This window comes from Stegostoma tigrinum, chromosome 13 (assembly GCF_030684315.1).
Source record: "Stegostoma tigrinum isolate sSteTig4 chromosome 13, sSteTig4.hap1, whole genome shotgun sequence".
In the NCBI taxonomy this organism is placed as follows: Eukaryota; Metazoa; Chordata; class Chondrichthyes; order Orectolobiformes; family Stegostomatidae; genus Stegostoma; species Stegostoma tigrinum.
Window position 1 is genome coordinate 68,356,774 of NC_081366.1, and position 211,947 is coordinate 68,568,720.

General features: G+C 41.8%; 1 protein-coding gene and 1 long non-coding RNA gene across 2 annotated transcripts; one reads left to right on the plus strand and one right to left on the minus strand.

The window, feature by feature from the left end:
- Positions 1-86,863: 86,863 nt before the first annotated feature.
- LOC125458138 (uncharacterized) lies at positions 86,864-107,784 on the minus strand. Its single transcript, XR_007248777.1, has 2 exons — positions 107,550-107,784; positions 86,864-89,771 (listed from the first exon to the last, which is right to left on the minus strand). It is a non-coding gene; the product is annotated as an uncharacterized LOC125458138 (long non-coding RNA).
- An 81-nt stretch (positions 107,785-107,865) lies between these two features.
- Positions 107,866-211,048, plus strand: rnf145a (ring finger protein 145a). Its single transcript, XM_048543534.2, has 10 exons — positions 107,866-108,415; positions 144,810-144,918; positions 162,073-162,164; positions 184,821-185,056; positions 187,233-187,408; positions 187,944-188,084; positions 189,903-190,085; positions 194,519-194,666; positions 204,603-204,959; positions 208,772-211,048. The coding sequence occupies exons 1-10, from the start codon at positions 108,211-108,213 to the stop codon at positions 209,198-209,200; spliced, it is 2,076 nt and encodes a 691-aa protein (XP_048399491.1). The 5' UTR covers positions 107,866-108,210; the 3' UTR covers positions 209,201-211,048.
- The last annotated feature ends 899 nt before the right edge of the window (positions 211,049-211,947 follow it).

Here is a 211,947-nt window from a genome sequence, read left to right on the forward strand (position 1 = left end):
GAAGATTGGGAGTATTTTAGATTTGGCAAAAGAGAACAAGAGGTTTGATTGGGACAGTATATAGAGTATAACAGTAAAATTGCAGAGAACATAGAATTGCCTGTAAATATGGGAGGAAAAAAATTTCTAAAGTCATGTAAATAATTAAAAATGGTTTCTTCATGCACGACCACCACTCTCTCCCCTGAATGCAGAGCCTTTGCTCCGGGGCAAAAGTGACAAAAGCTCCCGGGAGCGTGGGAAATTATAGTGGGGGACAGATATGTCAGAAGAGTTAAACACGCACTTTGATTCTGTCTTCACCAAAAAAGCACAACCTCTCAGAACTGTCAGGGAATCAAGTATTTCATGAGAGAACAGAATTGAAGGAAGTTATTATGAATAAGAAAATGATGCTGGGGAAATCTAGGTGTTATTAAGGTTGAAGCTTCACAAGTCATCATCCACATCCTAGAGGACAAAAGGAAGTGGCCTTAAAAATATCAGACAAAGTCAGAAGGCACACAACACCTACAGAGACTTATCATTTGACACCCCACTTATACTGGTTGTATGATCTTTTGATCTCTCTACCTACAAACTCTGAAGATGTTGGGAACTGCAGATGCTGGAGAATGCAAGATAACAAAGTGTGGGGCTGGATGAACACAGCAGGCCAAGCAGCACCTTAGGAGCACAAAAGCTGACGTTTCGGGCCTAGACCCTTCATCGGAAAATTAGACCCTTCTAATGAAGGGTCTAGGGCTGAAACGTTAGCTTTTGTGCTCCTAAGGTGCTGCTTGGCCTGCTGTGTTCATCTAGCCCCACACTTTGTTATCTTAAACTCTGGGTCTGTGTGCCCTGCTCTCTCACTACACCTGATGAAGGAAATGTGCTACAAAAACTATGTGATTCGAAAGTAAACCTGTTGGACGATAACCTGGTGTCGTATGACTTCTCAGTTTGTCCACCCCAATCCAATGCCACACCACTTTCTTAGATAACAAAGTGTAGAGCAAAGTGTCTGCGAAGCCTCTTCTCAGGATGCCTAACCCGAAGAAGTTACCCTCTGCCCTCTGGAGCTCTACACTTTGTTATCTTGAATTCTCCAGCATCTGCAGTTCCCATTATCTCTGATACAATTTTAACCACATCACTTTCTTTCCTGTTTTGATAGCATCACCTTGATAAATTGTTATGATCTCTCTACCTTAATTAGTTTGTACAGTTTTGAATTATTTATTACACACACACACACACACACACACACACAGTCTCTCTCACTCACACAATCAAAAACACAGAACCTGTCTCACAGAAACACATACACCATCACACTTTTTCACACATTTCTGCTCTGTCTCTGTCACACACACACACACACACAAATCTATGAGGTGAATCATTTCATCCAAGATGTTTGTTTATTTACATTCCATTTCATTAAAAAAAAACACACAATTTGTAGTCACAGTCAGTCAGTGTGGGATCTTATAAATTCCAGCTTTTGGAATAAAATCAGCCTGATTCCAGGTTAAAACTCTGAGACAAATTCTGAAAAAAAAGCCTCATGCCTACAATTTAGTGTCTGACATGAGATGTCACCTTTTGTATGATCTATGGCTCTGCCTGATAGTCATGGCAGCACAGCAGTGACACTGACTTTATAAACAATTTGCACACCTGCAGAGACTTATTATCTGACACTCCACTCACACCAGGTGTATGATATTTTGATATCTCTGCCTGTAAACTCTGTGTGTCCTGCTCTCTCACTGCACTTGGCGAAGGGGCTGTGCTCCGAAAGCTTGTGTGATTCCAATTAAACCTGTTGGACTATAACCTGGTGTCATGTGACTTCTCACTTTGTCCGGTCCAACACCAGCATGTCCACATCATGGAAATGCGTTGGTTGTCATCATTGAAAATTCTATAGATTCTCCAGCAGTTCCTGAAGATTACAGGGTGGCAAATGTGTAGAAAGAATAAAAAGTACAGACCAATTAGTCAAACGTCAGTAGTGGGGAAAATGCGAGAGTCCATTATGAAAAACGCGATAAGAGAACATTGGGAATAAATGGGATTGGGCAAAGCCAGCAAGGGTTATGAAAGACAAATCATCCTTAAATCTACTGGAGTATTTTGAGGATATAACTAGTTGAATAGATAAGGGAGAGACAGTCAATATGGTCTATTTGGATTTTCAGAAAGCTTATGTGAATATTTCTCATGAGAGATTAGTGTGAATAAATGGTCTTTCCGAGTAGCAGGCTGGTTTTTTATGCATTCATGAGTCTGGGCATCACTATCTGGACCAGAATTTCTTGCCCATCTCTAGTTGCCTTTAGGAAGGTGGGGGTGGAGTACCTTGTTGAATACTTAATCAATTCAAGCAGTAGGTAGACCCACAAGGCTGCTCAGGAGGAAGTTCCAGGATTTTAACTCAGTGACATTGAACGAATGGCAATATAATTCCAGGACAGGATGGTTAGTATCTTGGAGCAGAACTTGCAGGTGATGGTGTTCCCATCTCTCTGCTCCCCTTGTTCTTCTAGGTGGAAACTTGAAATCTGCTGTCCAAGGAGCCTCGGAGCAGTACATTTTGTAGATGATACGCTATGCTGCTACTGAGCAACGATGCTGGAGAGAGTAAATGTTTGTGGATGTGCTGCTGCTTTGAACTCGAGTTCTTGCATGTTCTTAGAGTTGCACTCATCCAAGCAACAATGTTGCACAAACATGTGCACAGACACTCCGATATTCCATGCACAACCAGTGGCATTGTCAAATAGACATAAATTCATCGAGATATACAGCATGGAAACACACCCTTCAGTCCAAATCATCCATGCTGACCCGATACCCTGTATAAATCTAGCCCCATTTGCCAGCATTTAGCCCATATGCCTCTAAACAATTCCTATTCAGATACCCATCCAGATGCCTTTTAAATGTTGTACTTGTACCCACCTCCACCATTTCCTCGCATTACTCATTACATACACACATCACCCTCTGGGTGAAAATGTTGCCCCTTCAGTCCTTTTTATATCTTTCCCCTCTCACCTTAAACCTATTCCCTCTCATTTCAGACTCTCCCACCCCAGGGAAAAGACCTCGCCTATTTACCCTATCATGCCCCTCAATGATTTTATAAGACTCTATAAGGCCACCCCTCAATTTCCGACGCTCCAGGGAAAATAGTTGCAGCCTATTCAGCGATTCCGCCCCCCGCCCCCCACCCCCATAGCTTAAATTCTCTGTCCCTGGCAACATCCTCATTAATCTTCTCCAAATCCTTTCAAGTTTCACAACATCCTTCCCATAGGAGGGAAATCAGAATTGCAAGGGAGATTCAAAAAGTGGCCTAACCAATTTTCTGTACAGGTGCAACATTACCTCCCAACTCCAGTACTCAATACACTGACCAATAAAGGCAAGCATACCAATACCTTCTTCACTATCCTGTCCACCTGTGACTCCACTTTCAAGGAACAATGAACCTGCACTCCAAGGTCTCTGTTTGGCAACACTCCCAGGAGCTTAACGTTAATTATGTAAGTCATGCCCTGACTTTCCTTTCCAAAATGTAGCACCTTACATTTATCTAAATTAAACTTTGTCTGCCAATCCTCAGCCCATTGGCCCATCCGTTCAAGATCTTGTTGAACTCGAAGGTAACCTTCGCTTGTCTGCTATACTTTCAATTTTGGTGTCATCTCTAAACTCACTAACCATTCCTCTTGTGTTCACATCCAAATCATTTATATAAATGACAAAAAAGTAGTGGGCCCAGCACCAATCCCTGTAACATTCTACTAGTTACAGGCCTCCTGTCTGAAAAGCAACCCTCGACCACCATGCTCTGTCTTCTCTCTTTGAACCAGTTCTGTATCCAAACAACTAGTTCTCCCTGTATTCCATTTGACCTACCCTTGCTAACCAGTCTACCATGAGGAACCTTGTTGAATGTCTTACTGAAGTTCATACAGGTAACATCCACCATTCTACCCTCATAAATCCCCTTTGTTACTTCTTCAAAAAAACTCAGTCAAGTTATTCAGACACTGTTTCACAGGCACAAATCAATGTTGACCATCCTTAATCAGTTCTTGCCTTTCCAAATACATGTAAATCCTGTCTGTCAGGATTTCCTCAAACAAACTACCCACCACCGCTGACAGACTCACTGGTCTATAGTGCCCTGGCTTTTCCTTACCACGTTTGTAAATGATGGCACAATGTTAGCCGACATCCAATCTTCCAGCACCTCACCTCTGGAACTTGATGATTCAAATATCTCAGCAAGGGGCCCAGCAATCTCTTCCCTTGCTTCCCACAGAGTTCTAGGGTACACCAGATCAAGTCCCAGGGATTTGTCCACCTTTATGTGTTTTAAGGCATTCAACACCTCCTCCTATGTAACATGAACAACTTTCAAGATGTCGATATTTATTTCCCCACACTTTCTAAGTTCCATACTCTTTTCCACTGTAATCACTGATGCAAAATACTCATTTAGTATCTTACCCATCTCCTGCAGTTCCACATGTAGGCAGCCTTGCTGATCTTCAAGGGGCCTTATACTCTCCCCAGTTACCATTTTGTCCCTAATCTATTCATCGAATCCCTTTGTATTCTCCTTATGTGCCAAAGCTATTTCATGTCTCCTTTTTGCCCTCCCTGCCAGTATACTATTCTTGAGATTGAAGCGATCTCTGCCGTCGATACCTGACATATGTTTCCTTCTTCTTCTTGACCAAAACTTCAATTTCTCTCATCATCCAGCATTCCCTACTCCTACAAGTCTCACCCTTCACCCTAACAGGAACATAATGTCTCTGGACTCTCATCCCATTTTTGAATGCTTCCCATTTTCCTACCATCCCTTTAACTGTGAATATCCTACCCCAATCAACTTTTGAAAGTTCTTGCCTAATACCGTTAAAATTGGCCTTCCTCCAATTTATAACATTAACTTTTAGATCTGGTCTATCTTTTTCCATCATTATTTTAAAAGTAAGAGAATTATGGTCACTGGCCCCACAGTGTTCCCCCACTACACCTCAGTCACCTGCTCTACCTTATTTCCCAAGAGCAGGTCAAGTTTTGCACCTTCTGTAATAGGTATATCCACATACTGAATCAGAAAATTTTGTTGTGCACACCTAACAAATTCCTGTCCATCCAAACCCTTAACACTATGGCAGTCCCAATCTATGTTTGGAAATAACCACCCTATTATTTTTACAGATAACTGAGATCGCCTTACAAATTTGTTTCTCAATTTCCTGCTGACTGTTGGGGGTTCTATAGTACAATCCCAATAAGGTGATCACCCTTTTCTTGTTTCTCAGTTCCACCCAAAGAATTCCTTGGACGTATTCCCAGGTACATGCTCCCTAAATATAACGGTTATGTTGTTCTTAATCAAAAACACCGCTCCCCGTCCTCTCTTGCTCCCCTTTGTATCCTTCCGATAGCATCTATACCCTGGAAACAGTAAGCTGCCAGTCCAGACCATCCCTGAGCTAAATCTCTGTAATTGCTATGATTTCACAGTCCCATGTTCCCAGCCATGCTCTCAGTTCACCTGTCCTGCCTGTTAGGCCCCTTGCGTTGAAATAAATGCAGTTTAATTTATCAGTCCTATCTCATTGTCTGCTTTGTTCCTGTCTGCCCTGACTGTTTGATTTACTCCTTTCCCCAATGAATCAGTTCAGAAATCATACAACACCAGGTTATAGTCCAACAGCTTTATTTGATAACACAAGCTTTCAGAGCCTCAGTCCGCCTCCATATCACAACTGTATCAGTCTCAGACTGTTGTCTTTACTCAATATCTCTCCGGGTCCCACCAACCACCCACCCTACCCCCACCACCAATTAGTAGTATAAATCCTCCCAAGCAGCTCCAGCAAATCTCCCCACCAGTATATTAGTCCCCTTCCAATGTAGGTGTAAGCCGTCCTTCTTATACAGGTCACTTCTACCCGAGAAGAAATTCCAATGGTCCAAAAATGTGAATCCTTCTCTCCTGCACCATCTCCTCAATGACACATTCATCTGCTCTGTCCTGCAATTCTTATTCTCACTAGCTTGTGGCAGCAGGAGTAATTCAGATGTTATTATCCTCAAGATCTTCTTTTTTAAATTCCAACCTAACTTCCGATATCTCTCCTCAGAATCTCATCTTTATCTCATCCTATGTTATTAGTTCCAATGTGTACAACAATGTCTTGCTGATCCCTCTCACCTTTGAGAACATTCTGCACTGTCTCCGAGATGTCCTTGATCCTGATACCTGGGAGGCAACACACCATTCTGATGACTCGCTGTCAGCCGCAGAAACATCTGCCTGTGCTTCTAATTAGAGAGTCCCCTATCACAATCGATCACTTGGAACCTGGTGTATCCGTCATTACATGAGAGCCAATCTTGGTACAAGAAACCTGGCTGCCAGTGCTACATTCCATGTTGACAGTAGGGGACTCAGTGATAGCAATGCCATTGATTGTTAAGGATGATGGTCAGATTTGATCTTGTTGGAGATGATAATAGCATAGCATTTATGTGACATGAATGTTGCTTTTCACTTTCAGCCCATCTGAAATGTTGCCCAGGTCCTGCTGCATTTGGAGATGGACAACTTCTGAATCTGAGGAGCAGTGATTGGTGATGAACATTGTGCAATCACCTCTGAACATCCCCACTTCTAAAAATATGGTGGATGGGAGGTCATTGATGATGCAACTAGAAATGGTTGGGCCTCAGAATTACCCCATGGAGACCTACAGAGTAATCATGGAGATGAGATGACTGACCTCTCACAATCATGACCGTCTTCCTTCGTGCTATGTGTGACTCCAACCAGCAAGAGTTTCCCCATTATTCCCATTGACTCCAGGATAAGACAAGGATCAGATATTAGACTCCAGCTGTTCACAGTATATGTAAATGACCTGGATGAGGGAACCAAATGCAACATTTCCAATTCTGCTGATGAGACAAAACTGGATGGGATTGTGGGTTGAGAAGAATGCAAGGAGGCTTCAATGTGATTTAGACAAGGTGAGTGAGTGGGCAAACACATTGCAGATGCATTAGAACGTGATATGCATAACACTCCGGTGAGAGAAACTAAAGGGAAGAGTACAATTTAAATTCTGATATATTGGGAAATAGACATATACAAAGAGATCTGGGCATCCTTGTACACCAGTCAATGAAAGCATTCAGGCAAGTTCACCAAGGAAATGGTCACTTGGCCCTCATTGCAAGAGGAGTTGTGTTCAGAAGTAGGGATGTATTATTGGAGTTATACCAGCTTTTGGTGAGACCACATCTGAAGTATTGTTCGCAGTTTTGGTCTCGGTACCTTGGAAAGGATGCACTTGCCATAGAGGGAGTGCAGGAGACTGGAGGGCGCCGCAAGGGCTGGGATGCATCATCGGTCTAGACAACATTATTTATATTTATAATGATTCTCTTTCATTAAATAAAGTTCTGTTCAACTGTTAGTTTGTATTTTATTTCAATACAGTGCCTCAGAAGGAGCTATTTCATTATTATTTTTGACTTCCTGTTTAAAAAATCATAGAGGTGCTTTGCTCTTTATCCCTATGCTGGCCCTGTTCTGCGAATGTTTGATATGTTGACGTAGCTTTATGTTCCATTTACTTTTGATTTAGAACAATCGAGAAATTTTTACTCTGTTTCTAAACTCGTGCTGTCCCTGTGCTGGGATTGTTTGATGAGGGCAGTGTAGTGGGATCTTTACTTTCACTTTGAAAGGGTGTGCAGTTGATACCAAGATGAAAGGACCATCCAGTGAGGAGAGAACAATTCATATGGGGCTGTATTCATTAGAGTTTAAAAGGATGAGAGGGAATCTGATTGAAGTGTATAACATTCTAACATGACTGGACAAACTATATTTGGGAAGGACGCTTCCCTAGATGCAGAGTATACAACCGTGGGATACACGATCAGGATAAAGAGTACACCATTTAAGACTGAGATGAGAAATCTTTTCTTCCAACAATGGGTAATCAACTTGCAGAATTCTAAGTCACAGAATATTTAAGAAAGAGAAGGATATGTTTTTAGATTTTAAAAGCATAAAAAGTTATGGAGTATGGCAAAGTTGTGTCCTAGATCTTTAAATAAAACTTCCGTGAGAAATGGAAGATCTATTTAATTTTGGTTGCTTGTTGCTGGTTAAGTCAAAAGTGGGCACATGGCTCTTAACATTGCTAAAGATGTTCTGGGAGAGTTGAAGATGCTTCCCAAATTTGCCAAGCAAGTTTACAAAGACAGAAAAAGGTGACACTTTTAGAATTAGGCAACAGGCGAAAATTGGGTTTAACCAGGAATAATAGAAAAGCTGAAATTGTAATGGAGTTAGCCAAGCATATAGGTATATTAGAGTCAAGTTCAGTGGAGGTAGAAAAAAATTAAATTGCAGATGAATCAAATTGGAGTTCGAGGACAAAGAAAGGGAAAGAAGATTCTCAGCTGAAGAAAAAGAAAAGGAAAGAAAAGTCACAGTTGAAGAAAAAGAAAGGGAAAGAAGAATTCTAGCCGAAGAAAAGGAAAGGGAAAGAATGTTTGAGATGGAAAAGATGAAGTTGGAACTTGAAGCAAGAAGACTTTAAATGACAGAAGTAAAAGGACAGGATAGAAGTGATGATGAGCAAACTCACCATTGCCAGTAGCCTGGTAGGGATATATACATATACATACATATATGCCCAAGCATTACCAAAATTCAATGAAAAAGATGCAGAAGCCTTTTTTAAATTCCTTCGAGAAATTGGCTCAACAGAACTGGCCAGAGACAGTGTGGGTAATGTTAATTCAGACTAAGTTAGTAGGCAGGGCTAGTAAGGTGTTTGTAGCACTGTCACAGGAGGTGTCAGGAGAATATGAAGAAGTAAAACAAGCTATTTTGAGTGCCTATAAATTGGTACCAGAAGCATATAGACAATGGTTCAGAAATATCAGAAAGGAACCAGGTCAAACTTATATCAATTTTGAAAGAATTATATTGAGCAACTTCGATAGATGGATGAGACTATTAAAGACGGAAAAGATACATAAGGCTCTTAAAGATATTATTCTGCTGGAGGAGTTTAAAAATTCACTTCCAGAAGTGATAAAAGGAACAGAAAGTTTTTTGGTTAGACCGCACTTGGAATACTGCGTCCAGTTCTGGGCGCCCTATTATAGGAAAGATGTGGATGCTTTGGAGAGGGTTCAGAGGAGGTTTACCAGGATGCTGCCTGGACTGGAGGGCTTATCTTATGAAGAGAGGTTGACTGAGCTCGGTCTCTTTTCATTGGAGAAAAGGAGGAGGAGAGGGGACCTAATTGAGGTATACAAGATAATGAGAGGCATAGATAGAGTTGATAGCCAGAGACTATTTCCCAGGGCAGAAATGGCTAGCACGAGGGGTCATAGTTTTAAGCTGGTTGGTGGAAAGTATCGAGGGGATGTCAGAGGCAGGTTCTTTTTGCAGAGAGTTGTGAGAGCATGGAATGCGTTGCCAGCAGCAGTTGTGGAAGCAAGGTCATTGGGGTCATTTAAGAGACTGCTGGACACGTATATGGTCACAGAAATTTGAGGGTGCATACATGAGGATCCATGGTCGGCACAACATTGTGGGCTGAAGGGCCTGTTCTGTGCTGTACTGTTCTATGTTCTATGTTCTATGTTCTAAAACAACGAGAATAGCTGCGGAGATGGTGGATGAATATGTAGTCATGCATTAATTGAAATCTAGCTTTCAACAGCAATGTCATTCCAAAAATTGGGAAAGAGTGAGACCTTTCAATGAAAACTAAAAAGTAGATCACACTGGGAACAGTTTACCACATGTGAAAAAAGAAACCCAAGGGGTGGAAAAGAGGTGAAAGACCTCAGGTGTTTTCACTTCAATAAGATGGCACACATAAAACATCAGTGCTGGTGGTTTAAGAAAGGCACTGGGAAAAAGGATGTGGTAAAAGATGCTAAACCAGTGGGATTATTGAAGGTAGTGAAGGACATCCCAAGAGAAGTCAAGGAGCTGCAGGAGAGTGCGTAGCCTAGTCACTGCGATAGGGTTAGGGTTAGTAAGATGGCACTTGATCTTTTCAAAGACTACTCCTGTTTCGGTAAGATTTACTCAGGTAGAACGGGGAGTAGGTAAAGAAGTTAAAATATTGAGAGCTACGGAAATGAGTCTGTCTGTGAGAGATGAAAATAATAGCACTCATTCTGAAATATTGCCTGAGAGAGTGGTAATCTATGGAACAAATGGAGAGAGGAGCAGTGTTCCTCTATCTAAGATGGGGCGAGAAAATCCAATCAAGACCGGGGAAGCGATAGTGGAAGTGATGGAAAAATTGGCTATTCCAGGAATAGCCAATTCTTAGAAACAGTATAGCTGGATCAGAGGTGGGCATGATGCCCATTGTAGAGGAAAAGCCAAAATAAAATCAGAGGATTGAGAAAAATGCCCTGGAATGTTTCCAGACTGTGTGGTGACGAGATCCCACAGCCATAAGTTAAAACAATTGGGGAAAAGAAAAGAAAAAGATGAAGGAGTTGAGATCCAGTTAGCTGACACTCTGCATGATGAGATGGTAAAGGAAAAACCCAAGCAGGCAGACTATCTTGTAGAGGTGTTTAGTTCTAAAAGATTAATGGAGTTACAATGAAAAGATGAGACGATAAAGGATTTATAACATAAAGCCCATTCAAAAAAGGAATCAGTGCATTCCAGAATGCTGTTACCTTAAGGACAAAATTTTAAGAGGAAATGGAGACCATGGGAGATTAGTGCTGATGAGAAATGGGCAGAAGTTCACCAGATTGTGTTGCCAGTGGAATATAGGCAGGAAGTATAGCAGGTAGCATATGAATGACCTGTTGGATGTCATTTAAGAGTGAGGAAGAGTCAGGCTAAGATATAAAAGCATTTTTATTGGCCTGGATTACATGACGATGTGGTTGTACCTTTCTGTAACTGTCATATGTGTCAGATGTTAGGAAAGTCACAGACAGTGATAAAACCAGCATCTTTGATGCCAATTCCTGCATTTGAAGAACCTTTTACATGGTTTATAGTTGATTGGGTAGGTCCCCTCCCTAAAACCACAAATGGGAACCAATATTTGCTAACGTAATGGATGTGTCTACCACGTTTCCGGAGGCAATTCCATTCTGGAATGTCAAGGCATAAAACATTGTGGAGGAGTTGCTTGCTTTCTTTTCCCATTATGGACCATCCAGCGAGACTCAGTCAGCCAAGGTTCCAATTTTACTGCCAAATTATTTAAGGAGGTCATAGATTGTATAGACATCAAACACGTTCACTCAAATGCATACTATCCTGAATCTCAGGGAGTATTGGAAAGGTGGCATCAGACCCTAAAGACAATGCTGGGAATTTATTGCCAGGATTATCCAAATGATTGGGATAAAGGTATCTATTTATATTATTTGCTGCTGGAGATGCTCCAAATGAATCAACTCAGTTTACTCCATTCAAATTGCTATTTGAACACAAAGTAAGAAGGCCTTAAAATTAATTAAGGAAAAATTGGTAGGTCCAAAGTCAGATATCTGGCAGTTAGGTTATGTATCTGAGGTGAGAGAAATATTACACAGAGAAGTTGAATTGGATAGACAACATTTGAAGGTGGCTCTGAGCCAAATAAAGCAAGAAGCAGATAAGAAATCTAAAATTAGTACGTTTGCCTGTGGGGATAACATATTGGTGCTGTTACCAGTGGCAGGAGATCACTTCAAAGCAAGGTTCAGTGGTCCCTATCAGATTGAGAAGAAGTTAAGTCAGGTGAACTTTCAGGTAAAGATGCCAGATAGGCAAAAAAAAATGGAAATGTCATGTGAACATGCTGAAACATGACCATGACAAGGAAAGGGAACTGGAAAAACAGGTAATAGTTACTTCCTGTCAGAGTCATGAATCAAATCCAGATGATTAGGATTTTGATGTGCCTCAGAGTGAATTAAATAATGAGGAAGCCCTTAAGGAATGGGATAGGGTAGCAAGCTATCTGTCCCAAGAACAGAGACTTGAATAGAATATTTATTACAGTGCTATGAGGACCTATGTAGAAATAGAATGGGGAGGATGAATACCAAGGTATGAGGTTTATGTAGAGAATGTTGTTCTGATAAAGCAACATACCCCACAGGCTTAATCCGCTCAATGCAGTGCAGGTTCAGAAGGAATTGAAGGTGATGCTCCAATAAGACATTATAGAGATGAGTCAAAGTGTGTGAAGTTCGCTGATTGTGTTGGTTCCCAAATCTGATGGTACTCAACGATTCTGCATAGATTATTGGAGGATCAATGCTATCACTAAATCAGACACATAGTCAATTCCAAGGCTGGAGAATTGTGTGGAAAAAGTAGAACAAGCCACTTGACCACAAAGTTGGACTTACTTTGCAGTTACTGGCAGAGAGATCAAAAGATGTTTCTGCTTTTGTGACCCCAAGGGGGCGATATCAATTTAAAGTAATGTCCTTTGGAATGAAGAACACACCAGCCACTTTTCAAAGGCTTTTGAACAGAGTTGTTACAGGATTGACTAATTGTGCCGTCCACATAGATAACTTCGTGATCTTTAGCCATTCGTGGAAAGATCACATGGACCATTTAGCAGAACTCTTTGATAGACTACAGAAGGCCATAAACTTGGCAAAAATAGAATTTCTGAAGGTTTAAGTGACATTCTTAGGGCACAACATCGGATATGGACAGATGACACAGAGGAATGTAAAGATGAAGGCCATCAAGGAATTTCCAAGACCAGCCTTGACAAAGGAAGTGCTATGATTTTTGGGATTGAGTGGATTCTACAGGAAATGTATACCATACTTCAATAGCAGAGTGGCACCATTGACAGATTTGTTAAACAAATTTCAGTGGACAGAACAACTCCAGGAGACATTTGAGAGTGTAGAAGCAGTGTTAACCAGCGTACCAGTTTTAGCCATGTCAAATTTTTTGAAGCCTTTTAAAGTCGACATTGACACAAGTGCTGTAGGTTATGGAGCTGTGTTGGTACAGGAGAATGATTGTGGAATTGAAAGGCCAATTGATTATTTTTCAAAGAAACTCAATATCCGCCAGAAACATATTCAAACATTAAAAAAGGCTTATTGTAATGGCATTAAAACATTTTAATGTTTACTTTGCAAACAATGCATCAGAGATGATTGAGTATACTTAACACAATCCTTTGACACTTCTGGAAAGATTTAAGGACAAGAATACCATATTATTTCATTGGAGTCTAATACTACAGGCATTTAACTTACATATTGTAGTTGTTGCGGGCTGTGAAAATATTATCCCGGATGCTTTATCGCGAGTTTAAAAGAAAATGTTTATATAAGATAGAAACAGTAGTGTTGAGCGTTCTATATATATGCAATTAGTATAAAATGTGTAACTCTAGATGAATGAGCTATTGATCTAGTAATATAATAGAGTTAAATGTTTTAAAAGAACAAAAATGAAGCCATCCTTTCACAATAATGGTTCACTTTTTCTTAAGGGGCCAGGTGTTGCAAAGTTGGGGAGAGTACTTGTGGATTGGGAAGCAGATAGTTAGAATTTGTTGTTTGTACAATGCTAGCAGGGGGGAGGTGGAAGCATTGTGTGGTCCCTTTAAAAGATCAAGTGTTTTTTCTGTGCTGAGAGATTTAAAATGGACGTCTGTGAGCAGCAGCTTGAAAGTTTGCAAGTACAGAGAGCATCTGAATTGAAACATTTGTATCAAAAGGCCATACAGTCAGCAGGCCAAGCAGTACTTTTTACCAAGACAACAATTTTTTTTAATTTAGCCAATCAATTTGAACCAGACACTTAGATACCATAAACCTATTAAATTTGAGTATGATAGTTTTGACAACAATCCTACTGTAAGAAGTATTGATTTCTGAGTTTCAGCAAGGTTATAAAAAGAAGGGGACAATTAGCACCAAAGTTTGCTGCTATCCTCCAAAGCAAACACTCCTCAGCTCTCAATAAAGAATCGCTGGCTCTCACAGGGCCCTCTACATCTTAGAGAAATCACCATCGAAATAACAACAGTACGGACAGCACAACTAGTTAATATTCCTGAGAGAAGAATCAATGGAGAAGGCAGTCCTGACAGAAGAATCAATGAAAAAGTCACAGAAGGTTCCGGAAGACACATAACCTGGCTGTAATTTCGAGAGGGACTCGTATTTATTGAAACAGCATACCATCAGAAACTTGCTTTATATGTAAATAATTAGTAGTCAGAAGGGTTTTATTTGGTTTGTTAATAGTTTAGTTAATTTGTTCACTGTTAGACCTAGATAAATACATTTTTACTTGTTGATTTTATAGTGAGTGTCGGGGATTTACTTTATTCAACCACGAGAAGTTACTGAAAGACAGGTGACACCCCTTTCCACGCACTTTTTACAGATTATAGGGCAAGGTGCTCATCTTTGTTTGTTTTGGTTTTCGTTCTTGGAGGGGGCTTAACCTCCACTTTATAACAGGAGGACAAGCAGAAATATGATTTGAGACAGATGATCAGCTACAAGTTTTTCTAACTTGAATCTACTTACCTTCTATGGAGAGATCAAGCCAGCACTGAAGAGAGCAAAAGAGCAAGCTCAATGTAGAAGACAGTGAGCCCAGCGTGGGGGAGATCAATCCCAGTGCAACTGTGGTAGAGGTTCCCTGGCATCTGTGGCATTGAGAGCAGGCAGCCCGAGGTCTCCTGGCACCTGCGGCAGAGGTGAGAGCAGGAAGATCAAGCCCAATGTGGAGGATATCAAACTCAGCACAGACGATATTGAACCCTTATGGGGAGTGCAAGCCCGGCATGGCTAAGCTCTTAGAAAGAGCTGCAATGTTGAATTTTTAAATTTATTTCTTTACTTTTCTACTTTATACAAAGCAGGATTTTAATGTTGAACTTTTAACTGTATTTTCTTATTTTTCTACTTTGTACGTAAGATTTTGCAGCAAAGGTACCTTCGTATAAAAGATGGTGCTTGGAATGGCAACATTGCATACGACTCACTATACTCCAGTATCTCTGTATTTGAGTACACGTGACAATAAAATTGAGTTCCAATTCTAATTCTGACAATCATATTGAATGGCAGAGTAAGCTTAAAGAGTCAAATGGCTTACTCCTGCTTCGAGTTTCTATTTAATTAAAAGCAAGAATGTACAATCCCAGAAGGAAACAAAATGGTAAAACATGTGAATGGGACATACTGGCCCAATGTGTTTTATATTGCTCAAAATGAAGCTCCATTACATTCATTTCGAGAACCACTTTTTGTTTTACAAGTATTTTCCATGGGCACACTCAGCCTGGGCTGCCATTCAAAACAGTCATGGCTGATCTTCTGCTTCAATCCTCTTGACCTGTCAGGTCCTTGCAAGGCTTGATTTGTGATCTATAATCTGTCAGTCTTAGTCCCAAATATATTCAGTGGTGGAGCAGCCACAATCCTCTGTGGCAGACAACTCCACAGAATCACAAACTGATTGTGGAAACTTATTGAAACCATAGTCCTAAATTATCAATCCATTGGCCAGAGTTTGTGATCCCATGTTTGTGTTGTCCCCGGCCAGGCAGAATCTCACAAAAGGCAAAGAGTGATCATTCCTGAAATCTGAATTTAAAGCAGAAGATTCTGGAAATGTTCTGGCAGAATTTCCTGATTGATACTCATCAACCTGAAAGTTTAACGTTTCTTTCCATGGTTACAGTCAGACTTGCTCCTCTTTTTTCTCTTGTGATGTTCAAGAGGGGAAATATTCACGACCTACCTTTTCCAATGACTGGAACTGTTGTCTGTCACTGAACAATTGCAGGTTTTGTTACTGGACTAACCGGACCACCATCCAGATGAAAAAAACCACCAAAATTAAATTTACATCTTACTGTGGCCTTTTGAGGATTTGAATTCAGATGTAAACTTTTCTAAAAATCAAAAATCAGCAAAAGAACTACAAAGCAGTGGGATTGACATCAAATCCCAATGTTTTCACAAATATCCTGTATTTAAGAGCTGAGAGCTTGCTAAGTATTGACTTGTCAGGGGCATTTGTGGGCTATACCGAGCCAGGATCTGAAATAGCAGCTGTCTTAGAGAAAACGAAAATTACATTTTGCCAGTATGATATGATTTGCCACAGTGAGTGCAGAAACTTCAGGTGTTTCCCATGCCAGGGGACCACAGGATGATTGATTTTTGCCCAATTTCATTCATGTATTGGCAACTTGAGTGACAATATAAGACACTACCTTTCAAGAAAAGGTTGTTGATAGCCTTTTTTTACTGTCCACATTCAGGCACATCCAAAAGCAATGAACTAAATGTGATTGAAACCAATGCAGAACAGAAGGTCTCAACGACAATCTGCTCCTTAACTTAAGTAAGTTGAACTCCACTGGGATGGTAGTTAGAACACTGTAATTCCCCAAGCACTCCCAGACTAAAAAATAGCAAAATTAGTCAGAATTTCTACTTCTATTTGATATTTTGTAAAAAATGTGCATCTAGGTGATTAGGGTTATAGGGAAAGTGCAGGAGAGTGGGGTTGAGAATCATGTCAGCCATGATCGAAGAGCAGAGTAGACTGATGGGCTGAATGTCCTAAATCTGCTTCTACGTTGAACAGTCTTATAATCTTAATCAGGTATGAAGTAGGAACAGAATCAATCCCTGCCATGATTTTACAGGTTATAATTCATGGAGACAGGTCATTCAGGCCAACTATCCTCCTTTGTGTCTATGCTCCACTCAAGCCTCCTCCCATCTAAATCTACCATTAGAACCGACAATTTCCTTTTCTCCCAATCTGCTTGACTTGCTTCCCTGAAACTGCATCTTTATTAATCATTTCAATGACTCTCTATGACAGCAAGTTCAAATGAAAGATCACATGCTGAAATGACCTCTAACTTAATTTGAATGTAAAATATCCACTGAAAATCTCACAAGATAATAAGTAAGGAAAAAAATTCCAATTAAATGGTCATCATGTTACCAGCAAACTTGTTGATGCTCACGTTCATACGACAATTGCAGCTAAGGAAAGGCATTTTGTCTGTTGTAGTCATCAAGAAACACCCTGCGGACCTCCCCCATCAAATCAAAGTTGATATGAAATACTGTGGGTCTGAGGCGGTTTGACACCATCCCATCACCATTATTTCAAATTAAACAACCTACTTTATGCTAAAGGGCTATCAACATTGTCTTATCATGAAAAATGCAGTATGACTAGCCTATGGGATAGTATATCTGATCTATTGCTACTGGCTTTGCGTTTAGGTATGGATTTAGCAAGATTTTTAATTTGCCTGTAAATATACCTGAGATGCTCTTGTTGTCTTTTTTTCTGTTTACACTTGGAATTAATAACAGCATACATTGAGCGCAATGTTTACAAAATGCTACTTTATCTTGTAACTAATGAATGGAATACCATAGAAACCCCATTGTTACAATCCTTAATGATAAATGTCATCATAGAATAGAATTGTAGAATGGTTACTGAAGGAGGGCATTCAGTTCTGATTCCATGCCAGCTTTCCGCAAGTAACATTTGGCTTGTACCATTCTCCAGCCCTTACAATTCTGTTTGCTTCAGATACTTATTCAATTTCCTGCTGAAAACCACTCATGATTCTGCCTCTACCACATTTTCGGGCACTGCACTCCAGATCCTAAATACATGGTGCACAAAAATATTTCTCCACATGCACATTTAGTTCTTTTGTCAGTTATATTAAATCCATGTTCTTTGGTTGTCAACCTTTGCCAGTGGAACCAGTTTCTTCCTGTCTGCCCTGCTAGCTCTCTCATGATTTTGAACACCTCTTTAAAAGATCCTCTCAATGTTCTCATCTATAAGGAACATAATCTAATAAAATCTTCTCTTGAATGTTTTCCACACCATCTCTAAAACCTTCACATGCTTTCAAAAGCACGGTGTTCCGAAATCAAAAAAAACTTCACCTGACACCAATCAAGTGTTTTATACATGATTACCATTGCTCCCTCTTAGATATGTAAAGTTTAGGATCCCATATGCATTTATAAGCAAGCTTTCAATCTGGCATGTCACCTTCAACAGCTTGTGCATATATATCCCCAGGTTTCTCTAATCATGCTTAAAACTGTACTCTTTATTTTAGATTGCCTCCCTTGGTTCTTCGAACCAATAGATATCGCTTCAATATTTCTTTGTCTTGAAACCAACTCCCAGGACTACCCAGATGCAGGAAACCTACGAGGAAATGGGGAAGACGTGCTGGCCTGCAGGTGAGGCTTAAGCAACACTGCTTCAAGACTGTCTCCCGAGCATACTCCCAGCAAATGTCCAGGCTGTCAAAAACAAAATGGATGAACTCAGATCAGGACTAAACTTCCAGAGGGAACTCCGTTTTATGGAGACATGACTCATGCCTGCCATACCCGACTGTGCCTTGCAAGCTGAGGGGTTCTCCAAACATCGCATGGACTGCACGGTGTCCTCGGGTCAGGCAAAAGGCTCCTGATCAACACCTCCTGGTGCTCAGATGTGGTGACCCTGGTGAGCCACTGCTCCCCGGGCTTAGAATAACTTACAGTGAAATACCTGCCCTACTCTCTGTCCCATGAGTTCACCTCCGCCATCCTGACAGCAGGACGACATCAACTAGATCAACTTCATTGACATTCTGTGTGGTCAATTAAAAAAAGCACAAGCAAATCAGAAAAATAGAATTTGCTTTTTACAAATCCATGCTAACTTTCTTGAATTAATCTACACATTCAAGTAATTGTAAACTGTGTCCCTGATTATTATTTATAAAAAACTACCACCGCTGAGGTGAAACTGATTGATGTTATTCCATCTCAGTACAGTAGTGAAATTTCTACATTACAGGACCATAAATCCATTGACAAAGCAAGTGGCTGCCTTGAAGTTAATACCATAGAATCCCCACTGCATGAAAGCTTTTCCAGAATATTTGGTTTTGTTCCAAGACGTTTGGTATCTGGCAGTCTAAGGATAATGTGGCACTGATACTTGTCAGCTTCAGAGTCTTCCTTATTTTCAGTGACAGCAGCACACATTCCTTTCGATTCCCATATTGATTGTTCAACAATTTTAAGCTTTCCAAATGTGGAGGGTGAAGCTCCTGATTCATGATCCCATGCGAAAGCTCATCTGCCAGTAATCTGCACTGGACAATATCAGGAGCACCATTCTTGATTTTCCATCCACTTATTTTACTGGACTGAATATCATGGGCATTCTATCTGCAATTTGCCAGAATACAAATCTCAAATCTCTCTGTGGACCAGGCTCTCCATTGATCCCACTGGTCCCATGGGGCTGAAACTTACATTTTTTGGGCTAAATGTGAACTACATTAATATTTTTGGAGGCATTTTCATTTTGAGGTTGAACAAGGCTTCTGGTTGTATCTTTCTAAATGCAAGCTATGAACTATCGATCCCATCCTGTACTTTTGATTCTCACGCCATCTTACCAGAATCTGATCCCAGAACAACCTGCCACTCCGCGGACATTTGCTGAAGAAGACCAGCATCCCTTTCATCTGTGCGGACTCTAAGAGGCTGCTGTGCAATGGGACAAGACAAAGAAGGAGACACATGTCTGATATAGATCATTTGGATCAAGTGAATCCTTAGAGGAATACAAGGGCAGTAGGAAAAAAACTGACAAGGAAATCAGGAGGGCAATAAGGGAATATAAGAAAGCTTTGACAAGTTGAGTGAAGGAGAATCCAAAGAGATTCCGTAAGTACATTAAGAGCAAAAGAGTAACTCGGGAGATAATAGGTCCCCTTAGAGATTACCAAGACCATCTATTCATGGAACCACAGGAGATGGGTGAGAAACTAATCATGTATTTTGCATCAGTATTTACTGTTATGAAGGATATGGAAGCTAGAGAACTTGGAGAAATAAACAGTGATATCTTGAAAAGAGTTCATATTACAAAAGAGGAGGTGCTGGAGATCTTAAAACACATAAAGGCTGATAAATCCCTGGGACTTGATCAGGTATAAACCAGAACTTTGTAGTAATTTAGAGAAGTGATTGCTGGCCCCCTTGCTGAGATATTTGCATCATCAAGAGCCACAGGATGTTTTCCAGCTGTGTGTGGAACCACAGGAGATGGGTGCAAACTAAACAATTATTGTGTATCAGTATTTATCGCAGAGAAGGATATAGAAGCTGAGGAAACTTGGAGAAATAAAGAGTCATGTCTTAAAAAGAGTTCATATTACAGAAGAGGAGGTGCTGGAGGTCATAAAATGCATAAAGTTACAGAAACCCTAGTATTGACCTGGTGTTTCCCAGAACTTTGTGGGAAGTTGTGGACGAGTTGGCTGGGCCCCTTGATGAAATATTTGCGTCATCGACAGCCAAGGGTAAGATGTTGGAAGACTGGAGATTGGCTAATGTGATGCCATTATTCAAGAAAGGCTGTAAGGAAAAGCCAGGGCACCATAGACCGGTGGGCCTTATGGCAGTGGTGGGTAAGTTGTTGGAAGGGATTCTGAGGGACAGGATTTACATGCATTTGGAAAGGCAAGGGGTGATTAGGGATAGTGAATATGACTTTCTGTGTGGGAAATTGTGTCTCACTAACTTGATTGAATTTTTTGAAAAGGCGACAAAGATTGTTGATGAAGGCAGCTCAGTAGACATTATCTATATATATTTCAGCAAAGATTTTAACAAGGTTGTGGTAGTTTGGTTTGTAAAGTTAGATCACGTGGGATCCAGGGGAACTAGCCAATTGGATACAACATTAGCTTGAGGGTAGGAGACCAAGGGGGTGATAGACGTTTACTTTTTGGACTGGAGACCTGTGACAAGAATTGTGCCACAAGGATCAGTGTTGGGTCTGTTGCTTTTCGTCATTTTTATAAATGATTTGGCTGTGAATCTAGGAGGTATGGTTAGTAAGTTTGCAGGTGACATCAAAATAGGTAGTGAAGTGGACAATGGAGAAGAGTATCCCAAAGTACAAAAGGACCATGATCAGATGAGTCAATGGGCCAAGAAACAGCAGATGAAGTTTAATTTAGAAAAATGAAAATTGTATTTTGGCAAGCCAAACCACAGCAGGACTAATGCAGTTTATGGTAGGGCCGTGGGGAGTGTTGCCAAACAAAGAGACCTAGGGTTGCAAGTGCATAGTTCCTGAAAGTAGTGTCACAGATGACAGGCTGATGAAGAAGATGCTTAGAGTGTTTACCTTCATTGATCAGAACACTAAGTATAGGAATTGGGATGTCATGTTGCAGCTGTTCTTCATTTACTCATTTGTGGGGTGTGTGAATCTCTGGCTAGCCAGGATTTTTTGCCCATCCCTAGTTACCCTTGAGAAGATGGTAGTGAACTGCCTTCTTGAACTGCTGAAGTTCATCTGCCAAGAGTTGATCCACAATGCCATTAGAGAGGGAATCCCAGTATTTTGACCCAGTGACAGTAAACGAACGACGATATATTTCCAAGTCAGGATGGTGAGTGGGTTGGAGGGAACCTGGAGGTGGTGGTGTTCCAATATATCTGATGCCCTTGTCCTCCTAGATAGAAGTGGTCATGGATTTGGAAGGTGCTGTCTGAGGATCTTTAGCGAATTTCTACAGTGCATCTTGTAGATAGTACATGCTGCTGCTACTGAGCATCAATGGTGAATGCTTGTGGATGTGGTGCCTATCAAGTGGGCTGCTTTGTCATTGGATAGCATCAGGCTTCTTGAGTGTTATTGGGGTTGCACTCTTCCAGGCAAGTGGGGAGTATTCCATCACACTCCTGACTTGTGCCTCTTAGATGGTGGACAAGCTTTCAAGAATCAGAAGTTCAGTTACTCCCCACAGTATTCCTAGCTTCTGACCTGCTCTTGTAACCATCCTGTTTATGTGGTGAGTCCAACTGAATTTTTGTTCAATGATAGCCACCAGGATGTTAGTAGTGGGGGATTCAGTGCCGGTGACAGCATTGAATGTCAAGGGATGGTGGTTAGAAATTAGAAGATGTAGAATCCAGCAGGCCAGGCAGCATCGGGGGGAGCCAGAAAGCTGACATTTTGGGTTTGGACCCATCGTCAGATGAAGATGGTCATAGCCTGGCAATTGTGTGGTGTGAATGTTACTTACCACTTGTCAGCCCAAGCTTAGCTATTGTCCAGATCCTGTTGCATTTGAACATGGACTTCTTCAGTAATTGAGAAGTTGCGAATGATTCTGAACGTTGTGCAATCATTATACCCACTTCTGACCTTATGGCTTTACAGGACATTGGCAAGGCCGCTTTTACAATACTGCGTACAATTCTGGTCACCCTCCTATTGGAAGGATATTGTTAAACTTGAGAGGGTGCTGAAAATATTCACCATTATGTAGCCAGGACTGGAGGGTTTGATTTACAGGGAGAGGCTGAATAGGCTGGGTTTTGTTTTCCCTGGAGTGTCAGAAACTGAGGGGTGACCTTTTAGAAATCTATACAATCATGAGCGGCATGGATAGGTTGAATAGCCAAGGTTTTGAGAGGGAGGGAGAGTCCAAAACTAGAGGGTTTAAAGTGAGAGAGGAAATGTTTAAAAAGGTCCTGTGGGTAACCTTTTCACGCATACAACAGTGCATGTCTGGAACAAACTGCCAAAGGAGGTGGTGGAGGTTGGTACAATTACAGCATTTAAAAGGCATCTGGATGGGTATATGAATAGAAAGGGTTTGGAGGGATATGGGCCAAATGCTAGCAAATGGGATTAAGTCAGTTTGGGATATCTGGTCGGTGTGGACAACTTGGTCCAAAGTGTCTGTTTCCGTGCTGTATGAATCCATGGACACGCGTTGACCATGTGGGGTTACCACTCACTGGCAGTCATCAAGCCATTAACTTCACCTGTCCTTATATACATCTTGTCTAAACACACTGTCAGAGCTCCAGATACTCTTTCATCAATCCAGTGGTCACCTGCATCATGATATTGTCCAATTGAGGAAAACGACATACAGACAAGCAACCAAACATGTCCAAACAGCTGGCAAAAAAAAACCCAAAAACAAATTGAATCCAGGCTGCAGTTTGAACAAATAATATAAACCAAATTCTGGTTTCTTGACCTTGACCATGGTATCGATCATGGTTTTCTGCATCTACCTCTCATCTACTGGAACAAGGCATCGATCCGGTTCTGTCTGATTTATAATGGTTGACATATCTGAAGTATGTTATCCAAGGACAGCTTCGCTCCAGCTCACCATTTTCATCATTCGCCTCAACTGACTGCCCCTGTTCCCCCAGGTCCTCACTATGTATCGTGTTGATTTGTTGCCTGCTCCAGTTGTGGACAGCACAGCAAGCCAGGATGATGCATCTGATTCCCTACAGTGTGGAAACAGGCCCTTTAGCCCAACAAGTCCACACCACCCCTTGGAGCATCCCACCCAAACCAATCCCCCTATAATCCACACACCCCTGAACACTATGGGCAATTTAGCATAGCCAATCCACCTAGTCTGCACATCTGCAACCAAGTGAAGGTATCATCCTGTCTAAATGAGCAAAAGACTGCACTCAAAAGGGAATGCTTCCTGCACTCCGAACCCCTTATCATCCCCAGCTCACCTCACCATTCCCTGATCTATTGCATTCATCAGATTCCACAATGCTAATATGACAATTCAAAGAAGTTTCCCAATTTACACAGCAATCTTACAATTACCATAGATGATGTGTTACTTTTGGACAGAATTCATCTCCTTTTAAGTTATTGCTTCACTGAGTTTAGACTAACGTTTGGTACAATCCATCTTTGAATAACACTGGACATATTAGTACATTCACTTTGCATGCATTGTGTTTGTGTGAACAAATAGTTGCAAAGAACTATTGAAATTTGCAAACTCATGCATCAAGTACTTTCCCCTTCAATGTTCTATCTTGCAACAGATATGGATCACACAGTGTGGAACTGGAGGAATGTATCAGGCCAGGCAGCATCAGAGGAGCAGGAAAGTTGATGTTTTGGGAGAGAACCCTTCTTCAGAAATAGGGGAAGGGAAGGAGACTCTGAAATAAATAGAGATGGGAGGCGGTGATAGCAGGTAGATAGTGGAGCAGATAGGTGGGAGCGAAGATGGACAGGTCAAGGAGGCAGGGATGAAGCTCGTAAAGGTGAGTGTAGATAGGTAGGGGTGGAGATTGGCCAGTGAGGTGAGAGGAGCGGATAGGTGGGAGAGACAACGGACAGGTCAATGAGGCAGTGTGAGAGGGGGGCTGGTCTTGGGATGAGGTCGGGAGGTGCGGAGATTTTGAAACTAATAAATTCCACATTGAGACCATTGGGCTGTAGGCTACGAAGGAATATGAGGTGCTGTTCCTCCAGTTTCTGGGTGGCATCGTTGCGACACTGGAGGAGGCCCAGGATGGACATGTCATCCATGGAGTGGGAGGGGGAGTTGAAGTGGTTCGCCACTGAGGGAGGTGTTATTATTTGTCGTGAGTCATGCGTAGGTGCTCTATGAAATGGTCTCCGAGCCTCTGCTTGTTCTCCTCAATATAGAGGATGCTACATTGGGAACAGTGGATACAATAGACCACATTAGTGGATGTGCAGGTGAACATCAGTTTGAAGTAGAAGGTTCTTTTGGGTCCTTGGATGGAGGTGAACAGGGAGGTGTAGTGGCAGGTGTAGCACCTCCTGCAGATGAAGGGAAAGTTGCCGGGGTTGGTGAGGCTAGTGGGGAGTGTGGAGCAGTTGAGGGAGTCAGGGAGAGTGTGATCCCTCCAGAAGGCAGATAAGGGTGGGGAGGGAAATATATCCTTTGTAGTAGGGTCAGATCGCAGGTGGTGGAAGTGACAGAGGATGATGCATTGAATCCAGAGGCTAATGGAGTGATACATGAGACAATTCTGTCTTTGTTTTTATTGCGGCGAGGGGATGTGAACGCTGAGGTGTGGAAAACGCAAGAGTTGCAGTTGACGGTGTTTTCTACCACTGAGGTCGGGGGCAGGGGGGGAACTTGCAGTCCTTGAAATATGAGGACATCTGGGATGTTCGGGAGTGGAACGCCTCATGCTGGGCCCAAGTCAGAGCCTCCATGTTTCTTTCCATCTCTCAGTACACCAACAGACCATTTCCAACCATCTCCCCCATTGTGGACAGTTACCATTATTGGACTTGACCTTCAACTATCATCCCTGCCCCCTGACATGATATTGATGCCCACCCTGTCCTCTACATTCCCCTGTAGAGGCTATGATGGAGCCCACTGCCAATGACACCCCTCCCATAGCCCTCTGATGCTGTTCCACATATGCCCCATGATATACTCCAAAACAGTCCTCATTCCCACCTCCACAAATGCCTCTGTTTTCCACCATCTCCCTCCCCACCCTACCCCAGAGGTATCATGCCTCAATTCCTCAAGTGTATCCCAGGACATTGTGGGAAATGAGAGAAGAAATTGTGGGGCACCAAGGAGAGATATTTGTATCATCGATGACCATAGGTGCAGTGCCAGAAGACTGGATGGTGACAGTCATAGAGCGAAAGGCTCATACAGCATTGAAAAAGACCGTGAGGTACAACAGGTCCACACTGAGCATGTTCCCAACCTAACTAGTCCCACTTTCGTGTTTATGGCCTCTTCTCCGCCAAACCTTTCCTATTCATGTGCTTATCCAAATGTCTTTCCAATGTTGTAACATCCACCACTTCCTCTGGCAGTTCATTCCATACACAAACTACTCTAGGTGTAAAAAAGTTGCCTCTCTTGTCCTTTCTAAAACCGTCCACCTCACTGGAAAACATGCCCCCCAGTATTGAACTCGTCCACCCTAGGGAAAAGACTTTTGCAATTAACTTTATCTATGCCCCACATTATTTTATAAACCTCTGCATGGTCACCTGCTTAAGAAAGGGTGCAAGGAAAAGATAGGGAACTAAACAGCGGTGAATGTGACATCAATGGTGGGTTAAGTTGTTGGAGGGGATTCTGAGGGACAGGTTTTACGTGCATTTGGAAAAGTAAGGACTGATTAGGGATAGTCAGCATGTCTTTGTCTGTGGGAAATCATGCCTCACAAACTTGACTGAGGTTTTGAAGAGATGACTTAAAAGATAGGTGAAAGCACAATGGGAGATGTTGCATATCTAGTCTTTGATAAGGCCTTCAACATTGTTCCATTTAATAGATTGGTTAGTAAGGTTAGATCACATGGATCCAGGGAGAAATAGGCAATTGGATACAAAATTGATTTGATGGGAGAAAACAGAGGGTTGTGGTAGAGGGTTGTTGATCAGACTGGAGACCTGAGACCAACAGTGTGCAGCAAGGATTGGTGCTGTGTCCTTTGTTGTTCATCATTCATGTAGACAATTTCATTGACAATATAGGAGGCATGGTTTGTAAGTGTGCGGATGACACTGGAATTGGTGGTATAGTCGATAATGAAGAAGGTTATCTACGAGTATGGCATGATCTTGATCAATTGGGCCACTGAACCAAGGCATGGCAGATGGCGTTTAATTTAGATAAATGAGTGCTGTTGCATTTTGGTAAGACAAACCAGGACAGGAATTACGCAGTTAGTGGTAGGACCCTAGGGACTGTTGACGAACAGAGATCAAAGCGTGTAGGCACATTGTTCCTTGAAAGTGGTGTCACAAGTAGACAGGATGATGAAGATGTTTGGCAGACTTGCCTTCTTTGGGCAGAACACTGAATACAGGAGTTGGGACATCATGTTGCAACTGTGCAAGCCATTGGTAAAGCCACATTCGGAGTACTGTGTACAATTCTGGTTGCCCTGTTGTAGAAAGGATAGCATTAAACTGGAAAGAGTACAGAGAAAAGAGATAACAAGGTGTAGAGCTGGATGAACACGATAGGCCAAGCAGCATCATAGGAGCAGGAAAGCTGACGTTTCAGGCCTTGACCCTTCTTCAGAAGTAGGGGAAGAGAAGGAGGTTCTGAAATAAATAGGAAGACAGGGGTTGGCGAATAGAAGATGAATAGAGAAAAAGATAGGTGGAGAGGAGACAGACTGATCAAAGAGGAGAGGATGGAGCCAATAAAGGTGAGTGTAGGTGGGGAGGAGATTGGTCAGTCCGAGGAGGACTGGATGAGGTTAACATTGATGAAGATGTTACCAACACTGCAGCGTTTGACTCATAAGGAGAGGCTGGATAGGCTGGGACTTTTTCCCCTGGAGCATTGAAGCCTGAAGGATAACCTTATTGAATTTTATAAAATCATGAGGGACAGAGTGAAGGTGAATTGCTGAGGTCTTTCCCCCAAATAGGAGAGTCCAAATCTAGAGAGCATAGGTGAAGGAAAAGATTCAAAATGGACATGATGGGCAACTTTTTCACTCAAAGGTTGGCACGTTTTTGGAATAAGCTGCCAAAGGATGTGGTAGAGGCAGGTAATTATAACATTAAAAAAAAATTTTGACAGGTAAGTGGATAGGAAAGGTTTAGAGGAATATGGACCAAATTCAGTCAAATGGAACTGGTTCATTTTCGGAAATGTGATCAGCATCCATGTGTTGGGTGGAAGGGCCTGTTTCCATGTTGTCTGACTGATTCTATGAGCAGTCTCTGGATATGACTGACCAGACCCCTGACTTTCCAGCTCCTTGACCAATGAGATGTGAATCCCTGGCTGCTGCTGGCTCAACAGGACTACCCACTACCCAGCCTACAGTCACACACATCCCTGGATGTGAGCATCCCAAGCTGACGACTGACTGTGACCTTTTCCCTGAACTGTGACTATGACTGTACCTAGACCCCGATGGACAATGGCAGTCCACTCCCTGCCCCCTCCCCACCTTGCCTGGACTGAAGACAAGTTCCCAATCACTTTATGACATGGCCATTTGGTTGAATAGATGTGACCTACATCTTGTTCTATGAAATCCCTTCTCAAAATATCATTTTCCCCCTCACATTTATTTCACTTTCCTCCAATAATAATTTTTAAACTCCATTTCTGTGGCCAAACCTTCACCTCTATCATCCAAACTCTCCTTCACAGCTCAGTATTATGTTCTTCTTGCTGCCAATCTGTAAATTAACTTGAGGCATTTCTACATTAAAGATGCTTTGTCAATGCATACCGTTGTTCTACATTATACTCAAATTGATAGGCTTATTATATTCTTCAACAGGTTGTGCTGTCCTCTTTCTCAGAGATTTTGAACCAGACTAACCAGGTAGGAGGAGGTCAGGATGCTAAGGGGGCAACACAACTGAGTCGGACACTTTTCCTCAGCATATGTCCACATCGCATCTCATTGAGAACCAATGCTGCTGACGAATAGGCATTATTGTTTTTGGGACCTCTCTTACTGCCTTGGCTGATATCAGCTAAATCAATAAACAGTTCTTGACAGTGCATTTTTAAAAGGAAACAGTATCTGGATATGGAACCATTGGGAAGGCCAGCACGTATTGCCCTTCCTCAGTTGCTCTTTTGAAGCAACCAAGGCCATTTCAGATGTTAATATCAGTGTGACAATGGAAACATAGAAAGTAGGAGCAGGAGTAGGCCATTTGGCCCCTCGAGCCTACTGCGTCATTCAACATGACCATCACTGATCATCCAACTCAGTACCACATCCCTTCTTTCTCCCCATAACCTTTAACCCCTTTAGTTCTAAGAACTATATATCCTTCATGAATATAGTCAATGTTTTGGTCTCAACCACTTTCTGTCACAGAAAATTCCCCAGGCTCTCTACTCTCTGAGTGAAGAAATTTTTCCTCATCTCAATGGTCTCCCCATATAACCCCAGGAACATCCTTCCTACATTTACTCTGTCTACTTCTGTGAGTTTTTTTATAGGTTTCCATGAGATTTTCTCTCATTCTTCTGAACTTGAGTGACTACAGTCCTAACTGATTCAATTTCTCTTCAGTCCTGTCATCAGTCTGGTAAATGTTTGTTGCACTCCTTCCGTAGCCATAATATCCTTCAACAGATATGGGGACAAAAGTGCACACAATACTCCAGATGTGGTGTCATCCACATCCTGTACTGGAATGTTTTGTGCAGCTTTGGTCTTCATATCTGAGCTGAGGCATTGTGGTACTGGAGTGACAGACTGGACAAAGATGGGAAGCTTCCTTCCCAAAAGGACATTCATGAGTTAATTGGAATTTTACAACAATTAAATTGCTTCATTTCACTTGACTTGCAGATTTTCTCTGAGCTGAATTCAAAATCTCAAACCTGCCATGATGTCATTTGAACTTACCTCCTCTGAATATTACTAGGGAAAAGTGTGAGCTCATGTTCAGTAAAAACTGAAATTAGGAAAAATGTGGTTCAGAAACATGTTGTTTCTTCTTCCACAAAATTCCAAAGTACTTTTCCCACACAACAGTTTGACTACTTGAATATGAACATCATTATCAAGTTATCAAAGGATAAAGGAACATAATAGCATGAAAACAAACCAACACTGATGTGACAACCAGTTCCTGTGTGAGGTTTCACAGTTTAATATAAGTCCAGGTAGGATTTCCTGAATTATCAAGCTCCTGAGTGAGGAGGTATAAACTAGCTCCCTTCCTTTATTCGTTTGCCCCTTTGGTAAGCCACAAGTTCAACTTAAGAAGGATTTCCTCCTTTGCGGATGCCTTCACGTGGAACCAAATGAATTTATGTTTTAAAAGGATCCAATTTAACAAGATTTTCTTTGTTAAATAGTGGGTTTATGAGTTACTAAATGCAAGGAGAAATCATAATGTAAGACACATACAGGTTAGAAATGAAAGGTGAGTCTGAAAAAAATCAAAGCTAAAAACATGTACACAGCAATATCTAAGTCTGTGAAGAGCTGATGACGGGATGATATGGCTGCTGATTTTGATGATACCAGGAACACTGATTTTGTCAGAGCAGTTATTTTCAAGATGCCTGGCTTTGTAAATCAGCAGAAATTATTTTGTCCTATTTCCTTTCGACGGTGGCTAGGCTTCAGCACTAGAATGAAGAATTTCATATTTCTTTTTACCTGGAGTGCAGGGGTGTTTAATGGCTGTCCTCAAGTTGTGATCTTCAAAGCACACTAGTTCACTAAAACACAGGTTGTAATTATTTTCCATCTAATTTTTTTGTATTCCTAAAAAGGTAAAGTGCAGACATTTCTTTCAAATCATGTCCCCACTCTGGAATATAAGTGACAAGGGATATTTTCCTGCTGTGAGGAAAGAATTAGATTGCCTTGAACTTCTGTCTTTTGAATTCTCTCGTTCTTTGAAGCTTGTAACTCTACATGTGGTTCACACTGGGAATCTTTCAGCAATCAGTGAATTCCATGGGGTGGCACAGTTATTCAGTGGTTAGCACTATGGCTTCACAATGCCAGGGGACCTCGGTTCGATCCCACTCTGGGGCGACTATCTGTGTGGAGTTTGCACATTCTCTGTTGGTTTCCATTGAGTGCTCCGGTTTCCTCTCACAGCCCAAAGATTTGCAGGTTAGGTGGACTGGCCATGCTAAATTGCCCATAGTGTCCAGGGGTGTGTAAATTAGTTGGATTAGACATGGGAACTGCAGGGTTACAGGGAAAGGGTAGGGGGATGGGTCTGGGTGGGTGCGCTTTGGAGGGGTAGTGTGGACTTGTTGGACCAAATGGCCTGTTTCTACACTGTAGATTCTTTGATTATCAGCCAGACTTGGTTTGCCGTCTTTGTTAAAAGACATGCCTCATCCAAATGTTCAATGTATCCATAAGTCACTGGGAGTGTTGATGCGTCATCATGACACTGATGTCAGGAATCATTGGCAGCATCTTCCACAACAAACTGTAACACAGTCCAAATAAGACCAAATGTTTCTATCTAATAACACAATGTACAGAATGAATCACACATAACCCGGGGAATTGCATTTGGTTTTTAAATGAATGAAGACAACAACAGAATTATTGAAATGGAGGATGGAACATGGATATGTCTCAGTAAAAAACTGAAATTATCAGCATTGTTAACACTTCATATTGCTTGCTAAATAGCGTGACAAGTATAAAGCAAAATATTTGATTTTCACCAGTTCTGTCAGTAAGCTTGGCTCAGTTGGTTACATTCTCACATCTGAATCACAAAGATACCTTGCTCAAACTTCACACTGGGAATTTAGGCTCATGATCTGAGTGCATGCTGACAGTTGCCCTCCTTGGAGTAGATTGAACTGAAGAGCTATCTTCTTTTCTCTCCATCTTCGGTCCGCCTCCCCCTCTCTCCCTATTTATTCCAGAACCCTCACCCCATCCCCCTCTCTGATGAAGGGTCTAGGCCCGAAACGTCAGCTTTTGTGTTCCTGAGATGCTGCTTGGCCTGCTGTGTTCATCCAGCCTCACATTTTATTATCTTGGATTCTCCAGCATCTGCAGTTCCCATTATCTCTGAACTGAAGAGCTGTCTGTTCATGGCACTATTCACAGAGAAGCACAGAGTTCTCCCTTGTCTCCTCAGTAACATGCCTTCTTCATGCCTCTTCCATCCAGGAATAACATCAGATCAATCATTCATTTGCCTCATTCATGTTGGCATGACTTTCCTGCATGTCATACAGCAGTGTTTATTTGCATGACAACTTGTTCAAAATAATTCAGCGCTTCACCAACTTAACAAGTTGTTATAAAATGCAAATTATTATTCTTTTTTATGAGTCAGTGGTTGCACCACAGCTACTCAAATCTATTCCATTTATTGTTGTTTTACTTATAAGCTTATTGCCATGTGTGCTGAAATTTAAATATGCAGGAGCCCCAGATGGTTCAGTTGCAAATTGTGCAGTCTGATATGTCACTGTATCAAAGATTCCAAGGCCCATTCTGTGACAGTACCTGTTCTGAGTTAGCTGAACTCTGACAAAGTTACAATTGAAGACCAACAGTCAGCCTGAGAGCTGCAGCACAGGGAGAAGGAAATTCACTCGACTTCCCCCTCCTGACTGTTCCCAGTTACAAGTACAAGGACAACAGGTGAGTCAAGATAGCCAATGAGATTGAGCAGCTTGCTATGGTTTTGGTTTTCTACTCCCAGCTTCTAATTTGCAGGTGAGCCTTGGGTGGACAGATGAAGCGCTTCAGTGTTACCCTCAAGGCCTCATTGGCGAAGTGTGGCATTTCCAAAGACACCTGGGAATCACGGGCCCAAGACCGTCCAAAGTGGAGGAGGAGCATCCAGGAAGGCATCGAGCACCTGGATGCTTGCCATCAAGAAAAAACAGGAGCCTGGCATAAACAGCGAAAGGGGCATGCTGCCAATCAATGCCCCATTCCCCCCTCCCAAAACCACCTTCTGCCCCAAGGGTGGCAGAGTCTGCAGTAGCCACATTAGTCTGTACAGCCACCTATGGACTCGCCTTGAGGGTGGAAGAGAGTCATCCTTGTCTGCGAGGGACCACTAACGAATGAATTACGGTGTTGGTCTTCTTATATAAGGATGGATGTAAATGTTTTGGAGGCGGTTCAAAGGAGGATATCTCGATTAATACCTGGACTGACTGGGTCAGTTTATGAAGATAAGTTGAAAAGGCTGGGCTTATTGCCACTGGAGTTTAGAAGAATGAGGAGTGATTTGATCAAAGTGTATAAGATCCTGAACAGTTTTAGAGGTGAACGTGCGAACAGAGCTTCCTGTTGTGGGTGAGTCAAGAACTAGGGGACACTGTTTTAACATTAGGACTTGCCCTTTTAGAATGGAGACCTGGAGAACTGTTTCTTTTCAGAGGCTTGTGTGACATTGGAAATCTTTATCTCATAAAGCGGAGGAGGTGGTGTCAATGAATATTTTTAATGTGGATGTAGATAATTTCAGTGTTATGAGGAAGGGTCACTCAACCTGAAACGGTAACTCTGATTTCTCTCAACAGATACTGTCAGGCCTGCTGAGATTTTCAGGCATTTTTTATTTTTGATTCTGATTTACTGCATCCACAGTTCTTTTAGTTTTTACATAAATTCATGTTAGGCAAGGAAACCAAGGGTTATTAGGGCTAGATGGGAATGTAGAATTCAAAACACAGGCAATACTACTGAATGGCCAAATTTTGCTCTTAATCCTTTATTCATAAAGTACTTTGCCATACGTACTGTTCAGCTATCACTGAAAAACAGAAAAACTTGGATAGATTTAACCTGTTTCCAGAGTTTTCAAGGCATTTGTTCGTCATGTCGTCACTTCTATAATGACGAAATTTGGCAGCCAATTTGTTTTCAGCTAATTTTCACCAATGTGATTATAGCAAGAAAATCTGTTTTTACTTATGTTAACTGATGTACAAATACTGGCAGGAAGTTCGTGATAATTCCCTTGATCTTCTTCAAGACAGCCAATTGAGATAGCAGCCGAAAGACAACAGCTCCAGCATTATATCATTGTAGTGTCAGCAAAGATTTTTGTGGTGAAGTCACTAGTGTTGGGTTTGAAGTAACATCCTGCTGAATTAGTGATAATGGGAACTGCAGATGCTGGAGAATCCAAGATAGTAAAGTGTGAAGCTGGATGAACACAGCAGGACAAGAAGCATCTCAGGAGCACAAAAGCTGACGTTTTGGGCCTAGATCCTTCATCAGAGAGGGGGATGGGGAGAGGGTTCTGGAATAAAAAGGGAGAGAGGGGGAGGCGGACCGAAGATGGAGAGAAAACAAGATAGGTGGAGAGGAGAGTATAGGTGGGGAGGTAGGGAGGGGATAGGTCAGTCCAGGGAAGATGGACAGGTTAAGGAGGCAGGATGAGGTAGTAGGTAGGAAATGGAGGTGCGGCTTGAGGTGGGAGGAAGGGATGGGTGAGAGGAAGAACAGTTTAGGGAAGTGGAGACAGGCTAGATGCAGTGGGGGGAGGGGACGAGCTGGGCTGGTTACCGCACCAACCTCCGGATACAACGCATCATCCTCCGACACTTCCGCCATCTACAATCTGACCCCAACACCCAAGACATTTTTCCATCCCCACCCTTCTCTGCCTTCCGGAGAGACCACGCTCTCCATGACTCCCTTGTCCGCTCCACACTCCCCTCCAACCCCACCACACCCGGCACCTTCCCCTGCAACCGCAGGAAGTGCTACACTTGCCCCCACACCTCCTCCCTCACACCCATCCCAGGCCCCAAGATGACTTTCCATATTAAGCAGATGTTCACCTGCACATCTGCCAATGTGGTATACTGTGTCCATTGTACCCGGTGTGGCTTCCTCTACATTGGGGAAACAAGCGGAGGCTTGGGGACCACTTTGCAGAACACCTCCGCTCGGTTCACAATAAACAACTGCACCTCCCAGTCGCGAACCATTTTAACTCCCCCTCCCATTCCTCAGACGACATGTCCATCATGGGCCTCCTGCAGTGCCACAATGATGCCACCCGAAGGTTGCAGGAACAGCAACTCATATTCCGCTTGGGAACCCTGCAGCCCAAAGGTATCAATGTGGACTTCACAAGCTTCAAAATCTCCCCTTCCCCCACTGCATCCCAAAACCAGCCCAGTTCTTCCCCTGCCCCGACTGCATCACAAAATCAGCCCAGCTCGTCCCCTTCCTCCCAGTGCATCCCAAAACCAGCACAGCCTGTCTTCGCTTCCCTAACCTGTTCTTCCTCTCACCCATTCCTTGCTCCCACCTCAAGCCGCACCTCCATTTCCTACCTCCTACCTCATCCCGCCTCCTTGACCTGTCCGTCTTCCCTGGACTGACCTATCCTCTCCCTACCTCCCCACCAATACTCTCCTCTCCACCTATCTTCTTTTCTCTACATCTTCAGTCCACCTCCCCCTCTCTCCCTATTTATTCCAGAACCCTCTCCCCATCCCCCTCTCTGATGAAGGGTCTAAGCCCGAAACGTTAGCTTTTGTGCTCCTGAGATGCTGCTTGGCCTGCTGTGTTCATCCAGCTTCACACTTTGTTATCCTGCTGAATTAGAGTTGACAGTGTAACGTGCTGAGTTGCAGCTGACATCAATGGCTCGTGAAAGGAGTTGACTTGAATCAGAGTTTATTCCAGCTCTGTGAGAAGTCATGCACTTGCAGAATGACAAGATCAAGAAGCCATATGATCAAAACAGTGCTAGCCTATCTGGAGTGGGATGGTGCAAGTCCAGAACATCTGAGAGTAGATATTCACAAAGCTTTGAAAGTGATTGCTCAAGTTGATAAGGAGGTTAAGGAAGCTTATAGTTTGCTTTACAAGTTGGGCACAAGAACAAAAATGTCTAGATGGCTAAACATTTGTAAAGGCCTAACAAGGTGTAGAGCTGGATGAACACAGCAGGCCAGGCAGCATCAGAGAAGCAGGAAAGCTGATGTTTCAGGTCTCGACCCTTCTTCAGAAAAACATTTATAAATACTGATTAGACTGCAATCTTACACTTGAGAAATTTTGAAGGTTTATCGGGCTGATACAAATTATGCGGGTGAGATGAGAGAAAATTGCATGCACGAAAGTAAAGAAGATTAAAAAGAATTAGCATGATCTACAATTAAGCTTTTCCTCAGCTGAGCTCCAAATTCTACTGAAGCTGCTGCAACCAGTTGGTAATTGGAGGTCAGGCACGTCTAGGCAAAATGAGAACATAAAGAGGCAGGATCAATTACTTTGATTATTTTGTTTTGTTTTTAGTAAAATCTGCCAGCCATTGCTTGAGAGGGGAAGTAGCAAAACTAATGAACGACAGAAAGGGAGCGCCACACATAATTAATTCGACTTTGGAGTGGTGCTCAATAGATAACCATAGTTCACTTGAAGTTCACCCTGGTACTTATTTTCTGTACTATTGACATCCCTCTGCTTCTGGCTGGAGGTCTCTTGGACACTTCTACACCATATACTTCAATCCTAGGCACCATAATTTGAGGACTTTGTTACCACATTTATTTTCTAATTTTTCCCTTCTCAGGTATACATCTGCCTGGAAGAAATGTCTAAGGACTATGTCCGAGTTCCCTAAATGCTCCTTATGGGGTTTCTGTGTTGGGAACATGTTATCTCAATAAATGGTGACCTGGGGTAGACCTTGTAAGATGTTCTTCATTGTCCACTGAAAAATTGCACAGGTTAACGATATCCAAAATGGCAGTTTTGTATATTGGTACGAACCCTTGTGAATCATCATCTAACCGCAATTGCAATCACCCGTGGCTCACGCCCAGTTTTGTGAAAGATAGTCTGCCCCCCAACCCCGCCAGCTTTGCATATAAATCCATGATGTGTGGGACTGGGTACTTATCCAGCTGCAAAAAACAGTTTACTGTTTGTTTACATCCCCACACAGGCAAACCAACCCATAGGGGTTCGCAATCAGTTTGACTGGTACTGCCCATTCTGGACTGGTATGATAATTCCATCGCTCTCCAGCCTTCTGATTTCTGCGATAATAGGAACTGCAGATGCTGGAGAATCTGAGATAACAAGGTGTAGAGCTTGTCAGGGAAAGAAAAAGGGTCTAGGCCCGAAACATCAGCCTTCCTGTTCCTCTGATGCTGCTCGGCCTGCTGTGTTCATCCAGATCTATACCTTGTTATTTCTGATTTCTGCCTCTACTTTTGCCCATAAAAACAAACGACACTGGGGAGGCTTTACAGAATTGTGGAATTGCTTCTTGGTTATCATGTAAAGCGGCCTTGACTCATTCAATAGCCCCAAGATCTTCCTGAAAAACGTCTGGGTATTTAATTAGCACTTCAGTCAGGCAGTCATTTTCTGAATGAAAATGTTCAGTCAATCTTTCTCAACCAGTTTGGCCCCATCAAGCTTGGGCCAGAGCCTTCTACTAAAATCAGTGGTACTTGAACCAGTTGCTTCTCATGAGAGACTGGAACCAAAGTTGTACTCTTAACCTGTAAAGATTTCCTGGTATAAGTTCTCCATCTAACCTAGGTCTTGCGCAAACTTAAAGTTTCCAGTCCAGGGCAAATGTGTTGAAGACTGCTTCTGCGATCACTCAAATGGCCACACCACTCTCGACTTCCATTAGTACCAGTTGACCTTTTAATCAGATGTTTATTCTGATTTGGATGTTGCTAAGCAATTTAACTGTTCCAAACCAGATGTAGAGAGACTTTCCAGGGTGAACAATCACCAGCCTTTGAGGTCTCCTACTTAATTTCAGTCCAGTGGGACACTTTTGATACCTCGAGTCCGCATACTGGCAGAAACTACAATGGCTTGCTCGTCAGGATCCTGAAGAAAATTTTAACCATTTAGCGGAGGCTTGGCTTTGTTTTGGGACTTTGCTGTGGACTGACCTAGAATCTCTCTGTTCAGGATATACCCTGAGTAAGGCTATGCAATTGCCTTCAATCAAGTGGTGTTCCACAAGCTCAGGCAGACTGGCGAGGGTCTCCATTACAGTGATTGTAATGAGATCCATCCAGGTAGGCCTCATTGAATACGAGTTCCCTTATTGGGGCTGTTAATCTTGTCCAATCAGAAAGCCCTGGCTGACAGATTAGAATAGGAATATCAGGCATCCTGCTCACTCTGAGACTTGGCTCTGGAGGAGCTGAATCAGGGGCAAGGACTCTCCACGTGTAAATAAATGGTGACTTAGTGATGGCATACCAGCCTTTATGGAGTTATTTCAGACTCCCATCAGAATACTCTCAAACTCATATGCTCCACTTGCTGCATTTTCCAATGTTAAAGCCAGTTGTAGTGCCTGTTTAAAGTCCAGTTGGGCTTCAGCTAATCGGCACTTTTGCATGGTTACATTGATAATTTCACATACCAAACAGTGTCTCAGCATCTCATTAAGGGTTAAACCAAAGTCACATGCCTACACCAGCCATCTTAAGCTCATCAGAAATCCCGACATGGTCTCCCCTGGTTTTTGATTTGCCAAGTAAAGCCTCTAGTATCTCAGAGTTAGAGGAGGCTTGGTGTCATAATATTCCTTAATTAAATCCATCAAGTCTTGAAAGGTTTTAGTATCTGGTGCGCTCGGCCCTTAGCTACCGGAAAAAGCTACGGGTCCACAAGCTGTCAGGAAAATTACTTCTTGATTTTCCTCTGCCTCATTTGCCTGGAAAAATAACACAATCTTTCCACATAGTGGCCCCAGTCTTTGAGGGCAGACTCAAATGAGTCAAGCTTCGACAATAACTGTTTGATGCCAGAAATGCTTACCCCAACTCAAAGACAACTGTTGTGAGTGAATTTCTTCATGAGCATGCTTTTCTCTAGTCACCACTGACGTAACTCCACAGAGGCCAGTATCCGATCATTGAGTCAACTTTTATTTACACGTGGAGACTCCTTGATACTGATCGAGTTGCTTCAAAGACAGCTTTCAAACTGAACAGAATATCTGACTCTCTGTTTTTTATCTGTCAGCCAGGGCTCCCTGATTGAACCAGATTAACTGCCCCAATCAGGGAGCTCATATTCTATGAGGGTCATGTGGTTGACCTCAGTATAATCACTACAGGTACCAGGGATGCTTGTAGCACTATAATTGTACCTTTGCAAAGTTGTAAATGTGTCAATATCTTGCTTTTTTAAAATTTTAATCATTATTGCCATCCTCTAAAGTTTCTTAATCCCTTTGTCTGAGGTAAATATGTTCATTCCTCTGACCTTCTTTCATTTTCTAATTTTCAAAAGAAAAAATGGAGCCAGGTGAGAGCTGTCACACCAGCTGGAGGACAGTGGTCAGTTGGTTGAGGGGGATGGTGTGGTTGACTGTTGCAAAGGCTGCAGATAGGTTGGGAAGGACAGGCAGGGATAATTTCTCTTTGTCACGCAATCCTATTGGAAGCCATTTATGAGTTTGGTCAGAGCTATTATGGTACTGTGACAGGTTGGAAACCTGATTGGAAGGTTTCAATAGTTAAGTTTGTATCAGGATTTGTATCAACATTTGACTTCCATGACCTTATTTTAATATCTGTGGCCTATTATGGATTAAAATGGTTTTGAAATCACTAATTTAAGATGGGTCCATTGGTAATCAACTGATCTGAGCCATGTTCATGAAACTATCTGTTGACAAGAATCAGGATGAGGTGAAATTAGCATTGTTATAAAAAAAATACATTGAAACTCTGGCCTGTTTCTTCTGGTTGATTCAAACTTTTATGAAAGTTTCATAGATTGGGACTGAAAGTCATTTGCAGATTATCCACCTTGAACAAACAATAAGGAATTTAAAAGTGAGTTGTACTTTAAGAATCAGCTTTCAGACAGAGTGTGGACGAATAGATTGTTCACAGCACCGCTCCTTCTCTGTCTCCCTCTATTTTGTCAAAAGTCTTGAAAAACAATACACAGGAATAAAACAAATTGGAGGAACATCTATTCACCAAAAATACAAAGATATCTACAAACTTTGCTCTGTTAAGGACACAAGCTGTCAGTTAAACTACCATGGTCTCAAGAACTGTTTTAAATTTCTTCTTTTAAATTTTTTTTGTATGAGATATACTCTCTTTTTAATAACTATACTGTGTTTATTGCCACATTTCAATTTTTTTCAGTTAGTAAGTAATAGTATACTTCTTAGACTTAAGAAAACCTTGCAATTGGCTCCTTCATTTTGAACTTTTAAATGAATTGTGAGACAGTTGATGTCTAATAAAGAATTATATAGTTTGTTGCAGCCAGTTGAGGGAATTAAGAAGAGGAGATGACTCACTTCTCATCATGTGATCAAAACAGTTTAGAATTTAGAGTAGGTTGAGAACCCATCATTGGGCCACCCGAACGATTAAAAAAAAACGTGAAAAATAAAATGTGTAAGCTAGCCAGGAATATATAAACAGTTAAAAGGTATTTTAACAAATGTAGAGAAAAGAAGAGAGTAGCTAAGCTAAGTGTTAGTCCATCAGAGTCTGAGACAGGACAAATCATTATGAGAATAATGAAGTGGCAGAAATGTTGAACAATTGTTTTGTGTGTGGCTTCACTTTATAAAACGCGTATTATATCCTGGAAATAGAGGGTAACCAAGGAACTTAAGATAACCAATAACAGCAGAAAGAAAGAATTCAAGAAACTTGGGGACTAAAAATCAACAAATCCACAGAACCTAATGATCGAGATTCTCAAGATCCAACAGTGATAGGTATAGAGGTAAAGGATCCTCTGGTTATAATGTTCTAGAATTCCCTTGATTTAGGAACAGTCACGGTGGACTAGAATTGAGCAAATGTTAGTAAATTCGAGGAAAGTGGGATAATGAAAACAGAGAAAGCAAGACAAGATAAGGCCATATCTGTTGTCAGGAAAGTGCTGGTATCAATTATTGTGTGAGTCTCAACAGTAAACTCAGAATGTACTCAGATCACACTTTGATCAAATGCTATCAATATGATTTTATGAGAGAGTAATTATGTTTGCTAAATTTATGAGACGTTTTTGAGAATGTAACTTATTGGTAGACAAGGAGGAGCCAGTACATGTAGTAAAGTTGAGTTTCCTAAGCTCATTTGTTAACGAGTTATACACAACAGTTAATGTGCAAGAAAGAGTTCATGGAGTTGGGGGTAACATATTAGCTCAAGAGAGCCTTTGCTTATGAGCAGGAAGCATACAGTAGGGATAAATGGGGAATTTTCAAGTTGGCAGCCTGAAATTGTTGCAATGCCATGGTAAACAGCAGTAGGACTTCAATTATTTACAACTTATTTCAATGACTTTGACAAAGAGAGTGAAGGTCGTGTATCTATGTCTCTTGCTGATACAAAGACAAATAGGATTGAAAGTTGTGGGGAACATTAAAAAAACATGCAAAGAGCTTTGGACAGATCAAGTAAGTTGGCAACACAATACCAGACGGAGTATAATGTGGGGACATGTGACGTTATCCACTTTTGTAGGAAGAATCAAAACAGCAGAATTTTTTTAATAGGTATGAGACTTTGACTATTGATGCTCAGGGAGAACTGGGTGATCAGAAACAAAGAAAGTAATTACAGCATACAGTTAGGACCACAGACAGAATGTTGGTCTTTATTGCAAGTTGATTGGGCCATTAAACCATAAGAAGCAGAAGGCCATTCAGCCCATCATCTCTGCTTGACCATTCAATATGATCATGACTGATCTGATAACCTAAAGCTCCACTTTCCTGCCTGTGATTCAGTTTCTAATTAAAAATCTGTCTATCTCACCCTTGAATACAGGGGGTCCCTGATTTACGGACAGCCAACTTATGAAGTTTGTACCTATGAACATGACTGTAATTTTAAAGAGCCGACATATGAACATTTCCTGTACTTACAAACAGCTTCTTTCCCTTGGTGCAGCTCCTGCATTGACTTGTGAACAAGCTTTAGAATGGAACCCATTTATAAGCTGGGAACTATATGTAAACTTAACAACACAGCCTCAACAGCCCTGTACAATAAAGAATTCCAGAGATTCACGACTGTCTCAGAGATAAAATTCCTCCTCATTTCTGTCTTAAATGTGTCCCCCTCATAGTGAGATTATGTCGTCTGGTCTTTGACTTAGCCACAAGGGAAATAACATTTGCATGTCTATCCTGCCAAGATGTTGAAAGATGTTTTATGTTTTAATAAGTTTGGCACTCATTCTCCCAAACTCCAAAGAGTACAGGCCCAATCGACTCCATCTCTCCTCACAAGACAATCCCTCTATCCCTGTATCAGCCAAGTGAACTTTCACTGGACTGTCTCCAATGCCAGTAAATCTTTCGTTAGATAAGGGGCCCAAAACTGTCCACAAAATTCCAACTGTGGTCTCACTGCTGTTTTGTATAGTTTTCATAAAACTTTCCTACTTTTACAATTCCATTCTGTTTGAAGTAAAGGCCAACATTTCATCTGTCTTCCCTATTGGTGCAGGAAATATGGTTTACATTTCATGGGGCGCTGGAATCAGGAGTGGGCTAGGAAGGAACTGTACTATTGGAATGGGCTTCACTTAAACTGATCTGGCACCAGGATCCCAACAGAAAGGCTAAGTAGGGTGATCACAAGGACTTCACACTAGTTAATGTGGGGGAGTGCTCAGTTGAGGTTATTAAAGTTTCTAGAACAGAGTGTGGAAAAGCTCAGGAATCAAACTTCAGGCACAGCAGAAAAGATTTAAGCCCATTATAAAGGATGAGATTTCTTGGAAATGGATGGTAAAATAGGGCTGAGTCAGCACTGCTGTGTCAAGGAGAGATCATGTGTATAAAATATGTTAGAATTCTTTGAAGAGGTAATGAAGAAGTTGGACAAAGGAGAGTCAATGGACATGATCTGTTTGGATTACAAGAAGGCCTTTGAGAAGCTGCTGCACAGAAGGCTGCTAAATAAGAGCCCATGGTGTTAGGGGCAAGTTACTGACATGGATAGAGGATTGGTTGACTGGCAGAAGGCAGAGACTGGGATAAAGAGGTCTTTTTCAGGATGGCAGCTGGTGACTTGCGGAGTTCTGCAGGGGTCTGTTTTGGGACCACAACTATTCATGTAATACATTAATGATCTGGATGAAGGTACTTAGGCCATTGTTGCTAAGTTTGCAGATGACATGAAGATTAATGGAGGGACATATAGCGTCGAGGAAGTGGATATTCTGCAAAAGGACTTGGATAGGTTTGGAGAATGGGCAAAGAATTGGCAGGTGGAATACAAGATGGAAAGATGTGAGGTTATGCACTTTGATAGGAAGAAAAGAAGCATAGACTATTTTTAAACGTGGAAAGGCTTTGAAAATTTGAAACACAGATGGACTAGTTCAGAAATCAGTTGGTTAACATGCAGACTCAGGTGGTAGTTAGGAAGACAAATGCAATGTTAGCATTCATTTCAAGAGAGTTGAAATAAGAGCAGGGACATACTTCTAACCCTGGGTCACATTTGGAATATTGTGAGCAGTTTTCAGTCCCATATTTGAGAAAGGATATGTTGGCCTTGGAGGGGGTCCAGATGAGGTTCACAAGAATGATTCTGGGAATGAAGGACTTGTCATATGAGGAGTGGTTGAGGACTCCTGGACTGTACTCAATCGAGTTTAGAAGGACAATGAAACTTGCAAAATCCTAAAGGACCTGGATAGAAAGAATGTGGAGAAGGTGTTTCCACTAATAGGAGACACTAGGGCCCAAGGGCAAAGACTCAGAATGAAGGGGAGATCCTATAGAGCTGAGATGAGGAATAATTTCTAATTTGTGGAACTCATTGGTGCATAAGGCTGTGGAGACCAGGTCATTGAACATGTTTAGGACAGAGATGGATAGATGTTTGATTAGTGAAGGGATCGAAGGTGATGGGGAGGGCAATTGGAGTTGAGAAACATATCAGGCATGGACCAAATGGCCTAATTCTTTTCCTATATCTTATGGTCTTATGATCTATTTACCTGCTGAACTTGGATGATAACGCATTATGGGTAAGCATTCCTGAATGTTTCTGTTTTGCGGTCTTCTCTCAGTATTCCTCCATTTAAATAATATTCAGTTCCTCTATCCTTCCTGCCAAAGTCATGATCTCACATTTCTCCACATTATATTCTGTCTGCCTAGTTATGCCTACTCACTTAACCTTTCTATATCCCTCTGCAGACACTTTACGTAATCTTCACCACTTGCCTTCCTGCTTATTCTTGTATTGTCCAAAACTTGGCTTTAGTACGTTCATTTTCTTCATCCAAGTAATTAATATATATCTGTATGGATGTATGCGTATTGAAACACACACACACACACACACACACACACACACACACACACACACACAAACACAATTCTGGGCCCAACACTCGTCCCCATGGCACACCAGTAGTTAAACGTTTCCAGCCTGATCATACCCCTCTTATCTCAACTTTCTGTCTTCTATTTGTTAACCAATCCTCAACCTGTGATAATAGACTACCACAAATGCCAGAGGCTCTGGTCATATTGCTGCTTAACAGCTGATACTTTATTAAATTCCTACTGAAAAACAAAATACATTATATACACTGTTTTCCTTTTATCTACCCTGCTTGTTACCTCTTCAAAGAATTGGTCGGCATGATTCCTCTGTTTGATCTTATTGTGCATTTTTAAATGACCTGCTATTATATCCTTTATAATAGATTCTAACATTTTCCCAGAAACAGACATTAAGTCACCTGGCCTCTCATTTCCATTTTTTTTAGCTTTTGTCTCCTTTCCTTTTTAAACCAAGGTGTTATATTATAACATTTCCATTCCTCTGGGACTTATACAGAATCTAAGGATTCCTGGTAGATTACTACCAGACCATCTACCATTTCTGTTGCTACTTTCTTTAATATCCTAGGATGCATCCCATCACATCCAGGGTGGCTTATCAGTCTTTAGCCCATTTGTTGTCCTAACTTTTTCTTATTTTTCCTCCAGTGATAGTTATTGTATTTATTTCCTGTCCTTTTGGTCTTTGAATATTTAATAATTCTTGTCTTCTACTTTGAAGACAGGTGCAAAATAGTTATTCAACCCTTCTGCTATTTCGTGGTTCCTCATTACCATTTCCTCAGCCTTATTCTCTAATGGTCTACATATTTTTAAAAAAGGTCTTGCAGTCCATCATGATACTACTTGTAAGTTTATCCTCAAAGTTTCTTTCTTCTCCCTACGTTTCTTTTCGGTTGTCTTTTGTTGGTTTTTAAAAGTTTCCCAATCCTCTATCTTACCACTAATCTTTGTCACATGGCATGCTTTTTCTTTCAATCTAATGCTCTTCTTAACTTCCTTAGACACCATGGTTGGTTTATCTTCTTCCTGGAATATTTCTTCCTTACTGGACAAGCATATGGACGTACATGGAATAGTGTGGGTTAGATGGGCTTGAGATCGGTATGACAGGTCGGCTCAACATCGAGGGCCGAAGGGCCTGTACTGTGCTGTAATGTTCTATGTTCTATGAATAAACCTTTGCTCTGATCCATGAACTTTTTCTGAAATGCCTGCCACTGATCCCCAAATGTTTGTGAGTGAACCAATTAGAGTGCAAGAATAAAGAAGTTTTGCTTCAGTTGAATCGGGCTTTATTGAGACCACACTTGAAATATTGTGTAGCATTTTGTTTTCCATTCTGATGGAATGTATCTTAAGTTAGCATGGCAAAGGTTCACTGACAGGTTCCTGGGATGCAACAACCATTCCACGCTGAGAAGCTAAGTTATATTCTCTGTAATTTAGGACAATGAAAGTGATCTGATTGAAACATGCTCAATTCTGAAGGGATTTTATAGGGGTATCACTGAGAGGTTGTTTCCCGTGACTGGGGAATCAAAAACGTGGGACGCAGTGTCAGGATAAGAGGCTGGTCATTTACGACTTTGATGAAGTGACATAGTTGCTGCTTACCCTCCCCAACAAAGTAAGACCTTTTTTCTTGGTCTGCCAGTTGTTCAAGGGGCATAGGTGCAGTCAGCAGAGTGGCATGCTCCTCCTTTCAGAACACTGGAGGGTGGCGAATGTTGTGCAATTACTAAAGGAAGGATGCAAGGAAAAGCCAGATGATGACAGACTGCTGAACCTTCGGGCCGGCATGGTGGTTCAGTGGTTAACACTGCAGCCTCACAGCGCCAGGGACCCGGGTTCGATTCCAGCCTCGGGCGAGTGTCTGTGTGGAGTTTGCACGTTCTCCCCGTGTCTGCATGGGTTTCCTCCGGTTTCCTCCCACAGTCCAAAGATGTACAGGTTAGGTGGATTGGCCATGCTAAATTGCCCGTAGTGTTCAGGGGCATGTGGGTTATACGGGGAGGGGTCTGGGTGGGATGCTGCAAGGGGTGGTGTGGACTTGTTGGACCAAAGGGCCTGTTTCCACGCTGTAGAGAATCTAATCTAATATCAGTGGTAGTAAGCATTTGGAAGGGATTCTGAGAGACACGATCCACACTCCTTTGGAAAGCCAAGGACTGATCAGGGATAGGCAGCATGTCCTTGTGCATGGGAAATTGTGTCTTTCCAAATTGGTTGGTTGAGTTTTCTTTTTGAGGATGGAACCAAGGAGACAAAAGAGGGCAGTACAGTAGACATTGTCTACAAAGACTTTGGCAAGGCCTTCGACAAGGTACCACACGTTAGAACTAGCTAGTAAGCTTAGATCACATAGGATCCAGGGAGAGGTGGCCAATTGATCCAACACTGGCTTGATTGAAAGGGACAGAAGATGGTGGTAGAGAGTTGTTTTTCAGATTGGAGACCTGTGACCAGCTGTATGCTGCAAGGATCAGTTCTGGGTCCACTGTTTGTCATTGTATATAAACAATTTGGATGAGAATATAGGCTTGATGAGTAAGTTTTCAGATGACACCAAACTTGGTGGTGTAGTGGACAGTGAAGAAGAAACCAGGTCAGGATTTACAAAGTTAATGGCAGGGCTCTGGGACTTCTTGTCGAATAGAGACCTCGAGGTGCGGACACGTTCAGTCATTCCTCCATATGCATAAGGGCTCTGTTCCTGAGAACTCCCACAAACAGTGAAATTCAAGAGTGCAGAACACATTGAAACGTTCAGGTTAAAAATAGATTAAAAAGTGCAAATACGTAAGTTTTGCCTGCAGATGTTGACTTTGGTTGTTAGTTACTTTCTGGTGCAGATTGGTAAATTTGCGAGTCATGATCTCGCAGTACAGAGGATTTACTGTAGTTCCTTGAAAGTGGCATCGCAGATAGACAGGATGGTGGAGAAGAAATTTGGCACACTTGCCTTCATCGGTCAGAGCATGGAGTACAGGAGTTGGGATGTCATAACAGCTGTACGAGACATTGGTTAGCCCATAATTGGAATATTGCCTACAATTCTGGTCGTACTGCTGTAAGAAAGGTGTAATTAAATTGGAAAGGTGCAACAATGATTAACAAGGTTGTTACCCAGATTGGAAGTTTCAGTTACAAGAAGAGGCTGGATAGGCTGGGATATTTTTCCCCTGAAGCATAGGAGGTTGAGGGTGACCTTCTAGAGGTTTAAAACACCATGAAGGGCATAGATGAGGTGAATAGCCAAGGTCTTTTCCCCAGTGTAGGGGAGTCCAAAACTAAAGGGTAGAGATTTAAGGTGAGAAGGGAAATACTTAAAACGGACCTGAGGGAGAACTTTTTCACACAGAGGGCGGTGCGAATATGAAATGAGTTGCCAGACAAAGTGTTGGAGGTAGGTACAATTACAACAAAGACATTTGGATAGGAACATAGATAGGAATGGTTGAGAGGGATATAGGCCAAATGCAGGCAAATGGGACGAGTTTGGTTTAGGAAGCCTAGTTGGCATGGACAAGTTGGACTGAAGGGCCTGTTTCCATGCTGTTTCCCCTCTATGACTGTATGACTCTGCATTGTTCACTCATGCCCTTAATGGAATGAGAACTATACTCTTAGCCAGTCTGGCCTAAATACAACATAAGTCCAACAACGTGACTTTGAACTCCTACGTTGGACATTTTCCTAGTTTATGTGGCTCATGTTAAACCAGGGAATGCTGGTCGCAATGTGAGACAGTCATGTAGAATTTTGTGACATCTCACTGCATTACTTTAGGAGCCAGCTCCTAAAATAGTGTGTTTTTGAATGAATCAAACTTGAGATTTGGAAGGAAGGCATTTTTCTGTTATAAAGTGCATATGCTGATGGGTTTTACATTGTTGAACAGAGTGTGGAGGAGCAAATGGAACAAAAGGGAAGATCAGGTGAAGGTGAAAAGACGTGGGAGGTTAGAGATGTCATGGGTATCCCTTCAAAAAGGAAAAGGGAGTGGCAATTGTCACCAAATGTGATACCTTTGGACAGACTTGAAATAGTATGCAAGCAGGAAGGCAATCAACACCAAACAAAAAACAGTTTATTCTGTTCTGTACCTCTTCACAAGTGGTCACAGGAGACTGATCTCACAAGAAGCCATTACTTTAACCAGTGTCAAGTCTGTTTTAAACAATCATTTGTGTGATCCAATTCCTTGTAAGCCACAGCCCTCCCTATTCCTGTAACCTTCTCAAATTCCTGACAGTTCTTTGAAAGCCCTGCACTCCCACAAATATTTCTTGAGGATTCCTATTTATTATTTCTCCACTGTTCATGATCATGCATTCAAATATCAGGCTATAAGTTCTGGATTCAGTTGCAGCTTGGTCATTTTTTTATCTGGTAACACAATTGGGATAGGCCTTGGAACATTAGTACTAGTTTAAGATGCAACACAATGCAAATTGGTGCACAGTTGGTCGTGTTGAATAACATTAATTTAGCAATATGGTGATGTAGACCAAACAATTCTGGACCAGACCTAATTTAAGTTTGGGTTTGGCTCAGACCAGTTGTTTTTAAAGTAGATAAAGTATAAGGTCCAGGGAGCTTACTGGAAGAATTAAGCTATGAGATTTCAGATTTGAACAAACAACAATAAACTTAATTCTACAAGGTAGGAACTGTAACACCATCGACAAATCTCTTTGCTGCCTTGTTTGTTTGTTGCATAGAACCTTCTGATACGGGTCTATCAGGAAGGATGCAGGCTTGAGGGCTTGACAGTACGAAGCAATGAACCTGCAGGTCAAGGTCTCACTGGACATAAATGATGTCACCATGTTCTGCTTGGATCTGGGAACTGACTGACCCTTTAACTCCTTCACCACAAGGTGAATTTACCTGATGTTGTTCGGCATATGGTTCAGAGGTACCAAAACTTGGGAGGACCATATTACCAAGTTGAGGCAGAAACTACACCTCTGCTGCTCCCTCTCCAGAACGGGTAAAAATCAGGTGTGAAGAATTCTCTGTCCATGAGGCAAGACTGGCTCATTTCATGACCAAAGCCATCTTCAATAAACAGAAATGAACAAAAAAATTAATGCCTGATGATGACCTAATGACTGAAAGGTTCATGGATTGGAACGTGTGTTCTGTGTTTTGCTGAAGCAATGTGGATGTTTAAATCAAGTATTGTAAACTCAGCAGTGATAAATGAACTGTGACTGAGTGAAATGCTGGAGTCTTGTTAAAAAACAGACACTGAATCAGATGTGGAGGTGCTGGTGTTGGACTTGGGTGGGCAAGGTCAAAAATCCTATGACACCAGGTTATAGTCCAACAGGTCTGTTTGAAAATGCTAGCGCTTGGAGCTCTGCTTCTTCCTCAGGTGTAGTGTGGAAGAGGAGGGACACTGACACAATTTATAAGCAAAACGGTAACAGCCTTAAAACAGATACATTCTATTTTGTTCAAAAAATAAAACCAACCTGATTGCAGGTTACAACACAGATTCTAAACAAGGCCTCACACCTAAAATGCATTGTCTGACGTGAGATGTCACCTATTGTATACACTAATATGGCAAAAGTGTAACTAGGGAGAGAAGAGAGCTCATTAAAGATCAATGAGGTCATCAATGTTTGGAACCACAGGAGATGGGAGAGGTCCTAAGCAAATATTTTTCATCAGCATTTATCATGGAGGAAGAGATAGAAGCGAGGGAACTCAGGGAAATAAACAGTGATGTCTTGAAAATATTACATTACAGAAGAAGAGGCTGGAGGTCTCAAAACTCATAAAGGTAGATAAATCCCCAGGACCTGATCAAATGCATCCCAGGATATTGTGGGAAGCTAGGGAAGAAATTGTGGGGCACCTAATTGAGATATTTGTATCATCGACAGCCACAAGTGAGGTGTTGTAAGACTGGAAGGCGGCTAATGTTGTGCCATTATTTCAGAAAGGCTGCAATGAGATGTTAGGGAATTACAGAGTAGTGAGACTAATGTCAATTATGGGTAAGTTGTTAATGGGATTCTGAGAGATAAGATCTGCATTCATTTGGAAAGGCAAGATCTGATTAGGGATAGTCAGCATGGCTTTGTGCATGGGAAATCGCATCTCACAAATGTGATTGAGATTTTTGAAGGGGTGACGAACAGGATATATGAAGGCAAAGCAATAGATGTTGTCTGCATGGATTTTAGCAAGGCCTTCGAGAAAGTTCCTTGTGGTAGACTGGTTTGTAAAGTTAGATCACGTGGGATCTAGGAACATCTAACCGATTGGGTATAAAACTGGATGAACACATTATGCCAAGCAGCATCTTAGGAGCACGAAAGCTGATGTTTCGGGCCTAGACCCTTCATCAGAAAAGGGGGAGGGGGAGACGGTTTTAAAATAAATAGGGAGAGAGGGGGGAAGGTGGATTGAAGAAGGATGGAGAAGATAGGTGGAGAGGAGACAGACAAGTTAAAGGGGCGGGGTTGGAGCCAGTAGAGGTGAGTGTAGGTGGGGAGGTAGGGAGTGGATAGGTCAGTCCGGTGGGGACGGACAGGTCAAGGGGGCGGGTTGAGGTTAGTAGGTAGGAGATGGGGATGCGGCTTGAGGTGGGAGGGGATAGGTGAGAGGTAGAACAGATTACGGAGGCAGTGACGACCTAGGCTGGTTTTGGGATGCAGTGGGGGGAGGGGGGATTTTGAAGCTTGTGAAATCGACATTGATACCATTGGGCTGCAGGGTTCCCAAGCGACATATGAGGTACTGTTCCTGCAACCTTCGGGTGGCATCGTTGTGGCACTGCAGGAGGCCCAGGATGGACATGCTGTCTGAGGAATGGGAGGGGGAGTTGAAATGGTTTGCGACTGGGAGGTGCAGTTGTTTACTGCTAACCGAGCATAGGTATTCTGCAAAGCGGTCCCAAAGCCTCCGCTTGGTTTGCCCAATGTAGAGGAGGCCACAATGGGTACAGCGGATGCAGTATACCACATTGGCAGATGAGCAGGTGAACCTCTGCTTGATGTGGGAAGTCTTCTTGGGGCCTGGGATGGTGCTGAGGGAGGAGGTATGGGGGCAAGTATAGCACTTCCTGCGGTTGCAGGGAAAAGTGCCGCATGTGGTGGGGGTGGAGGGGAGTGTGGAGCGGCCGAGGGAGTCACGAGAGAGTGGTCCCTCCGGAAAGCAGACAAGGGTGGGGATGGTAAAATGTCTTTGGTGGTGGGGTCGGACTGCAGATGGCAGAAGTGTCGGAGGATGATGCGTTGGATCCGGACGTTGGTGGGCTGGTATGTGAGGACAAGGGGAATTCCCTTTTGGCGGTTATTGCGGGGACAGGGTGTGAGGGATGAGTTACGGGAAATGCGGGAGCCACAGTCGAGGGCGTTATCGACCACTATGGGGGGAATGTTGCAGTCCTTGAAAAATGAGGACATCTGAGATGTACGGGAGTGGAATGCCTCATCCTGGGAGCAGATGCGGAGGAGGCGAAGGAATTGGGAATAGGGGATGGAATTTTTGCAGGAAGGTGGGTGGGACGAGGTGTACATCTGCCAATGTGGAATACTGAATCCACTGTACCCATTGTGGCTTCCTCTACATTGGGGAAACCAAACAGAGGCTTGGGGAATGCTTTGCAGAGCACCCACACTCGGTTCACAACAAACAAGTGCACCTCCCAGTTGCGAAACATTTCAACTCTCCCCTCCCATTCCTTAGACGACATGTCCATCCTGGGCCTCCGGCAGGAACAGCAACTCATAGTCCGCTTGGGAACCCTGCAGCCCAATGGTATCAATGTGGATTTCACAAGCTTCAAAATCTCCCCTCCCTCCACTGCATCCTAAAACCAGCCCAGCTCGTCCCCTCCTCCCTAACCTGTTCTTCCTCTCACCTATCCCCCCCTACCAACCTAAAGCCACACCTCCATTTCCCACCTACTAACCTCATCCTGGCTCTTTGACCTGTCCGTCCTCCCCAGACTGACCTATCCCCTCTCTACCTCCCCACCTACACTCACCTCTACTGGCTCCATTCCCACCTCTTTAATTTGTCTGTCTCCTCGCCATCTATCTTCTCCTCTATCCATCTTCAATCCGCCTCCCCACTCTGCCCCTATTTATTTCAGAACCCTCTCCCCCTCCCCTTTTTCTGATGAAGGGTTTAGGCCCGAAAAGTCGGCTTTTGTGCTCCTAAGATGATGCTTGGCCTGCTGTGTTCATCCAGCTCCACAGTTTGTTACCTCAGATTCTCCAGCATCTGCAGTTCCCATTATCTCTGGAAAGCAGGAGTCACAGGGTGGTCGTAGTGGGTTGTTGTTCAGACTGGAGGCCTGTGACCAGCAATGTGCTGCAAGGATTGGTGCTGGGTCCAGTGTTGTTGTCCATTTATATAAGCAATTCAGGTGAAAATATAGGACACATGGTTCATAAGTTTATAGATATAGTGTGGTGGAAAATTAAGAAGGTTATCTCAGAGTACAAAGAGATATTAATCAAAGAGGCCGATGGACTGAGAAGTGGCAGATGGAGTTCAATTCAGAGAAATGCAACGTGTTGTATTTTTGTCAGTCAAACCAGGGCAAGATTTATACAGTCAATGGCAGGGCCCTGGGGAGTCTTGTCAGACAGAGACATCCAGGGGTTCAAGTACATGATGCCTTGAAAATGGTGTCATAGATAAACAGGGTGGTAAAGAAGGAATTTGGCATGCTTGCCCTCATCAATCAGAGCAGTGAGTGCAGGAGTTGGGACTTCATGTTATGGCTCAGCCAAACATTGGTAGGGCCCCATTTGCAGTACCATATATAACACTGGTCAAAGAGCAACTTAGGAGCACAAAAGCTGATGTTTTGGGCCTAGACCCTTCATCAGAAAAGGCAAGCATGCCAAATTCCTTCTTTACCACCCTGTTTCTGATGAAGGGTCTCGGCCCGAAATGTCAGCTTTTGTGCTCCTAAGATGCTGCTGGGCCTGCAGTGTTCATCCAGCTCCACACTTTGTTACCTCGGATTCTCCAGCATCTGCCGTTCCCATTAGCTCTATAACACTGGTCAACTGCTACAGGAAAGATGTTACTAAATTGGAAAGAGTACAAAAAATTTTTACAAGGATGTTACCAAGACTAGAAGGTTTAAGTTATAAGGAGAGGCTGGATAGGCTAAGACATTTTCCCCGGAGCATAGGAGTCTGAGGGGTGGCATCATAGCGGTTTATATAATCATGAGGTGTATAGATAAGGTGAGGTACCAAGGTCTTTTCTCCAGGGACGAAGACTCCAAAACTAGGGGGCATGTTTTTAAGGCAAGAGGGGAAAGATTAAAAAATGACCTGAGAGGCAACTTTTTCACACAGAAGGTGAAGTATATATGGATCAAACTGCCAAAGAAAGTAGTGGAGGTGGGTACAATTACAACATTGAAAAGATATTTGGACAGGCACATGGATAGAAAAAATTTAGAGAGATATGGACCAAATGCTGGCAAGTGGAACCAAATCAGTTTAGGAAGCCTGGTCGGCAAAGACAAGTTGGATTGAAGGACCTGTTTCAGTGCTGTATGATTCTCTGACTCTATGATAAAACCTTTAATTATTTCTGGGCAATGACTTGAAAGAAATTCTGGGATTTGCATTTTAATCAAGAGAAACCTGTGTCTCCTTTCGAACTGATTAAAGATTCAACAGGAGGTGGTCAGCGAGCCATTTTTAGGGTTGTTACTTTTCTGCTTATAAATTCTGTGTCAGTATCCCTCCTGTTCCACACGACACCTAAGAGCTGCTAAAGCTAGTGTTTTCAAATAAAGATAACACAGTGTGGAGCTGGAGGAATACTGCAGGCCAGGCAGCATCAGAGGAGCAGGAAAGTTGACTTTTCAGATCAGGATGCTTCTTCAGAAATGGGGAGAGGGAAGGGAGCTCAGAAATAAGTAGAGAGAGGAAGGGTGGTATTGGATGGCCTAAAAGCTCTTGCTTCTTCGTCTGCTGCAGGTCCAACCAGGCCCCTCCACTGACACCCTCATCCGCTCAATCGAACTTGTCCTCACGCTTAATAACTTCTCCTTTAACTCCTCCCACTCCCTACAGACTAAGGCGATGGCCATAGGCACTTGCATAGGCTCAAGCTATGCCTGCTTCTTCACAACATATGTGGAAAAGTCCCTCTTCCACAGCTACACTGGCACTATCCCCCACCTCTTCTTCCATTACATTGATGACTGTATCGGTTCTGCCTCGTGCTCCCATAAGGAGCTTGAACAGTTCATTAACTTTGCTAACACCTTTCACTCCACCCTCAAATTCACTTGGACTATCTCCGATTTCCACTCTCTCCTTCCTGGACCTCTCTGTCTCCATCTCTGGTCACCACCTCGAAACCACTATCTATTTCAAGTCCACCAACTCCCACAGCTACCTGGACTACACCTCCTCTCACCCACCTTCCTGCAAGAATTGAATCCCCTGCTGCCTATTCCTCCGCTTTGCTGCATCTGCTCCCAATATGGAGCCTTCCACTCCTGAACATCCCAGATGTCCTCCCATTTCAAGAACCACAACTTCCCCTGCTTCTCGGTGATTGAAAATGCCCTCAACTATATCTCTTGCGTATCCCACACCCCTGCTCTCATACCCCCACCCCGCAATAAAAACAAAGATAGACTTGTCCTCACATATCACCCCACCAACCTCTGCATTGAACATATCATTCCTTGCCACTTCCGCCACCTAAAATCTGACCCCACAACCCTCCCCACCACTATCTACCTTTCGTAAGGACTGGTCTCTCCGTGACTCCCTCGACGCTGCACATTCCCCACTAGGCCTGCCACCCCCAGCACCCTTCCCTGCAACTGCAGGAAGTGCTACACCTGTCCCTACACCTCCCCTTCACCTTCATTCAAAGCACAAAACAAACCTTCCCCATTAATCCAGGGTTCACCGGCACATCCATCAACATGGACTACTCTCAACATGTCTTCCTCTACATAGGTGAGACCAAGCGGAGGCTCGGAGACGGTTCTGTTGAGGACCTGTGCTCTGTACATGACAAACGACAACACCTTCCGGTCACAAAACCATTTTAACTCCCCCTCCCACGGCGATATGTCTATCCTGGGGCTCCTCCAGTATCACAATGATGCCACCAGCAAACTGGAGGAGCAGCACCTCAAATTCCACCTCGGGTGCCGAAAACCCAGTGGCTTAAACATGGAATTTACCAGTTTCAAAACCTCCCCACCCTGGACTCATATCATGACCAATCCTCCTTTTCATCCCCGCCTCCTTGACCTGACACAACTTGTCCATCTTCTCTTCCACCTATCTGGTCTTCCCACCTCAATGACCAGTCCCCTACCAGCACACACCTATCACCATGCCCCCGTCCCTTTCCCAGCCCCACCTCCTCTTTCTCTTATTTCTGAGCTCCCTTTCCCCAACCCATTTCTCAAGAAGGGTCTCGACCCAAAACATCAGCTTTCCTGCTCCTCTGATGCTGCCTGGCCTGCTATGTTCCTCCAGCTCCACACTTGTTATCTCTGACTCCAGCGTCAGCAGTTCTTATTATCTCTGTTTTCAAATAACCTGTTGAACTATAATCTGGAGTTGTGTGATTTTTGACTGAATCAGACGTAATCACGTGGACTCGTTATCAGTTAACAAAGTGTGTTTGTATTGTGTAAATATGATTGATTAAAAATTCAAAATCTGCAAGGAAATAGCTCATATGATCAGCCTGAACAAACCGACCTCAGGTCAAACTTTATACAGCCCAAGCGATAACCTTTTTTCCAGGGGATACATGGGAAAGTCCTCCTCCCTCAGCCTCACCCCAGGCCCCAAGGAGACTTTCCACATCAAGCAGATGTTCACCTGCACGTCTGCTAATGTGGTACACTATATCCACTGTTCCTGTTGTGGCCTCGTCTACATCCGGGAAACCAAGCGGAGGCTTGGGGACTGCTTTGCAGAACACCTATGCTCGGTTAGCAATAAACAACTGCATCTCCCAGTCGCGAACCATTTCAACTCCCCCTCCCATTCCTCAGACGACATGTCCATCCTGGGCCTCCTGCAGTGCCACAACGATGCCACCCGAAGGTTGCAGGAACAGCACCTCATATGTCGCTTGGGAACCCTGCAGCCCAATGATATCAATGTGGATTTCACAAGCTTCAAAATCTCCCCTCCCCCTACTGCATCCCAAAACCAGCCTCGGTCTTCCCCACCTCTCTAACCTGTTCTTCCTCTCACCTATCCCCTCCTCCCACCTCAAGCCCCACTCCCATCTCCTACCTACTAGCCTCATCCCACCCCCTTGACCTGTTCATTCTCCCTGGACTGACCTAACCCCTCCCTGACTCTCCACCTACACTCACCTTTACTGGCTCCATCCCCACCTCTTTGACTTGTCTGTCTCCTCTCCCACCTATCTTCTCCTCTATCCATCTTCTATTCGCCTTCCCCCTCTCTCCCTATTTATTTCAGAACCCCCTTCCCCTCACCCATTTCTGAAGAAGAGTCCAGGCCCGAAACGTCAGCTTTTGTGCTCCTAAGATGCTGCTTGGCCTGCTGTGTTCATCCAGCTGTACACTTTGTTAAACAGGTTCACTTGTGATTGTAAACAATGTATGCGTCAGAATTTTGCAGTTTTTTTCGGTGTAGTTTGCTTTAATAAAGAGCGTGTATCCCATTCTTTGAATAGTCTTTGGTTATAAATATCCAGATCAATTCCAATGGACCAGAGAGAGTGGGAATAAAAACCCGCACTCTATGATCAACAATGTAATGGATAAATTCGGAACAATTCCCACAGTAAAATTCTGTCTACTTAAGTCACCTCATAAATTAACTAAGCACAATGGAAGAGATTCATAACTCGTAAAATCCCCTCTTAAAACTTCCTTTTTCTTCAAACCAACTGGGACATAAATCTGTCATCAGCCTCCCTCTGAAACGTTCAAGTAACTTTCAAAACATGAAGCTGTTTATTTGTGTTGTTAGAATGGAACAGTTCTTACTTGGAGACAAAATCTCAAGGATCCTGACTCATTGTGGCAGTATTCAAGGTAGAATTCTCTTGACTATCCTGATCCACATTGCTCAAGGATAGAATCTAAGGGAACCACATGCATCATGGTCATTATTTTAACACCCATTTCCGTTACCTGTACTGCTCTTTCTGAAAGGTCCCTAAACACAAACATAAAAGCTAAGTGAAAGAGTAAGCCATTTGGACCTCTGAACCTGCTCCACCATTCAGTATGATCATGTCTGATCCTTTATCTCAAAACCATATTCCAGTTTTATCTCCATATCTCATGGTGCCTTTAAAATTAAAAAACAGATCAATATCTTTCTTGAATATTTTCAATGACTTGATCACCACAGCCTTCTTTGGTCAATAATTCCACAGGTTCATTGCCCTTTGAGTGAAGAACTATTGCTTCATCTTAGTCCTATATCATCTATCCAGTATGCTGAGACGGTGTCCCTTAGTTCTGGGGTCCCAAGCCAGAGGGAACATCCTCCCTGCATCTAGTTTGTACACCCTATTAGAATTTAACACATTTCAATCAGATCCCCTCTTCTTCTGAATGCAACTGAATACAGGTCCAGACAAATCAAACTCTCGTCATAGGAGAGTCCTGCCATCCTGGTATCAGCCAAGTTAAAATCTGCTGCTATAACAACCATATCCTACCTTGGGTAGGGAGACCAACTGCACACAACAGGTTTCCTCTTACTCTTCTTACATTCCACTTCTTCCAATTTTCCTTTGCTTCCTGCTTTTCATAAATCCAACCGTATAAATATTTTAACATCCTTAAACTTTTAAACAATGCAGTGGTTCTGGCAATGAAAATATGTTGGATTTCAAGCATCATTTTTATTCTTTCTACTTTCATTTCTATCGGTTGGACCAATTTCTCTTCAACCTTTTAGCCCAAGCTCAGCTAACATGTTCTTTCTGATCACTTCCTCTTTTCAAGTTCCCTTTCACTTTCCTCATCTCGTTCCTCCCTTGTGAACTTTCTCTTTCTGGAGTTTAAGTTCAAACATTTGCCTTTCCCTTTCATGTTCAATTTTTCTCATAGCTTTTTCCTTTTCCATCTGAAGTTGGTTCACCTGCAATTGATTTCTAGAACTCAGGCAATGAAGCATGTGAGTCAGGCTCTTGTCCTTCCTGTCTTAGATGCTGCACCAAAACCTCTGAAATGGCATCAGGATCACCAAAGCTGGACACAAGACTCCATCAAATGAGAGAGACAGTTTGATACAGGGGATGAAGTTTGGTGTAAGAATCACAGAAATGGCCCTGCATAGGTAACAGGCATGGTCGACATGAGGTCATCACTAGTGATGTATAAAGTTTGGGTAGGTGTGATGCTCCTGAACAAGCACAAGGACCATATAAAAGTCGTGGATTCGCAAACGGTGCAGGAGCAAAACATGCCCTGCCCCTTGCAACATTCAGAAAGGCTGCTGGAATCCATAGGTTTACCCTCTCCAAGCACTGGGGAATCTTCAGAGATGGACATGGAGGATGTAGCTGCCTCAATGCCCCTGCCGCCAGAAGAACAGATTGAAATTATATTGAAGCACTCCTGGCACTAGTGGCACTGAGTCAGGGAGCCTGACCCAGCGCTAAAAACATCCCAGAAGGCACTTCACGAAAAAAGACCATCCTATGTTGTTGGATTCAGAAGGGGAGGGATGTAGTAATTGTAGCAAGGTCAGCCAGCTGTGAAAAGTAGATTCCTATTTGTTTAAAACCCCTACAAAGGTGAATAGACTTGCCGGGCTTGAAAATCAGTACGATCAGTGCTACCCATCCTGAAAAATGGACAGGTTTGATTCCTTCTCTTTCCATCCATCTGATTTCTGCCTCTACTTTTGAGCCTCAGGCAAATGGCACTGGGCAGGCTTTGCAGAATGGTGGAATTGCTCTTGGTCAATATGCAAGGCGGCCTTGGGTCCTCTGATAGTCTCGAGACCTTCCTGAAAAACTTCCAGCTATTTAATTTGGACTTCACTCAGACAGCAATTTTCTGATCAAAGCATGTTCAGCCTATTTAGATGAATCTCTCACAGCCTATTTTGCCCCATTTAAGCTTGAGTCCAAACTTTTTACTACAATCACGGCTGCTTTTTGAAAGAGACTGGAACAGAAGTTGTATCCTTAACCTGTAAAGGTTCCCCGATATAGGTTCTCAGACTAGCTGAGATCTTGCACAGACATAAAGGTTGGAGTCCAGAGTAAATTGTTTAAAAGCTCGTTCTGCTATCACTGACACAGCTGCATTGGTATTGACATCCATTAGAACTGGATGAGTATTTAACCTGACATTTATTTTGATTGGTGATAATGGGAGCTGCAGATGTTGGAGAATGCGAGATAACAAGGTGTACAGCTGGATGAACTCAGCAGGCCAAGCAGCAGTTTAGGAGCAGGAAAGCTGATGTTTCGGGCCTAGACCTTTCATCCGAAACGTCAGCTTTCCTGCTCCTAAGATGCTGCTTAGCCTGCTGTGTTCATCCAGCTCTATATCTTGTTATCTCATTTATTTTGATTGGTTCTGATTTTCATGTTGTAAAGAACTTAACTATTCCAAACCAGATGTGGGTGGACTTTGCAGGGTATGAAATTTCCCTGGATATCCTGGATACCAGCCAACAAGTTCTCTTACTTAGTTTAGGTTTAGTAGAACTGTTTTGATGTCTTGAATCCACATACCAGCAGCAATAAAAATGGCATGCTGGCCTGAGGACATGGGATGATCCTTTCTCTTGGAGGGCATCCAAGAGAAAGCATCATCATGGGACATTTCAGCACTGGGTCAGGTTCCTCTGACTCAGTGTCAGATGCGGGTGGTGTGTAATTCACAGGAGCTCACCTCTTGCGCCAGGAGTGCCTCGATATAATTTCACTCTTTTTATCTGTTCCCCAAGCTCAGTCAGACTGCTGAGGGTGTCCACTTCCATTGGAATACCCTCCAATTCAAGTGCTCCACTTGCTGCATTTTCCAGTTACAAAGCCAGTTGTATACCTGTTTGAAATCCATTTGGGCTTCAGCTGCTAAGAATTTTTGCATAGTTACATTATCAATCACACATACCAAAAGGCCTGTAAGCATCTCATTAAGGGTTAAACCAAATTTACAGGGTTCTGCTCGTAACCTGGTCAAAAATCCTGATAAGGATTCCCTGGTTCTCAAATTGCTGAGTTAAAACGATAGCATCTCAAAATTAGATGAGGCTTGGGTCATAACATTCCTTGACTGTGTCCACTAATTCTTGAAAGGATTTAATATCTGGTGCTTCAGGGAAAGTTAGGCTCCTAATAATAGAAAAAGCTGAAGATCTACAAGCTGCCGGGAGAAATACTTGTTTCTTTTTACCACAATGTGGTTTGTCTGGAAAAATAATGCATTCTTTCCACATGCATACCTTGACGGCAGGGATGAATAAGTCAAGCTTCCTGGACCAAGGCATGATGTCAGAAATGCCTACCACAATTCAAAAATGACTTGCAAGTGAGTTTCTTCAGGACCATGCTTTACTCTCAATACTATTGAAATAACTCCAAAGAGGATTGTATCATGCCACCAAGTCACACTTGACATGAACAGTCCTTCACTTTCCAACTGCTTCTTCAGAATCAACTATCAGTGTCAATATCTTTGACACTCCCCTTTATCTCCGTCATCCAGGTGTCCCTGATTGGGCTCTTAATCTGGTCCATTCGAGGACCTCATATTCTATTAGGTCCAGCTGGCTGATCTTGTTACAATCACTACACACGTGCTTATATCTGTTTTTTTGGCTCATGTCCTTATCTCTAACTTAACCTTTCTGCCAATGCTATTAGCCTAGCCCCGATTTTTAAAAAAATCACTCAAGGATAATTACTCCTTTTCAGGAAATAAGGTAAAAACTGACCGAGTCATTTTGATTTTCAACATGTACTGCAAAATTCACCTTGAAAATCTTTTTGTCTGTGGATGCCAAATCCTTCATGAGCCCTAAAATTATATTATGATCCTGGATGAGTCCACAAATTATGTTATAATTTGTAACATTCAGAATAAAATTTATGAGCTAACTCACGAACAGCAGAAATAGAGACAAGTGAGTATGATTTGGTGACAATTACTCAGATGCGGCAGCAGAAAGACTAAGTTTGAGAATTGAATACCTAAAGTAATTTAGTGTTCTAGAATGATAGACAGGAAAGAAAAGGAGGTGGTGTAGCTTTGTTAGTAAAGGATGAGTTCGAAAGAATATCAGCACTGGAGATCAAGAGGTAGAAGTAGCCTGGGTAGAAATAAGAAATAGCAAGAGAAAGATGTCCCTCATGGGAATAATCTATAGATCCCCAAACTATAGTCCTACAGTCGGGTACAATATAAACCAAGAAATAGTGTCGGCTTGTAAAAAAGGTACAATAATAATCATAGGGGAATTTAGTATAATTTGATTGGATTAATCAAATTGGCAAGGGTAGCCTCAAGGGTGAGTCATTGAATGTATTAGAGATTATTTCTTGGAGCATTATGGTGTGGAACCAAACAGGGAGAAGGCTAAGGTTTCAGAGTAGATTTGTAGCTTGGATTGTGGATGTTGTAGTTGGTTGGCTCGCCGAACTGGTTAATTGTTTTGCAGATGTTTCATTAGTCTTCTGGGTAACATCATCAGTGCAGCCTCCAATGAAGCGCTGATGTGTTTTCCCAACTGTTATTTAAACTTTGGAGTCCATCGAGCTGGATTACCTCACTTTTGGTTTCCTTTCGCAGTGGAGTGTATATGGGGTCGAATTCAATGTGCTTATTGATGGCTTTCTTCATGCAGTACCACACTTCTAGGAACTCCCATGCTTGTCTCTGCTTTACTTGTCCCAGGATCTTGGTGTTGTCCCAGTCGAATTGGTGGTTCTCCTCATCCATGTGGATAGAGATGAATGAGTATTGGTCGCGTCTTTTTGTAGTCAACTGATGTTCGTGTGCCCTTCTTGTTAATTTCCTTCCTGTTTTTCTGATGTAGTGTTTGTCACAGTCTCTGCAGGGAATCTTGTATATAACATTGGTCCTCTCCATAGTGGGTAGTGGGTCTTTGGTTCAATGAGCAGTTGTCCTATGACAACAGGGAGAAGGTTATTTTGGACCTGATATTGTGTAATAAGGTGGGATCAATCAATGATCTCATAGTAAAGGATTTTCGAGGGAACAGTGATCATAACATGCTAGAATTACAAATTCAGACTGATCTGGCACGAATGGATTGGGTAGGATTACTGAAAGGTCGGACACTTGTTGAGCAGTGACAGATGGTTAAGGAGAAACCCAACTGCTCCCAACTGAAACATATTCCAGAAAAGAAGAAAGACTGTAAGAGGTGGGGCAAAATTCCAGGGCGAGGTAAAGAAGTTAAAAATAATACAAAGGCAAAACTAAGGCGTACCATATTATAAAGACAACTGGCAGGCTGGAAGATTTGGAAACATTTAAATATCAATACAGGGGTTGCTAAAAATGTCATTGAAGGTAAATCATGAAAGGAAACTAGTAAAAAAAATTGAAATGAATAGCAAAAGCATTTCTAAGTCTATAAAAAGGAAGAAAGCATCTAAAATGAATGTTGGTCCATTGGAGATGGAGACTGGGGAGTTAAAGTGGGGAACACAGAAATGGCAAAGTCACTAATTCAATACTTTTCTTCAGATTTCACGGAGTAAGACAGTGGTACCATTCCAATAATAACAGGTAGTGCAGAGGTTATAGAAAGGGAAAAACTTAGAACAATCAGCATCGCGAGGGAAAAAGTACTGAACAAACTATCAGAATTGAGACAGACAAGTCCGTAGGGCCTAATGGCCTGCATTCTCAAGTCTGAAAGGAAATGGCAGCAGACATAGTGAATCCATTGGTTATAATATTTCAAAAATCTCTGGATGTGGGAATCTTTGCAATGGATTGGAAAAATGAAAAAAGGGAGGGAAACGGAAAGTCAGGAATCACAGACCAGCTAGCTTAATATGTCAGTGGGAAATTGTTTGAATCCATTCTTAAGGAGATAATAACAAGACAACTGGAAAGTCAAAATACAATCCAGAGCACTTTATGAAACATAAATCGTGCTTGACTAATTTATTAGCTTGATTAATGAATTGGTTAACTAATAGAAAGCAGAATGTCAAGATAAATGGTATCAGAGATACTGCCATCTGCAATCCGACCCCACCACAAAAGACATTTTTCCATCCCCACCTCTTGTCTGTTTTCCAGAGGGACCACTCTATCCGTGACTCCCTTGTCCGCTCCACATTCCTCTCCAGCCCCACCACACCCGGCACTTTTCCCTGCAACCGCAGGAAGTGTTACACCTGCCCCCACACCACCTCCTTCACCCCCATCCCAGGCTCCAAGAAGACTTTCCACATCGAGCAGATGTTCACCTGCACATCTGCTAATGTGGTATACGGCATCCGCTGTTCCTGTTATGGCCTCCTCTAAAGTGGGGAAACCAAGGGAAGCTTGGGGACCGCTTTGCAGAACACCTACACTTGGTTCGCAATAAACAACTGCACCTCCCAGTCACAAAACATTTCAACTTCCCCTCCCATTCCTCAGACGACATGTCCATCCTGGGTCTCCTGCAGTGCCACAACGATTCAACCCAAAGGTTGCAGGAACAGCAACTCATATTCCGCTTGGGAACCCTGCAGCCCAATGATATCAATGTTGACTTCACAAGCTTCAAAATCTAACCCCCCCCCCCCCACCACCACATCCCAAAACCAGCCCAGCACATCCTGCCCTCCCTAACCTGTTCTTCCTCTCACCTATCCCCTCCTCCGACCTCAAGCCACATCCCCATTTCCTACCTACTCACCTCATCCTGCTCCCTTGACCTGCCCATCCTCCCTGGACTGACCTACCTCCTCCCTACCTCCCCACCTACATTCACCTTTACTGGCTCCATCCCACCTCTTTGACTTGTCTGTCTCCACTCCACCTAATTTCTCCTCAATCCATTTTCGATCCGCCTCCCCCTCTCTCCCTATTTATTTCAGAACCCCCTTCCCCTCCCCCATTTCTGATGAAGGGTCTAGGCCCGAAACATCAGCCTTCCTGCTCCTAAGATGCTACTTGGCCTGCTGTGTTCATCCAGCTCTACACCTTGATATGTCAAGATAAATGATTTTTTTTCTGTTTAGAAATAAGTTACTTCATCCTTGGCCCCCAGCTATTTACAGGCTATATAAAGGACTTGGACATGGGGAAAAGAAAGGACCATAGCAAATTTGTAAATGATACCAAAATAGTTAGAAAAATAAGTTGTAATGAAGAAATAAGAAATTTACAAATAGATATGGATAGGTTCAGTGAATGGGCCAAAATTTGCCAGTTAATGTTGAATGTGAGTAAGTGATATTATTCATTTTGGCCAGAGAAACAGAACAGTGACGTATTATCTAATAGGAAGAAACTTCAGACTGCTTCAGTACAGAGCGATCGGGTGCCCTTGTGCAAGAATTGCAGAAAAATAGAATACAGCTACAGCAGGTAATAAGAAAGGCAGACAGAATTTTTGCATTTATTTATAAAGGAATAGAAATAAAAAGTGTGGCTGCAACCATATTAGGTATTGGAGATACCACATCTGGTGCGTTGCATGTAATTTTTGTTTGTGAGTTAAAGAAGGATGCAGCCGTATTGGAGGTGGTACAGAGGAGGTTCACTTGATTGATTCCAGAGATGAGAGGTTTGTCTTATGAAGAGAAATTGAATCATTTAAGCCCATTGTCTCTGGAGTTGAGAAGAATCAGAGGAGATTGACAAAGTAGCGATAGAAAAGATGTTTCCTCATGTGGGGCAATCTAGAATGACTGATCATAGTTTTAAGATTGGGGTAGCAGATTTAAAACAGAGATGAGGGGTAATTACTTCTCTTAAAGGGTTATGAATCTGTTGAACTCATTCCTCCAGAGTGCAATGGATGCTTGAACTTAGAGTAAATTTAATGAGGAGACAGATTTTTAATGAGCAATGTGCTGAAGGGTCAGGAAGAGTGGGCAGGAAAGTGGAGTTGAGGCTGAGGTGAGATCAACCAGGGTTGTATTAAATGGCAGAGCAGACTCAAGAGGCTGAATTGCCTCACCCTGCTTCTAGTTTGTACGTTATTCTGACCCAGACCAGACCACAAATTTAAGTTCCAATCTAGCTAGGACCAATACACTTTAAAAGTCAAGAAAGCCTGAAATCCGGGATACTTAACTTTAATGTAAAGTTTGGACACTTCTACAATCTACAATACATGTATACTTGTATCCAAACACCAGCATTTGAACAGGTGGGAACTTTGGGGAATTGTCTGTGATGAACACCAACAGCACACGCTAAGCAGCAAATTTAATCAAGACTGGTCCCATAGATTTCTCAACAATTCCGTACAGACATCATTGATAAGTCCCTTTAAACCTCACAACTAATTATAATTCTATACTCTGCTGATCTGGCCTTGAAGCACCCACTTCAGAGTTGTTCCATTGTGCATTACCTTAAGGACTAATGCCATTTGGGTTGATCACCTTCTTTTCCTAAGTCGATGCTCCTTCAGACTTGGAATCCAATGAACTCTGGAATATTACAGCCAATGCCTCCACTATCTCTGCAGCCACTTCCTTTAAAGCCCTTGGATTCAGGCCCTCAGTTCCAGGTGACTTGTCTGTTTTCAGTACTCTTCGTTTTTCAGCTATTTCAGGCTGAATCTTTATGTTTCTTTGGTTGTTGGTTGCATCAAGCATTATGGAGGGCTTCTCAACAGGAAGCCTCATGAAATTTGTCATCATGTATTACCAAACCCACTTCTTTCACTATCTACCCTGCCTGAATGGCTTCCATCTCCACCGATTCTCTCGCCATTGGGCCACATGTTGTTCCCAGAACAACTGGCTGTTAACTGGATGTTCAGTGAAAGATCTTAGCCCTTGCACCCATGCTATTTTTAAAAGGCGACTGTGCATTCAGACAAGCATTGGCAATCTAGTATTGCTCCTCACCAGCAATGAATGGCAGAACGTTATCAAAACCATATGGTTGGCATGACCGACACGTCATCATTCATACAAAACTCATTTTCTCACCCAGTCACTGTTTAACCACCAGGAACACTGTTTACCTGTCCTTAACTACCAGACTAAATACTGTCTGTAAATCATGGTTACTCCATTGCCAAGGCTCCCATAGATCTGCAACATGTCAGTGACCACTCGGGGAACTTGGCAACCAATTGGAAAATCCCAAATATGTGCATTTATTGACAGTTAGCAAAAGTGAACAGAAACAAATCCAAACAGGCTTCAGTTCACCCTCAAGACAAACCCAATGTCAGCATCACAACCGATGACAATCTTATAGTCCATGATGGTCTGCACCCAGCTTTCATTGACTAGAACCAGGTGTCATTCAGATTTTGTAGAAGAGTAACACTAATCTCAAAATATTAACTCTGTTTCTCTCTCCACAGATGCTGCCAGACTTGCTGAGTTTCTCCAGCATCCTCTGTATTTGTTTCAGATTTCCAGCATCTGCAGCCTTTAATCATTCAGGTCCCCCTGTCAAACGGTCACACCCAAAACAATTGTGCTTTGCCATGTGAAAGGATGTTCCCTCCCAGCGTCCTCATCCTCCTCAGAAGAATTCAGGAGTCACACAACACCAGATTATTGTCCAATAAGTTTATTTGAAATCACAAGCTTTTGGAGCACTGCTCCATATTCAGGTAAAGACGTCACAAAGACGAAGGAGCAGTGCTTCGAAAGCTTGCAATTTCACACAAACTTGTTGACTTATAACCCGGTGTTGTGCAACTTCAGATTTTGTCCACACCAGTCCGACACTGGGACTTCCATATCCTCAGAAAAAGACTGCTCTCATTCCCTGAATTCACCTCAGTGTCTGCTCCAATTGTGCAAAGCACAGCACGCAAGATGATCAGGCACACTCTGTCAAGACTATAATGGAATTTCCCCCCAAACTGGTCCAAGCTGCAGAGTCTGATGTTCTGCAGACTGTTCCATCATGGCCCTGGTTGGAGCACATTCTCCAACTTGGTGAAGGGGCTGCACCAACGAATGACTAGTTCATTATTTCAAAAAGATAGTTCTTGCCATGACCCCCTTTTCATCCCAGACCCATATCAATTGTTAAGGTTTTCATTACATTCTATGGAATCCATCATCGTACTTACATGGTTTGATAAAACAATTTCTCATGTCCATATCATTTTGGAACTTTCACAAATAATAGGCCAGTTCTGACCAGCATTTGACTCTTTTGAAGTCATTACTAATAACATCTGCAGCTGGATGTGCAAGCACCAAAACTATAGTGCAAATTGTCTTTCAGCACCTTCTGAAGTTGAAGTATATTTACTTGACATGACTGCAAATGAGCAAAGAAATAAGGAAAACTGAAATGTAGCTGGGGATTTGCAAGTGCATGCTTCATGGACTGTATCAACACTGGACTCTGCCTGGTCACGAATAACCATCCCCAGAGTCTCTAAGTCCCGTTTACCTCATACTATCCCAACAGCCCGTTTCCACCATCCCACCATGTGGATTCCAACACATTGAACTTCACCTTCAATTGTTCTCCCTGCTTCCCAAACCCTGACATTACATCTTAATGCCACCCAACATGTCCTCCCACTCCCTTTTGTCCAGGCCATGGTGGTTATCACTGCCAATATCAACTTCCAGTAGCCTCCCATGTCTTCTGATACTGGTCTGCCTACCCTCCATACACCTTATGTTTTCCCTTGTCACTGTCTTTGTCCCCATCTATACTCTCATCTCTACCTTCACTCCCAACAACCTAACTCCCCATTACATTTTTGCTGCCCCTACAATTCCCTACCACCAACCCCTCCAAACCCAACCACTGCACCCTACTTGCCTTCACACCTGGACATCCCATCGTATCAGGCAATGGGACTCTGTGTGAGAACCTCTCTGGCTATGTCAAGGACATCTTGAACCCCTTTGTAAAAGGAACGTCCAGCTTCTGTTGCGACACCACAGATTACTTCCGGAAACTCAGCACACACAGACCAGTTGAACCAGGAACATTCCTCGTCACAATGGATGTTTTGACACTCTACATCAGCATCCCCCTCGATGAAGGCATCGCTGCAATAGCCTCAGTACTCCGTACCAAGAACTGCACCAATTTCCAGACACCATTCGACAACTTATCTACTTCATCCGCCAGCACACCGCACAACAATCGTCAGACAGGAATGTTCCCCCTAAGTCGGAGAACACTTCAGCAGTCAGGGACATTCAGCCTTCGGTCTTTGGGTAAGCATCCTCCAAGGTAGAATTTGAGATACACAACAACACAGAATCGCTGAGCAGAGACTGGTAGCCAAGTTCCGTACCCATGAAGACAGCCTCAACAGTGACTTTGGGTTCATGTCACACTACAGGTGACCCCCACAATACTGTCCTGTATCTGTAAAATCTTCCTTCCTGTCTTATTTTGAAAGCATCACCTTGAAGAATTGTTATGATCTGTCTACCTTAATTAGTTTGTACAGTTTTGATTTTAGGATGTGATTCCACTCATTTAGTTTGTCTCCAGGACCATCATATTTTTTAATGTTTTGGAATTATCTTTCTGCCTCACTTGATCAGATTATAGGCCATGCCTTTGCTGGTTATTCAGCTGTCATCACTTTACTCACCATCTAACATTCTTGGTCACCTGCAGAGACTTATCATCTGACACTCCACTCACACCAGTTGTACGATCTTTTGATCTCTCTGCCCTTGATCTCTCTGCTTATAAATTCTGTGTCTGTGTGCTTTTCTGTCTCACTGCACCTGATATATAGGCTGCGCTCTGAAAGCTTGAGTGATTTCAAATAAACCTGTTGGACAATAACCTTGTGTTTTGTGACTTCTGACTATCATCCCCCTGAACTGGCAACTAACCACTGCCTAGTTGAAACCTGCCTCCACACCTAGTAGATGCAGTAAAGATGCAGTAAGTTGTTTCTGATGTCTATGAAGGCCTTATGGAACTCTTCACTTGATTCGGCCATAGCCCATGTTATTCAGACTCCTATAAGTTTCCATTCTTTGTCTCTCTTGATAGATACTATTGCAAGAACTTGCCTGCCATTAGCACCTTGCTTATCAGTTATCTTTGAGATGTTTACAGTGTCCTCTGCTATGAAGACTGATCCAAAATATTGCTTTACATTATCTGGCATTGCCCTGTTTTCAATCATCAAATATCTGTTTGATTCTTCCATGGGTCCTACAATTACCTTAGCTACTCTCTTTTTATATACTTGTAGAAGCTTTGCTCTTTGTTTCAGTATTTCTTGCCAATTTACTTTTGCAATAAATTTTCTCCTTTTTGTTTACTTTTTAGTCATATGCTGCTGATTCCTAATATATGGGGTGGCACAGAGGCTCGGTGGTTAGCACTGCAGCCTCACAGCGCCAGGGACCTGGGTTCAATTCCAGCCTCAGGCAACTGTATGTGTGGAGTTTGCACATTCTCCCTATGTCTGCATGGGTTTCCTCCAGGTGCTCCGGTTTCCTCCCACAGTCCAAAGATGTGAAGGCTAGGTGATTGGCCATGCTAAGTTGCCCATAGTGTTCAGGGGTCAGTGGGTTATAGGGGGACGGTCTGGGTGTGATTCTTCAAGGGGCAGTGTGGATTTGTTGGGCCAAAGGGCCTGTTTCCACACTGTAGGGAATCTAACTTCCCAATCCTCTAGCCTACCTCTAGTTTTCACCACTTTATATGCCTTAGTTTTTGATTGGATACTCTCCTTGACTGCCTTTGTTAACCATGGATGGTTCAATCTTCTCAACGAATTCTTTCGTTTTGACAAGAATTAATTTGTGTTGAGTGTTATGAAATGTCTGCTTGAATGCCTTTGGTTATTCTTCTATTGATCTTTATTGTCTATTGACGCAGCCCACTTTAGCAAACCCTTTCTTCATATCTCTGCAATAACCCTGACCGAAGTTGAGGACCCAGTAATTGTTAACTTGCCCTACATTCCTCCCAGTCTGCTTCACAGTGATAAAAACTGAAAGATTTGTGGATGCTGTAAATCAGGAACAAAAACAGAAATTGCTGGAATAGTTCAGCAGGTCTGGCAGTACCTGTGAACAAAAAAAATCAGAGTTAACATTTTGGGTCCAGTAACCCTTCCACAGAACTTCCTACTGTTCCTGCTGTTATGTGGGAAACGTCCCAAAATGTTAACTCTGATTTTTTTTCTTCACAGTTGCTGCCAGATCTGCTGAGCTTTTCCAGCAACTTCTGGTTTTGTTCCTCAATTGCTGTGAAGCTGACTGTCTGCACATTCCTCCCAATCTCTTTCACAATGATGCTAACTTGTTGCCCGATCCTCCCAGTCTCATTCACGGTGATGCTGACTTGCTGCACACTCCTCCCAGTTTGATTCACTGTTATGCTGTTTTGTTGCACGTGCCTCCCAGTCATGGAGGTGAACAGTTTACTTTTTATTCAGGGAATTGCTATGATTGGTCATGTACTTCCAGAAAGGATGATGAAAACAGATTCAATATTAAATATTGAAAGAGAATTGGACCTAGACTTGTAGAGAAATGATTTGCAGGGCCACGAGGGAAAAATGGAAGAAGGGAAGCAACTGAGCAGGTACAGATATCATGGGTTGAATCGTCTCCAACTGCTCTTTATGACTGTATACTGATGATAAATGAGGACAGACAGAATAAATGAGATGCACCTTGTAGGAAACACAAGCCTCAAAATCTCCCCTCCCCCATTGCATCCCAAAACCAGCCCACCTTCTAACTTGAACTTGACAAACAGGGCTAACATACCAGATGACACCTGTGGAGCTATACTACCATATGAGTCAGTCTTGCAGTAGATGAGGTGATGGCTGGAGCAAGCAGATGGCATAAATTACAGAACACTTTTGACAAAGATGGGTGAAGGGAGTGCTAGCTGAAGCTGTTGAAACACTGGAATTTCTTTGTCCTTCACTGAAATGCTGAGGATATAACTGTGTAGCAGACCATGTCAAATAATCCCCTGAAGATGAAAAATGTTAGGCGCTAAAAAATCTGTGACTTTAGACTGTTCTTCAGAATGCCACTTTGGCTCTGAACTAAGATTCAGTGACTCAAAAACATACTGCAGATAACTTCCACCAGATTCCATGCGGTGAATATGATTGGATGCATCTGAGCACAGAAACCAGAGCGCAAGGACTGGCATTTCCATCCTGGGCCTTCTGCAGTACCACATCGATGCCACCCGAAGGTGGCAGGAACAGCATCTCATATTCCGCTTGGGAACCCTGCAGCCCAATGATATCAATGTGGACTTCACAAGCTTCAAAATCTCTCCTCCTCCTACCGCATCCCAAAACCAGCCCAGCTTGTCCCCACCTCCCTAACCTGTCCTTCCTCCCACCTATCCCCTCCTCCCACCTCAAGCCCCACTCCCATCTCCTACCTACTAGCCTCATCCCACCACCTTGGCCTGTCCATCCTCCCTGGACTGACCTATCCCCTCCCTAACTTCCCACCTACACTCACCTTTACTGGCTCCATCCCTGCCTCTTTGGCCTGTCTGTCTGCTCTCCACCTATCTTCTCCTCTATCCATCTTCTACCCGCCTCCCCCCTTTCCCTATTTATTTCAAATCCCCCTTCCCATCCCCCATTTCTGAAGAAGGGTCTAGGCCTGAAATGTCAGCTTTCCTGATCCTCTGATGCTGCTTGGCCTGATGTGCTCATCCAGCTGGACACCTTGTTATCTTTGATCATATTTTGGTTTGTTTTGGTCTTAACAAAGTGGTCTTTTAAGTACATGAAGCTGCAGACTTTGTTTTAACTGTCAAAGGAAAGTATGTGACAATTCAAATGATTTACTTATAAAATAAATTCAAGATTTTTAATACACAGTAAAAGTATACTCCCAAGAACCAAACCAGTTTTTGCATAGTATGCAAAAGACACCATTGTTGTACCACTCATATCATACTTATACAAACATCCCTGTATCTAACATCATGATTGGTTCAAGTTAACCTTTAGACTGGAATTGCAGCTAGTTTCTTCCTTCAGCTATCATACACTTGCTTCAATGTTTAAACTTTAAGAAATCTCTTCAGGATTTTATCCCAACACTTCTAGCCTGGGATGAACATAACGCATCTCTGTAAGGTAACCTTGTTCACTATGTATCCTTTCCTTTTCAGGAGCACTTTTCTGCACATTCACCCTATTCCAAGGACTTCACAGGACTGCGTGATTCAAAATTGAAGTTAACACTAAAAGTCTCTCTCATCCATAGTTGTTTCCATTAGGTTTAAAAAGTACAAACTCCTGATTCCAATCAACCTTGAAGCCCCATTACTTAGCTGTGGCTTTACAAATCCTAAAGTAAATAAAAATCCATTAGTAGTGCACAGAACCCATTCATTCTAAAGACAGCTATCAAAAACATTTTTTCACAAAAACGAAATCACTCCAGCTAAAGAAATGCTAACCAGTTAATTATTAACTCCAGAGACCACGGAGAAAACCCATTACTTACTAACCAAAGATTAGAAACCCACATTCACAACAAATGACATGCAAATTATAAATATTAATCCCATGCTACATCACAGCATAGATTGCGCAAGCAAATGGGAAAAAGGAATCTTGAGGACAGTATCGTAATATACATTTGGAACAGAGTTTTCTTTCAAAGCAATTCATTTTGCAACTAAACAAGGAACAGGCTTTTTTAGATGTGATCATGTGCAATGAGTCATGAATGGTATCATAGTAAAGTATCCTCCAGGGTCAAATGATCATAGCAGGCTGGAAATTTGCACTCAGTTTGAAGGCAGAAATATGAAACACAAGGGAATATGATATTCTTGAAATCACTGTGATATGGCTGAAGAAAGGACAGGACTGGCAGCTCAATATTCCAGGGTATAGAAAGTTCAGGTTGAATAGTGGGGTAAGTAATAAATTTGAGACATTGCATTAATAATAAAGGAAACCATCACTGCAGTAATGACAAAGGATGTGCTGGAAGATTCTTCAAATGAGACCATCTGCGTAGACTTAGAAATAAAAAAGGGGCAAATACCGTGCTGAGATTATACTACAGGCCTCCCAATAGTCAGAAGGAAATAGGGGACCAGATATGTAGGCAAATCACAGAAAGGTGTGAGAGAAGCAGGATTATTGTTGTAGAGAAAACGTCTGCTTCTATGCAGAAAATAGGGAGGGGGATGGGGTAGGGACTAAACGATAGGATAGAGTCAGAAGAGAGAGAAAGACGGTTGGACAGACAAAGTAGTTGCTAACAAGCAGGGTGGGAGGGTGAATAAGGATAACAAAGTGTGAAGCTGAATGAACACAACAGGCCAAGCAGCATCTCAGGAGCACAAAAGCTGACATTCGGGGCCTGGATCCTTCATCAGAGAGGGAGGGTGAACTGTTAGTGATTAACAACAGGGGGCATGTAATGGCAAGCTATTTGGTAATAAAGCCTGGTGTGTGGGTTGGAGGCTGGGACATGGGAGAGTTTAGGCCCTAAAATTATTGAACTCAGTATTGAGTCTGGAGGGCTGTAGGGTCCCCAAGCAGAAAATGAGGTGTTCTTCGGGCTCTATCCTATCGTTTACTGCCTACTCCACCACCCTCCCTACTTTCTGCATATAAACTGACATTTTCCCAGCCACCATCGGTTCTGAGGAAGGGTCACTGAACCCGAAATGTTAACTCTGTTTTCTCCTTCACAGATGCTATCAGACCTGCTGAGCTTTTCCAGCAACTTTGTTTTTGTTTCTGATTTACAGTATCCACAGTTCTTTTGGTTTTTCTTGTTGTACGGGACTTCAATTTTACGAATATAAACTGGAATTGCCTTAGTGTGAATGATCAAGTTGGGCAAAATTTTTAAAGGGCATCTAGGAGATCTTTTTGTGCCAGAACATAGATGGTCCTGCGAGGGATGCGGCAATGCTAGACATAATCCTAGGGAATGAAACTGGTCAAATGTTTGAAGTTTCATCGGGCAAGCATTTTGGGGATAATGGCCATAACACGAAAATATTCAAAGTCATTATGGAAAGAGCTAAAGATACTGCAGAAGGCAGTGACCTCGTGATATTATCAGTGGACTGTTAATCCAGAGACCCAGGTAATGTTCTGGGGACCTGGGTTCAAATCCCACCATGCTGGTGGAATTTAAATTCAATAAATGTCTGGAATTAAGAGTCTAATGACAACGATGAATCCATTGCCAGTTGACAGAAAACCAACAATGTCCTTTAGGGGAAAGAAACTGCCATCCTTACCTGGTCTGGCCTACATGTGGTTGACTCATAATTGCCCTCTGGGCAATTAGGGATGGGCAATAAATGCCCAAATCCTGTGAATGTACAAAGGAGAAACCAAACAAGTCAGTGTGTGAATTGGATGAAGGCCAAGACAGGATCTGGTAAACATAGACTGGGTGCAGCTACTTACTGCTACATTGGAAAGTGAGGGTCTTTTAAAAATAGCATAGTCAGAATTCAGGGCCATCTAGGCCCGGAAAATCAACTTTCCTGCTCTTCTGATGCTGCTTGGCCTGCTGTGTTCATCCAGCTCTACACCTTGTTATTTCAGGGCCAGTCTGTTCCTGTAAGAGTGAAGGGCAAAGGCAGCAAGTCCAGGGAACCTTAGATGTCAAGTGATATCAAGGGCTTAATTAAGAAAAGGAAGGATGGTGTAATGATTGTAACAAAGTCAGCCAGGTGGACCTCATGGAACAAAAACAGAAGTTGCTGGAGAAGCTTAGCAAGCCTGACAGCATCTGTGAAGAAAAAATCAGAGTCAATGTTTTGGGTCCGATGACCCTTCAGAATCCTCAGAAGGTTTTGAGGAAGGGTCACTGGACCCAAAATGTTAACCTTGAGTCTTCTTCACCGATGCTGCCAGACCTGCTGATAGTTTTCCCAGCAACTTGCTTTTGTTCCCGATTTACAGCGTCAGCAGTTCTTTCAATTTTAATTCCATAGGAACCGCATAGAACATGAGTTCCCTGATTGGGGCTGTGAATATGGTCCAGTCATGTTGAAACCATGGAAATAGCCCTGCATGGGTAAGAGGCGCGGTCAATATGAGGGCAGGTCCTGTGATGTACAAAGTTTGGGTAGGTCAAGCGATCTTGAATAAGCACATGGACCACATAAAAGCTGCACCCTCACAAACAGACAACCAGAAAGGCTGTCGGAGCTCATGGGTGCTCCCCTTCTGTCTTGTGTCGAAGAAACATTAGAATCTGAGATGGGCACAGTGGATATCGCAGTCTCGATACCTTTACTACCGCATAAGAAGATAAATTTCTTCTGAGTCACTCTGAATGCAAGACGTGGGTCTCAGCACACGCTACCCATAACCAAGGCTGAGTCGGAGGAACCATACCCAATCACTCAGGAGAGGATACAAGAAAAAGAACAGGCCTACGTCCCTAGACTTACAGGAGGAAGGATGTAGTGAATGTCATGAGGTCAGCAAGGTGAACCTCAAATAATATGAGTTTCCTGACTGTGATTGTTAACCCAGTCCAATCAAGGAGCCCTAGCTGTCAGATATAAACAGGGGTGTCAGGGGTTCTGCTCACTCAGAGCGAGTAAGCTGGACCAGTGTCATGTATTATGCACATGAAAATAAAGGATCATTTGGTGATGGGATACCAGCCTCTGTGGAGCTATTTCAAGCCCAAAACATGAACTCTCGCTTCCTCTTCTGCACTCTCTAGCTGCAACCTTGTGAGTCAGGCGTCTCTGCCTGACAGACAACCTCTGTTATCTTGCTGGCTACAGCCAGGAAATGAACAGAAATTTTTTTTTTAAGTAGACTTGCTGTTAAATCAAGCAGAACCTGAGGGAAATGCATTCCTCCAGACTCTTTGGTATCAGCCCGGCATCCCTACTTCCTCTCCCCCAACTTCCTCCTCCATTTTAATAGTGGGGGCTGGAGAAAGTGATCATCACTGAGTTGTGAAGCATGTCTTTTTGACTGTGAATGTGACTGAGAACAAGAAATTATTGAAAAGCAGGGTTTTGTCAAGCCGTTCATTATTTTCTGATCTTTGAAACCTGTGCAGGCTCTAACCCTTGGCAAAACAGAGCATTCAAGTGACCTGTATCTCTAAGTAAACAACAATGTTGTGAAATTTTACAAACAAATGAATCAGGTATTTAATGTGTTAACATGCTTTCTATTAAAAAACACCCTTTTAGAACATAGAACGCAGAACAGTACAGCACAGGAATAGGCCCTTCGTCCCATGATGCTGTGCCAAACATGACACCAATTAAACTGATCCCTTCTGCCTACCCTTGGTCCATATCCTTCAATTCCTTAAATGCCCCTTTTTGTAGGTATCATAGAATCATACAATGCAGTAAAGGCCCTTTGGCCCATTGAGTCTGCACTGACGAAAAATACCTTCACCGATCTGCACAAATCCCACATTCCAGCATTCGACCCATAGCCTTGAGTGTTATGACATTTCAAGTGCTTGTTTGAATATTTTTTAAATATTGTGACATTTCCTGCCTCTACTGTCCTGCAGCACATACCAGATTCTCAACATCCTCTGGGTAAAAAATATTCCTCAAATCCCCTCGAAACCTACTGCCCTTCACCTCAACAAATGACAGTTTATCTAGTTATTGCCACAAACAGACAAGACATAAAACTTGGAGTAATGCACTCCAAACTTGCAGTGCCTTCTCATTTTATGCAGGTGGTTATGTGCCACGTACTCCATCTTACAGTTTAATAAACCAAAATCAATACATCGAGTAACACAGTGAAAGACTTTTGGAGAATTATAAAGGTTTTATTGTAAATCTATACTTTAGCACAAACATCAATTTCCACCTTTACCTTCCAAACATCTTCTCTGTCCAGAAGGCAACTTCCACTGGGGAATAACCCAGTTCTTTAAAGTCAAAACCCAACTCGGGAAAAACTCAGCTCTTTGTCTTTCAGTTCGAACAAATTAACTACATAAATCAAAATTTTAGAGAAAAGTGAGAAAATTTCAAATCAAATATCGTTAGTAGGGACAATGATCCCAGTCGCTGTCTGCATAGAAAGCTCCAAATGTGCTAGTGGGGCACCTAGGCATAGATATAACCATGATAGAAGGGAAGGCACACAAGAATTTTAACATTCTCCATGACTTGATACCTGGAGCTATTGATAATACTTTTACAACCAAATGGTTGGGCCCAGGAGCAGATACACAAGGAGGTCCTCTATCTTGACTGACCCCATTTACACTGGTACACAAGGATCAGAAATTAATGTATAATCATTAAAATAACAAAAGATGTTTTAAAGACAAAAAAAAGAGGGTGCAAAGAACTCAGTTCTTAAATGCAAGAGAGCATCATTTGCCTTCAATCAATTCTGAAACTGTTCTGGTTTACCCACAGAGACCTGTATTTCTGACACCGACAAGAAGTGAAATAGTTCATTCACGTATGGAAATCAGGCTGCCATTGTGCACTTCGGAGCATAGATTATAACGCTGCTTTCATCCACGATTCAGAGATTGAGTGGTTAAATGAAGGATCCAGCAGGCTGAGTCCTTTTTCAGCATGACTTGCGCACAGATGAACTCTGGCCACTCAAGCAAACTTTCTGCGCCAATCTGCTGCTGTCCTCACCCCAATCAAACCAATGATCCATTAATTCTTCTCCTCCGTTCCCTCCCACCTGGTTGCCTGCCACTTGACATCCATAGACACATGGCACCTTGATTGGTTGAATCAATTTTTTCTCTCTATCACCATTTCCTGAGATAAACTGGCTGCGTGCAGAATCTTGAATGTTTCTGATCTGCTGAAGGGGCAATTTAGCTCCTGAACTTGGGCACTTGGTTAAGTCATTTTGGAAATGTCTCAAATTGATCTGAATCAGTCTGCCAAAAAAGCCAAAGTGTGATGGAGAGATAATAGGAACTGCAGATGCTGGAGAATCCAAGATAACAAGGTGTAGAGCTGGATGAACACAGCCACCCAAGCAGCATCTTAGGAGCAGAAAAGCTGATGTTTTGGGCCTATTTCTGATGAAGGGTTAGGCCCGAAACGTCAGCTTTCCTGCTCCTAAGGTGCTGCTTGGCCTGCTGTGCTCATCCAGCTCTACGCCTTATTAAAGAGTGATGGAGAGTGGGTGGACACTGGTCATATGAACACAATGAACACATTAACAGGGGGATCGAGTTTAAGAGCCACGAGGTTATGCTGCAGCTCTACAAAACCCTGGTGAGACCACACTTGGAATATTGTGTCCAGTTCTGGTCGCCCTATTATAGGAAAGATGTGGAGGCTTTGGAGAGGGTGCAAAGGAGGTTTACCAGGATGCTGCCTGGACTGGAGGGCTTGTCTTACGAGGAGAGGTTGACTAAGCTCAGACTTTTCTCTCTGGAGAGAACGAGGAAGAGAGGTGACCTGATCGACGTGTACAAGGCAATGAGAAGCATGGATAGAGTCGATAGCCAGAGACTTTTCCCCAGGGCAGGATTGACTGCCACGAGGGGTCATGGTTTTAAGGTGTTAAGAGGAAGGTATAGAGGAGACGTCAGAGGGAGGTTCTTCACCCAGAGAGTTGTGAGCGCATGGAACAGTTTAGCAGTGGTAGTCATGGAAGTGGAGTCATTAGTGACATTTAAGCGACTGTTGGACATGCACATGAACAGCAGTGAATTGAGGGGAATGTAGGTTAGGTTATTTTATTTTTGGATTAGGATTATTCCACGGCACAACTTCGTGGGCCGAAGGGCCTGTACTGTGCTGTACTTTTCTATGTTCTATGTTCTAATGACATGACAGTGAGGAAAGGAGCAGATAATCCATCAATGCTCCCCGACATTCATGAACTTTAATCATTATGAATAAACACTTCCTCATCTCCTTCCACCTCCCCACAAAAAGCTGCTGCAGCCATGCACATTTCTGGGAGAGGTGATGAAATATAGTTTCAATAGATACCACGAGCAATATAACAGATATGACAGAGACATCACCCAGCGCTTGGGGACTGGTGAGAAGTCTACCTCACCTCTGTTTCAGAAGGCCTGTCAAATTAAATGCCAACTGAATGGGCACAGGTCCCGTCTGTCAGAAGCTATCAGTCAATCAAAGGCCACCAGCTCTTCATCGCTGAGCAGCACCACCCGGGAGACGGTGACGACTGTCAGTGTAACACCCATCAGAAGCTTAGGATCACCAGTGGCTCTGGCACAATGTGGTGAGAATCACAGGAAGGATTGGCACGGGGAAGGAGGGTTCCCAAATAATGATTCCTACCTGCCTTTGGGTGAAATCCCAACAGTGGAAGGAAGAACCCTTTTAGTGGACATCATTTACCATTTAAGGACCTCAACTGGTTGCAAAGCAGGAAGGCAATTCACAGACTTACCTTCCATATGGTAATCTGAGCCAAAGCGAAAGACAGCAGGCTCGCAAACTACCATCCATCTGCCTGATCAAACGCCCCTTCAGTCCCAAATCAAACTCATCATGGGGGAGAGCATTATATACCACCCCATGAATCTGAGAGTTCCACCACTGATAGCTTCAGTGGCAAGAAATATAGATTGGTCAATGGGAGTCACAGAGTCATTCAGCACAGAAACAAACCCTTTGGTCCAGCTAGTCCATGCTGAACATAATCCAAAAATAAATCAGTCCCACCTGCCTGGTTTTGGCCCATATACCTCCAAATCTTTCTCATTCATGTACTGAGCCAAATGTCTTTTAAACATTGTAATTATGTACACATCCACCACTTCCTCAGGAAATTCATTCCATAGACAAACTATACTCTGTGTAAAGAAAATTGCCCCTCACATCTTTTTAAAATCTCTCTCCTCGTACCTTAAAATGTTCACCTAGTCTTGAAACTCCTCCCTAGGGAAAAGGCAACTACCATTAACTCTATCTCTCCCCCTCGTTGTTCTATAAATTCCTACCAGGTCACCTCTCAACCTTCAACACTCCAGTGAAAAAAATTCCAGCCTATCCAGGCTTTCTTTATAATTCACATCTTCCATACCTGGCAACATTCTGGTAAGTCTCTTCTGAATCCTCTCCAGCTTAATAGTATCCTTTCCACAATTGGACAACAATGGAATGTAATGTTGGAAAATGCGAACTTATCCATATTGAGAAGAAAAATGCACAAGCAGTATACTATTTAGAGTAAGAGATTGCATAATTGTGATTTTCGATTTTGATTTTATTGTCACATGTACCAAAACAGTGAAAAGCTTTGTTTATGAGCAGTACAGGCAGATGACAGCAAGCAAAGGATGCACAGATAAAAAAGACTTAGAGGCGTACAGGTTACATTGCAGGTTATATTCTTTGAGGCTGGAGTCCATTCAACAGTCTGATAACAGCCTGAAAGAAGCCGTTCCTGAACCTGATTGTGCGTGTGTTCGGGCTTCTGTATCTTCTGCCTGACGGAACAGATTGTAAGAGACCATTACCAGGGTGCAATGGGTCTTTGATGATGTTGGCCAACTTTCTGCAGCACTGAGCATGTGTAAATGGAGTCCATGGATGGAAGGTTGGCTTCCGTGATAGTCTGGGCTGTGCACTCCACCATGTGTAGTTTCTTAGGGTCCAGGACAGAGCAGTTGCCATACCAGGCTGTTATGCACACTGACAGTGTGCTTTCAATGGTGCATCTGTCGAAGTTGGTGATGATTCTTATGGACATACCAAATATACTGGACTACCTGAGGAAGAAGGACATTGTTGTGCCTTCTTGGCTGTCACATTTAAGTGGGAGGTCCAGGACAGGTCATTGGTTATCGTCAGTCCGAGGAATTTGATGCTCTTCATTCTCTCAACCTCAGTTTTATTGATGCAGATGGGGCATGTTCTCCTCCTTTCTTTCTGAATGATCAGCTCTGGCGTTGATGGATAGATTGTTCTCATTGTATCACATCATCAAGCTTTCTATCTCCGTTCTGTATTTTGACTCGTCATTGTTAGATATCTGTCCTACTATGGTGGTGTCGTCAGCATAACTGTAGATGGCATTCATTCAGAATTTGGCAACACAGTCAGGTTTACAGGGAGGACAGTAGGGGTCGAAGGACGCATCCTTGGGGGCTCCAGTGTTGAGTGTTGCTATGGAGGAGGTGCAGTTACCTATCCTAACTGATTGTGGCCTTTGGGCCAGAAAGCTGAGGATCTAGTTGCAGAGGGTGGCACCGAGACCAAGGTCACACTGTTTTGAGGTCAGACTTGGGGGGGATAATGTTGTCGAAGGCAGAGCTATAGTCAACGAGCAGGAGTCTGACATAGATAACACAGTGTGGAGCTGCAGGAACACAGTATGGACCTGGAGGAACACAGCAGGCCCCATTTCTGAAGAAGTGTCCCAACCCGAAATGTCAGCTTTCCTGCTCCTCTGATGCTACCTGTGTACCTCCTGCTCCATACAGTGTTATCTCTGACTCCAGCATCGGCAATCCTTACTATCTCAGAGTCTGACATCGATATCTTTGTTGTCCAGACGTTCCAAGGATGAGTACAGGGCTAGGGATAGGGCATCATCTGCGGTCCTGTAATGTCAGTAGGCAACCAGTGAGGGATTGAGGCAGGTTGGCAGACTGGAGTTGATGTGGGCCATGATCAGCCTCTCGAAGCACTTCGAGAGATCTGGGTGTCCTCGAGCATGAATCATAAAATGTTTCAGTTCAAGAACGGCAAATGATTAGGGATGCAAATGGACCTGTGAAATTCATTGCAACAGGGTGTTTGCTCCAGTTTTACAGGTAGTTGGTGAGACAACACCTAAAGTACCATGCATAGTAAAATCAAAAATCCAAAAACATTTTTTTCACATTGCATCTCAAATATTGTCTCAGGTCCAGCCAAATTATTAACACGATCACTGTCACTGCCAATCCTACTGGTTCTTTGATGGAAATAAACAGCTGTGGGGCAGGGTTGATGATGGCCTCTCCTGTGGTTGAATGTTCTGCTGTTGAAAAGACCTGGATTTTCTCACTCTGTGCTTGGCACTCTTTTCCAGTTTGAGCATCGAGTCTTAAAATTCTGGACGCAAATGCAGCTGGTTAACTTTGCTGCATTAGAACATAGAACACTACAGCGCAGTACAGGCCCTTTGGCCCTCGATGTTGTGCCGACCTGTGAAACCAAATTGAAGCCCATCTAACCTACACTATTCCATTACCGTCCATATGTTTATCCAATGACCATTTACGTGCCCTTAAACTTGACGAGTCTACTACTGTTGCAGGCAGGGCATTCCACACCCTTACTACTCTCCGAGTAAAGAACCTACCTCTGACATCTGTCCTATATCTATCACCCCTCAATTTAAAGCTATGTCCCCTCTTGCTAGCCATCTTTATCCGAGGAAAAAGGCTCTCACTGTCCACCCTATCTAATCCTCTAATCATCTTGTATATCTCTATTAGATCAACTCTTAACCTCCTTTTCTCTAACAAAAACAGCCTCAAGTCCCTCAGCCTTTCCTCACAAGACCTTCTCTCCATACCAGGCAACATCCTGGTAAATCACCTCTGCACCCTTTCCAATGCTTCTACATCCTTCCTATAATGCGGTGACCAGAACTGGACGCAATACTCCAAGTGCACCAGAGATTTGTACAGCTGTAACATGACCTCATGGCTCCAAAACTCAATTCCTCTACCAATAAAACCTAACACAGCGTACGCCTTCTTAACAACCCTATCAACCTGGGTGGCACCTTTCAGGGAACATTAAGGTTGCTCCAGGTCCTGTCTCCCTGGCATCACAATGCAGGGTAACTTGATCATTTACATTATAGTATTTCCACACTGACATCACCATGACAAACTTTTGAAGAAGGGTCCAGACCCAAAACATCAGCTTTCCTGCTCCTCTGATGCTGCCTGGCCTGCTGCGTTCATCCAGCTCTACACCTTGTAATCTAATATTATTGAATGCTGCTTTCTGTGCTCTGCCCCATGATTAAGCACAACCGTTGCTATGAGTTAGCATAATGGGTCAGATTCTGACGACAAATTGGGCAAGATTTTTGGTAAATAGTTGTTGAATCCAATAAATCATTTTAAGCACATCCTTTGCTATGAGTTAGCATAATGGATTAGAATCTGATGACAAATTGGGCAAGAGTTCTGCTAAATAGTTGTTGTCTCCAATAGATCATTGTACTGCTTTTACAGCAGTTGGTCACTGCCTCACTGCTTCAGCTCTTACCTTCTAAGCATCCAAAGAGCTTTTGCTGTTTGCACATGATTTATGTACCTGATTTTGGGTATTTTTAATTGCAAATTTTCTTGTTAAGCTTCGGGTTTATCCATTGAGCACTAGATTGTGATCATGGTCGGCAATAGCTTTTTCCATTGTGTTGCAGGATCAAGAAATGAGATTATCTACCATAGCTTCCACTGTGGGAAGATCACAAGCCATCTCATGTTACTTGTGTTAATACTGCTCTCGAGTCATGGATGTGCAAAATAAAATATGTAACCTCCAGAAGGTCATCCAGAATGCCATTATAAAGCTCTTGCTTCACTTGCTGGTAACCATCCTTCACATTGAGAGGGGTGAAGATTTTAGTGTTTGCAAGTTATGGCAAAATTCTTGCAATATTTGTCATGGGGTTACAAGATCTCCTTTGCACATTGTTCAGAATATTTGGGTTGATGCACACTCTCAACGTTCACTGTTTCACTGCTGCCGTGTGTTTATCCACTTGTCACTTTCTTCATTCCTCCATTCTTTCCCAGCTCTTCTCTCCTGTTTTTCAGGCTGGCCTTACGGTCTCATGGAACTTTCTTTGCAGGTGTTGAATCGGTCTCACTGACTTGGAGATAATACTCCAGGAAGACACCCTAACTCTGGGAACACATCACTGTGCTTCTAAGGACCTGATCCATAGTCAGTAGTTTATTGTGAATTGGCACATTGAGAGTTTGGCACAGATACAATGCAAGTTTTAGATTGGCTCCAACTGTATGTTTTGCTTGCTGTCTACGGTCTGCACCTTGTTCCTATCATTGTGTTGGACTTGCAGAGTGATCTTTCCTCTCTGGATAGGTATTGTGCTGTCACATTATTTTCAAAGGCTTCCTTTTTGGATTGTCATATTGAACCACTTTGCAGATGCCTGTGAAGGTACTGACGTCACATCATGCATTCGTGTCTATCTGAATTTTTATGCTGACCTTATGTTCTCCTACTACAGTCCTCATTCCAGCAATCACAATCCAGTGATCATGTATTGACCTAACTGAACAAAGATATTAAGCACAAACAAAAATTGCTGGAAAAGCTCAGCAGGTCTGGCAGCATCCGTCAAGAGGAATTTGGGTTAAAGTTTCAGGTCCTTTCTCAAAACTGGCAATAGTCAGGGAAAAAAACTTGCTTTTTATGCAGAAGATAGGGTTGGGAAGGCGTTAAGGAGCAAACAATAAATAGAGATGGAGCCCAAAAAGAGAGAACAGTTGGTCAGACAAAGGAGTGGATGACGATCAGCCTCGGAGAATGAATAGCTTTTAGTGTGGTCTGTTAGTGCTGACAATGGGTTGTGTACAATAGCAGACCATGTTATAACAAAGCCTGGTGTCTGGGGTTTGGATAAGGATATGGAAGAAGATGCCTCAAGCACTAAAATTATTGAACTTTGTATTGAGTTCAGAAGGCTGTAGAGTTCCCAAGTGGACAATAAGGCGATGTTCTTATAGCTTGCACTAAGCTTCATTGGAGCACTGCAGCAAACCTGAGACATAGACTTTGGCCACAGAACAACATTATATGTTGAAGCGACAGGCAACTGGAAGCTCTTTTGCAGAAAAAATGTAGATATTCTGCATTGTGGAAACCCGGTTTATGCTTCATTTCCCTAGAATAGAGGAAACCACATTTTGAGCAGTGAATGTAGTAGACAAGATTGTGTGAGGTGCAGTTACCTGGAGGGTGTGTTTGGGCATTTGGTGACTGATGAGGGAAGAAGTAAATGGGCAGATGTTACACCTTCTGTGGTTACAAAGGAAGGTCCCATAGAGCTGTGGGGAGTGAAGGAAGAGTGCAACAGGAGGGAACGGTCGTTCCGAACACCTGACAGGAGAGGGGAGGGGAATTTGTATTTGGTGGTGGCATCTGCTGGAGGGGGTAGAAATGGTGGCTAATGATCCTCTGGATGTGCATACTGGTGGAACAGTAGATAAGGATAAGGGGAATCTTCTTCCTGTTATGGGAGAGAAGAGAGTAGGTGAGGGTTGATGTATGGGAGATGGGTCAGAACAGGCTGAGGGCCCTGTCAACTATGGTGCTGGAGAATATTTGGCTGAGGGAGAAGATGGACATTTTGGAGGCCCCCTCGTCAAAGCTGGTATCATCAGAACAAATGCAATGGAGATGGAGGAACTGAGAGAATGGAATAGTCTTTACAGGAAGCAGGGTGTGTGGATATATTATCAAGGTAACTGTGGGAGTCAGTGGGTTTGTATCAATTATTGGTGGCCAGCCTATCCCCAGAAATAGAAAAAGAGATGTAGAGGAAGGGAAGGGATGAGTCAGAGATTGGCCAGATGAAGTTGAGAATGGAATGGAAATTGGAATTGAAATTAATAAACTTTCTTAATCCCGGACAAGAGAATGAAGCAACACCAATGATATTATTGATATACTGGTGAAAGAGTTGTGGGTGGGGGCCAGAATACAACTGGAACAAGGAATGTTCCACATAGCCCACAAAGAGAAAACATATTTAGTGACCATACGGGTAACCCATGGCCACCCCTCTGACCTGAAGAAAATGAGATGTGTTAAAAGAGAAGTTGCCCAGGATGAGGACAAGCTCAGTGAGGCGGAGGAGCATGGTGGTGGATAGGAATGGTTCAGATCTGTTTTCCAGGAAGAGGCAGAGAGCCCAGAGACCATCCTGATGGGAGCTGGACACGTAAAGAAATTGCATGTCCATGGTAAAGTGGATGCAGTTGGAATGTGCATACTGGAAATTCTGACACTGACAGAATAAAGGAATTGTTGATGTTAGTGGGAAGGAACTGGACAAGGGGAGAAAATAATTCAGCTGAGGTAGAAAGAAATGAGTTCTGTTGGGCAACAGCAGACAGAAACAACAGGTCTGCCCAGGCAGTTCCTGTTTGTGGATTTTGGGTAGGAGGTAGATGTGAGCTGTGTGGGGTTAAGAGACTATGAGCTTAGAGGCAGTGGGAGGGAAATGACCAGACGAGATGAGGTTAGTGACCATAGGGGACAGAATGGTCTGATGTATCAAAGTGGGTCATGGTCCAGACAGAGATGTGACAAGGTATTTGAGAGCTGGCACTCAGTCCCTGCAATGTATAGGTCAGTCTGCCAGTCAACAATATCGACAGGCTTAATTGCAAAGTTAAGATTGGGTGTAAGAGCACAGAGTACAGTCAGTTTCGTGGGGGATAGGTTGGAATGGGTGAGGGGTGGGGGCAGAGAAATGGAGGCGATTCAAACATAGTGTATGACGTAGACTGGTACATCAGAATCTTCAGCTGATAACTCCCCAGTGACCAGCTTGTTGTGCTTCCTTCCAGCTGTTCTCTGCTGTACAAAATGATTCAGTTCCTTGCACTGAGAATGTTGCTTTCCACATATTTGGCATGCCTTTTGGCACTGCGTCTCTCACAGTATTTGTATCCTGGTCTTTGACTGACTGCCCTTTCAGATTGGACTATCCCGCGTCATAACACACAGCCTAATCTGTTCTGTCATGAATATATTCCAACTGCGGATTTACAAATGTTGCACTTCTTCACATGTAAATTGCCTTCCTGAGATTAAGTTTCTCTTCTTAGTAGATGTGACTTCACCACAGGATCTCTTATACATAACACAAATCTGACTTCAATTAGATTGTTTTTCTTTCATGCAAATTCACAGGATTCTGTGAGCTGAATTCATTAAATACCATATTGATCAATGGATTCTTTTTCACCTTGAGCCTCAATATTGAGTGTATATTATTCATAATTTAAATTCACTTGGGATTTGAACCATGTCTTCAAGGATTTTAAGTTTTCTGTAGTCTGTTTATTCATTTCTTCAAAAACGTTAGTGTGGTATACATTTCAAACCATCGCCACATGATTCCAGTTAACTTGACTGACACCAAGCTGTGCTTAGCTGTAAAAGGTCATTCACAGTAATTTGCCATTTATCAAGCTCTTCCTCCAGATGTGTCGTATCCTTTGTGTGTATAATTTTTTCTCTGATAGTGGGTGTAATTTCCCACCACCACTGATTGTGACAGCAACACGACTGATATGCCAGTGACCCTGGCATGTTACATTAATTTGATTTAAGTTTCTATTAAAGTACTGGAATTTGGGGTTTTAATAATGTGAAATTGGAATGTGCTTTTCAAATGTGTGCACTTAGGGAGGGGGTGTCAGGTTAGCTCACTCAGCGATATGGCTATTGTGTGACTCAGAATGGTGCCAACAGCATCCAGTTTGATTGCCATCCCGGCTTGTCTCCTCACCCCATTCTGTCATAAAAACTACAGAATTTGCTGTGCTTCAACAATTCTCCGAATTAAGAATAGCACCAAGAAAAGATAAAATTGTTGAAGATTACTTTAAAAGAAACTAAAATTCTGGTCATTGGCATTGGGCCAGATTAGCTGAGGATTTCAGCTGAAAAGATCAATGTGTTCGTGTACTGTGTAATGCTCGAAATAAGACAAAATATCTGTGAAATTGGTTCCAGATTTATCCTTCACCAACTGGCTTTCTGGAGTCAACTAAGGGTTCACGTTATATCATTATACAGTGATCTATTCTAAAGGATGAAAATTCAGACAGTGCCTTCTAGAATCTCAGGGTATCCCCAGATGCTTCAGAGAATTAAATACTTTCAAAAAGTAGTCACTTTTGTAATGTAGGAAATGTGGCAGCTAGTGGATACACAGCATGGTCCCACAAAAATAGCAAATTGATCATCACAGAATAGTTGCAACACAGGGACATGCTGTTCAGCCCATCATGTCCAAGATGGATCTCCATAAGAGCAACTCACCTTTTTATTATTGATGTTGAAGAATAAATATTGGCCAGGATATCAGAAGAATTTTCCTGCATTCCTTTCACATAATGTCATGCAATATATTATGTGTATCTGTGAGGGCAAATAGGACCTTGGTTTCACATCTCCAAAGATAACACCTCTGATAGTGCAGCAGTCCCTCAGGACTGCATTGAATTGTCAGCCTAGATTATTTGCTCAACTGCCTGGAGATGTTCCTGAATCCATAAGCTTTGGGCTCAGTTCTAACACTGAGCCACAGTTGATACTGTTTACCTCTTCTGACCCTATGGCTTTACTTTTTCAAGGGTTGAACCAGATTTAATTTATGGACTTATTTTTTCCACAACTTTTTTCCAGCAAATTCTGGCTTTAGCTGTCTTTGTTATCGGCTCATGAAATAATGATCACTTTTAATTACAGGAGATATACTTGGTCTCCTCTGCCCCTTCATAATTGCTTGTTCATGACTGCCATAGATTACTGAGCAACACTTTACATCATATTTAAATGATTCTGTCTTGTCAATTTGAGAATGTTTTCAGTACACTTATGTTGAGCTGTTATTAGGTATAGTTGGCATGGAGCCTAGAGGGACTGCATGATAGGAAATTGGATACATATGATTTCAGTTAATAGATAATTCATCGAATAGCGTGGACAGAAATTCTCCTTCTGCACTGCTGGACAGACATCATACTGGGAGCAGAGATGAAGGGCAAACATGTTTCACTTCAGCATAGTCTGCAGTGATAAGATTTGCTTTGTTGTCCATACATTTTGTAAACATGCTAACAGTTATTTCATGTTCATGTTTTAAGGGTTGCAAAAGGGACCCCCAAATACTCATAGCCTCAAGGATTCTTCATTTGACTCTGTCTGGGAGAGTCATTTCCTAAAATTGATGTTTATATTTCAGCTTACGGTTTGCTTTTGTTTTTCTTTATTTTAATTTCTAAACTCATCTCCTGAAGTTTGAAAAGAATACATTTTTAAATGTTGCATCTCTACATTGCCAGTCTTTTCTTTCCAAATCTCCCTGTGTTAACGCTGTTTCACTGGCACTTAGCTTATACTGCATGAATTGTTCAATGCCCTACATTGTCGTCATAAGCACTGAGCTTCACTTGCCATCCACTGCACCAGTTGCAAATAATATTCAAATACTTCTGCAATGGTTGAGCTGCAACTGTGGTTTTGCTGCTCTTCCTGTCTCAGCACATTTATAATTTGGTTTGGTCAGGTCAGCACATGACAGATTGTTCACCTTAATGATGTGAAGGATACTGCTGAAGTGATCTAGAAATTTCTAGTGCACTCTATTTGCTTGATGGGCTGTTGCTAGAAATTTAGTAATGGCAAAGAATATCAAACTGCCACAGACAATGGATGAATGGGGATTAATTTAAATTATGCTTTTTTTTTGTCTCTAAAGCCCAAGATCGTGTGGTATTGTTTCATTCACTGTTTTCCCTCTTCACTCCTCTCCTTCACTCAGGTAGGGTGTTTTCCAAACTCTTATTTTAGGATCCCAATTTTTGGAATAAACCCACAGCAAAAAACTTTAGGTTGAATTCAAAGATATTGACAAAACATTAAAAGCACAGGAGAATTAAGTTGCTACTCTGTCCACAGATACAAGAACTCAGAAAATGAAGAAATATGGCATTGGAGATAGATTATAAATTACAGGTTTTGGTAAATCTTAGGTGTTGAAATGAAATTGATGACAGTTGCAACTTCGGAGGTCAACGTCCAGTAATGGTGTCCTTGGAGATGGGCCCAGTTGCTTTACTTCTGGCAGGCAATTTCAGGCTTATTTCTAGCAGCAACTTGACAGAGGTGGAGGGTCAGATTCAGGCTGCTGATTCAGTCTGGATTCCTGCTTTTCCTCTGGAAGTTAAACAACAACTAACTTCAAATCCTAGCAAAATACATTTAAGCAATTTAGCCAGCTCCAATTTCAGTCATATGACAAGGACAGGAATTTCCAATGCTGATGGCCCATCTCAATAGGCTAACAGGAAGGCAATGAAGCTAACATTAGCCCTAACTCCCCTATCAGACTTTCCACTGGAAGGTGAAGAGTTAATTGTAAAATCATTTGTGTTCATTTTAGCATAATGGATCATGGTGTTTTCTTTTGCCCAGAGCTGGCTGGAGAAAGGTCATCTCTGAGTCCTTTGTGTCAATATCTGTGCAATGCAGGAGGTTCAGAAGCTTCTAGAAAAATGGTAATGCATCAGCCTTTCTATGAATTCAAAAAATTACTCTATTGAGAAAGAATCAGACTTAAGCACAAAAAGATACAAGAGGAAATATTTTTCGGGTTTATAATGACAGTTTTGTAGGAGTCATTACACTCAAAATGTTAACTCTGTTTCACTCTCCACAGATTCTGCTAGACCTACTGGGTTTCTCCAGCACTTTCTGATTTTATGTAAATGAAATGAGCTTTGTTGCATCTCCTCTAAAGTCAGAGTGCCAGAGAGGTATATACCACAGAAACAGACTCTTTGGTCCAGCTTGTCCATGCTGACCAGATATCTGATATAAATCTAGTCCCATTTACCAGCATTTCGCCCATATCCCTCTAAACCCTTCCTATTCATAGATCCATCCGAACGCCTTTTAAATGTTGTAATCACATCAGCCTCCACCACTTCCTTTGGCAGGTCATTCCAAACACGCACCATCCTCTGCATGAAAATGTTGCCTTTTAGGTCCCTTTTACAAATTTTCCCTCTCACCTTAAATCTATACCCACTAGTTAAGGATTCTCAGACCCCAGGGAAAAGACCTTGGCAATTTACCCTATCCAAGGCCCTCATGATTTTATAAACCTCTAAGGTCGCCCCTCAGCCTCTGATGCTCCAGGGAAAATATTTCCAGTCTATTCAGGCCCTCCCTATAGGCAAACCCTCCAAATCTGGGAACATCCTTGTAAATCTTTCCTGAACCCCTCCACTCTCACAACATCCTCCCTATAGGAGGGAGACCAGAGCTGCATGCAATATGCCAAAAGTGGCCGAACCAATGTCCTGTACAGCTGGAAGATGACCCCCTCCCCCCCACCAACTCCAAAACTCAATGCACTGACCAATAAAGACAAACATACCAAATACCTTCTTCAGATGCTATCGACCTGCGACTCCACTTTCAAGGAACAATGAACCTGCTCTCCAAGGTCATTGATCAGTGACACTCCCCAGGTCCTTACCATTAAGTGTATAAATCCTGTCCTGATTTACCTTTCCAAAATGCAGCACCTCACGTTTATCTAAATTGAACTCCATCTGCCACTCCTCGGCTCACTGGCCCATCTGATCAACGTCCCGTTGTACTCTGAGGTAACCTGCCTTACTGTCCACTACACCTCCAAATCAGTGTCATCAGCAAACTTACTAACCATACCTCTTACGTTCACATCAAAATCATTTATATAAATGGCAAAACGCAGTAGACCCAGCACCGATCTTTTTGGCACACCGCTGGTCACAGATCTCCAGTCTGAAAAGCCACCCACAGCCCATTTCTGAAGAAGGGTCCCGACACAAAACGTCAACTTTCCTGTTCTTCTGATGCTGCCTGGCTCACTGTGTTCCTCCACCATTGCCTTCTGTATTCTACCTTTGAGCCAGTTCTGTATCCAAATTGCTAGTTCTCCCTCGAGTGAGTGATCTAGCCTTGGTAACCAGTCTACTATGAGGAATCTTGTCGAACACCTTACTGAAGTCTACACAGATAACAGCCACCGCTCTACCCTCATCAAGCTTCTTCGTTACCTCTTCAAAAAAACCTCATTCAAGTTTGTGAGAAATATTTCACATGCTCAAAGCCATGTTGTCTAACCCTAATCAGTCCTTGTCTTTCCAAGAATTTGATCCCCTTGTTCAACATCTCGTTAGAAAATGGGACTTCTTGCTCTCAATGTTGACAAGCTCCATACTGCCTATCTCATGTCATTCTCTCAACAACTGTTGTTTTACTGACAATAATATGTCATATTGTGAAAATCAAAAAGGGCTGTAAGAGACAATTTCACCCACGCCTGAAATCTGGGTTCTTGATCTTCAGAATTTTGATTTCCATCTACAGTTTTCTATTGATAATACTGTGTCAAACTATCTGTCTTTTGTGTGTCTTATTCATGAATGAATGTGTGTTTGGGTTTTTAAAGGGGTATGAGAATTGTAATCCTTTCTTTTTTCTGCTGTTAGGTGAAGTATATTTGCAAGAAATAAGTACTTTCCTGTTAATGATGAAACATGGCGTGAATCACTCAATGTGAATCTCAGTCAGACAAACTGATCATCTTGGTGGTTTAATTGGGTTTTCCCACATTTGTAACGGCTTGTTGAATAGTGCGACTCGATTATCATCACACTGTTCCCAGTTAAGTTATGACAACAGCACTCCAGATGTATGCCTCATCAAAGCCCTACGGCAACACTGTGCTCTTGAACATGCTTGCAAAAAAGACTAAATACTATTTGTTTTCCTAACTGCTTGTTGCACCTGCATTCTAGCTTTGTGTCTTGCATCCAACACACAACTTCCTCTGAGCATCAACATCTCATAGCTTCTCACCATTTCAAAAATATTCTGTTTCTCTACTCTCCCTGCCAAAATGAATAACCTTTCACATTACAATCCATCTACTACCTTCTTGTATGCATTGGACCAAACAGTTGACAACTGAATGATTTCATAAGATCTGCCCATCAGTACATGACGAACCGTTGCCAGGAGGTGCTAACCCGCTGTGTGTTTGTGGTCAAGCTTCAGAAGATTGCTTTACTAGTAGTGATGTGAACTTATTTTTAACCTGAGCCTGATCTCTCACTATGACCACCATGAATCTCAGAATGTATTTTGCAACATTATGCGGACTGAAATGTCCTCATCCATTTCTGCCCTCCTCAATATTCCTGAGGGCAGAGGGAGACTGCAAACAGCTGAACCTTTCAACACTAAATATGAGGCCAACTAAAAATGTTGTGGATTTATTAAAAGCCTGGCTTCTACACATTTTGCAATTGTTTTCCAGAGGGCCTAGAGTTTAGCAGCTGAGGAATCAGAGTTGAATGGAGGTGGAAAGAATTTTAAAAGGTAGTAATACTGTTTTAAAGTTTGACTGACATACTACTTTGAATTTAATTGCAGCAGCCCATCACGGGAAAAAGAAGAAACCAGCATAAAGAATTTTGCCAATCAGGTAATCGTCACTCTTCTGGCATTGCACGGGCATCAAGGCAGAGGGTAGGGCAGTTTGGAATTCACCTGAGCATCAGGAAAGCTGCAGCCACAAATAGGTGCTGCATCCTCAGAAGGGCACCCTAGAGATGAGAAATAGCAGCTTGCAGTGGAAAGGCAGAATGACAGGCATCAGGAAGCCAAAGGAGAGGAGGAAAAGGCAGAAGGAAGAAAGATGCACTATCTTCAGCACAGGGTCTTCAGGCAGAGATGAATAGATCTGCAAATGACGGAAAACAGCATGAAAGAAACAAGGATTCTCTTAGAATATAGTCACAGACAACTGTGCTGTCAGTGTAGATCACTGCAACATCTCACAGAAGACTGTACACTGGTGTATCACTCAAGTGAGAGATGCTCTGTTTATTAATATAGAATAATACGTCACCGTCACTTTAGACGTCATGAACCCAGAGGACAATGGGTCTGGAAAATGTGTTGATCAGATGATGCTACCCTGAAAGGGTCTCTGTGATTGTAGTGGTCTGATATGCTCTCCATTACATGGTTCTCCAGAGAGGTCTGGACCTTGAGGCTCTGGAAAGGGGTGACTCATTGGTTGAGGAGCAGGAACTAAGAGAAAAGGAGGACCTGGGGGTGGAAGAAAATATGGTGAATGTAGAGCTGCCCTTGCATCAGGATGCATGTGTTATGCTGAGATACATGTAAGTTATGATGAAGCAACTGGTGGCACTAAGACAGGAGACACCAGTCTAGAACGAACATGAGAAGAGACTGGTCTTAGTCTCTGCACTACAGAGAGATATTTGATCATCTATGTACATATGTCAATAAAGAAATGTTAAGGTACAGAAAGAATTGAAGACCATTACTTAAGGAGCAAGTAGTCTCAGGGACAGTGTCTGCGCAGACACCTACAGCCTGTGACACTCCAGAATGGTATTCAATGTGCAAGGAGTAGAGTTCTCTAAAAAATACAAGATAAAGAAACAGGAGGCCTCCTCCAGGCACTACCTGGGAGAAGACCTGCCTCCTCTCAGAAGTGCGGGGTCCTTTAGCTCTACTGTGACATCTCGGGTCTCTGTGGTATGGTGGAAATTTTCAAGGACAAATTCTTTCCCACAGAGCACCAGGAAACCTCAGTGATGGCTGTGTGGAATGTCTGAAATCTTTCTCAATTTCTGTCCCCACCAGTCGCAGTTAAACAGGAAGACCACCTCGATACCGGCTAAGTGCTTAACCTGAGGAAAACAAGAACACTCCACCAGTTTCCCATTGTAGACAATGTGCTGACACAAAAACAGCTGACACAAAAACAGCTCTAACTCCTGTTTCCTGTATCCAAAATGGAAACCAGACACTTTGTATCCTCTTCACAGCTTACTTTCCTAGCAGGCTTTGGATTATTAGCAAGTTCAGACACATTCCATCTGTCCCTTCTCAGGCTCTAGCATTGATCCTTGTGACATCCCATCATTTTAATTTTACCAACCCGAAAATGACCCAGTTAATCTGGTTCTTTTTTCTGCACATTAGCCAATTCTTTATTCTTTAGTGTATTACACTCAAACCCATGAGCTCCTCCCTAGTCTAACTGCCTTTTCAATGGTAACTTATCAAACTGTTGAAAATATGCAATATTTATCTATGAATTCCCTTTATCTGTCATTACAATCTCAAAAAATTAGATTCACCAAATATGAGATAACACAGCAGGCCAGGCAGCATCAGAGGAGCAGGAAAGCTGACGGTTCAGGTCAGGACCCTTCGAAAATGCAGAACTGCCTCATTTCTGAAGCAGGGTCACGACCTGAAACATCAGCTGTCCTGCTCCTCTGATGCTGCCTGGCCTGCTATATTCCTCCAGCTCCACGCTGTGTTGTCTCTGACTCCAGCGTTGGCTGGTTCTTACTATCTCTTAATGAAACATGACTTCCCTTTCAGAAAACTATATTCACAGCTGTGAAATAACTATTTCATAAGACTGTAGATATTTTCAAATCAGTCTATTCAAAGGTGTTATTGCACAACTCTGGAGCAGGTGGGACCTGAACTCTGGCCTCCTAGTTCAGAGGTAGGGACATTACCACTGCAGCACGAGTCCCATTCATGACTCCGTAAGCGCAGCACAGTTTTCGAAATATGAAATTACCACTTCCTCAATATTGGATTAGAGAACTTTCATGCTTATTGCTGTCAGGCTAAATGACCTTTAACTCCCTGCTTTCTCTCTTGCTCCTCAGCTGTACTGCAATTGCTGCTTCCAAAGGGAGCACTGGGACATTTCCAGAATCCAAGGAATTTTGGCAGATCAAAACTAATGTCTCCATGATCACAGCAGCCACCTCTTTTAGAATCCCAGGATGTTCTGGATGAGAGTTTGCTCGCTGAGCTGGAAGGTTCGTTTTCAGACTTTTCGTCACCATTCTAGGTAACATCATCAGTGAGCCTCTGACGAAGTGCTGGTGTTATGTCCCGCTTTCTATTTAGAAATATAGAAATAAATAGAAAGCGGGACGTAACACCAGCGCTTCGTCGGAGGCTCACTGATGATGTTACCTAGAATGGTGATGAAACGTCTGAAAACGAACCTTCCAGCTCAGCGAGCAAACTCACATCCAGAACCTCAACCTGAGCTACAAATCTTCTCAAAACTCCCTATCCTATGACGTACACCAGCAGGCCAAGACAATTAGCTGGCTGTTAATCTCATTAATTTTTAAGTACAGTATTTTTCCTTATTAATATCCATTGTTTCAAGTTCTTCAGCCATATTAGATTCTTGGTTCCCCACAATTTCTGGTATGCCTACTCTGACTTTTGCAGGGAATACAGGCGCAAAGTACTTATTCTGTGTCTTTGCAACTTCCTTATCTTGTTATTAATTTCCCTGACACAGCAGTTAATGGCTCTCTGTTTACTTTTGCTACTTTTCTGCACATACTTGTGGAAGATAGCAACTTGTTTTAATATTGCTTTCTTGTTTACTCTTAGTCTCTTTCATCCTCTTGGACATTTTTTGATCATCCTTTGCTAGTATTTCAAACTCTCTGAATCTTCAGCCTAACTGCTCTTTTTGACAGGATGAAAAGTATTTTCTTTTGATCAAATGCATTTTGAATTTATTTGGTAAGCCACCAATGATGCAGTTTCTGTCGAAAACATTATTGTCTCAACTGAATGTGTATTTGTTGTGATTGTTGAAATATTTCTTTACATGTTCAACATTAATGTAATTTCCCCAATTACCTCAACCAACTCATTTTTTATACTGATACCACTGAATTTAAGTTTAGTAGTCTAGTTTTGGATTTACGTCTATCACTGTTGGACATGATGTAAAATTCTATCATGTTGTGATCACTCTTCTCAGTTGCTCCAATACTGTGAAATCAGTAATTGTATCTCATGATAATAAAATGTGAGGCTGGACGAACACAGCAGGCCAAGCAGCATCTCAGGAGCACAAAAGCTGACGTTTCGGGCCTAGACCCTTCATCAGAGAGGGGGATGGGGGGAGGGAACTGGAATAAATAGGGAGAGAGGGGGAGGCGGACTGAAGATGGAGAGTAAAGAAGATAGGTGGAGAGAGTGTAGGTGGGGAGGTAGGGAGGGGATAGGTCAGTCCAGGGAAGACGGACAGGTCAAGGAGGTGGGATGAGGTTAGTAGGTAGCGGGGGGTGCGGCTTGGGGTGGGAGGAAGGGATGGGTGAGAGGAAGAACCGGTTAGGGAGGCAGAGACAGGTTGGACTGGTTTTGGGATGCAGTGGGTCGGGGGGAAGAGCTGGGCTGGTTGTGTGGTGCAGTGGGGGGAGGGGACGAACTGGGCTGGGTGAGGGATGCAGTAGGGGAAGGGGAGATTTTGAAACTGGTGAAGTCCACATTAATACCATATGGCTGCAGGGTTCCCAGGCGGAATATGAGTTGCTGTTCCTGCAACCTTCGGGTGGCATCATTGTGGCAGTGCAGGAGGCCCATGATGGACATGTCATCAAGAGAATGGGAGGGGGAGTGGAAATGGTTTGCGACTGGGAGGTGCAGTTGTTTTTTGCGAACTGAGCGGAGGTGTTCTGCAAAGCGGTCCCCAAGCCTCCGCTTGGTTTCCCCAATGTAGAGGAAGCCGCACCGGGTACAGTGGATGCAGTATACCACATTGGCAGATGTGCAGGTGAACCTCTGCTTGATGTGGAATGTCATCTTGGGGCCTGGGATGGGGGTGAGGGAGGAGGTGTGGGGACAAGTGTAGCATTTCCTGCGGTTGCAGGGGAAGGTGCCGGGTGTGGTGGGGTTGGAGGGCAGTGTGGAGCGAACAAGGGAGTCACGGAGAGAGTGGTCTCTCCGGAAAGCAGACAGGGGAGGGGATGGAAAAATGTCTTGGGTGGTGGGGTCGGATTGTAAATGGCGGAAGTGTCGGAGGATAATGCGTTGTATCCGGAGGTTGGTAGGGTGGTGTGTGAGAACGAGGGGGATCCTCTTGGGGCGGTTGTGGCGGGGGCGGGGTGTGAGGGATGTGTCGCGGGAAATGCGGGAGACGCGGTCAAGGGAGTTCTCGATCACCGTGGGGGGAAAGTTGCGGTCCTTAAAGAACTTGGACATCTGGGATGTGCGGGAGTGGAATGTCTTGTCGTGGGAGCAGATGCGGCGGAGGCGGAGGAATTGGGAATAGGGGATGGAATTTTTGCAGGAGGGTGGGTGGGAGGAGGTGTATTCTAGGTAGCTGTGGGAGTCGGTGGGCTTGAAATGGACATCAGTTACAAGCTGGTTGCCTGAGATGGAGACTGAGAGGTCCAGGAAGGTGAGGGATGTGCTGGAGATGGCCCAGGTGGACTGAAGGTTGGGGTGGAAGGTGTTGGTGAAGTGGATGAACTGTTCGAGCTCCTCTGGGGAGCAAGAGGCGGCGCCGATACAGTCATCAATGTACCGGAGGAAGAGGTGGGGTTTGGGGCCTGTGTAGGTGCGGAAGAGGGACTGTTCCACGTAACCTACAAAGAGGCAGGCATAGCTGGGGCCCATGCGGGTGCCCATGGCCACCCGCTTAGTCTGTAGGAAGTGGGAGGAGTCAAAAGAGAAGTTGTTGAGTGTGAGGACGAGTTCAGCTAGGCGGATGAGAGTGTCGGTGGAGGGGGACTGGTCGGGCCTGCGGGACAGGAAGAAGCGGAGGGCCTTGAGGCCATCTCCATGCGGAATGCAGGTGTACAGGGACTGGACGTCCATGGTGAATATGAGGTGTTGGGGGCCAGGGAATTGGAAGTCCTGGAGGAGGTGGAGGGCGTGGGTGGTGTCACGGACGTAGGTGGGGAGTTCCTGGACCAAAGGGGAGAAAATGGAGTCCAGATAGGTGGAGATGAGTTCGGTGGGGCAGGAGCAGGCTGAGACGATGGGTCGACCAGGGCAGGCAGGTTTGTGGATTTTGGGAAGGAGATAGAAACGGGCCGTGCGGGGTTGGGGAACAATGAGGTTGGAGGCTGTGGGTGGAAGGTCCCCTGAGGTGATGAGGTCGTGAATGGTGTTGGAGATGATGGTTTGGTGCTCGGGTGTGGGGTCATGATCGAGGAGGCGGTAGGAGGTGGTGTCGGAGAGTTGGCGTCTGGCCTCGGCGATGTAGAGGTCAGTGCGCCATACTACCACTGCGCCACCCTTGTCTGCGGGTTTGATGGTGAGGTTGGGGTTGGAGCGGAGGGAGCGGAGGGCTGCCCGTTCTGCGGGGGAGAGGTTGGAGTGGGTGAGAGGGGTGGAGAGGTTGAGGCGGTTGATGTCTCGACGGCAGTTGGAGATGAAGAGGTCGAGGGAGGGTAGGAGGCCTGGGGGTGGTGTCCAGGAGGAGGACTTGTGTTGGAAGCGGGTGAAGGGGTCAGTGGAAGGAGGGTTAGGTTCCCGGTTGAAGAAGTAGGCATGGAGGCGAAGACGGCGGAAAAACTGCTCTATGTCCGACCGTGACTGGTATTCGTTGATGTGTGGTTGTAGGGGGACAAAGGTGAGCCCCTTGCTAAGGACTGACCGTTCGTCCTCAGTCAGTGGGAGGTCTGGGGGGATGACTGAGGACGAACGGTTAGTCCTTAGCAAGGGGCTCACCTTTGTTCCCCTACAACCACACATCAACGAATACCAGTCACGGTCGGACATAGAGCAGTTTTTCCGCCGTCTTCGCCTCCATGCCTACTTCTTCAACCGGGAACCTAACCCTCCTTCCACTGACCCCTTCACCCGCTTCCAACTGCTGCAATGACCACAATACAAGCCCTGTTATCTCTTTATCTGTCTTGTTATGAATGCTCCAAACGTTACCAAAGTTTCCACTGGCTGCTTAATTCAGCAATGCATGTTAATGCTTAAACTCACTGTAACTTTCCGACATACTGTTTCTTTTTACCCAAACCATGACACTGCTCTAATGTGGACATTTCCTATCAGATTTAAAAGTATTCCTTAACCTGAACACTTGCTCCACTTTTTAGTTTTAAAGATCTTTCTACAGCTCTAGTTATTCAATTCAACAAGACTTATTGGAGCCTGTACCAATGGGAACCTTCCCCTTTACCTAGTCCTGCTGCCAGTGTCCCAGGAATTTAAATCCATATTGTCTTACCATTCTTCAAGCCAAACGTCCAATTCCCAGTTCCGCTTGATGCTATGCCTATTTCTTGTTGGCTCAGCTAGCAATCCAGAGATGATTACTTTTCAGGTTCTGCTTCTTAACTAAGACCCTACCTCCTCCAACTCCTATAGAAATTCTTCATTTTTGTTGCTTGTATTCTTTCATGGGATTTGGGCATATCTGACAATGTAAGCACCTGTTTTCTGTCCCTAATTGCCCATCACACTTGAATGGCATGCTGAGCTATTTAAGAGGGAAGTTTAGAGCCAACCACATTGCTGTTAGTTTGGAGTTAAGCACTTTTCCCTCAGAAACCAGATGGTGTTATATTGACAATGGTTTCACGAGCAACACGACACAGGCCAACTTTTTATTTCAAATGTATTAATCAAATTAATCACCAGTTTCTGTGGTCGAACTGGACCTTACAGAGGCTTATAAAATAATGAGGGATGTAGATACGGATGACAAGGGTCTTTTCGCCAGGGTGGGGGAGTTCAAAACTAGGGGGCATATTTTTAACGCAAGAGAAGAAAGATTTAAAAAGGACATAAAGAGCAACTTTTTCCACAGAGAGGGTGGTTCATATGTGGAACGAACTGCCAGAAAAGGTCGCGGATGCAGATAAAGTGACAATGTTAAAAGAGGGTTGGATTTGTTTATGAATAGGAAAGGTTTGAAAGGATATGGACAAAGCACAGGCAGGTGGGGATACTTCAGTTTAGAAACACAAACGGCATGGAAACATGATGCTCTATGACTGTCCTAGCCTAGGCCTCTGGCTTGTTAGTCCAATGGTATTATCACGTTTCCACCATCTTCCCTTGAGTTCCGAGCTTGACTGCTGCTGTTGAATCATATGTTGACCATGGCAATTGGATCCTTTCCCTCCCACTCTCAAGTTTTTTCTCAGCTGTGAGAAAATATCCGTAACTTTTATTTATTTATTTGTGGGATGTGGGCATTGCTGGTTGGCCAGCAATTCTTGACCATCCCTAATCGTCCTTGAGAAGGTGGTGGTGAGCTGCCTTTTGAACTGCTACAGTCCTCCTACTCTGAATTGACCCACAATGCTATTAGGGAAGGAATTCCAGCGACAGTGAAGGGATGGCGATATATTTCCAAGTCAGGATGGTGAGTGACTTGGAAAGGAACTTGAAGCTGGTGGTGCTCCCATATATCTGCTGCCCTTGTCCTTCTAGATGGAAGTGGTCGTGGGTTTGGAAAGTGGTGTCTGGGGATCTTTGGTGAATTTCTGCAGTACATCTTGTAGGTAGTACACACTGTTGCTACTGAGTGTTGGTAACGGAAGGAACGGATGCTTGTAGATCTAAGGTCAATCAAGCAGGTTGCTTTGTCCGGTGTGGTGCCAAGCTTCTTGAGTGTTGTTGGGGCTGCTCTCATCCAGGCAAGTGGGGAGTATTCCATAACACTCCTGACTTGTGCCTTGTAGATGGTGGACAGGCTTTGAGGAGTCAGGAGATGAGTTACTCGCCGCAGTATTCCCAGCTTCTGGCCTGCTCTTGTAGCCACTCCACTAATGTGGTGAGTCCAGTTGAGTTTCTAGTCAATGGTAACAACCAGGATGTTGATAGTGGGGAATTCAGTGATGGTAACACCATTGAATGTCAAGGCGCAGTGGTTAGATTGTCTGTTATTCGTGATGGTTATAGTCTGGCATTTGTGTGGCACGAATGTCACTTACCACTTGTTAGCCCAAGACTGGATATTATCCAGATCTTGTTGCATGTGAACATGGACTGCTTTAGGATCTGAGGAGTCACGCATGGTGCTGAACATTGTGCAATCATTGGCAAACATCCCCAATTCTGACCTTATGATGGAGGGAAGGTCAGTGATAAAGCAGCTGAAGATGGTTGGGCCTAGGACACTACCCTGAGGAGCTCCTGCAGAGATGTCCTGGAGCTGAGATGACTGATCTCCAACAAACATGACCATCTTACTATGTGTCACGTATGACTCCAACCATTGGAGTTTTTGTCCCCTGATACCCATTGATTCCAGTTTTGCTAGGGCTCCTTGATGCCACACTCGGTCGAATGCAGCCTTGATATCACAGGTTGTCACTCTCACCTCACCTCTGGAATTCAGCTCTTTTATCCATGTTTGAACGAAGGCTGTAATGAGATCAGGAGCTGAGTGGCCCTGGTGAAACCCAAACTGGGTGTAACTGAGCAGGTGCTGCTTGATAGCACTGCTGATGATACCTTCCATCATTTTACTGATGATCGAGAGGAGACCGATGGGACAGTAATTGGACGGCTTGGATTTGTCCCGCTTTTTGTGAACAGGACATACGTCGACGGATTTCTACATTGTCGGGTAGATACCTATGTTGTAACTGTATCGGAACAGCTTGGCTAGGGGAGCGGCAAGTTCTGGAACACAAGTCTTCAGTACTATTCCTGGAATGTTATCAGGACCTGTAGCCTTTTCAGCATCCAGTGTCTCCAACAGTTTCTTGATATTATGCGGATTGAATCAAATTGGCTCAAGACTGGTATCTATATTGCTGGGGTCCATTGGAGGAGGCCAAGATGATCGTCCACTTGGCACTTCTGGCTGAAGATTGCTGCAAGTACTTCAGCCTTATCTTTTGCATTGGTATGCTGAACACTTCCATCACTGAGGGTACGGATATTTGTGGAGCCTCCTTCTCCAGTGAGTTGTTTAATTGTCCACTGCCATTCACGACTGGATGTGGCAGGACTGCAGAGCTTAGATCTGATCCAGTGGTTGTGTGATCACTTAGCTCTGTCTATCACCCGCTGCTTTTGCTGTTTGGTGTGCAAGTAGTCCTGTTTGGTGGCTTCACAAGGTTGATACCTCATCTTCGGGTATGCCAGGTGCTTCTCATGGCATGCCCTCCTGCACTCTTCATTGAATCAGGATTGATCCCCTGGCTTGATGGTAATAGCTGAATGGGGGATATGCCTGGCCATGAGTTTACAGATTGTGCTGCAGTACAATTTTTCTGCTGTTGATGGCCCACAGTGCCTTCTGACAATCAGCAATTATTTCATGGTGATCAGTAGGTTCTTAATTCCAGACTTTTTTTTTGAATTCCAATTCCACCATCTGCCATGGTGAGGTTTGCACCCAGGTCCCCAACACATCAGCTGGGTATCTGAATTAATTGTTTAGCGATAATACCACTTGGCCATTACCTAGCCTAACTCTGGCATTGGAAAGGCAACTGCTGTAGAGAGCAAGAATGATTCCTCTGAAAACACCATACCTTATCACAAACGTATTGTTTTCACTTTCCCAACTTGAAAAAACTTGTTTACCACACTCCCACTATCAGTTTGCCCATCTGCCCTTTAGATTTTGCCCTGTCCACACAAACAGTGAAGGCCTCATACCTATTGGGTAATGACAAGGGTTGCTACTTCTTCCATACTGTACTACATATTCAGGTCTGTTGACATGCCTGACTCACAGACACACTGTCTTGTCCCTCACCATTAGCCACATCTTTAACCTAATTGCTAGGGGTTGAATGGTCTTCCTCTGCTCTTTGGTTCTATGTTCATACAACAATGCTGAGAGCAGCATATGAAGGAGACTGTCAAGTAAATGTTAAAGGACTGGGAGGATGGTTGTGTTATGGTGCTGGCACATATTTAAATTCAATCAAAATTATATCAGGGAATGAATTAAAAACAAACTTAAAAATACTAAAAACAAAAACAGAAATTGCTGGAAAAGCTCAGCAGGTCTGGCAACATTTGCGGAGAGAAATCAGAATTAATGTTTTGGGTCAAGTAACCCTTTCCCAGAACTGTTGATAGCTAGGAAAATATCAGTTAATATGCAGAAAATAGGGTGGGGGGGGAAGGGTTAAGGAGTAAACAATAGGTGAGGATGGAGCCCAAACAGAGAGTAAAACAGTTGGACAGTCAAAGTGGATAATGATCTGGCTAGGGGGCAGCTAGTGCGATGTATCAGTTTCTAACTAGGGGTTGTGTGTCATCGCAGACTTTGTGATAACAAGGCCAGGAGTATGGGGTTTGGGGTAAGGATATGGGAGAGCTCAAGCCCTAAAGTTGCTGAACAGGATATTGATTCTAGAAAGGTACAGGGTCTCCAAGTGGAAAATGAGATGCTGTTCTACCAGCTTGCACTGAGCTTCGCTGGAGCACTGCAGCAAACCTGAGGCAGAGATGTTGGCCAGGGAACAGCGTGATGTGTTGAAGTGGCAGCAACTGGAAGCTCAAAAACAAAAACAGAAGTTGCTGGAAAAGCTCAGTAGGTCTGGCAGCATCTGTGAAGAAAAAAAAATCAGAGTTAATGTTTTGGGTCTGGTGACCCTTCCTCAGAACTGGAAGCTCAGAACGTAGATTTCTGTGAAGCAGTCAACCAGTCTACGCTTAGCGGTGTGGAGACCACATTGTCAGCAACAAATGCATTAGACCAGATGGAGTGAAGTACAGGTAAAGTGCTGCTTTACTTGGAAGGTACGTTTCGGCCCTTGGATTTTGAGGAGACAGGAAGTAAGTGGACAGGTGTTACACCTTCTGCAATTGCAAGTGAAAGTGCCATGGGGTTGTGGGGGTGTGTTGGGGGTGAAGGAAGAAGTGGACTGGGGTGTCCTAGAGAGAATGGTCCCTGTAGAAAGCAGACAAGGGAGGGAAGGGGAATGTGTCTATCAGTGACATCTCACAGGTGGTGATGGAAATGATGACTAATGATCCTCTGGATGTGAATACTCATGGGATGGTTGATAAGGTCAAGGGGGAGCCTAAGGAGATGGGTGAACCCTGGATAAGGGCCCTGTCAACAATGGTGCTGGGGAATCCTTGGTCGAGGAACACGATGGACATTTTGGGGGCTCTCTTGCCAAAGTTGGTACCGTTGGAACAGATATGGTGGAGAATGGAATTGGAAGCAGGGTGTGAGGGTGTATAGTTAAGGTAACTGTGGGAGTCGGTGGGTTTGTAGTGGATATAGGTGACCAACCAATCTCCAGAAATGGAAAGAGGATTGTTAAGGCAGGAGGAGGAGTCAGACTTAGGCCAGGTGAAAGTGAGGGTGGGGTAGAAATTAGAAGTGAATTCAGTAAATCTTTCCAATTCCAGATGAGGGACGGAAGCAGCACTAATGAGATCATCAATGTACCAGAGAAACAGTTGAGTGGTGGCCGGAATAGGACTGGAACATCAATGTTCCACATAACCCACAAAGGGACAGGCATACCTGGGGTCCATGCAGGGCATGGCCATCCTTCTGACCTGAAGAAAATGAGAGGAGTTAAAAGAGAAGTCATTCATAGTGAAGACAAGAGATAATAGGAAATGCAGATGCTGGAGAATCCAAGACAACAAAATGTAGAGCTAGATGAACACAGCAGGCCAAGAAGCAACTTAGGAACAGAAAAGCTGATGTTTCAGTAACAGGATAAGATGGAATGGGTGAGGGACCAGTGTCACATTGACAGTTCTCAATGAACAGGTTGAATGCAGGTCGAAGACTAGAAGGAGGAGTATAGGTGGAAGGGGTGTGTTGGAGGTGGTGAAACGGTCTGTGGAATAGGTACAGTACTCTTGTCCAAAGAAATGAGATGAATATAAATTTTCCCTGCCCAAATAAATACTGTCCAAGTAATTTGTATCCTATTAAGTCGCAAAATAAGAAGGCGAAGGCAATGGAAGAAGAATTCAAGAGTTAAGGTGGAGATGCAGAGGGATAAAACTGAGATATTTGCTGAGTACAGAATGTTAAGCATTGAACAACAGAATGTAAAAAAAGCCAAATTGATTAATGACATAAACTGGAAAAAATTAGGGAAACAAAGAAAAGTAAAAAGGTGACTGCAAAAGTGGTGTGCTGCTAATGCAGCACATAAGAGTTAGTGGAGAGCACCACAAATCAATTTGGCAGTAAGTGCCAGTATTTCAAGGAACTTCGATTCCGTGTTGTTGAGCTGAAGGTACAGACACTGTAGGTCGTCAGGGAGGGAGATTTGCCTGGAATTTTGTTCATGTTTCTGTTATCCTTTTCCCCAGCAAGGTAAACCTACCCAGACAAACCTACTGTCAGTTTAAAACTTCAACTAAAAGAAATTGCATGCTATCCCATGACACATTCATTGTGAAAGCTAGGGTTCCTCTTGTGGTGCAATGGTCACGTCCCTTCCCATGAATTTGGAGGCATGGGTTCAAGTTCCACCTCCTCCAGAAGTGTGTAATATCATCTCTGAACAGTTTGACTAGCAAAAAGAATTGTGAAAGGTAATCAATAGACAAGATAATCCTTTCTAAAGAATGACGTACATGCTGTTTCCTGTCTGAATGCAATGAACCTGGATATGTGAAGTGAGAAGAGGAGAGTCATAATCTTAATTCAGCAATTCATTAACAAAAATGAGGCACTTTACTGCATTTTAGTTAATAGATGCTATCAACATTCAAGTTGTTGTTGCAGCATTTGATTTACTACCCTGATTGCCTGTTGAATTTGGAACAAAACTGGAACCAATCGGCATTCATGTGTTAATACTTTTTAAGCCACTGATTGACCTGTTTAATTTGTTATTCTGTTCTGATATCATGTATATTTCAGCTAGAAAACTATTATACACAATTCTTAACATGATTAGATAATCACTTTCTAAACATTTGTACATGCAAATTACTGATATAATGAAGATTTAATCAGTACCACCCAACCACTAATCTGACCACGTCCTTCTCAGAAACCATTTTCTCCTAATCCGAACTACATTAAATTGAAAAGCATAATCTATTTCTTGTGAGATGAATATAAATTTTCTCTGCCCAAGTAAATACATGTTTGTTTAATACTTGTCCAAGTATTAAGTAGCAAAATAAGCCACTTGATTGAAGATAAAAATATATTTGAAATGCTGTGAATTGGGGTGGCATGGTGGCTCAGTGGTTAGTTCTGCTACCTCACAGCACCAGCAAGCTGGATTTGATTCCAGCCTTGGGCAACTGTCTGTGAAGAGTTTGCACATTCTCTGGGTGCTTTCTTCCCACAGTCCAAAGATGTGCAGTTTAGCTAAACTGGACATGCTAAATTGCCCATAGTGTTCCTGGATGTGTAGATTAGGTCAGTTACAGGGGGATGGGTCTGGGTGGGATGCTCTGAGGTTCGGTGTGGACTTGTTGGGCTGAAGCCTGTTTCCACACTCTAGGGATTCTATGATTCAATTAATATGTAGTATTAGATGCTGTGCTAAATACTGACTGACACTTCTGTAAATCTTTGCAGACTGTGTAGCTGTCTCCTTCAATAAAAATACTTGATTGATATTTATGAAACACAAAGAGTCTAAGGGTCCCTTGATGTCTTAAAAGAGTCAACACGCTATCTGATGAATTGCACAAAGGCTTAGCGTCAATATCTGATAGTGCTAATGACTGACTAAAGAGGAGTTTTGAAAAGTTACAAATCATCCCCAGCTAGAAAAATGTACATGCTTGCATTTGAGAAAAAGAGTCACTTAATAGCATCTCTACATTCACAAATCTGATACCACTATTAAAGAATAACCATTATGGGAGGAGGAGACAGGGCCGTGTGCCATTTTATACTAGCATCTAGAAATAGAAAAAGAGAAGAACGGAGATGTAGTTCTTGATTACGATTGATTCAAAACCAGGAGCTGCTTTACAATGTTAATCGAACTGAAAACTGAATTGATATAGCACTTTCTCGAAGCAACGATGTTCTATGGCGACAGCAAAATATTTTTGAAATTTAGTCTGCATTGCAAAGTTAGGCAGTCAATTTCTACACAGCAAACACCAGAGACCAGCTCCGTCTTGACCCTTCTCTTATTTTCGGTTTGACGAATAAAAACAATTATCTACCTGTCCTGCTGCTATTCATGGCCTATGGACGTGCACACCAAAGTCCCTCTGATTCTCTTGATTTCCTATGATAATACCATTCATTGCCTTGACCTTTAAGAATAGGGACAATCTTGAAAAGACACTTCTTTTCTTCCCTCACCCCATGGTGAATAATCAATCCTTGCTGGAATCATTCATGGACACAGACCGATTAACCAAAGCACACCATAGCAACTCGTCGTCCCCGCCCTTCTGCTCGCGCGCCAGTGCGCGTTTCCGCAAGGACGGGGAGGAGGCGCGCGTTCCCGCCGGCCCTCCAGTGCGCCTGCGTCCGAGCACTGGGCTAGAAGCTGGGGAAATGGCGGCGGATTAGTGGTAGTGGTTTTCCCCTTTCTTGTGCGTTCTTTCTTTTCACCTCGGGAGGAGCCGAAAAGGATAGAAGGGGAGAGAAAGAAGACGTTCCGTCTGTTGGTGGGCTGAAGAAATCAGAGAGCGTTGCGGAGTATGAGTTTTTTTAATTAAAAAAAAACATTGTGAACAACCGGCCTGTCCTACTTTAGAATAACAGAACAATAATCCATAGCGATAGAAAATACCAGGGCCCTCCCGCACCGCTGCTTTGGTAAAGAAATTGTTTAATTTTCGCTGCTGCCCGTCCCTCCACCTCATCTTCACAGCAATGGCCGGCCTGAGAGTGATCATGAGCGGAGTGAGGGAGAAGCTGGAGGCAGTGCTGAATGTGGCTCTGCGGGTGCCCAGCATCATGGTGCTGGAGATGTTGTACCGATGGGACGTGAGCTCCTTCTTCCAGCAGATCCAGGCCCGGAATAACAACAACCTGCTCTTCCAGTACAAATACTTGGCTCTAAACCTTCACTATGTTGGTGAGTGAATGTACAGGCAGTTTACACCCGCATCTCCCCCTTCTTCATTCCCTTTTTGACGGCTGCGTTTGACGTCTGTGCGGGAGGGGAATTGAGCTTTATATCCCTTTAAGGTTCACCCCCCCCCCTTTACCTTGGTTGGCAGCTTTTGTGCACGGGCGCCTTTTTGAACTCAACGATTTAGTTCCGCTTTGTACTGTGATATTTTTGTGACATTGCCTTTTTTGTGATTTAATTGTTCAGACGACCAGACAATTATCTTTTAGAATATTTTGTCCTCGGCTATCTCCGTCTGCGTAATTGGTAATGGACCTTACACTACTGGTGACAAAGCAACACCTGGCTGTTTCCCCGCCACCACCCCTGGCTTCCGCTCCCGCAAGAAGTTGGATGTTGTCTCTCCAACTTCCATGTTATTTTAATTTGAAATGATTAGTGTCTTGTCACTTAATCTTTTGTGGAACTTCTCTTGAAATGTGTGCAGTTCTGGATATCCTGCTTTCAGAATGATACGAAGGTTTCAGATTATGCAGGAAAGATTTACAAGAATGGCTCCAGGAATGAGGGCAGATTGGAGTAGTTGGGGATGTTGTCCTTGTAGAATGGAAAATTGACAGGAGGCTTGATAGAAATGTTGAAAGTCATAAGTCTAAACAGTAGTTGAGGTGGCACAGTGGCTAGTGCTGCTGCCTTACGTTGCCTCGAACCTAAGTTTGATTCGAGCTTTGGGCAGCTGTCTGTGAAGTTTATATGTTGTCCCTGTGACTGTGTCGATTTCCTCCAGGTGCTTAGGTTTCTTCCCACAGTCCAAAGGTGTGCAGGTTGGGTAGATTGGCATTGCTCAGTTGCCCATAGCTCCAGCGATGTGCGGACTAGGTACATGAAACGTGAGGAATGCAGGGTTACAAAGAGCGTGTAGGGGCTTGGGTCTGGGAGGGATGGTGTGGACTTGATACGCTGGTCTGTTTGCACACTTTGGGGATTCTGTGATTCTAGTGAAATGGAAATTTTCGTCTTGAGAGTCAAGAGTCAGAGGACACAGGTTTAAGGTAATTGACAAAGAGGTAGTGATGACATGAGGTGGGGGGCTGCAGCAGCTTGGTGGTTAGCATTGCTCCTTCACAGCAGTGCACAGTTACATGGATTGGCTGGGGGCTGGGTCTGGTGGGATGCTCTTCAAAGGTCAGTGTGGATTCAATGGACCAAATGGCCCGCTTCCACACTTGGGATTCTATGAAGTAACATGTTTGTGCAGTCAGTGATTTGTCACCACACTGCCTGTGAGTGTGGTATAGGCAAATCCATTTCCTTCTTGCAATAGAACTTAATTAAGCACCTCCAAGGAGAACATTTTCAGGGTTTATGCAAAAGGACAGGGAAATGGGATGAGCTAAATTGCTTTTCACTGGCATGGACAGAGTAACTCAAATGGACTCCTCCTGTGCTGTGACCATTTTATTATTTAAAGGTGTGATTCTAGATTCATATGAAGAGGGAATATTCTGAAATCCTTTCTAAACAAGTTTAATTTGTTAAGCCAATAAAATATGAGGCTGGATGAACACAGCAGGCGCAGCAGCATCTCAGGAGCACAAAAGCTGACGTTTCGGGCCTGGACCCTTCATCAGAGAGGGGGATGGGGTGAGGGTTCTGGAATAAATAGGGAGAGAGGGGGAGGCGGACCAAAGATGGAGAGAAAAGAAGATAGGTGGAGAGGAGAGTATAGGTAGGGAGGGGATAGGTCAGTCCAGGGAAGACGGACAGGTCAAGGAGGTGGGATGAGGTTAGTAGGTAGGAGATGGAGGTGCGGCTTGGGGTGGGTGGAAGGGATGGGTGAGCAAAAGAACAGGTTAGGGAGGCAGAGACAGGTTGGACTGGTTTTGGGATGCAGTGGATGGAGGGGAAGAGCTGGGCTGGTTGTGTGGTGCAGTGGGGGGAGGGGATGAACTGGGCTGGCTTTGGGATGCGGTGGGGGAAGGGGAGATTTTGAAGCTGGTGAAGTCCACATTGATACCATTGGTCTGCAGGGTTCCCAAGCGGAATATGAGTTGCTGTTCCTGCAACCATCAGGTGGCATCATTGTGGCAGTGCAGGAGGCCCATGATGGACATGTCATCTAAAGAATGGGAGGGGGAGTGGAAATGGTTTGCGACTGGGAGGTGCAGTTGTTTATTGCGAACCGAGCAGAGGTGTTCTGCAAAACGGTCCCCAAGCCTCTGCTTGGTTTCCCCAATGTAGAGGAAGCCACACTGGGTACAGTGGATGCAGTATACCACATTGGCAGATGTGCAAGTGAACCTCTGCTTAATATGGAAAGTCATCTTGGGGCCTGGGATAGGGGTGTGGGGGCAAGTGTAGCATTTCCTGCGGTTGCAGGGGAAGGTGCCGGGTGTGATGGGGTTGGAGGGCATTGTGGAGCAAACAAGGGAGTCACGGAGAGAGTGGTCTCTCCGGAATGCAGACAAGGGTGGGGATGGAAAAATGTCTTGGGTGGTGGGGTCGGATTGTAGATGGCGGAAGTGTCGGAGGATGATGCGTTGTATCCGGAGCTTGGTGGGGTGGTGTGTGAGAACGAGGGGGATCCTCTTTGGGTGGTTGTGGCGGGGACGGGGTTTGAGGGATGTGTTGCGGGAAATGCGGGAGACGCGGTCAAGGGCATTCTCGACCACTGCGGGGGGGAAGTTGCGGCCTTTGAAGTACTTGGACATCTGGGATGTGTGGGAGTGGAATGCCTCATCGTGGGAGCAGATGCGGCGGAGGCGGAGGAATTGGGAATGGGGGAACACAGGTTCGGAAAGTCCCAGATTCAGTTTTGCAATTGTGCTTTGCTGAACTGAATAAGAAGTTGCCTTTGGAAGGCAGTTTAGAAACTTTACCATGGAGAAATTACCCCAAGTCATTTCACAAAGGCATAATCAGGCAAAAAATCAACCCATGTCCAAAGGACGAGTTGCTAAATAAGGTAACTAAAAGCTTGGTCAAAGAAATGAACTACAAGAGGGATTTTAAGGATGGGGGAGCTGGATTAGAGACGTTTCGGAAGAGAATTCCAGAAATAGTATTGACGTAGCTGAAAGTACAGTTTTCAGGGGTTTGTGAAATGTGCAAAAGTCACAGCAGGAAGCATGAAAAATTTCCTGTGCACTGTTGTAGAAAGTGGCAGTGGTGGGGAAGGGGAAATTGGAATGATTTGAACATGGTAATGATGTGAACTGTAAACTTCAACTGCTGGGAGCATGACAGCTAACGTTGGTTGGCCAGTTAGTACAATGCCGTAGCTTTTGAATTTCCGTAGACTTAGTTTTCAAATCAGTGAGCTGTGTTGGGTGAAGCAGAACATCATGATTGGACTCAGCTAGGATGGCCTGCAAGATTGAATATCTTTCCAAGATTTGCCCTCCAAATAGCCACAGTGTGCCATCTTTCAACTTGTCTTAGAAGTTGTCAAGACTTTGTTTTACCCATTTATTTATTGGCTGTTTGTTTCTGCTATTTTCCCTTCTTACTTTTACTTCATCTAGATTTGGCATTTGGAATATTAATAGCAATATTTTAGGACACTGAAGGCAAAATAGTGCAGTGCTGGAAATCTGAATTATAAACAGAAAATGCTATGATTATTAAGTTAGTCAGACAGCATCCATGGAGACAGAAACTTCTAAAATTACATGCCAACAAAGCTCTGACAAAAAGTGATAACACCATACATTTGAAGCATGAACTGTTTCCCTTGCCATTGATCCAGTTTCTTGCATAAATTATAGAATGGATTGCAATGAAGCCATCACCTTTTTTGTATGCTGCTCTTAATTCTCCCCAGTTCATTACTACAACAACTACTAGTATCAGACTTGAATTCAACAGTGTACCATTTCCAGCTTTCTCTTTGAATAAAATCTGTATGGGAGGCAGAGTTGTATTTTGCAAATTTTTTTTCACGGTTCAAGTAGCTTGGGTACAAAAACTAAAAATACTGCATGTGGCATTGCAATTGAATCTCCATGATGATGCTGATTTTGCCAGCACTTGTATTGATTACCCATTTGTAATCCTTTTTTGACTTAGAAAATTGAATTTAACTGTCACTAATTGTTAGGCCATGTAATCATTTAATCATCTAGAAATTTGCCATTAAAGGTGCTGTTTAAAATTTGTGTAATTTGAGTTCTAAATTAGTGTAAACACTTCAAATATTGACGAATAGAGCAGATATGGGTAAATATAAATCCAGAGGAGCACTGTAGGCCAGGCAGCATCAGAGGGGCAGGCAAGCTGAAGTTTCAAGTCTGGACCTTTATTAAGAAATGGGTTCCGACCTGAAACGCCAGCTTTCCTGCTCCTTTGATGCTGCCTGGCTTGCTGTGTTCCTCCAGCTCCATGCTGTTATATCTCTGACTCCAGCATCTATAGTTCTTACTATCTCAAAATATAGATCTAGCAGTTTGCTGCATCTGTTGTGAGCACCAATTTATCAGCACTTTAAAGAATTTTGATATGCAGTTCGTAGATGTCTCATCTCTGGTGTTCTGTAATTACAGGATCACTGAGCAGTTGGACAAATGAGGACAGCTTTTAATTTTTTGAGTTTGACATGAAATTGGCACAGATTATTTTGGGTTTGACTGACAGTTTACAATCCGCAACAAACTGAGGACATAGTGATTTTGTGACAGTGCAGTTTGAGCTCTGTTAGTGTTTTGATTTCCTGTGATGTCATTGGAAACCTGATCGCGTGCAGATGTTGACATTCACTGCCAACTCTGTTAATAATATTCCTCTGTAAACTGATGGGATACTGGGATGCTTTATCGAATCTTCAGTGTGTAAATATTGCCATAAGTGTGTGTGTGTGTATCACGACTTGAATTAACATGCGTTTCATTGCATTTGTCTCAAAAGAAGTGTCATTTGAAACGCTGATGTTTGGAGTATGTGTTGATGTTTGCAGTAAAGATGTGATGCTGCTTTATTTACAAGTATAATTTGTACATAGGTAAGCAATGGACTTGTCTCCTGTCAGTGTAGTCCCTGACTCTGGCTTGCATTTTATGAATGATTCTTTATCTGCAATTAGTTAGTTGATCGTGGCATCCCAATTCCATTTCACCCTTTTAGCTCCTGTTACTTTTTGTTCATAGAAAAAATTGAATTTTGTTGTTACTTTGAAGAGCACAGTGCTTGTTTTGGCAGAATGTATTGGTTTCATCTTTTATTCGACTTTCTCCAAAAATCATCAAAATGAAGTCATGACAGTCAATGACATGAAATTGAAACAGAAAGAAAATAAATGGCTATTTCAATTCTGATTTTTAACTCTCTTTCTAATATAATACAACATTGTTCAGTAATTGCCTGAATCATGAAATCAGTCCAAAAGTGACTGGACTGGAGGTGAAATTTCATGGTCTTCATAAATCTGCTTCCAACTTAAGAGAAATCGGAAGAATTGACAAATTAAATCTTTAATCTTACCCCTGATTCTTTAATGTGTTGGTATCAATGTTCTTGAGTAAATGTTATGCTTAAGTCAGGTCGCTTTAATAGCCTCAACGCATTCTAAAATGCCTCAGTGTCAAGTTGGAAATTGGCATTCTGATCTTCTGTTGCTTTTCTCAGCTGTAACCCAATTGAATACTTAAGATGTAATACATCTCTCAGCTTGTTGGTGCATAATACACATCTGTCATATGGCTTTACCAAGGTCCTGGTAATGGTGTTTCCATAACTCAGATCAATAAGATTGTGATTAGTTGTTCTGATTTCTGGTTCGGGACTTGTCACCTGATATTAGTGATCAGACTTAAGGAAAATTTTGTGTAATTCTGATTTCTTATCTTAGGCAAATCAAATGCAATCAGTTTAATGTTGTGGATAAAATATGAATGTTGATTTATGCTGGATGCTAATGTTTGCGTGAAGTTAATCAAATTGTCCCTCCTTTGTTCATTGGAAACAATTAAGCAATTGTAGAAGAAGAAGCATACTTGTGTGGACAAGAGCTTTTTACATTTTAAATGCTGCAGCGTTTAGCTGTTTGTGATTAAACCTTTCCCACAAGATTTTTTTGCTCATCACGGGGAAACATGGACAAATTATGAAGTGAATCATACTGTTCCAATTTCCTTTTTAGGCTTGCATGGTCATGGGTTTCATGTATAAGCCTGAGGGAAAGAAAAACTCGATTCTGTATGTACAGAGTATTCCTGTACTTAGATTTTCATCTTTTCTGGTCATGTGAGATATATGTTGCAGAAAGTTTGGGTAGTGTTGTGCTTAGTTACAGGTTGAATTTTTAAGCTAAATGTGAAACAATATTTGTACTGTACACCCAGTTTGTGTGTATTTACTGTCTGCACCTAGCTATGTATTTTTGACATAGGAATCCTCAAATAATGCTTGTGTCCAGAACTTGGTGAATTCAGGGATCATAAACTGTTAATGAATTTTTGGTACAAGACTTTAGGTTGACTTAATAGTTGTCCTGCAAATTTTAGTCACATCATAATGAAGTTATGAACACTGTGTAACAGTTCCGTGGCTTTAAGAAATGCATTTTGGCCTGTTTTTGTTTTAATGAAGACAAATTTTGATAGAGGTGGTGAGCAGTCTACTCAAAGCCAATAAATTGAATAGCTTGTGAGGCCTTGGGTGTATTTTTAAAGTTGGCTCAGGAGAAGCAGCCTGAATTGGTGAGGTCAAGCTCTCACAAAACCAGGAGTTTCAATTTTAGATTTCTGCAGTTGCTTGAGGCTGAAGCAGCATGTGGAAGCTCTTACTCCTCTCTGTAACTACCAAAAGTTGGGTTCATTTTCTGCTGCTGGAATTGCATGTGAGACAGTCTATTTTACTGAATTTGCCTTCGCCAAGGGTGTGTTTATGGGACATTTTTTGGAACAGTTAATTAGTTACTTTGTTAAGCATTTTGATAGAGTTTACAGCTAAACTAAATCTTTTATTTTTATTTTGTCTATATTTTAATTGTAGTGTAAAAATGCATGTTTTTGCCTCAAGTTGATTGGTCAAACTACTCAAATTGCATTTGGTATGCAATGCTGCAAGCATCCTTAAAATAAGAAAAAATTGGTGCCTAGGCTAACTTAACATATTACAGGGATTTGGTCTGGCCCATACCTAACTTGGGTCAATCAATAATCTTACGTACTTAGCGATATTTTTAAAAATCATCTCTTTTTGGGCTTATTGAATATTGTAAAGCACCATATTATTTGGACATGTCAGAAAGTTCAAGAATGAAAGACAGAGTCTCAGTTTAATCAGACAAAACTGGCATTTGATGCTGCACATGATTAAACCTCGGCGAGCACTGCTGTGGTGATCCCAGGATCTGGATGCTAAAGGAAAGAAACTGAGGCTGCATCAATCTTCTAAGCGCAAAATGATGCCTGAAGGGCAGGGAAAGTACAGACAGATACCAAAAAGGAAAGCATTGATATTGAAACAGGTGCATTGAATAAGGTCACTCACCTGATGTCTACCATTCTTAATTCTGTATGATTTGAGAAGGAGGGGAGGATCTGCTTAACTCACGCTGGAACTGTGTCACACAGTTGAGGATGACAAGTTGGTGCGGAATGTGAAAAGAAATGCATATGACCTGTGTTCAACGAGCACCTCTATATATTGCTGACAGCTGAACCTTCAGGAAATCCCCAAAAAGAGTCATCTGCTTTTGGACCCTTCCCTCTTCCTCTTTCTCAACTAACAGCTCCTTGGCTAGCTGCCTTCCAGCCTCAGTTTAATTTTTATGTGTTTGTTGCTAATCGTCTCACTGTGAACCATTCTAATCACTAACATGACCCTTATCTGGTTCCCCCATGAGTGAATCTTCACAGGCGCAGTGAGGATTTTGTGAATGGCTAAACTCCATTTGGCCAAAGATCTCTTGGAAAGGGGTAGTTAGGATTGCAGGACTGAAAAATATTGGGCACAGAACAGTTACAGCATTAAGATAACAGAGCACAATTTGGTGGTTGTAACCACGGATGACAGTGTTCAATTACTATGATGTTAGTGAAGGGCAGGGAAAGGTAACTCTTCGCCACAAAAAATAACTCGTCCGCAGAAGCATTTTTGCTTAGGAATAATACTTCATATATGTGAGTCATTAACTGCCTAAGCTGTTTCACTACAAATCTGGAAGAGCTACTTTATACAAAGTTATATTTTTTTAACTAAGGCAGCAACTGGAGTGCTGCATCTTCTGGTGAGTGTTGCTGCAAAGACCTCTATTTGTTGCACACCTTTGACAAGGTCATGGTAAAGCACTGATTTGACAGGTTGCAGTCATTCTCATGTAGCGATATCTGCAGTGCTATTGGTAAAAGAGTTCCAGGATTTTGACTTGACTTTGACACCTGGGGTTAGAGACACAAAATGGACAAGAGTTGTGCTCCAGGATGTTCAGAAATGTTGATGTGACAAATGCACATAACTGGATTTCAGATACAGAATCCTGCTGACGGGGTTGCAGACTGCAGTCAAATATGTTGCTACCACTATTACGTCTAGACTCACGTCTGTAGTAATCCGACTTAGCGGAGGAGGAGATGAAAGACTGGTACCACAGCAAGCTCTTGCTGTAGTGCAGGGGTGTGGTGATGATAACTGATCTGTACGGTTGTATTTTTGTTGATTTCTGTAGGTCTTTGTTGTCAGCACTTTCTGCTTTAAACTGCAGAAAGATGACCTGGTGCACCCAGTGAAGTCTTCCAAAAGCAGAACTTCCAGCTCATCTCGTGCTGCATTTTAGACCACCGATGTAATGAATTGGAGGAGGTGGAGAGCTCAAGAAAAGCAGAGTGCGTTCATTGTGTGTCGGGAACCTGATATTGTTTTTTGGTTCATATTATAGGGGGCACTGTGAAGATAAGAATTAAAAAGCAGGGGATAAATCTTTGGGACTCCAGAGGTAAAAGAGTGGGAGCAGGAAGAAAAGTTACTGCATGTGGTTCTTTGGCTGCACTGGCAAGAGTGGATCCACACAAGGAGAGCCCTACCTAGTTGGTAGGCAAGTTTTGAAAAGAGATCAAAATTGGGAATGTGAGATAGTGAGTTGGAAATGCGGGTGCACGTGAGACAGCATCTCATACAGTGAGGACATAAACTGAGGAGATGAGTTGATTCTGGCTATTGAACTCACAAGTAATTGTGTGAAAAATTCTCTCCCCCCCCCCCCTCTCTCTCTCTCTCTCTCTCTCTCTCTCTCTCTCTCTCAATGGATTGGCCTTTCTGAAGCAGAATGTCTTGTTACCTCTTACCTTGGCCAATCTCTGTTCAGGTATGTGGTTGGATGGTGATTGCAACAACCTTGGATCGGTTGAATGTTACACTGGAAGACCATTATAACACTTATTAATACATGACAGTTCAAATGTAAATGACGATGCTTCCCAGAATTTAGGTTATTGGGCTGATGCGCAGGCTGCGGTTAATGGCCATATGTATGTGTAAAATACATATGACTCTGAAGCAGGTTCTTAGTTTGCTGGTAATTTTCAGCCCACTGAACTGAGAAGAATGTTCCTCATTTCCTCTGGAAGGTTCTTGGATGAAGTTAAACGCTGGAGTGGCTGCATGCTTTTGTCCAGAAGCTCGTGGTTCAATTTCAAGTCAGTGCTGGTTGAGCTGTGAAGACTGTTAATTTGCAGTGCTCCATTTAACTTAAGATCTTGACTAGGGAAGCAAAATTAGAAATAACCAGGTGTAGAGCTGGATGAACGCAGCATGCCAAGCAGCATCAGAGGAGCAGGAACGCTGATGTTTTGGGTCTAATCTGAAGAAGGGTCTAGGCCCGAAACGTCAGCCCTCCGGCTCCTCTGCTGCTAGGCCTGCTGTGTTCATCCAGCTTTACACCTTGTTATCTCAGATTCTCCAGCATCTTCAGGATCTAGAAAACTAGACTTGACTTTTCTTAAGAGAGTGATTTCTTGTTTGATAGTTTTCAAAACTGATGCAACTCACCATGATTTTTCAGTGCTGAAAATGTATATTAACAGGCTGTTCAATCTTGGAACAACACAACAACACAATCAACCGTTTCCTCATCTATCTGTGTTGTTAATAAATGGCACTGGTTAATCTCCCTATAGTGTAAAGGCTTGGCAGTACAGTACTTCTGTGGCTCACAAATCCAGAAATAGCTATTTGGAGGAGGCATGGAAGATAAATGATTGGAGTCAAAATACAGTACTATTCAGCCTCTTTTGAGAGAAACTGAGGGGAAAAAGATGTTGAAAGTAATTGGTTGACAGAAAGCTGGTGTTTGACGTATGATTGTGAAAAACGTTTAAGAGTTACATGTTTCAGAACTTGCCATGCCTCATGCACATAAATAACTTTGGGTTTTCAGAAAATTTGAAAGAATTTAGCTGAATGAAATGTAACATTTGAAATGATAAATGGTGGTATGGTTTCTTTATTCGTTGTTTCATGCTTTGGCTGGGGGATTCATTGAAGAAGATGGTGAGAAAGCAAGAATTTAGAATGGTGTGGAGACTGCAGAGAAATGAAGAAGCTGGGTGAAAATTTAAAACTGAGAAATAAACCATGGGCGAGCAGGAAGGAGCAGCACAAATGGAGATTTGGGCAGTTGTTGAGTAAATGGCACACCATTTTTCGAAAAGAGAAACCATGAGAGGTGCCAAGAGCTTGGAGCAGTGATCCAAGGAGTGATGTTTGGAATTGATTGGATTACGATTGCAGCATCCTTGGAGCAATGGTCTGTTGAGGACTGTGTTGTGACACCACTTTTAGGTAAGGTTTAGTTTGGATATGGGCAAGGGCAGAATGCAATCTAAAAGCAAAATAATTACTTGTGTCAATTTCACTGGGTTGGCAGTGGACCTATCCTGGATAAGTTGGTATGAAAAATTGCCAGACAAAATTATAATGTAACATTGGGCTGCCTTCAAAGACATGTTTCCAATATTATCTCAGTGCCATCAAGGGAGAAATGGTATAAGATCAAGCAGAAAATACAGTGAGGTGTAGACACCTGATTTGATAATTGAATAAAGAGCGAGTTTGGAGATAAGGTTCAGAGGCTTAGCGAAAAATGAACAAAGAGGCCAAGGAAGGATATCAGAAGAGCTTGGTAACAGACACAGAAGGGAATTCGAAAGCCTTCTAATAAAAAGAAAATCTTGAGAATGCTGAAAAACTGAAGCTAAAAGGGGAATGCTTGAGGAACTCCAATCTGGCAGTATCTCTACAGATGGAGACAGAGTTAACGTCTTGACTCTCCTTTTGGAGATGAACAGGGCTGGAAAATAGCTTTAGTACTGTTGCCAAAAGGGAGGTGAGGCAGTGGCATTAGGGGTAAGGATATCAGAGCTAAAGGAAAAGGAGGCGCTATTTGTGGTAAAGGAGAGATAAGCCTCTAAAATAAATGTAAATAATAAAGAAAAAACCAAAAGAACTGTGTATGCTGGAAAAGCTCAGCTGGTCTGACAGCATTTGAGGGTCCAGTGACCCATCACAACTGATATTTTAAGCTGGGCAAAGGTTGGTATTTATGCAGAAGACAGGGTTGGGGAGGAGTGAGAAGAAAACGATAGGTGGAGATAGAGGAGAGTATAGGTGGGGAGGGGATAGGTCAGTCCGGGGAGGACGGACAAGTCAAGCTTGATGTGTCCGTCCTCCCCGGACTGACCTATCCTCTCTCCTCTCCAGCTACCTTCTCCTCTATGCATCTTCGGTCCGCCTCCCCCTCTCTCCCTATTTATTTCAGAACCCTCACCCCATCCCCCTCTCTGATGAAGGGTCTAGGCCCGAAACGTCAGCTTTTGTGCTCCTGACATGCTGCTTGGCCTGCTGTGTTCATCCAGCTACATACTTTGTTATCTTGGATCCTCCAGCGTCTGCAGTTCCCATTGTCTCATTGTTCCTGTAGTTTGTTGAAAGAGCAAGTAACTAGAAGGTTGGGATCATTCTTAAAGCATGAGTGGAGGTATTCCATGAAATGGAGACCCAGTCTGCATTTCTTCTTGCTGATGTAAAAGATACCATGTTTTAAGCAGTGAAAGCTATAGACCTGATTCTTTGATTTTAATCTATTTGGTAAGTCTTGAGCTTGAAATTTTGTCCTGTAATTCCTTCAACACAGTTTCTATGGGAGAGTAACAAAAGTACATCGTTCTTTGGCCCAAACTAGCTAACCTAGTTTCTCAATACTGAAATACACTTGCTATAGTACTAGTCAGAAAATGACATTGCACAGTTTACAGCCATTTCAAAAAGAAAGGTGACATTATCTTGGTGTGGCAGGTTTTGGCCAGTGAGGCAAGAGGAGATAAAATCCAGGGATGACAGCTTTTGTGATTGCCTCACCCATGAAATCTTCTTATGCAATGTTAAGAGTGACGGAGAAGTAAATCACTGTGTGATGGAGGGACTTGTCCCTGCAGAATGCTGACAGTGGAGGTGAGGGGAAAATGTTTGGTGTTCTACTGGACTTGGTGAAAGTGGTGGAGGCTGATCCTTTGATTGTAGAATCTGTTGGGGTACGAAGCCATGACAAGTGGAGCCCTAACATTGTTTTGGGAGGGAGGGGAAATGATGAGAAGTGCGGGAAATGGGTTGGAGACTGCTGAGAGCCCAGAGCCCAGTCAACCATGTCTGGGGTGAAATCCTAGGCGTTGTGTGTTGGCACATGAATAGTTTTCAAAAAGTTGAGTTCAGGAATGATTGACCAAACAGGATAAGGTGCTGAATGATAATTCTGCATTCATATTTACTTAGGAGATGGGTGCTACCAGAGTAATTGTGATTTGGGAGGTAGTTGGGATACTGGGTGGGCTAAAAATTGTTACAGTAGGTGCACTTCTTGTAATTGAAGTTGACACGTCACCAGGGTCAGATAAAATGCAGGCAAAGCTGCTGAAGTGAAGAAAGACATTGTGAAGATGTAATCCATAATAATCCAATTTTTTCCCTATATCTTTAATGTCGCTAGCATGTCCATTTTGTCGCAGTTAATCAAATTCTTTTTGGAATTCAGCCACGTTGCTCTCTTCACTCCTCCATGTACCTCATCCAGAAATTTAATCAAACTGATAAAGTTAAATCTTAAACAAAAACAAAGCTGCTGGACAAGCTCAGCAGGCCTGGCAGCATCTGTGGAGGAGAAAACAGAGTTAACGTAATGGATTTGGTTACCCTTCCTCAGAACTGATAGTGGCTGGGAAAACGTCACTTTATATGCAGAAAATAGAGAGGTGGGTAGGGTTGGGAATAAATGATAAGACAGAACCCAAAGAGAGAGAGGAAGAAACAGCTGGGCTGACAAAGGAGTTGTTAACCATCAGGTTGGGAGGGTGAGGAGTTGTTAATTGGGACTGAGCGACTAACAGTGGGTGTGTAAAACAAAAATGGCATAGTTATGAAATAACTGAGGAACGTGACATCAGAGAATAAGTAGATATTCACCAATCATTTGAAGGTGGCAGTTGGGATCCGAGACTTTGTAAATAGGGGCATAGACTTGAAAAAGACAAGGTAGTTGCAAAAATATTGGTTCAACCTCAACTGGAACATTGACATAAAGAAGATGCAGAAATAATGAGAATGGGTCCAGGGCATAGCTTTGAAGGGATTTGCAAAGAAAGCAGTTGGACTATGGAATCGTTATCTTACTCAGCAAATAATTAGAATCTGGAATTCTCTGCCATAGTTTGTGGTGGGTACAGATTCAGTTGTGGCTTGAAATAGGGCATACGATAAGTGCCGAAAAGAGAAGCTTTACAGGGTCATTGGGTAAGGATGTAATGAGTGAAGTTGTTGTAGATGACCAGCATTGTTGAAACTATTCTGCAATTCTGTATTTAAAACTGAGTCTTTGGTGCTATTTTTGGTGATGCTTGAATGAATCCACCAAGTTTGGATGGCCTATTTGTTAATCTGCCCTTGGGTTCTAAACTGACATTGCATCTCATTATGCTGTGTTTCTGTCATAAATAGTGCTTTTATTTTGGCGCAGTGGGGTCAGGTATTTTGCTTGGCACATTTAGGTAGAATATGAGGCTATGTTGTTCCACTCATGAGAAAACGTTCAGGTTATTAGCCTTTTACTTCTCAGAAGGCTGGCAATCTTATTAGCATCCACCAACCTGTCAAGTGAAAATTTGTGTTTAAACATCAAGATTGTCATCTTTCTTTTTGAAATGGTTGAAAACTGTGAAGTGTCATTTTCTGACTACAACTGCAACAAGTGTATTTCAGTATTGAGAAACTAGGTTAGCTAGTTTGGGCCAAAGAAGGATGCACCTTTGTTACTCTCCCATAGAAACTGAGTTGAAGGAATTCCAGGACAAAATTTAAAGTTCAAGACTTATCAAATAAATTAAAATCAAATTAACCAAACATTACCAACTATGGAGCTAATATTTAGATCTAATCAACTCACTTACCAATTCTTAACATATTCAATAACCCCAAGTAATTAAGTGAATCAGTGCAAAGTTATCTGAGCTTCAGTGGGCTCCCTTCTCCCTCTTCCATGGAGTTCTCATGTCCAGTGTCCTTAGTTTTCTTTATTTTCGTTTTTTTTTACTGATCATTCAAATGAAAGTCAATATGAATTTTGCATTCTGTAATATATTGTACAAAGTTGAATCTTGCCATACTCAAAGGCTGCTAGAAGAATAGGCAAAGAGATCAACTGAGTATGCAAAGCTCCAAAGGTATGACTCAACCATTCCCCGGAAATTCCCAAAAATGATGCTAGCTTTCTCAATGTCGTAGCATTAATCAATGCGGACGTGTACCAGTGTCCACACTAAATGCCGGTATCAAAAACAAACTTTATGTTCCTGTAATGTGGACTTTACTGGCTTGGCCAACATTCATTCCAATCACAAATTGCCCAAGAGAGGTAGTGACGAGTTACCGTCTTGAACTGCTCAAGCCCATTTGCTGCCAGTACACCCAGATTAGTGTAAACGAGGGAGTTCCAGGTATTTGACCCAGCATCATTGAAGGAATTAGAATAAAGTTTGCAGTCAGGATGTAAATTACTTGGAGAGGAATTGCAGGTTGTGGTTATCCTTGTTCTTTTGTGGTAGAGATGGACGGTTTGGAAGGTGTTGTCAGCGAAATCCTGGTGAGATACTGCAATGTATCTTGTAGATGCTGCACTGTGCTACACTCTGTATTGGTGTGGAGAGAATGAATGTGAAGGAGTGCCATTCTAGTGGTTGACTTTGTCCTGGACGGTGTCAAACTTTGTAACTTGGAAAATATTCTGTTTCAGTATTGTTTCTTGTAGGTGACAAGCATCTCAGAGGCAGAAGGTAAGTGACTCGCTGCAGAATGCTTGGCCTCTGACACGCACTTGCAGCTACATTATTTAAATTGCTGGTTTAGTTCAGGTTGTCATCAAGTCTAACCCCCCAAGATGTTGGTCATTAAACATTTGCTGGCAATAATGCCATTAAATGGCAAGGAACAGTGATTAGATTCTTGTTGGTTATGGTCATTTCCCCAACGCTGAGGTAAATGTTGGATGCAACTCATCAACCCAAGCATAGATGTCGTGTGAATTTTGATATGTTGGCTCTCGGCTGTTTCAGTCATGATGTCATGAAGAATGCTGACAATGGGTAATCAGTGAGCATACCCACTTTTGGCCTTATCACAGAGGGGTGATTGATAATGAAGCTGTTCAAGGTGGTTGGGCTGAAGTCACTATCTTGAGGAACTCTGCAGTGATGTTCTGGGGTTGAGGTGATTTGACCTTGAACAACCACAGCCATAATCATCATACTTTGTGCCAGGTATGAGTGGAAAAATTTTCAGCTGATTGCCTTCAACTATACTTTGGCTAGGGCTCCTTGATGCTATAATTGGTCAAAAGCTGCCCTCATGTTAAGGGCTGTCATTCAAATCAAACTGAGTATTCAGCTCTTCTATCCGTGTTCAGCCCAAGGCAGTCATGAGATCAGGAGCTAAATGTCTATGGAAAAACCCAAACTGAGCATGTGAGTTACTTTGTGAGTAGTGCTTGATTGCACTGTTGACTGCCCCTTTTCAAAGCTATAAGCTGATGATTAAAAGCAAACTGGTAAGGCTGTAATTGACTTGTAATTTGTCCTGCTTTTTGTACACAGCTTATTACTAGACAACTTTTCACCTTATCAGGTAGTAGCTTGTGTAGATGATGTATTGGAACACATTGGGAACGGCCACATTTTAATGGGTGGCTAAATGAATAAAAGTCAGCTAAGAATGTTACGTGCTGTTGCTTTTGTCCACCTGCATTGATATTTGAGATAAATTTAAATGAATATAAAGAGAACTTCTGGGCACATAAGTTTGCTGTTTGATGTTTCTTTTAAAAATACTTTGTGTTGGTGATTTCCAGTGCAGGACTCTGATGCACCTTGTGGCAACTCTGCAGTTGTTACACCTAACTCCAAAAGAGTCTTGGGACATCACTATGAAGTGAAATGTAGTTGTCACAGTTGACCCACTCAAATTTCTCTTCTGTTAAAGTTCAGATGTTTTGTTTGAACCCTTGCTGATCTTTCATTTTTTAATCAATTTTGAATGGTGAACTGGAAATGACTGGTGAATTTTAGGCGGCTACTGTTAAAAAGAAAAGACTAAACAAGGGTTATTTGTTGACGAGGCCAGACCTAGATGCTAGTTGCAGCCTGAGTCCTTGATTAAAAAGGTTCCAACAGATGCAGTGACCCTCAGGAAGAGTATTGTGAATATATAGATAGCAGCAGTAGACTATTACAATTCGGTTTTGCAGTCATAAGTACTCAAGTACATGAGTACAGTGTATTGTATACAGAGTCACCTTTCCTGGTGCCATTTTAGAAGCAAAGATAACTATAAAGAAAATCTTGAGTACAAATGCAAAAAATAAAATTCAGCATTATAACCCTTCTAACACCGACAAAGAGAGGAGGGGAGAAAAGGCAGGTGGAGCAGATGACTTCATGCTGGGCTTCAACTGTGGCCCGTGCTGGACTTCACCTTGAGGCTGAGTAACAAAGTCAGTACCTGGGAATTAGTTCTGGCAAGTCTGAAAGAGACCGTATGTTCAAATGGTTGTTTAATAGTCCTTGAGGACTTGGGAAGTGTCAATCAGGGCGGAATGAGAATTAGAGTTGTTGTTTGAACCATGTTTTCTACAAGATGTTTCTGAGATGCTGCTGAGAAAGGATGAAGATTTGGAAACTTGCTGCCTAATCTGATATACAGCTTCCAGAATGCAAAGAGCAGAAAGGTGAGTTTAGATGTATTGCTGCTTTTGCCTGGATGACCTGAAAAAGGGTGACCCTGATCAGTTTTTCAGAAAAAGAGCCAATGGAATCTATATATTTATGCTGTGAAGCAACACATCATGAAAGCCGTTTAAGTAATCTGACCAATTTGTTACTGTCTTCTATTCATCCCATCCCCTATCTCTGTTTGTCTTTGTCAGCGTTAATGGAGGCTAGAAATTAATCTTTTGGGTTTAAACCACAAATATCAATCAGCTTATTGCTTTGTTTAATTTTCCGTCTGATAATGTTACTTTGTATTCAGTAAATTAAGTCTTTAGTTTAAGATGCGAAGTCAGTGTCTGGAATTAAATTATTTGCAAAGTTTGGAATTGGTTACACAAAAGTCTGGTTAAAGCCATAAAATGACTACTTAAGGATATCTGGTTTAGTCTGTTATGCTCTGAGCAGAGGTGGAAAAGCTAATTTTAGTTCATTTGTCTGTCTCCATGTCAAAACAATGGATGTATGAATGCAGACAAAATTTTATACTTTTGCAGAATCAAATCGCCGCAAACATTGCGAAGTATCTGCGGGCAGAGAAACTGAATTCACACTGTGTTGCTGACCCAAAGCTGCATCACTACTTATGCTATAAGGCAGTATTTGATGGAATTCAAGGTGACTTGGCTGAAATAATTACCATGTATTTTTTCCTTTTTGCAAATGGTGGGTTAGGTACGTAGTTGTCAAAAGACCATTTTGGTTAAAAAAGAGCACTGCACTTGTGATAAAACACTTAGCATATTCTACCAACCAAAGGAAATAGTACTGTGGCTTACATTCTCCAGTTTATCCTGGCCTATTTGATACTCACTGGGCTTTGATATTAAACTTCCTTGTATTGCAAAAGAAGTGAACACAATGCCATTCAATTTTCTATCAGAGTACTGGATCTTAACTGGTCTTGCTCCTTGTTACCCTTGTGCTGAGTGCTGATTTAAGATAACGTTATGTAATGAAATATGCAAAACACCTATTTCTCACATCATATTGTTATGAAGACACTTTATTTTCCCATGACTTGGAGGACCTAAGTTTAAGGGACAGTGGACAATGACTTTCTTTCACATTTTCTGAAAATACCTGTAGTGATTTTGTTTTCAAAAGCACCTTCAGAATTCACAAAAATAGAATTTAGTTTTTTTTAAAACAAGCCTTTGTATAAATTGTATGATTGGTGATAACTGCTTGTTTTGCTGCTGTGGCTGTTTTGAAATTGTTATTGGCTTGGAAAGGTTTTTTTCTTAATATCTGGTATGGTTGCAGGAAAGCTTTGTCTGATTAGGCTGGATTAGAAGAAAGCTTGCTCAGGACAATCTGCCTAGATGATCTGTTTCACCCATGAAAACCTAAGTCTCTTGTTGAGTTCACAGTGAAACCTATTAGCTTGGAAGAGTCATTGAAGAGCCATCTCAAGTTGTGTTTCCTGAGCACGCTGCATCTGTAAGACTTGAGAGACGATAGAGTGTGAATAATGTCAGTGTATATAAGGACCTGGTGTATGTATCTTGGAGTAAAACTATAAAATGCTTCATGTTAACCATGGCTCTATCAGCATTGTTTTATCTTCACCTTGATTTGGCATTTCAAAGATTTTTAAAAAAAATAAGATTGTAGGAAATGTTGTACCTGCTTGAGCAGTGTGGATAAAATGTGTTGAGATCTAGTGAGGCTTTTTTTGCCTGGTGTCTTACCAATAGGTAAGTAGTAGCTTTAACTCCAACAGCTGACTCAAAATGTGTTGCAAGAAATTTTGAACATTTGTGAAAGGAGCTAAAGGAGATGGAATTTGCAACCTGTGACCTTCAAGAAATCATCGCTTTCAGTCAGAAAAGAAACTGGTTTTCCAAAGCGGTTGTAAGAAGTTTAAGAAAACAGAGTTATTAAGGAGTTGACATAAGATTTTTAAGGTGGGAAATAAAAGAAAATAATGACGATATATTTCAAGTAAGAACAAAAATGGGCAGCAGTGAAAGTTTATGGAAAGAGAAAACAAGTTTATTTTCATTGGGAACCTGGAATTCAAAATGTTTTGAGGGAATATTTCAATGCAATATCAACCTCCTCTTTTTGTAGGTACCTTAATGTAGCTGTCAAATAGTTTGTTTCTGCATAAGCTTAACTGAAGCATGCTTTGATAACATGCTGAGCTTGTTATGATAAGCTGAGTTAGATTTTTACCATGCCAGCTTGTGAGATTCTGCAAGAAATCCGTGAATCTGGTATTTGAACCATTTTTTCATAACTCTGGTTGCATTCAGTGTGCATTAGAAGGTTAAAAATAACAGACTTGAATTCTTATTTCTGTCCTTCTACTCACCCGAAATGTTGCCATATGCAAGTATTGACTTCTGTTTTTGCAGATACTAGCAGCCATTCATGAACCATGTTATTGCTGTCAGTGTGATTCTAGCACAATGAGAATAGGTTGAGATATGTTGTCATGCTCTCCACAGTCAAATAACTAGCACCTAGAGTTGTTGAACTCAAGCTCCTGTCATCTGGAGAGGTGTTGGCTAGAAAGAGTCCTTTTAGTCAGCTGTGGAAGAAAATGGAAGAGGGAACTATTACAAGTTCAGTGCATAAGACGTTGAAGTCACTTAATTCACATAAGTGAATCAGAAAATGCTTCAAAAATTGAACTATTGATTGTGGTTTGAAATTTTATGAAGATTTTTAATTGTTTCATAATTAAGCTCTTCAAATAAAGGCATCTATTCATATCAATTTGAGAAAATTCTGAAATATTTCTAACGTTAAGGTAGTTTTGTTGAAGGCATATAATTTGGGACCTATTATCAGGATTCAACAAACGGAGGTCAGTTCACCTTCATGTGCCTGAATAGAGAAATTTTGCCTCTGGATAAGTGATGTTTGGTTAGATGACTGGTGTCTCTGCTCGGTCTAGATTGTAAAGCCCATTTATTGAAAAGAATAGGGGAATAATTAAATCTGTATCTCATTGAAGCGTTAGGTCCTGTGTGGGCTTTACAGCATAAATGCTGAGAAAATGTTCCCGCTCTGGATAAACACATAATTTGGGGACACATTTTCCAAATAGGGGCTCACCCCATTAATACGGGAACGAGTCGGAATCTGAGTTGCTCTTCGGAATTTTTTTTGTGTGAAGATCACTGGGGCTATGTCATGGAATATATTCTTAAATTGAATTAGGCAAATTTTTGGTCTCCGTTGGGGTGAAGATTTATGTCGCACTTGCAGGAAGATGTAGTTGAGGCCACAATTAGATCAGCAATGATCTTATCAAATGGTGTGGCAACTTCAAGGGGCCAACTGGCATAACTCTGCTCTTTCTTCAGATTTTGAGCTGTAATTACAAAGAGTTTAGTGAGCATTTTTGTGTTCATTTAAGGTAGAAAATGAAGGTGGAAACAATGCAATTTAGTTCAATCTTTTAATAAGCTTCAGGTTTGTGATTGTTTAACAGTGAAATATGATTGTATAAAACTCAGCTATCTGTAAATTTAAACTTTTGGGATGGAAGCGAAGATAAAGTAAGCACTGAACGAGTGGCACTTGATTCCATATGCAAGTGTGACAGCACAGCAATCTGTAATGTGCATTGAGATGTTTGCTTGTACACTTCAAGCCCTAATTTGTCCCATTTGCTTTTCCAGTGCTTTGAGTGAAGAGAATTGAACTTGTGTGAAAATGATGATGATGGGATTCTATTGTTGCTTGTTGTGAAAACAGCTTTTTTAAAGTTGCTGAGAGCTATTCATTTCAGGGCGACGTTGCCAATACAGAATCTGTGTATGTGAATGTATAATGAGTAGCCTATTCATTTTCATTAGTTCATACAAAATGTTTCAGTCAGTGTTTTAGTTGGGACTGCACTTCAATTCTTCAAACCATTGAGTCTATTTCAGGTTCAAAAACATTGCATTGATTGGTAATAGAAATTTAGGGATTGAAGTTGGTAGTATTTCAGTGTTTGGCAAAATTGTTTGTTTAGAAAGTGGTTTAATTATTGAAATTTCCTCTCTAGAAGAATCATCATTTAGAGCTTGTTATCTAAAGTGAAGCCTTCAAGCTCTGGAAGAATGTTATTTAGGCCTGAACTGTTGTTTCTCAAATTTTGGCACAATTTGCTTAATTGCATTCCATAGCCTGCAATTTTAACATTGTGGCCTGTCTCCTAATTGCATAATGACTAAATTATTAGTGGATTACAGTTCTCAGTATGCTGCCTTATAATTAACCATTTATATCCAAATATTTAGCAATCACTGAGATGACTGCACTGCATTTAACAAAACATGATTAATGTGGGCTTTTCTCTCAGAGGCCTGGAATTACTTGAAATGGCTTCTTTCATGGATCTGTTCCAGGTATAATTAAAGCTAGAAAGTAGCACTGTAAGATTACATTGCTTATGCTATTTTTGACTCTTTTTTTCCCTTTTCTAAATATGTGTTCTACCCACAATTCAGTGAAATCAAGTCACGTTTTCCTTACATAAATACATATCACACTCAAAATGTTGAATCGACAGGGCATTTTGCCTTTCTCAATGGCTGCCAGAGCAAGCATCATCTGCATGCTGCTGTTAAAGCAACAATGTAGCATTTTTCATTTTAGTCAAAACCCTCTCATGGCTGCAAGGCAAGCATGACATGGAAGAATTTGTGAACATATTTGAAAGTATTTTTGCTTCTGTGGCTTGTGTTTTTTTTATACCTTTGTGATAACTGCAAGGTGACTTCGACAACTTGGACAAATGGGGGGCCTGAAAAGCAGAAAAATGGAGTGTGATTTGATGGGTATTCTGCACTGATAATTTTAAAATACAGTTGCTAGAGGCTGGACAGCAATTTTTGGCAAAGCTGCTAAATGTTCCTTTTCGTCTGAAGTTGTTGATTATTGCAGGGGAAGGAATCTTGGTGGCCCTAAGTATTTTGAACAACTGGCAGTCTGGCCAGTTGTGATGTACTTCATATGGGCAGTAATGCTACTTGTGAAGTTGTTGGTGCAAGTCTAATTGAATATGAAACTAGGCTTGTGCTTTATATCCAAATGTTAGCAATCACTGAGATTACCACACTCCATTTAACAAAACACAAACCCAGTATCCTATTCGTTTGCCAATATTTCTGTCCATCGGCATGTTTCATAGAGCTCACCAAGTAACAAAGGCTATTTACCTCGGATTTTACTTTGTTATAAAAGTGTTTTTAAATGTAGCTGCATATGGATCCTCTCCTCTTGGAGTCATAGAGTTGTACAGCATGGAAACTGACCCTTTGATCTAACTTTCCCATGCCCACCAGATATCCTAATCTAGTTGCATTTGCTAGCATTTGGCCCATATCCCTCTAAACCCTTCCTATTCATGTACCCATCCAGATATCTTTTTAAAATATTCTACATGTACCAGCCTCTATCAGCTCCTCTGGCAGCTCATTACATCTTTCCGTGGAAAAAATTGCCCTTGGGCCCCTTTTAAATCCTTCCCTTCTTGCCTTTAAACCTGTAGCCTCTAGTTTTGGACTCAGCTAACCTGGGAGCAAGACTTTGACAATATACCCTATCTATGCTCCTCATGAGTTTATGAACTTCTGTAAGGTCACACCTCAGCCTATATTGCTCCAAGGAAAATAGTCCCAGCCTATTCAGCCTCTCCCCATAGCTCAAACCGTCCAGCCTCAACAGCATCCTTGTAAATTTTGTCTGCATCCTTTCAAATTTAATAACATTTTTCCTGTAGCAGGGAGACCAGAGTGAACGCAGTTTTCCAAAAGTGGCCTAACCAATTTCCTTTACAGGCACAACATGACCTCCCAACTCTTATATGCAGTACAGTGACCAATAAAGGCAAATATACCAAATGCCTTCTCCTTGACCCTGCCTACCTGTAAGGACCTGTGAACCTGCACCCCAAGGTTTCTTTATTTGGCAATATTCCCAAGGACCTTAGCATTAACTATATAAGTACTACCGTGAATTACCTTTCCAAAGTACAATATCTTATTTATCTAAAATAAAATCTACATGCCACTCCTCAGCCTATCTGATGAAAGTCCTGTTGTGCTCTTGAGATAAGCTTATTTCTAACCTTAGCGCAATACCACTAATTTTGGTGTCATCTACCAATGTAATAAGAATTCCTCCTGTATTCACATCCAAATTATTTGTATAAACTACAAAAAGCAGTGGACCCAGCATTGATCCTTGCAGCACACCACTCGTCACAGGCCTTCAGTCCAAAAAACAACCCTTTGCCTTCACCATCACCCTCTGCCTCCTAACTTGAAGCCAATTTGTATCCAAGTAGCTAGCTCTCTAAGATTTAAGAGTAGATTTGTAGCTTGAGTTGTGAATATTGTGGTTGATTGGATCACTGAGCTGGCTCATTGTTCCACAGACGTGTCATTACCTTGTTGGGTAACATCAGTGCAGCCTCCAATGAAGCGCTGTTGTGTTTTCTCACCTGTTATTTGAACTCTGGTACCCGTGCAGTTGGATTACCTCACTTGCGGCTTTACCTTGTCACACAACAAACAGCAATTGGCAACAAGACATGACCAATACTCACTCGTTTGTATCCACGTGGACAAAGAGAACCACCAATTCGATTAGGACCACACCAGGATACTGGGACAAGCAAAGCAGAGACAAGTATGGGAACTCCTCAAAGCCTGCTTCTCCACTAAGAAACGCATCAACGAACACACAGAGCTTGACCCCACATACACTCCACAACCACGAAAAACTGGAAGTGAGGTAATCCAGCCCAATGGCTAGCTCTCCGTGGATGCCATGTGATCTAAATATCCAAACCAGTCTACCGCGCGGAACCTTGTCGAACGCCTTACTGAAGTCCATACAGATCATGTGCACTGCTGTGCCCTCATCAATCCTCCCCATTACTATTTCAAAAAACTCATTCGAGTTAGTGAGACATGATTTCCCATGCAGAAGGCCATGTTGATGACCCAAATGACTTGTTGACTTAGCAAATATGTGTCAATCCTGTCCCCTGGAATCCCCTCTAGCAATTTATCCACTGACATCAGGGCCACTGGTCTCTAGTTCCCTGGCTTTTCCTTGCAACCTTTCTTAAATAATGGCAGCCACCTCCAGTCTTCTGGCAACTTATCCATGGCTATTGATACAAATATTTCAGCAAGACGCCCATAATCGTTTTCCATTAGGTTATAGGATACACCTGATCAAGTCCCTGGGATTTATCCACTTTCATGCATTTTAAGATGTCCAGCACCACCACCTCTGTAATATGGACGCTTTTCAAGGCATTGCTATTCATTTCTCCAGTTTCCATGTCTTCCTCCATAGTAAATACTGATGGAAAATACTCTTCATATCTCGCACATCTCCTGTGGTTCTTCCTCTTTTTTTCTTATTTCTATCATTATTTATCTTCTGTTCACTCTCTCAAATGGACAAATTGCACGCCGAACATCCTGGTGCTGATACACTTCCCACCTCATTTGCCGGTTTTCTCTCTCTTTCCCATCCCATTGCTACTTCCTTTCTTTCTCTCGCTCAACAGTCCCCTTTCCTTAGACCCCTTTCACACGCTGTCTCTCTCCCTCCACCTGGCTGCCTGTCTGTCTGGCTCTCCAGCTCGCACCCTCAGCCCCCCTCCCTATCAGTAACTCTCCCTGTTGTCTCTTCTGCTACCGCGTCTGTCTGTGCGCCTCCAGTATCCCCTCTGCCCTGCTCTGTCTCTCCCCCACTCAGTCTGTCTCCTCCCCAGTGTCTCCCTCTTCTGTGTCTCTGTTCCTCCTTCCTCACTCACTCCCCCCACCACGTTCTCTCATGCATCCCTCCACACCCTTAAGCCCCTCTAACCCCATGCACTACCCGCACCCACTGCATTTTATGAACTTGGTTCACACCACCCGATATTACCTTTTTCAAATGGGAAATTTTCATTTTTGAGTCAGGACGGTTACAGTCAGTGGGCTGTTGTATTGTGTAACTCGGAGATATACCAGGTTTGGTCAGTTCCACTCAGCTGGACAACAGGATGCATAAAATGGATGAGGATGATACAGTCACCTTGCTGAAAGATTGTTGAGATGTTGACAACTGTGAGGAAGGACAGTGTAGTGGAATTTCATGGGATATTACTTATGGCTTATAGCTGTGGTAGAACTGGAAACCTGATAAGGGAGGTTCAGGTATGAAGTTCCAGGAATATGATCATGGAGTTGGGAGTTAGGGTGGCAAGATCTCTGTGGTTAGCACTGATGCCTCACAGCGCCAGGAATGAGGTTCAGTTCCACCCTTGGGCGACTGTCTGTGTGGAATTTTCACATTCTCCCTGTGTCTGCGTGAGTTTCCTCTGAGTGCTCTGATTTCCTTCCACAATCCAAATGATGTGGAGGTGAGGTGGATTGGCCATGCTAAATTGCCCACAGTGTTGAGGGATGCCGAGATTAGGTGTGTTATGTGTGATGGGTCTGGATGAGATCCTCTGAGGGTTGGTGTGGACTTGTTGGGCCAAAGGGCCTGTTTCCACACTGTAGGGATTCGATGATTCTAAAAACAGCCAACTATTTTGGATTGGGCCGGGAAATCGTTTGCATGAACAGGACTTACTGAGGAATCATTTATGACAGATTTCAAAGAGTGGGAGCAATACCTTGAAGAGGGAACCATTGCCACTATCACCTGATAGGTCAGTCAGTTGGTTAATAAGTAAATGGCACATAGGTGGCATGGTGGCTCCGTTGTCGACACTGCTGCCTTAAAGTGCCATTGACCCAGATTCAGTTCCACTGTCAGTGTGGAATTTGTACGTTGTCCCTGTGTCTGTGTGGGTTTCCTCTGGGTGCTGTGGTTTTCTCCCACAGTCCAAAGATGTGCAGGCTAGGACGATTGGCCATGTTTAGGGATGGGTAAATTAGGTGGATTATAGGGGGAAGGGTCTGGGTGGGATGGTCTGAGGGTTGGTGTGGTCATGTTGCAGCTGTACCGGACCTTGGTTAGGCCACTTTTGGGAATACTGCATGCAGTTCTGGTCTGCTTACTAAAGCAAAGATGTTATGAAATTAACAAGGGTTCAGAAAAGATTTGGAAGGATGTTGCCAGGGTTGGACTGTTGGAGGCTGAGGGGTTTATAAAATCATGAGGGGCCTGGAGTAGGGTGATGCCAAAATCTTTTTCCCACTTCATGAAATCCAATACTGGGAGGGCATCATTTTGTGGCGAGAGGGGAAAAGATTTTAAAGGGACCCAAGGGCAACTTTTTCATGCAGACTGAGGTGCTTGTATAGAGAGCTCTCTGAGGAAGAGGTGGAGGCATCTGGATGGATGTATGAAAGGGAAGGGTTTAGAGGGATCTGGGCCAAATGCTGGCAAATGGGACTAGATTAATTTAGCTGGTCGGCATGGATGAATGGGACCGTAGGGTTTGTTTCTATGCTGTACAGCTCCATGTTGCTGGATCAACATGCTGTAACTCTGTTCTCAACAGCACTGTGGGTGTACCTCCACAGGTGGACTGCAGTGGTTCACGTGGTCAGCTCACCGTTACTTTCTCAAAGACAGTTCAGAATGATGATAAATGATGGCTATGTCGACCATGTTCACATGGCGTGAAAGAATAAAACTTGAGGCAGCTCAGAAGTAACAAAGTTCGTATGTGAGCAGAAAGATATTTGAAATAAAATGGAAACCAGTTTTCATTGCTTTCTTTTGGAAAGAAAAATTTGCAACATTCGTACTTCACAACTTGTGTTGGAACAATCAAAGATAAAGCCAACAGACACAGGAGCTGATCCTGAACATGCACAACTGTTAGCAAACAGAAATGAACGAACCCAACATAATTTAAACCTACAAAGTCAACAGAGCATAATACAAGGGGTTTATGATTAAGCTATGCCGTCCAATAGTTTGCACAGACTACAAAGGAGCACATTGCTTGCATAAAGGCAAGGGATACATTTGAATACTCTGGAATCACGATGTTGATGCCAAAAACTGTGTCAGAAGTCTGAACTCAAGATATTTTAGCTTAGAATGGAGACCTGAGAAAACATGCACAAGTTAAGTAATTGAATTAACTGGAATAATCCTTAAAATTAACACAGGATAAAATAATACATCAATAATGAAATTTCTCCCTTGCGCTTGGAGTGATTATCATCAAGCCTATGCTGCATGTTAGAGTTCTACAGATAAAACCACTGGAAAGATTTATTGAAGTTGGGATGAGTTCAAAATAGTTTTTAGATCATTTAATTTAAACCAGATTGTTCTCTTCCACAATATTGTTCACACAAAAATAACTTTTGCCTTTGCTGAAATCAGGCTCGTGATTCATCCTTTGATATGTTGATCCATGTATTTCTATACCGCATTACATCCCATTCAGGAAATTACATTTTTTTGTAAAATATCATTTCCTCACTTAATATGTACTGATGTTCCAGCTTAATTTTGTTCTCTTATTGAATGTGTGCCTGTGGCTGGTCAGTATTTATTGCTTGACCCTAGTTGTCCTTGAGAAGGTAAAGAGCTTCCTTGCTGAATCAATAGAGTCCATGAGCTATAGGTAGATCTACAAAGGCATAGGGAGAGAGTTTGAGGATTTTGACCCAGCAACACTGAAGGAATGATCCCTTTCCAAGTCAGGGTGTTGCGTGGCTTGGAGGGGAACTTGCAGGTGACGGTGTTCCCATGTATCTGCTGCCTTTGTCGTTTTACATGGAAGTGGTCGTGAGTTTGGAAGTTGCCATCTTAGGAACCTTGGTGAGCAACCATCATCTTCAGTCAAGTGCAGCCTTGATGCCCAAAGCTATCAATCTCACTGTCAATAGTCACACTCATAATCTATTGAGCGTGGTACCCTTGCTGTGAAGGTGACTGAAATCCATTTTTGAAACACACTTGTGTGATAGATAACAGTAGAGTTGTGACGTGAAGAATGTTTGTTTTATCTTTCATGCTCTCCTTTACTAGATTTTGTTTTATACTTGATTTCAAAATAACTTCTAATCTAGGTGTTCAAGGAAACAGTAACTGATTAGTGTTTATAGAATGAAATATTGTTGCGTTTTCTGGTTCAGGAATGATCTTGAATATTAATGCCACTGATCTTTTATTTGGGGAATTCTTGATATTCATCAGCCACTTTACAAATGACTGGACCCCCAAAGATAGCATCTTCCTTTCACTCATGAAAACACAATATGCAGAAACTAACTGAATGAGGCATCTGATAATGGTTTAACTTTGAGTCATCGCAGACCATGACCAAGGTCAAAATATCCTGAAATTTACAGCTAAAGATTTTGCAGTCAAAAGCAGGACAAAATCTTGGTCTCCATCTTTTTGCTTTAGTGGAACATCAGGCATTAAGATCTCTTGGGCCTGTGACGACCTTTGGTGTTCTGGTTGTCTGATTTCATAACCAAGAAGAATATCCTGAGAACTGCGGTGATTTGCTGGTATATCACAAAGCCGCAATTGTATGATTTGAATTGATTTCTAAGAAAATGTGGTCTGCGTACTTCCATGAGCAGCAGTCAAAATTTTAGAGTGCCTGTTTTGTACCAAAGTTGCTTTTTCCCCTTTTAGTGCCAATCTGGCCAAATCTCAAACATTAACATGGTCTCAGCTTCATCACTAACTGCAGTCACACTTCAAAAATCTCTGTTTAAAAATATGACAGTTCATACTATCATCACTCCTAAATCTCTTGTTTTAACATCCTTTTTCTGCACGCCTCATCCATTAAGGATGTTTTCCCTCCAGCCAAATCAGATTTATCGCTCAATAGATGTTTTTCCTCAAATGGAGATTGTGCAATACTTTAAATTCTGTGTCACTTATTATAAAATCTAGCCTTTGAGTTAATTTTTGGTGTTCTGTACTTGTACGGTGTTTAGTCTTTGACCTGAATCCCTAAGTAGCACTGCTCTTTGACATTTTTCAAAGTATAATTCCTTCATAATCAAACAAACAATATCGCAGCATGTTTACTGTTGCTGAATTTCTTCAACCAAGGTTTGGCCAGTGTCACCTCTTGCCTTTGTAACTTCCATTGATCCTTAAAATTATTTACAATGCATGTTGGTTGCGAATAAGATGCACCACAGTCTGCTCTATATCTAACTAGTTCCAGGACATGAAGAACAAGGGTTGCCTCAGAACAGAATCCTGTAGGACATCACTACTCAATTAGAACCAGTTTAAGAATTATCCTTAAGTTAGACATTGTGTTCGGAGTCTTGCTATCACATATGTTTGAGTACAGTTTGTGCTCAGTATAGTTAATGTTTGTTGTGATTCTGTGATTGGGTTGTGCTGATGAGCAATTCCGCATAAGCTAACAATTAAACTATCAACCAGTTCAAGATTAACCACTAGGCATGCAATATGGCTCACTGATGACTGTGAGAAGGTACATATAGTCAGAAGCAGACACCCTGCAGGAATTAAGAACGTACCAATAGATTATACTTAGTTTAAAATTTACTGGGTGTTTGTTGAGTTGAGTTGGCTTTAAAACTGGTTTATAATCGAGTGATATTAACAGCATGGCTTCAGTTCCTGTGTGGGCTGAGGTCACTATGAAGTGACCTTCACTTTCTCAACCTTGCCCCTCACCTGAGGTGTGTTGACCCTCAGATTAAACCACCATGTGTCATCTCTGTCTAATTAGAGAGCAGTCCTGTGGTTCTCTGGAATTTTGGTGACTTTAATTAAATGAAAATATGGAGGACAACAGTTCATTTGTGCATCCTCCTTGTCAATACCCCAACCAATTTGTTCACTTTCTTCATGCAGTTAAAATCATTGCTCCCTTTGAAACTTCTGTTCTTGCATCTGAATGCAAGGCAAAAAAGCAATATTAAAAAGTCAATTTTATTATGAATACTCACTTTCCATACCACCAAGCAGCTTAGATAGCAATTTGTGAATGAAAGTGATATTTATAAATCATTCTGATAACTTTAAATCGTACCCTTCAGTACTGGTGGGTACTCAGGTTTTCACTGTGTAAGCTGCTATGTTCGTGAAAAATTTGAATGAAGTCTTCTTTTGCCTTTGGCTCATATGAAGATAATGCTATTCTACAGGGGAAATATGTAGTTCTATATCTCATTGAAATCTATTAATGATAGTTGTCCAATATAGTAGCCCTGATGTGATCAGCCAGTATCCAACAAGCCAGGAACACTACAGACCTATTTGTCTTTGCTCTCAGGATCATGTTCTAATTGATGACTGCCTCAGAAGGGGTTCTCTTTAATGCATTGTTATACAATTTTACTGGTGTTGTCTCCCTCCCTCCTGCAAGTGCAGAACAATCTGTCAAATCAGATATCGAAGCGATGTAATCGCAAAAAGGTAAATCTGGCAGCATCACTCTCCCAGGCCAGGTTAGGGAGGCAAAAGATGTTTAGTGAAATGGATTGAATTTAGGTTGTCTATCACCGTCATATTCCACTTGGTAAACTGCTTTAAGAATTTGACAAAAAATCTTTCACCATGCTTAGAGTAACTTTGCCAGCGGACATGTTGAAATAACCTTTAGTATGCTGATATTGTTATTGCTTTGATCAGTTACGTGCACATGTTGTCTGAGGTAATGAGCTGCTTCCTTTTTTTTGCATGAGATAAGGAAGAGAATGATCATAGAATCAGAGAATCCCTACAATGTGCAAACAGGCCCTTCAGCCCAACAAGTCCACACCGAACTTCAGAGCATACCGCCCAGACCTATCCCCCAATAAACCCACTAATCTACACAGCCCAGTACATTACAGGCAATTTAGCATGGCCAATCCACCTAGCCTCCGCATTTTTGGACTGTGGGAGGAAACTGGAGTACTTGGAGGAAGCCCACGCAGACACAGGGAGCATGTGCAAACTCTACACAGACAGTCACCCGCGGATGGAATTGAACCTGGGTCCCTGGCTCTGTGAGGCAACAGCACTAACCACTGTGCCACTTTGCAGACCCCCTCTGCAGGTATGGGGGGAAAGGAACCAATGTTATAAAAGAGAATTATAAAATTATAAAAGAATTATGGAGGAAGAATAAACAGGAGTACAGTAAAATTATTTTAATGGAAAATGGGGAGCCCTTCTTTTGTCCTCCCAGGTGGTGATGAATTCGAGATGCTGTGCAGAATTTAATTTCTGGTTTATTTGTAGTTAAAAACAGAACATTGGTTCAATGTCTCTGCCTCCCTAACCTGTTCTTCCTCTCACCCATCCCTTCCTCCCACCCCAAGCCGCACCCCCATCTACCTACTAACCTCATCCCACCTCCTTGACCTGTCCGTCTTCCCTGGACTGACCTATCCCCTCCCTACCTCCCCACCTATACTCTCTCCACCTATCTTCTTTTCTCTCCATCTTCGGTCCGCCTCCCCCTCTCTTATTCCAGAACCCTCACCCCATCCCCCTCTCTGATGAAGGGTCTAGGCCCAAAACGTCAGCTTTTGTGCTCCTGAGATGCTGCTTGGCCTGCTGTGTTCATCCAGCCTCACATTTTATTATCTTGGATTCTCCAGCATCTGCAGTTCCCATTATCATTGGTTCAATTCAGATTTCTTGGCTTTCCTTCTATATTAGGAGCATATTTGAGAACGAGATTTCACTGTTTAGCAACTTTGGTAGTTTGTAAAATTCATAGTGGCATTATCATGGGCATTAAATTTTTATTATTTAATTTGACAGGGCATTTTGTCAAATTTATAGTCCCTCAGTAATTCTGTCACTGACCTCTATAAACTAAAGAGGAAATAGGATCAAAGATGTCCTTTCTGATAATCAAGGTATTCCCACAGCAAAGCACAACTGAATCTTTTAAGCTAACTGAGGTAATCACATTAATATAAAAATGCTAAACTCTGCACTTTGTCTCAAATTGAGCTTTTTAAATGACCAGTCCTGATATTTGCCAGGAGAAGCTACCATGATTGTCTATTTAGATCTTTTCATACACTACTCATGGAAAAGTGCCATGATGTTATGGATGTCTCGTTCAGAGTTGTCAAGACCCTGAAAATTCCTTTGTCAACCTCTGTTGCATGAAGACAGAATAATTTTATTAGTCACTGTTTAGATGGACTTGTAGGTCATTGGTAGCTCCTTAACTAATGATTCTCAAATTGTTTGAGTGCCGATCACTTAGTTGGGCAGAATACCCCTTGGAAGATGTAATCATTTCTGGGTGATTTTTGTTTTAAAATTAAAGATGAAAACTATTTTGCTTATGCATGTCAGGAACACAACTATGGACATTATTATTACCTAAGAAACGAATAATCATGTTACATCACCATTTTATTCAAAATCAACCAGCAGTAACACAGATCAGGTATATAAAAATGATGTTGCTCATGATGTTATGATGATCTGTGCTGCCTGTATTGTGACTCAGATCTGATGGTGGAATGATTCTAGCCCATTCTCAACAGCTTGGGCTGTGTGTTGTGTGCCAGTGACTTGGATTTTGTATCAGCTATTGGAAACGAAGCAAGAATCTAGCACCAGCGCCCAACAAACACACTTCTAAGAGAAAGAGTCATAAATTGATTTGGGATTTACAAAGACTGGTCTATTTGTCAATTGATGTTCAGATATTTTCATAATGGATCTATTTGATAATTCAAATTGTATATTAATAGTTAATATTTCTTTGTCTTATCATAAATTTGAGGCTGCTTCGTAAAATTTATCTTGATGTAAGGTTTGGACGTCACCTTCAATTTGTGGTCGAAATTTCAGCATCAGGTCTTTTATATATTTAGAAGCACAGTCTCAATTTGGCAAATTCAGTGAGTGGTAGGATGCATGTTCGCCAAATTGCACTTCGATGATTCACCCCATGCCTTGAGGGAGATGTGTTGGCTTGAAAGGAACCAATGTTATAAAAGAGAATTATAAAATTATAAAAGAATTATGGAGGAAGAATAAACAGGAGTACAGTAAAATTATTTTAATGGAAAATGGGGAGCCCTTCTTTTGTCCTCCCCAGGTGGTGATGAATTCGAGATGCTGTGCAGAATTTAATTTCTGGTTTATTTGTTCTCACTTTGAATTCAACACAATTTTAAATTCATATACACTCATTTATGACTAAGTAGCTTGCAGTCATACAACTGGATGGGCACCAATTTCAGTCCCTGTTGTGCACTGAATTGGTCACTTAATGTAGGAATAACAGGCTCCATGCACTTGGGAATGAAAATCAGCTGGGATTTCTATTTGTCAGCTAAGTTATTAAATGTTGGAAAATGCGCTTGTTCACTGAGGCAGGGATAGGCTCAGAATCTCTAATTGTGCCCGATATAATTGAATAACCTGACGGCCCAATGATGCTTGTGGACAGTCGGTACTTGAGCAAGGTGCCAGGGAGAAGTAGACATGTAATTCAGGAGCGGGACACTGGAAGAGCTTCGAAACAGCAGACAAGCCCCAGGTGGACAGAGCATTTCAGGGATGCCCTCAAGGCTTCATTGGCTACGCGCGACATTCTCACAGACATCTGGGAAGGCTTTGAGCATCTCGAGACTTGCTGTCACTAAAAAGCAGAAGCTGGATGAAAACAGTGAAAGGAGTGCACTACCGTACCAACACCCCACCCACTCCTTCCTGTGACCATCACCTGCCCCAAGTGTAACAGAGCCTGCAGAAACCGCATCTGTCTGTATATCTACAAGTGGATGAGTGCCATCCTTGCCTGTGAGGGATTGCCAGTGATGATGGTAAGTTTGAATGAAAATGATTATTTCAGGTGAGCTTGTGAACAAAAGCAGAGCTGTGTTATGCTCCAAATTAGCAAAATATGATCTGCAAGCCAGGTGACAAACTGTGATCTGACTTGTCCAGCAATAACGTCAACTGGGGTTATAACAGTGCTTTAGTAAAGGCTAAGGTTTCTTTCAATTTGAAATTATTGCTTGAATCTTGTATTGCTGGCATTCTGTTCTACACTGCATTTTTAGTTGCCTGACAATGACTGGACACAATGCAAGGAGTTAGACAGTTTTTTTTGTCCAGCTATGAACATGTACCAGGACATCATGCAATTGATTGAACTGATTGTTTTTCACAAATTCTGTTTACACTGTGACAGATATAAAATCATGGGATGGATATAGTACAGAAGTAGGTCAGTTTTGCTGTGCAAACTCCCTGCAAGTAAAGCCCACCCATTGCCACTGCACTACCATTTTGTCTGCAATCTTTTATGTAACCTTGTAAATTGTCTGTTTCAGATATTTATCCAATTTCCTTTTAAATGCCGTGGTTGGAACCGTCTGTGCCCCTTTGTGACTATGCATTCTAGATCCTAATTTTAAATAGGTCTTTCCTCATGCTGCCGCTGGTTCCATTGACAATTGCTTTCCATCTTGCTTTCTGACTTGTGGCCTTTCGACCAATGGAAGCAGTTTGTTTTTCTGTCTCATTTATCACCTCGTTCTCCCCATCCCTCCTTCCTTGCACTCCTCCTGTGCCCCCCCCCACCAAACTCTGTTCAGTCCCTTTCTGATATTGAATATTTCTATCAAATCTCCCCTCAACTTTCTGTTTGAAGAGACTAAACTTATTTTGGTTTTTCCGTAGATGAAGTTCCTTATCCCTGGATCCATTTTCAAGATTTGTTTCTGTTGGCTCTCTCGCTCTCTCTCTCAGTCTCTGTCTGTCTCTCTCGGTCTCTCTCTCATGTTTTCACAGTACGGCATGGTGCCAGAACTGATGGCACTACTTAAGTTCAAGCTAAACTGATGCCTTGTACAGGTTGATATTAAATATTGCTTTTGTGCTGTGTGCCCAATTATAAAGCCGAGCATTTTATATACTTGACTAATCATGCTCTTGGCTTTCCTGCTTGCTTCAATGAATTGTGCACCTGTGACCCCAAGCCCTTCTGCTCTGGTTTGCCATTTAGAATTTTATGTTTTTGTAATGTCTCATTGCATTGTTACTACCAAAATGAATCACTTCACAACGCTCTACATGAGATGGAATCTGGCACTTCTGTGCCCATTTAACTAACTTGTATGTCCTTTTGAAGTTTAACAGTATCCTCAGTTTGCAGTAGTTCCAAATTTTGTCATGCAGATTTTGAAAATATGCCTTGAACGCCAAGGGATCCAACAAGAACAGAAACACCAAACACTGAGAAACTTTACAATAAACCTTCCTCCAATCCTCAAAGACAACATAATTGTCTGTTTTCTGTCACTGGACTAATGTTGTATTCCTGTTACTACTGTCGCTTGTAATTCATGAGCACTAACTGTGCACTGTTTTGCATTTCCTTTTAATACGATACATTTGAAAATACTATTATTAAGTTCAATGAGTTTTCCAGGGATGTAATTCACAAAACAGGGCTTGCATGATTTTTTGTTTGCTTTTTTGAGTAGTCTGATGAACCCAGAATTCTGGAGTGAATGAAATGTGATACATTGTTTGCTCGAACCTTTGCTCCAAAAATGCTGTCAAACTTCTCAGGGATCATTGTCATGTTTGACAGGTAGAGTCTGCTCTGGGTTTCAGTTATCGGGTAAGGGGGCCAGTTTAAATGAAATTTGATACTTAATCCTATCTTTTGAGAAAGACATTTGGGGGAACGAAATAGGCAGCAATGTCATCCGTGAGGGCCTTTGCTATGGTGAAAGTGTAAAAATTGAAATAGATATAAGGAGGTCTTCTAAATTAGTACAGTGAAACATATGGGAATGTGATGTTAGGTGTATTTATATCATTATGAAGGATAGATTGTGTAAATTGAACAAAGTGCTTTTAGTCACTCAAGTGTTGTTATGTACGTTTACTGTATGGTAGAATCTTGCAGTGAATTAACTTAGCTGTTTGGACCAAGACAGATCGAATGTTAATTTCACCTATCTTTGGAAGGATTCAAAAACTTAATCTACAGAAGGACCAGAACTTAGTTTGTGATGAGTACTTGCAGCACGTTCCTGGGTCAGGCTGTAGAAAAAGTGGTAACAGACTTGTGAATCAGCTGCCCAAAAAAAATCAAGATGCCTACGCCGCTTAACGGAATCCGGTACTCGTATTTATGTTATTGCAGAATTATTTAAGGTGATTAAGTTTGTTTTTTTGTCTTTCAGGTTATATAATAAGCCTCGTTCTCCTCACTTTACCTCGGCAACACTTGGTTCAGCTATATCTGTATGTTTTGACTGCGCTACTTTTATATGCTGGGCACCAAATTTCTCGGTAAGGACCTTTTGTAATATTAAGTTCAGTAATTTAACTAAATCTATTTGTGTAAATTAAAGAGTAGGGGTCTGGAAGTTAACCACATTTCTTTTGCCTTTGGCACAGTTCAAATTCCAAATAGAAATATGGCGTGATGGTTGTCTGAGCTAGCTGTTGTTGTTAACTTAAGAAAATGTGAGTAATCTGATCTAAGCACGAACTTGCCCTCACTAAGTCTCAATTTAAAAATAGTGACAGTCTCTTTCAGACCAGCTGGATTGGAAGTGATAAGTGGAAACGGTCATATTTCTGTAAAGAAGCTGTATTTCTCTGTTGGCATTGTGATAGATTGGGTAATGTGGAGACACCTTTATTAACTAAGCAGACTTCCATCTGATCTGATTGCATATCGTTACCGGTTTCTCAAAATGAAAAGTATTCCACAATATTTGGTCAGCTTGAATACAGGGCAAATGATAAGAAAATGACATGTAAACAAAGCTAATATGCTGTTGTGGGGTGGGGGGAAATTTCCTTAGCTTTTAAAGGGTGCTCAGCTTTCTAACGAGGCTTGACTGAGTTTTAGGCATCTATGAATGCTTAAGAAAAGAGGTATTGCTTCTGTCCAATTTTTCTTGTAATGTTGCTGATTTTGTTTCAACATGTATTGGAGTCACCTGGTGGCTTCTTAACTATTTGTTTGTTCTGCCTGTTGTTTTCTTTCCAAGTTATTGTCGTTCTTCCCCTTCCGATCATTATTTCTGTTTTCATTGTAGATACAGTTGAATCAAAGCTGGCACATTGACCCAGAAGTGTTGCTGCAGTATGCTACAGGGGTTCAAAGGTCGACCTTAATCTAACTGAAGCTTGTTCAATTTTCTTGTATAATTTTTAATGGCAGCTGGATTTCATATCAGGCAAATGCACATTGAGCGCACTTCATGCGATTTTCTCTCTAACCATCACTTCCAGCATTTTAAATATTGAAATGGTACTGAGCATAATTGTATATGATCCAAAATATGTCTGACATCCTGGCAATTTGTTTAGTAAAATTGTGGAGTCTTGATCTCTGAATACTATTGAAGAGTAGGTTGATTAAGTTTTGAAATATCAGGGAGTTGATTGCTATCCTGAGCTGACATGAGGCAAATTGAAGACTGCGGTAGATTGGTTTGATCATGTCGGGCAGATTTGAGGGGCTGAATGGTCCACATCTACTCCTATTTCTGATAGATCAGATTGCAGAAATAATTATCTAAATTTCTTCTTCCAGTTTAATAGATGAAGCTATATTCTTTGTTTGGAGCTCCAAATGTCAACTAGGGAATGTTGAATGCACATATTTTGTAAGAAGCATTGTTTGATTGCCTGTAGACAGACAAATGCAGACCATACAGTGGAAGCAAAAAAAACATTTCAACTAACTTAAACTGAATTGAGAAGACTGGTGGCAGATGGGAAATAAAAGCGTGGGCCTTGGGGTGGAACTGTGGGTGATACAAGTCAGTCCTATGAGCAATCCGCTAGTGTGTAAGAGGCAAGGTAGGAGGGTGGTGGAGTCATACTCAGGAGTGGAGCTCTGCATGGTATAGCCGGACCCAAGAGTAAACCTGCGCTTGATGAAACCTGGACTGTGAGTGATAGTGCTAGGCCCAAGAGTTGAGTTGTGAGTGAGAAAGCAACTTACTAGAACATTGCGAGAAATAGATTCAGGCTCAGGACTGACATTGCTGCAATGTCACAAAATGAAAGTAAACCCCAGCCTGGGAGTTGAGCTGTGCTGAAGATAGAGTTAGAAGCTAAAGCCACAAAATAAACTAAAGGTCACATGTAAGACGTGGCATCACAAAACTGGAAAATTATTGCCTGACTAATAAAATGTGAGGCTGGATGAACACAGCAGGCCAAGCAGCATCTCAGGAGCACAAAAGCTGACGTTTCGGGCCTAGACCCTTCATCAGAGAGGGGGATGGGGTGAGGGTTCTGGAATAAATAGGGAGAGAGGGGGAGGCGGACCGAAGATGGAGAGTAAAGAAGATAGGTGGAGAGGGTGTAGGTGGGGAGGTAGGGAGGGGATAGGTCAGTCCAGGGAAGACGGACAGGTCAAGGAGGTGGGATGAGGTTAGTAGGTAGCTGGGGGTGCGGCTTGGGGTGGGAGGAAGGGATGGGTGAGAGGAAGAACCGGTTAGGGAGGCAGAGACAGGTTGGACTGGTTTTGGGATGCAGTGGGTGGGGGGGAAGAGCTGGGCTGGTTGTGTGGTGCAGTGGGGGGAGGGGATGAACTGGGCTGGTTTAGGGATGCAGTGGGGGAAGGGGAGATTTTGAAACTGGTGAAGTCCACATTGATACCATATGGCTGCAGGGTTCCCAGGCGGAATATGAGTTGCTGTTCCTGCAACCTTCGGGTGGCATCATTGTGGCAGTGCAGGAGGCCCATGATGGACATGTCATCAAGAGAATGGGAGGGGGAGTGGAAATGGTTTGCGACTGGGAGGTGCAGTTGTTTGTTGCGAACTGAGCGGAGGTGTTCTGCAAAGCGGTCCCCAAGCCTCCGCTTGGTTTCCCCAATGTAGAGGAAGCCGCACCGGGTACAGTGGATGCAGTATACCACATTGGCAGATGTGCAGGTGAACCTCTGCTTAATGTGGAATGTCATCTTGGGGCCTGGGATGGGGGTGAGGGAGGAGGTGTGGGGACAAGTGTAGCATTTCCTGCGGTTGCAGGGGAAGGTGCCGGGTGTGGTGGGGTTGGAGGGCAGTGTGGAGCGAACAAGGGAGTCACGGAGAGAGTGGTCTCTCCGGAAAGCAGACAGGGGAGGGGATGGAAAAATGTCTTGGGTGGTGGGGTCGGATTGTAAATGGCGGAAGTGTCGGAGGATAATGCGTTGTATCCGGAGGTTGGTAGGGTGGTGTGTGAGAACGAGGGGGATCCTCTTTGGGCGGTTGTGGCGGGGGCGGGGTGTGAGGGATGTGTCGCGGGAGATGCGGGAGACGCGGTCAAGGGCGTTCTCAATCACCGTGGGGGTAAAGTTGCGGTCCTTAAAGAACTTGGACATCTGGGATGTGCGGGAGTGGAATGTCTTATCGTGGGAGCAGATGCGGCGGAGGCGGAGGAATTGGGAATAGGGGATGGAATTTTTGCAGGAGGGTGGGTGGGAGGAGGTGTATTCTAGGTAGCTGTGGGAGTCGGTGGGCTTGAAATGGACATCAGTTACAAGCTGGTTGCCTGAGATGGAGACTGAGAGGTCCAGGAAGGTGAGGGATGCACTGCCACAATGATGCCACCCGAAGGTTGCAGGAACAGCAACTCATATTCCGCCTGGGAACCCTGCAGCCATATGGTATCAATGTGGACTTCACCAGTTTCAAAATCTCCCCTTCCCCCACTGCATCCCTAAACCAGCCCAGTTCATCCCCTCCCCCCACTGCACCACACAACCAGCCCAGCTCTTCCCCCCCACCCACTGCATCCCAAAACCAGTCCAACCTGTCTCTGCCTCCCTAACCGGTTCTTCCTCTCACCCATCCCTTCCTCCCACCACAAGCCGCACCCCCAGCTACCTACTAACCTCATCCCACCTCCTTGACCTGTCCGTCTTCCCTGGACTGACCTATCCCCTCCCTACCTCCCCACCTACACCCTCTCCACCTATCTTCTTTACTCTCCATCTTCGGTCCGCCTCCCCCTCTCTCCCTATTTATTCCAGTTCCCTCCCCCCATCCCCCTCTCTGATGAAGGGTCTAGGCCCGAAACGTCAGCTTTTGTGCTCCTGAGATGCTGCTTGGCCTGCTGTGTTCATCCAGCCTCACATTTTATTATCTTGGAATCTCCAGCATCTGCAGTTCCCATTATCTCTGATACAATTATTGCCTGACTGTTGAGTTTTAATATTTTTTGATTGCACTTTTAAGTTCAAGAATTATGTCAAACTCAAAGCTAAATAATGCTTTGACTTAGTACTTCAGGTAAGTAAGTCGTCATAAATATTAAATTGACGTAGGGCTATGTGGGACTCCAGGATGCTGCATGTAGCACTGTATTGCTTCCACAAAGCTGAAATTGGTATGGTCCGTTTATTTCTGAATATTAAGACTTAAGGCTGTACGGGCAGAGAGTCATTAAGTCATACAGCACAGAAACATGTACTTGGTCCAAATCTCACCCATCTACCAGACCAAATGTCTTTTAAAAGTTGTAATTATATTTGTCTCTACCACTTCCTCTGGCAGCTCGTTATACTTATGCACCAACCTCTGTGTGAAAACATTGCCACTCGGGCCCCTTTTTAAATCTTTCCCCTCTCCCCTTAAACATATGTCTTCTAGTTTTGGACTCCTCGACCCCATCAAAATTTGCCTTGCCCCACTTTAAAACGTTTAACTTGTGGGCCAGTCCTATCCTTTCCCATCACTATTTTAACACTGAAAGAATTATGGTCTCTGGTCCCAAAGTGCTCCCCATGAACACCTCAGTCACTTGCCTTGCCCTGTTTCCTAAGAGGAGATGAAGTTTTGCTCCTTCTCTAGGGGTGCCATCTCCATATTGCTTGAGAAAGTTCTCGTTAACACATTTAACAAATTTACTCTCCATCCAAGCCCTTATCACAACGGCAGTCCCAGTCGACGTTTGGAAAGTTAAAATCAAAATCCAGACCTATTACAAGCATATTAGTCTAAGAGATATCTGTAATATCATTTTGTTTCTCAATTTCTCCCTGACTGTTGGGGGTTGCAATCCCAATAACATGATCATCCTTTGTTATTTCTTACTTCCACCCATATAGCTTCACTAGACGAACCCTCAGGAATATTCTAAGTATCGCTGTGATTTTTTTTTCCCTCATCAAAAATGCCACTCGCTTCCTCTCTGGCCTTGCCTTCTATCCTTCCTTTAACGTCTGCACCGCGGAACATTGAGCTGCTACCCTGTCCTCCCCTCAGTCATGTTTCTGTAATAGCTTTGATATCCCAGTTCCAAGTTCCCACCAATGCCCTGAGTTTATCTGTCTTACCTGTCAGGCGGCTTTGAAATAAATGCAGTTTAATTTATTAACCTTGCTTTGTTCTCTGCTTGCTCTTGCCTGCCTTGTCTATTTAAGTTGCTATCTTTACTTTCTGTATCAGTCTCAGACTTCTCCGATGTCTCATTCATGTTTAGGGTCCCACTGCTCTGCCAGACTAGTTTAAATTCTTTCAAATAAACATGACAAATCTCCCATCAATATATTTGTCTCCCTCCAGTTCAGGTGCCACCTGTGACTCTTGAATAGGTCACTTCTGCCCAAGAAGAGATGCCAATGACCCAAAACTCTGCATCTCTGCCACCTGCACCAGTTCCTCAGCCATGCATTCTTCTGCCCTAATCTTCTTGTGATACTTTTCCCAGTACGTAATCCACAGATTTACTGCCCTTGAGGTAGTGCTTTTTAACCTGCCTAACTCCCTGTATGCACTCTGCAGGACGTTGTCACTTTTTCTTCCTTTGTCATTGGTACTAATGTGTACAATGCCCTCCAGCACCTCATGCTCCCCTTGGAGAATTCGCTGCAACTGCTTGGAGGTGTCCTTGCCCTTGGCACCGGGGAGATAACACAGCATCCTGGAATCTCACACTCAGCCACAGAAATGCCTGTCTGTGCCCCTGACAAGAGAGTCTCCTGTCATAATTGCTTCTGCCAAAGACCTGTTTCTGCCGTTTTCCCCAGAGAGGTCATCTCCTCTGCCCCCCCCACCGCCCCCGTATCCAAAATGGTAGACTTATTTGAGAGTGGGATTGCCAGTACTACCTGTCTACCTTCCTGGCAGCCACCTATCTACCTGCGGTAGTACCACCTCCCTGAAGCTACTGCCTATCTTACTATCTGCCTCCTGCATGCCTCATTGTTTCCAACTGACCCATGCGTATGGGTGACTGTCAGGCACTCAAGAAGAGCCAGGCAAGAAATGCAGGATTTCCCTGATTGCATCTTGCTATACATTTGTGAAGGGGCTGACTTACCTGATGCGCACATACCGAATTATTTCAAGATGCATTTGCAACGCCAAGGCTATAAGGCTATGGGCCAAGTGTTGGAAAATGGAATTAAGATATTTTAGGTGGTTTTTGACTTGAGCAGCTCGATAAGCCGAAGGACCTTTTTCTGTGCAGTAGATCTTTATGATTCTATAACTACGTCAGTACCATCTTTGACTCAACTGTACAAGAAGCAGACAAAAAGAGTGGTGATAAAGGATTTAAGTTGGGGCATTTATGTTGTGAAAATTTCAATCCAGGCAGGTATGCTTTCTTGATGTCTCAATCATGGACCCAACTTAGGATTGGAGTGTGTCTGGAAACAGTGGAGTCACTATTTTGCTACTGCCACGAACGAGAAAAAACTAGAGGAGAAAATGTACAAAGGTTAAAGAAATGCACAGTGGTTACGTGGTGAATGTTGACTTGTCCTGATAAAAGCTGAGACAGTATTTCAATGGGCAAAGATGGAGAAGAACTTCTGAACTATGATCAGAAAATTTTCCAGACCATTTCTGACTCAAACAGGACCTGGTTGCAGGGAGTGATGGGAACATTTGGTGAACAGTGATAAGATTAAATCAAATCTGGAAAAAGATGAAGAGCAACCTTGATGAAAGTATTTTAATTGAAGTGGGGCCAATTTCAAATTACTGTGCCAAGTAAATTGGGTTGCAGGATAGACACTTGAAAATATAATGGAGCAATTGGTTCCGTGAAGGAGGAGGTGGTTTGTGCACAGTTAAGACGCACGAGAGAAAGGTGAAGCAGCTGAGATATGCATATGACATGTGTGGCCGATAATACAAGTGCAATTCAGCTTAGCTGCAGAAAGTAGAGGGCATGTCAAATGGGAATTGGAAGATGGCGTGAGAGGAGACTGATAACTTAACCAGCGCCTCAATTAGCTAAAGTTTGAAGGAGGTTATTAAAAAGACTGGCTGTATTTAGCAATTGCTAAGTTATCAAGATTGGATAGGATGCATCCGAGGATGTGAGGGCAGTAACGATGGAACTTGCAGCAGTACTGGCAGTACTTTCTTGAGATTTGAAGTGGTGATAGATGATTGGAGACCTAGCAATATTAAACCCATGGTGGACAGTTGAATGAACACAGCAGGGCAAGCATCACCAGAGGAGCAGGGAGGCTGACGTTTCGGGCCTAGACCCTCCTTCACATATTTCTGAAGAAGGGTCTAGGCCCAAAACGTCAACCTTCCTGCGCTGCTGATGCTGTTTGGCCTGCTGTGTTCATCCAGCCCTACACCATGTTATCTCAGATTCTCCAGCATCTGCAGTTCCTGCTATCTCTGAAACAATATTAAACCCTTGTTTGTAAAAAGATACAGGAATATACCTAGTAACAACAAACCAGTCAGTTTAACAACTGTGTTATGAAAAACGTTTTGATATGATAAACCAGGACAAAATTATGGTACTAAATATTATGTACTTAGCCACAAAAGGTCTTTGAATCATTAGCATTGAAAAGCTTCAGTATAGTTTACATCCATGAATAAAAGGGAAAGTGTCTGCACAGACAGCTACACAGTTGACTGAAAGGAAAGAAATTAGAGGTCAGTAGATTGTGTTTTAGAATGAAGGAGAAGTGCTCCCCAGAAGTGAGGACTAGGATAATTGCTTTTCTTAATGTATATTGATAACTCAGACATAAATGTTTAGGGAAACGTTTTTAAAATTGGCGACCCAAAACTAGGAAGCATTTTGTTCGAACAGGTTGATGTTAGGAAGGAAGATGTGCTAGAAATTTTGAAAAACATGAGGATTAATAAGTCCCTTGAGCCAGACAGGATATACCCAAGGGTGCTATTGGAAGCAAGGGAAGACATTGCCGCCCCTTTGGAATTGATCTTTGCGTCATTGCTGTCCAATGGAGTCGTGCCAGAAGATTGGATGGTTGCAAATGTCATTCCCTTGTTTAAGAAATGGAATAGGGCTGATCAGGAAAATTACAGACCGTTCAGTCTGTCTTCTGTGGTGGGCAAATTATTGGAGAGGATTCTGAGAGATATTATTTATTGTTTGGAAAGCATAGTTTGATTAGAGATAGCCCGCATGGCTTTGTGAGGGGTAGGTCATGTCTCACAAACCTTATTGAATTCTTTGAGGATGTGACAAAACACATCAATGAAGGTAGAGCAGTGCATGTGGTGTATATAGATGTTAGCATGGAATTCAATAAGGTTCCACATGGTATGCTCATTCAGAAAGAAAAGAGGCATGGGATTCAAGGAAATTTGGCTGTCTGGATACAAAATTGGCTGTCCAATAGAAGATAGTGGTTGATGGTAGATAGAAAGTATACACCCTGGAGCTCGGTGACCAGTGGTGTGTCGCAGAGATCTGTTCGGGGACCTCTGCTGTTTATGAAGATCACAAATGACTTGGATGAGGAAGTGGAAGAGTGGGTTACTAAGTTTTCTGCTGACATGAAGGGTGGTGTACTTGTGGGTAGTGTGGAGGGCTGTTGTAGGTTGCAATGGGACATTGACAGGATGCAGAGCTGGGCAAAGAAGTGGCAGATGGAATTCAACCCAGAAAAGTGTGAAGTGATTCATTTTGGAAAGTCAAATTTGAATGCACAGTACAGGTTTAATGTTAGGATTCCTGGCAGTGTGGAGGAACAGAGGAATCTTGGAAACCATGTCCATAGATCCCTCAAAGTTGCTACCCAAGTTGATAGGGTTGTAAAGAAGGTATATGGTGTATTGGGCTTTCATTAGCAGGGGAATTGAGTTTAAGAGCTGTGAGGTTATGCTGCAGCTCTATAAAACTCTGGTTAGACCACAGTTAGAATATTTGTGTTCAGTTTTGATCACCTCATTATAGGAAGGATGTGGAAGCTTTTGAGAGGGTGCAGCGGAGATTTACCAGGATGCCGCCTGGACTGAAGGGCAGGTCTAATGAGGAAAGGTTGGGGGAGTTAGGGCTTTTTTCATTGGAACGAAGAAGGATGAGAAGTGACTTGATAGAGGTGTACCAGATGAGAGGCATAGATGGAGTGGATAGTCAGAGACTTTTTCCCAGGGCGGAAATGACTATTAGGGGACATAATTTGAATACGAATGGAAAAAGGTATATGGAGAGATGTCAGAGGTAGCTTCTTTACACAGTGTGTGGTGGGCATGTGGAATGCTCTGCCAGCAATGGTAGTGGAGTCAGATACTTGAGAGACTTCAAAGCGATTCTTGGATAGGCACGTGGAGGATTGTAAAATGTAGGGTATGTAGGGTAGTTTGACCTTAGGATAATAGATTGGCACAATATTGTGGGCTGAAGGGCCTATACTGGGCTGTACTGTTCTACGTTCTCTTGTAAACTCTATGAAAGACAACAGCAGACTTCAGAAAAACAAATCATGGCTGGTGGAGTGAGTAGTGACTAGTGAAATTTAGTGCAGATAGGTGTGGCATGCTGGTCCTGGTTAGCACGTCTGCCTCTCGGCGCCAGGGCTCTGAGTTTCATCCCAGCCTTGGCTGACTGTCTCTGCACAGTTTGTGCTCTCTCGTTGTTTGAGACTGTTTTGGTTGGGTGCTCTGGTTTCCTCCCACAGTCAGAGGATGTGCAGGATTGGCCATGCTAAATTGTCTGTAGTGTCCGGGATTGTGCATGATCAGATTCGAATTGGTAAATGCAGGATTACGGGGATGCAGAATGTCTATCTATGAAGGCAGAGAGTTGGGATAAAAGGCTGTTTTTTTAGAATGGCAACCGGTGACAAGCGGTGTCTCGCAGAGTTCAGTGTTTACTTTTTATATATTAATAGTCTGGGTGAAGGGACTGGGGGCATTCTGGCAAAGTTTGCCAATGATACGAAGATAGGTGGACAGGCAGGTAGTACTGAGGAGGTGAGGAGGCTGCAGAAAGATTGAGACAGTTTGGGAGGGTGGTCCAGGAAATGGCTGAAGAAATTCAATGTGAGCAAATGTGAGGTCTTGCACTTTGGAAAAAAGAATACAGGCATGGACTATTTTCTAAATGGTGAGAAAATTCGTAAAGCAGAAGTACAAAGGGATCTGGGACTGTTGGTCCAGGATTCTCTGATGGTTAACTTGCAGGTAGAGTCCGTGATTAAGAAGGCGAATGTAATGTTGTGGTTTATCTCGAGAGGTTTGGAATATAAAAGCAGGGATGTGTTTCTGAGACTTTATAAAGCTCTAGTTAGGCCCCATTTAGAATACCATGTACAATTTTGGGCCCCACACCTCAGGGTGGACATACTGGTGCTGGAGGTGTCCAGCGGAGATTCACACGGATGATCGCTGGAATGGTAGGTTTAATGTAAGATGAACGGCTGAGGATCCTGGGATTGTATTCATTAGCGTTTAGAAGGTTGAGGAGAGATCTAATAGAAACGTACAAGATAATGTATGGCTTAGAAAGTGTAGACGTTGGGAAGTTGTTTCTGTTAGGCAGAGAGACTAGGACCCGTGGGCACAGCCTTAGAATTAGAGGGGGTAAATTTAGAAGGGAAATGAAGAGATATTTCTTCAGCCAGAGAGCAGTGGGCCTGTGGAATTCGTTGCCACGGACTGCAGTGGAGGCCGGCATGTTAAATGTCTTCAAGGCAGAGATTGATAAATTCATGATCTCACAAGGAATTAGGGACTGCGGGGAGAGTGCAGGGAAGTGGAGTTGAAATGCCCATCAGCCGTGATTAAATGGCAGAGTGGACTCGATGGGCCGAATGTCTTTACTTCCACTCCTATGTCTTAGGATGCTCTTCAGGATTCGGTGCAGACTCGATGGGGCAAATGGCTGGTTTTTGCACTGTAGAGATTCTGTGATCTGAAGTGTGAAATAAATCATGCTGGCCTGAAGAATGGAGAAAGACAACATAAAATAAAGGTTACAATTCTAAAGTGAGTGCAGGAACAGTGACAGCTAGAGGTCTCCATGCAGAAAATTTTGGAGGAGGCAGATTGATTAAATTGAATGTTTGAAAAAGCATGGAGAGTGAGCTTTACAAAGTACAAGTCAATGAATGTAAAACGAAGACATCTATGAGAAATGAACTGAAGTCTTAAGTTCAGAAAACTGGAGTATTCTGCTCAGATCTGGATGCTGCATCTTCCGTATAGAATTGATATAGTGTACAAGCAGGCCATTCAGCCCATGGAGTCACCACTGCCCCTCCAAAGAACATCCCATCCACCTAACCTTTTATCCTTGCATTTCCATTGGCTAACCCATCTCGCCTGCACATCCCTGAAAACAATGAGCACTTTAACATGGCTGCTCCATTTAACCTGCCATCTTTGGACTCTGGGAGGAAACGGGAGCACCTGGAGGAAACCCGAGCAGAAAAAGGAAGAATGTACAAACTCCACATAGACAGTCATCCAAGGCTTGGGACCCTGGCGCTGTGAGGTTAGTAGTGCTTACCACAGCCACCATGCTGCTGGAAACTGAAGTGGAGAATGTGGGCGTGACATGAACAGTAACATTTCAGGTGCACCCAGTGATTGTGATCTGGAACAACAGTTTAAGTGTGTAATAGAGGGAGATTGAACGTGGCTTTCAGAAGAGAATCGGACAAGTACCCGAAGCAAAATAATTGTGGTTTTCTTATGGAGCATTGGAAGTCACTGAATTACTATTACAAGAAATAGATGTGGATTGTGTTGACTGAATAACCATCTGTTTTGTGTGTAATCATTCTGAGTGAGATGCTGTGATGGGAAAATTGTTTGCTAAAAAGCTCGTTTGAATTTTCAGTTGTGTGGAAATCATGCTTGGTAAACAGAACATGGGGATCTTGGTTATATTTGCATTTTGTGGACCTGATCATATGAAAAGAAGGTAATTATGAAGGAGTTGGTTGGCAGACCTACTTGCTGAGTCAGTATTGTTTCGAGTGATTCTGTTTTAGAAAGCCACACTGAACCTGCCTTTTATCTGTGTCCTCAACCATGTTAAATGAATTCTTCAATCCATCTGTAACATACAACAGAAAATTCATATACAGTGCAATTCCAAGTTAAGTAGATTTGTTGCAGAATTGAAAGGAATGACTTTTGAGGAAGGATGGAGCTGTTCACAACTATTCTCACTTGAGTTAGGAAGGGTGGCAGAAAAGCTCATCAATCATATAAGATGCTAAAAAAAGATGTCGAGCAGATGTTTTCCCTTGTGGGGCAATCTAAAATGTGAGGCAATTGTTTCAAGCTAAGGAGTAGCAGGTTTAAAACAGATAAGAAGGATTTACTTCTCTCAAAGAGTGATGAATCTGTGGAATTTACTATCCCAGAGTCCAGTACATGCTGGGACATTGAGGCGGTAGATTTTCAATTTGTATTGAGTTAATGGATTATGGCAAACAGGTGGGAAAGTAGCAGAGATGAGGTGAGCAATGAACAACTTAAGTAGCAGATCTGGCTGTAGAGGCTAAATTGCTAACTTCTTGTTCTTATTTTCCATGTTTTTAAATATTTATTAATTATTCCACTTAATGTGAAACCTATTGCTTGTGCTGAGCAACAATTTTGCCAAGATTTTGAAGTATATTTGATAAAAATGAGTGAGAGGAAAATTATTGCTGAAAAATCATAAATCTGCTGTGAAACTACTTGCCCTTTCAGAATTAGTGAACCAAAAAAGGGCTTTGAAGCAGGGTAAGGTAATTCAGTTCACTAGTGACCTCTCATTTTTCTCAACTCCCAGTCAGTAAAGGCCCAGCTTGTTCAACCTTCCTTCATAAGATGGATCCCCAGTCACAGGAATGAATCAAGTAATGAACTGCCTTTACTGCAATTATTACCCTTTTTTCCAAATCAAGTGACTAAAATTGTGCACTTTATTCTCAATGCATTCTCATCAAGGACCTGAACAGCTGCATTAAAATTGGCCCACTTTTTCATCTTCTGTTCCCCATATAAAAAATGCTAGCTTAACATTTTGCCTTCTTAATTGCATGTTGTACATGCATGCTATCTTTGAGATTCATGTATCGGAGCACCCTGAACCCTCTGAATGATGAAGCAAAAAGGCATCAAATCAGAAATTAAAACTGCACAGGGAGATCGGTGACTGAAAAACACCGAACTGGTACATCAAAACATGCATGTGTTAATAAGTGGAGGAAAATGATTATGGTGGTCATAGGTGGGATAAAAATTTAGAAACAGCAGTCAAAATGGGTAAGCAAAAGGAGGGAAAATTACCAAAAAAATGTAGACATGAATCCAACGGGAGAAATATTAACCGGACTTGGAGTATTGCGTACAGTTCTGGTCACCGCATTATAAGAAGGATGTGGAAGCTTTGGAAAGGGTGCAGAGGAGATTTACTAGGATGTTGCCTGATATGGAAGGAAGGTCTTACAAGGAAAGGCTGAGGGACTTGAGGCTGTTTTCATTAGAGAGAAGAAGGTTGAGAGGCGACTTAATTGAAACATATAAAATAATCAGAGGGTTAGATAGGGTGGGTAGGGAGAGCCTTTTTCCTAGGACGGTGACGGCAAGCATGAGGGGGCATAGCTTTAAATTGAGGGGTGAAAGATATAGGACAGATGTCAGAGGTATTTTCTATACTCAGAGAGTAGTAAGGGAATGGAACGCTTTGCCTGCAACGGTAGTAGAGTAGCCAACTTTAGGTACATTTAAGTCGTCATTGGATGAGCATATGGATGTACATGGAATAGTGTAGTTTAGATGGGTTTCAGATCGGTATGACAGATCGGCACAACATCGAGGGCCGAAGGGTCTGTACTGTGCTGTGATGATCTATGTTCAAAAACCAAAAATAGTTGTGAAGACAGAGTCTGAAGTATGACATGGTTAATTAAATGCCTTCCTGAAAGAGTACAGCCCTCTTTCGGCATGCATCTAGTGTTATCTAGGCTAATTTTTTTTTTACAATCATGCTTGTCCAAAGATGATTTATGTGTTTTTCTGATCTGATCCAGATTTCCTCTGCAGTTAACTGCTTGAGATGTGTTGGTGCTGCTGCCTGCTAGTTGTCTGCACTGGCTGCAGGGGATATTTATTCAGTGCTGGGCGCTGCAAATCTGGATGCAAGTTGATTATTGTGGTGGGCATGGGAAAATTGCCAAGATAAAGTCTGTTGTCTCTGGGTGCATCTGTCTTACTTCTGATATTCAGCTAGTCAGTTGGCAGTTTTGAGCTTCTCCAATCAGTGTTTTGCTCTAAAGTTTAAGGTCTGATTTCTTGGACTCAATAAAATGCATGCTGACAACCCCAAAACAAGCTTCTGATCGTTCACGTCTACTTTTGCGTGGTTTATCTGAAAAGATGCTTTTGTTGTTGCTGTTGGATTATCAAAATGAAAATACTGTTGCCTGGTTATCACTGGAAAGAGCAGCTTGAGGATTATCTTAACCAAGAGTCTGTCTTCAATGTGGATGTCTTTGATTCTGTCTCACAGTGGGCTACCTGTTGCCTTGTCCATATAACTCTAACCCAATGAGAACTAAAATAAGCATCTTGAGTAGTTAGAATTCCTGCTGAACCACAGATACATAACCCAAGTAGTTGTGTAATTGCTTCACCCTAATTTGCCTCGAGGGGAAGCAGGAGAGTGTGCCAGGAGATTACATGTTTTAATCATGACCATCTTCAAAAAAAAACTGTAAAAGGTCTGAGCTTGGTAATGATGGAGAAGGGGAAGTTATTGCAAGAATAACTTAAGTTTCACCTGTTAGGACCATTGTCAGTCATTATCTCTGAGGTTGAATAGCTCCTTCCAGAGTTACAATGCGGATTTCACTTTGAGGGCACCATGACTATGGTGTTCACCACGTAACTACAAGAGAATTGCAGATTATGCTACCAACTCCTTTAAGTGGTTTTGACTTCACAAAAGCCTTTGACATTGTTGCCTGTGAAAAATGGTGGAGTGTCCTGTGTTTTGGCTGTCTAGAAGTTTGTCCTTTGCCTATTCCTCAGTAACATGAAAGCTGTGAACCTAAGCAATGGATTCATCCCAGACCCAATTCATATTTAGAACCAGGAAAACCAAGAGTGTCACATCACTGATAGTTGTCTTGCTCTTTAGATTAACTGTAGTACTGCCCCCATTGTGATCCATTACTAAGCCTTAGGTAAAGTGGACCACTTACTGTATCTTGAGACCTTAGAATCAACAAGGGCAGAAGTTGAGGTTTGACACAGCCTTCAGTGTGGCAGCATGGCCTTCGGTTGCTTGAGAGAGAATGTTTGAATACCAGAACATAAAATACAGCGCCATGCCTAAAGTCTACAGCGATGTGGTCATACCCATCCTCCAATATGGCTCCAACATGTGGAATATGAGCAGCAGGCATCTGAAAACCCTGGAGTCATGCCTTCTGCTCTGCTTCCACAAGATTCTGCAATCAACTGGCAGCTTTTGCACCAGCATCCTTGTTCCTGTCCAGTCCAGAACCAAAATGTTGACCATGCTTTATTAGCACCATTTCATCACCACATGGTCCACATACCTGACATGAGACTCCCCAAAAGAGCATTCTGCTCGGCACTTTCACTTGGCAAGCAAGTTCAAGGGTGGCATTGGAAACACTTCAAGGACACCTTCAAACTCTCCTTGAAAAAGTGCAGCATAACTATGAATACCTCGGTAGCCCTGGCTGTGAAGGCACATGAAATGGAGAGGAAGTCTGGGAAGTACCTGTACATCTTGAGTTTCAGTACCAATGGTGAGCTGAAATCAAGCTGGAGAGTGTAGCAACCTGGGCATTCCACCCTCCAACCACTACCTGCCCCAGTTGTGACGGAGACTGTAGTTATCCATGGAACTCTTCACTTGCCAAAAAACTCAATTTTAGTGTAGAAGCAAATCATCCTTATTTGTGCGAGGCTGCCTAAGAAAGAGCAAAGATTGATCAACTTAGTGTTAATAGGCTTGTGAGAAGCACTCATGATAGAATGCCTATTTCTGAAATATATCTGACATCATTTTATATAATTAATTGGTGCTTGGTCATTTGTGGCTTAAGTCAGTCTACCATCTTTATTGAAGAAGTGTTTATTCCACCACTGCATCTATTGTATGGAGACAAATGGTACACTTGTTAAGTCAAAGTGTGATGGCAAGGGTTTTGCGTTGACACTGATTAGCAGTGGCCACTGAAACATGAAACAGATACACTTGTGCTTTTGCGGAGCGAAGGCTGACTTAGTAATGTAATCGTTGGCACTTAACTGAATCAGTCACACATACTGTAGCTACAAAAGCAAACCAAATTGGGTGTTTTGCGGCAAGTGACTCCGTACAAGATACCATGAAAGCACAAATTGGGCATGTAGTTGAATTCTGTCCATTCAGCTGGACGACTATAGCTCCACTAAGGCTTTGGTCAACCTGATGGGCACCCATCCAGCATTTGAAGTGTTTCCTTCAATGCTGTATCATGGCTGCTGGCTTTCGAATCTATAAGATGCACTTAAATAATTTGCCATACCTCCTTTTTAATAGTACCTCCCACACTCATCAATTCTAATTCAAAGAATGACGTAAGAGGAGACACAGCAATTCCACCACCACCTTTTCAAGCCTGTTAGCATTTGGACTCGCAAGTGTGTCATGATAGTTTCATGACAACTGGGCCAATATCTTGCAAATTCCTATCTTAAGTGACAGCTGAAATGACAGAGACTACTTATTCAAAACCACAGATTACAGCCATTGCCTTGACCAGTTCAAAATGGGTTATAACCGCTGGCCTCACCAAAGTGTTCACAGTGACTCATTTTGGATATAAGACAAAAAGAGGCCAATTACCTTTTGTGCCCATGCTAATCCTCTTTCAGAACAAGTAAGGTAGTCTAAACTCTCCCTTGCCCTCAAATCAAAGTATCTTCTCTTCTATCCTTCGTAAACTATGCAACACCAAATGAGTGACTCCACCCCCTGAAGTAACAAAACCATTTAGCATTAAAATTTAATGCACTGCTTGCTGATTCCAGTGGACAAATGCACATGTGCACTCATTTGGCCAAGTGCATATACATGGCTCCAAACGTGCTAAGTGATCAAATAGACTTGCAAATTGTGACAAAAGACAGGAATACACAAGACTTCAAGTTGTTATTGGCTCTGTTTGTGGTGACATTGAGAAAAACAACAGGGCAGTTTGATCAAAATATAATTAACGTGTTTGTTTGTTTTATTTTTCAGGGACTTTGTGAGGAGCGAGATGGAGTTTGGTCATGATGGACCTGTATATGAGGAACCTTTGTCCCTGAATCGTTTCACCACAGCTTTGATAGGTATGATGGGCTTTGAAATTCACTTAATGATCGAAGTGTTTTTGTAAACTTGACAGACTAGCAGTGAGATCGGTGATGTTTAATATCTTTCTTGGACCAAAAAATCACATCTTCAAGACTGTACACAATTGAATTAACTGGATTTATTTTGAATATTCTCTTATTCTAATGGTAGAGAAATGTTTTCCACATGTTAACCCTTTATATATCACTATTTTCTTCAATTCCCCTTGGACAACAAATAATACTGAGAAATAATATCATGAAATTGTGCTGTTTTTGGTGGGTAATCATTTACTCTGATTCTGCACTAACAGAAGAGGTTGGCTAGTTGTTGGGTATTTGAGAAGTGATTAAAGATTGTTCTATTCCTATGGTTAAAGATAATATACCAACAGCTAAGATGAATAAAATATACAAAAACACAAGTATCAAGTTGAATACATTCATTGTGATAGGACAGGTCATGTGTTACAGTTACAGCAAATGGGCATTCGAGGTCAGTTATGTCCTTGGTAAACAAGCCTGCATCTGTCTATTTTTGAAGTTTGAAGAGCTTAACCTCAGATTTTAAGCAGGAGGCTCTGCTACTGACACTGTGATGCATCAGGGAGGGTGCAAGTTACCTTGTTTCTTTGTACCAGGCGGCAGTCACACCTTAGGGTAGAATTGTCTCATTAAGTCAGTGTGTCTAAGATTGCAAGTGAGACAGGTACAGAGATCCAGACTTGGGAATTGCCCACCAGGTTTGAGGTTCTTTCCAGCTTGTCTGGGGTCTGCAATGGTGATGATGCAATCATAGTATCACGGTACAGGAAGCTACTCATAGTGGGAGATAAGAGGAATGCAATGGTTGTCGTGGACATCATGCTGTGGGGTGTTGCCACTATTCTCTGCAAGAAAGAGTGGGAGTCTAGCATCCTGCCTGGTGCCAGGGATTGTGATATCTGCTTGTAGGTGAAGAGGATCTTGGAGTAGGATGGGTGTGTCCAGTCGTTATAGTTCATGTAGGTACCACTGCCATACGACAAGGGAAGTTCTACACAGTCACTGAGGAGTTAGGCAGCGAAACAAGATATGTAATCTCATGTGGCTATGTCTGCTATTACCTGAACAATATGCATGTTTACAGAGTGTGGGAAAGATGAAAGATAAGTGCATAGCTCAAGACTACTTTGGGTTCCAGTTCATGAAACATTGCCACTAATGCTGAGAAAAGTGGGAACTGTACCAGTGAATTTCTCCAGTTGAATTGTGCTGAGGCCAGTGCTTTTGCCAACCATTAGAGCTAGGGTAGTTGAAGGTTGAAAGTGGAATAGTGGGAGAAGATATGGTAAATTGAAGAGGAGAGTCAAGGCAATAAAAGGAATTAGCCAGATGATAGACAGAGAAGGTGGTAGAGGGAGTATGAATCTAAGAGTCAACTTGTGGAAGTGGCGTACAAGCCCCTTTTAACAGTAACCGCACAGTTGGGTGGCACCTAAAGAAAGAAATAATGTGAACTTTTCAGAAAGGCATGATGGCAGTCGTGAGTGATTTTGATGTACATTTCCAATGGAAAAATCTGATGGCCAAAAGTAGTCGAGATGAGTTTCAGGGCAGTTACTCATTATGGCACATTCTGGAGCTGACTGAAAAGGAGATTTCACGAAGTAGTATTGTGCAATGAAATAAGACAATAAATGAGTTCACAGGGAAGGTGCCTCTGGGCTTTGCTGACCGTAATATGATCAAACTTTTGTTTTTGGTTTGAAGGGGAGAGATGTGGGTAGGAGACTATTTTGTCAAACTTAAATAAGGACAGTTATGGGCATGAGCACAGAGCTGGCTAAGCAAGTAATAAATTGGGTGAAAGACTAGGCCGAATGAAGATACAATAGCAGACATTTCATGGGATATGTCACAGCATACAGAATTAGATGTATTTCAGTGAGTAAGTAAAATTCCAAGGGGTGGACTCACCATCGTGGTTAACTCAATGTTAAAAATGGTATTCAACTTAAAAAGCATCTGATTATGCAAAGAGAGGTGGTAGGTCAGAATTTTGGAATTGGAAAAGAAATTTTAAAAAACTGCCAAGCATGGCCAATAATTAATGGGGAGAGAGAAATTCGAGCGTGGGAGAAAGCTTACTGAAAAAAGCATTTTCCCCCAAAAAATTGAGTTTGCAAGGTGGTACTGTAGAAAGTCATGCTGGATAATTAATACAAAATAAGGAGATGGCACATGACTTTAAGAGGTATTTTGCAATCAGTCTTCAAAATGGAGGATACAAGTAACATCCCAGAGGAGCATTAAATTAGGAAATGGCAAGGAGGGAAGTATAACAGAAGTGGTACTGCATAAATTGTTACAACTGCGGGCTAATAAGCGCCTGGGTCCTTATGGACGTCTTCTCGGGGGTCTTCGAAGAGGTGGCTAGTGAGAGCGTTGATACATTGGTTTTGATTTTCCAAAGCTCCCCTTGATTCAGGGATGGTCCCATTACATTGGGAGATAGTGAATATAACTCCTCTATGTTTAAAAAAGTAGGGAGGTAAGAAGCAAGAAACTACAGGGCAGTTACCTTGACATATGTCATTGGTAAACTGTTAAAACTTCTTTAACAATAGTTTCTAAGAATGTTTGGAAAATCGGGTGCAACCAAAAGTTTGCAGCTTTGTGTTCTGCATTTAATTTGGTGTTTTAGCTTCAACTTAGCAGCAAGAGAGGAGACAGCAGAAGATATATTGAGGTCCACAATCAGGGGCCCAGTACTTCAGCCTCAACACAGCTGTAAAAGAGGAGACCTGGTTCAATAGTTGCAGACCTGGGAGAACACCCAAACTGGTTGGGGCGTGTTGCGGAATTAATAATGTCATGGGGAAGTGATGGGTTGATTCGTTCATATCCATAAAGTATATATTTTTGATGGAAGGGTTAACTAGGAAATAACAAGAAAAGTGAAAGTCTGAGGCAACAGAGTAAAGTAAGGGAAGTAGAATAAGGTTAACCAAAGGGAGGTAGGTTTAATTTTAAGACAGGTAGCAAAGATTACTAGAATGTAATGTGTGGCCAGTAATTTGTGGGACTTAAAAACACAAAATAAGAACAAAAGCAGGCTATTCACCTTTTTCACTTTGCTCCACCATGTAATGTGGCGATGGTTGATCATTCTACTCAGTACCTTGTTCCTGTTTTAGCCCGAAGAGCAATATCTCCTTGGTGAAAACATTGTGTTTTGGTCTTGATTACTTTCTCTGTAAGAAAATTCCACAGGCTCTGAAGAAATTTCTCATCATTTGAGTTCTAAATGGCTTATTTTCTATCCTGAGATTGTGATCAATGTTTGTAGATTTCCTGTCATTAGGAATATAAAGCCATTGTCCTTTGGCCCAAGCTGGTCCATGCTGACCATGGTGCCCACTCAGCTAGTTCCAGTTGCCAACATTTGGTCCATATCCCTCTTAACCCTTCCCATCCAGGTATTTAGTAGAATGCTTTTTTAAAATGTTATAACATCCATCCAGTGCTTATGCTGTCAAGCCCTGTTAAATTTTATCAGGTTTTTAAGATACTCTCCTTCCCCCTCGGCTCCAGTAAATTCAGTCATAACCGATCCAGTCTTTCTTCATATATCAGTCCTGCCATCCCAGGAAATCAGTCTGGTAAATCTTGGTTACACTCCATCCATATCCAAACATCTTACCTCTGATAAAGAGATCCAAAACTGCATGCGCTACTCCAAGTGCATTCTTACCAAGGCAATTAGTATAATTGAAGCAAGACAACCCTGTTCCTGTACTTAAATCCTCTTGCTATGAAGGCCAAGCTACTATTCGCCTTATTTACAAGCTGCCAAGCATGCTTTGAGCAACCAGTTTAAAAGGATAGCGACGTGTTGTTGGACCTCCACCTTAGCCAATTTATTGCCATTGAAATAATAATCCACCTTCTTGTTTTTGTTGCCAGTATGGGCAACTTCACATTTATCTGTATTATACTTTATCTGCTGTGCGTTGCCGATTCACTCAACTTGTTCAAATTGCACGAAATGTTATGGACCCTACAAATGTTCCAGATGACCACATGTGCAGGAAGTACTTTCAGATGCAGAAACTTGAGCTCCAAGTTTTGGATCTCAAACAGCAGCTTCGGACATTCTGGTAAATCTGAGAGGCTGAGACTTCGGGAGCATGTTAAGATAGTTCAGTGTTCATAGTACAGAGTTTGTCCGAAAACTAGAGACAAACAAAATGACCTGTGATGGTAATCACTCGACATTATCCTTGTCATCTTTGCAGCAGCCTCAACTTCTCCAACTGCACTATTTCTTGAAACAATTGCCCTCTGCTATCCACTTCCAAGGAGCTAGCATTGTTGAGTTGTGCTCTGATTTGTTTTTTTTTCCCCCCACTTGTCGTCAGAGTATTTGGAACAGTGTGATTTATTGTCTGAAATCCTATCTTGATCAGCTGCTGTTTCCTCCAGCTCATAGTCAAGGAGCTCCTTTGGTACACACGTTATTTTTTTTTCAGGTTGAATTACATTTTTGGGTTTGGTTGCAGCTGAGCTTTAGCATCTATGGCTGCTCAGCTGTAAAGACTGCCCACGAAGACTTTACTTCTACCATAACCCATCTGCTGTTGAAGTCCTCATTCTTAGCTTTCTCAGGGGCATACTTAATTATTCCAATCATCTCCTGGCCAATCTACTGTGCTCTCATTTTCTGAACTTTAGATGATCCAAAACTCTTAACGTATAAATCACAACTTTACCCTTAAGTTCACGAATCTACGTTTCCCATTGCCTTGCATTTAAGAATTCTTATATTTAAATCCTCCTTATTTAGCCAAGCATTCTCAACCCTCTGATCTTTGCACCGCCATTGATAGGGCTTTATGTTGCCAAGTCCCCATGCTCCAAATTCTTAATCTCCTCCTTTAAAACATGACTTTGACACACTTTTTTTAGTCATTGTAATTGGTTACCCTTTGATATGACACCTTTTTGATGATTTCTCGTCTTTCTTTTGAACTCCAATGGCTTTCATTGCCATTGTGTTATTTTCATTGCCACTGTGTTCTTAAAATTCAACTTTTAAATGACATCAGTAGGGCAACTAGAAGCATTGAGATGTACCGCATAGAAACAGACCCTTCAGTCCAACTCATCCATGCCGATCAGATATCCTAAATTAGTCTAGCCCCATTTGCCAGCATTTGGACCTTGCCCCCCTCAATCCTTCCTGTTTATAGACTTATCCAGATGGCTTTTAAATGTTGTAATTGTACCACTCTCCACTACTTCCTGTGGCTGCTCTTTCCATACGCACACCACCGTCTGTGTGAAAAAGTTGCCCTAGCCTATTCGGCTTCTCCCTATTGCAGCCCTACACCACCACCCTCTGCCTCCTACCTTTTTGAGTCAATTTTGTATCCAGATGGCTAGTTCTCCTTGTATCCCTTGTGATCTAATCTTAATGAGCCGATCATGCAGAAACTTGTCAAATGCCTTACTGATGTCCACCTAGACAACTCCCACCGCTCAAGCTGCCTTCAATGCTAGTCATCTCTTCAAAAGAAAACTCGATCACATTAGTGAGATAAGATTTCCCACGCACTAAGATATGTTGACTATTCCTAATCAATCCGTGCCTTTCCAAATGCATGCAAATCCTGGTCCTCAGAACCCTAACAGCTTACCACCACTGATGTCAGGCTCACCGATTTATAGTTTCTTGGCTTTTCCTTACCACCTTTCTTAAAAGTACCACCACATAGGCCAACCTCCAGTCTTCTGGCACTTCACCTATGGCTATCAATGATACAAATATCCCAGCCAAGGGGCCCAGTGATCCCTTCCCTAGCTTACCACAGAGTTCTAGGGTCCTCGTGATCAGGTTCTGGAGATTTATCCACTTTTCTGTTTTAAGATGTCCAGCACCACCACCTCTGTAATGTTGTTATTTATTTATTTCCCCCACGTTCTCTACCTTCCATATCCTCCTCCACAATAAACACAGATGTAAAATACTTGTTTAATATCTCTCCCATCTCCTGCGGTTCCACACATAGGCAATCTTGCTGATCTTTAAGGGGCCTTAATCTCTCCCTACTTAGTCTTTTTGGCCTTACTGTATTTGTAGAAACTCTTCTGGATTATCCTCAACTCTATTTGTCAAAGCTATCTCGTCCTCCAGATTTCTCTCATGTATGTTCCTCCTGCCGGTATATTCTTCTAGGGATTCACTTGATCCCTGCAGTTGATGCCTAACACACACTTCCTCCTTTTTTCTTGACCAGAACCACTATTTCTCCAGTCATCCAGAATTGTCTACAACTACCAGCTTTGTCCTTCACTCCAACAGCAGCATATTGTTCCTGGACACACACTCATTTATTGAGGCTTCCCACTTTCCAGTCAACCCTTATACCTGCGACTGTCCACCCCAATCAATTTTTGAATGCTCTTGCCTAATACCATCAAAATTGACTTTCCCCAAGTTAGAACTTAACTTTTAGATCAGGTCTATCTTCTATTACTATTTTTAAATTAATAGACTTTTGCACAAAGAATATAGACCATATCAATTATGAACATTTTCCATTATCTGTTAGAATCATTTCGACTACACTAGGACATGCATCAGATAAATGGCTTGATTGAAATGTTAAGCTGTCTTTGACTTTGCTCATACAACTTAAATGTGTCCTGCAAATACAAATCAATATTTTGGACACACTGCCCAGTTTCTGTTCACTTGTTTGGGATTCTGCTGTAAGGTCTGTGCCAAATGTTTTTATTTTATTTACCAGGATCATCATATAACTCTGTATGAACTGTTATACGCAGGTTTTATTTTGTAATACAGATTCAAGTCTCCATTGGGTATTTGCATCCAAGCTGGGGTTTACAGCAGAATTATGATTAGCGTTGGGTCCTCAGGCTGAGGAAAAGAAAAACTCTTCAACGTTTGCTGTCACTCGTTGATGCAAACAATATGTGCAGACGTGAGAAACATATAATAAGTGACTCAAGAAAATATTGCTTATTGAGTGCGCATTTCTTTTGAATCAAGATACAACATGAAATCAGGCTGACATCAAAATCTATGCTAATTGTGGGAATTTTTTCCCCACGCCAGTAAGCCTCTGCACAAATGGCCCTCTTCAGGAATAAGATTAATACAGCTAAGTGTGATGAGACCTAAGCTATAAAAATGAGAGAAAACTACAAAGAGGTAACGAGAAAGGAAGAAGTGTGACTAAGATTGAGGTATGGCTGTCATTTTATGTGAGAAAGTCAGTGAAAAGGCTCCCATCCTAAAAATTCACCAAACGGTCAAGTGCCAGTTTTGCATGCCGCCTTTGATTGTATTTTGTAGTGTTTCGCAAACAACAGAGTGAAAATGGTATTTTTTAAGAAAGGTGTAAATGAGTAGCAATTAGATGGAGATAATTATGAAAAATGTTGTTAGTATGTTATACACTGATGTTGAAACGTAATGCCTTTTATCTTTTCTGGGTGGCGTTATTCTGAAGAAAGAGTCTACCTGTGTTTCCCTGTATTCTGCTTTGTTAATGCAGAACAGCATGATTGAATTGAACTGAGCCTTGTCCTTGTTCAATTTCCAAATGATCTTTCTGCTTTATAGAAGATGTTGACTGTTAACCTATACATGACCAGGTCCAAACCAATCCTCGCAGAAACCCTACAGTGCACAGAGAGGCCGTGCAATCCATTGAGTCTGCACAGATTAGCTAACTTGATCATTTACGAATGGTGATATTATAATGGATCCCAGCTTTGAGAAACAATTGCCAAGATAACCAGTTGAGCATCAATTAACAGATCAGGTTAGCTTCTGCAGCAACTTAATGATAAGTATCCAGGTGTCAAAAATATTAACGTCTCAACAGAGCTGGTAGTGCGCTTCAATAATCCAGTGATATTACCACTGTGCTCCAAATCTCATAATTTAAAATAAAATCAACCTGTTTATTTCCTGGAAATCATGTCACATACTACAATTACATCATAAGGGTCCAAAATTTATTAATTATCAATCTGTTCAGTATAGGTGGGTACTTGAACCTGAGCCTTTCAGCTCAGAGGAAGAGACATTACCAGTGTTCTGCAAGAATTCCTTGTCTTGTGTTGCTTATATCCATGACTTTTGTCTCATCTATCCAATTGAAATGATCTGTTAATGAACATGATCTGGTTGCTTTGTTATTTGCAGGACTTGAATCAAGTATTCTGGAATCTCCAAAAAAACAATTATAGATGCAGCTTTTTTTAAGCCCATCAGAGCAATTGAAGATTTTAAATTGGGCACAATTTTTGCCACTTACTTTAAATCTTTCCTAAAGCTTCAAAGTCATCTAGTACAACTAGAAACACTATTGAGCAAGCAAACCCAACATATGGGTAGTAAGATTTCGATGATCATAGCAATTCAGTAATATTTGCTTTGCCTGTTGAACCATTGCATTGTCTTGAATTTTAGGGAATTTTAGTTATCTATTCTGCAGGGTAATGTAATGGAAATTGCTGTGTTTAACTTTTAATTGCCATTTCTGTAAATGACCATCAAACCATTAGACTGCGGATTAGAATCAGGCCATTTGGCCCATTGAGTCTGTAGTGCCATTTGATCATGGCTGATATGATTCTGAACTCCATTCTGCTGCCTTTCCCCCGTAACCCTTGATCTCCTTACTAAGCAGAATCTACCTCTGTTTTTCAAACATTTAATGACTTGGCCTTAACGGCCTTCTACAGAAATGAGTTCCACAGATTCAGCACACACTGGAACAAAAAAATCCTCGTCCCAGTTATAAAGGGTAATTTCTTCACTCTGAGGCTGTGCCCTCAAGTCTTAGTCTCTCACTGATGGGAGTATCTTCTCATACACTGTATCCAGGCATGTACATATTCTGTAAGTGTTTCAGCCTGCCCCCTCTGCCCCCGTCATTCCTCCTAAACTCCATTGACTACTTGAGCTCTCAACAGCTCCTTATATGACAAGCCTTTCATCCACTGGATCACTTCTGTGCATCCACAGTGGACAACCTCCAATGCCCTCCTACCTTCGTTAGAAACAGGCCCCAAAACTGTTCATGAGGTTCTAGTTGCCATCTGACCAGAGCCTTCTGCAGCCTTGGCAGTACATCTCTGCTTTTGTATTCTAATCTTCTTGAAGTGAATGTTGATATTGCATCTTAACTGCTATCTAAACCTGCATGTTAACTGCAAGAGAATCTTTGAACTAGACTTGTAAAGTCACTTTGTGCTTCAGATTTCAGAAGCCTTTCCCAATTTTAAAAAATCAACCATCATTCTTCCTGCCAAATTGCGTAACCTCACACTTTGGTATGTTATATTCTATCTGCCACATTTTTGCCCCCTGTCGTAGCATGCCCAAGCCCTTCTGCAGCCTCCACACTGCCTTAATACAACCTGTCCCTACGTCTATATTTGTATCATCTGCAAAAATAGCATCAATAGTGTCAGTTCGCCAGTGTCTAATGTGAAATGTGCCAACACTGACCCCTACAGAACTTGGTTAGTCACTAGCTGCCATCCTGTAAAAAGACCCCTTTATCCCATCGCCTGCCTTCTCCCAGTTAGCTAATCCTCTATCCATGCCAGTACGTGGCCCCTAACTCCATGGCCTCTTAACTTATTTTGCAGTATTTTAGAAATCCAAATAGATCTCATGCATTGGCTCTACTGTGTCTAACCTGCTTGTTTACTTCCTCAAAGAATTCAAACAGATTTGTCAGGCAAGATTTATTCTTGTTGAAACAGTGCTGACTGAGTCCTGTTTTGCCAGATGCTTCCAAGGACTCTGTAATCTCATCCTTGATAATGGACTGTTAAAATCTATCAACTTCTAACATTAAACTAAATGGCCTATAATTTCCCATCTTCTACCTACCTCCCCTCATGCACCCCGCCCCCTTATAAATTAGCTATTTTCCAGTGTTGTGGGATATTCCCTTACTCAAGTGATTACTAAAAGATCACCACCAATGCCTTTACAATTTCCTTGACTGTCTCCTTCAGAATTCTGGGTGTAGTCCATCTTGTTTGGGTGAATAATCAACCTTTGGACCTTTCAGCTTCCCCAGTACCTACTCCTTAGTGATGGCTATCAAATTCAACTCTGCTCCCTGATGCTCTTGAAGTTCAGGTCTGCTTGTATCTTCCATTGTAAAGACTGATGTAGAGCAGCTGCTCAGTTCCTCTGCCATGTCTTTGTTCCCCATTACTACTACTTACGCTTCATTTTTCGGCAGTCTTATGCCAATATGTTCTTCCTTTTCTCACCTTTTACATGTTTAAAAAGCTCTTGCAGTGTTGTTTTATATTACTGGCTAGTTTACCCTACTTTTCCATCTTCTGCCAGACGTATTGCATTTTCATTTGTCCTCTGCTGGTTTTTAAGGGCTTTCCAATCCTTTGGCTTCCCGATAGATTTCAGCATATATGCTTTTAGTTTTGCTTTTTTGCTGTTCCTGACTTCACTTGTCAGCTATGGTTACTTTTTCCTCCCTTAGTATGTTTCTTCTTCCTTGGGAAGAATGTCTGTTGTGCCTCCTAAATTACCCCCGTTGTTGCTCTTTCTTGGCTGCTAGGCAACTCTGGCCACTTCCTCAATCACGTTTTTGCAATTTCCTTTACTCCGTTACCGTTACCTAAGTCTCCAGCTTCTCCCTCTCAGACTGCAGGGTGAATCCTATCATAATGTGGTCACTGCTCCCTAGGGGTTCCTTCACCTAAAGCTCCCAACTCAAGTCCGCCTCACTAGTCGTCACCAAATCCAGAATTGGTTATTCCCTAGTGGGCTCAACCAAAAAGCTGCTCCACAAAGTCCCCTCATAGACATTCATAGATTCCTTTTCTTAGGATTTGCTGCTAACTTCATTTTCTAAGTCCACATGCACATTGCAGTCTCCGATTATTGTAATAGTACCTTTCTTACGTGCCTTTTCCATATCCTGATTTATTTTTGGCCTTGTATCCTGACTGCTGCTTGGAAGCCACTGTATCACTACCATCATTCTGTTTTTCCTTTGCAGTTCCTCAACTCTATCCACAAATCCTATGCCTTTTGACCCAAACCACTTCTTGCTTTAATTTCTTGGAACCAGGCACCACCACCACCCCCCCAACCCCACCCCCACCACGTAGCCTCTCCACTCTGATTCTGGTTCCCAGATCACTTCTGGTGGAGCCTGTCCCAATAGCTGCAGTACTGCTGCTGGAACTCCACGAAATGGAACCCTGCTTCCCACACCCTTCCAACTAATTTCGGAATTTTATATTGTAGGATAACCTATTGTACAACACCTGATTTTTAAAAAAAAACTTCAGTCTTGAGAGTGCAACATTTATTGGGCTACCTTCATGCATTGACTTCTTGTCTTGAGAAAAAAATTTAGTTTGGTAGAGCACAGCTTATTCTGTCAGCAGGCACATTCAAGTGAGTAGCTCCTACATTTTTGTCCATTCATCTTGATGGCTGATTTAAGCTGGCTGCCAACAGGAAACGTTGGTGGAGTTGTCAGTGATTATTGCAAAGTTTTATTGGTAGAGAGGTGATGTCCATTTTGACTTGCAGGACTTTAATATTAGGATTGATGAACAGTGAAGTAGCATAGCTTGGCTTTTATGTGTACAGTTGCTTCCTACTTTGACAAGTCCAAGCACCCCTGAAAGTTACATCACGTGAACTGCCACAGTTCAAAAAGATGATTTATCACCATCTTTTTGAGGGCAGTTAGGATTAAATGATAAGTATTAGTTTTAATGGTGATTTCACATTCCATGAAAGAATAAAAATTCTGTGGAGATCCCAACTTAGTAAGAAATGGATGAAAAGGGAAATTGGTGGTGTGGAGGGTGTTGCATTAATTGAATAACTTTGAATGAACAGCTAAATGTGAGTTACGGGGGAAAATGTAACATGTATTATGTAATGTATGATGAAATCAATTATATTTTGTGATGCATTTTTATGATAAGTTAGCTTCAGGTGTTTGTGACAAATGTGTTCATGACACTAACTACATAAACTAAAATTTAATTTATTGCAGAATGAATTAGCTAAGCATCACTTTGGCAGCACCATTGGAATTGTCACAATTGGGCAGCTTGCTGGGTGCCATTGGGATACCTGGGTTCACAGGATGATTTGTCAGACTCCTAGTTTAGAGCAGGTATCTCACAGTTGCCAACCAATTAAAAGCCAGCAGCACCACCAGAGATGGTGACTCCTGTTGTTTTGACACATGGCCTGAAGACGATGATTGTTACTGAAGTCCTCAAAACAAACAGGATTGCAAGGGATAGTGAGGGAGGCTCAAGCAAGGGCTGAAGAGAGATTGTTGTCAAGAGCAAAGCAGTGAATTCCTTGTGGACCCTCTCATTTTACCCTCAGGTCTCTGCTGGTCACAAAATGCCGAAGAAAGCATTTCATTCCCATTATCACCACCAAGCTTACTTGGCAGTTTGTCCACATGATGTGACCCTCATTCAGGGCACCGCACCATTTTTTTGGTAAAGGAAACCACAGTGGCCATTGATTTTGCCCTTTTAAGTTTCTCTTTAGCTGGAAGGTTTGGCAGGCCTTTTTCAAAAAAAGGGGAGATTGCAATTACAGATGAAGAACTCAAGTTAACAACAGTGGAACTAAATGAAGAAAACACAATCTGCACCATCAGCATTACAATAGGCTTAAAACTATTTTGTGAAACTGCCAAGTGAGGGATCAGGTGTGCTTTTGAGCATTTGTATGTTCAGCTTTCATGTAGTTGTACTTAACGATCTTAAGTAGGCAATAAAATTTTACACCTATGATAAGATTCACAGTATCAGAAAGCTTAAAAGCACTTGTTTCATGTTTGAGTAGTTTTCTGCTTTTCCAAGAAGCTTTCACACTTGTAATTTTCTTTTATTTGTTGTACATTCCATTTATTGCCCTGTTTTCTCTTTCACTTTTGTCTCCTTCTTTCTTTTCCCTACTTTTTCTGTCCCTTTGCTGAAGGTATAACTCATCCTCTAGAGGTTTTGATCTTTTGAATTTTACTATGTGCAAAAGTTTCTTTTTCGATGCTTCATGTTTTTGTGCTTGTGCTTCTATCTAGCCCCATCCACTGGTAAGACACTGATAAAACAAAATGACAAAATACTATCATGTAGTATTACCAAATAGCCCTTTTTGTTTTGGCAGTCAGTAGAAGATCTATTAGCAGGTTTCTGCTTCTAGTCACAAGTGTAGATTTTGAACTATGTTGTACATTGGAAATACTAGAAATCCGAGTTTTAGGAGTATATGCAGTTCTGCTAAATTTGTAGCTTTTTTCATTCATTCATGGGATGAGGGTGTTGCTGGCTAGCATTTATTGCCCATTCCTGTTTGCCCAGATTTCTAATATTAAGAGTCTGGGATAGTCGTGGGCCGAGACCAGGTAATTTTCCTTTCATTTTCCTTTCCTACAGGATGTTAGCGAGCCAGATTGTCACTTGTCAGGGCAAAACCAATGGTTTCATGGTTATTGTAAAAACCCCTAATTCCAGACTATTTTTTAATATTGAATTCAAATTCAACCATTTGTCATGGCACGGTTTGAACCTAGGCCCTCAGAACATTACCTGGGTTTCTACATTAACAGTCAAGTGATAATACCACTAGGCCAATGCCTCCCTAAGTAACTCGGTTGATGGATCGATTGATGGAATGTTGTGCTTCTGCTAATTTCTGTCAGAGAATTCGATTTGATTTACTATTGTCACATGTACTTAAGTACAGTGAAAAGTTCTGTTTTGCATGCAGGACGTGCAACTCATACCATTACCAAGTCCATGAGGGTAATTGAACAGATTGAAGATTACTGTGTTACGGCTGCAGAGAGAAGTTGCACTGAGAGTGAGATTGGTGTTAAATTTAAAATTGAAGGTCTGTTTAGAAGTCTAAGAACAGCAGAGAAGAAGTTGTTCTTGAATCTATTTGTATGTGGGTACAAACATTTATATCTTCCTCCTAACAGAAGAGGGTGGAAGAGAGTATAGTCGGGGTGGGCAGGGTCTTCGATTTTGTTGGTTACTTGCCTGAGGCAGTGGGAATTATAGGTGGAGTCAGTGGATGCATGGCTGGTTTGCGTGATGGACTGGGCTATGTTCACGACTGTGTAGTTTCTTTTGGTCTTGGGAAGCGCAGTTGCCAAACCACGCTGTCATGCATCCAGATAGAATGCTTCCTATGGTGCGTCTAAAAATTGGTACGAGGCCTTATGGACATGTCGAACCTTCTTAGCCTCCTGAGGAAGTAGAGACATTGAGCTTTCTTGACCATTGCATCAACATGGTTGGACCAGGACAGATTGTTGGTGATCATCACTCACAGGAATTTAACATACTCGACCATCTCCACTTCAGCACCTTTGATGCAAACAGAGATGTCCCACCTCCACCTGTGGTGTTCCCTTTTAGGAGATTCCTACACACCTTGATACAAATGCAATACGCCGACTTCTGTGAACAGCCACAGTTTATTTAAGCAAGTACAAGCTTTAGGAGGATCACTTAACAATCTTCGCAGAGCTTGTGGAGCCGAGTCAAGCAATGCTGCCCAATAAGGGAACCATCTTCCCTTTACAGAGAATTTGACATCTCGGTCAGTCATGTTTGCAAGATACAATTTTTTACTTCCCCATAGTCATATGCCTAGCAACAGTGATAGTTCATGACTTAATCACTGAATATTAGAAGCAAAGGTCAGCTGCCCAAAAACAATGTGTACAACTACACAGCTCCTCACTTTTCAGTTGCCACTCTGGACAGTTCCGTATCTTTTTAGCCTTAGTTCAACATTTACAGAAAGCAGAGTATAATCAGATTACCACATTTTGTCTGCGAGACTGAGGCACCCGTGGCACAGCTTAGCACTAATGTCTTACATGTCAGCAGAACAAATATTCAGCCTTTAACATTTCACACTCTGCTTCCTGAAGTCAATGACCAGCGCCTTTGTTTTGCTGACATTGTTGTCCTCACACCATGTAGCTAAGCACTCAATCTCTTGCCTATATTTGTCTTGTCATTGTTAGAGATCCACCTACAACGGTGGTGTCATCAATAAACTTGTAAATGGAATTTGGCCCCACAATTGCGAGTGTGTAAGGAGTTTAGTAGGGGACTGAGTACGCAGCCTTGCAGGGCACTGGTATTGATGATCATGAAGGAGATGTTGCTTATTCTTACTGATTGCGTTCTATGGGTCACAAAGTCGAGGATCCAGTTACAGATGAGCAAGCCAAGACCTAGCTCTTGGAGCTTACTGGTGACTTTGTTTGGAATTACGGTATTGAAGGCAGAACTGTAGCCAATAAGTGGGAGCCTGCAATCGGCAAACAATTTTGCACCAATTTTAACAGAAAGATGCCTTTGTAAGGTGGCTGTGCAGCAAAAATGGCAGATGTAGACAAATTATGTTTGAACCATGAAGAAAAGTATAAACTAGAAATGTTTTAAGGACCCACTTAAACTTTTGTCTGAAAGAATGCGGAGGTTTGAAGCATAACCTGAACATAAAGCATAACCTGAACGTAAAGATTGTACTAGCTTCTCTTGGCGAACTCAACTTTGAAACATCAATGTCACAAAATCTAATGTGTGTCAACTAAGTGTTGCACCCAAAATTTCACTCGGGCAGCACCAATAAACTTTAATCCACCCTGTATTTGGTCAGCAGAATATACGATCCATATTGTTAGGTATGTAGAAGCATTACTTTAACTTGCTTGTACTGGCCCTCTGTACTGCAATTTTTGTATCTTTGACACAGGTGTTTTATATGCCTTCAGTACCAAAGCATTATTCATGCTGGCCCTAATGCTGCTGAGGTTGTAATTTTAACATCCTATTGATGTTCTGTTTGATTTGGCAGTGTGTTTTGAATGTCACTGAAATTGCTGGGCGGATTGCAATTTCTTCACTTTATACAGTGGAGCATGCGGACTTTTAGTGTAGTGTCAGAATATATGTATGGGATTTCAGGTGAGGCATAAAAAGTGTGATGTAACTGACAGCAGTATAATTCTAATGCTGTTGGCCAACATTTGGTTCTCACATTGGTTAGCAGTGGTATATCGAATTACAGACCCACAGAGACCCAGATGTTTATGGATATTGGAAAGCACTGAAGGGGTTCCAACATAAATGCAAAGGGGAAATGTGCCTGTGGAGGTCATAAGTCTACGTTGGTCTCCCAGGACGATGTGATTAATATAAAATCCCTTCAGCTGGCATGGCGTTCAGTTTACATTATCTTTTGAAGCTTAATTGAAAATAACTTCACTTTTCTCTCGTTGATTTTGAGCCAAGCACCATATGTAGAAAATTTAAACAATAACTTTATCATTGTTACAACTAGCAGATAAAATACTGAACATTTAGAATTAGAATTAGTTGGGAACTATATGCCTGAGTTCATTATAAAATCTTTCTTGATGTTTGGATGCATTCTGGTAAAATGAGTATGCAAGATGATTTACAAAATCTATGATCATTTCAAACTATAACTGTATGGTTTTTCCACAAGAGCTTTTGTCTCTTTTTCTCACCTTATTGTGAGATTGCTTGTTTTTTCTCTTGTAAGATCTAATCAAGAGTACAGATTTTTCAGAAGAAATGAAGAATCACTAGTGTTTTAAAACACAGCACGTGTTTCAAATCGCAGAAAAGATGCCGTAGATAGATGACGCTTTACAGGTGAGATGATTTACTGGCCTCAGAACAGACAAGTGCACGACAGACGACCCTTCGTTGTCTTGACTTGTTAAGCAGAAGCCAGCTTGAACCTACCTTGGAAAGATCTCCTTTGTCTATTTGAATATTGCTGTCTCAACTGCCTGTTTTGGCATTCTAAATTCAGACTATTGGGTGGATATCTCATTTTTTGTTTTAATTGGTACTACGCATTCAACTGTCCACTTGTGGAATCTACATTTTAGATCAGGCTTTTTCTACCCGAGGCTTCAAATACTTGTTTTTTTGCATACCATTTGTATGAACACCTGTTAGCTTGTCTTAGAGATTTGTTTTGATATGAGGTTTACGACACTCCATTTCATGAAGCCTCGCTGTTCTTGGAAAAGAGTTTCTGCCCATTGTCAATAACTTGGTCACCTCAGCTCAGGCACACTGCAAAAGCTTCTCCCTGAGCTGAAGAAACCTATTTTTTATGATTCAGTGACTCAGTTTTTACATACTTCTCAAAGTCTTTAAGCTTTTGGATTACAGTTCCACAGCTGCTGGTTGCCTTTCATTCCCAACGCATTTAAGCCATTATTCATGTTTAAACTGCGGCGTAGATACAAAATTATGATCAGACTGGAAGGATCAAGCTTAATTCTGTCTGCGCTTAACTCTCTTGCAAGTTATCTTTCCAGCATGGATCATTAGACAGTCATTAGGATGATAAATCCTATTTATTTTTCCCTTTCTGTTGGTGCCTCTTTTTCTGGATGTAGGTTTGCTCACTGATCTGGAAGGTTCGTTTTCAGACGTTTCATCACCATTCTAGGTAACATTGTCAGTGAGCCTCCGGTGAAGGCTGGTGTTATGTTGCGCTTTCTGTGTGTGTTTAGGTTTCCTTGGGTTGGTGATGTCATTTCCTGTGGTGGTGTCATTTCCTGTTCTTTTTCTCAGAGGGTGGTAGATGGGCTCCAAATCAATGTGTTTGTTGATGGATTTCCGGTTGGAATGCCATGCTTCTAGGAATTCTCATGCATGTCTCTGTTTGCCTTGTCCTAGGATGGATGTGTTGTCCCACTCAAAGTGGTGTCCTTCCTCATCTGTATGTAAGGGTACTAGTGATAGTGGGTCATGTCTTTTTGTGGCTAGTTGATGTTCATGTATCCTGGTGGCTAGCTTTCTGCCTGTTTGTCCAATGTACTGTTTGTCACAGTTCTTGCACGATATTTTGTAAATGACGTTCGTTTTGCTTGTTGTCTGTATAGGGTCTTTTAAGTTCATTAGCTGCTGTTTTAGTGTGTTGGTGGGTTTGTGGGCTACCATGATGCCAAGAGGTCCGAGTAGTCTGGCAGTCATTTCTGAGATGTCTTTGATGTAGGGGAGAGTGGTCATGGTTTCTGGGCACGTTTGTTTGGGTTTGTTGCTGAGAAATCGGCAGACTGTGTTCATTGGGTACCCGTTCTTTTTGAATATGCTATATATGTGATTTTCTTCTCTTCATAGTTCCTCTGTGCTGCAGTGTGCTACAGACAAGGAAAACGAACGTCATTTAGAAAATACCTTGCAAGAACTATGACAAACTCTCCATTGGACAAACAGGCAGAAAGCTCGCCACCAGGATACATGAACATCAACTAGCCACAAAAAGACGTGACCCACAATCACTAGTATCCTTACATACAGATGAGGAAGGACACCATTTTGATTGGGACAGCACATTGTCCTAGGACAAGGCAAACAGAGACACGCATGAGAATTCCTAGAAGCATGGCATTCCAACCGGAACTCCATCAACAAACACATTGATTTGGAGCCAATCTACCATCCCCTGAGAAAAAGAACAGGAAATGACATCACCAACACAGGAAATGACATCACAAACCCAAGGAAACCTAAACACACAAATAGAAAGCAGATGATAACACCAGCGCTTCACTGGAGGCTCACTGATGTTACCTAGAATGCTGACGAAACATCTGAAAACGAACGTTCCAGCTCAGCGAGCAAACGTACATCCAGAACCACAACCTGAGCTACAAATCTTCTCAAAACTCACTGGTGTCTCTTTCTTGGGAAAGTGCAAAACTGGCGATCAAAACTAGATCTTTTAGTTTTATCTAGTTCAATTATTCAACCAGGAATTCTCCTGTCTCTTTGAAAATGATACAAGTTTGATCTGAGAATGTGATTTTTTTTGAGCTTCAGAGGACTCTTTGCTAAAACTGAAGTTTTTGCCATCCGTTTGGATTTTTCAGGCGTTTGTATTCAACATGCTAGCGAGTGTGCCCACTGCTCAGGTTGTCCAATGTAGTGTTGGACCTTCAAGGGTTAAACCAAGTTCTCGATACAGTGCTGTTCAGGATGTGACTGTACACATATTAATGAAGTTGCAAGGGTGAATGGAAGCATAGCACAGTGGTCACATCACTGGGCTAATAATCCAGAGGGGTAATACTCCTGTCATCACCAATACGCATGATCCTAGTATGGCCAGTGAATTATGCATTTAATGCAGCTTTGTGCCTTTTTGAGATAAAATTGTATTGTTCTAGTTCAAGTGAGATGATTAAGCAAGTTAAAGATGAGTTTCATGCAAACTATTGCTGAAGTTTCCTGAAGGTATTGTGAAAGTTGTTAACTTAAAAATGATCAGTAACATTAAATCAAAGAGCAATAAGGCAGAAGAATACTTATCACAAAAATCAAGTCCCAGTGAGATTCTCTATATTGTTGCATCCTGTTGTCTGAGTTGGTACTTAGTGAAATTAGATTTGAAGTCAGATCCAGCAGTCATGATTATGGCTTCTTTTGAGAATATTTGGTGTTGACGAGCATTAGTGAACTCAGCACGTAAGCAATTCCTTGTTCTCTGAGTTGTGTTTTTGGTACATTTCACTCCCCTACTTTGCTTTAGCTAAAGAATAATTTTGGTTTCTGTACACTATAAGGCATAGGAGCAGAACTAGGACTTGCACTCCACTGTTCAATCATGGCAGATTTGTTTCTCAACCTCATTTTCCCGGCCTTCTCCTTTGATCCCCTTACTAATCAAGAACCAATCTATCTCTATCTTAAATACTTCGCCTCCACAGCCCTCTGCAGAAGTGAGTTTCACAAATGAACCATCTTCTGACTAAGTTTCTCCTCGTCTCTGTTCTGAAGACTCGCCCCTTCATTCTAAGGCTGTGCCCACAAATCATAGACTTTCCAACTAGTGGAAGCATCTCCATATCCGCACTGTCAAGGCTTCCCGGTACTCAATCAGAGAGTTTCAATCAGATCACGGTTCATGCTTGTAAACTCCATGGAGTACATACCCACACTCCTCAATGCTGCTCATTTATCCCCAGCATCATTCTTGCCATTCTCATCTGGACCCCTCCAGTACCAGCATATTCTTCCTTCGATATAGGACCCAAAATGCTCAATACTCCAAATGCAGTCTGACCAAAGCCTTCTACAGCCTCAGCAGTACATATCTGCTCTTGTATTCTAGTCCTGTGGAAAGTAATGTGAAAATTTCATTTGCCTTCCTAACTACCAGCTGAATTTGCACCTTAACCTTAAGAATCCTGAACTTGTCCTTTTGTGCTACAGATTTCCAAAGCCTTTCCTCATCTAGAAAACAATCACTGTCTGGGTTCCTCCTACTGAAGTGCATAACCTCACTCTTTTCCACATTGTAAACCATAAGCTACTGCTCGCCCACTCTCCTGGCCTGTCCAAATCCTTCTGCAGCCTCCCCACTTCCTCAACACTACCTGTCCCTCCATCTATCTTTGTGTCACCTGCAAACTTAAAACCAATGCCCTCTGTTCCTTCGTCCTGATCATTAATATGTATCATGACAAATTGTGGTCCCAAAAAAGACCCTTGCGAAACTCCACTAGTCACCTGGGTGCTATCCTGAAAAAGACCCCCATTATCCCAACTCTCTGACTTCTGCCAGTCAGCCAATCCTGTATTCACGTCAGTACCTTGTCTGTAACACCATGGGTTTTTTTTTTATTCATTCACAGCATCACTAGCTAGACAGCATTTATTGCCCATCCCCAATTGTCCAGAGGGCAGTTGAGAGTCGACCACATTACTGTGGGTCAGGAATCACATGTGTGGTTGACTCTCTACTGTCCTCTGGGCAATTATGGATGGGTGATAAATGCTTCCTAACCAGCGACACCCTCATCCTGTGGATGAATAAAGGAAGAAAATTTGAATAATTGAGTCTTAAAAATTACTTCAGTCCAGCTGCTGAAAGAATGTGAAGTGGGAACCAGCAAAAGCTTTTCCAGAATGAATTAAACAAAAACCCTACCAGAGAAGCAGAGCTGCAGAGACTGGAATTTAGATAGGTCACAGCCGGAGTCTTTCTGCAGCAAGTTTTAGCTAAAATGAGATGAAACTGAGCAATGTTGGGAATGGAATTTTATCTAACAAGAAGTGCATTTCTTTCCAACACAGCAGCAGTTTGAGCTTCAGAAACCAGCAAAAGACAGTGAAGTGCAGTCCTGAAGTTGGACAGGGAACAGAAGCAGATGGTTTTTGGTATGACGGATGGGAACAGATCACTTCAGAGTTGAAATTGGGTGACTTCAGTTCAGGAAAAAAATGGGAAAAAATGTCTAAACTGGTCACTATTTATTGACCCCCAACTTGAAAATCCATATTTATGGATGTCAGGGAGCACCAACACCTTCAAGTTCCCTTCCAAGCCACACATGAAAATATATCACTACTGTTGGGTTAAAGTCCTGGAATTTCCTCCCAAGTGGCGTTGTGAACAACTAGACTGTAGCTGTTCAACTTTTTTTACCACCACTTTTTCTCAAGCGCAACTAAAGACAGACAATAAATATTGGCCAGCCAAGTGATGCCGGCTTCCCTCAAATGAATTTTAAAAAGGCCAGGATTATTGTTTGTTGGAAAGCTCAGTTGGCTGTATGAATGATTTGTGTTGCAGAGTGGTCCTTTTGCCTTGAGTTCAATCTCCACACCGACTAGGTTACAATGAAGGATGTTTGTTCTCAGAATTGTACCTTACCTGATGCATAGTAACCTTCAAGTTAAATCACCACAAGTTTTTTCTTCAACAACAAGAGAGCAGTCCTATGGCTTGATAGGACAATGGCAATTTACCTTTTACTTTTAAGGACTATAATAACGTGGAAAATCTTCCAAGTATACTGTGCATTTGATATAATGAGGTTTTTGGAGTTGGATTATTTAAGTGACAGATTTTGATGTATTAATGTATGTACAGACCAGAATCTCCATTATAGTTGTAATTTATGCTTTTGCCCAGAATATGGTTGCACTAAAAAGTTTATTGAAAACCTTTTTCAATATAATGTCAGTTTTTTTGATCTGCATTTAAGCGTTTTTAGAAATGTGCAGTAACAAAATTTCAAAATATTTAGTCACATAGTGGGAAAACTTGTCATGCTTAAAGGTATTATGATTAAACTGAAGGCCACGCGTTGGAACCATGGTCTTGAGCTGTATCTTGTTCTAAGTTGGGATACAACAATTAGATTCTGTTTCTGATCTAATAATGAGAAGACAAGTTCTCATGGTGCTTAATGTGCAGTTACTCATACTGGAAACTGTATGTAATAGGCAGGGCTAAGACAGCTTGCTCACATGCACTAAGCAGTTTTGTGGAGAAAGACCCATTGGGTAAGGGAGTGAAGAGCTCCCATGCGTACGATGTGGCCTTCTGGAGAGGAGGCAACATACAGTTGTGAAACCTTGTTTTGAGTGAATCTGTTGCAGTTATATTGAGGAAGGACCACCAGACTTAAAAAGTTAATTCTGATTTCTCTTCACAGATGCTGTCAGACCTGCTGAGCTTTCCCAGTGACATCTGTTTTTGTATCCAATTATATTGTTTCTCTTTTGTGTTTATTATAGGGCAGCTGGTAGTCTGCACACTTTGCTCCTTCGTTATGAAGACGAAACAGATCTGGCTCTTTTCTGCCCATTTGCTACCTTTACTGGCACGGTTCTGCATGGTTCCTGTGGAAATGCTCGTCATTATCAACAGGTTTGCCATGATTTTCACAGGACTGGAAGTACTTTATTTCCTTGCTTCCAACCTGTTGGTACCTTACAAGCTGGCTAAATTGGCGTACAAAGAACTGGTGCAGGTGAGAGAAACCTACCAGACTGAGTGTTAAGTACTTTGCACTGCTTTCTCACTTCTCTCTGTGTCCCTCTCGCTCTCTGCATATACACGCACTCCCTTTCTCGTTGTACACATGCGCTGTTGTGCGTGTATGATGTCATACAGCTTGCTTGCCTCTCCAGTATACTCTTTCGTGAGTTTGGCTCATTGATGGGCATTCCTGATTTAAGTTTTGTGATTGTGTCCTGATCCCAGTAAAACTTCTAGCATGTGGTTTGCGTGGGATTGTCCGTGGTTTGGCTTGACTGAACAGTTTCTCTTGCCTTCTTTGAAACATGCTTTGAAGTTTCTGAAGTGTCTTAAATGCATCCTAACTGCTACATTCTGACATTTGACTTGTTGCTGATATGTGGTATAACTTTGACCTCCATTTTGTTTATTTACATTCTTTTTCATTTCTGTTATGGCGTTCCCTTGTATTTAGTTGCAATTTTACTTTTTAAAAAAAAAATCCTGAAGGAAGCCTTTTTTTGAATCTTGCAGAGGTGATTATTAAGAAAAATAATTGATCTTATCACAGACAAGTGGCTTTTTCCAGGGATTTTTCAAAAAAATTGTTTTAAAAATAATTGCTTTCCCTTTAGTCTGCTTTACTAATATGCAACTGTGTTATGATCAGTCATTTAGATGAAAAGTGGGCGGTCTTATTTGCTGGGGAGATCATGAAGTTTAATGTGCATGCTGTTGTTCTGTGTAAACCTTAAAGCAGTTTATAGTGATAAAAAAAACTGTGCCTGGAGTTTCAAATCAGTACATATTGCTGGATGATTTCTGCTGTCATGTTGGCCTTGATATCTTCCCCTTTTTTTAACTAAGTATGAATTAAACTCACTCTAGAAAGTATTTAGTAGTGCCTGGACCCTTTCCAATAACAGGATACTTGTTCATCTGTTCTGGAAAGGCAATAGCTGAAACTATGGGCTGTCATTTCAAAGACTTGAAAATTATTTTTTAAGTATCCAATTTTCTCTGACCATGCTGTTCCTTAATTCAGTTTGGTTTTTCCATCTCTATTTGCCCTGTGTCCAATCTGACTCCAATTCACCAGATGTCCTCCTTTGCCATTCTTGTTTTCCTCTCGTTAAATCTCATTGTTGAAGAAGGTGGACCTTTGGGCCCATCTGTTAGCAGATGAGTCCTCAAAAGTTGCCAATACAATGTTCTTATGACCTGAAGGGTAAGAAAAGCACCTAAATAAAGAACCATGAGCAAGATATCAGACTTAAAATCCTTCATTGAGAAGTTAAGCATCATTCATGATGTTGTATATGGATATTGATTCCTCACTTAACGACAATTGAACAATTAATTTACTACCTCTCAAATACACACTTGTTAGTTTTGTTTCTTGGCAATTTCTTTCGTAATCGGTTAAGACCTTTTGACAAGTGGCAATGCTTTGTGTCGGTTTTTCTCCTCTTTTAAATTTGTAAGATATGTTACTTTGGAGAGGGGTGCCTGTTACAGAAATGAGGTATTTTCCATATGCTGTACCAGCATCAACCATAGTACAAGCTATGGAAAAAATATTTGTCTCCATAGTCAAAACAATGTTTGATTCCCAACTGCAGAAGAGAGTTCCCTCTTCCATCAGAATCGTAGCATAGTGATACCACAGAAGGAGGGCATTCAGCTTGTTACATCTGTGCTGGCTGTCTGTAAGAGCAATTCACCTCATGCCACTCTGGTACATTTTTCCTTTTGGCCCTGAAAAATATTTCCGTTTCAGATAATTGTCCTGTTTAAACACTTCCATTTGATTATTTGTTTATCCTTCTGCCTTTCGAGATGATTTAGTTCAAATTACATGCCCTTCTATTGTGCTAGCTCCATAACACATCTAATATGGAATCGGTTAAGATTATCCAAATAGATTTTATCTGTTTAAATATTATTTTAACAAGGGAAAAGAGTATCATTGCATTGCCTTTAAAAACTACTTCTTAGCAAGAATTAACATGAGTTCTTCAATCCATCTGTGTTCACTGCTTTTCCTTTTGCTTTTGTTGATTCACTTTGTGTACATTTGCATATGTCACTCATGTTGCAAGCCATTTTGAATTCAGTTGTCATTTGTCACATGAATGGATTTTTGCATAATCCATTTATACTTTCTTTACCATCCTTCTGTTGAACAGGTGGTTGAAGTTTATGGACTGTTGGCACTGGGGATGTCTCTGTGGAATCAGTTGGTTGTTCCTGTGCTGTTCATGGTTTTCTGGTTGGTCCTATTTGCTCTCCAGATCTATTCTTACTTCAGTACACGTGATCACCCCACATCTCGGGAGAGACTGCTATTCCTCTTTCTCACAAGGTATGATTTATGATTGCACTTAGGCTAGCAGCAACACCAAAAATAAATGTTGGCAGTGTTATTCAGATTTGGGCTGTGCATGCTGAGATCATTTTCAGTATGGTGAAGTAGTCTACTTTTCGTATTTTCTGTTGTTGAGGGATGGATATTGCAAACTGAAACCACCTTGGGCTACTGAGTTCAGCCAGATCAGTAAAGGAATGATATTATCACTAGTTAGGAGATGTTATCTCCTGTTCCCAGTTACGAATGCTGATTTGGAGTTATCTATAAATCAGGTCTGGAGAACATGAGATTACCCTCGCATTTATGCTGGGCTCAACATATGAATTAAGATACTGTCACCCATTCGTAGCCCCTTTGGAAGTAGTAAACTTCAGTGAAGAAAGAAGAGCAGAGTCTGGGGCGGGGGATAAAATAGTCCAGTCCTTGGGAAAATATTTTTCAATGTACATCATTGTGCTTTCAATATGATTAATAAAGGTATATTTGCTTTCATCATAGTTATGCCATTCAATTAACATTTCTGTTGCAGTATTGCTGAATGTTGCAGCACTCCTTACTCTTTGTTGGGCCTCATGTTCACAATCTCCTTCATTACCCTGGGTGTCCTGACACTTTGCAAGTTCTACCTTCAAGGTTATGGAGCTTTCATGAACGACAATCTCATGCATAGGTAAAAAGCAAATCGCACATTTTTATAAAAAGTGTATTGCACCTATAGTTAGATGGCCTATATGCTTGTGAACAGTTTGCTGAAAGTTTACGTAGAGTATCAAATCTCTTCCAGATATCTGCTCAGATTACAAGCTTTTTATTATTTTCAGTATTGACCTAAACTCTGAAATCTTTGTTATGTAGATGTAGGCCCAAATATTCTGCTGGCCAGAAAGTCATTGAAGACACTTGAGACTGGAATTGCTCAAGTCCAACTGGAATTCCCAACACAACTAACTCCGTGCTAATTGCTTGACAAATTGAAACTTCTGATGGGCAGTTCCCCTGTATCCAGAACATTCTGGAAAAACACTTTCATTTGATCATTCTCATGGTTTAGATTCATTCAAGCTCTTTGATTACATGGGAAAAGTTAAAGCATTTAAAATTTCATGTCCCTTCTGGTTAACTATTTAACTGAACCCCTGACTCAAGACAGACACCCATCCCACCCTCTTGCATTGTGATCCAACTAGAATTAAAACTACTGGGCCCAACACCATACTTAGCATCTAACACCTGGTGGTCAGTCACTGAAGGAATCATGTGAGACTGTTGCCTTTCCTTCACGACAGAAGTTATACAAAAGACAGAAACAGAAAGAAACAAGCTATCTGGGTGTACAACATTAAATATAGAGATCTTAAAACACAGGACAGAACTAAGTGTTGAACCCACTTCTTTCAACAGCAAAGAATCCAATCCAGGAAAATTACTCCTTTATATCAAATTTTGAAGTTTAGTTCAATGGATTCATTCTCCCTAGCCTCTGTCCCATGAAGAATGGAGTCTTCCTACAAGAATACTGTCAAAATTGAAAGTTTAGACTTTCTCTGTGTTTTATAGAATTTGCAGGTTTTGAATCAAACACTCCTGATCTGGAAATTGTACAAAATTATGACTGTGATAATTTATTCCCTTTTTATGCTGAAAAATGTCTCTTCTAGGAGAGAAAGCGTGCTTGTTGTGAGCCCAGTCATGTCTCCTGTGAACTTTGCCAAAAGCCTTTCAAAAATCCCTGGGTTTTCTAAACTGAACTTAATCCTTGATTATCAGAACCAGAAAGAAACTAATGATTTTTAATATTCTCCTGTTGGCAATCCCACTGTATTTTTTAAAAATGTTCCATTTGCACTCCAAGGGTTTCCTGCTCTCTGACACATATTGGATCAGGTTACTATCTGGGCTGGTTTTAATTTTAGCACTCTTCACAAAGATAACCAACACCCTTTTCCCACACCTTTAGTTATCCAACCTGTAAAAATGAAAATAACATATAAAAATCACAGCCCTAATCTCAGTGGACTGAATTGTTGTATGGTTATCCTGCCTGTTTTGGAGTCAGCACAAAATGGAGCAATTTGCACTTAATAAACACAAAAGTGCCTTTACAGAATGGTTCACTGTTTGTTCTAAAACAGCTACACTTGAGAATTAATCTCGTCATCTCAGTACGTTATGTGTAAAATTTATTTCAGTGGTACTTTAAAAGAAAAGGCACCAGTTGGAAATCTTGGTAAAAATTTGATATCTAGTGTATCCAGATAGATCATGTTGCATAGTTCTTTACAATATTTTATAATATGCAGCTTAAGAACTTCTTTCAAAAATCCTGATTGGTTTGTTTTGTGGCATTACCCTAAATAGTATAGTTGTGATATTTGGATTACTCTAGTTAAAATTCTCCTCACCCAAGCACTAGCAACTGTTGTTAGCACAAGGAGAGAAGTGATCTGTCGCATCAAGTGAGATCTTATTTTTAATCACTTTTCCACAGAGGAATGACTGAAGGTATCACATTACTGATTCTGGCAGTACAGACTGGCCTGATTGAATTGCAAGTTGTTCATCGAGCCTTTCTGCTGAGCATCATTCTCTTTATTGTGGTGGCTTCAATCCTTCAGTCAATGTTAGAAATTGCTGACCCTATCGTTCTTGCACTTGGAGCCTCAAGAAACAAGTAAGATTATCTTAGACCTTTAATATTTTACAGCATAAGAAGCTACAACTTTGATCTGTTGCTTTTGCCCCATATTCCTGAAGGAACCAGTCTTGTTTATCAAGTTGCTTAAACTCTAACAGCTTCAGCTTTCATTGCTGTGACATGTTAACTGCAAGTTTATTTTTATTGTTGTACCCTTGCTTTCCATCAATGTTTCAGATATTTTCTCATTTAGTTTTTTTGCTAATAACAGGCTATTTTCTCCAACAGATCCATGCCTGTATTTCTGATCCACAAAAGCCTCTATACATCTTCCAATGTACCTGTAAATACATTTCTCTCCATTTGTTCATCAACTTTCCCCTTCACTACATCTGTGCCAGTTAACTTGAACTGTTATTTGTGGTGAAGTTGTATGTTTTGACTTATCTCTGGATGAAGATGTTATTCCAGAACTCCCAATTGTGTTTATTGTATACAGCTTCTACTTCTGGTCTCCCCTGCAAATGGAAATATGTTTGTCTTTTCTATAAAGTGTTTGACTCTCTATATATACAGCCACCTCCTTTCTAAAGGAAAGAGCTTCAGCCTTGATCTTTCCTGAGAGAAAAAATTTTCACATCTGATATCATTTCACTAAATTTTTTCTGACATTGTTGCATCCAATTCTTTTTCTAATCTGGAGACCAACATTGAATACAATACGTTGCCCATATGGTCTAATCAAAGCCCCTTAGATACATAATTTCATTTACAGATATCTTCTGTCCTTGAGCCCCAGTGATGTATTGGCTTCATGTGACCTTGTTAACCTGCAGTCATTTATGTATTTTTACTCAGCCTCCCTCTGTTCCCTGACTGAATTCAGACATTTGGATCGAGTAGTAATTGTTTCCTTATTCTTCAGACTAAAAGCTACCACCTCAGAATTAATTATATTAATTTTAAATTAAAATTATGCTTAAGCTTATTTCAGCCTACCTGCTTCTGTTGCAGTCCTCATTGAGCAATTACCACCTGCCCCTCTAGTGTTTTCTTTTGTTTTTGAAGGTTTGGGACCATTTATACCAGTAATCTTTTTTTAAGTCAAGTTGTTGAGATGTTTCATGACATATCTTGTTGCCATTACTTAAGGTGGGATTTGTCTCGTGTTTCTGGCCCATAGATCACATTCCTTTACTCGGGACACTGTGGGCCTACCAGCACGTGGACTATGATGGTTCAGGAAAGCAGCTCTCAATTATTTCAAGGGCAGCTAGGAATGGACAATAAATGCTGGCCAGCCAGTGATGCCCACATCCCACAAAATGAATTTTCAGAGACTGACATTAAGGCATTAAAATTCAGCCTTTTATTCAGTGGACTTTACTTGCTGGCCTGCATTTGGGAATCACATATGCTATCTGTCGGCCCGTTGATATAATTCTGTTGCTTGCTTTTTCTCTGAAAAGATGAAATTATGTTTCTCCTATCTCATCCCTCACATTTTCAATGCACATAAGTACAATCTCAGTCATGTGTTTTATCCTTTTTCAAGTATGGTTACAAGTCTCCTTCTTTTCTCCCTTAAATACCAGTATATCTTTGTGGATCCCTTCTAATAACAGCCCAAAATTCAAGTATTCTGAGCAAACACTGAACTGAAGCAATTATTATTTCTGCTATTATCTGTCAGTTTCTCGTGTTTATCCCCGAATGACTTGATCTTAAGTTTCAAGGACTGTGCATGGTTCTAGGATGCAGAAGATGTGTAAGGTTGTGTCCATAATTATGCTGACAATTTGATAAGAACAGCTGTGAGAATTTCTGCCTTGTTTGATAGCTGCGTGATTGCTTTATGACACCACAGTTTAGAATGTGAAAACTAGGCTGTTTCCCATACCACATCTTGAGTGTCCTCCATCTGAAACTTTCAGGCCATTCCCATACCCTTCCATGATCCCAGATGACCAAGACACTCGAGGGGACAGTGGATTGCCAAATACCATAATATACTCAGTATGAGCCTTAATCTGTGTATCTATTTTTGTTGACCTTCCCTCATACAAAGTCATTTTCCTAGTACAGGTACTTAATTTAAAACAAACTTCAAGATAACAGAGTGGAAACCTTTTTACGAATCTTCATTATATTTAAATTTGAGTTAACATGCAGTGTGTCTTGAAGTCCCAGCCTGTTGAATTGCTGAACTGCATTGTTGCAACAGATGGTAATTGTAACAAACTTCTGCGTTAAAGCAGATTTTTAAATTAGTTATGCTTCTACTACCATATCTGATGTATAGCACCCTAGTAAATTTATACTGTTGCCTTCTGACAGAAAGCAAAATAACAGGTGTAATAATTACTTCACCTCAGTATTTACTCTGATGGGCGCAATATTAAAAGATAGCATTTAAGGGAAAAAAGAGGAAGACATTTAATCATGCTTAGGGTAAAACACATGACAGACTATATTCATGTGTATTAAAAATATGCTTTTGGGCAACACCATTTTCCTAATGAGTGGAGTTCATAACCACATCAGCCAGGACATTGAGCTGTTTGAATGATGTCATCTGACCCTTTAATAAGGTTGCATTATAAAGTGCATGAAGGCATGTCTTATGCATGAAAATTCATTTAAGTTTAGTAACTAAATGCAATACCAGTACACACACAAAATTGGATAATTACAACTTAAATACCAATTCCAAAGAGCCTGAATGCTAGCGATTCAATTGAAGTTAGAACTGTTGAGCCTTGGCTTTGTCTCTCAAAAAAATAGAGAATTTACAGCAGAAAGAGGACATTCAGCCCATCATGCCCATTGTCTTGTAGGTTACAGTGCTTCTCATGCAGATTCATAGAACATTACAGCACAGTACAGGCCCTTCGGCTCTCAATGTTGTGCTGACCTGTCATACCGATCTCAAGCCCATCTAACCTACACTATTCCATGTACATCCATGTGCTTACCCAATGATGCCTTAAATGTACCCAAAGTTGGCGAATCTACTACCGTTGCGGGCAAAGCGTTCCATTCCCTTACTACTTTGAGTAAAGAAACTACCTCTGACATCTGTCCTATATCTTTCACCCCTCAATTTAAAGCTATGCCCCCTCGTGCTCGCCGTCACCATCCTAGGAAAAAGGCTCTCCCTATCCACCCTATCTAACCCTCTGATTATTTTATGTGTTTCAATTAAGTCACCTCTCAACCTTCTTCTCTCTAATGAAAACAACCTCAAGTCCCTCAGCCTTTCCTTGTAAGACCTTCCCTCCATATCAGGCAACATCCTAGTAAATCTCCTCTGCACCCTTTTCAAAGCTTCCACATCCTTCTTATAATGCAGTGACCAGAACTGTACACAATACTCCAAGTGCAGCCGCACCAGAATTTTGTACAGCTTCACCATAACCTCTTGGTTCCGGAACTCGATCTCTCTATTAATGAAAGCTAAAACACTCTATGCCTTCTTAACAGCCCTGTCAACCTGGGTGGCAGCTTTCAAGGATCTGTCTTCATGGACACCGAGATCTCTCTGCTCATCTACACTACTAAGAATCTTACCATTAGCCCTGTACTTTGCCTTCCGGTTACTCCTACCAAAGTGCATCACCTCACACTTGTCAGGTGCCTTTTAAATGGGTTGAGGGTTTCTAACTCAACTACTAAACCAGACAGTGAATTCCAGACACCCAAACCCTCTGTGTGAAAAGTTTTTCCTTCGTCCTCTCTAATCTTTCTACTGGTCACCTTAAATTGGTCAACTTAAATCTGTCCCCTGGCATGTGACTTCTCTGTTGTGAGAAACAGATCTTTCCTATCCACTCTATCCAAACTCCTCATTATATTGTGTATCTCTGGCTCTTTTTTAAGGAAAACAACCTAACCTATCTGGGGGGAAAAAGAAACAAAGCTCAAGAATGTTGTGCTATCCATGTTTTTCAGACTGTTTCTATCCCAGTTGATATTTGGGTGATTGATATTTCTCTGATGAAGGATCTAGGCCTGAAACGTCAGCTTTTGTGCTCCTGAGATGCTGCTTGGCCTGCTGTGTTCATCCAGCTCCACACTTTGTTATCTTGATATTTGGGTGGTTCAAGTCTCCAAATGTTGATTCTCCACGAAATTTGATTACATATCTACTTTAATAACTCTCTTGCTCTTTGGGAGTTGATAGCAAATGCAGTTTGGATGCCTCAACATACAATAAATGAAGAATACAAATGCAAATCATACTGGGATGCCTTGATCTGGTGGACTGGCTGTTCACGGGCTAGGATCTGTTGGAATCTCATGTCACTATCTAAAGATTTGTAGTAGATGTAACCTGTGAAGGCTTTCTAACAAAGTTGTACTAGTTTTTCAAAGATTGAACTTGTAAAAAGAAAAAAAGACTCTGGCTTCTGAGTGCAGTTGAGTTTGATATATATCTCATTTAAAACATCTTATTTACTTCACTACAGGAGTCTGTGGAAACATTTTCGAGCAGTCAGTCTGTGTTTATTCTTGTTGGTGTTCCCCGCCTATATGGCCTACATGATTTCTCAGTTTTTCCAGATGGATTTTTGGCTTCTCATCATCATTTCCAGCAGTGTTCTGACTTCCTTGCAGGTATTGGATAAAACTGTTACTTTATTTCAATGAATCCATGAGGTGTTTCTCAACATGACGATTGCACTACATTATATTCATGAAATGTGACCTTCTCTTTCATGTGCCATCGATACAGTGGGAAGTGGTCTTTATCAGGAAATGAAGTTGAAATTTTCAACAGTGTCTTGATATAAACAAGCATTTTATTGAGGATCCTGCCTTACACTGATTACGCCAATTAGAATGTTGTCGGCTTTTATAAGATACCTGTCATTCTTCTAAATGCTGTTAAATGTAGTCCTAACTGATCCAGTCTCTCTTCATTCATAACTCCTGCCATCCCAGAATCAGCCTGGTAAATGATTGTTTCACTCGTCCACAGCCAGTACGTCCATCCTCAGATAAGGAGACCAAAACTATCCTCATTCCAAGTGTAGTCTCCCCAAGACCCTGTACAATTACAACAGGACATTCCTGCTCCTGTGTTCAAATCCTTGCCCTATGTAAGCCAACATACTGTTTCCTCCTTCAGCACTTGCTGTATTTGCATACTTACATTTGAGAAAATGGTGTACGAGAACACCCAGGTGTCAGTACACACCCTCCTTTCCCAATCTTGTACCATTCTGCCTTACTATTTTTGTGATCCATATAGATAACCTCATGTTTACCCATATTATTATTTCATCTGCCAGGTATTTGCCACAACCACAAATTGTCCAGATCTTACTGAAGCATCTCTCCATCCTCCTCCCAGATTCCCCGCCCATGCAGCTTTGTGGCATCTGCAGACTTAGTGATATTATGCTTTGTTCCCTCATGTAAATCATTAATTTAAATTGCAAAAAGCTGAGGTCCAAGCACTGATTCCTGCGGTACCTCACTAGTCACTGGCTGCCACCCAGGAAGAAAAGACTCTCGGGATTCAGGACCCTCGTCTCCAAATCAACTGTGTCACTCTCCATCTTGAATTCTATCATATAATGGTTACTCTGTCCCAAGGGGCCTTGCCTAGCTAGATCATCAATGCTTCCTTTCTCATTGTACAATACCCCATCTGGGATGGCCTGTTCTATCATTGGTTCCTCATCATAGTGATCCAAAAAACAATCTTGCACACACTGCAGGAAATCTTCCTTTTACAGCGTTGATATAGAAGGAAATTTAATTTCTATTCACACTTTATTGCCGTTAGCATTCGCATTTCTGCGGCACCAGTCACTCCTGTAGAATATTCTAAAGTGCATTACATCCAATGAACTCCTAGTTAAAGTAGCACATTAGCAAGTGCAGCATAAAAACACAATGACTGATTTGGTGTCCTAAAGTACTTCATATTGCCTAAACTGGATTTGATATCCCATCTGTCTTGTCATAGAATAATATAGCCATTCAAGCCATCAGATTTGCTGCTTTTGAATAGTAGCTTGGTCAGTCCCAATCCTGCTTCCTTTTCCTATTTCCTTACGTTTTTCTCCTTGAGCTTTCTTTTTTTAAGTCTACTGATAAACCTGAAGCAACCTCCTAATCAGACATAGCAAACTATAAACTTAGTTTTGTCCTCAGCCTGTGGCCCCTTCACCAGTCGTCTTATTTCATGTGCCTTCTGGTTATAAACCTTCAACCAGTAGAAACAGTTAATTTCCTTTATCTAAACCCTTCATGAATTTAAATTACTTTTTATATTTTCTGATCCAAGAAGAAAACTTCATCTGCAGTTTCTCTATCTTACTGTAATTTCTCATCCCTGGAATCATCTTGGAAAATCTCTTCAGTTTCTTTTCTAAAGCATGGTTGCAAACTAAGGAGCAATGACTGCCATATAGTTTGATTTGATTGCTAAGAACTGTGAGACCTCTTGTCCATGCTTGTATCTTCTTAATAGTGGCAAGGTGTAACTGAGTAATTGTTGCGACCTCACATCTGCTCCAAAGAAACCTATAAGTGTCAAGTTTTTTTAAAAAAAATTTGTAACTGAATTTTGCTGATCCTCACCACTTTTCCTGTTCCAACCTCCAAAGTCTCATCAATCCCACTAAACCTCTCAAATCTCTCTCCTCATTTGACAAATCTCCACTCCCCTATTAACAGCTTTAACTCCATCACAGCTTTGTCTGTCAGCACCATCCCCCTACCTTGCCCCCAAACCTGCCCCATTTTTTGTTTTGAGAAGTGTCAAAACAGTTTTGGACTGTTTTCATGAAGTTCCTAACATGTGCTGCACCAGTTAAACACAATCCCCCAGTTGGTGTTCTTTAGTGTAAATTCATGATGCCATTTATGCTCCTTTTGCAAAGCTCATGATTGTAATAGTTTAGCCAAACTGTTTTCCTGTTTTGCCATCTTCACACTGTTGGAAAACATCCCATATCTCATTGTTCTAGTGCCCATTCAAGATTGTACCATTTAGCAGGCATTATATCACAACATTCTTCCACTCTATACATAATTTCACATTGGATGTCTGTTATCTGACAAACCATTCCAGTGGGGGAAACGGTAGTCTAAGGGCCCTGTTCTGAGCCCAAGACAGGTGATAAATCAGGACCCAGTAACCAGACGCAGGGCTGTATTTGTCTGTTATGCTCAGTTCAGTGCTGGGAGACCATAATTTATCTCCCTCAGTAATGGCATTGGAGCCGTAATCCAGTGGATCATCATGTTGCTGTGGTGACATGGGTTCAAATGGAATTTAAAATACAATTTTTAAAAATTTGAATGTAATGCCATTCCCAATAGTGTTTAGATGTTTTTCTGTTGTCAGTGACCCAGATGGGAATTTACATTTTATAGAGAAGGAAATCTGTCATTCTTACTCGTCTGGCCTTCATTTGACACTGTGATTGATTCTTAAACTGCCGTTTGAACTTGCTTAGCAAATCACTCAAGTTTATGAGCTATAGGGATAAACAACCAATGCTGGCCTTGCCAGTGACATGCATATCCCATACAAGAATATGTTTCTTTAAAAGCCCATCTGTTATGCTGAGGTCTATTTCTATCCTTTTCTGTGTTTACTTCATTTGCAGGTTTTTTTATTATCAGCACCTTCATCTCCAAAATTGTATCTTATGAAGACCACAGAATTCTCCAGTACCAAATTCATAAGTTGATATGGAATAGAATTAGGAGTGGCCGTTAGGGCCATCACACCACCACTGGCATTCAGCAAGAATATGACTGCTTTTAGTGTGGCCTTAACGCCACTTTCCTGCCTGTACCCCATCATTTTTTACTCCTTTGAGGATTATAAATCTGTCTAATTTAGATTATCTTCAATTACCCAACCTCCACTGCTATCTATGGAAAAGAAGAAATTCCTCTTTTCATACTTCTTACATAAAAGACCTGTTATTTTCATGCACCCCAGGTCTATATTCCCTAACAATCCTCCCAGCATCCACCCTGTCAAGGTCCCTCAGAATCTTAACTTCATAAAACAACAGCCTTTATTCCAGAAATAACATTGTGATTCTTCAGATGCCAATAGACATAAAATCCTCCTGAAGTAAGATGATCAAAACTGTACATAATAATCTGATGAGCTGTTTAGTTGTTGCAAAGCTTCTGTACTATTACACATGGTCTCTCATGCAATAGAGATCAATATTTGAGGGAGCTGATGGCCTAGTGGCCCAGTGGTTAGCACTGCTGCCTCACAGTGCTGGGCGCCAGGTTCAGTTGCACACTGGGGTGATTGTGTTGTGGAGTTTGTACGCTCTCTTTGTATTTACGTGGGTTTCTGCTGAGTGCTCAGTTTCCTCCCACAGTCCAAAGATGCGCAAGTTAGGTTGATTGGCTATGTTAAGTTATATAGTGTTTAGGGATGTGTAGTCTGGCCTACCTGTGACTTCATAACCACAGCAATATAGTTGACTCTCACCTGCCTTCTGGGCAGTTAGGCATGGCAATACATATTTGGGGAAAAATTAATTTGCCCTCATTACTATCTGTACCCATATACTAACTTATTGTGATTCATATACAAGGAAAGCCAGATAACTTCTGTGCTGCAACATTCCTAAGTCTCTCATTATTTAAATAATAATTTACTTTTGCATTCTTCCTTGTGGACAACTTCTTATTTGTTGACTTTGTACGCAATCTTTCAAAGTTTTGCCCAGTCACTTAACCTATCCTAACTGTTTGCAGACTCTCTGTCCTCCTCGCAACTTGCATTCCGACCTATCTTTGTAGCCTCAGCAAATTTGTTTGCAGTACATTTGGTCACTTTATCCAAGTCGTCAACCTAGATTGTAAATAGTTGAGGTCAGACTGCTGATACCTGAAGAACTTCATTAGTTACTTTGGTAATCTAAGAAACACCCTTCTTGCCTTTACAGGGTTTCCTGTTTGTTAATCAATCCTCTATCCCTGCTAATGTATCACCCCAAAACCATGAGTCGTTGCTTTATGTGGCACTTTGTCAAATTTGCTTTGGACATTTCAGTACACTACATATACTGATTTCCCCTTTTACTTCCCTGCTTCTTATACCCTCAAATAAATTTGCCAAACGCTTCCCATTTCATAAAACTGTGTTGACTTTGCCTGAATGTATTTTTTTAAATGTCCTGAGAGTCCTTCTTTAATAATAAATTCTAGTATTTTCCCAAACCTAGATGTTGCACTAATTTACCTATAGTTTCCTGTTTTCTATCTCCCTCCTATCTTGAATAGAGGTGTTACTTTGCAGTTTTCTGATCTGCTGAGGCATTTTCAGAAGTAGGAACATTTTGAAATCTACGACAATGTGTCCATGGTCTCTGGAGCCATTTTTTTTTTAAATGCCCTAAGGTGAAAAGGATGCAGGCCCTGGAAACTTAACGTCAACTTTTCTTTGGTAATCATGATTGTTTCCCTTTCCATTTTGCCCCTTGCTTTTTGTCAGTTATTGAGCCATTTTTATCTTTTACTGTGTGGACATATACAAAATGTTTTTTTCTAAATCTCTACCGTTTTTCTGTTTCGTATTAATAATTTCACAGGCCTATTCACTAAGGGCCCAATGACTGACAGACAATAGTAAATCAAATGTGTCTTTCTGATAATCGATGCTATTTTCACAATCACTATTACTAAGACTAGCTTTTATTTCCAGATTTTAATACTTGATTAAATTTATATTCCCAACAGCTGCCATGGTGTGATTTAAGCCTATGTCCCAAAGTGTTGGCTTAAGATTCTGAATTGCTAACCGAGAGAAATTGCTACAACCCTACTGTCTCCCTGGAAATAGGATGTCTAGTGTCTTTACGTGGCCTGGTCTACATGTGACATGAGACCACATCAACACACTGCTTCTTAACTGCTGTCTGAAGTGACCTAGCCAGCCACTGAGTTCAAAAGTGTTCAGGGAGATGGGCAACAAATGCTGGTCTAGGGAGCAACATCCATATGCCATGAATGGAAAAAGAAATCGATCACTACCCTTTTTCTTTTCATGTATTCGTGCCAATGTTCTCAGTAAGCTGCGAGACTGTATAGCTGCTCCAAGAGTTTGTGTGCCAGCTGGCATGCTGGCACATTGACTTCCAATTTTGGAAGTCACTGCTACGTACAGACTTCAAACTCATTAGGATTATGCAAATCAAATCAGCAAAGGTAACCTAGAGAGTGTATTCACAGTGTAAGAAATTCAGTACATCAGACGGAGATGTGGCTGGAGTGATGGTGCAAGGGGGAGGGTTTCGGATTCCTGGGCTGTTGAGACCAGTACTGGCAGAGGTATGTCCTGGACAAGGCTGGAACTGATATCCTCGGGCATATTTGCTTGTGCAAACGGGAGTGTTTAAATTAAGATGGCAGGGCGAATAGGAACCTAAAAGAATCAGAACTTCAAAAACCGATAGGCAGAAAATTCAAGCCACAGTGCTAAATAATGTGAACAGGGTGAACATTTTTAAGATAAGACTTATTGTATGGAGCATTCACAATAAAGTGGATGAGTTAGCCATGCAAATGGTGAAATGAATACAATACAGTTGGGATTACACAAACATGGCTGTAGGGTGACCTGAAATGGAAACAGAATATCCAGGGGTAGTCACTTCTTACGAAGGACAGACAAATCGGAAAAGGAGGTGGGGTATTATTGCTGTTTAAAGAAGACATTAAAATGACAGTGAGGGAGGATATTGCTATGGTCATGTGGAATCTCTACAACTAGATCTTGGAAATACCAAAATGATACTTTGGACTATATGTAGGTGAAAGTATTAAATATGAAATAGAACAACAAAGAATAAAAGTACAACTGTAATTATTTTGGAATTTAATCTGCATATAAATTGGCAAGTCAAATCAGTAACAATAGTGTAGAGGAGGAATACCCAGAGCATCTACAAGATGGTTTTCTGGATCAATTCTTTGAGTGACCATCGAGAGGACAGGTCATCCTAGACTGGTTATGTGCAATAAAGAAAGAATAATTGGTGAGCTAGCTGTGTGAGGCTGCTTGGGGTAGAGTGACGATAATATGATAGAATTTCCCATTATGATGGAGAGTGAAATAGTTGATTCTGAGACTTGCATCTTGAATCTAAATGGAGGAAACTACCATGGCATGAGGCAGGAGCTGGTTTTGATAAATTGGGGAACATTACTAAAAAAGGATGATAGAGGACAGACAATGGCAGGTATTTAAAGAGTGTATGGAGGGATTTCAGCAATTGTTAATTCCTGCCTCGTACAATAATAAAACCGGAAAGGTGATGACCACAGCTAACAAGGGAAATTAGAGATAACATTAGATCCTATAAGAGGAAATTGACCAAAAATAACAGCAGACCTGAGGATTGGGAGCAGTTTAGATTTCAACAAAACAAGACAAAAGGATTTATTAAGCAAGGAGAAAGAGTTTGAAGCTGAACTTTGGTGATCATACAAGCTGATTGGAAAAGCTTTTATAGGTATGTGAAGACAAATGAAGATTTCTTCCAATCGATAACAGAGGAAGTTATAATGGGGAGTGAAGAGATGACAAAATAATTTAATATATATTTTTGTCCTCCTTTGTGAGGGCAGAATACAACTAGTGTCCCAAAGACGCTGGGAAACAAGGGGTGTAGTGAGAGAGGAATGGCAGGAAATTTAAAGGCCAACAAATCTACAGGAGCCAACAATCTACACTCCAGAGTACTTAAGTGGCTGTAGAAAGAGTGGATGCATTGGTTGTCATCCTTCAAGATTCTATAGACTCTGGACCAGTTCCTATGGATCGGAGAGTAGTTAAAAGATGTAATAATGCAGTACGTGCAAAACAGTGACAGGATCAGAAAGAGGCAGCATGGATTTATGAAAGGAATCATTCTTGACAAATCTCTTGGAACTTTTCAAGCATGTAATTAATAGAATTGTTCAGGAGAACCCATGGATGTGGTTTACTTGGACTTTCAGAAGGAGTTTGATGTTGCTCGCAGACAATGAGCAAGTTAAATTAAAGTGCACGGATTTGGGTGGGATAGTGACATGGATACAGAATGATCTGGCAGAGAGCGAAGAAAGAAAAGGAATAATTAAGTAATTTTCTGAATAGCAACCAGTGACCAGTTGGGTACCACAGAGATCAGTGCTTGGATTATAGCTGTTTACAAGTTATATTCGTGATTTAGATGAGGGACCTAAATAGTATCTCCAACTTTGCAGATGACACAAAGCTAGGCAGGAAGGTAGACTCTTGACTGAGATCCACAGATACTTCAGTGTGATCTGGACAAGTTGAGTGAGTGGCAAAAACATAACAGATGAAGTATATTGTGCATAAATGTGAGTTTATCCACTTTGATAGCAAAAACGGGAACGTGTGTTATTAACTGACAATAGATTAGAAAAGGGGAGTATGCAACAACACCTGGGCGTCCTTCTACAGCAGTTGCTGAAAGTAAGCATGCAGGTGCAGCAGGCAGTAAAGAAGGTGGCCTTCATTGCAAGAGGATTTTAGTAGAGGAACAGGGATGTCTTCCTGAAGTTGTACTGGGCCTTGATAAGACTGCACCTGGAGCATCGTGTGTATATTTGATCTCCTTGCCTGAGGAAGGTTGATCTGGTTATCAGGGGAGTGCAACTGCTAAAAATTTACCAGACTGATGCAGGCCTGATATTTAAAGAGAGACCAGGTCAGTTAGGACTGTCTTCACTGAAGCATAGAGAACTAAGGAGGGTATTTCATAGAAACCTATAAAATTTTAATAGGAAAGGATAAATGTGGGAAAGATGTTCCCAATGACTGGGGAGTCCAGAACCAGGGATTGCAGTCTGAGGACATGGGCTAGGCCTTTTATGACAGATGAGAGGAATTTCTTCACCTTTCAAGTAGTGAGTCTGTAAAATTCTTTGCCACAAAAAGCAGTTGGGGTGAAACGCTGAATGTTTTCAAGGAGGAGATAGAAATAGTTCTAAGGGTGAAAGAGTGTGGTGCAAAAACGTTAACAGGACACTGAGTAGGATGATCAACCATGATCATATTGAATTGGTGAAGCAGGCTCAAAGGGCCAAATAGCCTACTCCTGTATCTATTTTCTGTTTCTATGAAATTGAAAATTTCTCTTAGAACAACATGTTGTGCAATAATGAAGCAACGGACTCTTTTAGTCCTGGTAACATGAAATGTAATTGTAGTTTCATTTTAAGACTGAAGTTTCCCATCTACTTTTCTCTCCCTCAAATGATAGAATTTTACATATCACATTTTAACCACACTTAAGTAGTAGATCCCTACACTTCGAGATAAATAATTAAATTCTTAAACATTACCAGGTCACAAATATCTATGTTTTCTTATTTGCAGAACATATTGCTCTGGGAAACTTTCTCAATTATACACTGAATTTGTCCTGCAAGCTACCTTTGTAGATTTGATTTGTCTAATATGTGTGAAGATTAAAATCTTCCCTGACTATTATAGTACCTTTCTTGCAAGCCCCAAATATTTTTGTTATCTTCTATCCTACAGAATATTGGCTATCAGAAGAGTTTCCAGTGTTCCCATTAATAACTCCCTCAAACCGATTCTATGGCCTCAGTCCTCCAAACCAAATTCGTTTCTCAGTACTGTACTGATCCTATTTTTCAATAGCAGAGCTATCCCACCACCTTTCTTGTGTTGTGAAATATCCTTCAATATTCAGGTCTCACCCATTGAGCCAGCATACTCGACCTCTAGCTGAGTACTCTATTATAATTCCAGAAATAGCTAGGCAATGTGTGTGGCAACTTTACCACACCTTGAGGGAAATAGTTCAAAATGATTGCTTAGGACAACACTAGTAGAAAGAAATTAATGTGTCCCTTACACCTCTTATGCAGGCTCTGAATGGGATAGGTCATTCTGAAAGGGATATTGAATAATGTCCAGTGTTGTTTTGAGCAAAGCCACTTTTTTATTAAACTGAATGTCTCACCAGTTGGGTACAGTAACTGCTAATACATTCTCATTGACTTATTAAATTAACCCTAATAGTACAGATTCATTCAGCTTCTAAAACAAAGAGTAGCATTTTCCGGCCCAGACACTTATCCTGTGAGAGTTTAGAGGAAATTTTATCTTGGATTTTAGTGGGTTTTAAAATTTGTGTTGATAATGTAATATAGCTCAGGGTAATGAAATTATGATCCATAAGTAGAATCTCATTTTAAAAACAAAACATTTTTATCTGACAGCAACTTAAGCTTTTTGCAATGAAAATGGAAATACTGAAATCATCATTGGGTATCATTCAGTATCCCTTTTAGGATGTGGATACATTCAATTTTCAATTTTGCATGCAGTTAAACCTGAATATTTTCTAGTAGTGTAATTCAAACAGACAAATAACAAATAGCATGTATTATAAAGTACTATTTTTCCAAGTTCAATCAATAACAAATCCATTAATTGGAATTGCTGTTTTTTATATATCAGCAGTTGATGTCATGCTAAAACCATCCTTTAATACACGTTTGCCTTGTTAATAGGTACTTGGAACACTTTTCATTTATATCCTTTTTATGGTGGAGGAGTTTAGTAAAGAACCAGTGGAAAACCTTGATGATGTGATCTACTATGTGAATGGCACATATCGCTTGCTCGAGTTCCTGGTGGCTTTGTGTGTTGTTGCTTATGGAGTAGCAGAGACGATATTAGGGGAGTGGACTTGGATGGGTTCATCCATCATCTTTGTTCATTCCTACTTCAATGTCTGGCTTCGAGCACAGTTGGGATGGAAGAGCTTTCTTCTCCGCAGGGATGCAGCAAATAAGATCAACTCTCTGCCAACTGCCACTAAAGAGCAGCTTGAAGAGCACAATGACATTTGTTCCATCTGTTACCAGGTATGTAGCATGGCACCAGTGCAACACTTAAACCCTGGCTTTAGTACCTAAACTCTCATTCAGAAAGATCACAGTTGGCAGTCCTTATGTTCAGTTCACGTTCTGTATGTGTATTAGCTTCTGATTCCTAACTGATATAAAATTCCTTCCATCACCTTCTAGTGTCACTTATGTCATGAAAATGGTTGAAACACAAACAAAACTTTTTCCAAGTAATTTGTTTCACAAACAGTGTTTGAGTGACTTGAATCATTTTTTTATATAATATGGGCCTCCACTTGAGTTCAGAGTTGATGAGTATCATTATTAGATTTCAGGGACAAGCATAAAAGTACTGGGGCATTGTGCTGGGTAATTACGTTTTGGTATAATCAGTAAAATATAGAGGTAACCACTGTAATGGAAGAGAAATAGTTAGGCAAATGTTACTAATAATCAGAAAACGTTTGGTCTTCCACCCATTGTGCATAGAAAATGTTTGTTGTTTAATTTAAAAGAATTTCCAACAAAAAGGGAGATTTAATAGTTAGCTCATAGATAAACTGTAATCAACATTTTGAGCAAAAAAAACTTCCTCGGTTGTGTAATTACAACCAATCCAGGAATTGTATCAAGTTGTTGTCTTTGAGTTTCGATAAGGTAATCATAACAAAACATTTTTAAACAGTGATTAGAAGTATGTTTGAGAGGAGTTCTTAATCCAGGTGTAGGTTCCATTCGCATTTTTCCTCTCAGAACAGTTTGTTTTAAAACTAGCGTCTGTTTCCAGGTTAGCAGATGGCTGCTTAATTGAATTGCGGGTTCTATTGAATTACATGTAAATTAGAAATCTATTGGTTTTGAGAATTGCTGGCTTTATTGCACAGGTGGCTGTTTATTGAAGGTGACCTGAAGGACAGGTTTTACAGTTTTCACAAGTATTGCCTGCAGTTTGGTACTGTTAGTTTATTCAGGACAGTGTTGGATCATCAGTTTCTTCGTAATTTTGTAATTCCCACCACAATTCATTCTGCTGTTTTATCTGGATTAGTCCAAATTGCCGTTCCACAGGTACTGGCAATGCTCCACCACCAAACTTAACTACTAGTTTTCATGTGTGAATATAGACAGTTGGCAGTCTGTTCAACTAATAAGGACAGAGCATTCTGTTCTCATGTTTCATGTGTGCCGTCTCTGTTTATTTTCCTTTCACTTCAATGTGCTAACGTACATGGAGTTACTGTTTAGAGACAATACCTGACCTTTAGATTTCTACTCTTCCCTGATTCTAGTTTGGGTTACTCGGTAGGCAGCGATAGATTTTAACCCAAGACCTTTTTGGCTGTACAAATTACAGTGAGGATAGGATCCATGATGTCATCAGTATATTATGCATTTCTTTTTGGCTCTGCCTTTGTAAGCATCTGTCTATTTTAATACTTATATCTGCATTCCAGGTGATTCTCAAGCTGTCAGGGTGACTTTATCTGACCTTTCCCTCCCTTCACAGTTTGAGCAATGAATCTTGTTTTTTCTTATTACATAGGATATTGTGGATCTGTATATTTGCCCTGTCAATCTAGGAGACCAGTTTTGCAATCTTGGTGTTATGCAGTATACTTGAAAGTGGGCGATTGACAGATGTGAATATAGTTAACTTTTTTGGTGATAGGTACAAATGCTTCATTTCCTCATATAGTGACATTGGCATCACTGTTAATTCTAGGAACTACATTTCAAGTATATTTTCAATAGAAACTGTTTCAACTCCATTTTAACAGATATAGTTGTCACTTTTTTAAAAATTTAATGTTTCATGTTGACTAATGAAAACTAATTTAATTGGTACATTTCTGAGAAATTGCCACTAAAATTATGGTGCATTGCTAACAATATACTGTCACAGGTAAATCTGCTAAATTTCTGTTTCCGTTTTATATTGAATGAAAACAGGAAAATTGTACTTTTAAAGCTCATAAGACTGTACAACGAATCATATGCATGAGTTTAAGGTGTAATTTGAGCATTTTTCAATCCTAATAGTTTGTACTTTATTTTATGTCAGACCTGTTTAATTGAGTGAAATAAAACACAGAACTATATTAAGAAATCTGAAACAAAAACATATTGCTTGAGAAACTTAGCAGATCTTCTGGGCAGAATGGACCACACTCCAGAGTTCTGAAGGAGACAGCTAGGGATATTGTGGAGGCATAGTTGGTGATATTTCAGGAATCATTGTGGTCAGGGAAAGTCTCAGAAGACTGGAAAATGACTAATGTAGCACCCCTGTTTAAGAAGGGAAAGAGGCAGAAGACAGGAAATTATAGGCTGGTTAGCATGACCTCAATCTTTCGAGATTTTAGAGTCCATTATGAAGGATCTGATTTGTGAAGCTCTTGGAGTGCATGGTTAAAAATAGAGCTGAGTCAGCACCACTTTGTCAAGGGGAGGTCATCCCTGACACATCTGTTCAAATCTTTTGAGGAGGTAATAAGCAAATTAACCAAAAGAGAGCCACTGGATGTGATGTGTTTGGATTTCCAGAAGGCCTTTGACAAAGTGCCACATGGGAAGCTGCTAAATAAGATAAGAGCCCATTATATTTGAGGTAAGGTGCTGGATAGAGGATTGGCTGACTGGCAGAAGGCAGAGAATCGGATAAAGGATAACAGCCGTTGAACAAGTGGCGTTCTACAGGAGTCAATGTTATGACCTCACCCAGTCACACTGTATGTTAAAGAACTGAGGGCATTGTTGCTATGTTTGCAGATGACACCAAGATGGGTGGAAGGACAGGAGTGTTGAGGAAGCAGGAAGGCTGTAGAAAGACTTGGACAGGCTAGGAGAGTGAGCAAAGAAGTGGCAGATGGAATTTGGTAAGATGAATAGAGGTGTACCCTATTTTCTAAACAGGGAAAGACTTTGGAAATCTAAAGCAAAAAGAGACTAGGGAGCCCTAATTCAGGATTCTCAAGATTAACATGCAGCTTCAATTGGCAGTTAGGAAGGCAAATGCAATGTTGGCATTCATTTCAAGAAGGCTAGAATGCAAGAGCAGAAATGTACTTCAGAGGCTGTATGAGGCTCTGCTGAGGCCACATCTGGAATATTGTGAGCAGTTTTTGATTCTGTAGCTAAGGGAAGATGTGCTGCCCAAGTTGGCTCCAGAAGCCATTAACATGAGTGATCCTAGGATTGAAGGGTTTGTCATAGGAGGAGCAGTGGAGTTTAGAAGGATGAGGATGGATCTCATTGAAATTTTCAGAATCCTGAGAGTAGACAGGGAGAGGATACTTCCATTAGTACAGTGAAGGGATGACCCTTCAGAACTGATGAGGAATTTCTGTGGTGAATCTGTGGGACCCATTGCCTCAGAAGTCTACGGAGGCCAAGTGATAGGGTGTACGTAACACAGAAATAGGTGATTGATTTAGCGAGGAGACCAAGGGTTATGAGAAGGTAGGAGAATGGGTTCGAGAAACATATAAGCCATGATCGAGAGGCAGAATAGAATCGATGGGTTGAATGGCCTAATTTGCTGCTTTATCTTATGGTTTTGTGGCATCTGTGGAGCAAAAACAATATCCTTAAATCCTTTAATGACCCAAAACGTCAACTTGCCTGCCCCTCTGATGCTGCTTGGCCTGCTGTGTTCATCCACCTTCACACTGTGTTATCTCAGATTCTCCAGCATTGTTATTTCGTACTATCTCCTTAAATCCTTTGCTGCCCAGGATACTTTAAATTGTCAGCCACAATTTGTGCTTATGGAATTACACATTTTAATATGTTGCTTACCAAATTGCTTTTCCCCCCCCCCCACCCTTTAGGACATGCACTCTGCTGTGATTACACCATGCAGCCATTTCTTTCACTCTGCCTGTCTCAAGAAGTGGCTATATGTACAAGAAACATGCCCATTTTGTCATCAGCAGCTGAAATCTCAAGGGCAGCAGGTTGGGACAACAACAGTGCAAGCTCTGGGAGAGCAATTGCCCCATAATGAGACAAGAGCGATGCAAGAATTCGTTGGACAAGAACAAGGATCTGCTGGTAGTGATTCAGTTCTAGCTATCCATTCTGAAGATGGCCTAGTGGGGCAAAAAGAAGAGGGGCAGAAAGCTCTGAATACTGATGGAGATCCAGGCACAGGTGAACATCGAGGTGAACAAAATGGCTCTCACACTGGAAAAATTGAGTTTTCACATCCAGCAGAACTTTGTGAAGATGAAGATCAACAATTGTCTGTAATACAGTAGAGTTTCAATAAACAATGCATGGAGGTGTCAAATGCCCATGTAAGGGAATTGTATGAAGCAGAGTGTCACTGTAACCTGCCGTGATACTGCAGCGATGTTAAAGCCTTAAAACAATGTAGGCAATGGCTTTATATTTGAAATTGACAGCTTAAGCAAGAAGTGAATTGAAATGTATTTAGAGAAACCGAATGTAATGTTCTCACAAGCAGGTCTGGAGACATTTTGTAAGAAGGGATCTAATGAATTTGTGGCCACATCATCTTTACAGTATTAGACACAACCATGGCAAGATGGGGAGGTTGTTTTTGCTAGACATTTTGTAGGCATGAAATAATTAGATTGACTGACGTATTATATTTATATATAATTAGAAGCTTTAAGCATGGTTAGAGTCACATGCTGCAAGCAGACTTTTTAAAAAGAAATTAAAACTTTTGTAGCTCTATATTTAGCAACTGTGATCACACTGTCATAGTTTATAGTGCATTTCCAAAGCATTTAATGAGTACCTGATGAATGGTGCGTGAATAACTTTGGCTTGTACTTAACCTGTTCAATGAAGTATACTGGAGATTTTATGAGCACTTTATGATTCCTTTGAAATTCTTGAAGGGTCATATGTGGGATGAACTACAGGATACAGATAAGAGCAGTGTTGAACGATGAATATGGCACGTTTGACTTTTGAAGCCTGAGGGGTACAGTGTTATTTTTCACTTGACAATTATGATTTGTGGAAATGATTACATTAACTTGTATGATGAAACAAGCAAAAGAGAAAAAGCCATTTTGGAGCTCTGATAGATTTTGCACAATTTTTTTTTTGGAGGAAGTGACACATTTTCTTAATTCTTCATGGCTTAAGTAGGTAGGCTTATGTTTAATATTACTTTACTGTGTGCTTTTGAACATAAAAGGGAAAGTTGATTTTTTTCAATAAGTGAACTAGAGAGTTGAGAGTCTTACTCTGTAGCTTTTGAAAATTGTGAACAATTTGCAAAGAACCAGACTGGCATTAAATAATAAATATGAGATCATGGTTCAAATTATTCTGACAAATCCTGTGGGGTTTTATTTTGAGAATGTGTACATATGTCTGAATAAATACATCAAGCCATCAGTTACATAATTGCTGTTTCCTCTCCTCTTGAAAACATTGATGCCTCCTGGGGTAACATTTTATATATTTGAACTTTAGCAATGAGCTGTGTGAGTATTCAGCCATGGAATGCAGCACAGTTGAGCCTGGTTCACCTCATCTGACATCCACCACATATGCAGTTCGGAACAAGGATGATTGGATTTTGTCCTGTCTCTCACCCCAACACTCCAACCCCAGTGTCAGTTACCAGCACCCTAATTTATTGTTCCAATTCACCCCAACTAATATGGCACAAACTGGAAATTGAATCTGGAATCATTCTGAGATCAAATTTGAATTTCAGAGGAATGAGCAGCAGTTTGTTTTTCCATGATTTTGTCTTGTTTTTGAGATCGGTTAATTACACCGTTCATGAAATATTTTTGAGAATTCATAGTGTATGCTATTCTATTCCCTAAAGAGCATGGATGCAAAATTCTTGAATTTATTACAGGGCAGGATTAGACCAATACTTGACTAACAAGGGAGTTAAAGGGCATAAAAGTACCTTTTATTGTTCATTGTCAAATTTTTCTTTGGGTTATTTTGCAGAATAATACAATTGAGCACCGCTGATGGCAACTGCTTGACAACTGTGTCAGATGTGTACAGACAGAGTCACTGCATTAACTTAAATCAAGTTGAATTTCTGTCACACGTTAAATCAGCGTCGGGAAGGACTTCTTAATTTCTGAAAGCTTGCTGTAATTTTGCTCTCATCTGAAAGGATCACCAATAATAAACACAGAATGTTACTTTCAGAGTCAGTGCCTCATCACAAACATCTTACTTAAACTGACTTGAACCAACCCTTCTAAGGACATGCTCATCATGTTAAGTACCAACTATCCCTTTCCTTCAATAGGGCTGCATGTCTGGTGTAGAGTTAGGAACAACATTGCAGATTTGTTCTTGCTACAAACCAACTTGTTATTCACAGAGATGGTAGGAACTGTCGATGCTGGAGAATTGGAGATAATACAGTATGAAGCCGGATGAACACAGCAGGCCAAGCAGCATCAGAGGAGCTGGAAAGCTTGACATTTCAGGTCGGGACCCTTCTTCGGAAATGGGGGAGGGGAAGGGGATTCTGAAATAAATAAAGAGGGGGGGAAGTGGATAGAAGATGGATAATGGAGAAGGTAGGGTGAGAGGAGACGGACAGGTCAAAGAGGCGGGGTTGGAGCCAGTGAAGGTGAGTGTAGTTGGGGGGGATAGGTCAGTCCAGGGAGGACGGACAGGTCGGAGGGGGAGGGCGGGATGAGGTTAGTGGGTAGGGGATGGGGGTGGGGCTTGAGGTGGGAGGAATTGTTAGGGAGGCGGGGACTAGCTGGGCTGGTTTTGGCATGTGGTCGAGGGACGGAAGCTTTTGAAATCCACATTGATACCCTTGGGCTGCAGAGTTCCCAAGCGAAATATGAGATGCTGTTCCTACATCTTTCAGGTGGCGTCATTGTGGCATTGCAGGAGGCCCAGGACGGACATGTTGTCCGAGGAGTTGGGAGGTGGAATTGAAATGGTTTGTGACTGGGAGGTGTAGTTGTTTGTTGCGAACAGAGCACAGGTATTCCGCAAAGTGGTCCCCAAGCCTCCGTTTGGTTTCCCC

Coding starts and splice junctions, on each gene's coding strand:
- rnf145a (XM_048543534.2), top strand. CDS start 108,211: ATGGCCGGCCTGAGAGTGATCATGAGCGGAGTGAGGGAGAAGCTGGAG. Junction 144,919..162,072: donor GCTGGGCACCAAATTTCTCG/GTAAGGACCTTT, acceptor TTTATTTTTCAG/GGACTTTGTGAGGAGCGAGA. Junction 185,057..187,232: donor CGTACAAAGAACTGGTGCAG/GTGAGAGAAACC, acceptor TCTGTTGAACAG/GTGGTTGAAGTTTATGGACT.